The sequence below is a fragment of the Somniosus microcephalus genome, chromosome 26, assembly GCF_052327205.1.
Source record: "Somniosus microcephalus isolate GS21.2 chromosome 26, FLI_Smic_1.0, whole genome shotgun sequence".
NCBI lineage: Eukaryota > Metazoa > Chordata > Chondrichthyes > Squaliformes > Somniosidae > Somniosus > Somniosus microcephalus.
Genome location: NC_141012.1, coordinates 22,266,466 through 22,554,823, shown reverse-complemented (window position 1 = coordinate 22,554,823; position 288,358 = coordinate 22,266,466). Strand labels below are relative to the sequence as shown.

The 288,358-nt window shown below is 45.1% G+C and overlaps 1 protein-coding gene and 1 long non-coding RNA gene across 4 annotated transcripts; one reads left to right on the top strand and one right to left on the bottom strand.

The window, feature by feature from the left end:
• The first annotated feature begins 73,102 nt into the window (after window positions 1-73,102).
• On the top strand, window positions 73,103-193,656 carry LOC147100342 (uncharacterized). Of its 3 annotated transcripts, none has more exons than XR_015073745.1 (3): window positions 73,103-73,185; window positions 167,998-168,112; window positions 193,351-193,656. It is a non-coding gene; the product is annotated as an uncharacterized LOC147100342 (long non-coding RNA). The 3 variants fall into 3 exon arrangements; XR_015073744.1 differs by lacking the exon at window positions 73,103-73,185 and adding an exon at window positions 147,372-147,668; XR_015073743.1 differs by lacking the exon at window positions 73,103-73,185 and adding an exon at window positions 165,616-165,783.
• Window positions 193,657-235,489: 41,833 nt separating this feature from the next.
• zbtb44 (zinc finger and BTB domain containing 44) lies at window positions 235,490-285,397 on the bottom strand. The gene is made up of 6 exons (XM_085967950.1): window positions 285,289-285,397; window positions 281,041-282,097; window positions 279,881-279,965; window positions 277,554-277,717; window positions 266,695-266,995; window positions 235,490-239,359 (listed from the first exon to the last, which is right to left on the bottom strand). Exons 2-6 carry the CDS (start codon window positions 282,050-282,052, stop codon window positions 239,053-239,055), a joined length of 1,869 nt encoding a protein of 622 aa, XP_085824076.1. The 5' UTR covers window positions 282,053-282,097; window positions 285,289-285,397; the 3' UTR covers window positions 235,490-239,052.
• Between the last annotated feature and the right edge of the window lie 2,961 nt (window positions 285,398-288,358).

The window sequence follows — 288,358 nt, the reverse complement described above, 5'->3', positions numbered from 1 at the left end:
ACAAACACATGGACTCAGAAGGGAACTGTCCTGAGTGAAGTTCAACCAAGATCATACATCATTCAGACAGATGAGGGTGCTGTTCTGAGAAGAAATCATCGAGATCTTCTCATGGGACCAGCCACAGCAGGTCAAAAGACTGATACTGTTGAACAACCTGATCACACAGCAGGTCAAGAGACTGATACTGTTGAACAACCTGATCACACAGCTGAGAACACATCATCTGAGGCAACAACTCAGATTCAAGGACAATCAATCAGAAAATCCTCAAGACACGTGAAGCCTCCTGAGAGACTCATTGAGCAAATTTAAGGACTATTGTTATAGAAGGAAGTAATGTTATCTTATTCTTTCTTCAAGTTCTAGTGTATTGACATATTTCATGTGAACACACAAAGCAAGGTTAAAAAACCTTGATCATGATAATGATAATGTAAGTTCATTAAGTGTTACAGTTAAAATGCAGATTAATACAAAGAAAACATGTTGTTAGTTAAAAGTAAAATACTTTTGTTTTAAGAAAAGGAGATGTAATGATATCAGCAAATAGAGATGGTATTTGCCTGTTTGATTATGATGCCTACCAGCATGTTTGCATGTATTGATTGCTTGTGCCTGACCAGCAGAGGTCATGTTACCGAGACAAGCAAGGCAGTTTAGTTTTGGTTTCAGTTTCGTTCTAGATGCATCACTAGCATCGTGTCTCCTGTAAATGCTGTTAAAAAGAGTTGAACATACTTTAGATTAAAAGACATTCTCTTTCATAAATGTCTCATCTTTGAACCCACAAAGAAATCAATACAATGCCAAGTGCACAAAGGCTCTATTAAAGGCATAATCATAAAAAAATCATGCCTTTCAGAAGCAATAGGCCTACCGTCAGGTCTTCCAGCTGCAGAGTCCTGTGATATTTGGTCAGTCTTCGTCAGGACGTGATAGAGTCACGATTCCAAGGGATGGTGTGCAAGGTCTAATTCTACGCTTCCAGCAGGGAGCCATGCACGACTCAGAGAACCAGGCCTGTAGATTTGTAGCCCCTTTCACCCCACCAGCCTCCACATTCAACGGATCATCCTACGCCATTGCCGCCACCTCCAGCGTGATCCCACCACCAAACACATCTTCCCCTCCCCTCGCCCCCCCCTTTCAGCATTCCAAAGGGACCGCTCCCTCCGCGACACCCTGGTCCACTCCTCTATCGCCCCCAACACCCCTTCCCCTTTGCCTGGCACCTTCCCGTGCAAGCGCAGGAGATGCAACACCTGCCCTTTTACCTCCTCCCTTCCCGCTGTCCAGGGCCCCAAACATTCCTTCCAGGTGAAACAGCGATTTACTTGTACTTCTTGCAATTTAGTATACTGTATTTGCTGCTCACGATGCGGTCTCTTCTACATTGGGGAGACCAAACGCAGATTGGGTGACCGCTTTGTGGAACACCTCTGTTCAGTCCGCAAACATGAGCACAAGCTTCCAGTCGCCTGTCACTTTAATTCTCCCCTCCCTCTGTCCTCGGCCTCTTACATTGTTCCAATGAAGCTCAACGTAAGCTCGAGGAACAGCATCTCATCTTTCGATTAGGTACTTTACAGCCTTCGGGACTTAACATCGACTTCAACAATTTCAGTCTATAAATTGGCCCCTGTATTTCTTTATATATTTTTTTCTCTTGTTTCCTCACATGGTAGCTGTTAATGTTGCTGCCATCATCATTCACACCTCATCTAGAGACATCTTTTGTTTCTTAACTTGTCCCATCACCTCTCCTTTTGCCTTGCACCATCATTTCTTTTGTCAGTCAATCTCTCCTGCCTTCCAGCCTATCACAGACCTTCCCTTTGTTCTTTCCTCTCCTCTTCCCTGCCCTGCTTAAAAATCTCTCCTCCCTAACCTTTTCCAGTTCTGACGAAGGGTTTGACCTGTAACATTGACTCTGTTTCTCTCTCCGATGCTGCCTGACCTGCTGAGTGTTTCCAGCACTTTCTGTTGTTATTACTGTAGATTTGTCGTCTGGTCTGCAACCTGCATTCCTTTCAAGTGCAGCTTTCCTGCTGTGATCGCAGAATTAACCCTATAATTCCAAAAAAGAGAGAGAATATCTTGTGTCGTGGTACCCATCCCCTCGCAAGACACTGCAAACTTCTCAGAAACTTCCCAACTGTACAATAGATCCATTGTACTAGAAGATAATTATCCTTTGATGTGTGCTGACCACTGTCCGTTGGCACAGAGCAGAATCCAATGCCATTCAGTTCCTCTCCTTCCACTCAGGATCAACATTATTTGTAAAAGGACAACTGTATCTGGGTGCATCATGATAACTTTGTGCAGGTAACTGAGAGATAAAGGTGCTTCAATCGGAAAATATTTAGCAGAAATGCAAATGTGATTTGATAATTTCAGCAGATTAAGGCTTCCTCCTTTTCGAAAGGCAGGCAATGATGGAGTACTCACCTGGATGGGCGCCGCTGAAACAACACTCAAGCAGCTATAATAGCATCAAGGACAAAGGAGTCTGCTTGATTGGCAGCCCTACCACTGAACTCAATATCCACCCCCTACACCACTGGTGGCTGCTGTACGTACTGCAGCAACTTGCCAAGCTAACATCAACAGCACCTCCCCGCCCCATCACCTCTACATCTGAGCAGGACAAAAGCAGCAACATCATGGATACACCAATACCTGCAAGTTCCCCTGAGTCACTGCGTTGCTAGGAGACGCCCTCGGGTAGGTCCTAGGAGAGGGGAGGGCGATCAGGAGAGGGGGGGGAGGCAAACGGGAGCGGGAGAGGTTAATTGGGACAGGGCCGAGCAGGCGCCAGCAATGGTCTTCGGTACTGCAGTGCACCCGAGAGGAACACTCCTGCACCTCCCGACTCCACATTCAGGTACGTTTATTTTTAAAAACTTACATTTCTTGTGGCAGTCTCTGACCAGCTAGTTAGTCTGCATGTCGATCACATTTTCCTAAATGCAGCGGGCCTGGCATCAGTTGCAGTCAGGGCAACCCAGCATTGCCCCGGGGTCAGAATACTTGTTCCTCTAATTCTGCCCTCTTGAGCATCCCTGATTATAATCGCTCAACCATTGGTGGCCGTGCCTTCTGTTGCCTAGGCGCTAAGCTCTGGAATTCCCTGCCTAAACCTCTCCGCCTCTCTACCTCTCTTTCCTCCTTTAAGACACTCCTTAAAACCTATCTCTTTGACCAAGCTTTTGGTCACCTGCTCTAATTTCTCCTTATGTGGCTCGGTGTCAAATTTTTTTATCTTCTAATACTCCTGTGAAGCGCCTTGGGACATTTTACTACGTTAAAGGCACTATATAAATACAAGTTGTTGTTGAATCACATAATCTAGATTGACGTTTCATTGCTGCATTGTCTAATGTGCCAACTTTCAGATGAGATGTTAAATGGAGGCTCTCTCTGTTCAGGTGCATGTAAAAGGTCTCATGACATTGTTTGAAGAGCAGGTTGTCCTCCCTATGTCCTGGCCAATGTTCCTCCCTCAACCAGTACCACCAAAATCAGACAAACTGATCATTTCATTTACCGTTTTGTGGCATCCTCTTCTGCTCTAACTCATGCTTTTCCCAAGACCACAGGATGCATACTTCCCTCAATTCTCTCTTCCTCCTGTAATTTACAGGCTTTTTAAAAGCCAGACACGGTGGGATAGATTGTCCACCTGCTGCTGGAGGCGTCAAGTTGGTGTTGCGGATCAGCCGCCCACAAAAGAAAGCACCCCATTTTAATTTCCATTGATTTATTGCTGCAAATGAAGATCAGGCTGTCTGCTCTCTCAGGCAGATGTAAAAGATCCCGTGGCACTATTTCGAAGAAGAGCAGGGGAGTTATCTCCGGTGTCCTGGGCCAATATTTATCCCTCAATCAACATCACTAAAAACAGATTATCTGGTCATTATCACATTGCTGCTTGTGGGATCTTGCTGTGTGCAAATTGGCTGCCGTGTTTCCCACATTACAAAAGTGACTCCACTCCAAAAGTACTTCATTGGCTGCAAAGCGCTTTGAGATGTCCAGTGATCGTGAAAGGCGCTATAGAAATGCAAGTCTTTCTTTTTCTTTTCAGGCGGGTTCCATAACTGCTGGCCAACCTGCAACATCAGTCTTACGCCTCGGAGGCAGGTGAAAATCTACCCTGGTGTCCCCTAACTGAAACATTCTAATTCTTGTTAATCGCTCCTCTTTCCAGCTTTGGTGGATTCCTGCACTACAGGCCTTGATTCTTCACATAGGTTTCTTAATTTTAAAGATCTGTGAAGGCTCTGAGCGACATATGACGTGATAATTTTCAGTTTAATGCACGTCCCCTGTGACGGAAAATCCTTGTCTTATGAAAGAGATTAGCTATATCACCTCTTGTTAATTGAGTTAGCAGTATTTATTCATTAGCTTAGCTGTAAAGTAAAATGCACAAGAAGGAAGTTCAACACTTGTTATCATACTTTCATGCTGATAGTTCATGTCAGTACAATAAAAACGCAAATCATTTTTCCTTTAATAATACCCAGCTCATGAAAGAGCAGAACACAGACATAAAAATGTACATTTATTTTATGAATGCAGCTGAAATATAAGAAAGGGGTTAAAGCTAATTTTAAAAGAACTAATTTAAATGAGTTTGGTTTTGTCTGGATTACACAGGTTTAAATGCAAAGTGCCTAGAGCTTTATTAGGAATAGAAGTCCAATTAATCATCAGAAGCAGTGATGACGAATTTCGAGGAATGAGTCACTGTCTGCTATCTGTTCCACAAAATTAATAGTGGGATTTTAGCCAGTCTTCTTGTCCCAGTATGCAGCAAAAGATAAAATGCTCTCATGGAAAAAAATATTCTTAGTAATACTAAATTATAAAATATCACTAATTTTTTCATAGTCTCTCATTCACAGGATAACCTTTCTCGCTTCTCAGTGACTCAAGTGGAATGCTATCAATGTGTTTCTCTGTTGTTTCCTGGAAGACAGCTAAAATTATTACCTCAGCAGGATGAGGTCAGTCATTTTACAAACTCCAGATGGATGCCAAGAAGTGTGGGCTGCTCCTTGTTACTACTTCCACATCTCAGCATCCACAGTCCCATCCAACGTCTTGTTCTCTTTCTCTTGCACTATTTCGAAGAAGAGCAGGGGAGTTATCCCCAGTGTCCTGGCCAATATTTATCCCTCAATCAACATCACTAAAAACAGATTATCTGGTTATTATCACATAGCTATTTGTGGGAGCTTGCTGTGCCCAAATTGACACCCACATTCCCTAAGTTACAACAGTGGCTACACTTCAAAAAAAAAAAGTATTTCATTGGCTGTAAAGTGCTTTGGGATGTCCGGTGGCCGTGAAAGGCGTTATATAAATGCAAGTCTATCCATTTTCAAGGTGACAGCGTCCCAAGTCCCGCTGAGGCAGGCTGCCCAAAATGGTCCCTTATGGGAGTTGCAAAGGTTGGGGGCAATAATTCCACCGCAAATATTTGGAGGAAAGCTGTGTACACGTGCTCTTATTAGAACATAAGAACATAAGAAATAGGAGCAGGAGTAGGCCAATCGGCCCCTCGAGCCTGCTCCGCCATTCAATAAGATCATGGCTGATCTGATCCTAACCGCCAATCTACTATCACAGAACCATCTCCTGAATCTAACAGAATTAGACACACAAAATAGGAGCAGGATCAGGCTACACGGCCCCTGGGCCCGCTCCGCTACCCACAGGGCCATGACCGATCCGAACCTAGACTCATGTCCAAATTCCTGCCCGCTCCCCGTAACCCTTAATTCCCTTTACTTCAAGGAAACTGTCTATTTCTGTTTTAAATTTATGTAATGATGTAGCTTCTACAGCTTTTTGGGGCAGCATATTCCATGGACCTACCACCCTCTGAGTGAAGTAGTTCCTCCTCCTCTCAGTTTTGAAAGAGCAGCCCCTTATTCTAAGACTATGCCCCCTAGTTCTAGTTTCACCCATCATTGGGAACATCCTCCCCGCATCCACCCAATCCAACCCCTTCACAATCTTATATGTTTCAATAAGATCGCCTCTCATTCTTCTGAACTCCAATGAGTAGAGTCCCAATCTACTCAACCTCTCCTCATATGTCCATCCCCTCATCCCCGGGATTAACCGAGTGAACCTTCTTTGTACTGACTCGAGAGCAAGTATGTCCTTTCTTAAGTATGGACACCAAAACTGTACGCAGTATTCCAGGTGCGGTCTCACCAATACCTTGTACAACTGAAGCAATACCTCCCTATTTTTATATTCTATCCCCCTAGCAATGAAAGCCAACATTCCATTGGCCTTCTTAATCACTTGCTGCACCTGCATACTAACCTTTTGAGTTTCGTGCACCAGGACCCCCAGATCCCTTTGTACTTCAGTAGTTTCCAGTTTCTTGCCATTAAGATAATAACTTGCTCTACGATTTTTCCTGCCAAAGTGCATAACCTCACACTTTCCAGTATTGTATTCCATCTGCCAAATCTCTGCCCACTTACTTAGCCTGTCTATGTCCCCTTGCAGGTTTTTATGTCCTCCTCACTCACTACTTTCCCTCCCATCTTAGTATCATCTGCAAACTTTGATATGTTACACTCGGTCCCCTCCTCCAAATCGTTAATATAGATTGTAAAGAGTTGGGGACCCAGCACTGACCCCTGCGGAACACCACTAGTTACTGATTGCCAGTCTGAGAATGAACCATTTATCCCAACTCTCTGCCTTCTGTTAGATAGCCAATCCTCTATCCATGCCAGAATATTACCCCCAATCCCGTGATTTTTTATCTTAAGCAATAATCAGAAAACGTTCATCTAATGCTCACTGTGTTCTGGGACATGGCCAGGATTTTACACTGCAAAAAGAAAATACTGCAGATGCTGGAAATCTGAAATAAAAACAGAAAATGCTGGAGATACGCAGCAAGTCAGGCAGCATCTGTGAAGAAAGAAACAGAATTAACGTTTCAGGTCAATGACTTTTTGTCAGAATTGGAAAAAAGCAGGAAATGGAACAGATTTTTAAGCAAGTGTAGGGGCTGGGAAATGGGGGAGTGGATGAAAGAACCTTCTTTTGATGCCATTTTAATTAGGATTCTGTGAACTGTGAGCTGATCACAAGCATCTCAGAGGCCCTGGGCTGAGTCACAACAGCCTTCCAGCTCCCATGCTGTAGCCATTGGGGGAAGCACCTCAAAGGAGCACAAGAATTGGTAAGAGAGCACTTAAGACAGGCACTAAGGGGTTCTCACTCGAGTGATAATAAGTATTAGTAATTGTTTTAAGCCATGACAATTATAATCCACTTTGAAATCTGTGTGTGCAGACTGGCCCTAAGGTTGGTGACCCAGCAATGTTTGGCAGATGCAGTTTGAGAGTGGGAAGGACTGGGAGAGCTACTGGACATGGGAGCAGGGATTGTTCCGCTGAAGTGCTCTTCAATCAGTTGCCACAGAAGAGCTCAGTTGGAGCTCGCCTACTTCCCCACCATCCTCTATGTCATCAGCCTCGTCTTCCTCATCATCCTGAAGGACCTCATCCAATGACGGCTCCATGTGTTTTCCCATTGCAGAGCAAAGTTATGCAGCGTAAACCAAACCACAATCATATGGCCACTCTTTGAATTGCAGGAAGCCACCCGGCAGTGGAACAATTGCTTGAGGACTCCAGTGGTCTGTTTAAAATGGACTCTAGTCAAGCCATGGATCTGATTGTAGCGTGATTCAGCTGCCAAGCGTGGGTTCCTGCGAACATGCCTCCTTGTGTTTGCTCTCTCTGCTGTTTTCTCTTTCCTTCTGATCCTCCTCCTCCTGCCAGACTGAAATTGCCAAAAGGTCGCCCCCATGATGAAAAAGTGTGCTGTAAGAAGCGCCTTAAGAGTTCAAACTGTTTTACTGACACTACAAGCACTTTGAAAGCAGCTATATAGACAAAAGCCACCATGTAATAGAAGCAAAACATCTCCCAAAGCTTTCCAGCCTTTTACCTGAGTGCAGCGGACGACCTGTTTAAATAGTACTGAAAATGGCCACCTCCCGAATTGTACTACTCATGGTTTGTGGGTGGGTTGAGGAATTGGTGATAGCAACATGGGTAAAGACCAAAATATGTCAGGGTCCGGACAAATTCATTTGACCTTGATTTACATATATTTGTTATACAGTATTAGGGTTAGGGTTAGGGCTAGGGTTAGGGTTAGGGCTAGGGTCAGGGTTAGGGCTAGGGTCAGGGCTAGGGTCAGGGTCAGGGTCAGGGCTAGGGTCAGGGCTAGGGTCAGGGTCAGGGTCAGGGTCTGGGCTAGGATCAGGGTCAGGGCTAGGGTCAGGGCTAGGGTCAGGGTCAGGGTGGGTGCATTGGCTGTTTAAATTGAGGTCCATCCAAAGATCGGAAACGGTGAGCGTCTAGCAGCAGGTCGGCAATTTTTTAAAAATATATGTCATTCCACTACCGCCCCATTTATGCCTAAAAATGGAACAGTAGTGAGTTAAAATCAACCCCATCGAGGGAATAAATTGGGTGTCAATACCTGAACTGAGCTCCAAAGCCAAGTGGAACAAGATTACTCCTCCAGGGAGTTTTGTTTCTCTTCGCTCCAGCACCAGTTCGGGCCCTGACCTCAGGCTGTATTTGAATTCTAACTTCAGTGCCAATGCCAAGTGAAACTGCTTCGCACTGACTCTCTAGTAATGTGACTGCATCCTCGGATTTCTGCCAGCGTGTATACAGATCCAGTCCCTGACAGACACTGTGGCAAAAAGAAACCACCAGTATATGTAAACAAGCCCATGAATAACCTGTACAAAAGCCTAAAATAGAATTCTTGTGTACAGGGGACCAACTAATGCACTCTGAGGACCAAAGGAGCCAGCAAGGGAATATTGATAAGATAGTGAAATGGGCAAAAAAGTGGCAGATGGAATTCAATGCCAGTGAATGTGGAGTGCCACATCTTGGTTAAGAAAAAAAAAAGATATTGAGGCTGGATTTGCGGTCGGAGGCTTTCCGCGGGCAGATGCCTCCGACCAGCGAAAAATCTACGAATTTGCCTTCTGCCTCGGGATCCACGGAGACTCACGCTCCTGGGCCTCTGTGCGTAGGCCTGCGAGGAGGCCCACGTAACCCAGGGGCGCAGGTGGTTCGCAAGCGTGCCTGGGATCATGTGGACCACCCCAACCAATCAAAGAAGGGAATCCCCATTCGTGCTTATGGAGATTCCGTACGTACAGAAACCTCCATAAGCGTGAATGGGGATGACATAAAAAATATATTTAACATTACAAATAAATAAAAACAAAATTACATGTTTAAAATACTATATAATTAAACATTTAAAATTTTAAAAATTTTAAAAATTAAATGCTTTAGAGGGGCTAAAAATAACCTTACCTTATCGTACATGTGTTTTAATGTTTAAATGAATGAAAAAAAATATTTTTATACTTTTAAAAACTCTTATGCTGGTAAAAGCAGGCCTTACGTCCACTTTTACCAGGCGTAAGAATTTCACGGGCATTCGCTGGCCAGAAGTTGGGTAAATAGCCCAACTCTCTGCCCGCAGAGGCCCTTTTCCCAGGGATGGCTACGATCTGTCAAGATGATTCTTGACAGATCGCAAGTTCAGGGTTTTAGTGCATGTGCTTCGCATGCCTAAACCCGGAACTTGCCCGGCCCCTACGGGCGCATGCGCACCTCGTACGCACCCGTAGGGGCCGCAAATTACGGCCCAATAATTATACTTTGAATGGGGAAAGCCGGGTCATGTAGAAGTGCAGAGGCATTTCAGGAATTAAACAAAAAGCAAAATATTGTGGATGCTGGAAATCTGAAATAAAAACAAAATGCTGGAAACACTCAGCAGGTCAGGCAGCATCTGTGGAGAGAGGAAGGTAGGGTTAACATTCAGGTCAATGACCTTTCATCAAAACTGGAACTGGTATGGATGTAAACCCAATAGGATGTGAGATCCTGTCTGCTCTAATAGTAGTGTGTAGGAGTCTGTGCACTCCTAACAAAAACACTGTGAACTAAACTGGTAGTTAACAAACTTAGTTTAATGCACTGAAAGTATTACAAAACAAAAACGCAGGAGAAACTCCAAACAGGTCTGTACACTAGCTCACTCCACGAGGACTAACTGGAAACGCCCTCCAACCCTGACGTCATGACGTCATCACGTTTCCCACTGTTGGAAACGTCACGTGACCCACATGATGACGTCATCGCGTCAGATCGCGATTTTATCGATCCCGCGCTGTTTAAACAGGGCAAACATTAAAAGGTAACAATAATGATTAAAGACAACTGTACAAGTTACTGGGAGAGTCTCTTTGGTGGCTTTGCCACATACGCCCTCCCAGAATTGTCTTTAATGAGGAAAGTCAATCGCCGAGGAGGTCGGACAAGCCTGTTTGACCGACTCCTAAATTCCCGGAGTCGCCGATCGCCATTGTGGCCGCGGGGGACACACCAGACCCGGTGTTCTTGACTCATGGCGGTCTATTCGATGGCCTGGGCACGAAACCACACGGTGGTCGGCAGCAGCGGGCCTTCGGGCCAAAACGAGTGTGGTAGTAACAGTAACCGGTCGTTGGAGGCGCCGGGGCCGGGCCCCTCGGGGCGGGGCGTTGCGCGGTGGCACAGTGTTGCTGCCGGACCGCGTAAATTTTATCCGCCTCTTCGGCGAGCGCGATGCAGTCCCCAGTGTCCGATCTGGCAAGGGCTGCCTGGACGTGTTCAGGCAGCTGCGTAAGGAACAGCTCGCGGAACAGGAAACATGGGGGTTCGGACCCCAGGGGCGTTAGCATGTGGCTCATTAGTTCCGAGGGTTTGGAGTCACCTAACCCTGGTAGTGTCAGTAAGCGGCGAGCGCGCCCCGCCTGGGTAAGGCCAAATACCTGCAGCAGCCGAGTCTTGATGGTTACATACTTGTCAGCATTCGGGGGGTTCTCCAGAAGGCTGATGATCCTCGACGCCGTCGAGCTATCGAGGGCGGAGACCATGTACAAATATCGGGGCTGGCCCTGCACGATGTTGCGGAGTTCAAATTGCACCTCAGCCTGCACAAACCAGGAGGCCGCCTGTTGTTCCCAGAATTGGGGGAGCTTCAAGGCCACAGCGTTGGCATCCATCACTGGTCTGCGTTCTGTGTCCACCGCGAAAAACGATCGCGAGGATTCGGGGTCACCAATGTAGGAGTCTGTGCACTCCTAACAAAAACACTGTGAACTAAACTGGTAGTTAACAAACTTAGTTTAATGCACTGAAAGTATTACAAAACAAAAACGCAGGAGAAACTCCAAACAGGTCTATACACTAGCTCACTCCACGAGGACTAACTGGAAACGCCCTCCAACCCTGACGTCATGACATCATCACGTTCCCCGCCGTTGGGAATGTCACGTGACACACGTGATGACGTCATTGCGTCAGATCGCGATTTTATCGATCCCGCGCTGTTTAAACAGGGCAAACATTAAAAGGTAACAATAATGATTAAAGACAATTGTACAAGTTACTGGGAGAGTCTCTTTGGTGGCTTTGCCACAAGTGGACATAAGTAAAAAAAATGACTTGATTTATATAGCTCCTTTCATGACCACCAGACTTCCCCAAGCGCATTACAGCCAATGAAGTACATTTTTGCAGTGTAGTCACTGTTATAATGTAGGAAACACGGCAGCCAATTTGCACACAGCAAGCTCCCACAAACAGCAGTGTGATAATGACCAGGTAATCTATGTTAGTGAGGTTGATTGAGCAATACGTATTGGCCAGGACACTGGGGATAACTCCACTGCTCTTCTTTGAAATAGTGCCACGGGATCTTTCATGTCCACCTGAGAGAGCAGACGGGGCCTCGGTTTAACGTCTCATCCGAAAGACGGCACCTCCGACAGTGCAGCACTCCCTCAGCACTGCACTGGAGTGTCAACCTAGATTTTTGTGCTCAAGTGTCTGGAGTGGGAACTTGGCCCCACAACCTTCTGAGTCAGAGGCGAGAGTGCTACCCACCAAACCATAGCTGACACTGATATAGTAATACTGAATTTGACAGCAGCAATTACATTTGATACAACCTTTTTTATATACGTTGCTACTTATAGTCACAATAGTGGGATCTCAATGTAACAATCGCCTGATATTAATGACTGGCTTTCAAGCCAGAGTTTCTTAAGGCAAGCTCCTTTAAACGAATCTTATCAAATATCATTAGCTGCACAACAACCTATATTTAAGAAAACCCAGAGCCCAGGAGAATGCAATAAATTAAGCAGAAACTTACTTCATAATTGTTTAAATATGTATATATATATCTTTATTAATGTATTGTTAAATTAAACTTTATTTTAGGAATATATCAATAATAACTATATTATAAAAAGTAACCACTAGAGGCCACTGTTATCTACATTTTGCACCGTATTCCTCCATTCCATTCGAAACAACTTGTAGTTATCATATACAACAATACAGCAGTTTTTGACTGATTGCCATTTTTCTCTTTTTTCCTGTCTACATTTGAGAGACACCTTCAAGTGCGGTATACTCACTTACCTCTCCTCCTGTTCAATGTTCCCTTTAATTTTTGGGGGCTGTGCAGCCCCTTTAACAGGCTGCATGGCCCATTTAAAAATCCGCACACACGTGGATTTTGCAATTGAAAGCCGGTGAGCCAGCTGCGCGGGAGCTTCAGAGCACCATGCAGCCGCACAGCTTAAAGGGAACATTGCTCCTGTTAATTAATTATTTTTTAAATTTGTTTAAGGGATGTGGGCGTCACTGGCAAGGCCAGCATTTATTGTCCATCCCTAGTTGCCCTTGAGAAGGTGGTGGTGAGCCGCCTTCTTGAACCGCTGCAGTCCGTGTGGTGAAGGTACTCCCACAGTGCTGTTATGGAGGGAGTTCCAGGATTTTGACCCAGCGACGATGAAGGATCAGCAATATACTTCTAAGTCAGGATGGTGTGTGACTTGGAGGGGAACTTGGAGGTGGTGGTGTTCCCATGCGCCTGCTGCCCTTGTCCTTCTAGGTGGAAGAGGTCGCGGGTTTGGGAGGTGCTGCCGAAGAAGCTTTGGTCAGTTGCTGCAGTGCATCTTGTAGATGGTACACACTGCAGCCACGGTACGCTGGTGGTGGAGGGAGTGAATGTTTAAGGAGGTGGATGGGGTGCCAATCAAGCGGGCTGCTTTGTCCTGAATGGTGCTGAGCTTCTCGAGTGTTGTTGGAGCTGCACTCATCCAGGCAAGTGGAGAGCATTCCATCACACTCCTGACTTATGCCTTGTAGATGGTGGAAAGGCTTTGGGGAGTCAGGAGGTGAGACACTCGCTGCAGAATACCTAGTCTCTGACCTGCTCAGGTGGCCTGATGATCAAACCTAGTTGAAATGGTGAAGAATGTTTGGGTTTTATTTCTTCTTTCATCTTTAACAGGACCTCTCACAATTCTCTTTAAACAAACTCGTTTAGTTTTCAATGCTTACATCTATACTGCTGTGGGAAGTGGTTTACAGAAGATGGACAAGACCTAGAAATTCAGTGGGCCTTGCGCCCACTTAGCGCCTAAAGAGGTCTTTTGCGCCGGCGGGGTGGTAGCGCGGAAATTGAGTGCAGCGGTATTGGCGGCGGTAGCCGTTAGCGCTGCGCCGGGACCGATGACGTCATCGGTGTGCGCGGTGGCCCGTAACGCCCCGAAACCACGCCGGTCCCCATATTTATTTGCGCCCGCCTCCTCCGAAGCGGGCGCAAACAGCAAACAGAAAACGGGGCCGTCCTGCTGCCATAGTGGGGCGCTTTAAAGCTGAAGGTGCGGCCGGCCGCTTTTTCGGCGGCCGCCTGCCCGCACCTCCTTCCCCGGCCTCCTCCACCCCCCCCCGCAGCATTGCCGGCTGGTTTCCGTGGAGCCCGGCACTTCTCCGTTGTGCCGGGCTCTTTTGCCGGCACTCGCGATCGGGGCTCCGGCCGTTGCAGGCACCTCCCCCTTAAGAGAAGGAGGAGGCCTGCAGTACCGCAGCCTGCCGCACCGCATCGGGTGGCGCTGCGGCAACTAGCGCGCTGATATTCAGTTGCAGCGCCCCAAACGGAGGCGGGCACACCCTGGTATAGCGCCCGCTTCCGAATTGGGGCGCAGAAGACGAATATACGGCGTGCGCTAATGCCTCCCCGCCCAGCGCTAACTTTTGGGCGCGAGCGAGCTGCCCGCGCCCAAGTGAATTTCTAGGCCAAAGTGTCTTTTCATGGGTGTGTCAAAGTACATGTCTAGCACGTACAGCTCATGGTATTCTCTCAGCACATGCACTGAAGAAAATCTGGACTTCGCTACTTTTTAAATTCACACGGTATGCTCTCCATCACTGTCTTACAGTTCATTATCTGAATTTGTAAGAAATACTGCACATTCTACTCCCTAGTTACTGGCTGAAAATTAGCAGGATGTTATATTACAGTGGATGGAGCATGATGGTAGGTCATTAACCTTTGAAGTACATTATAACTGCATCATTTCCAAATAACACTCCTCTTTCCAATATTACTAGCAAACATATCAATAAAGACACCCAGAAATACTGAGAACATGTTTACAGCAGAGTATAAATCATACAAAGTAAATATGTTGGGGAGTGAATTAAAGGCAATAATTTTATCCTCGGATGAGGAAGGTTCTGTTTATGAAGACATCTGAACAATATTCCCTTTCTAGTTATTTTGTTCCTTTTGCTACATTTCCCCCATGTGCAACAATATCTGACCAAGCTTATTGTATTATTGTATAAGCAGAATAATAACAATTGTAGCATAACAAGCACTTTAAAAAAAAAATCACACAATTCTGAAAAGGTCACCTATCAATTTAAAATGTCACAAATGTCTGCAAGAAGTTTACCCAACGTAACAGAAAGAGAGAGGTCCATCATGGGAGTCGCAGTTATCATGCTGAACTCATGAAACTAGAATTCCCAGAGCGCTCGATCACGACCCATGTCACATGGCAGCCAGGCAGCGTGGGATTGCAGAGTTGTATTTCTTTTTGGTGTGAGAGAGAGAGAGAGAGATCATGAGAATTGGAGTTGTTACTGTTCTTCTGTGGAACTACAATATCCAGCAGGGATTGTGACAACCTGTGTTCCCTCTAATTTTTGGGGGTGCGCGGCCCCTTTAACGGGCTGCGTGGTCCATTCAAATTTCCGCGCATGCGTGTTTTTTTCCCATTTAAAAGCTGGTGAGCTGGTTGCTCGGGACCTCCAGACCGCTGTGCGGCCCCGCGGCTTAACGGGAACATTGCTGACAACCCTGGTCACTACACAAACCAGCGGAAATTTTTCAAATGGCTCTGATGTGAATGGTCAAAAAAAAAACAGAAAATCTAAGCTAACAAGAGCATGGACGATGAGGTCTATTTTGTTGCTGAACAGGACTAATGTTGGTGTCCATGCCAGTGAGGGCAGCTAAAAAGGGTTCTGATGTGGAGCTCCAGCATTGCAGCTGGAATCAGTGAGCCAAACCCAGACAATGCTGAATGGTCACCTGTACAAGGTGTTGGTCATTGAAGACTCGATAATAGGAAATTCCCTGATGACGTTCTATACCAAGAAAGCTTCAGCAAGAAGCACCAGCCCACCATGAAAAGTAAGGAGAAGAAAAATATATTTTGTAATCATGTACATAACTGAGAAAAGGGAAGGATTGGAGAGGGAGGAGAGAAGCATAAAGAAGTAAAGCATCTGCATCTTGAGCAAATACTGCAAATTCACACTGGGGAGTAGAGCAAAACAATTCTAATGTAAAAAACTAAGAATAAGAGATTTTGGGAAGTAGGAGGGAAAAAAGTTAATTGCATCTTAAGCGAGTTCGGTAAAGTGATCGGTAAAAACATTAAAATAAGGGAGTTGTTTTTTCTCTTCAGCACTGGAGTATAAAAGTTTGATGAGGCAAAACCTTTATCACAAAATTGGGCACAAGCTGCTCATTCTTTTCCATCCCTTAAGATGAACAGCTTGTTCCCAATTTTGCAATAAGGACTTGCAGCTCGCCAAGCACCTCCCAAACCCGCGACCTCTACCACCTAGAAGGACAAGGGCAGCAGACACGTGGGAACATCACCACCTCCAAGTACCCCTCCAAGTCACACACCATCCTTACTTAGAAGTGTATCGCCGATCCTTCATCGTCGCTGGGTCAAAATCCTGGAACTCCCTCCCTAACAGCCCTGTGGGAGTACCTTCACCACACGGACTGCAGCGGTTCAAGAAGGTGGCCCACCACCACCTTCTCAAGGGCAATTAGGGATGGGCAATAAATGTTGGCCTTGCCAACTATGCCCACATCCCATGAACGAATAAAGAAAAAGCTCTTACACTCTGGCACTGAAAAGGAGTATGTTACTCCTGTATATCTGAGGCCTGCATCTCTCAGCATCAGTGAAGTGCAGAATATGTTTACATTACCGCAGTCATGCAATAAACTACTTCAGTAAGTTTGATATATAATAGCAAAGGTGAACTACTGCTGTAAGATTGCAGTAAAGGTCAGAAACCACACTCCATGTCCTGGTCTGTCCATGAGGAACATCGCAAGGAATTCATTAGTATTCTGCAAAATAATAATCATAATAATTTGGCATAGATCTGTCTGGAAGCAAATAAGTCTTCTCCACAGAGACTTGCCTACATTTCTCTCCCATCTGTGGACACCTCTCTTGCAGATCTAATTCCAGCAATTCTCTCCAAACTTGCAATGATCTGCCTACAGATTTTCCTTCCTGGCTATGAATAATCATTTCTCCATTGGGTGGGAGTTTGTCATATAATGAACATAACCCAAACAGCATCTGCTCTGCATGAGAATGACCAGAGAACTAGCTGTTGAAGTGACTATGAATTTATAACTTACTCCTGATGACTAACTCTGCATATCTTCCTCATGAAACCATTTTGGAACATTTTCATCTGCTGGACTCAATTCCCAATTGGAGGCTCATATCTCACAGCTGTACAGAGGCGTACAAGATGTGCAGATTGACATTCTTTATAATTGATATTGAGACAAGTCCACTTTTTCCGAGTTTGTTAAAGAGGTGTTTAGCAGTAATCAGCAGGCTATAGTCCATGGTAAACCTCACCGTCGATGTTGATATCATGGTTGGTCAAGCAACACATTGTAAAAATGGTTTTAGGTACATACAACATTTTTGATCCATTATATCAGGTAAAGAACTAGATGGGAAATCAGTAGCACCACCTTGCTTTCTTCATGTTGATCACAAGGACAAAGGGTTGGGATACATCATTATATCAAGATGGATTGCTTGATGTCTGCAGATTACTATTACCAAGATCATAAAATCAGTGCAACACCTGTCCCATGTGGTGAAAGCAGGTGACTAAACTATAGATCTGGGGGGGAAAATTGGGTGCCACCCATTCTGGGACGCTAACGTCACCAGGATGCTAATTTTAGCGCCCGAAAAAGTTAGTGCCCCCCCCCGCCGTAAATTCAGTAGCAGTGCCACAAGCAGGAGGTGGGGCGCTACTGGAAAACGCTTCCCCTCCTGCTTGGGGTGCTACTACAGAATTTTGCGGCGCTACGTGCAGCAGTGCCGTGTCATTGCAGGCCTCCTCCCCTGATTAAAGGGGAGGGGCCTAGCGCTGGGCGCACCGGGGCCCTGCCGGACCACCAGGGAGCGGGGTGCCATGAAAGCAGCCGGGCAACGGGGGCGCTAACGAGAGGCGCAAACCAACCCAATTTGTCCCCACTGGTGTCCAGATTATTCAGATACACAAAACAACTCAACAATGTTAGTACAAGAATGCAGCAACGGCAACAATGTGATGTAAAGGTTTTATTGCACTCTGGCACGGTGGCATAGTGGTTAGCACTGTTGCCTCACAGCGCCAGGGACCCGGGTTCAAATCTGGCCTCGGGCGACTGTCTGTGTGGAGTTTGCACATTCTCCCTGTTTCTGCGTGGGTTTCCTCCGGGTGCTCCGGTTTCCTCCCACAGTCCAAAGATGTGCAGGTTAGGTTGATTTGGCTATGATAAATTGACCCTTAGTGTTAGGGGATTAAATACGTGGGGTTACGGGGATAGGGTGGGATATGTGTCGGTGCAGGCTCGATGGGCCGAAATGGCCTCTATCTGCTCTGTGATTCTGTGATTCTTTACTCAACATTACTCTGGTGACTTACATTGTCTGTTGGAGAGCTTCTGCTAGTCTTTAAGGGCACCTAATTGAAAGGAACAATTCACCTCCACCTCTCATCATCATGAAATACATGCACCCATATGAGGGGAGTGTCCAAGCCTTCAACTTTCTCTTCTCTCCCTCCAAAGGAAAATCTTGCCCATAACCAACACCAGAGAAATGCAACCGGGAAAAAGCACCATGCCTGAAAAGCCTCAGTACACAGGAGCAGGAGGTGCTGGAAATCACAGATAGACGGACAGGAGAGGCTGTGGAAGATGGTGAGGTTGGAGCCAAAGTACCAACAGAAGGTTGGTAAACGATGGGAAATGCTCTTGATAAGTAGTGGCAACTTTATGCACTTTTCTAATGCCTTAGCTGTTATTCCGTCAAAAGGTAATGTCAGTGTGGGTGCAGCTAAACAATCTCTGTGTTTCACATCATAGGAGGTGAGGTGCCTTGCAGAAAGACATCAGCCACTCCAATGACCACCCTGACATTTCCAGATTCATATCTGCTGGCAGATCCAGATCTTTAACTGCTTGCTACTTAATGATATCTCACTTACTCCAGCACCAGCCCAGAGACAACACTTGGGAGGAAAGAGTTAGTAAGTCAGAAGAGTTTTCACCAGGTGAAGCACGGAGCACTAGTGAGAATGAGAATCTGGGATTAGAAGGCAAAGTGACTACCCTTGGTGCAGCAGCCTAGGGACCCAGATCTCAGAAACCCAGTGTCCAAAAGATCATGATTATTCCGCTCATGAGATGATTTCCATGCATATGGTTAAGATTATGAACAAGTGGGAGGAGAACACAACCCACATCTGCAACACAGTACAGGAAGGTTCTCATGTCCTTCTGAGCTGGGGTTAAGAAGGCAAATGGTATGTTGGCCTTTGTAGCGAGAGGGTTTGACTACAGGAACAAGGATGCCTTGCTGCAGTTGTACAGGGCCTCGGTGAGGCCACATCTTGAGTATTGTGTGCAGTTTTGGTCGCCTTATCTGAGGAAGGATGTTCTTGCCATGGAAGGAGTGCAGCGAAGATTCACCAGGCTGATACCTGGGATGGCAGGAATGACTTATGAGGAGAGATTGGGTCGATTGGGCTTGTACTCGCTGGAGTTTAGAAGAATGAGAGGGGATCTCATCGAAACTTATAAAATTCTAACAGGACTAGACAGACTAGATGCTGGAAGGATGTTCCCGATGGTCGGGGAGTCCAGAGCCAGGGGTCACAGTCTAAGGATAAGGGGTAAGCCATTTAGGACAGAGATGAGGAGGAATTTCTTCACCCAGAGAGTGGTGAACCTGTGGAATTCTCTGCCAAAGAAGGCAGTAGAGGCCAATTCATTAAATATATTCAAGAAGGAGTTGGATATATTTCTTAAGGCTAAAGGGATCAAGGGATATGGAGAGAAGGCAGGAACAGGGTACTGAATTTGGATGATCAGCCATGATCTCATTGAATGGCGGAGCAGGCTCGAGGGGCCGAATGGCTGACTCCTGCTCCTATCTTCTATGTTTCTATGTTTCTATGGAGCATATTGGGAACCATAGTACTGAATTCTAAGAACTCTCTGACCACAATAATCAATTCTGGAAAATTTGAGTGAACACTGGAATTCTAGGGAAGCCAGACCCCCGGAGAATGCTGGAGACAAGAGACTTTTACACTCAGGGTGTAATTATTATTCTGGACTGGAGATGGAAGACAAGTATGGGGCAATTTTATAAGCCTTCGGTGTAAACGATCTCGATTGTATATATGAGGGAGGAGAAATGACAAAGATTGGTTTGATAATGAATATCAGAATTGTTGAGAAAATATTCTGTATGCACAGTGACGTATGAAAACTACTAGGCACTTGGTCTGTGTATTAAACAAGGCTTTAATCAACTTTTTTTTCAACATGGAGATCTAGTTGTGTCCTTCACTAGTTCCTGTTAAAGAATGTCCTGAGCAAGCTGGGCCCATGCCCGAGTATTTATACTCTCCTGGGACAGCGCCACCAGCAGGCCGCCCAGTATTATTACACAAGTCATTTCCACATGAATGACAAAGATTCATGTCACACAGTAAACATTCCACCATCTACAGTCGCTATTGAAAACTCAACAGGCACTGATCCTCCATCTCAAGGTAATTCCTTCTGTTTTGATAGACCCAAGCTCCAGGAATGTTAGTGCAGTGCATAATAAGTCGTCTACCAAGTCTATGCCCTTGGACTGCTAACCACTGCCGCTAGTGGCACACAGTGAGACACTGGGCCTATTTTTAAAGGCTCACAGATCAATTTCTGGAAACTTTGCTGATGTCTGTTACTGTTGCGATCCTAACTCCAGCTCAAATTTCTACCTGATCATTCCATTTCCACCAGCAGAGAAATATTATTAACAAGACTTTAAAAGACCTTCGTAAATAAACATTTTCTTTTTTCCTGATTTTTTTTTGTGAATGTTTGCACTCAGTGTAAGGAAGGGATGGAAAAGCCAGAAAAGTCGGAGTCAAAAGCAAGGGCACCAGCTGCATGTATGCTGCACCATTTTACCATTCCATTGTCACTAGTTTTAGCACCCCGCAGAAAATAATGGCCTCTGGTGGTTTAGTAATGGTTCTGTGTCCAGGTTCTTGTTAGTCTGTTAATGGAACGAATCCAAATCTGGGTAGTGAAAGTATGGGCTGGATTTTGTCAATTGGGACGTGATGGAGGCGGGACTCCCACTTTTTGGGTTGTAGTCCTGCCTCCATCGATTTGTAGCCTACCCACGCAATTTTCCTTTGATTGACCTTGTTGAGCCCGCCCAGCGGGCTCAGCAGGCCAATTAAGGAACATCCGGTTACAGGTGACATCAGGGATTGACATTTCATCTGTCAAGAGCTTTTGACAGATGAAATATCAGCGTTTGACAGCTCTGTGAAGCTGTCAAACACTGACAATCTGACTTCTAACTTGAGTCCTTCTCCACAGACTCAGTTAGAAATCTATCCAGAACAGAAAGCAGAATGCTGCTATTTTTGACAGCTCGCGGCCATTCTGCTTTCTGTGCCGGTGAGATGAGGGACTCCCGAGACCTGAAGGAAGGAAGCCTGCATTAGTAAGTAAAGGTAAGTAAAACTTCTTTAATCACTTTACACACACCAAACACACTTACCTCTGCACTCATGCACCCATCACCTGAACACCGGACATCTCGAACCCTCCAAGCCCTTCAGCCCGACGGTCCGCCTCGCTAACTTGACGTGGTTTGGAGCCAATGGGAATCCCACACTTCAGGGCTAAAAATAGGGATTAGGCCAAAAACTGCCTGTTAACTACCTGTTAATAGGCAGTTAATTGGCACTAATCCCCTTCCCGCCTCGGGGAGGTGGCTCCCAGCACAGGTCAGGTCCCCGCCTCCTGGGAAATGGGCATGGAGGCGGGTTGGGGGCGGGAAGGGTTCGTGCCCCCCGATTCTGCAATTTTCCCCCCACGCCCGCCTCCAAACCCGCCTCCACGGGGCTTGGAAATTCGAGCCCTATGAGTCTAACTTCCTGGTGCTTTAGTGGTGAGTATGGGTTAAATTCCTTGTTGGCCTAATGGTGGCATGTATCATAATTTCTGGTGTTTTAGTAATGGATATGGGCCCAATTCCTTGTTGGTCTAGTAGTAGACTATAGAATGCATCTATGCTATCCGCCTCAACTACTCCGTGTGGTAGCAAGTTCCACACTCTTACCACTCTTTGGGTAAAGAAGTTTCTCCTGAATTCCTTATTGGATTTATTAATGATGATCTTAAATTTATGACCCCTAGTTTTGGATTCCCCCTACAGGTCCATATCTACCTTATGAAACATCTTTATAAGGTCACCCCTCAGCCTTCTCTTTGCTGGAGAAAAATTGTGTCCTTTGATTTTTTTGTTGTTCATTTCTGCAATCTTCATTGGCTGTAAAGCGCTTTGGGACGTCCTGAGGTTATGAAAGGCGCTATAGAAATGCAAGTCTTTCTGTTTTGCCTCAAATTACATTCTGTACAATCACATTGAAAGGAAAGAGCAGTATTCACTATTTGGCATACTGAGCGAGCAGAATTGTTCATGAATGCAGTTACCAGAGTATATTATTGATTGTCCAAATCTGAAATTAATAGCTGTTTTTAAAAAAAAACAGCAATGTGCATTAAGAGTTTTTGTCATATAACAATGTGAGAAAAGCTTCCAGTTCTATGTTAGGAACAACTGGATAAAGACATAGCCAAATGTCCTTATAAATGCAAATTCTAGCATTCTTGTTCACTTATCTCTCCATTCAGGCACAAATAGGCACCTTAAAGGGAAATGTTGTCATTAAAAAGTGTTTGACAATTTTGTTTTGTTTGCAAAACTAATATATTGACAGAAACCACGGGGGCGATTTTGCCAGCCCTGGGGAGGCTGGTATGGACGTGGGACTGCCGGGAAAATGGTAGAATTTGGGGGCGGGTGCCCAAACCGCCTCCATGCCATCTTCCTAGGAAGCGGGTAGCCGTCCCGTGCTGGGTCCTGTCTCCTTGGAGGCGGGAAGAGATTAAAGCCAATTAACTGCCTGTTAACAGCTCAGCTCAGCGAGTACTGGGTCTGTGGGGGTCGGGGGGGGTTGCAAAAGGGTGGTGTGAAGGTAAGTGATGGGTGCACGTGTGGAGAGGTGAGTATCTGAGGTAAGTGGAAAGTGTTAATAAAAGTTTACTTACCTTTGTTTCTTCCTGCAGGCTTCAGTCGGTTTGTATGCGGAGAGTCTCGGACCTCTGCGTTGCAGATGAGAGATGGCCTTTGCATTCTCAGATGCAACAACCATCTCATTTCTATAAAACAAAGAAGTTTGGTGAGGTCTTGAATGCAAGACCTCATCAAACTGCAGAGAATGTCACTGTTTGACAACTTCACAGAGCTGTCAAACGATGACAATTCATGAAACGTCATACGTTGACGTTCTCTGCAACCGGCTTTCTCTTAATTGGCCTGCTAAGCCCGCTGGGCGGGCTTAACAAGGTCAATCAAGGGAAAATAGCGTGGGTTGGCCACTACTCGATGGAGGCGGGACATCGACCCGCCAAGCAGTAGTCCCGCCTCCGACGCGCCCCATTAATAAAATCGCCCCCCATATCAAAGTACTTTGCATCACTTGTGAAGATTCAAATTGACATGTAGATCTCCTAACTCCAAAGAGCAAAACTTCTCAAAGATTTTTCTTCATGAAGGCGAAGCCTGTTTACTGTTAGAATGATGTAGTCATCCAGAGTCAATGAGCATGCTCTTACAGCAAAAGATTCATCCTGATAAATATCATATTTATATTCAGGCCTTGAATTTACTTTAATTTAACTCTTCATTCTACCCCATAAATCATTTACACTTTAAATCTCATGATGCTGACTGACGTAACACGTAACTGGGTTACGGGGATAGGGTGGGATATGTGTTGATGTAGGGGTTACGGGGATCGGGTGGGATATGTGTCGGTGCAGGCTCGATGGGCCGAAATGGCCTCTATCTGCACTGTGGGGTTTCTGTGTGATTCTGTGTAAACACTGATGTAAACTTCCCAATGGATGGTTTCCATTCAATCTATAATGCCAACAATGTTGCATAAATGGGCATAAGCAGAATGAACAATAAATGGTGTTACTTGGTGAATTCATTTCATAGTAAAATGAGAAACTGTGCCACAATGTTAGCCTAAATATTTCCTTTATGAAAATATTCCATTAAACAATGACATCAAAAATATTTGCTTTGGTTGTCATAAGCAATAACATGTCTCTAAGTGTTCAGGAGCGAAGATCATTACCATATCCTCCGTAGTAAATTTGCATTATTTGATAAGAAGCTGTAGTTCTGATAAAGTGAGATCAACACTCACACGTGAGTCTCTAAAATCTATTTAATCACGCGAGCTATATTTCGTCTATATCTGTATATCCTGACAGCACTTATCACAAAGGGTCATAGAATTTAGTCTATGCATCAAATGAAATGATTACTTTTAAACAAATACTTACAATTGATTATCCAACCAGACAGAAGCACTCAATCAATTGCAAAAGGTTTCTGCCCCTGTGCATTACCAACTATTTTAATATTTTTCTTAAGCTGGTGGACCTCTTTCTCCCCCATTACTCATAACTTAGACAATTCAAAAATCTAGATTATTTGCTGGAATTTACATAGATGTTGAAAAATAAGATGACATTTACTGGAAATTTACACAGATCTTAAATCCATCTGGCAACTTACTTTTCTCAGTATTCATTTAACAGAGAAACTGGGAGTGATATAGACAAAGATACTGAACAATACTGCAGAGACAACGATGACCGCAGGAACAGTAACTGAGCCAGACAACTCAGTAGTACTTTGGATTCTCAACACACAAGACTCTGAGTTCAAATCCCAGCCTTGACTGTTAATCATACTTGCTGACCCTCCAGTGGAAGCGATTCATCAGTTTCCAAACTTTGTACTTTTAGATAGAACACGGTCCAGCAATTGCACTCTTACTATCTCAAGAGGGAGGAAGCGTTTGAAGAACCTGGCCCACACCACAGACTGGTTAGTTTTTTAGTGGTTTCTAGAAGCCTATTGAACTGCATTCTCCAGCATCCTCAAACTATTTCTTTCAAAGTTTTGCATAGATTTAGGCCAAAAAACAATACATTATGGCCTAGAAATTGAGTTTTGGCTTAGCCAGGGCTTTAGCGCCGGAAGTTAGTGCCGGCGCTAAGTCCCCCTGCGTGCGCCAAAAATTCAGCAGGGCCGCGCCCAAACGGCTGCCGGCGCTACTGAAGGGTCTTTGCGGCGGTAATTCGGCGCTAACTGCCGTTTCGCGCCGCAATTCCGGCGCTGCGGCACCCGATGCGGTGCGGCAGGCTCGGGAAGTGCAGGCCTCCTCCTTCCCTTAAGGAGGAGCTGCCTGCACCCGGCCGCGGCCCGCGAAAATCTTTATAAAAATGAGCCCGGCACCTCGGACAAGTGCCGGGCTTGCTTCTGTTCCGCGGGGGGGGGGGGGGAAGTCCGGGGAGGGAGCTGCGGCCAGGCGGCCGGCGGGAAAGCGGCCGGCCGCCGCGGGGCCTTTAATGCGCCGGCGCAAAGGCTTGTAAGACTCTGTTGCCAGAGTCTTAGTTGCGGCTGCCACGGGCGAGGCGGCCGCAACTGAATTTCGGCGCTGGGGCCCGTCGGCATGGCAACCGGGACGCTGCGCACACCGATGACGTCATCGGTGCCGGCGCAGCGCTACCGGTGCAACGCCGCTTTAGGGCCCCAGGGAATTTTTGAACTGGCCATAACTCTGGCGCTAGTCCCTCTAGCGCCTCAAAAGCGGCGCTAAGGCAACTCAATTTCTAGGCCATTGTGTTGATCAAACAGGTAGTAAACTTGGACAAGCTTGAAGTTACCTTCTCTGTGCCAGAAATGAGAGTTCTAGACATTTGCTCAGATATATTGGAGGAAATAGAACTCACAGACAATACATGCAATGATGCAAAGGCTGCAGAAAACAGATGGCAACCCAACCCTCGATTTGCCCAACTTTTCATTACTGTGGTCCTGCTATTATACCCTTAGCTGTAGACCATTACATCATATACCTTCCATGACTTTTACCCTTAGCTTATATTGACTTCCATTAGCTCAGCAGTCCAAAGACTTGTCTCTATGGTATGATCTACAGTCTTCACCAATCCTATGATGGTCTTAAGACTTGGTATAAACTGCCTATCCAACAACATCTAAGGGAAAGGTAAATGCAACTCCTTATACGATTGTAAAACAGACAGATATATTTTTCTTTAATTCATTTATAGGATGTGGGCATCACTGGCAAGGCCAGCATTTTTTGCCCATCCCTAATTGCCCTTGAGAAGGTGGTGGTGAGCCGCCTTCTTGAACCGCTGCAGTCCGTGTGATGAAGGCACCCCCACAGTGCTATTAGGGAGGGAGTTCCAGGATTTTGACCCAGTGACGATGAAGGATCTGTGATATACTTCTAAGTCAGGATGGTGTGTGACTTGGAGGGGAACCTGGAAGTGGTGGTGTTCCCATGCGCCTGCTGCCTAGGTGGTAGAGATCGCGAATTTGGGTGGTGCCGTCGAAGAAGCCTTGGCGAGTTGCTGCAGTGCATCTTGTAGATGGTACACACTGCAGCCACGGTACGCCGGTGATGGAGGGAGTGAATGTTTAAGGTGGTGGATGGGGTGCCAATCAAGCGGGCTGCTTTGTCCTGGATGGTGTCAAGCTTCTTGAGTGTTGTTGGAGCTGCACTCATCCAGGCAAGTGGAGAGTGTTCCATCACACTCCTTACTTACTTACTGGGCTGGAGGAGACTGTGCTGGAGATAATTGGAGCAGTCGTCACTGAGGCCGTGTCAAGCGGCAAGTTTGAAAGCATTGCTGATGACAGTATGCTCATTCCTAATCCTCGTCCCACAAACCCACTTCCCCCTCATCTCACAATCTTTTCCCACTTACAAGCTGCTAATGGTGTAAGCATGCACATGTTGCTCCCCCCCTCCCCTCACCACAACCCGACCCTTGTGCCTTTCTCGTGTCAAATACCCAAGAACTGCCAGGGGCCCAACCAGAGGAGGAGAGCGATGGCGAAGAAGAGGCACCATCACACGATCTGACACTCCCAGACACCAGCTCAGAATATTGCACTGCGCGAACTTTAGAGGGTAGTATAGAGGTGGGATCTGCATGTGGTGAGTCACTGGGCACAAGTGGGCTGCAGCCAGGCCAGGGGAAAAGGGTAGCTTAGGTGCCAGCTCCCCGGAGGGTGAGTTCGTAGACAAGTTCAGCTGCACAGGACTCAGATGAGGACTTCGATGAGGTGCTCGATGAGGTGGCCTTCAGAAGAAGGGTGATGGGCATGCACACAGAAATGCTTGGTGCAGTGGCAGATCTGCCAAAGAGCTTGTTGTCAGTGTCAAGGAGCTTGGAGGAGTCCGGCTCCTCCGGTGGCATAGTGGTTAGCACTGTTGCCTCACAGCGCCAGGGACCCGGGTTTGAATCCGGCCTCGGGTGACTGTCTATGTGGAGTTTGCACATTCTCCCCGTGTTTGTGTGGGTTTCCTCCGGGTGCTCCGGTTTCCTCCCACAGTCCAAAGATGTGCGGGTTAGGTTGATTGGCTATGATAAATTGACCCTTAGTGTTAGGGGGATTAAATACGTGGGGTTACGGGGATAGGGTGGGATATGTGTTGGTGTAGGGGTTACGGGGATCGGGTGGGATATGTGTCGGTGCAGGCTCGATGGGCCAAAATGGCCTTTATCTGCACTGTGGGGTTTCTGTGATTTCTGTGATTTCTGTGAACATTGCACGGGACTTTGCGTGAGCTTGGAGCCCATGATTTCCAGGATGGAAGTGTTGGTCAACTCCATTAGATCACTTGTGGACCCAACCATGATGCTGGGTGTGATGGGCGATGTCACAGCTTCCATTGCAGCACAAGCGGAAGTGACCCAACGTCTGAGTGCTGCACTGGAAGCTCAGACTGCTCTCATGCAGGCTCAGTTTGCTGCCATGCAAGCTCAGACTGCTGCCATCGTGGCTGGGTTTATGAGTGTGGAAAGGGGCTTGCAGGGTCTCACAACAGTCCAGCAATCTGTCCTCCAACCAATGGCTAGGAATGCTGAGATGCCACCCCCTGGGTGAGTGGCAGTGGCTCCATGGAGCAAGAAGCTGCTGTCCTCTCTCAGGATGACAGCGTTCATACTCCCACCACTGCCACTCTGTCAGTGCCCTTGCTGCTGCATGTCAACCAGCCAGCCCAGACTGCTGCCGCCCATGCTGAGGTGGTGCAGTCTACAGCCGGGCCTTCTAGGCCCAGAGCTGCTCGAGGTCAGCCTGCAAGGCCATCTGCAGTGTTCCCCACGGAAAGTCAGCAGCCTTCCGCCAGCCAAGCTGTAGCCATTGGGGTAGCATCTGCGTAGAAGCACTAGAATAGGCAAAGGAACACGAAAGACAGACACTAGGGGAATGTGCAAGCGTGATTAGTTGACTTTGTTATGCAGTATTGGATTTTATCATTTATAAATTATGTTTGTAATGTTTGTTTTGTGGTGGCTTTCAGTTTAGCCTTGTGCCCAAGAGGACACTGTGATGTACCGTGATGGTAAGGTGGGGAAGTGTTGAGCAATGGGGATCTGGGGTTTCATTCATTGGAAATGGAATCAAATAAGGCACGCTCAGACAGCCTGTCTGGAATGGGGATTCCTCCTTGGATTACTCCTCCTCCTCCTGAACCCATGGTGGCAAAGGCTGTGCCTGAATGATGGCCATGTTGAGGAGGATGCAACAGACCACCATGAAATGGGACACCTATGCCAGCATGTTCATGAGCTCCTCCGGAGCGGTCAACTCAATGGAACCTTTGCTTCAGCATCCCAATGGTCTGCTCGATGAGGTTCCTCATGGCAGCATGGCTCTTGTTATATAAGTGCTGGCCACAAGTGATGGGGTTGCAGAGGGGAGTCATCAACCAGGTGTAGAGCGGATAACCCTTGTCTCTGAGCAGCCACCCTCAGGATCGACATGTTGGCTGGAAGATTGCTGGCACACCAGACTGGTGCAGAATGAAGACATCTGGACTGCTGCCAGGATACCGAACATTCACCATCATGATGTGCCGGGCATGGTTACACACCAACTGCACTTTAAGTGAGGGGTAGCCTTTGTGGTTACGGTACATTTCAGCATTGATATGCGGTGCCCGCAAAGCCACACGTGTGCAGTTGATGACGCCCTGGGGAAGTCCGCTATCCTGGCAAAGCCACATGCATGCTCCTCCTGCTTCTCTCTGTTCAGAGAGAAGACAATGAAATCCCTATTCCTGGAGTACAGAGCCTCTGTGACCTCCTGGATGCAGCAATAGACAGCAAATTGTGAGATGTTAGATATGTCGCCTGCTCCAGACTGGAAGGATCTGTGGCGAAAAAATTCAGGGCCATGGCCACCTTGAGGGCCACTGGCAGCACCATCATCACTCTGTTCTGAGGCTGTAGTTCTGGTTCCAAGAGTTGGCAGAGTTCTGTGACTGCCACCTTGGTGAAGCAGAGCTCCATGTACAATGCTCCTGGCTTAAGTGCAGGTAGACGTGCTCTCGAAGACCCTCGGTGGGTCAGGCCTCCTGCTGAGAGCCCCCCTCCCACTCCTCCTCCTCCCTCTGCGAACAGCTTGTCCTCTTTGCTGCCTCTGCTCCATCACCCTGTCATGCTGCAGCGCGAGGGGGACTGCAAGTAGACCCCCCCATGGCTGGGAGCAAGTGATCTGAGCAGAACCCTCGAATTCAGAAGCAAAGCCTTCTCCACTTGCAGCACCAGCTCACCAATTCAAATAACTGTAGAAAGCTCCAAACAGTTGCACAAAATTACACAGAGCCAGTAGAAATCAAAAAGCAAGTTAACTGAAAGTTGCTGATGATCCCTTTAAATCTCGCTGGTGGGGGGTCCCTCGTGCAGCTGAACGCACGTTTAGCTGTGCGTGCTTTGGAGAGAGTGTGCAGTCGAGCGGCGACGCCCAAATAGCAGGTTGTGTGTCAAGTCAGCGATGCACGCTGATTGATGTCACAATCAGCCTTATTTGCATTCTTCTGCCAAACGCAGGCAATGGCCGCAATACCGGCCTGCCCAAAATGGCGACCGCCACATCCCTGGCCGGAAGCAAGGCAGCTGCCAATTTCCTGCTGAAACCGGCCTTAAATGCCGGCGCTCAGAGCGGGAGTTTCCCGGCTCCTGTCTCTTAATCAGAGTCTTCAGCACAAGATGGAACCCGAACACAATCTCACTTAGTATAGCTTCCCTAACAAGGGATGCTCTGCCCGCAAACAAAATACACTCTTTCTCCAGTTACTGTGCTTTAGACCAATAAAATATCAACCCAGTTTATGTTGTTCCTACAGATCTGCAATTAATTAATCTTAGAGAACATGGGAAATGAATCAAAACCTGATTACAGACATTTGGTAATTGACACGTACTATATTTAGACTTTTTTTTTATTAAGTTTTAACACATCTATCACACTTCCTCCTTCAGTCATTTAAACAACAGTATGTGTCATACACGTATGGCCACCATCAGCGCTGCACCATGACTAACTGGCAGGATATGAATTTCTGAGAGATATACCAGTTCCTCGCAGTTCTTCCTCCCTCTTGAGATACAGAGCACTCAGCTGCTGGACAGTATCCCATCTCTAAACAATGGAGGAAACTGCCAAACCTCTTCCAATGGGGGCCGGCAATTATCATTACCAGTCAAGGCTGGGACTTGAACTCAACCCTCTAAGTTGGGCATCCCAAGGCTATATTGGGCCATCTAGCTCAGGTCTCATTTTATTTAAAGCTCAGTTCTTCTTTAAGCCTATGCACAATACAACCAGAAATGTGATTATATTAAAAACTACCAGGTAAAATGTCAAATCCTGAGACAGAAGGGTTTTTGAAGCTATGACCTTGTCACAAAAATAAGAGCTTTATCATATAGAAACATAGAAACATAGAAGATAGGAGCAGGAGTAGGCCATTCGGCCCCTCGAGCCTGCTCCGCCATTCGATGAGATCATGGCTGATCATCCAAATTCAGTACCCCGTACCTGCCTTCTCCCCATATCCCTTGATCCCTTTAGCCTTAAGAAATATATCTAACTCTTTCTTGATATATTTAAACATAACAAAAATATTAATATGTATACTTTATTCATATATTTTCTATATGTAGAACGTATGATATTGCGATGCAGGGATTCAATCGGTTGGTCCTGATGGTGTTCTAAACCATTGAAGCACAAATTATTTAGGAACATAAATATAACTCTAACAATGAATTACCGATTTGAGTATTTATAATATATAAGTTTATATTAAACATTATCTTAGCTTTTCTCAATGTTATAGTACAGGTCATTGGGCTCAATAGAGATGGCTTACTGTTAGCTGAAAGAATAATGGTCTGAAGGTACTTTAGCATGAAGAAGTCCTCTTGGTAGCAGATTACCCAGAAATAGCTATATGTTGCATACTATATATATTATATGTAATGGATTTTTCATCATGCCTTCACTCTTCTGTTTCCTGTTTCTTTGTCATTTTTAGTTTACAACAGTACAACTCAGCCTCTCCCAAGGCACATTATAAAGAGGGGTCAGCGTATACAAATAAATTACTTACAATTGTCATTTGAACTCTGCTCTAAATCAAATCAATTTCTAAGTTCGTACTTTCATTTTCATTTGTATGTAACGAGTTAACATGAAAAATACCTTGATTTTTAATTATACATCATTTCAAATCTTTTAAAGTATAAGATGTGAATTAAATCCTTTTGCAATAGTTCAATATCCTGAGTATGAAATCTCACTTGGTAACTTTTAGTTTACTGTCACATAACAAATAATTATAAAATAATAGCACAGTGGGCCATAATTTGGTGTAGGAGTGAATCTAACAGTGTCTGCCGTTAATTAAACTTACCCTTGCTCGTTTAGGTTTTAACATTTTTGGCGTGGCAAGTTTCTGAAAGTGCGAGCTGATAACGGCGCAGCGAGGGAAACCGGACATCTGGGACCTGAGTGAACAGGACAAGCAACTGTGCATCTCCTCCACCAATCAGCTTGAAAGATTGTGAAATTAACAGCGCAATGACTGAGAAGGAAGTGTAGATTAAAGAGGGTAAATTCAATGTCAAATCAGGTACAGAAAGAGAAATAAAGGGAGGGAAAGAAAGATTGGATTACGAGAGAGAGAAAAAAAGAGACAGAAAGGAAAAGTTAAAAATTAAATTTTACATTTTTAAAATCACCAACAACATTTAAAACCTGAAGGATTAAGACACTGCACTTGTAATAGTTAATTTTCAAAGCCAGAGAGATTGACTGGCAGTAATTAACACTTATCACATTGTTAAAAGGGTACTTAGACTGAAATAGACAAGACTTAACTTTCTGGGCCGAGTTTAGTTCGGATCTATCGTGCAAATACAGCAACTTCACGCTGTTCAATGCATTTCAATGGCAAGGCAGACGGCGAGATTCCATTTTCAGCGAAGCTAATGGCGGAGCAGCACAACTAGGACAGCAGCTTCTGGATTTTTGTTTTTAACCATGCCGCTGCCCCTCGCCTGAAGTCGCTGTACTATTTTTCACATAAATAATAATGAGTGCCATGAGGCTCCCCGTTATTTTGACAGCAGATTATGGCCCAGAATGTTATAATTAATGAATTAGCACTTCTCTATTTGTATATTAGAAAAAAAAATATATATATATACTTTATTTTACGTAAAGCCCATTGTCATGGTCTTAATTATATAAATATCCCAGTATATCTCTTCATTTCTAATATGTCCTGAAAAGCTGTCCCTTTAAATCAGAAATATTAGAAGGAAAAGACATAAAGGTCAAACTGTCTCAGCCAGATTTCCTGCATAAGTTCCAATTCTCAGTCCTGAACTATTAACAGACATCAGCAATGTTAGGTCTCCATATGGAATCTGTTACTTTTCTTCTGTAGTAGTTGTGCAGCCCACGTTGTTCTCTTACAAACAATGGCATCTTCTGTGCAGGTGGACCACCTGCACAGAAGATGCTCTTGACTCTTCCCAAATTCCCAGTACATTGCAATGTGGGAGGTGTATTCCTTGTCAAGCCAGCTGTTCTTCTGTTTTTCATGATCAGGCAGCATGGCTCGTTACATAGAGTTCTGAGATTCAACATCTCCCTAAAAAGAGGGAAAAGCTAAGTACAGCTTACTCCCCACTGGAATTCTTTGCCCCTCAAGAAATTATTCCGTATCAGTTTTTCTTGTTTCTTGTGGCATATTCTGCCAGATAATCCTGCATAGATTCAAAGACAGGGATGGACAGCGCAGCTCATGTGTTATTGTGTGAACAACACATTACAAAAAGAGATTGCTTGCTATTTGCATTAAACAAAAAGCAGAAAACCAAGGCACTAACCTTGTTGACAGATTATGCTCACAGCAGTAAAGGTAACACAGTTGACTTCAGCGTAGTATATACACCATCTTACAAAAGCCAGAATTTCCCATTCATTTTTATAGGAACCTGTTCTATATAAGTTTAGTCGGCTTAGTGTGGAAAAAAATGTCTGGTCAGACCAGGCTTATATTTTGGAAAAAGAAATTTGAGAAAAGAAAAAAAATGTTTCAGCTTCCTTAAGACTACATTTTAAATAACAACCTTAGCAATAGTCCTAAGAGTGTGGGCTGGACTTGTCAGGATGGGAGTGCAATTCTGATTAAGCTATTAAGCAGGTGGTTACATATAATACTACCTGTAATTATCAAAGCCTGGCTTAAAGATGCCATTGGTAAGGCAAAGCACTCAGTGATGCAGGAATTATACATGCTGATAGAACAAAACTGCAACAAGACAAGACAACAATGAGAAGAAAGCCTTTTGTAGATGATGAATGGGAAATAATTGAGGTTATTTAGCAGAGTAATTACCTGAACTACTGCAGGTAAGTGCATGCATTGCACAACCTGAACCTCAATTCAGAATTGCTAATTGACATATTTTGTTCCTAAAAGTAAAAACTGTCACACAAAACCAAGAAATGTCTAAATGTTTGTTTTGATCATTTTTCTAAATTATACAACTTTATTAAAACTTGAATGCATTGGCTAACTCTTTAACTTTAACCACACTCTCTCACATTATATACAAACGACAAATGTTCAAATGTGAGAGCAGAATGTCATGAAGATGAATTTGGAAAATGGTACAAAATCATTAGCTATAATAGGATCATTTAAAAGATCAAAGGAAAGCGGTCACAAATGATTTGATTAGAAGAGATCTCAGTACTTTGTGTGTAAACTAATGAACTCAGTGCCTTGAAAATGTGCTCTTTGAATATTAGGATATAAATCTTTAATGTATTTGTATGAAGTTTCTTTGATTGCAATACTAACGGAGGCCTTATTCTATTTTAAATGAATAGGTTAATGCTTCCATTAATATTGCAGACAAAGGAATGTAATATGAACACGTTGAGCAATTGTATAATAATATTCAAAGAGCCTGACTTCAAAGAATAGATGCACTATTAGGGTCAGTTTTTACTTCTTTTGTGCACTTGCTTACAATCTGTATTTCAACAGTTTCTCTGTACAGCTCAAAAACAGGACATCCGATAATGTCAAACAAGTGGGGTCCTCACTGGGTGCATTCAATTTCACATTGCTGATCAAACCAAGAGATCAACAGACTCAATAGACTTTTAGACTCATTGGGCTGGATTTTGTGAATGGAGGTGAGTTGGAGGCGGGACTGCTGCTTGTCGTGTCAATGTCCCGCCTCCATCCTCGCCTGACCATTCAGAGGGATTTTCCCCTGATTGAGCTTGTTAAGCCCACCCGGCGGGCTCAGCAGGCCAATTAGGGAAGAAGTCACTGACAGATCACGTCAACGTCAGACATGCTATCTGTCAAGAATTCTTGAAAGAAGAAATGACAGCGTTTGACAGCTCTGTGAAGCTGTCAACACTGCCATTCTCTTTAGTTTGATGAGTCCTTGTGGTGAGGACTCTAGAAACATTGAAAATAAGTAAATTTCAGATGTCTGATGGATCGGAGGGTCCATCAGCCATTACCTGAAATTGACAAGGTGGATGTCCGCTCTCCCAATCCAGCACAGCTAAAGGCTATAGAAGGAAAAATAGTTAAGTGAACACTTTTTTAAACTAATCACTCACCTTGCATACATACCACTCCACACTTGCACCCATCACTCACCTCTATACCTTACTTCCAGGTGCCTCCGACCACCGCAGACCTCCTCCACGTCTCCTCCAACCCGGCGGGGTTCTCCGAGGTTGGGAAGCCTTCACCTGTGAAGGTAAAATGGCACGAATCCTTTTTTCTGCCTGTTAACTGGCAGTTAAAAGGATTAAAAGCCTTTCCCGCCTCCAGGAGACGGGATCCAAAGCTGCACATCTTCCTGCCTCCTGGCAAAAGGGTACGGAGGCGGGATGGGGGCGAGTTTGCCATCCGCCCCCACTTTCTCCGATTTTACGGGCTGTCCCGCCTCCATGCCCGCCTCCTCGGGGCTTGGAAAATCCAGCCCACGGAATCATAGAAACTTACAGCACGGAAGCAGGTTATTCGGCCCGTCGAGCCTCTGCTGGCTCTTTGAAAGAGCAGTCATGCTTAGCCCCACGCCCCTGCATTTGTCCATAACCCTGTAAGTTCCTCATCCTCAAGTAGCCATCCAACTCCCTTTTAAAATTATTTATGGAATCAGCTTTCACCACCTGTTCAGGTCGAGCGTTCCAGACCTCGACAATTCTCTGAGTGAAAAATGTTCTCCTCATCTCCCCTCTAGATCTTTTGCCAACGATTTTGAATCTGTGACCTCTAGTTATTGACCCACTCAACAGAGGGAATAATTATTCTCTATCAAACCCTCTCATCATCTTGAAAACCTCCATTAGGTCACCTCTTAACCTTCTCTGTTCCAAGGAGAACAGTCCTAACTTTTCCAACCTCTCCTCATAACTGAAGTTCTTCATCCCTGGGGACATCCTGGTAAACCTCCTCTGTACTCTTTCTGAGGCCTTTACATCTTTCCTGAGGGGTGGTACCCCAGGATTGTCCACAATACTCCAGCTGAGGCTAGAACTTTAAAAATCATTGGTTCGGCCTCAGCTGGAGTATTGTGAGCAAGAGATCTTTGCATTTATACTCTATTCCTCTATTTATAAACCAAAGTAACCCAGATGCTTTTTTTAGCCACCTTATCAACTTGCCCTGCCACCTTTAAGGATTTGTGTATATGAACAACAGGTTCTTTCTGCTCATCTACACTTTTCAAAATTGTGCCATTTATAGTATACTGTCTTTCCATATTAGTCCTCCCAAAGTGCATCACTTCATACTTCTCGACTTCCAGGTTTCCCGACCGTAAAATTGCTCCTCCCCACCGCCACTCCCTCCACGCCTCTGAGATCAGATCGGGGCCCCTGTTTCTATACTCATTAGCACATGGCACTGGTAGTAATTTACTAACACACAACAAAATGATGGCACCTGGGATAGCTCAGGAAGTTTATCCAGAAATGTACTGGCTCAATCCTTAGCCTGCACTGAGTTAACATAACTCAGGTGATAGTAGTAACTTCAGTGCTAATGGTTGGAGTTCCGACTCCTGATCACTATCCAGTGATCACTGCAGGAATATTGAGGGAATCAAGGCATATGGGGATCGGGCAGGTAAGTGGAGATGAGGTAGAAGATCAGCCATGATCTTATTGAATGGCGGAGCAGGCTCGAAGGGCCAAATGGCCAACTCCTGCTCCTATTTCTTATGTTCTTATGGAAGTACAAATGTACAGACATTGGATACAGAGTCAGCAGTCATGTCATTGTGATGAAATAGTCTACTGACAGGCACTATTGAGGCTCATGAAGAATTGGCACTTGGACCAGAAGGATTTTTGGTACCCCTGGCATTACATCTGAGCAAGAAGTCAATGCCTTCAGGAGAGTGGAAGGCGAAGGGAAAAACTATTGGTTGGTACCTCCCGTGTGAGTAAATTGCAGTGAGGATTGGGTTAAAAAACTGAAGCGAAGATCTCCCAGTTGTTTTATAAACAAACCAGGCACACGGATATAAAGAGTGGTTAGAAGGCACACTCTCTGACTGAAGTTACATTCTCTTGATGTCTTCCTGCAGTGCAATATTTTCATTTAACTGCAAAATGAGTTTAAAAATAACACAAATTTTCAAATGGAAAAGACGTGGTCTATTATAATTATCGATTTACCAGAAAAGTATCTCCAATCACATTGAGATGTGCTTGATTTTGAGATGTGCTTGAGAATCAAAACATTAACTGAGGTGGTGGGATGAAGAGTTTTGCTTATGATGGGTGCGGTAGAGTAGTGGTTATGTTACTGGATTAGAAAGTTAGAGAATGTGAGTTCTAAATCACACCATGGCAGTTTTACTATTTGAATTCAGTTTTTTTCTAAATCTGGAAATGAGTAAAAGTGACCACAAATTTGTTGGATTGTTACAAAACCCAACTGGTTCATGTGTCAGCTGTGGCTTAGGGCGTAGCATTCTTGCCTCTGAGTCAGAAGGTTGTGGCTTCAAGCCTCACTCCAGAGACTTGAGCACAAAATCCAGGCTGGCACTCCAGGACAGTACTGAGGGAGTGCTGCTCTCTTGGAGGTGCTGTCTTTAGGTTGTGACGTTAAACTGAGGCCCTCTCTGTTCTCTCAGGTGGATGTAAATATCCCATGGCACTTGTCATAAATCTCATCATCGAGAAACTACCTATGAAATAACACTGGACGGCCAGCTGGTGGCACCATCCAAGGAGTATAAATACTCGGGCGTTGGCCCCAGCTTGCCAGGGACATTTTGTAAGACAAGGAACTAGTGAAGTACAACTAGACCTCCATGTTCTGAAACAAGTTGATTAAAGCCTTGCTTTCTGCTCAAACCAAGTGCATCGTGAGTTTTATTACGTCAGCACTATTATGAAGAAGAGCCGGGGAGTTATCCCCAGTGTCCTAGCCAACATTACTAAAAAGCAGATTATCTGGTCATTATCATATTTCTGTTTGTGGGAGCTTGCTGTATACAATATGGCTGCCGTGTTTCCTACATTACAACAGTGACTACATTTCAAAAGTACTTAATTGGCTGTAAAGTGCTTTGGGACATCCTGAGATTGTGAATGGCGCTATCTAAATGCAAATCTTCCTTTTTAATGTCCTTTAGAAAAGGAATCTTGCCTCCATATTTGGTATGTGACTCCACTGCTACACCAACATGGTTGATTCTTAACTGCCCTCTGAAGTAATCTAGAAAACCACCCAGTTGTATCAAACTGCTACAGACCTTACTAGGGAAACTAGGAATGGGCATTAAATGCAGCCTTCCCAGCAACACCCACGTCCCAAGAACGAATAAAAAAATGATGTGGCACACTTTAAAAATGGCATTGAGTAACAATGTTGAAATAGTCCAATCTGTTCTGGTTCATTTCTACGCTGCTAATGGATTTTTGTTTTGCAGATGTGTGTAATTAATTTTGGCAGTTGGTTATAAATATATACGGCTTTCATATAGCAAAGCAGAATAATTACTCCAGTGGGAATAATGGATGTTTAATTTTCAGCAGGTCTTGTGTAGGACATTTATCAGTCTGCCTGCCTTAAATGTATATTGAATTTGGCATAATACAGTAGTATTTAGCAGTGAGTGGGGTGGGATTTCACAAACTGAGGGCATGCATATAGTTGAAGTTGAAGTTTAAATATCTTACGAAGGAATGTTTGGAGTTTGACTATTTACATAAACTGTCCCTAGATGTTAATATTGTGCATCAGATACCAAAATCTCCATTAACTGTTGGTTCTGGGCTCAAACTACAGCTCATTTGCCAGCATTTCAAAACTGTCATGGATCCTATTTTTTATTTAACGAACATCTGGCTTGCTTTAATGAGGATTAAATAGATTAAATTTACTTTTACAACAGGTCCCACCATCTCATCCAGATATACTTATGTGAACGAAAACTTGATCAGCAAAAATTGCTTTTCAAACATCATTGCTGTCCCATTACATTCAGATAGCTCTAGTGCCCCTACCTCCCAAAGGGCAATTAGGGATTGATCAGACATTTGCAACTTTTAAACCATTGTGACGCCAACTCACAAAAGAGGGAAAAAAGAAGAAAAAAAAAGAAAGATTTCTATTTATATAGCAAATTTCACAACCACCAGACGCCCCAAAGTGCTTTATAGTCAATGAAGTACTTTTTAAAGTGAAGTCGCTGTTGTAATGTAGGAAACACAGCAGTCAATTTGCACACAGCAAACTCCCACAAACAGCAATGCAATAATGACCAGATAATCTGCTTTTGTTATGCTGATTGAGGGATAAATATTGGCCAGGACACCAGGGATAACTCCCCTGCTCTTCTTCGAAATAGTGCCATGGGATCTTTTACATCCACCTGAGAGAGCAATCGGGGCCTCGGTTTGACGTCTCATCTGAAAGACAGCACCTCCGAATACTACACTGGAGTGTCATAGAAACACAGAAGATAGGAGCAGGAGTAGGCCATTCGGCCCCTCGAGCCTGCTTCGCCATTCAATGAGATCATGGCTGATCATCCAAATTCAGCACCTTGTCCCTGCTTTCTCCTCATACCCCTTGATCCCTTTAGCCTTAAGAAATATATCTAACTCCTTCTTGAATATATTTAATGAATTGGCCTCAACTGCCTTCTGTGGTAGAGAATTCCACAGGTTCACCACTCTTTGTAGGAATTAAACAGGCGGGGTTGGGGTTATTGTCTCTGGCCAGTCAGAAGCCTCTGAGCTGCTGACTTCCAAAAGGCATTTGACAAGGTTCCACACAAAAGATTACTGATCAAGATAAAAAATCACGGGATTGGGGGTAATATACTGGCATGGGTGGAAGATTGGCTATCTAACAGAAAACAAAGAGTTGGGATAAATGGTTCGTTCTCGGGCTGGCAATCAGTAACTAGTGGTGTTCCGCAGGGGTCAGTGCTGGGGCCCCAACTCTTTACAATCTATATTAACGATTTGGAGGAAGGGACCGAGTGCAACATATCCAAGTTTGCCGACGATACAAAGATGGGAGGGAAAGCAGTGAGTGAGAAGGACATAAAAAACCTGCAAAAGGACATAGACAGGCTAAGTGAATGGGCAGAGATTTGGCAGATGGAATATAATATTGGAAAGTGTGAGGTTATGCACTTTGGCAGAAAAAATCAAAGAGCAAGTTATTATCTAAATGGAGAGAAACTGCAAAGTGCTACAGTACAAAGGGATATGGGGGTCCTGGTGCATGAAACACAAAAAGTTAGTATGCAGGTGCAGCAGGTGATCAGGAAGGCCAATGGAATCCTGTCCTTTATTGCAAGGGGGATGGAGTATAAAAACTTGCTGCAGTTATACAGGGTATTGGTGAGGCCACACCTGGAATACTGCGTGCAGTTTTGGTTTCCATATTTAAGAAAAGATATACTTGCTCTCGAGGCGGTTCAGAGAAGGTTCACTCGGTTGATTCCGGAGATGAGGGGGTTGACGTATGAGGAAAGGTTGAGTAGGTTGGGCCTCTACTCATTGGAGTTCAGAAGAATGAGAGGCGATCTTATCGAAACATATAAGATTGTGAGGGGGCTTGATCGGGTGGATGCAGGAGGATGTTTCCACTGATGGGTGAGACTAGAACTAGGGGGCATAATCTTAGAATAAGGGGCTGCCCTTTCAAAACTGAGATGAGGAGAAACTTCTTCACTCAGAGGGTAGTAAATCTATGGAATTTGCTACCCCAGAGAGCTGTGGAAGCTGCAACATTAAATAAATTTAAAACGGAGATAGACAGTTTCCTAGCAGATAGGGGAATTAGGGGTTACGGGGAGAGAGCAGGGAAGTGGACGTGAGTCTAGATTCGGATCAGCCATGATCCTATTGAATGGCGGAGCAGGCCCAAGAGGCCGTATGGCCTACTCCTGCTCCTACTTCTTATGTTTTTATGTTCTTATGCTCCAGGGATCCCCGTGCGGTTTCGAAGCGCTCCCCTATTCCTGGTTCTGACCGCCGGACTTATTCGGTAGCGATGTAGACAGAAAAACGTGACTCGTGGTTCGGGTGCAAAACAGACCAGTATTTATTGAAACAAAAGAAAAAAACAACTTAAAAATAATCGATACAACACAGCTATGCCTGGTACAGCACTTTTGCTTAACACAGTTCACTTATCGTTTACTGCAGCACTCTTTTGCTTAGTGGCTTTACTTAAATACAGCACCTTTAACTAGTGCAACACACCTTTAATACAGTACACTTTGCTCACTACAGCACCTCTGCTTCGTGGCTTTTACTTAAGTACAGCACTTTAATACAGCTGCTTAGTGTCCACTGAAGCACCTTTCTGCTTAGCGCAATACTGTTACTCAAATACAGCACTTTACTTCTTACAAATCACTTAATGTTCACTACAGCACTTCCCTGCTTAATGCAACACTTGTACTTAAATACAACACTTTTAATACAGAACTCAGTGTTCACTACAGCGCTTCTCTGCTAGTGCAACACTGTTACTTAAATAGGGGAGGAGAGAATGGACACAACGAGGGAAAATCGACTAAAATTACAGTTTTAACAAAATTCCCCTTAATTCCCACCCTATTCTAAGTTGTGTTGTAATGGGCCAGAAAAATATATGCTCACCAATGAACGGCTGCCCCGTGCCCCTGCGGCCTATGATATTCACTGCCCCGAAGTAAAAAATACCCCAGTATTTAAAAGTAAACTGCTGGTATTCCACTCCTTTAGGCAGGCTTCTGAGCTGTTCTTCTGTAGGCAGAGCACGGAGGCGAGGCGGCAGAGAGAGAGAGAGAGATGGCTTCTTGAGAAGTTATCTTATACCCCAATTGGGGCTAAAACCTTCCCGCCCAAATCCAGGTGCATCTGGGCTGAACAAAAGGGATCCAAACTGTCCCCATTGTCTGTGATGGGTTTGGATAAATTACCCATTTATCGTGATGGGTTTGTGAATGTATTCCCATTCATCGTACTGAGTTTGAATGGAGCTGTCTTGGTTTGAAAAAAAGCATGTCTTTCTATAATTGCTGAGTAAACAGCTTTGAAAGTTAGTGTAAACAAAAGTCATTGTCCTGTGGTCAAACTGAAACCGCAGTCTCAAGCAGTTACTCCTTTGTGTAAACATAGTAGCAGTTTCTGTCGATTGTCTCTGCAGAGAGGGGAACTCCCTGAACTGCCTTGATTGGCAGTTTAACTGCTCCATTGCTTCAGGGCTGGGATTTTTTCTAAATCCTTTGTCAGCCATCTTTGATTCTCCTTTTTCATATGTCCACAGCCTGTGTACTGCCACGAGGTTGGGCAGCCATCTTTGATTCTCCTTTTTAACAGACACAACAGGCTGCCTTTTCAAGTCCTTTTTGTCTTCTGCCATGAGGTCTGATGGCCATTTTGATCCCTGGATTTTTAAAGGTATATTACCCAGGTATTCTTTAATCAAAATTCAATCTTTGGAACTGTAGGAAATTTCAAAATTATTGCGAAATCCTTACACTGGGTGAAGAAATTCCTCCTCATCTCTGTCCTAAATGGCTTACCCCTTATCCTTAGACTGTGACCCCTGGTTCTGGACTCCCCTGCCATCGTGAACATCCTTCCTGCATCTAGTCTGTTTAGTCCTGTTAGAATGTTATAAGTTTCAATGAGATCTCCTTTTCATTCTTCTAAACTCCAGTGAGTATAAGCCCAATCGACCCAATCTCTCCTCACACGTCAGCCTAGATTACTGTGCTTAAGTCTCATGGAGTGGGACTTGAACCCACAACCTTCTGACTTGAGCAATGAGAGTGGTACCCACTGAGCCACAGCTGACACTGGACCACGAAAAGGACCAAGTAAAGAAAAAAGAAAACACTTGCATTTACACAGTGCCTTTCATGTCCTCAGAATATCCCAAAGCATTTCATTCACAAGTTATTTTATGTAGACAAACTCAGCACCTAATTTGTGTACTGCATGGTCTCACAACCAGCTAATGAACGAATGACCAGTTAATCTGATTTTGGCGGTGTTGGTTGAGAGAGGAATATTAGCTAGAATGTCAATAGTACTGTTCTCCCCTTTCTGCTTCAAATAGTGCCACGGGATCTTTTACATTCATCTGAACAAACAGATGGCTCTCAGTTTAACATCTCATCCAGAAGATGGCAGGGTAGATTTTAACGATTGGGAGGCCTGGTCCATTTTGAAGACCGAGCCTTATTGCCATGCCACTGGCAACCTGTGGGCACCAGATGGATGCAGATCACCAGCTCCGCGCCAACGCAGTATCAGGTAGCTAGGAGGCCAACCCCGGCTAGCAGGAAGAAAGGTTTTGGGGGTGTGATCGTGGTGGGAGGGGGAGGCCCAGGACACTAGCAGCCAACATTATTCTTGTGGAACTCGGAGTTGCACTCCCACTCGTCCTGGCCTCAAAAATATCATTTTCAACTTACCTTTTTGGTGTCTCGTTAGTTGCACCACCCGGTGAAAGTGGGCGGAGCTTGCACAGAGCATGCTCCACCCAGCTGTCCGTCAGAATTGCAATCAGAGTCCTTTGTATGTCTTACGACCCTGATTTGCATATTACAAGGCCCTACCGTCAGAACAGGCAGGCGCTTTGGGTGCCCAGCGGAAGGCCCCTTTGAGAATCATGGCCCCAAAGCGCCGGCGTGAACCAGCTTCGGGGCATGACCACTCCAGTTATACCAGGCAGCCCAATTTAAAATCTCCCCAAGCACCTTCAACAATGCAGCACTCTCTCAGTGCTGCACTGGACCATCAGGCTGGATTGAGCGCTCAAGTCTATAGTGGGGCTTGACCCCACAATGTTCTGACTCCGAGGCGAGAGTGCTTGTTATGCACACGCTGGACAGGCTTCAACGTTCAATTTAAAATAAGGAAAATGAAGTAACAAATTCTCTGTCCACTTCACATCATACGGAGTTTGAGTTTGGATTGACCTGCTTCTTTAATCACACATGCTTTGCGGGCAACGTGCCCCTCTACTATATGCTGCTCTTGTATGACTGCCACCTGGCTTATCGCCATCTGGCAGGTGATTAATAAAGAGCTACTGTCGATACCAGATCAGTAAAAGGAGAGAATTAGAACTTTGGTTAAAGCATTACTTTGGTGAAGTTTGTTAAGGTAAGGGGCGTTAGCAACAGGAAAGGGATCATTTTTTCACTCTAGCCTAGAAATTTGATCACGGTCGAAAACGGGTGCGCAGGAGACAGGCCTGTTAGCGTTGCCTCAGGCAACATGTAATGTGTCCAATGCTGCTCCTGGCATGATCTTCTGCACTCCTCATTGAACCAGGGTTGGTCCCCTGGCTTGATGGTAATGGTGGAGTGAGGGACATGCCAAGCCATGAGGTTACAGACTGTGGTGGAATACAATTCTGCTGCTGCTGATGGCCCACAGCGCCTCATGGATGCCCAGTTTTGAGCTGTTAGATCTGTTCTGAATCTATCCCATTTAGCACGGTGCTAGTGCCACTCAACACGATGGAGAGTGTCTTCAGTGTGAAGTTGGGACTTCGTCTCCACAAGGACTGTACGGTGGTCACTGCTACCAATGCTGTCATGGACAGATGCATCTGTGACAGGTAGATTGGTGAGGACCAGGTCAGGTAGGTTTTTCCCTCGTGTTGGTTCTCTCACCACCTATCACAGGCACAGACTGGCAGTTATGTCCTTCAGGACTCGGTCAGTAGTGGTGCTACCGAGCCACTCTTGATGATCGACATTGTAGTCCCCCACTCAGAGTACATTCTGTGTCCTTGCTACGCTCAGTGCTTCTTCCAAGTGTTATTCAACAGGGAGGAGTACTGATTCATCAGCTGAGACAGGGTGGTAGGTGGTAATCAGCAGGAGGTTTCCTTGCCCATGCTTGACCTGAAGCCATGTGACTTCATGGGGTGCGGAGTCAATGTTGAGGACTCCCAGGGCCACTCCCTCCTGACTGTATACCACTGTGCCCCAACTGTGCCGGTGGGACAGGACATACCCAGGGATGGTGATGGAGGAGTCCTGGACATTGACTGGAAGGTATGCCGACTTTGAGGGCCAAAACTACTGAAGAAAGCTGATGGGCATATATACCAGAAAATGCTAAGTGTTCGGGGCAGCCTGCCAGCGAGCTTGAGCACAATATTGCAGAGCATGGAAGAGTATAGGTCCAACTTGTGTGACGGCTTCCCATAGAGTAGAATCTATTCTGTCCAACATAGACAGAACGGTCAGCTCTATCAACACGACAGTGGCGCCCAGCATCAAGGAGCCTCCTGACAGCTCTCACAGCTGCCATGGTAGCTTAGATAGCTGCCATCTTATCTTTGGGGACCACTATTGACATGGGCTTCCAGTGTGTCACCTCACTCCTGCACTCTGTTCTCCAGCAGAGCCATAGAGCACTGAGGCGCAGACTCAGGAGAGTGGCCTTGGCTCAATGGGAGAGGCACCTGCTGTCGTCTCTCGGGATGACAGCATGTCTGCTCCCCTGCCACCCATGCCGCCAGTGCCCTTGTTAATGCTACACAGACAGCTGGGCCAGACTGCCCCGGCCACATTGAGATGCTGCAGTTTGCAGCCGGGCCCTCAAGGCCCAGACCTGCTCGACATCACCCACCATGGCCGTCTGAAGTGTCCTCAATGGAAGCTCTGCAGCCTTTCACCTTCCAAGCTGTAGCTACTGGGGAAACACTTCGTAGGAGCACCAGGGTAGATAAACAAGCACACAAGACAGGTACTAAGGCTGAGCACAAGGGTGATTCATAATTATTTCTGTTAACTGTTAGATTGAGATGGAATTGAGTTGTTTGATATATTTGTTCTTTGATCTGGCTTTGGTGTTGTTGTTTATTGTTGTAGTGAAGTGAGGGCAAGACACATAACATTGGATTGATGGAAGGCAATCGATATTGAGGAAAGTGGCGATAAGGATTATGGGGCTGTTGGTGTATCAGGGATGGGATGGTTCAGGTGAAGTGCTCTTTAATCTCGGAGAGCTCTGGCAGTCAGGGGCACTGGTGATGGATACCTCTCTTCCTTTTCATGTTCCTCCTCCTTGTTGAAAGGCACTTTATTTAAACCTCTGGAAGCTACCCATTATTGCAATTATTGCTTAATTAAATTTAAACATAACTGCAGGTCTTTGTGAAATCCTTACAGTGAAGAATGTAAAGAGATTAGGCTATGAAATTATTCTTACATTTATAGAGAAGAATGCTCACCATATGTTTAAGTTGATAAGACGGGCTGTTAATCACAGATGACAACACATGTGCAGAGGGTGATAACCTCATCAAGGTTCAGGCAAACTTCCTGTATTAGTTCCTGATGGCAAGAGCATACTGATGAACTTGCCACAGACCCAAGATTTTATAGCCAGCAAACAGAGGGCACTTTCATCCCATCAGTCTTGGCTGAAGTTAGACCCAGGTTCAAGAGGTGAAAACCAAAATTTAACAACCAATCTCAGTGGATCAGAACATTCAACATTAATGACTCGGCAGAATGTGTCTCTGGTTACTGCTGGAAAATGATCTAAAGTATCTTTATGCATGACATTACCAGTATTTGGCCCGAAATCCTCTGAATTTCTTAGTAGCAAAATACTCTTACTGAATTCTAGATGTATTACAGATTCCCCAACCACTTAGGATCTGGAGTTTGTCCATGGTCGTCATTGATGAGGAATTAATTTAACACATCTGCCATTTCCTGATTTCCCCCATAATATTATTACCCAACTTATGCCTTAAATGACCTATCTGGCCTTTAACATTCCATCCGCTTCATACATAGCTCAAAAATGAATGTGCTTCCTCCTGATGCTGTCCACATGCTGCGTTTTTGTTCTGCTATGCGTTTAATCATAGGCAGTTACTATAGGGGTCATTCTTACCTTCGCCACTTGGGCAGTAAACTGGTGGAGTGGCTCGCCCAGCTATTATAGAACCCATCCGACTTTCATTACCATCGGCAGGTTCTACAATGGTCGGGCGATCCACTCTAGCAGTTTACTACCCAAGTGGTGAAGGTGAAAATTACCCCGATAGTATTTCTTATATAGACCATCCCTTTATATGTATTAATTACATAGAATTACATAGAATGCACAGCACAGAAACAGGCCCTACCTCCCAACTGGTCTATGCTGGTGTTTATGCTCCACACGAGCCTCCTCCTACTCTACTTCATCTAACCCTATCTGCATAATATTTTATTCCTTTCTTCCTCATGTACTTATCCAGCTTCCCCTTAAATGCATCGATGCTATTTGGCTCAATTATTCCATGTGTTAGCAAGTTCCACATTCTCGCCACTCTCTGGCTAAAGACATTTCTCCTGAATTCCTTATTGGATTTATTAGTGACTATCTTATATTTATGACCTCTAGTTTTAGATTTCCTATGACATTTAGTTTTGAATTCCCAAATGTAATAGCTCACCGTAGACTAATTCAACACAGATTATTTAATTTTCAAATACATTTATCTTCAAGAGTAATCAATTAAAAATGTAAAAAAGTTATCGCTAAAAATAAACCCATGTTAAATTGTACCCAACATGTCCGCCCAGCTCTGGCACCAACATGATGTCAAGCACCAACCAATTTCAATATGAGATTCAGTATTGTTCAAAAAAGGATCTTATCAACTGTTCATCACATCAGTTTGTCTCACTCTTGCCTCAGAGTCAGAAGGTTGTGGGTTCAAGCTGTACACTAAGATTTGAGCACATCATCTGGGCTGGCATTGCTGTGCAGTACAGTCCTAATGGAGGGCTGCATTGTCAGAGGTATATAAGGTATTCAACTGTGACCCCATCTGCTTGTTCAGATGGATGCAAAAGATCCAACAACCCTATTGTTCACCAATATCCTGTCCAACAATTATCTCTGAGACCACACCTTGAGTATTGTGTGCAGTTTTGGTCGCCTTATCTGAGGAAGGATGTTCTTGCCATGGAGGGAGTGCAGAAAAGATTCACCAGACTGATACCTGGGATAGCAGGAATGATGTATGAGAAGAGGTTGCATCGATTGGGCTTATCTTCGCTGGAGTTTAGAAGAATGGTAGGGGATCTCATTGAAACTTATAAAATTCTAACAGGACTAGACAGACTAGATGCAGGAAGAATGTTCCTGATGGCAGGGGAGTCCAGAACCACGGGTCACAGTCTAAAGATAAGGGGTAAGCCATTTAGGACAGAGATGAGGAGGAATTTCTTCACCCAGAGAGTGGTGAACCTGTGGAATTCTTTACCACAGAAGGCAGTTGAGGCCAATTCATTAAATATATTCAAGAAGGAGTTAGATGGATTTCTTAAGGCTAAAGGGATCAAGGGATATGGGGAGAAAGCAGGGACAGGGTACTGAGTTTGGATGATCAGCCATGATCTCATTAAATAGCAGAGCTATCTTCTATGTTTCTATGTTTCTCAATCAATGCCACCAAGACAGACGAACTGGTTATTAATATCATTTATTGTTTGTGGGATTAGGAATCTTTCTGTACACAAATTTGCTACTGTGTTTGCGTACATAACAGCAGTGACTACACGTTGAAAATAATTGATTGTGAAGCACTTCCGGATATGCTGAGGACATGAAAGTCACCACATTAATGCAAGTTCTTTCTTGGCCATATAACCGAATGCATAATCGACCAAGTACCAGATATCCCTGTGAGCTTTGACCCTGCCAGCTGGTGGGTGAGGAAGTACACTTGATACTTTCTGCTGGTTAGCAAAGCTCCAAAGCCCGTCTTGTCCGCATCCATAATCAGCACAATTAACTTCTGCTGCAGTCAGACTCAATTATTTGCCATGAAATAAAGATGTTGGCTGAAGAATCTGCCAAGTTAACCATCAGGATACATTCGTTGTCAATGAAGAAATAACTAACTTGACATCTCTCTGCTATGTTCAACTGCTTTATTTATCTGCTGCAATCTGTCAACCTCTTTAGCAGGCAAACAGATTCCATCTGTGGCTCCAGAAATTATTGTGTACCTACTTTGAATCCCATCACATTTTTCTTCAAAGCTCTGTTCAGTGGATTGCCTTTGGCTGGGCTTCCACTCCACTTGACCGGAGCTAGTAATTTAATGGGACGTCTCATCATTACATTAGTTTGTACAATTGAGTGTGACAATGTGTCAGTATTGTTTGAATTCGAAAGGGGGGTAAGTTTCATGATAAGTTTGAGTGGCTTTGACTCTGCTGTACTCAGATTCAATTACTCAAAACAGAAGAGCAGCTTAGTTTCAGAAGTTATATTTTACTGTCTTGGAGCCAATTCAGCAGCTCTCTCTCGTTTTGTCCCTGGAGTCAATGAAAATATTTAATGTGGCCAAAGTTGGCTCCTTGGTCGCAATTTAAGGACAAACTACAAGCTTGTTTCTGATTTTTCTTTCTAAAATGTGTCCAGCTTGCATAACTTTCAGGTTAGAAATACAAACCCCACCCATTCTGAGTAACTGCAGTCAGGCAGGAGTTGCAACAGAAAATGCTTGGAACTTCTAACAAAACTGATGTTACTATTAGAAAATCCTATTTGCTCAGTGGGAAAAATACCACTTAAGTGTGATATTGAGCCATACAAATCAGGATGTCTCCAGGTTCGATCATTGCTCTGGGCTGAGTTAGTTTATCCCAGTTGTTGTGGTGTTGAAGGTTCTGCAATTAACTTTCAGTATCCAGGACCTCGGATGTCCTCCCTCAATGTGCCACCACTCACTGCGCAGACTCAAACGCAAAGACTAGCCATTGTGGTGGGGTACCCATTGCGAGTGGAATCATATACAAGAATGACGAAGTCGATGATGAAGTCCAACACCACCTTCAGCGTGCCCGTGCAGCCTTCAGTCACCTGAGGAAGAGAGTGTTTGAGGACCAGGACCTCAAACCCAGCACCAAGTTCATGGTCTAGAGAGCAGTAGTGATACCCGCCCTCCTGTATGCCTCACAGACATGGACTACGTACAGAAGGCACCTCAAAGCACTGGAGAGGTACTACCAACGCTGCCTCCACAAGATCCTGCAAATCCATTGGCAGGATAGGCGCACCTACGTCAGTGTTCTCGCACAGGCCAACATCCCCAGCATCGAAGCTTTGACCATGCTCGATCAGCTCTGATGGACAGGTCACATCATCTGCATGCCCGATACGAGACTCCCAAAACAAGCGCTCTACTCGGAGCTCCGACGCGGCAAGAGAGCCCCAGGTGGGCAGAGGAAACGCTTCCTTGAAAAAGTGCAACATCCCCACTGACACCTGGGAATCCCCTGGCCCAAGACCGCACAAAGTGGAGGAGAAGCATTTGGGAAGATGCCGAACATCTCGAGTCTCTTCGCCGGGAGCAAGTGGAAGTCAAGCGCAAGCAGCGCAAGGTGCGCACGTCAACCCAAGCACCCCACCCACCCGCCCCTTCAACCACCGTCTGCCCCACCTGTGACAGAGACTGTAGATCTTGCATTGGACTCATCAGTCACCTGAGAACTCATTTTTAGTGTGGAAGCAAGTCATCCTCGGTTCCGAGGGACTGCCTAAGAAGATACAAGAAGGAGTCACTGGCTTCAAAGAGGGAGAAAATTGGAAAATAAAAATACATTTCAGTTGGGGATCTAAATACTGAAGTTGCAAATCCAAAGTTTTAATTCAGATTCTCCCAACATGTTCAAATTCACTCCAGGTTGTCCATCAGGGAGCACATGGAAGCTCCTTGATATTTCTAAAGAAACCTCTACAGTGTATTGGCATATTCCATATCTTATTATAGCTGATCACAGTACACTATGATGCACGACACCATCAATAACTAGTCCATTGCTTTCTTAATAGAGTAAAGGACTGTAAACGTTAATAGAAATGGGTGAAGATTGAAGAGGTTGTTATTTGGTTTCATGAAGGAGAATATATTAGAAAGTGTGGCACTACAAATTGTAATGTTATCTTAATAACGTAATTACGAGTCTCCCAAGCAGTTGTGGTGAAGTGCCATTTATTCAGTCCTGACTCTGTGCCTCGTAGTACAGTACTGCCAGCATGGCCAAGATGGCGTCGGATCTCACCCCCGGATATGACGTCAGCCGTCAACCAGCTGTCAATCAAACCCCGCTGTCTTTACGACAGCTACGGTTATCCGTACATCTTCCCCCTTCAATGAAGACATAACACAGTAACATAACATAACATAACACATAGAACACTTGTTAACATCATATAGAAACAGTCAATGTAACTACACCATTGAACTAATTGCAGGTAGGTATAAACCTTACCCACACCCAGGAGTCCATTAACTGTTTACAGTCTTATCAATCCCTGTCTACAGGTCAAGTTTAACTACAGGCTTTCTGGTGCGCTGTGACCTGCGTGGCTGAATGGGTGTTTGCTGAATCACCCCAGTTGTATCCCTTAAGTTCATGTCTGTACCACACAGGTCCCTTGTCACATTATCACTACTGTGTCCTTCGTCATTTTGTGGCATTTCCCTCATCTCATCTTCCTCTCTGTCCTCCTGAGGCTGAAAGGTCTCTGTGGTTTTCAGTAGGTGCCTCCTGTTTCTGCGAAACACATTGCCGTTCTCTGTCATGACACTGTATGACCTGGGGGCGATCTGTTGTAGAACGGTGGCTCTTTTAGGCCATGACTCAGGCCCTTCAATGTGAACTATATCCTGCTCCTGTAGAGGCACTAGTGTAGTGGCTGTGCGGTCATGAAGTGTTTTTTGTTTCGGTTGTAGTTTCCGAGCCTTGTCTGCCCACACCTCATCTCTGTGGTCAGGTGTGACATAACTGGGAAGTCGTGTACGGATTTTCTGACCCAGTAAGAGCTCAGCTGGAGACTTGCCACTTGCTAGCAGGCCCGCCCTGTACGTCATCAGGGCCAGATATGGGGCAGTGTTGCTGTGTGCTGCTTTCTTTAATAGTCTTTTCACAATCTGTACCCCCTTCTCCGCTTTTCCATTAGCTTGAGGATAGAGCGGACTGAAGGTTACATGATTAAACTCATACTCTGAAGCAAATGACTGAAACTCATGACTGGCATAGGGAGGGCCATTATCAGAGACCAGGGTTAGAGGGATGCCCTGCCTGGCAAAGATTGACTTCAGGTGAGTTATCACAGCTCTTGATGTGGTACTGGACAAGAGAGCCATCTCCGAATAATTGGAATAATAATCAATAACTAACAAATAGTCTTTTCCTTCATAGTGAAATATATCAGTTCCGACCTTTTCCCAAGGTTGTGATGGGAGCTCTGTGGTAATGAGGGGCTCTTTTGTTTGCTTGTAGTGATACTCCTGACATGTAGCACACTCGCTGATCAACTGGTCAATATCAGAGTTCATGTTTGGCCAGTAGAGTGCCTCACATGCTCTCCTTTTTTACTTTTCTGCACCCAGGTGCCCTTCATGTATCCTGTTGAGCATTTCTCGTCGCATAGAGGTGGGCACTACTATCCTGTCACACTAAAGCAGTAGTCCTTTGACCACAGAGAGCTCAGACTGAATGTGATAATATTGTTTACATGACCCTTTCTTCCAGCCCTCTTGAAGATTTCTCATTACTTTACTCAGGACTGGGTCCTTTGATGTCTCTGTGACTATCACTGATAGTTGTTCCTGTGTGGCAGGCAATGCTGCGTAGACCATATCCACATGAAGAGCCACATCCTCTTCTGATTCACTGTTTTGTGTGGCGTAAGGCGCAGCCCTGGATAGTGTGTCTGCAATGAACATTTGTGTCCCTGGCACATATGTTAGCTCAAAATCGTAACGTTGAAGTCTCATCATTAGGCGTTGTATCCGTGGTGACATGCGACACAGATTCTTCTTTGCGATCCCTAGCAGTGGCTTATGGTCCGTTTCTAGGATAACCTTGGGAAGACCATAGATGTAGGTATGACATTTTTCACACCCAAATGCCAAGCCAAGGCACTCCTTCTCGATTTGCGCGTACCGGCACTCTGAAGCCGTCATGGAGCGTGACGCATACGCCACTGGTCGCCATTCTCCTTCATCTTCCTGTAGAAGGACAGCCCCTAATCCATTCTTAGAGGCATCTGTGGACACTTTTGTCCTCTTTTTAGGGCAGAAGAACTTCAGTAGGGGTTCACTTGCTAGAATGTGTAGCAGCCCCTTCCATTCTCTCTCATGTTCATGTCCCCATTGGAACTCTGGCCTAGAAATTCGGTGGGCTTTGCGCCCAGTTACAGCCCAAAGAGGGCTTCTGTGCCAGTAGGGGTGGTAGCGCTGATTTTGAGGGCCGCGGTAATGGCGGCGGTAGCTGGTAGCGCTGCGCCGGCACCGATGACGTCATCGGTGTGCGCAGTGCCCCGGTTCCGCCCCGCTACCGCCCCGACCCCCATCTTCAGTAGCGGCCGCCTCTTCCGTGGCGGCCGCTAACAACATCGGGAGACCGGGTCCTTACTGCAGCCTTAGCGGGGGCGCTTTAAGGTGGAGGTGCGGCCGGCCGCTTTTTCGGCGGCCGCCTGCCCGCACCTCCTTCCCCGGCCTCCTCCACCCCCCCCCCCCCCGTGGCATTGCCGGCTGGTTTCCGTGGAGCCCGGCACTTCTCCGTTGTGCCGGGCTCTTTTGCCGGCACTCGCGATCGGGGCTCCGGCCGTTGCAGGCACCTCCTCCTTAAGAGAAGGAGGAGGCCTGCAGTACCGCAGCCTGCCGCACTGCATCGGGTGGCGCAGCGGCAGCTAGAGCACTGAAATTCAGTTTCAGCGCCCCAAGCGGGGGCGGGCACACCCTGGAATAGCGCCCGGTTCCAACTTGGGGCGCTAAAACTGAATTTCTGATGGTCGCAACTGGCTCCGCGCCCAGCGCTAACTTTTGGGCGCTAGCCAGCTGGCGGGCCCAAACTGAATTTCTAGGCCTCTGTCTCTTGGTGCAGCAGTTTCCTCAGATGAACAGTTTTCACTGCTAGGTTTGGAATGAATTTTCCTAGGTAGTTAACCATGCCAAGGGCCCGCTGAACCCTTTTCTTGTCCTTTGGTTTCTCCATGTCATGTATAGCCTTTACCTTTGACTTGTCTGGCTGAATCCCCTCTGTAGAGATCTTGGCCTAGAAATTCGGTTGGTAGCGCCAGCGATTAGCGCCTAAAGAGCCCGAGAATTGGGGCGTTACCCAATTTTCGGGCAGGCGCAGTGAATATAGCGCCACCTCCCATATTGAGTATCCTTTTAGTGCCGGCGCTAACTCTTTGCGCGCACCCACGGGCGCAGGCAGATCATGACGTCATTTCAGTGTGCAACGCCTTTTTGGCGCCCCGGACCAGATATTCGGTGGCGCCCGCAACCTTTCCGCCTGGCACTATTAGTGACAGTTGGATGGAGCGTTCCCAGGCCCTTCTTGGACTCGGGGGGCGCTATTTAAAGGGGACAGCACTAGTATAAAAGCTGCAGCCATTTAGGCTGGCCATTCTGATCATTGCTGGAGAGAGTTGCTGACCTTCTGTTGGACAGTACTTTTCTCATTGAGCCTTTGGAGGCACTGGCACTGGCAGCTTGAGGGTCCGGCTCCCGAGCTGGTGATGCAGCATCTGAAAGCAGGGAGGTGGAAGAGTGGCTTTAGCAAAAGGACAGCTTGGCAGCAAGGGATGCCAGATTGCGGCAAGGCTATGACATGGGTCCACAGTGAGAAAGCATGCTGGCGGGGGGAACAAGTGGAAGGAGACAGTTGTAAAAGGTGAGAACCTTACCATCGCTGTCGACAATGGGGTCGGCAGCTGCAGTGGTTACAGGACCACTCAGACGTCCTCCAAGAATCTGGTGGACTCTCTCCTCGAGATCCGTGAGAGTGACCACTTGTGGAGGTCCTCCACCGGTGCGAAGCTGGTCTTTGCCAATCCTCGCCAGCTTGGACTGCAGGGGAAAGGAGGGGAAGTTATGTTATCTGATGCCCTGAGTGATCATCTCATGCCCCCCATGGTGGAAGAGCCCTTACATGATGCCCTGAGTGATCATCTCAGGCCCCCCATGGTGCAAGAGCCCTTACATGACGCCTTGAGTCAAATGTGCATGTGTGTGCCCAGAAAGGGCCATGGGTGCTTGCTGGCAGATGGCCAATGGGGCACAGCCCACCCTGTAGCCATAAAGTCAGGTGCAAATGAAGGGATGCTGAAGTTTGCAGAAACAACACCCACCCTCACGACGCGAGTGAGGTCGTTGAATTTCTTTCTGCATTGGACAGGGCTACTGGTCACCATGCTGCTGGAGTTGACCCTCTGGCATACATCCCTCCAAGCTCGTCGGTAGTCCTTATGATTCGGCCTCCTGCCATTGTCTGGGTAGAGAACATCTCGCCGGCGCTCCACTGCGGCCACCAATTGCTCCAGAGCCTCATTGGTGAAGCGCTCTGCTCTCTGTCTCACCTTCTCCATCTGGTCCAAGTTTTTAGCGCCAGAGAAGGGCCTGCGCCGATTCTGAGGCCTGCAAGGCGCAGAGTGTGGATGCTGAGGCTGACTGACCCACCCCTTTAAGAGCTGGCCGGCGCCTGGAAGTCTCGTGGTCATCGGTAATTGAGAGCACCTGCGCTGCGCCCGTCCGCTCCGATATTGGGTTGCGCCGGAAGTTTAGTGCCTTAGGAGTCCCGTGTAACGCCTGAATTCGCGCCTCAATCACCTTTAGGGGCGATGCAACCCATTGGCCCAGAACTTGGTGTCGGGCGCTTGCCACACGTGCAAGCCCCCGATCTGCACTCACCCTGCGCGCTGACATCTGAAGCCCGGGCCTGCTTGCATTTCCTTTCACAGGCCCGGTTCAGATGTCAGCGCGCTGTGCTTACCTGATCCAGCGGCGTAGTTAGTGCGATGTGCCGGCTGGGATCAGGTGAGCACTGTACAACCAATCAGGGGAGGGGAAGGTTCATTCATGAGTTTGAGAGTAAGAACTGTCAAACTCATGAAAACTACGGGGGCCCAAAACACTATTTAAACTTTAAATAAAAATTTAAAAAACATCCCTATCATTAAATTAAGTATAAATAATTTTTTAAAAATAATTTAAACAATAATTTCTTTTTTGAAAAAATAAATTTTTAATAAAAAGGGTCTAAAACTAAACTTACCTTATTGTAGATTCTTTAAAATAATAAACCTGTGGGAAAAAAAATTCTAAATTACACTAAAACACCACTTACCTGTAAAAATAAATACGTACGTGTGCTTTTTACAAGCGTAAAGACCGGAGGCCTTTAGACATGCGCAAATCCCCCAAAACAGAGGAAATCCAAGATGCACGCACTGCCCCCTACAGCGCACGCGCTAGCCTCTTCACCTCTTGGGTTGGAGGAGAGGAAATGCCGGTTTTCAGCGCATGCGCTGTGCATGCTGAAAACCGGCATTTCCTCCGGCCAGACGCGTGAGTACCCCTTCCGTACTCACGCGTTTGAGGAGGAATTACTGCCCCAATATCGCGCCAGGTGGCGATAAGTTGCGTCTGGCTATAAACTTTGCGCTGCGCCAATTCTAACGCCCCAAGCGGGGCTATACCCAATTTCTAGGCCCTTGTCTCCGAGGAATGTGATTTCATTGACACTGAACTGACATTTGTCTTTATTTAGTTTGAGTCCATACTGCTGTATTCTCTGAAGTGTTTTCTCCAGTCTGGTGTCGTGCTCCCCCTGAGTGGAGCCCCATACTACCAGATCATCCACGTACACCCGCACTCCCTCCAGGCCCTCAATGATTTGCTCCATTGCTCTGTGAAAGATTTCTGGGGCAGAGCTAATACCAAAGGGCAGACGCTGGTAGGAGCATCGACCAAACGGGGTGTTAAAAGTGCACAGCTCAGCACTTTCTTCATCAAGTTTCAACTGCCAGAAACCATGCGAGGCGTCCATCTTGGAGAAGACTTTCGCTTCTGTCATTTCGCTGACTATTTCCTCTCTCTTTGGAATTTGGTAGTGCTCTCTTTTGATATTGGCGTTAAGGTCCTTGGGATCCATGCAGACACGCAATTTATCAGTTTTCTTTGAATTGACACAGACCATGGAATTTACCCAGTCAGTCGGTTCCTCAATCTTCTTTATGACAGCTAGTCCCTCCATGCGGTTTAGCTCTTTCCTCAGTTTTTCATGGAGAGCCACTGGAACTCTCCTGGGTGCGTGAATCACAGGTTGTGCATCCTCTCTCAGTTTGATGGAGTATGTAAAGGGCAGTGCTCCAAAACCCTGAAATACATCTGCATATTTGTGTGCTATAGTCTCATGAGTCAGATTTGTACTATCTTGGGGGGCACTCTGCACACAGTTCAGTTCATTGATAGTATAGACTCGTTTTACCAAGCCCAAATCCACACAGGCCTTATCCCCCAACAGTGACTCATGTCCTTCAGGCACTATAACAAAGGTCAAAGGGTGAATGTGACTTTTTACCTTAACATTCAGCCTACACGTTCCTTTTGTTTCAATGCTTTGTCCATTGTATGCCTTCAAAGACATTGTCTTGTTCAGTATTTTAGGTCGCACTTTGAGATTCCGTGCATCACTCCAACTTATGAGGTTTGCCTTAGCACCTGTATCTAGCTTAAAGGGAACAATGGTGCCATTTACCAGCAAGGGAGCTATCCAAACTTCAGTCTTTGGTCCTACAGAGTGCACTTCATTAGCATTTTTGCCCTGTTTTGACTCATTTTGCACCATTCCAACAAACAATGTCTCTGCTCCTGTCTCTTCAGTCTCAATAGCATGCACTGTCTTTTTACCTTCAGTTTTCTCTTCCCAAAAACACATCTTGGCAAAGTGATTCCTGCCTTTACATTTTGCACAGTTCTTCCCATAAGCAGGACACTGTCTGGCTACGTGTTTATTACCGCACCGTCTGCATTCGTAAGGCGTCATCGTCTTGAACTCCGTGGGCCCTCTTGTGTCCCTTTTGTGTACCACATCCACCGGCAGGTTTTTCAGCCCCAGGGCGCTCCCGCCCGCTGCTGTGCTGCTCCCTTTGAAAGTTTTCGTGTGCATGGCTGAGAATTCACTAGCATGACATATTTTCACTACTGCATCCAAATTTAGGTCATTGTCTCTAAGCATTCTCTCCCTCACCTTCTTGTCGAGTATTCCAAAAACGACTTGATCACGTATCATCGATTCCTTCAGGTCCCTAAAGTTGCATGTTTGTGCTTTTATTTTCAAGTCCATCAAAAAAACATCAAAGGATTCTCCTTGCTTTTGCACACGGGAGCGAAACACGAATCTCTCATACGTTTCATTCTTTTTTGGAGTGCAGTATTCGTTGAACCATTCTATCACCTTGTCCAGATCATTTTTATCATCTTTGGCTGCAAACGTAAATGTATTAAACAGCTCGATTGCCTGCGAGCCAGCCACTGTTAGCAACAAAACTACTTTACGAGTTCCAGAGCTTGTCGAAGCGTCAATCGCTGTGAGGTAGAGAAGAAAGCGTTGCTTGAAGACAGGCCAATTTTCATCCACATTTCCTTCTAGTTGCAGGCTAGCCAGAGGTTTTATTCCTGCCATTGTTGTAGTATGTCCTTATCGTGAGTTCTATAAATCCTGGTACCATGTAATGTTATCTTAATAACGTAATTACGAATCTCCCAAGCAGTTGTGGTGGAGTGCCATTTATTCAGTCCTGACTCTGCCTCATAGTACAGTACTGCCAGCATGGCCAAGATGGCATCGGATCTCGCCCCCGGATATGACGTCAGCCGTCAACCAGCTGTCAATCAAACCCCGCTGTCTTTACGACAGCTACGGTTATCCGTACACAAATGATTTCATTTTTACTGTCATCAGAATTTGAGATAAAACACAGACTAATCACAGTGACTTCATTCCCACCAAGTATGTACTGGACGAATAAGAATAATTGGTGTCCTGCTCCCTGCCACCATGGTTAAAAATAATGCAATGGGAGAAGAACTGCTCTGGTAAAGTGAAAAGGAAATGTGTTTATGATGGTGCTATGTGTAATGAGGAGCACCCCCCTCCCCCCGCCCCACACACACCCCACCATCATGTTGGATATTTTCACATCAGAGCAACATACACTTAAATCATAGAAAAACAGAAGGGAACGTTTTTCAATCAGCGGGTTTGTCCCTACCAGCAGGAACAGGAAAACTGGGCATCCGGTGATGTTACCAGCCCCCACTGGAATTCCCCTCCCTCTTGTAATTTTCTCATCAGGCTTTATGTCCATGTAATTCACTCCCACAAATTCTGCACAAGAGCTTTATTTCACATGTATCCTGCATGCAAAATTGGGGCTTTTGGTGCTTCCCAACCTTTGGACAGAAATACTCTCCTGCATTACTTCCAACTGTTTGCACTGGGTGTTAAAGGCAAGCTGCATGCAGGAGGCAGCTGTTAAAGGGACACAAGCTTTCTTACATACATTTTTGGTCAGACATTAACTAGTTTTTTGCAAGGTTTTGTTGGATTTTTACTTGTTTTCTGGGAGCTTTTATTTTGTTTTTGGATCAGATCAAGGAGGCAATGTTTATGTTACTGGGCAAGCAGCCAAATCATTGTTTCCAATATCAGAAAGAGACTCCATGTTAAGAAAATATTTCCATGATTTCAATAGGACATGGAGACCCTTAAAGAAGAGGGGTTCTACAAAGTGCCTGCTACAATGTCAACTTTCATTACACCTCAAGGAGTGTCAGGGCATCTAACTGCAAGCTACAGAATGCACTGCCATTTGGCAATCTGAATTTACTGCTGGGGTTCGCTTTGAAGTGCTCCAACAGCAGTATTTTAAGCTTTAACTAGTACAAGATGAATGGAGTCAATTGCTGGCACCTTATTCTGCACCAGCGGGGGATAAAAACCTTCTCTGGACTAAGTGGTAATAAAATAAATCCAAATTATTGGCCACAAGTGCTGAGTGCATGTACGCTCTGTGTTTGTTTTACCCCAATGTGATAGCACCATTGGGAGCATCTTGGACAGACATGGTCTGGTGCTTCCCTGTGTTGGGTTATGTGTCACCTTTGATGCTACAATGGCCGGCCTTGAGAACATCATTTGCTGACGATGGGTTTGGGCTGGCTTAATGGCCAGCAGTTTCCTGTTCTCTCAATGCTACTACATCTGTTCCTGCTCATGCGTGCTCTGTGATACACCCAGTGCACGCTCAGCAAACAAAATCTCCTGGCGTGGAGGCAGCTATGCTAATGCTTGCGATGGGTGGAATGAATGACGCAGCCTGCTACGCTGCCTTCTTAGGAGGCACTCAAACCTGCAATTGGTTCTTGTAGGATAACTATAGAAAAAGAAGAGGCACAAATATTAGAATGCTGGTTACACTCATTGATATCCCTTCAAATAATAACTGTAGAATGAAGCAGGAATAAATTGTCAGAAAACATATTTGAAAGTTCTTTATCTGAATGCACGCAGCATTCGTAACAAAATTGACGAGTTGACGGTACAAATAACTACACATGGGTATGATCTGGTGGCCATTTCGGAAACATGGCTGCAAGATAATCATGACTGGGAACTTGGGTATTTTGACAATTAGGAAGGACAGACAGGAAGGAAAGGGAGGTGGGGTTGCTATGTTAATCAAGGATGGAATCACTGCAATAGTCAGAAATGATATTGGGTCAAAGGGTCAGGATAATGAAATAGTTTGGGTGGAGATAAGGAATAAGAAGGGGAAAAAGTCACTAGTGGGCGTAGTCTATAGGCCTCCTAACAGTTGCAACTCTGTTGGTCGGAGTATAAATCAGGAAATAGTTGGGGCTTGTAATAAGGGAAAAGCTATAATCATGGGGGATTTTAACTTTCATATTGACTGGACTAATCAAATTGGGCATGGCAGCCTTGAGGAAGAGTTCATAGAGTGTATTAGGGACGGGTTCCTTGAGCAGTATGTAACTGAACCAACCAGGGGGCAGGCAACCTTAGATCTGGTCCTGTGTAATGAGACAGGATTAATAAAAAATGTCCTAGTAAAGGATCCCCTTGGAATGAGTGACCATAATATGGTTGAATTCCAAATTCAGTTTGAGGATGAGAGAGTTGGATCTCAAACCAGCGTACTGAGCTTAAATAAAGGAGACTATGAAGGTATGAGAGTAGAATTGACTAAAGTGGACTGGGAAAACAGATTAAAGTGTAAGACGGTACAAGAGCAGTGGTCTACATTCAAGGAGATATTTCACATCTTTCAAGATAAATATATTCCACTGAGGAGAAAGGGGAATAAAAGAAAAGACAGCCATCCGTGGCTTAGTAAAGTAATAAAGGACAGTATCCGACTTAAAACAAGGGCATATAAAGTAGTCAAATCTAGTGGGAGGATAGAAGATTGGGAAGCATTTAAAAGCCAGCAAACAATAACTAAAAGATTAATTAAGAAAGGGAAGATAGATTATGAAAGTAAACTAGCAAAAAATATAAAAACAGATAGCAAGAGTTTCTACAGCTATATAAAAAGAAAAAGGGTGGCTAAAGTGAACGTTGGTCCCTTAGAGGATGGGACCGGGAAACTAGTGGTGGGGAACATGGAGATGGCAAAGACGCTGAACAAATATTTTGTATCAGTCTTTACAGTAGAGGACACTAAAAATATCCCAACACTGGACAAACAGGGGGCAATGGGGGGGGAGGAGCTAAAGACGATTAAAATCACTAAGGAGATGGTACTCAGTAAAATAATGGGACTTAAGGCGGATAAATCCCCCAGACCTGATGGCCTATATCCTAGGGTCTTGAGAGAAGTGGCGGTAGGGATTGTGGATGCATTGGTGATTATTTTCCAGAACTCCCTGGACTCAGGAAAGGTCCCAGCAGATTAGAAAACTGCTAATGTAACACCCTTATTTAAGAAGGGAAGTAGACAACAAGCTGGAAACTATAGACCAGTTAGCCTAACATCTGTGGTTGGCAAAATGTTGGAGTCCATTATTAAGGAAACAGTAACAGAGTATTTGGATAAACATAATTTAATAGGACAGAGTCAGCATGGTTTTATGAAGGGGAAGTCATGTTTGACAAATTTGCTTGAATTCTTTGAGGATGTAACATACAGGGTGGATAAAGGGGAACCAGTGGATGTAGTGTATTTGGACTTCCAAAAGACATTTGACAAGGTTCCACACAAAAGATTACTGATCAAGATAAGAAATCACGGGATTGGGGGTAATATACTGGCATGGGTGGAAGATTGGCTATCTAACAGAAAACAAAGAGTTGGGATAAATGGTTCATTCTCGGGCTGGCAATCAGTAACTAGTGGTGTTCCGCAGGGGTCAGTGCTGTGACCCCAACTCTTTACAATCTATATTAACGATTTGGAGGAACAGACCGAGTGCAACATATCCAAGTTTGCCAACGATACAAAGATGGGAGGGAAAGCAATGAGCGAGGAGGACACAAAAAACCTGCAAAAGGACATAGACAGGCTAAGTGAGTGGGCAGAGATTTAGCAGATGCAATATAATGTTGGAAAGTGTGAGGTTATGCACTTTGGCAGAAAAAATCAAAGAGCAAGTTATTATCTAAATGGAGAGAAACTGCAAAGTGCTACAGTACAAAGGGATCTGGGGGTCCTGGTGCATGAAACACAAAAAGTTAGTATGCAGGTGCAGCAGGTGATCAGGAAGGCCAATGGAATCTTGGCTTTTATTGCAAGGGGGATGGAGTATAAAAACAGGGAAGTCTTGCTGCAGTTATACAGGGTATTGGTGAGGCCACACCTGGAATACTGCGTGCAGTTTTGGTTTCCATATTTAAGAAAATATATACTTGCTCTCGAGGTGGTTCAGAGAAGGTTCACTCGGTTGATTCCGGAGATGAGGGGGTTGACGTATGAGGAAAGGTTGAGTAGGTTGGGACTCTACTCATTGGAGTTCAGAAGAATGAGAGGCGATCTTATCGAAACATATAAGATTGTGAGGGGGCTTGATCGGGTGGATGCAGGGAGGGTGTTTCCACTGATGGGTGAGACTAGAACTAGGGGAAATAATCTAAGAATAAGGGGCTGCCCTTTCAAAACTGAGATGAGGAGAAACTTCTTTACTCAGAGGGTAGTAAATCTATGGAATTTGCTACCTCAGAGAGCTGTGGAAGCTGCGACATTAAATAAATTTAAAATGGAGATAGACAGTTTCCTAGCAGATAAGGGAATTAGGGGTTACGGGGAGAGGGAAGGGAAGTGGACGTGAGTCTAGATTCGGATCAGCCATGATCCTATTGAATGGCGGAGCAGGCCCGAGGGGTCGTATGGCCTACTCCTGCTCCTACTTCTTATGTTCTTATGTTCTTATGTTCTTACATTTATATAGCACCTTTCATGGTGTCAGGATGTCCTAAAGTGCTTCACAGCCAATTAAGTGCTTTTGAAGTGTAGCCACTGTTATAATATAGGGAAATGCCACAGCCAATTTACACACAAGGTCCCACAAACAGCACAGATAACTCACCAATTAAACTATTTTAGTGATGTTGGTTGAGGGACAAATGTTGGCCGGGACTCCCCTGTTCTTCTTGGGATAGTGCTATGGGATCTTTTATGTCCACCTGAGAACACAGACAAGTCCTCGATTTAACATCTCATCTAAAAGACATCAGCTCTGACAGCGTAGCACTACGTCAGTACTGCACTGGGGTGTCAGCCAAGATTATGCTCTTAAATCCTGGAGTAAGGGTACTAGCCCAGGGGTGAGTATACTTCCACTGAGACAAGGCTGATATTAGAGAATCTGAGAATTGTAAAGCACAGAAACAAACCATTTCACCCATCAAGTCTGTGCCAATGTCATTCTCCACATGAGCCATCTAGTCTAATCTCAAGGAACCATTTAAATCTTTTTTTTAAAGAATTTATTAAACCTGCTTCAATAGTTTGTTTCGGAAAATTCCACATTCTAACCACCTTCTACAAAAGACATTTTTTCTAACTCCCCTTTCTTTTTCCGATCATTTTAATTTTGTGTTCTTTTTGCTATGATTTCACTAACTAAAATGGAAGTAAGCTATCACTATTTACCGAATCATAACCCTTTAAGTACCAACTGCAACACCAGATTTCCCACCCCCAAAAGACCAAACTCTGACAGTTTACTCACCGAGAGCTCGCACTTAATGTCTAATGAAGCCCGAAGCCGACAAGTTAATCGGGATCAGCCATTCACAACGTTGGCAGGCACAACATCTGCACCACAAAGTCCCCGCCACCTCCACATGCATATTGAAAAACCTACCCTAAAAGGGTTAGTGAATGAGCTATTGATACTGGCGATTCAAGAAAATACTATGGCGGGGATAGAGTAACAGAAAATGTCATAGGAATATACTGCAGTGAAATAGTTCAAGAAATTTCAAAATAAAAATGGCACTTAAGTCAGCAGTGGGAATAAGAGGCACTAGTAAATGAACATCCTCCAGTTATTAATGGAATGTCATGTAGCTGGAGGAAACTGTACTGAGGTTAGGTGGCACACGATGTAACACTGGTAGAAGATGATAACACATAAAGACTTAAGGAGATTGTGCCAAGGTGCCAATGGGCAATCAAGGAACAAAGTTGCAGTTCAAAACTCAAAGCCATGAGAGAGATCCACAGGCACCAGAAGTGGTCTGTGAAGCTTCGCCACTTGTATTCCATGTTGACTTTTGGATGGGCACAGAAACCTGAGCTGTAGCCGCAGCATCTCCTCATGTTTTTGGTGTAAACATCACTTTAACATTAACACAATGATGCTGCTCCTGTCATATTCCAGTCATACCTCTCCGACGTTGTACAGGAAGAATTCTAATATAAAGTAGATCACACCCATCCATCGCACTGAATGATACCTCATTAGTGTAGAAATACTGTTGGCAATGTTATCATATGAATGCTTAACATGGTCATATCAACTCCACTCTCCATTACTTCAATGGAGACATTACCCATATATTTTAAATGGGTTAATGGTTTCATTAAAATAGTGAGGAGATGAGTTTGATACAAGTATGTTAAACATTTGGACAATAACATTGTCAACAGTAATTTCTATCCTTATTGAGTCACTGGTTTCATTGCTATTGTTTCAACATTGATCTGATTGAATATAACTAGTGATTGGGTAGATTTCACAAACCTTGGCCTAGAAATTGTTTTGCACCCAACTTTGGGGTAGTGGCCCAAGAGACAGTGCGCCCATCGTGAAGAAGATGAAAGTCAGCCGGCTGGAGGCACCAGCACCGGACCTACCGTGAGTCCATGGATGGGTGGAGATGAGGAGGGGGGCGAGCGGTAGCCGGCAGTTTTGACGTAGAGCGAGCAAGAGCACTTCTGCTCCTTCTGGCTCCTCAGTAAGTAAAACATTTTCTTGGTGGCAACCTCCAGCTTTAAAGACCACTTCACTTCTCTTGAGAAAACTGACTGCAGCATACACAACGCATGCTGTGGGGAGTTGCAATGAAATATTGGAAAGGGGCCTGAAATCGGTACTGGGCCCTCAATTTGCAAAGGCAATGGGCCCAATGCCTGTTTCAGGTGGCGCCCTGGATGACAGCATGCACCCTAACCAATATGGTGTGCATACTTGGAACTGACTGGGCGCGCGCTCCCGTTATATTGGACTCTTCAGCACCCATTTTCCGTCTGAAAAAAACAGGCGCTGCTCAATCTAATTTCCAGACCCCAGTCTTATTGCCATAATTCACACCCCATTCCATGGCAATAAATGGAACATTTTTGTTTCTCCTCACCACCCAACACAAACACATTGTTGCAGATTATTGGCAGAAGCGTGGGGGCATGTTACTGCCAATTCAGATTTCAAACATGCTTTTAGTAGTATTTTCCTAATAAGAACAGTTAAATAAAATGTAATATTTATCTACCACCAACGTGTTCTCATTGCGAGGCCATGACGGTATGGTCTTTGGAAGGTACCTCAGTTTGGTCTAGTTTGTTACAGGAATCAAGTGAAACTGGACTTCTGTCAAAAATAATTGCATGCAAATCTTAGAACATTTTGATCTTCAGAATTAACAACAGAAAATGCTGTTGAGCTTCCGGTCGCCTGTCACTTTAATTCACCGCTTCACTCCCGCTCTGATCTCTCTGTCCTCGGCCTATTACATTGTTCCAATGAAGCTCAACGTAAGCTCGAGGAACAGCACCTCATCCTTCGATTAGGCACTTTACACCTGCCGGACTCAACATCGAGTTCAACAATTTCAGATAATTATCCCTGCCCCCTTTTTTCATGCAGGATGATTTTTGCCACTCCCATTTGCAACATTTTATCTTTCCTGCCTCTTACAAAAGTACAGTATGTTCTTTCAATTCCTTCCTCCCCCCCTAAACCCCACCCCCCTGTCACTGCACCTGCTTAATATCTGTTACATTTCCAGCTTTTTCCAGTTCTGATGAAGGGTCCCAGACCTGAAACGTTAACTCTGTTTCTCTCTCCACGGATGCTGCCTGGCCTGCTGAGTATTTCCAGCATTTTCTGTTGTTATTTCAGATTGCCAGCATCCGCAGTATTTTGCTATTGATCTTCAGAATGTTACTTTTGTTTAAATATTTTAAATAATTTGAATTACTCAACTCAGTTTTATAAAGTTCTTCTCAGGATAGGGTGTCGCTGGCAAGCCAGTATTTATTGCCCATCCCTAGTTGCCCTGAAAAGGTGGTGATGGGCTTTCTTCTTAAACCACTGGTAGCGGTATGATACCACTGAGTGGCTAGTTCAGAGGACATTAAAGAGTCAACTGTTGGAGTCGACAGAAATCAACAAGCTGAGACTTTTCTTTAAGCAAAAACAAAACGTGTCTTACTTTAATCAATCTCCACAAGGTCTGAAGGCTCAGCCCCGTGCAGGGGCTATGACGTCATCATGCAACCGACGTCATGAAGTCATCACGTTCCTGACGCTCTTAAAGGGACCCTGCACCAATAACCCAACCCAGCATGTACATATCACAACATTGCTATACAAGGTGAATTATGTTTATGTACACATAACAGCATTGGCTATACATTGTGTTATTGTCCCTATGTGGTCTCCGCCACACAACCATGTGTGGGACTAGAATCACATAATTGACTTGAAGCACAAAATCTAGGCTAACAATTCAGTGCAGTACTGAGGCCGAGGGAGGTGCCGTCTTTTGGATGAGATGTTAAAACGAGGCCCAATCTTCCCTTTCAGGGAGACTTAAAAGATCCCACGCCACTATTTGAAAAAAAGCAGGGGAGTTTTCCCCGGTGTCCTGGCAAATATTTATCCTTCAACCAACCTCACTAAAAAAATAGATTATCTGGTCATTATTACATTGCTGTTTGTTGGACCTTACTGTGGCGGATCGCCACCTAAACGGGCGCAATCCACTTTTCCGTCCGTGGACAATAAATCGGGCACCTTGCCTTTAAGAAGCATGCTGCCTTTAAGGCATGACAAAGGAGCGGGTGTCACCCTCAGTGTGTACACAAAAGCGCGGGCGTCGCCCCATTGTGGTTTCGGTTTTAGCAGAGAGAAGAGCTGAGGCAGCCACCTCTCAAGAGAATGTAATAAAAAGCCATGTGTTCCTCAGATCGGTTCGGCCTCCATTCGTGTTCCGCGGCAGCCTCAACATTGATGACCCCGACGCTGAGAACGTATTCCGAGCACTGCAATGGCGGACACGAACGCAGTTTCCGTGAAACTGCCGGAGTTTTGGGAAAACCAGCCCAAAGCCTGGTTCCTCCAAGCTGAGTCCCGATTCCGGCTGCGACACATCACCACAGATGGGACGAAGTATGACTACCTCGTCGCATCACTCGGTAGCTCTACAGTCACGAAGGTCTGGATAGCGCTGCAGAACTCACCAGAGGAGGGCATGTATGCATATCTTAAGGCCGCGCTCCTTAAAAAATTTACGACCTCGACATACCAGCGAAACTGCCGCCTCCTCGACCTTCCAGGCCTCGGTGACGCCTCACCGTCAGACCTCCTCTCCCACATGCTCTCACTCACCGACGAGAGCCCACCCGGGTCCCTCTTCCGCACGCTGTTCATCCGCCAGCTACCTCCCAGCATCTGCCCAGCGATCGTGGCATCCGGCCTCACGGACCTAGAAGCCCTGGCCGACGAGGCCGACAAGCTGCTGTCCGCTCACTCTAGCCGCGACGTCGCTCCGGACCTGGCAGCCACAGCCTGGGCGTGCCCCTCACCGGCCACCACGCGGCCACAAGGCCCAGCCACGGGGCCCACGGGGCCTTCGCACCCCACAAACCCGGGCTACTGTTACTACCACGCACGGTTCGGCACCAGGGCACAACGGTGCACGCCTCCCTGCTCCTTCAAGTCCGCCCCCGTACCAGCCCCCGTGATGGCCGTGGGCCACGCGGGCTCCCTGCTGTACGTCACGGATGATAAAACCGGCCGCCGGTTCCTGTGCGACACTGGAGCTCAGCACAGCATCATCCCGGCCTCCACCCTCGACACCCAAAAGGGCGAACGAGGACAGGCACTGGCTGCCGCTAACGGCTCGGACATCCGGACGTACGGCACCCGCACAGTCACCCTCGACCTTGCTGGTCGCCGCTACCGATGGGAGTTCATCACTGCCAAGGTACTCTCCCCTCTCATCGGCGCAGATTTCCTGTGCGCCCATGGCCTACTGGTAGACATCCCTCGACACCGCCTCGTGGACATGAACACCATGTCCCCCATCCTGGGCGCCATGGCCCCCCGTCAACCCGCCGACATGGCGTCACAGTGCCACGCCTGGGCCACGGATGACTACTCGGCACTCCTGGCTGAATTCCCGGCCCTCACCAACCCGACCTTCTCCGCGGAGGTCGCCAAACACGGGGTGGAACACTTCATCCCCACCACAGGCTCCCCAGTGTACGCCCACGCCCGCAGGCTGGACCCAGCCAAACTGGAGATCGCGCGGACCGAGTTTGCCACTATGGAACAGCTCGGCATCATCCGCCGCTCCAACAGTCCCTGGGCCTCCCCACTGCACATCGCCCCCAAACCAGGCGGGGGTTGGCGCCCCTGCGGGGATTACCGCCGCCTCAACGACGCCACCACCCCTGATCGGTACCCCGTGCCGCACATTCAGGACTTCTCGGCTAGACTGGCCGGCCGCTCAGTCTTTTCCAAAGTCGACCTGGTGCGCGGCTATCACCAAGTCCCCGTCCACCCCGCGGACGTCCCCAAGACGGCTGTAATCACCCCCTTCGGGCTTTTCGAGTTCCTGCGGATGCCCTTCGGCCTCAAAAACGCAGCCCAGGCATTCCAACGGCTCATGGACTCGGTCCTTCGGGACCTGAAGTTCCTGTTCATCTACCTGGACGCCATCCTGGTAGCCAGTTCCTCCAAGCAGGAACACCTTCGCATCCTGTTCGGGCGCCTCAGCGACCACGGGCTCATCCTCAGCCCAGCCAAGTGCCAGTTCGGCCTGGACAAGATCGACTTCCTCGGCCACCACATCACCCATGCTGGGGCCATTCCCCTGCCCACCAAGGTGCAGGCCATCCAGCAATTTCCCCGCCCCACCACCATCAAAGGACTCCAGGAGTTCCTCGGGATGGTGAATTTCTACAACCGCTTCATCCCCAAAGCGGCGTCCCTCATGAGGCCCCTGTATGAAGCCCTCCGGGGCAGGAGTGGCAAGATGGCGGTCGAATGGACGGCAGACGTATCAGCCGCCTTCAACTCCACCAAGACCGCGCTCGCCGACGCCACCCTGCTCGCGCACCCACGGCCCAATGCCAGAGTAGCGCTCACCACGGACGCCTCCGACCACGCGGTCGGCGCCGTGTACGAGCAGTGGGTCGACGGCGCCTGGCAACCACTTGCCTTCTTCAGCCGCCAACTACGCCCCCGGAGGTCAAGTACAGCACCTTCGACCGTGAGCTCCTCGCGCTGTACCTGGCGGTCCGCCATTTTCGGTTTTTGCTGGAGGGTATCCCCTTCACTGCGTTTGTCGACCACAAACCCCTGACATTCGCAATAGCAAAGACAACCGACCCCTGTTCCGCCAGGCAGCAGCGCCAGCTCGCGGCAGTGTCCGAGTTCACCACGGACATCCAACACGTCTCCGGCCGAGACAACATGGTAGCCGACTGCCTCTCCCGCCCCGCCATCCACGCCGCACACCTGGCAGTCGACTACGCTCAACTCGCAGCAGACCAGCTCACGGACCCTGATCTGCTCTCCGCACCTACCAACCTACCAGGGCTACGCCTGGCCGACGTCGCCTGCGGCCCGACCGCAGTCACGGTCAAGTACGACATATCCCTATCTCAACCTCGGCCCGTCGTCCCAGCGTCCTGGTGCCGCCGGGTATTCGAGATTCTCCACAACCTCTCCCACCCCGGCGCCCACGCATCCATCAAATTGGTAGCCAACCGCTTTGTCTGGCACGGCCTTCGCAAGGATGTGCGTAATTGGGCCAACTCCTGCCTAGCCTGCCAACGGGCCAAGGTGCAGCAACACACGAAAGCACCCCTCGAGGAGTTCACCGTCCCTTCACGTAGATTCGACCACATCCACGTGGACATCGTCGGGCCCCTGCCGCCGTCGCAAGGCCACACGCACTTGCTGACGATCGTCGACCGCACCACGCGCTGGCCCGAGGCAATTCCACTGACCTCTACCACCACCGCCGACATCGCCAGAGCCTTTGTCAGCACCTGGGTCACACGGTTCGGCGTCCCCTCTGACATGACGTCGGACAGAGGTCCGCAATTTATCTCTGAACTCTGGACCGCCATCGCACGCAATCTCGGGGTGACCATTCACCGCACCACAGCGTACCACCCCCAAGCCAATGGACTGTGTGAGCGGTTCCACAGATCCTTGAAGGCATCTCTTCGAGCCAGCCTCCAGGACGGCACCTGGACCGACCGACTCCCGTGGGTCCTCCTCGGCCTGCGCTCCGCGGTTAAAGAAGACCTCCACGCATCGGCAGCAGAGCTCGTGTACGGCCAGCCGCTGTGCGTACCCGGCGAGTTCCTGCCCACTGCCACGACACCCTGGTCAGCCGACCAGCAACGCCACGACTTCGCCTCACCGGCGCTACAGTTCGCCCCGGTGCCCATTGCCCGGCACGACGAATCCACCTCACACGTCCCGCTAAGCCTGCACCAGGCACGGTTTGTTTTCGTCCGGCACGACGCCCACCGTGGACCCCTTCAACCCCCGTACGACAGGCCCTACAAAGTGCTACAGGCTGGGGACAAATTTTTCGCCCTACAAGTGGGCGACAGGGCTGAAAAAGTGTCGGTTGACCGACTCAAGCCAGCACACTCGGAGCCCGGTGAGCAGGTCCCAGTAGCTCATCCACCGCCACGTGGCTGACCTGCCCTCAAGCCAGTACACCCGGCTGCTCCACGCCCGGCCGTTCCACGTCCACCGGCGTCCTACAAGAGCCGCTCCGGCCGGCTCATCAGACCGCCGCACCGTCTCGTCCACACCTCCTAAGCGGATTCTGGGGGAAGCTGTGTGGCGGATCGCCACCTAAACGAGCGCAATCCACTTTTCCGTCCGTGGACAATAAATCGGGCACCTTGCCTTTAAGAAGCATGCTGCCTTTAAGGCATGACAAAGGAGTGGGCGTCGCCCTCAGTGTGTACACAAAAGCGCGGGCGTCGCCCCATTGTGGTTTCGGTTTTAGCAGAGAGAAGAGCTGGGGCAGCCATCTCTCAAGAGAATGTAATAAAAAGCCATGTGTTCCTCAGATCGGTTCGGCCTCCATTCGTGTTCCGCGGCAGCCTCAACATTACTATATTACAACAGTGACTTAGTTGGCTGTAAAGCGCTTTGGGACATCCTGAGGTCATGAAAGACGCTTTCTTTACTTTTTTACACGTGGGTCAGATCGGATAAGGTTCTTTGCCTAAAGGACAGTTGGGTTTTCTGCTTCATGGTCAATTTTACTGATACCAATTTTATTTCCAGATTTTTTTAAACTGAATTCAAATTCCCAAACTGCCATGGTGGGATTTAGAACTCACGTTCTCTGAATTACTTACTCCCAGTAACATAACCACTACACTATCGTTATCATTGAACGTTTGTTTGTGTTACCAAGTGAGCACCTTCCCTATTTCTGATGGTTTTACTAATCTCACAAAAAGTAAAATATAACATTTTCGCTTTTTGCTTCTCATCTGGAAACATTGACTGGCTACTGGTTCCTAGTAAGCTCTACCATATTGTTTCAGTGAGGCTGTCGGGAATAATACCATAGATATAGAGAATGCATAAGATAACAAAACACATTTTTGGGGGGATTTTCTGCAGGGTTCTCCCAATCTCCCGCCTTAACTTTGGTGGAAGCCCTGGTGAAATGACATAAATGTCCGTTTTAGCATTTACACTGTTTCTGTGGGGATTCCACCAATCTGCCATCAGAGGAAACCCTGTGGAAATTCCAGGCGATAATCTAAAACTCAAGTCTCATTAAATGCAATTGTTCTGATCGCCCAGAAGCCAGGATTAACTGGGATATGTGAAGGTGGTTCATTGCCTGGAAACGGGGAATACTGGCAGTTAGAACAATATCAAAACTAATGGCAGACAACTTTGAGAGAGTTTCACCATTAAGACCACTTTTAGAACTCAATTATAAAAGTTATGACTGACATACTTTTATTCTGTTAACTTTCGCCCAACCACATCCCAGGGGAGATTGAGCTGAAGGATCATTAGGCTCATTAGGGTTCCTTGCTACTTGCCCTCGTTCATCCAAATCCCGAAGCACCATCTCACTCACATATTGCATGTGCACAACAATGGTTAGTGCCAGTGCTTTGTGAGTTAACGAAAGATGGATGTCCTTTAAGTGAAGCCAATATTAACAGTGGATAAGTGTGGTGCAAGCAAGCCTATCATCTATCAACCTGAGCAGTTACAGTTGACCTAGTCGGTAAATATAAGGACAGCACTGACTTGTACCATAATTCTGCGATGTAACGATGGAGAATAATTTCTATAGGTGTCTCAGTTCCTGATTTTACATTCAAACCCACTGCCAGATTACCATCATAGCGCGTTCCTGCCCCTGTCAGCACAATTAAAATTGGAATTGAGCTGGCAATGTTTACACTCAACTTTCGGCATTTATGACTTGAATGATTTGTAAGCAACACGACAAGCCAGGGACTACCTGCCACTAGCCCGGCAGTGCTTCGATAACTCTGTTTGTCAGTTCATTTCTGACGTTGCCAGGCTCAGTAATGCTGATTATCCATTTGTACTGTTTACCAAAATGGGCAAAGCGAAGCAAAGGGGCGTAAACATTTCCCACCCGTGTGCTCCTGATGTGGCATCTCACCCATCGGGAGCATGTGTTGCGAAACTACACACGCAGTTCACAATTTTCCATCAAATCATTTCAACGGACAGAAAAATCACAGGCTGCACGTATCCTGATGTGTGTTCCCCACAGGTAAGGCTCCACACTGGAAGCAGAACATTTACCCTTCAATTCACAAGAGCTCTATCAGTGAGGCGCCCTCCTTAAATCATCTTCACAGTCGAAGCTTCAGGAAAAGGTTTTATATGAATATTCAAATAGTGTAAAACTATGTTTAATGGTATAAGAGATCATTGTAAATTTAAGCTGCTTGGCATCTTTGATAGTATGCAATTGGTTCCTTTCTCTAAAACAATGTCACCGTGCACTCATATTTTAGAAACTGAAATTTCTGGCTCCAAACTATATTTCTGGTGATGCAAGATCCATACTGACTAAATAAACTTAAAACCTTCGCTCCGAGCAGCAGACATAACATTTGTTGATTGATTTCAAATGTCCAGATAACACTGTGTATCAAGATATATTTTGGCGGGGAAAAAATTGCCTTTATGAGAATACAATTCAAAATATGAATATAAACTTATGTAATAACATTGAAGATATTCTAAAGCCAGTCAGCATGAGGTTTTCATAACCTTGTAATAAATCACCTGTAGATAATTGAAACCGAGCAGTGAATATTTGGAGAGATCGTTTAACTGCCAACAATGTCTGGGAAATGTCAAAGACATGCCAAGCAATGATCAATGGGACAATCAACCCATTTCCTTTCAATTTTTTTCCTTAACTCCAGAACAGCTCAATACAAACATGTTAGAACCTGCCTTAGTTTGTCATAAGTGAAGAAAGTGTTTACTGTCCTGGAATCTAATGGCTCATTTGAAAAATAAAAGGTACACAAAGTTCTGTTTGAGGATTCACTTTGAGTCATTTTTTAAAAAAAAACCTACTTAATTTAGTCATTGATGATCTGCCTATTTGTTTATTCAGTACTTTTGTTTGAGAAGAATTAAAGATGACCAATAGATTGGTTATGATTACCTCAGAGTGATCGCAAGTTATCTTACCAAGGGTTCTGAGCAGGACACAGAGCACATGAGCGTGGATTATTTGAACCTTGAATTATGAATTCTGTTACAAAATTGCATTCAGCCCTTTATAAAGAGTCATAACGGCACAGAAGGAGGCCATTTGGTCCATCGAGTCCATGCCTGCTCTATCCCCGTAGCCCTGCAAGTTTATTTCTCTCAAGTGCCTATCCAGTCTCCCCTTGAAAATATTGAGTGTCTCCGCTTCCACCACTTCCGTCGGCAGCGAGTTCCAGGTCCTCATATAAGGTTCACATAGAGGGTAGTTTGAAGGTACATTTAATCTGCAAGTTTCGTGTTGGCAAGTCGTGATATCTGCTTATTGCTAATGCTGAACTTGCAGTGTAACTCTGAAAACTAGCCGAACCTGACCCTAGAGCAAAGAAGAGCAGGGCTCCCAGGAGGGAATAATGTAACATCACTTAGGTTGCACACCACATGTGGTGCAAATCCAGTTTAGTGGCAAATGTGGTTTACAAAGGCCTCAGGGGGCAGTCTTGTGGACCCCTTAGCAGTTGGAAAACCTACCTTACTTCAATTTAAATGTTTAGAGAGCCAGCATTCTGCCTCCCTGCACTGAAAACACTGCAATTTCCAATTGTTGGGCGAGAGCTCAGTGGATGCTTGTATCCAGGTTTGTGCAAAGCTCTCACCAAAACAGGTCACTTAAAATTCCAAGTAGAAGCCAAGTAATGGAGCTGGACGTGCTCCTCTGAGGCCCACAAAGAAATGTTTGGAATGCTGCTGGCCACCCCAAACCTTCCCCTCGCCCCCTTCCCAACAACTTATTTGACTGTTGGTCCAGTGGTCTCCAGGCTGGCCGATCTTCATAGGCCCAAAGTTGCTAGTAGTTCAAATCTCTCCATGGCCTCGTCCCTCACTATCTCTGTAACCTCCTTCAATCCTACAACCCTCTGAGAACTCTGCGTTCCTCCAAATCCAGCTTCTTGTGCAGCCCCATTTCCTTCACCCCACCATTGGCGGCCGTGCCTTCAGCCGTCTAGGCCTTAAGCGTTGGATTTACTTCCCCAAACTCGTTTGCCTCTCCATCTCTCTCTCCTTCTTGAAGACGTTGCTTAAAACTTACCTATTTGACTAAGCATTTGGTCACCTGTCCGAATTGTAGTGTATGTACCCGTCTACCTTTAAGAGAACTACTTTAGGTGTTGCACTACTTTGTTGGCTTCTGTATACTGTAATACCGACGGTGACCACACCGGTATATAAGTGCTGTGTCAGGATTTATTGGGCAGATTCGCCCTGACCTTCGAATAGTAAAGTCCTGTTTTAAGTTACTCTGGTAGTCTGTGTATTAATTAACTAAACAACCCACAGACTTTACAGTGGCGACGAGTCCGATCGTACCCTGCGGCAACAATACTTCCGAAGCAGTTAACGAGCGTCGAGAAGAGGCAACCGCCCTCGTCATTCTGCTGGGAGAAAACTCGAGTCTGCAGAGCTGGGAAGGAGGAAGAATTCAGAGACAAAGACTTCCATCAGCAACAGGCACTGACTGTCCCTTCTGCCACGGTGAGGAGTGAGCCGATCAGCACGAGAAGCAAGCCGGCCACGGTGACTGTGAGTAAGGGAAAAGTAAAAAGAATAACCGGAGGATAAGGGCGGTGCACTCGACCACGGTCGAGGGGGAAAGGAGCCGGACAGAAGTCGGGCCCAGAGGCGCTGAGACTGGGGCAGCGTGGAGCAAGGAAGCCGCGGTACAGACAGGCTGGGGACGCAACGGCGTCGTGAGACAGCTAGACCGCGACCGGCGAAAAAGGCCGGGCAGCGACCGAAGCCACGAAGCACTGCGACCGGGAGCGTAGGCGCGGGAAGATATAAAAACTCAGCCGCAGCCGGGGAGGGAAGCACCGGACTGCGAGAGGGCTGGGAGGCGCGATTGGGAGCCGAGCGAGCGGGAGAGGCAGAGCCAACCAAGGGAGACTGAGCGAGAGCCAGTCCAGCGGCTGAAACTGTTCGCCGTCAACGGGGTGTACCCAGCGCCGGTAGAGCCGAGCGAGCGGGAGAGAGACAGAGCCCGAGCAAGGGGAACTGAGCGAGAGCCAGCCCAGCGGCTGAAACTGTTCGCCGTCAACGGGGTGTACCCAGCGCCGGTTGCCCTGCCGAGAAAAGGGAAAGCACTGAAGCCGACGCGCAGGCTGTGAACCTGAAAGCCAGCGGCCATCGCCCGTGGGGAAAGTGTACCCCTCCCGCCAGGGGAAGAAACGCGGGAAGCCGCCATTAGGCGGAGAAGAAGACAGAAGCGGGGAACCGCCATTGAAGTGGGCGGGGAGAGAAGATAAGCACGGGAAACCGCCATTTTTGCGGGAACCGCCATCTTGAAGAAAAAAAAAAGAAAATTTAAAGAAATAATCCGTGGTGTTATCAGGAAGAGAGGAAGATGCCTAAGTGTGGTAACATCAACGATTTTAATTCCGAGGTAGAAGACTGGGCCACGTATGTGGAACGCATTGAGATCTATGGTGAGGCCAATAAAATAGAAGAAGATGACAAAGCTATAACCTTGCTAAACTCGATGGGCGCGAAGACATACGGGCTCTTGAAGCATCTACTAGCACCAGCTAAACCGGCGGATCAGACTTTCGATGATATTGTTGCTGTCCTGAAGGATCATTTTAACCCCGCACCACTGATGCTAGTGGAACGATCCAAATTTTACGCGAGAACGCAACGGAACGAGGAAAGCAACGCGGAGTACCTGATTGAACTGCGTAGGCTAGCGAAACACTGTCAGTTTAGGGAAAATCTGGCAGAGGCACTCAGAGACAAATTCGTGTGCGGAATGTCGAAGGAAGAAACACAAAAACGACTGCTCGAAGAGAACTATCTTACACTTGATAAGGCTGTCCTTATTGCTGCATCGAACGAAGCCGCAGCGAAAGGAACGGCGGAAATGCAGCTAAAGGCAGCGGCACTCAGTGTGCAGCAAATTACTTCGGGTACAACAAAATGCTATCGTTGTGGGAAGACAACACACAACCAGAACCAATGCTGGTTTAAAAACCAGGAATGTAGGAAATGTGGCAAGCTCGGTCACATAGCTAAGGTATGCCGGTCAGGAAAGAAGACCAACAATAATGAGTCACCACAAAAGAGGTACAGGAAGGTACATGAGGTGACTAGGAAGAGTCTGGAAGAACAGAATTCGGACTCACACTCCAACTGCAAGGAACTGGATAGTCTGAGAATTCACAATGTGAGTAATGAAGCTGACCGACAAGCTATCTGGATCACACTACAGATTGCAAAAGTCCAAGTGAAAATGGAAGTGGACACCGGATCGGCGTTGATGGTCATGAATAAGCATGATTATAAAAAGTTATTCAAGCATATTCCCCTACGGGATACGGAACTAGTATTGCAGACATACACGGGGCACAAAGTATACCCCATCGGAAAGATAGAAGTCAAGGTGAGATACAAGGACAAAGATCACCAAAGGATGGACCTGTATGTGTTGCCTGAGGGAGGTCCACCACTTCTGGGACGGGAGTGGATCAGGAAAATAAAGATAGACTGGCATTCACTAAACACCATGACGGTAGATTCCGGAAAGGAAGATGTCAAACCTGAACGGTTGTCCAGAATATTGGACGAAGCTAAAGAGGTATTCCAGCAAGGACTGGGAACACTACGAGGAATTAAAGCAAAGGTTAAGATTGCAGAACATGCAAGCCCAAAATTTTTCAAAGCCAGATCGGTACCTTACGCGATACGACCTGCTGTGGAGGCAGAACTGGAAGAACTTGAACGATCAGGGGTACTGTCAAAAGTGGACTGGAGTGAGTGGGCCACGCCCATTGTTCCCGTCATGAAGTCTTCACCAAGTAACAAGCCAGGGGGACCGGGGAAGGTCCGCATCTGCGGAGACTTCAAGATCACAGTGAATCCGGTGCTTCACACGGTACAATACCCACTTCCGCGGATTGAAGACATCTTTGCTTCGTTGGCTGGAGGGAAACACTTCACCAAGATAGACCTGGCACAGGCATACTTACAAATGGAAGTCGAGGAAGAGTCGCGTCAGTACCTCACCATCAACACACACAGAGGCTTGTATCGTTATAATAGACTGGTTTTTGGGGTGGCTTCGGCTCCAGCAATTTGGCAGAGGGCCATGGAGCAGGTATTACAAGGAATTCCAAGCACGCAGTGTTACTTAGGCGATATCCTGATTACGGGAGAAGACGAGGAAGAACACCTCACAAATTTGAAACTGGTGCTCACTAGGTTGAAGGAATATGGCCTTCGAGTTAATCGCAAGAAATGTGAGTTCTTCCAAAAACGGATCTCATACTGCGGTCATGTCATTGACCGAGAGGGGCTGCACAAGTCACCTGACAAGATAGAAGCTGTCGTGAAGGCCCCCGCTCCGGAAAACGTATCACAGTTAAGATCATTCTTGGGGTTGATTAATTATTATCACAAGTTTCTGCCGAATCTATCCACGGTGCTGCATCCGCTGAATGCTCTGTTGCGGAAAGAAGTACCATGGAAGTGGAGTGAGGAATGTAAAAAGGCCTTTCGCAGAAGCAAGGCGTTGATTACCTCTGAAGAAGTGTTGGCTCATTTCAACCCAACGTTACCTCTTCGTCTAGCTTGTGATGCTTCCCCCTATGGAATTGGAGCAGTACTTTCACACAAGTTACCAAATGGCTCGGAAAGGCCAGTGGCATTCGCGTCCCGATCATTGACCTCCGCGGAGCGAAATTATGCTCAAATAGATAGGGAGGCCCTCAGCCTTGTGTGGGGCATAAAGAAATTCAATCATTACCTGCAGGGCAAGAAGTTCACATTACTGACAGACCACCAGCCGTTGGTGTCCATATTCAACCCTAACAAGGCCGTTTCCACCATGACAGCGCAAAGGTTACAGAGGTGGTCCGTGTTACTTGGGGCACACCAATATGACATCGAATACAAAAGGTCCAAACAGCATGGAAATGCTGATGGGTTATCGCGCTTGCCATTGCTGATAGTAGAAGAAGCGACTACAGTGGACCCGGTAGAGATGTTCCACTCATCCATAGTGGAATGTCTACCAGTAACAAATTCGATGATCGAAAACGAAACAAGAAATGACCCGACTCTCTCACGAGTCTATGATTTAACGGTGGAGGGATGGCCAGCACAGGGCGAACCAACGCTGCCAGCATTTTCGCAGAGAAAAGAACAGCTGTCAGTGTGTCGAGGAACCCTGATGTGTGGATCTAGAGTGGTGATTCCACCCAAACTTCAACAGAAGGTGTTAAAGGAGCTGCACGAGGGACATCTGGGTGGAGTGAAAATGAAGAACCTAGCAAGAGCGTTTGTGTGGTGGCCAGGCATTGATGGGGACATCGAAGAAATCACTAAGAGCTGTCTAGGATGCCAGAAGGTCCAAAACGCGCCACCACAGGTTCCTCTGCATCCATGGGAGTGGCCCTCATCTCCTTGGCAAAGGGTACACATCGACTTTGCTGGTCCATTTATGGACTCAATGTTTCTAATAGCGGTGGATGCACACTCCAAGTGGCCGGAGGTAATAAAGATGTCCACCACCACCACGGAAAAAACCATCACAGTGTTAAGGACCATGTTTGCTAGGAATGGGCTGCCGGAACAGATCTGTTCTGATAATGGACCGCAATTTGTGTCCGAAGAATTCAAGAAATTCTTAAAGAGCAATGGGGTTAAGCACTACATGTCAGCCCCATACCATCCCGCCTCCAATGGATTGGCTGAAAGGTTTGTCCAGACCTTCAAGAAGGCCATAAAGGCCATGGGTAATGAAGCCATTAACTTACAACATAAGGTGGATAGCTTCTTGTTGGCGTACAGGAATGCAACACATGCGGTCACAAATCAAACTCCCGCCATGATGTTTTTTAATAGACGACTAAGATGCCGGCTGGATTTGCTTAAGCCAAACGTCAGAAGGGACGTAGAGAACCGGCAATTCCAGGGCATGAATGAAAGGCCAACTAGATCTTTTCAGATAGGTCAACAAGTTTTGGCCCGGGACTACCGTACCGAGAAATGGCAGCCTGGAACTATTGGAAAAAGGCTAGGGCCGTTGATGTATACGGTGGACATTGGGGACAGTATAATAAGGCGCCATGTTGACCAGATCATAGGGTCAGCCACAAATGGCCAACCTACTCCACCACCTTACACGGTTAATGTTGAGACAGAGATACCCAGAACACCTACCTCCGATCTGGTAATACTGGAATCAGATGAACCTGACACTGTCCTTCAAGCCGAATCAACCTTGCCAGAAGCACCTACTACCCCGCCGGGAGTTACGACACCACCGAGGCGTTGTCCGGACAGAGTCCGGAAACCTCCAGAGAGACTGAATCTGTGAACTGTCTTGCATAAAGTTGTATATATGTTATAATGTATGTTTAATGGGGAATCAGTATGTTGTAAGCTAAAAAGGGAGGATTGTAGTGTATGTACCCGTCTACCTTTAAGAGAACCACTTTAGGTGTTGCACTACTTTGTTGGCTTCTGTATACTGTAATACCGACGGTGACCACACCGGTATATAAGTGCTGTGTCAGGATTTATTGGGCAGATTCGCCCTGACCTTCGAATAGTAAAGTCCTGTTTTAAGTTACTCTGGTAGTCTGTGTATTAATTAACTAAACAACCCACAGACTTTACACGAATGGCTCCTTCTTTGGCTCAGTGTCAATCTTTGTCTGATTGCGCTCCTGTGAACCGCCTTGGGATGTTTTACTATGGCAAAGGCACTATATAAATGCAAGTTGCTATGGCTGCTTTTGTCGTTGTTGTTGTTGTTGTTGGATGCCCATTTTCTGCAGGCTGCTGGCCAACCAGATGTTGCTGAGATCCAGCTGTTAAAATGGACCTCCGGGCCTCCCACTGCAGCTCCGGGGAAGGACGCCAGTACGTCCTGCCAGCTCCCCGATCAAGTGTTAAAATCCCTCCTACTGTACAAATGCAAATTATTGGTGCTGTTGTCGTTAAGTGTCTACCTTTAAAATAAGTTCAGAGCGTAAACATTCTACTTGGTTTCTGTTGCTGTTACTGTTAGGAATTTGCCGTTTTTTTTCCCACAGAATAAACTGAGGCGGGTGGGGGGTAATATTCTGCAGTGTCCTCCCAATCTCTCCCGCTGTAACTTCAGCAGAAGATCGGTGGAGCCCCTGGAGAAGCAGTGTAAGCGTATTACAGATGCCAGAGCTCTTTAAAATGTGTTTTGAGCAAAGCTTGCCTAAAAGGGGTTAGCCTCTCAAGACTGGGCTGCTATGGGTACATAGGCAGATGAGAGATGATTAAAATGCATGTTGGGGAGTTGCTTCGCTCAGACACATTAATAATGGCCAATTCACTAACATGTCTGGTCATTCAGGAAGACGCATAACTTCTCGCGAAGACCCTGTGGGTCGGGAAGAGGCGCTTTTAAAAATTAGAGAGGCTGCAAAGCAGCGGATATCACCATCCTGGGTTGAAGAACGGGGTTTAGAGAGAGAGACTGTGCTTTTACGTTGACTAAGATGATTCATCGAAGGGGGCGAGCGCTCACCTGATCTTCATTTTTTGTAACAGTACGTGAATGGTTATTGTACCAATTGTATCAAAGAAACTCTCGTCAATCTCATTGTTCTGCGAGTTCTACCTATCGTGGAATAGCAGCTTACAATTCAAACCAAAGTTCACCTCACCCAGTATTACTTCGGTCTACTTTTGGAGAAGTTGGAGGCGTGTACATACGTAAGACACGGAGATCCGGTCCGGATCACAAGGCAGTTTTGTTGTCATCTCTCAAAGTTCTGACCACCGCACAAGTAGATATAGGGCAGTGGGAACCAACTTCCATAAAAAGTAGATGTTCACACTGCTTAAAGGAGTGACACCTCTGTACCCGAGAAGCTATCTACAGCAATTGTAAATGTGTAGCAGCTGCCTTGCTAGAGTTGCAGGCTTCATCAGGACCACAAGTGAAGCTCTAATTGAGTCGAAATGTTGGTAAACAGAATGCCTAAAACAGAAACAGCCACATAACATTTTGTTTAATTTCTATCTAGTTTGCTGTTGTTGTTATATTTTATTATGTTAAGGTGTGCCGAAGAATCTTTCCAACCTGCCAATATACATTTACACAATGCGTAATTCAACTTCAAACAATTTGATTGTCAGTCTCAACTTTTAAGGTGTGCTTTAATGATGCACCTACGCTGTTACCCTGGCCAATGCCAGTGTCTTCAGGTGGGATGAGTGACATTTCTGGTAGGTTTCACCCAGCGGTCTGTCTTCTGAGCTCAATCTCATTGAGGAAGGCTATCTGGTCAGACTCAGTGAAGTTTTGGCACCTTCTTCTCTTCCTGTGCACCGTGTTTGCCGCCTGTACCAGCTGCTCCTGTGTTAGGCATTTCTGAAAAGTGGCACAAAAAGATTCATGAGACATCTCGTCAAATTAGCTGACAATCAAAGTGAGTGAGCCAAGCAATATTCCTTACTTGCTTGCTGTTTCTGCAGTCTGATGCTGCAGCCAGAATTGGCTTTTTAAAGGCAGCACTCTAATTTTCAGCAGATTACTCCCATTTTACACCAATCATTGCTCCAATGGTTATGCTAATAAGCTGACCCAGGAAATTATCATGTAAATACGTCTTCAGACCATCGGCGGGTGCAACAATTTTTCCATTGGTGTAAGAGTGGTGCAACTCATCGTGTGCAAATTCTGAGCACCTGCTTTTAAAGGCTGTTTGAACATGGAGGGTGACATAGAAACATAGAAGATAGGCGTAGGAGTAGGCCATTCGGCCCTTCAAGCCTGCTCCACCATTCAATGAGATCATGGCTGATCAAACGTAAGAAAACTACTAGGCACTTGGTCTAAGCGTTAAACAAAGCTTTAATCAACTGTTTTACAACATGGAGGTCTAGTTGTGTCCTTCACTAGTTCCTGTTAAGAATGTCCTGCGCAAGCTGGGCCCGTGCCCAAGTATTTATACTCTCCCTGGACAGCGCCACCCGCAGGCTGCTCAGTATTATTTCATAAGTCTTTCTTTCATGAATGACTGATTCATGTCAGAGGGCATAACAGTCCTGTCCTCACCCAATGGCCACACATGTGTATGTTCCAGCAGAGGGTGACTGAATAGTGAGCAGCAGCAAGAATCTTGCTAGATTTTTACCCCAACCTAGTCTAGGGATGTCGAGATCAATTGTAGCACTCTGACTGTTGCCTCAGTTGAGACCAGCTAACTTAGCCCAGACTGGGAATTGAACCTGAGCCCTGTGATCTACATGGCTTAGAGCCACATCACGTGGCGCTTTTATCTAGCACACCATTGGGGAAGCTTACTTTAATGAATTTCAGGAGTCGTTCCATCATTCCGTGTTCCCAGCAAAGAAGATGGGCTGGAAAAGAGCATGGTTGGAGATAAGCCTGCAACATTATAGCCTAGATTCTCTGATCTGCACCCCCATTGACTTTGACTTTCCGCTGATAGCTCAGGGCCATGGAATCACCCCTTCTATCACAAAGTAATGGGGTCAATTTTCCTCTGCCTAACTGTCCATCTGCACCAGTTGCTGGTGTGTTCCAGGGAGGACGTACAACCAGGGCCTGTAATGCAGCATCTCCACCCTATTTCAACAAGACACACATATCCTGAGGCACACCGGGTGTGAGCAGGAAGCTCCCACCATTTAGCAATATACATCTAACACGGGAGTGACACCGTGAGGCCTCCCATGTCATTTTCTGGAGTTGCACGGCTGCGTGGAGGCCATTCGGCTGCTGTTTCTGACAGCAGCCAGACGGCCAAGCTAATGCCTTTATGGCCTGTAGTAGTGCAGCAGTAACCACTAAAGTTTGGAGAATTTACAGTCCGGCCAGGTGCTCACCCAATGTATCCAGGAACCCAGAAATACAGCTGGTCAAGTTGGGTCTTGTGAGATGCACACCACCCAACTTATGCTGGGGTGAGGACAGGGGAAGAAAATCAGGACCTATGTCTCTGTCTGATTTTTATGCAATATTACACCCTTGTTAATTTTTTTTAGTTTGTGTACATTTTTATTGAATTAAATTTATATTATGACACTTCAAAATAATTTCTAAATTTAGGGGAGACCATTAACAACAACAACTTGCATTCATATAGCATCTTTAACGTATGGCAAATGTCCCAAAGCATTTCACAGGAACGTAAACAAAATAGCTTCGATGAAACTGATCTAAAATTGACAAGTGATGGATAAAATAAAACACATTCCCAGATCTGAGGCAGAAGTTACTATGATGATAATAATAGATGCAAAGACAAACTTATTCATACAACATTGAGAATGCACAGCGACAATAGATCAAATCTTAATTCTGAGTAATATTTCCCAATAGCATCAAAGATACCAGATAATACTTTTATGGTCTCCATAGTAACAGCAGCAAACAGACTTCCTTCTGCCAGATGAAGCCTGAATTAGCCAAAAATCTGATTTTAGCACTGTACTTTATCAAACATTCCTGGACATGTGCCAGGGAACGGCAGATGGAACCATCCTATATTTATGTGGAATATATTTGGTCTTAGCAACAAATGAACATTCCAAAACAACATTTTGTTCAAAGACCAAAAATGGTATTTGGCTCAAAGGGGGAAAATTTGTCCCCTTAGCACTTTCCGTTAGCGCAAGCAGATGGCACTAACAGGGCGCTAGAGCAGTATCGCGCGGCAAATCCAGTGGCGCACGCTATATTCCATCCCCCCCACCCACCCCTCCACCCAATAGCGCTGCCAGCAACAGTTATCGCCGGGAGCCTCAACGCCAGGTGGATTGTGACGTCAGTGAGTGTGCAACGCTCACTGACCACCCGATCTGCTAAATTGATTGTCACCAACTACCTTAGTGCCTGGAGTAAACACCGACAGGGAGAGCTGGCGTGAAGCACCAGGAAGCCGGCTCCAAGGATGTGTTTAAACAAACTCATCGGTAATCACTTGCAGCTGTCAGGTTAGTGCAGTTTCAGTGGTTTCAAGGGTTTCAACCTGAAACGTTGACTCTATTTCTCTCTCCGTGGATGTTGCCTGGCCTGCTGAGTTTTTCCAGCATTTTCTGTTGTTATTTCAATGGTTTCTTTTCAGTTTCACATACTTCAACAGTCTCATTCTGTGATTCTAAGGTTCTTTTGTAACAGGAGTGTTGTGGCAACTAAAAAGTAGCTACATTTATTCTTCAAAGAATCAAATTGCTACACTTGGTAACATTAATGGCGGTTTTACTGGGTGTCGACCTCGCCCTCTGGATTCTACGCCGGAGAGAGCGGAGGCAGCGAGAAAGATGGAACATGTGCCCAGAGTGAGGAGGAGGGCCAATAGGGCTCTCAACAGGACGCCTTACCCTCCGAGGGTATTCCAATAGCACTTCTCCTACCTCCAATTAAGTGAGGAACAATGTATTAAAAGGCTCTGCTTCACCAAGAAGGTGGTCACAGAACTCTGCCACCTCCTGCAACCAGACCTCCAGCCTCCGACCAGGGCGACCACAGCTCTCCCAGTGGCAGTCAAGGTTACCGTCGCCCTCAATTTCTTCGCCAGCGGATCCTTCCAGTCTGCAACAGGAGACATAACTAACATCTCACATTTCAACGTCCATCGCTGCATCTGGGAGGTAACAGAGGCTCTCTACAGTAGGAGAGAGAAGCAGGATGAGCATGCATGTGACTTTGCCAGGATAACAGGATTCCCCATGGTGCAGGGTGCCATTGACTGCACCCACATGGATTTGCGGGCACTGCATAACAATCCTGAGATCTTCCATAACCACAAAGGCTACCACTCACTTAATGTGCAGTTGGTGTGTGACTACACACAGCAAATCCTCAATGTCAATGCCCGCTATCCTGGCTGCAGCCACGATGCCTTCGTCCTGCGCCAGGCCGGTGGGCCAGCACTCTTCCAGCCAACACATCAAGCTCGCGGCTGGCTGCTTGGAGACAAGGGCTATCTGCTCTCCACCTGGCTCATGACTCCCTTCTGCAATCCCAACACTCCTGCCCAGCACTCATATAATGAGAGCCATGCTGCCACCAGGAACATCATCGAGCAGACCATCGGGGTGCTCAAGCAACGGTTCTGCTGCCTTGACCGCTCGGGAGGAGTCCTCCAGTACTCGTCTGAGCGGGTGTTCCATTTTGTAGTGGTCTGCTGCATGCTCCACAACATGGCCATCATGAGGGCCCAGCTCTTGCCACTAGGGATTGCGGGACCACCTCAGTAGGAGGAAGAGGGAGAGGAGAAGGAGGAGGATGAGGAGGAAGAGGAAGATGAAGAGGATGATGAGGAGGATGAGGAGGAGGAGGGACAGGAGCGAGGGAGGAGGCATCCACTCAATCGGCCTGCCGGAAGGACAGTCCATGACCGCCTCATCAGACTGCAGTTTGAATGAATTAAACCCCAGATCCCCATTGCTCACCACATCCCCATCATTCCATCACTGTCGCAGGCCATACCACAGTTCAAAGCTGAAATGAGACACACGACAAAAGAATCCAAACTGAATTAATAAATTTATCAAAAATCAGTGAACACATATTTACACCAAAAATATTGGCCCAGTAATTCCGGGCACAACGCATGAGTACGGACGGGTTACTCACGCGTGTGCCCGGAGGAATTGCCGGTTTTCAGCATGCACAGCGCATGCGCTGAAAACCGGCATTTCCTGTCCTCTGACCCAAGGGGTTAAGAGGCAGAACGCGCGTGACTGCACAGGCAGCGCGTGCACAGTAAAATTCCTTTTTTTTTTCAGAGTTGCGCGTGTGTAAAGGCCTCCGGTCTTTACGCATGGAAAAACAAGACGTAAGTATTTAGTTTTTCAGGTAAGTGGGCTTTTAGTACAACGTAGAAATTTTTTTTCCACAGATTTGTTATTTTTAAAGAATTTACAGGATGGTAAGTTTAGTTTTAGACCCTATTTTTTTTTAATTTATTTTTTTCAAAAAATTGATTAATTGTTTAAACATTTTTTTAAACTTATTTATAGTTAATACAATCAGTGGGATGTTTTTTTAAATTTTATTTAAAGTTAAAGTAGTGTTTTGGCAGCCCATACTTTTCATGAGTTTGACAGCTCTTACTGTCAAACTCATGAATGAGTTTCCCCTCCCCTGATTGGCTGCACAGTGCTCACCTGATCCCAGCCGGCACATCGCACTAACTACGTCGCTGGATCAGGTAAGCACATCGCGCCGACATCTGAACCGGGCCAGTGACAGGAAATGCAAGCAGGCCCGGGCTTCAGATGTCGGCGCGCAGGTTGAGTGCAGATCGGGGGCTTGCACGCGCGGCACGCCCCCGATCCTAATTTCAAGGCCATTAACTATTCACCCTTGTGCAATCCCTTAGTGCCTCTCGTTACTGTGCCTTTCCCTACTCTCGTGCTCCTACGCAGTGTTGGTCCAGTGGCTGCAGCAGGGCTGGTGGAAGGCTGCTGAGTGTCCGTGCGGTAGACTTCAGATGACCTTGCAGGACGCCCTTGACCAGCTCTGGACCTGGAAGGCCCAGCTGTAGACTGCACCACCTCAGCATGGGCGGTAGCCGTCTGGGCTGGCTGGATGACAGGCAGCAACAAGGACAATGGCAGAGTGGCAGTGGTGGGAGCAGGAATGCTGTCATCCTGATAGAGGACAGCAGGTTCCTGCTCAATTGACCCACTGACACTCCCCCGGGCAGCACCTCAGCATTCCTAGCAATCTATTGGAGCAAAGATTACTGGCCTGCTGCGACACCGTGAATACCTTGGTCGACGGTGGTAGACCCAGCCATGATGACAGCAGCCAGAGCTTGCGTGGCATCAAGCTGAGACTGCATGAGAGCAGTCTGAGAATCAGTGGCACCAAGCATAGACTGCAATACAGCACTAAGACGTTGCGTAGCTTCCAACTGTGCTGCAATGGAAGCTGCCAGATCGCCCATCACACGCGGCATCAGGTCTGGGTCGCCACGGTCTCTCTGGGAGTCCACTATCCTTTGCACAGTAGAAATGATGGGCTCCATGGTGTGCGCACAGCTCTGTGCAATGTTGGAGGAGAACTCCTCTACGCCGCTTATCATTGCCAAGAGGCTCTCGGGCACCCTTGCCATTGCACCTATCATCTCGGTGTGCATAGCCATCACCCTTCTTGTGAACGCCTCCCCATCGAGGTCGTCATCTGTGTCCTGTGCAGCAGAGCTCGCGCACGAACTCGCCCTCCGGGGAGCTGACTCCCGAGCTACCACTCGTCCCCGGTGCATCACCCAGTGCAGACCCCTCTACTACAGTTGCCTCTAAAGATCGCGTGGTGCCAGTATCTGAGGTGGTGCCTGCGGGTGAGAGATGCAGCGACACGGTGCTTTGCTCCTCCTCCTCTTCTCCTTCCTCACGCTCAGCTGAGGTGCTGCCCTGGGGGAGTGACAGTGGGTCAGTGGAGCAGGAACCTGTTGTCCTCTCTCAGGATGACAGCATTCCTGATCCTACCATTGCCACTCCGCTAGTGCACTTGTCGCTGCCTGTCATCCAGCCAGCCCAGCCTGAGGTGGTGCAGTGTACAGCCGTACCTTCCAGGCCCAGAGCTGGTCGAGGGCATCCTGCAAGGCCATCTGTAGTCTCTGGGACCGACACTTCCACCAGCTCTGTTGCAGCCACTGGGGAGACAATACGTAGGAACACTAGATTATGAAAGGGGACTGTAAAGAGGGGAGGCAAGGGTGCGTACAAGGTTGATTAGTCAATATTGTTGTATATATATGGTTAATGGTTTTTTATAAATTTATTACTGGAATGTTGCAGATTTGGTGCTGTGTCTCATTTCAGTGATGGCATGATGGCGATGTGCTCAGTAACCGGAAAGAGGACCCGAAATCACTGGAAACAAAGTCTGATGAGGTGGTCATGGACCGACCTTGCAGAACACCGATTGAATGGCTGCCTCCTCCGTCACTGCTGTTCGTCTTCCTGTTCCTCCTGCTCCTCTTCTTCCTCTTCCTCCTCCTCCCCCTCATCCTCCTCCTCCTCTTCCTCCTCCTGAGGTGCTGCGGCTATGCCTGGTGGCAACTGCCTCGCCCTCATAATGGCCAAGTTGTGCAGCAGGCAGCAGATGACAACGAAAAGTGACAACCGCTCAGCCGAGTACTGGAGGGCTCCTCCCGCGCGGTCAAGGCAGTGGAACCGTTGCTTGAGCACTCTGATGGTCTGCTCAATGATGTTCCTGGTGGCAGCATGGCTCTCATTATGAGTGCTGGCCAGGAGTGTTGGGGTTGCGGAGGGGAGTCATGTGCCAGGTGGAGAGCAGATAGCCCTTGTTTTCCAACAGCAAGCTTGATGTGGTGGCTGGAATAGAGCTGGCACAGGATGAAGGCATCGTGGCTGCTGCCAGGATAGCGGGCATTGACATTAAGGATTCTCTGTGTGTGGTCGCACACCAACTGCACATTAAGTGAGTGGTAGCCTTTGCGGTTATGGAATACCTCAGGATTGTTATGAGGTGCCTGCAAAGTGACGTGGATGCAGTCAATGGCGCCCTGCACCATGGGGAAGCCTGTTTTCCTGGCAAAGCTACATGTACGCTCGTGCTGCTTCGCTCTGGTCATGGGGAAGGAAATGTAGTCCCTTCTTCTTCTGTACAGAGCATCTGTGACTTGGCAGATGGAGCAATGGACGGCAAACTGGGAGATGTCGGAGATGTCGCCTGTTGCACACTGGAATGATCTGCTGGCGTAGAAATTGAGGGCGACGGTGACCTTGACGGCCACTGAGAGAGCCGTGGTGGTCCTGATCTCAGGCTCGAGGTCTGGCTGCAGGAGGTGGCAGAGCTCTATGACCATGTCCTTGCTGAAGCGGAGCCTTGTAACACACGGGTCCTCAGTGAAATTCATGTTGGAGAACTGCTGTCGTTGTTAATGGCAGGTGCACAAGCAGGGGGCGAGAGGGAATTTTTCATGCGGGGCGCAGCGCACAGCAATGATGTCACGATCTCTGGGCGCAACGTCTTACCACCGTCACAAAACTCCCACTGAATTTAGCGGGAGGCGCTGATTTCGTCGCGCCCAGTCGCAAACCCCTTTGCACCCTGTTAGCGCCTCCTGAGGCGCTAACAGGAGGTGCAAAGGAGCCCAATTTCTAGCCCTTTGAATTTGGATTGGGCTCTAATATGTTCTAATATGTAAAGGGATGGACGGTGCAACTTAATCATTACAGGGGAGTACTATTTCATCTTCAGATATTGGTTCCACAGTTCTGAAAATGATGCCGACAATATGGAATGGAGCACACCTGAAAATCTTGAAATGGTGCATTAAATAAAAGCAAAATTAACACATCTCTCTTCTATAAACTCAAAATGTTCTTCATGTGTACAGGTACGAGGGGGTCCTGCATTGCACATCAGGCAGGAAATAGGACATTACAGTGTGATATCCTTCAAAGTTCTCGTTGAAAAGCCTGAATTAACTCCTAACCCTTAAGATATATATTTGATACAGAAATACTGCGACAGGGTTATTCTGTCAACATAGTAGGTATTTTTCAGTTTATTCAGGAAATACTAGAAGTGAACAGCTGCCCAATTCGTGTATAGTACAAACATTTCTAGAGTTAAACATTAATCTTTAACAGTGAAAAACCATTTACTTTGCTTAACCGCATACCTGTTAAATATTTACCTCTGCTAAGGGTATTGTATATTAAAAGCCAAACGTTCCCCGGTCATTGATTTAGAAGTCGGTTTGCCCTAAGTACATAATATTATTTTCTATTAAGTGCGTAGCCCATACTTCCCAAATTATTAACAAATGCTAACTTGTTAATAATTTATCTTGCAGTTAGAATCCAATTTAAATGATTCTTCAACAAGTCATAAGTTGTTTTATTTTTCAAACAAGAAAAACATTGGCCTAGAAATTCACTAGCCTTAGCGCCGCTTTTGAGGCGCTAGAGGGACTAGCGCCAGAGTTATGGCCAGTTTAAAAATTCCCTGGGGCCCTAAATCGGCGTTGCACCGGTAGCGCTGCGCCGGCACCGATGACGTCATCGGTGTGCGCAGCGTCCCGGTTGCCGTGGTAACCCGCCCGAACTCCGAAATTGAGTTGCGGCCGCCTCGCCCGTGGCAGCCGCAAGCAACGTTCTGGCAGAGGTGCCTTACTTCAGTTTGCGCCGGCGCATTAAAGGCCCCGCGGCGGCCGGCCACTTTCCCACCGGCCGCCTGCCCGCAGCTCCCTCCCCGGACTTCTCCCCGCCCCCCCCCGGAACAGATGCAAGCCCGGCACTTGTCCGAGGTGCCGGGCTCATTTTTAAGCTGATTTGTGCGGGCCGCGGCCGGGTGCAGGCAGCTCCTCCTTAACGGGAGGAGGAGGCCTGCACGTCCCCAGCCTGCCGCACCGCATCGGGTGCCGCAGCGCCAGAATTGCGGCGCGAAACGGCAGTTAGCGCCGATGTACCGCCGCAAAGACCCTTCAGTAGCGCCGGCAGCCGTTTGGGCGCGGCGCCACTGAATTTTTGGTGCGCGCAGGGGACTTAGCGCCGGCACTAACTTCCGGCGCTAAAGCCCTGGCTAAGCCAAAACCCAATTTCTAGGCCATTATTTCTCCAAGTGAAATATTTTTTGTATTATGCATGTGCCAATATGTCACTGTATAACTGCAAATCTACTTTACAATGTGGCAAGTCACTTCTACACTTAAATGAGCTGCACTGTACAAGGTAACATCTGAAACGTATTTGGGCTGCACAGATTAACAGCAGAGTCATTATACATTACAGTCCTTTCAGCAGATCCAGGCATTGTAGTCCTATTATTTAACCGCAGTCAACGTTTCCAACAGTGGAAACTTTACCTGGAGTCACTTGGGTATACGCTGCCTTCACCTTTTTGGCTCAGGTCTAAACTCACGAAAATTCACAAAGAACATTGAGGTTATTCAACGTATAAGTGGACTTCAGCACCCATTAGAGAAGCGGAGAAGTCGACATCCAGAAACGTTCTGAAAATTCTCCAGTTGCTTTATAGCTTAAAAAGTGGGGAACATTTGTTATTGAAGTTGCAGCGAGTTACTAAGTTTGGAAGGTGTCTGCTGCATGGGCTGAGCGGCCAGCCATAGCTTACACTGGAATGCCCTTGTACGATAGGGCTATAAATTAGACTGAAAACTAACCGAGTCGATATGGCAACCAGACTTCTTGACAGGTTCAAACCTTGATCTGCAGACAGGAAGGAAATGGCTCTGTGTCATTTGTAAGCAATGCTCTGAATGTGTCACAAAGAAAGCTGGAGAAAAATACCCAGAAATATGTTGGGAGGCATATTCTTCCATGCTGATTTTTGATAATGTTAAAATAATCTGTAGGTGGATTGACAGATGTTCCTAATATACTTAACAAACGTAACAAACAGGGTGGATAAAGGGGAACCAGCGGATGTGGTGTATTTGGACTTCCAAAAGGCATTTGACAAGGTGCCACACAAAAGATTACTGCACAAGATAAAAAATCACGGGATTAGGGGCAATATACTGGCATAGGTGGAAGATTGGCTATCTAACAGAAAACAGAGAGTTGGGATAAATGGTTCATTCTCGGGTTGGCAATCAGTAACTAGTGGTGTTCCGCAGGGATCAGTGCTGGGACCCCAACTCTTTACAATCTATATTAATGATTTGGAGGAAGGGACCGAGTGCAACGTATCCAAGTTTGCCGACGATAGAAAGATGGGAGGGAAGGCAGTGAGTGAGGAGGACATAAAAAACCTGCAAAAGGACATAGACAGGCTAAGTGAGTGGGCAGAAATTTGGCAGATGGAATATAATGTTGGAAAGTGTGAGGTTATGCACTTTGGCAGAAAAAATCAAAGAGCAAGTTAGTATCTAAATGGAGAGAAACTGCAAAGTGCTACAGTACAAAGGGATCTGGGGGTCCTGGTGCATGAAACACAGAAGGTTAGTATGCAGGTACAGCAGGTGATCAGGAAGGCCAATGGAATCTTGGCTTTTATTGCAAGGGGGATGGAGTATAAAAGCAGGGAAGTCTTGCTGCAGTTATACAGGGTACTGGTGAGGCCACACCTGGAATACTGCGTACAGTTTTGGTTTCCATATTTAAGAAAAGATATACTTGCTCTCGAGGCAGTTCAGAGAAGGTTCACTCAGTTGATTCCGGAGATGAGGGGGTTGACTTATGAGGAAAGGTTGAGTAGGTTGGGTCTCTACTCATTGGAATTCAGAAGAATGAGAGGCAATCTTATCGAAACATATAAGATTGTGAGGGGGCTTGATCGGGTGGATGCGGTGAGAATGTTTCCACTGATGGGTGAGACTAGAACTAGGGGGCATAATCTTAGAATAAGGGGCTGCCCTTTCAAAACTGAGATGAGGAGAAACTTCTTCACTCAGAGGGTAGTAAATCTATGGAATTTGCTACCTCAGGGAGCTGTGGAAGCTGCGACATTAAATAAATTTAAAACGGAGATAGACAGTTTCCTAGCTGATAAGGGAATAAGGGGTTATGGGGAGAGGGCAGTGAAGTGGACGTGAGTCTAAGTTCGGATCAGCCATGATCCTATTGAATGGCGGAGCAGGCCCGAGGGGCCGTATGGCCTACTCCTGCTCCTACTTCTTATGTTCTTATGTTATACTTAAGTGATAAATATTTCATGGTCTGCAAAATCTCAGATATATTGATGTCTACAGAATACTTGAATTGAAAGCAGTGTTGTACACATTGTAGTATTTTTCATGTACATCTCATTGTCAACTCTATCTGTACATAGGGACAACCACTGCAAACAAGTGGAACAAGATTGTATGTGCTTGGCATCTTGAATAGATATGTGCACCAGTGTCAGTTTGACATAGTCTGTGCTGTATCCATTTCCATTTAAGGAAAAAGCAACACCACTAACAGCGCACTTTTAAAATCCTGAACCTTTTTTTTAATTTTGACGTATTTTGTTACTCAGAAAATTTCTCCCAGTTCATAAGTGGCCTCATGTAGCAGCGTGTACCAGCAACTACCTTACCAATGTGTTTACAGGGAAAAAGAGACGTAATGAAATGGAACTGCTTGTTTTTGACATAGAAAGTATTTAATTAATTTTTTTGATGAACATAAAAATGAAAGGCTGAGCTAAAATGAGCCAAATGTCTTACCTTGTCTGTATCTATCTTGTGATCTTGAGAGATATATAATGTGGTTTTATATTTAATTCAAGACAACCTGTTAAGCAACAGAAAGTTGTACAAAATCAACACACATGCGCAAACATAGATATTTAACAATCCCAGTTCACGTCAATACACCTGTGTTAAATGTAGTCCCATGATTGTATATCCTTTGACATTACCTTCCAGCTGGATGCTGTAGAAAATCAAAAGGTACCCACCCGACATCTTGCTAATATCATAAAAACAAAGGTTAGCACAGAGTCTATGCTTTGTCACTCAATGTCACTGGCACACTTAGTTAAGATTGCAGGGCAGATTTAACATCCAGCACTCATGTTAATTTTGTGTGACAGGAACTCTATTTTGGGAATTTGGGCCCAAGCAAATAGCTCTACAAGACATGCTAGTTTCAAGTTTCTGATTTGCACTCTACTTGAGCAAAGCTTTAAAACAGGAAAGCTCATTTGTAAAGTCTCCCCTACATGGACACATCAAGAGACTCACATCGTATAGCAAACTCTTCCTCCACTTTGACTCTTGAGCTCAGTATTTGATTCCTGAACACTGCCAAATTTCTCCCCTTCCTTTCCTCATCTAAAAGTATTGACTCTTGGCTCTGGTGCAACTCCACTGGCACTGTGCCATCCTCCGATAACTCACACAAGTGGTCATTATTCAAGTGGGAGCCTTGACAGTGTGTGTCCACAAATCAGTTGGCCATGGGTGCATCAAAGCTAAGCCGTTCCGCCCACACATGTGCACAGTGTCAGCTTTGGCTCAGTTGTCAGCCCTCTCACCTCTGAGTCAGAAGGCTGTGGGTTCTAGAGACTTAAACACGGCAATCTAGGCTGACACTCTGGCGCAGTACTGAGGGAGTGCTGCACTGTCAGAGGTGCTGTCTTTCGGATGAGATGTTAAACCGAGGTCCCATCTGCCCTCTCAGGTGGATGTAAAAGATCCCATGGCTCTATTTTGAAGAAGAGCAGGGGCGTTCTCCTCGGTGTCTTGGCCAATATTTATCCCTCAATCAACATGACCAATAAACAGACGATCTGGTCATTATCACATTGTTTGTGGGAGCTTGCTTTGCAGCTGCGCACAAATTGGCTGCAGCATTTCCTATGTTACAACAGCGGCTACACTTCAAAAGTGCTTCATTGGCTGCAAAGTGCTTTGGGAAGAACTGAGGTCGTAAAAGGCGCTATATAAATGCAAATCTTTCTTTTCTTTTGAGCAGCGGTGGTTGCTAGATTGTTATAAGATTCTTTCTGATCTTTTCCTCCCTAACCAGATGGCACCAAGGCCCATTGTTTTGTCCCTACTACCTTGGCTCTGAGCTCTGCTAATTCAGCACTGACTGGTGATCAAACTTCGGGCCTTTCTGGTATGTACCTATCACTCAGCTACTCACTGGATAAGCCATCAGAAAGATGCAAGTTTGATTCTAAAAGGATTTCTACTTTGACAATACTGCCTGCAACATTCTTTTATTCTTCAGAATGTCCAAAGATACTGCCAAATCTTGCAATAACCAATACAAATCCTAAGGATGTGTTTTTTTTTGCTGTTCCCAATTAAAGATCCAAAGTAGAGGAGGTCAGGCTTTGATACCATCTGGCTGCCCCTCAAGAGTTTGTGATAATGATAGTTGACTATACTTCAAGGAATCCAAGACTGTGAAACAAGATTGTGGTGAAGTGGATGTGGGATTCCCAGTTACAATGATTACAATCTTGTTTTTGCATTTCCATAGCTTCCAGATTCTGACCGGATTTATAGAAAATGTTCCTGTGCTTTGCAAAGCGTTTCCAGAATGGTGATCAAACATTACAGTGGTACCTGATACCCTGCACTGCATCCTCCTCCCAGCAAAGATTCACCTGCCAGGTGGAGAGGAGTATTTTAGACATTTCTCTGCATATCAGTAAAGAGGGAGTCAGATTTGGTTTGTGCTTGGTGAAGTGTTTGTGTATAAACTGTCCTGGTCATACAGGTTCTTCAGCTTTCAATATAACTATATACTATAACTTCATTTTCATAAGACTAGGGAGGCTCAATATTCTGCCTATTACAGCACTTAGTGGTGCTCTGTCACTGGGGAATAAGTGGAGTGGCAATGGCCAACGCTGGTTAGGCCACAGCTGGAATACTGTGTGCAGTTCTGGTCACCACACTATAGGAAGGATGTGATTGCATTGGAGAGGGTGCAGAGGAGATTCACCAGGATGTTACCTGGGCTGGAGCACTTCAGCTATGAAGAAAGACTGGACAGGCTGGGGTTGTTTTCCTTAGAGCAGAGAAGGCTGAGGGGGGACCTGATTGAGGTGTACAAAATTATGAGGGGCATAGACAGGGTAGATAGAAAGGAACTTTTTCCCTTAGTAGAGGGGTCAATAACAAGGGGGCATAGATTCAAGGTAAGGGGCAGGAGGTTTAGAGGGGATTTGAGGAAGAACTTTTTCACCCAGAGGGTGGTTGGAATCTGGAACTCACTGCCTGAAAGGGTGGTAGAGGCAGAAACCCTCACAACATTCAAGAAGCATTTGGATGAGCACTTGAAATGCCATAGCATACAAGGCTACGGACCAAATGCTGGAAAATGGGATTAGATTAGGCAGGGCCTGATGGCCGGCGCGGACGCGATGGGCCGAAGGGCCTCTTTCTGTGCTGTATAACTCTATGACTCTATGGCCAGAAGCATCAGCCTCATAGAGTGGGGTTTCAGAGAAGAGAATTATAAAAGAATGGAGTGAAGGGAGAGGGTAATTGGAGGAGAAACACAGAGCTGAAGAGGAAAATGATCAGCGACATGTAGCAGTCTAGAGTGAAATGGCATCTGACAGCGGCACTGAGTAGGAGGAATGGGGTGATCAAAAGGAAAGGAATATTTTGTAATGTGCACTCAACATACAGTAGTGACTATTTTATTATGCAAAGTACCACAGTCATTTTTGTGAAGACAAGGTCAATAATGAAGCCTGAAAGCAGCGCTAAAATGTAATTGTTTTGCCAAGTGTGGTGCTCATTGCCCGAGTAAGATACCACTGGGGTTCCTCCATTTAAAACAAGATTCTCCATCAAGGAACCCCGAGTTACATTAAAATGGTCAAAACTATTGCACAAATTAGCATCCAGCTGTAACAACACATCTCATCACAATGAGGCAAATTGCCCCTTTTAAAATGATACCTATACCATCCTAGTTGTACAGTAACGGGAATCATAGTTTGCGGTCAGTGGCGAAGCAGATGCGTTTGCCGCTGGCCCCAAAGTAAGTTTCCCACAAAGATCTCGGGATCTCGATGGCGAGAAATTCGGCTTTTTCGATGCGCAGTTGTGATCAGCATAGTTTAGTGGGAATCCCGTAGCGCGAGCTGCTGTGACGTCAACAAGCTGTCTAAGCAGCCAATCGCAATGCAGAATTCTCACAGACCAAGAACCAGGAAGTGGAGAAGCTCCTTTGATTCTAACTTTTTTTTAAATGTCACAGAGAGCAAAACAAAGATTGGGGCTCTCACCTGGAGAAAAGGTAAACCTGAAACAAAGATGAACAAAAAAAAATTAAGGGGGAAAAATTCAGTTGTTTGCGCCTCCCGTTAGCGCCTTAAGAGGGCGCTAATGGGGCGCAAAGCAACTAGCACCCGGGCGCGGCGATGTTTGTGCCGCTCACGAAATTAACTAGACATTTTGCGGTGGCGCTAAACACTACCGCCACGATCTACTGCGCTGGCAGATCATGACATCAGTCGAGTGCGCAACGCCCCGGTAGCGCCCCGGACCGGATATTGAGTGGTGCCCCCTGCCTTACCGCCTGCCGCTAGCAACGACAGGTTGAAGGGAGCGTTTTGCAGTCAGAAAGGGACTGGGGGAGCGCTATTTAAAGGTGACCGCTTCCTGCCTTTTTTTGTCGCTGACATTTTTGCACTACGCATTCTGAGAGAGAGAGAGAGAGAAACTTCTGGAGAGATTCAACGCTGTGTGAAGGAGTTTTGGGTACTGAGCAGCACTTTGCAGGTTTATTTCGATTTGCCCTCCCTTGCTTCGCCAGCGCTCTGAGGTAGCGCCTCGCTCCTCGGCCTTTGCGCCTTAAGACAGGTGTGAAGCGCCTGATTTAACGCTCCAATCACCTCTAGGGGCGATAAAAGCCAAGTTTGCCGTCGGAGGCGATAATTAGCGCCAGACGCTGAACTTTGCGCATGGCCGATAATCGCGCCCCAAGCGGGGCGATACTGAATTTTTCCCCCTTTAAGTTTCTTAAAAATTTTAATTTTTATTAAAGTGGATAAATTTGACACTTCACAAAATTAGTTTTTCAGGGCCATAACATTTGTTTAGCAGTCAATACACTGTTGAAACCCCAGTTGCACCTAATCCAAAAGGGTCTAACATTTAATGGGGTATTTAAGCGCGATGTTACCGCGGAAGAGCGAAAGTTATCGTCAGTTTCCCTGATTTCACTGATTGCCGGCTGGGTGGGGCACAGCACAGCCAGTGATGGAGCGCAACTTCAGAATTTCCGCGTTAGGATGCGCATGCGCTGCACCCTGAAGTTGCGGTCAGTTTCAAAAGGGGTAATAACAGCGAACGCTGTTCGTTCGCTGTTATTACCCACCGCAAATTCCGGCCCAGTGTCTCTCAGAATGTGAAGACACGTTTTTGGACTGGGAGTATTTCTGCTAACAAAAGGAAGTGCAACTAATCCTTCTGCTTTGACTTCTGTCAAATCTTTGGATAAGATAAAAAGTTTCATGATCAATTAAAATAAATGGAGTGTGACTACAGTGAATAAAACCTTAGTGCATTCTCCCTGCAGATGATGCAGAAGATACCATTTAATAAAATAGCTTTCTTATCCTAAGAAATCTTTAGCAAATTATATTATTGTATGAATGTTATTCTCAAGAAATGGATACTTGAATGTATTATAGCACATCGAATCAGGTTGGACGTGACTGAAGTATATTTTTGAGCAAACAGATTAAGAAACACGTTAAGATCCTGGAATAGGAAAGAGTTTTAAACTGATTTATTGCTTCAAGAAGCAGGGGAAAAAATGGCTTCTCTCAGCTCACTGCTGTTGCTTTCAATGAAAAAGAAAAACAGGCAAATAACTTTCCAAAGCATTTACAAAAATGACAATACAATTAAATTTGACTGCTACTTCCCCGATAAGCTATTGCTTTTTTCTTGACAGCTGGATGGAATTGCATGGGTCACATTTCCGGGACCAATCATAATGATTACCATTTTGATTTTCCATACAGTCAGCCAGTATCACATGAGAATAACTGTGGTGTTAACCCAGGGTTGTTTAACAGTATAAGCTCCGGATCAAAAGGTACAGGAAACTTTCTGGTATCCGGCACCGACGGGACTAAGCTGGTGCCATTAGATCAAAACTGCCGTAGAAACCAGCGCTAATGTGAGCTCAGAGCTCCATGTGAAGCAACAAACCCTGTTGCTTAGCAACAGCTTCAAAACAGTCGGCGCAGCTTGCAAGTGTCTAGCTGAAGCTGTTGCTTAGCTACAGAGACGCTTGCAGAGCCAGGACTGGAGAAAAGAAGCAACGAAAAGAAAAAGAATTATCTGAACCGACTCCTGAATTTTGCCGGTAGATAGAGCTTTCCGGACATTTAACCTCCGGATAAACGAAAGTTTCCTGTATATTGAATCAAAAATTTGCATTTATCAGATCCTCAGGATGGCCCAAAGTGATTTACTATCAATAGATTACAACAACTTGCAATGTATAGCGCCTTTAATGTAGATAAAATGTCCCAAGGCGCTTACTTTTGAAATGCAGTCACCTGTGTATATAAATATGCAAATTCCACACAGCAAATGAATGAATGACCAGATCTTCTGGCTTTGGTGGTATCGGTTAAGAGAGGAATGTTGGCCAGAACATTAATACAGTAGGATCTTTTATAGCCACCTGAGTCTTCATCTGACAGACAGCACCTCCAACAAAGCAGCACTGCACTGTCAGCCAAGATTAGGCACTCAAGTCTGTAGTGGGACTTGAACCCACAACCTTCTTACTCAGAGGGCAAGAGCGTTTCCAATGGAGCCAAGCTCACACCTGGATTTTTTATGATGTTTTTTCCCCGCTTCCATGTCTTTGCCAATATTGTTGTGTAGCCATTGTCAAGAACATGAAAGTAGTGCAACAATTTTCCCTTATTCTGCTGAGGAAAGATTGGCACTAATTTTCCTTGCTGCAGACTGTTCTGATAGGTTAAGCTTCAAACCTAGTTACCTTCCTTAGTGCTGAACCACATCCTTGATTTTCTTTTCTTTTTACTTGATTTCTCCCTGTTCCTTTTGGGTCTTTGTCTGAATTCTCCTTAGATCCTATTGCACATTTTTTCTGATCGTTATCTTCCACTTAGATGCTTTAATTCAAAAATCCACTCCAGTCTCCACTTGTTTTCAGCCTCTATATATTTCACCACAGTCCTTCTATTTTAATCTCAATCTCTTCTTTCTCTGATGAGAACTATCATTTTCCTCCTTCCATTTCCCTTCCCCTCCATTTCGGACCACTGTTCCTAGTTTCCCTACTCTGTCACTAACACTCGTATTAACCCTGTGCAAGCTTCCACATTGCACCACAATTTAATTTCTCCTACATCTAAAACAAAAGCCGACACTCTAGCCCATTGATGTTGCCTGTATTTGGCTCACAGAGCCATTGCCAGTATCGGATCCTGACCGATCCCCTTGTACTGCTTTCCTGGCCTGATCAAGTTTCTGCACTGTCCCAGCACCCTTTATAGCGCATTAATTGGGCGATACTATTAACATAAGAAATAGGAGCAGGTGTAGGCCATACGGCCCCTCAAGCCTGCTCCGCCATTGAATAAGATCATGGCTGATCGTTGATCTCAACTCCAATTTCCTGCCTGATCCCCATGTCCTTTGTTTCCCTTAAGAGTCCAAAAATCTATCGCTCTCAGCCTCAACGACTGAGCATCCACATTAAGTCACCTTTATATCTGATATGATAGACATAAACTTGAGCTGCTTGATGCTAACATTGGGTGGTATGAATGGAACAGTAGGCCTTAATTTTAACTCCCGGAGTGTGTTAGAAACTGATCTGCTGCTCCAGAAATAAGGACATGGCTATTTCAACTTCCAGTCCTCATTGAAATCCTGCCGGCTGTCTTCCTGCTGGAATGGGTGGCAAGTAGACGGGAAGCGGTAGAACATTGCACAGCTCCGAGGACACCAGATACAGGAAACTTTGTTATATCCGGCACCGACGGGACCGAGCTGGTGCCGATCTATCAAAACTGCCGGACATACCAGCGTTAATGTTGAAGCATACGGAGATTTGCAGCTCCGTATCTGGCAACAAACACTGTTAGCTTCTAAACAGTACCTTAGAAGCATCTCTGTAGCTTAGCAACATCTTCAGAGAGACTTTGCAGAGCCTGACCGTTGGAAAAAAAAGCCACGAGAAGAAAAAAAACCTAACAAAACGGCTCCTGATTTCTGTCGGTAGATCGAGGTTTCCGGACATACAACCTCCGGATAAACCAAAGTTTCTTGTAGTTGGCGTGATCGGTGGCTCACAGGGATTTTGTATTCGGGAAGGAAAGTAAAACAGTAAAACATTTTTCTGCTGGGCAAGTAGGGTTAAAATTGGTCCTTTGGCAGTTTTATGCAAGAAAAAAGTGCTGTAAGTATCAAAACAGAATTTCTATAAAATCATTGACAGAAGGAATTTGACCCCTTGTTTTATTCACCAGCATAAACATTGCTCACCTTGATAAGCACAAAATCCTCCCCTCCCAGGCTGAACCAAACAATGTTGATCTAAATCTATCTTTGTAAGGGACTCTCTCAACCCAGAAACAGCTGTGTAATTGGAAAAAGTAGGACTTTTGTGTTGTTTTCAACATTTATTTTTCTATCAAATGTCCAAAGGAAAATACTGAGGAAATTAAAAAGACTTCAAATAAATTAGCAATAGTTTCCAATTTGGCAAAATGTGTTCTAGAGATAGGGGAAAAAAAGGCTACAAGCAGATCCAAACAGCTTGTATGTTTTGAACTCATTTCTAGTTCCTACCTCCCATGGGGAATTGGCTGTAGACCACTATGAGAGCCAAGGGCCACGGACCTACCCTGTGGAATAGAAAGCTGTACAAGTACTCTGTTGTATTTTCACTTATTCCACAAGTTCTCAGAGCTTTGGCTTTTTAAAACGTAATTTATTTTTCTTGCTGCAAGTGTGAGGAAACTTCAGCGCATCTCAGCAGCTTGTTAGATGGTTCCAACCCATTGTGCAATACTGAGATCGTTGAAGGGAACGCTTAACCTCATTCAGAACCTGAAATGACCTGAAGTGCCTTCGGCCTTCCCTATCTCTGTAATCTCCTCCAGCCCCACATCCTCCTGAGATATCTGGCCTCTTGAGCACCCCTGATTTTAATCACTTAACTATTGGTGGCCGTGCCTTCAGCTGCCTAGGACCTAAGCTCTGGAATTCCCTCCCTAAACCGCACTGCCCCTCTACCTCTCTTTCCTCCTTTAAGATGTTCCTAAAAGCCTGTCTCTAACCAAGCTTTTGGTCATCTACCCTAATTTCTCCTCATTGCTCAGTGTCAAACTTTGTTTTATGACACTCATGAGAAGTGCCTTGGGACATATTCTTCTCTTCTTAGGCAGTCCCTCGGAACTGAGGATGATGTGCCTCCACATTAAAAATGAGTTTGCAGATGACTGATTAGTCCAATGCGGGACCTACAGTCTCTGTCACAGGTGGGGCAGACGGTGGTTGAAGGGGCGGGTGGGTGTGATGCTTGGGTTGACGTGCGCTCCTTGCACTGCCTGCGGACATTTTACTACGTTAAACGCGCTATATAAATACTGTAGTGTATGTACCTTTAAGGGGAGAACTACTTTTTACAGCTCCTGTATACTGTAGTACCGGCAGTGACCACACCTGTATATAAACCCTGAGTAGGGATCTGTACATTTAGTTTTAGAGTAACCCTCATCCAGTAAACACCTGTTGATTGTTCCCTGCAGTCTCGTGTCTAGTTATTGAAGGACACACAACATCAAGATACACGGATCTAACAAATACAAATACAAGTTGTTGTTGAAGCTGGCAATTAGTGATACTTTAATGAAAACCAATATTGGCCCATTTTCAATTATTTCGATTTTTATTTTATTTTATCCATTTAAAAGAATCCCTCTTCATAAGTTCAATGCCATTTACTCTGCTATCCTAAATTTCCCTGCTGTCTGCAGCTGGAGACGCAATACAATAAAGTTAGATTCCTTTTGTTAGTCTGTCCAAGTAGTCGTAATGGAGTCAACAAGATTCTCAATGGACTAATGTGTATCCATTTAACACGGTGAACCAGGAGGAGAATATGCATGATTCCCCGACATCTGGTAGTGGAAAATACATTCATTGTCTCTACTGGTGTTGGTGGGCTAAACATCTGGAGCACAGGCAGGGTTGTAAGTGGAATTATCTGAATTTCACTTCTAGTGGTGTAAGGGTGAAAATACAGTACAGTGGAGGAGGATGAATCATCCATGTTTCCTGACAGTCTTCAGTGGGCAGCGGAATAATTAAGGAGACAATAGGAAATTCCAAAATGTCATCCTGCTTTTACAAACTGTTTTAGCTAACGGAGTGATGGCTGCCAACGACCAGCAGCTGCGCAGAAGCGTACTGCGCATTAATCTGGAAGCTGATTTCGATGGTGTTTCTGCTTTTTTCCACAGAGCCCGCTCCCATCCCGGCTTTTTTTCCACAGAGCCTGCTCCCTTCCCAGCATTTTTTCCACAGCGCCCACTCCCTTCCCAGCATTTTCCCTACAGTCCCGAAGGCCCGCTCCCTTCCCGGCTTTTTTTCACAGTGCCCACTCCCTTCCCGGCTTTTTTCCCTACAGTCCTGAAGGCCCGCTCCCTTTCCGGCTTTTTTTCACAGAGCTCATGAGTCACGAAGTGAACGAACAAAAAAACACTTAGACTGCGCATGCGCAAGTACTTCAACTTCGTTGGCAGCAGTCGCTGCCTTTAGCTAATCACAATCTTGAGATTAATCTTCATGTAATCTATTATTTCTTTATTCACAATAAATTGAAAAATTGCATCCATTATATTTCAAAAATTGGATTGGAGAGCTTATATAAAAAAATATTAATAAGGAAAATTAGGTTGGATTTTATCGCTTCACTTCTGGGAACTAGGATTTCAATTCAGCTAATACTGCTGGGATGTAATCTCCTCTGCTGCTTGCAAGGGTTGTGTGTGAAATGAGTCGGGCAATTTTGATTCAGTTCTCAGCGCTGCTCAAGGCATAACAGACAGACAGTCAATCCATCACATAGCCCAGTCTCCTTACTTAATAGTTTTACTTGATTGGGGAAAGATAATTAGATGGAAGCAGTAAGTCTCATCATTGCAAACATTTTCAGGCTTGAGACACTCTAAAAACATGTCAGCAACCTTTGGAAAAAAGCATTTGGAAAAATTATTTTAATAGCAATAAAATGTGAAAGTTTGCATATTAATATGGGTGGGTCAAATGGAGGATTCCACAGGCTGATCAGAGTCAGTTACTTTTTCTTGGGTTTTTCTTTCATCAATGCTTCTTTTAATTTATGTCCCCACTTTTCTCAGTTGGATCTCCCCATGCCATATATCATCGAAACCCATGAAGGACAGGCAAGTCATGTGCTCTAAGGCCTGTGCAAATGCAACTTTGAAAAGGGCAACTAGAAAATGCAGAAGAATGGCTGAGGGATGAATCTCACTCTGATATTCTCCACTCTCCCTGTTGGTAAGTTCCTGGCCTCTGCTTGGCACTTGTGCACATTGATGAAGCTCAGACTGGGAACTCAGGGTGTGTGAGACATCACAGGCATCAATCCATGTCACACCACTTCACGGCATATTCAGCAATCCTGCCCTCCCAGAGGAGTTCCAAGCTAGAAGGAAGTGCGGGTAGGAGCGAGGGCTGGAGCACTGTTCAAAGTGCCCCCTTCAAGTATTGCTCTCCACTGGAAGCAATGAGATCAGTGAATGTTCCAAGCTGTTATGCCAAATATTGGAGTGTAAATGTAACCAGCAGTATTTTCACAGATTTCACAGATTTCACAGAAACCCCACAGTGCAGATAGAGGCCATTTCGGCCCATCGAGCCTGCACCGACACATATCCCACCCAATCCCCGTAACCCCTACACCAACACATATCCCACCCTATCCCCGTAACCCCATGTATTTAATCCCCCTAGCACAATTTTATTCAATTGTGTTTCTAAACAAAGCCAACCAGGGACTAAACTATTTTGTTTGTTTTTAAAACTTATGACATTCATATTCAGTCTAGTTGAAAAGCAAAGTTGTTTCTTTAAATTCCTTATGATAAGTGAAACTAGGATAAGCAATCTGATTGTTATGCACTGAACCTCCACTATCACAAAAAGAACTATTTGTAGCTTTAAGCAGATCATTTAGGCCTACATTTCGGGAATGGGTCACGTATCAGAAATGACCAATCTGCTGCGTATTTCCAGCTTTTTCTGCTTTTCATTAAAGCTTTAAGCGTTTGCAGTTTTTCTTTTGTCTCTTTATGGGCAAAGGTCTAAACTCAAATGAACTTCTATAAGTCTAGACGTTTCTTTGCTGCTCTGCGAAGAATTTCATTTATAAAAACTAGAAAATTCCTAAGAGGAGACTTCTGGATGAGTCGAAGAGTTTGTACTAGTAGCAGCAGCCAGCTATTATTCACATCAGAAGCACGACACATGACATTACAGTAAACAGTATTTAAATGGCTAGCCGCAAGATTATAAATTATTGTGGATAATATTAATTCCACAGTGCTTAAACTGTTCAGATTATTTAATGCAGGTGATTAAATAATTTGTTCCACAGATCATCTATCATTTATGTAATGTCAGAATAATACCAGTCAATGTCTTTGGATTTGTTTTATGCATCTGAAGGAACTTGTTTTTCCCATCAAATGTTAGGGCAGGAAAAGCAACTTGATATATAAGACAATAAATATCTCTCTACTTTCATTTCGAAAAAAACATCTACCAGAAACCTCTTTATTCTGTGTGTATAGGGCAGTGATAGTGTTGTAATACTATTAATTGATAGTGTTGTAATACTATTAATTGATTAAGTCCCACTCCAGAGATTTGAACACAAAAATCTAGGCGGACACTCCAGCGCAGTACTGTTGTTGCTGTTTGTGGGAGTTTGCTATGCGTAAATTGGCTGCCGTGTTTCCTACATTACAGCAGTGACTACACTTCAAAAGTACTTCATTGGCTGTAAAGAGCTTTGGAACGTCCGGTGGTTGTGAAAGGCGCTATATAAATGCAAATCTTTCTTTTAATACCATTAATCAATAGTATTGTAATACTATTAATTGATAGTGTTGCAATACTATTAATTGATAGTGTTGTAATACTATTACAGGAAACTTTCGATTTACCGACACCTAAATAACCAGAAATCTCGGTTAACTGGCAAAATTCAGGAGTAGGTTCAGGTAAGTTTTACTTCATATTGTACTTGCCTTCCTCAATCTGTTGCTGTGCAAGGGTGTGGCTGCAGCTGTTGCTAAGCTACAGAGATGCTTGGAACTTGTGGCCATTGTTCTGAACCTGTTGCTAAGCAACAGGGTTTGTTGCTTTATACGGAGCTCTCAGCTCTCTGTATCTTTTACTATAGCTTTCGGTTATCCGGAATTTTTGATGAACTGGCACCACGTCGGTCCCATCGGTGCCGGATAAAAAAAAGTTTCCTGTAGTCTACAAATTAAATCAATTGTTCTCAACAACATGCGGAGATGTCAGTGCTGGGAAATGGGATCATTTTGGCATCAAAAGAGTAATTTTCTTTGTGGTCTGGGCAGGGAGCCGCACTTGCTGGGAGCGTATATCAGAAAGTTGGCTGCTGCTGCCCATGATTTTCTGACCATTCATTTCTAATATGTACTCCTGGCAGCATCTGGAGTGCAACTGCAGAGGTTTCCCGCTTTGGTGTCACCTCTGAGGTTAGGTGTACCACAGGCTAGAAGTAGAGCAGTGTTTGTTCCTTTCCATCCCAACAGTTATCTTTAGCCCCAATTTCAGAAGAGTATCCCCAATGCACCAGTGTGAAATTCACATATCCAAAATATTCATCCTTTGAGGTGTCACAATTTGTAACACTGTTGGCAGTTTTGTGCTATGGACTCAGGATTAACCTAGATCCGAGAGGTGAAAGGACACTGTGCTAACTCTGTTTGTGTGACCCCCCAGTTCTGATGCAAAATTTTATTTAAAATATTAACCCATCCTTCTCTTTCAGATGCTGACTGACCTATATGTCAGTATTTTCTGCATTTATTACGTGCAATTGGTGTTTGCAAAAGTCACTTTCTTCAAGCAAAACAAAATGGAAATGTTGTAATACTCATTCCGATGTACAGACAGCGCAAAACCAATACTGTCAAGTCATCTGGTGGCCTCCTCAACATGAACAAGCTTTGCCTATACATTTTCTTCCACTTTAATATACATAATCGTCTCCTTCTGCCACATAGCAGTGCTCCACATTAACAAGACAAGAAATGATCCCACTTCCTCTGACAATCCTTGTTGACTGCATCACCTGACCTTGTCAGGGACGGTCTTGTCTTTGATGTAAGCAAATTTATGCTTTCTTTCTCTTATTTATGGAGTCATATTACTGTCTCCAAAACAAGTCTCCAAACTCAATGCTAAAGTCACATGTGGTTTAAATAATGCACACAGCTCCGGGAAGTGGTATAAATACAGATCATTCATGATTCCAACCAACATAACCAGCTCACAGCGTCAGTGCTCACTGGTTTACAGTGTGGTTCACTCATGTTATAAACCAGAGCTAAAACCAGACCATCTATACAATTAGGGAAAAATGTTGCTTCGACCAGCCTGGTATATGGAATAGCTACATATATATTTGTGGTAAATACATTCCAAATTCTAAATTCACTTACAATGTAACTGATCAGAAAAACACTCCTGTTTTAACGACATTGCTACATTGCTGTACCATTATGTGAAATTATTATACTATTATAGGGAGATTACTCTACCATTATAGTGAAATGACTACCCTTTGTGAAATTACTATACCATTACACTATTGTTGCAAAAGTCTGAAAGTTACTATTTAATTTCAAGAAAAGGGCAAGGAACTAAGCTTAAAAACATAAAGAGCTGCCATAACTAACACAATGACAGAACAGGTTAGATGACTTGACCATGCCATTAAGAAGACATCCCGACCTGGGGAAAATGTAGGCCCAATAGTTCTATAAAATCATTCAGAGAGCTTTGACAGCTCTCAACCTTTGCCAATCTCTTCTTCTGTCTTCTGCTACTTTATTCAGATCTCTAACTACGGGTAAACTAAAAAAAAATGATTCTATCTGCAAGTCTTTAAATGGTAGCAGCAGCTCTTTATAAATTGCTGCTCCATGGGAAATCCCACCACCACCAGCTGATAGCTCCCTGCACAGGACAACATTTCTGCAGAAAGCCATGAATATTTATGTTAATGAGCTGACTTCAGAAAATTCCACGAGCTTAGCTCCATGCACCAGCATTGACTTTCGCACTCGCACCTAATCCGTCCCAGCCCCATATAGTCAGGACCAGAAAATTGGACCTTAGATGGTCTTCCTTTCAAGTTTACAATAAGGTGTTATCTTGTAAACAAAGGATGTTGTTACTTAATACAGAGCGTTGTTTACTGTGTTTATGGAAAGCAAGAAAGACTTACATTTATATAGCGCTTTTCACAACCTTTTGAAGTGTAGTCACTGTTGTAATATAGGAAATGTGGTAATATGTGCTTCCCAGTATGTATCCAAGCAAAAAGTGCCCACATTAAATTTGGAAGTAAGCATAGGTGGCTAATGAACTAGGCTATTGACTTATCTCATTGTGAATTTAAAGCTGTAATTTAAGAATAAGTCTATTTTCCATATAGTACAGAATAACCTCCTGTGTGAGGAGCTGGAGAGTTATCTTATCCTTTGGGGTTGGTCATTCCTGGGAACTTCGTCAAGAGCCCCTCGTGGAACAAATTGGGGGAAAAATTTGGTTGGTTTGCGCCTCCCATTAGCGCCTCCCATTAGCGCCTTAAGAGGGCGCAAAGCAACTAGCACCCGTGCGTGGCGATGTTTGCGCCGCTCACAAAATTGACTAGACATTTTGCAGTGGTGCTAAACACTACCGCCACGATCTCCTGCGCCCGCAGATCGTGATGTCAGTCAAGCGTGCAACACCCCGGTAGCGCCCCGGACCGGATATTGAGTGGTGCCCCCTGTCTTACCGCCTGCCGCTAGCAACGACAGGTTGAGGAGAGTGTTTTGCAGTCGGGAAGGGGCTGGGGGAGCGCTATTTAAAGGCGACCGCTTCCTGCCTTTTTTTGTCGATGAAATGTTGCTCCACGCATTTTGAGTGAGAGAGACTGCAGGAGATATTCAAAGCTGTGTTGAGGAGTTTTGGGTACTGAGCAGCACTTTGCAGGTTCGTTTTGATTTGATCTTCCTTGCATTGATTTAGAAGAGACTATGGGGGCTGCACTCTGAGCTCTTTCCCTGGCTCTCTCCATTGTTCTTTCCAGCAGATTTGATGTACAGGTCTCTCCAGGCCTAGATTCAAGGCTGCAATGAGCAGGGTGTGGATGGAGAGCAAGATCGACCCTCCCCTTTAAGAACTGGCCGGCGCCAGTGTGTCTGTGTTCCATTGCTGACTGACATCACCTGAGCTTCACCAGCGCTCTGAGGTAGCGCCTCGCTCCTCAGCGTTAGTGCCTTCAGAGAGGTGTGTAGTGCCTGATTTAGCGCTCCAATCACCTCCAGGGGCTATAGAAGCCAAGTTTGCAGTCGGAGGTGATAATTAGCGCCGGGTGCTAAACTTTGCGCCCGGCCGATAATTGCACCCTAAACGGGATGATACCGAATTTCTCCCCCTTGAATTTTATCAAAAAGTTTCAGCTCTGAAACTAATGCTTTACTGTAACTGAACTTAAATGAGCTGCTTTCACCATTTCCTGAAAGTACCTGTCATTGGTGTTCAAATCAGCAGGTCCCTGCTCAAGTGAAGCTTCTGATATAGTGGAATGTAAGACTTCATAAGAAAAAAAGGTTCTATTAATTCAGCATAGTTTAAGTCACAAAATTGGTATGTGCTAATAATAATAGTAATAGATATCATGCCAGTGACATTGCATTACTACTGCTATTTGTTAGAGTAATGGAATTACCGTGATCATAAGTGGCACAAGTGAAGCTTGAGTGTCCTTCGAATGGTTGGAACAACAATTAGAATTCCCCATTTCCCAGTATAGCTTTCTGCCCATTCCTGATCATCATGGCTTGGGTTAAAATGGTTCTAAAACACAGAAGTGTTAGGGAATATTCTGCCACATGTAATAATGTAGAGCCCCTAATCAATAAGGTGGTCTGTGTTTATTATGGGTTTTAACGCAAGGGAATGTTGCAGAAAAAAAAGTTGTGTAGGGCACCAAAGCCAATCCATTCATACTGAAATAGATCATCACAGACCATTCTATTCATTAGATTTCCAATGCGACGATTTTGTTTGTGTTTCTCATGAAACGCTTTGAGACGTCTGGTGGTCGTGAAAGGCGCTATATAAATGCAAGTCTTTCTTTCTTATTCTACAATTGTCATTGTCACCCCTTTAAAGCAGCAACTCTAATATGAGATTGCAGACATATTCTGAGGTTGACTGAAACCATGCATTTACTGCGCTTTATGCAAAGGTTTTCAGCCAACTAGATACTTTCTTAATGAACACCTTATGCCCAAGCATTTTCACTTTAACTTATGTGGAATGTGAAAATATTAATAATGCTCAAAGATTTTTAAAAATCTTGATGCATTGGAATTGGATAAGTACCTTATAGTAATCTGGGATGTTATGATTAAGGTTATCCGCCAGGTGGTGCTGTAGCCAATGCTGCTGCTAAGGTCAGAGGTTTTGTAGTGAGACAAGGACTCGAAGAGGCGAGGTATTAGGATTAATAAGAGTACTTTATTAAATGACTGCGAAACAACCAGGCAGTCTTGCATCCAGGCATTGCACCCTTGCTGGCCTTGACAGGAAGCAAACCTCTGACCTTGACAGGAAGCAAACCTCTGACCTTAGCAGCAGCATTGGCTACAGCACCACCTGGTGGATAACCTTAATCATAACATCCCAGATTACTATATCCCTCCCCCCTTAAGATGTCAGTATGAATTTCTTATCAAACAACCATTCCTGAGGGTCACATAAGGAGTCTCCATTCATCATGTTCCATACTTGACGAATCTACAGTTCAGTATCAATCTCTCTGGTGGCTTGCGAGTCCTTTGTGAACGTCTAACAGTAAAGTCCCTGATTGTTTGTGGTGAAGCCACCAACTGCTCCTGAGCAGTGCTCAGAGTATCTGACTCTGCAACGATGGTTTCTTCTTGACGAATCGGTTCCTGTGGAAATGTCTCTGTCCCTGGTGGTGGCACCACAGATGCACTTGGATAACTGGGGGCAACCCTGTCTTCAGTCATTGCATCTGGAACCTTCATTTCAATTTCCCCTTGTCTGGGAAGTATCTGATCTACATGTCTGCGTACTACCCTACCATCTCCCAACATGACCTTGTATGATACTGGACCTGTCATTGAGTCAATGAAGCCAGGAATCCACTTTGGTCCATAACTGAAATTCCTGGTAAGGACTGTATCTCCTTCTCCAAAACTTTGGCTCTTTGTTCTTTTGTCATGGTTCTCTTTTTGTTTGTTTTGTCTGTTTTCCATTTTCCTTTTTAGGTCTGGGTGGACAAGGTCAAGAGTGGAGCGTAGTCTATGACCTAATAACATCTCAGCAGGAGAGAGTCCTGTGGTGGATTGAGGTGTTATTCTGTAGCTGAACAGAACCCGTGACACTTTGGCTGCTAAACTCCCTTCTGCACTTTTTTCTTCATCTCCTTAAATGTTTGTACAGCTCTCTCCGCAAGTCCATTCGAGGATGGATGATATGGAGCTGAGGTCACCTGCACTATGCCATTTTTTCTCAAGAACTCTTTTGTCTCTGTACTCACAAAACAAGTGGCATTGTCACTCACCACGATCTCCGGTAGCCCTTGATTACTGAAGCTCCGATGCAGGCAGTCTATAGTAGTAGTGGCGGAAGCAGAATTTACAGGATAAACATCCATCCATTTGGAATGTGCATCAATGATTATGAGGAACGTCTTCCCCATGAATGGACCTGCATAATCTAAGTGCAATCTTCTCCATGGTTTATCCGGCCACTCCCAGGGGTGGAGAGGAGCCGCTGCTGGTGCCTTCCGGTGTTCCTGACGAGTGCTGCATGTCTTGACAAGATTTTCTATCTCCTCATCTAGCTTTGGCCACCACAAGTAACTCCTAGCCAAGGCTTTCATACGCGAGACCCCAGGATGACACTGATGTAGTTGCTCTAGGATAGACTGTTGTGCTGGCTGTGGAATAATCACTCGTGCTCCCCACAACACGCAACCATCCTGCACACTCAGCTCTGTTTTCCTGACACTGTAGGGTGTGAAGTCAGCCCCTTCCGGATGCTGTGGCCATCCCCTCACCACATACTCTCGAACTCTAGACAGTACTGGATCTTTACCTGTCCATCTTCTTACTTGCTCTGCAGTCACAAGTGCCATGTCAGTGTCCTCCAACATCAAAATTCTGTCCTCTGGAGCTGCACGGATAGGTGTGCCTGGCAGTGGAAGACGGCTCAAGGCATCTGCGTTCCCATGGTACTTGCCCACCTTGTAGACGATGACATACTCATATGCCCTCAACGTCACTGCCCACCTCTGGATCCGGGGTGACACCATCTGTGGAACTGCTTTCATTTCATTGAAAAGAGAGAGAAGAGGTTTATGATCGGTGCATATGGTGAACTTCCTGCCATATATGTACTTGTGGAACCTCTGTAACCCAAACATTACTGCTAACCCCTCTTTGTCTAACTGGGAATAGTTTTTTTCCGCTGGTGTTAGAGTTCGGGACATAAACCCTATTGGTCTTTCAATTCCATCTTCCATGCAGTGTTAAAGAACTGCCCCCACCTCATAAGGTGAAGCATCACAAGAGAGAATGATGTCTTTCTCTGCATTGTAGTGAACCAGCACATCCGACGGCAGCATCAGTTTCTTGGACTGTTCAAATGAAACCCCCTGCTCCTCTCCCCACTGCCACTGTGTCTCCTTGCGCAGTAGTTTGTGAAGAGGTGCTAACACAGTTGACAAGTTTGGTAAAAACCTGTTATAATAGTTCAGCAGTCCCAGGTAAGCTTTTAATTCAGCCACATTTGTAGGAGCAGGGGCGTCCTGCAGTGCTTGTACCTTCTCCTTGAGTGGATGGAGCCCGGTCACATACCTGAAGGAAAAAAATTTGCAGGGCTACTGGGAAAGGGCGGGGGAGTGGGACTAGCTGAAGTGCTTTTGCAAAGAGCCGGCACGGGCTCTAGTGATCCCAGTGGTACACGGGCCGAATGGCCTCCTTCTGTGCTGTAACCATTCTATTGATTCTATATATCCTGGTTAAGCTAAATACTTAAAGAGTAAGTGCCACTATCAATCCTCCCTTTAAATATAGAAAGTTGAAAAAGAATTACAGATTTATGTTAAACAAATTATGTTCTCTGTCTATCTTTTGGGATATTTTAAATATTTTTGTTTTTAAAAATAGGCGCTGATGAGTTCAGGAAGGCAAACTCACTTGAGAGAGTTACTGAATCTGATAATGTGCGGGAGCTGGATTATCAAATGCACATGAAATTACACTATCACTGTTGGTTCTTAAGTGTATACTGATGTCATCCAAACTGTTGGCTCAATAACTTTTCTGAGCTACTAGCCACAATGAGATCATCAGCACACAACAGAAAATAAAAAAAAGATGCAGAAGTTAATCAAAACGATCTGCAACTATTTTGAAAAGAGGTTTGGATACCAAGACTTCCTCGATAAAAGAGATCCTGGTTCTATAAACTTCCTCCTTAAAAGGGTCTTGAAGGCAAGAATCCCTCTTTAACATTCTGGAATTCTTGCATGGATTTCACAACTAAAGGGATACATTTTCCATTATGGCAAGACTCTTTGATAAGAAACAGCTACTCATCTGCTCCATATCCATATTTCTTGTTATTTATGCCTGTTCCACATATTGAGGTTGACGCACAGCTTTTCCTGAACCAGAAATTCCTGGATGAAACCCAATATATTTTGTGTAATGGAAAACGATGATCCTAAAAGTGATATGAGGGTTTTCCTCACGGTAATGTATCACTCGAGTAAAATGAAGCTTTCAACGAAAGGCAGTACACCTGCCAAGACACCTACAGTCAATCTGTGGAAAGGGCGAGCTTGATTTTTTACTATCTGAACGAAGAAGCTGATTCATTTCTAAGTAACACACTTCAAAATAATGCCATTCTTTACAATGCACAACCAACACCACCAGAAACAGACTATGTGGGCGTTTGTCTCATTGCTGTTTGTGGGATCTTGCTGTGCCAAATTGGCTGCTGGGCTTCCCAACTCGCAACAGTGACTGTGCTTCAAAATGCTTCATCGGCTGTAAAGCGCTTTGAGAGCTCCTGAGGTGGTGAAATGCGCTATATGAAAGTGCAAGTTCTCACTTTATATATGCTGAGAGAAGCTTTGGGATATTTTCAGTATCTCACACTGTTCTGAGGTGCTTGACCTCAGCTGATGCCATGGGGCAGCTGTGTGTTTGTGCCTGATCCAGTTACTGCAAAACAATCAACGAGTTATGAGTCTGGAGAAATTATGATATGAAATGGAAGTCACTCAGGTTTCTATAGAATTCAAAAAATGTTTCCACCACTGACTCTGACGTACAAATCCCACTAACTGAAATATTTTCTCTGCCCCTTGGTAGTTGAAAGAACACCTCTACTTAAACTTTTATGACAAGGCGTGAATGTAGTTTTAGATGATGATCTGATCATAAAAGTGAAAAAACAGAACTCTGTATCCAAAAGTAATTTAACTGTCTTAAGATTTTGCTCCATTAGGTATCTGTTATTTGGCACTATTGCTGCAGACTATCACACTAACACACAGGAGCTCTGCTCTAGCGAGAGCAATGATCTTACCATGGTAAATTAAGCTGTCTGATGAAATGGAAGTAGAAGTTATGTACATTTATCAGATTAATAACCCTCCAATGAGCCACTTGATTTTTACCACAAGTCCAACATTATACTTGCTTAAAATCTGTTACAACTCTAATTTTTTCCAGTTCTGATGAAAGCTCATCGACCTGAAACGTTGGCTAGAATTTTTTTCGGGGAGGCAGGTTGGGGGCGAGGGGGAAGTCCGAGGCGGGCGGGAATCCGGGAGGCCTAATTTGAATGTGAGGCCTCGGTTTTCTGCCCGCAGCCAGCCAGCTTGAGGAGGTTGGCTGGCTGCGGGTGGGTAGGCCTCAGTTGTGAGGGGTCGATCCGGGGGAGGGATCGTGGGAGGGGGGGTCGGGGCTCGGCGGGAGGAGGGTCGGGGATCGGCAGGAGGAGGGTCAGGGATCGGCGAGGATCACAGGGGGTGGGTGCAGACAGGGATCGGTGGGGGGGCGGTCAGCTGGGGATCGGCAGGGGAGGCCGGAGGATTGTGGCTGGCCACCGGAGGATCGTGGCTGACCTCATCATCGTTGGGGGAGATGCCGGGAGGGCGGTGGGGGGAGGGGTTGGGGGAGGTGATCAGAGACCTTGTGTGGAGGGTCTCCAATCATGGGGGTGGGCTAGGCAGGGACCCTGGATCCAGGAGGTAGGTGTAAATCCACTTACCTCCTGGATACAGCTGTCCCCGCCTCTGTTTAACTGCTGGGTTTCACGAATTGTGTGAGACCCGTCCACCGGCAGTAAAATTCAAAATGGAGTGTGTAGTGTATGTGCCTTTAAGTCAGAACTACTTTTACAGCTCCTGTATACTGTAGTTCCAGCAGTGACCACACCTGTATATAAGCTTTGCGCATGCCTCTGTACCCCCAGTCTTGAGACTACCCTCCTCCAGTAAAGACCTGTTTATTGTTAAGGTACAGCATCCGTGTGATTATTTAATAACAGCATATCCACTGAGCCACGGATCCAATAGTGGCGACGAGTGTCGATTCGAATCTACCTGCAACATAAAAAAAAAATAGTCGAGGCCAGGAACACGGGCGTCGACCACGAGCAACCGCCCAGCAGTCAGGCAGAGATTGAACTTCGCAGGGGAGGCTGTGGAGAGCCGGGCTTGGTTCCCCAGCCACGACGAGCAGCAAGAGACCGACGACAGGTCCAGCGCAGACCCTTCCCGAGCAGCGGCGGCTGGAGCCGACCGACGGCAGAGAGAAAGCCGAGCAGCGTCGACGGGGTAAGACAGAGGGTGAAGAGCGCAGGGCGCAGCCGGGGGATGAACACCGAGTGGCGTTGAGAAAAAGAAAACAAACCGGAGAGAGAGGGTAGAGAAACAGCCGGGTTCTAGACTGAGCGGCGTCAAAAAATATAAAAAGAAGAACACACAGAGCACAGCCAGGGCTCACGGGCTGAAAAGGGCCCGCGGGGCAAAGAAAGGAAAGCGCGGGAGACGCCATTTTGTGCTAGCGGAGAAGAAGGGGAAGCGCTGGAGGCGCCATTTTTGACAGTTAACTCACACCCAAGGATGCCGAAGAGTGCCAGTATCTCTACGTTCGACAATGAAGTCGAAGATTGGGCAACATATGTGGAACGTATTGAGGTGTACTGCAGGGCGAATGAAGTGCCAGATGCTAATAAAGCACTGGTTCTGTTAAATTCCATGGGTGCAAAAACTTATGGGTTACTGCGAAATCTAATAACCCCAGAGAAGCCGGTAAACAAGAATTTTGAAAGCATAGTAGAAATCTTACAGGACCACTTAAACCCCATACCGCTGCTGATAGCAGAACGATTTAAGTTCCATAAAAGGAACCAACACAAAGACGAAAGCAACGCTGAGTACCTAACAGAACTGTGCAAGCTATCGAAACACTGCCAGTTTGGAGCGGGACTAGCAGATACGTTAAGGGACAAGTTTGTGTGTGGGCTACAAAGTGAAGGAACCCAGAAACGGCTTCTTTTAGAAAAGGACCCTACACTGGACAAAGCTTTCAGTATGGCAGTATCACATGAAGCAGCTGCAAGGGGCGCTGCAGAGATACAACGGAGACCGCAAGAATATGGCACCAATGAAATGTCCTATGGAACAGGGAAGTGCTATCGCTGCGGCAGAACAACACATGACCAGAAAGATTGTTGGTTCAAGGACTAAGTGTGCAGACAGTGTGGGAAAGCAGGACACATAGCAAGAGTCTGCAGGTCTGGGAAGAAAACCAACAGTAAGAAATCTCCACAGGAGAAGTACAAAAAGGTACACCAGGTGATGGGCAGTGGTTCAGACGAACAGAAAAGTGACACAGACTCCGGGATCAAGGAGCTGGGTTGTCTGAAACTACATAAGGTAACAGAAATGGAGGATCACCAGACTATCTGGGTTACACTCAAGATAGACGGAGTCCAAGTGAAAATGGAATTGGACACAGGGTCAGCTTTAACAGTCATAAATCAAAGAGACGACAAGCAGCTATTTTCACAAATACCGTTGAAAGCTACAGAGATTGTCTTGAAGACGTATACAGGGCAAAAAGTCTACCACAAAGGAAAAATAAGGGTGAAAGTGACATATAAAGGCCAGGAAATACCTAAAATGGATATATATGTATTGCCAGATGGAGGACCACCACTGCTAGGATGTGAATGGAGAGGATACAATTAGATTGGCATTCCATACAGGCACTGAAGGTTGAGGCCAAAAAGGATGACGACGTCACAGCTGGACGACTGTCAAAAATGCTAACTGACGCAAAAGAAGTGTTCCAGGAGGGACTAGGAACACTAAAAGGAATAACAGCAACGATTAAAATAGAGGAAAATGCAAGCCCAAAGTTTCTGAAGGCCAGACCAGTGCCTTATGCGATCAGACCAGCTGTTGAAGCAGAGCTGGAAGGGTTGGAACATTCAGGAGTACTGTCCAAAGTGGACTGGAGCGAGTGGGCTACACCCATCGTTCCTGTAATGAAGAGGTCGTTGAGTAATACGCCTGGGGAACCAAAGAAGGTCCGCATCTGTGGGGATTTGAAGGTGACAGTGAACCCAGTCCTTCACACGGTACAATATCCACTTCCACGAATTGAGGATATTTTCGCCTCACTACCTGGAGGTAAACGCTTCACCAAAATTGTTCTAGCCCAGGCATGCTTGCAAATGGAGGTAGAAGAAGCTTCGAAACAATACCTTACGATCAACACTCATAAAGGTCTCTATCAATACAACCGGCTGGTGTTTGGAGTAGCCTCGGCTCCGGCTATCTGGCAAAGTGCGATGGATCAGGTCCTGCAAGGGATTCCAGGGACCCTGTGTTATTTGGACGACATCTTGGTCACGGGCGAAAATGACGGTGATCACCTCGCCAACTTGGAGAAGGTGCTCACCAGATTAAAGGAGTATGGGCTATGAGCTAATCGCCACAAGTGCGAGTTTTTCCAGAAACAGATCTCATATTGTGGCCACGTCATCGATGAAGAGGGGTTACATAAGTCCCCTGACAAGATTGAGGCATTAGTCAAGGCTCCAGCACCGGAAAATGTGTCACAACTGAGGTCGTTCCTCGGGCTGGTAAACTACTACCACAAGTTCTTACCAAATTTATCTACGGTATTACACCCACTGAACACCCTACTGCAAACAGGGGTACCATGGAAGTGGGATGACGAACGTAGACGAGCTTTCCAGAAGTGTAAAGAATTGATCACATCAAAAGAGGTGTTGGCCCATTTCAACCCAGCACTACCAATTTGTTTGGCATGTGATGCATCACCCTATGGTATTGGAGCGGTGCTGTCGCACAAATTCCCTGATGGGTTGGAGAGGCCAGTAGCCTTTGCGTCTCGGTCACTAACCTCAGCCGAGCGCAACTACGCCCAGATTGACAGGGAGGCCCTCAGCCTAGTATGGGGAGTAAAACAATTCAACCACTATCTGCATGGGCAGAAGTTCACCTTGCTGACTGACCACCAACCACTTGTCTCCATCTTTAATCCTAAGAAGGGCGTTCCAGTGATGACTGCACAGCGGTTACAAAGATGGTCCCTGTTTCTAGGGGCGAATCAATATGAAATAGAATATAAAGGCACGAAACAGCATGGGTACGCTGATGGGCTATCGCACCTGCCACTGCCTACTGTGGAGGAAGCACCAGCAGTGGACCCTATCGAGATATTTTATTCGTCAATAATTGAACGATTGCCAGTAACGAACGCGGATATAGAGAAGGAGACCCGCAATGATCCGACGCTGTCTCGGGTATATGAATTGACGGTGAGGGGATGGCCAACTCATGGCGACTCACTGCTGCCAGCATTCTCATCCAGAAGAGAACAGCTGTCAGTATGCCAGGGGACAGTGATGTGTGGATCCAGATGAAGGTCATCTGGGGGGAGTGAAAATGAAAAGCCTTGCTAGGGCTTATGTGTGGTGGCCGGGAATCGATCAACAAATCGAAAACCTAACGAAGAGCTGCTTAGGATGCCAGAAGGTCCAAAATGCACCACCACATGCCCCTCTACACCCATGGGAGTGGCCCTCCTCTCCATGGCAACGGGTGCATATTGATTTCGCTGGTCCATTCATGGACTCAATGTTCTTAATAGCAGTGGATGCTCATTCAAAGTGGCCTGAGGTGATAAAAATGCCTTCAACCACTACAGAGAAAACGATTGCAGTCCTACGGACCATATTTGCCAGGAACAGTTTGCCAGAGGAGATTTGCTCTGATAATGGACCACAGTTTGTGTCCGACGAGTTCCAAAAATTTATGAGAAGGAATGGGGTAAGGCATTACACATCCGCCCCGTATCATCCAGCCACAAATGGATTGGCTGAGAGGTTCGTACAAACATTTAAGAAGGCGATAAAGGCCATGTGCGATGATGAAATTCCACTACAGCATAAGATGGACAATTTCTTATTAGCCTACCGAAACGCGACACATGCAGTTACCAACCAGACCCCGGCCATGATGTTCTTTAACCGAAGGTTGAGATCTCGTCTGGACTTGCTCAGACCAAATGTGCGAAGAAATGTTGAGGACAAACAATTCCAGCACATCAATGAGAAGCCGACAAGGAGCTTCAATGTAGGGCAACCAGTCTTGGCCCATGACTATCGAACAGAGAAATGGCAACCCGGAACGATATGTACAAGGCAGGGGCCATTAATGTACACAGTGGATATCGGGGAGAACATTGTGAGACGCCACGTCGATCAGATCTTAGCGTCACAGGAATGTGTCAACCCCATGTCTCGAGTACCTGGGGATGAACCCGACATACCGGTAGCATCTACCTCAGACCCAGTAGCAGTGGAACCCGATGAACTACCTGATGAAAAGGGGTCAGAATCGCCTCTGCACCAAGAACAAGAACCTCCGGAAAGGCGCTATCCCGAAAGGGTCAGGAAGCCGCCCCAAAGGCTGACTCTATAAATGGACTTTTGTTGTTTAATGTACATGTTGAAATGTCAATTGTTATTTGAATATTAGGGGTACTACTAATCTAAAAGGGGAGGAATTGTAGTGTATGTGCCTTTAAGTCAGAACTACTTTTACAGCTCCTGTATACTGTAGTACCGGCAGTGACCACACCTGTATATAAGCTTTGCGCATGCCTCTGTACCCCCAGTCTTGAGACTACCCTCCTCCAGTAAAGACCTGTTTATTGTTAAAGTACAGCATCCATGTGATTACTTAATAACAGCATATCCACTGAACCACGGATCCAACAGAGTGGGAAAAAGAGGCTTCCAGCCTTATTACAATATTTAAATTGAGGTTCCGCCCCCTGGGAGCAGGTTGGTCGCCCGCCTCCGGGAAAACCGGAAGTGGGCGGGTTGAGGCGGGATCAGGTTGGGATTCACATTTTTAACACTTTAACTGACCCCACACTCAAATCCCATTGTTTATTTGATGGAAAATTCTGGCCGTTAACTGTTTCTCTCTCCACAGATGCTGCCTGACCTGCTGAGCATTTCCAGCCTTTCCTGTTTTGATTTCAGATTTCCAGCATCCGCAGTATTTTGCTTTTGCATTATCATTCCCCAGCAGCGGCTCAGTAGGTAACTGGACTGCCTGGTGTGTGACTGTGTGAGCCACACAGTCCAACAATAGTCCCAGGTTCAGTCCCCAACCGAGCTGAGCCTAGAACTAAGGGCAGTGCAATTGGCTTCAGCACGTTCCCGTTCCCAATTATTTTCCAGTGATTCCTGTTGGACAGTGCAAGTGCGCGGGCATTGAGTGAAGACGCGATTGTGTTTGCTTGTGATGCTGCTACAGCCGGATAGCTGCCGGCACTTACTAATTAGATGTGCACTGTAAGAGCGGCCACAAGAGTGAAGTATCAGTGAACAGCTGAGATCCACGGAACTCATCCCAGAAAAAGCCAAGAGGCGCAGAGAAAACAAAATCTAATCTAAAGTGATAAAAACAAACCTGCAAAATGGCGCCGAAGACCAGACGATCGTGTTTTGGAGAGACAGGCGTGGAGCAGCTGGTGTTAGATCCGTGATTCTGAGAGTATGATGTTTATCAATAACTACACGGATGCTGTACCTTAACAATCAACAGGTGTTTACTGGAGTAGGGTAGTCTCAAGACTGGGGGTACAGAGGCATGCTCAAGGCTTATATACAGGTGTGGTCACTGCCGGTACTACAGTATACAGGAGCTGTAAAAGTAGTTCTCTCTTAAAGGTACATACACTACAATTCCTCCCCTTTTAGATTAGCAGTACCCATAATATTCAAATAACAATTAACACTTTAACATGCACATTAAACAACAATAGTCCATTTATAGATTCAGTCTTTGGGGCGGCTTCCTGATCCTTTCGGGATAGCACCTTCCCTGAGGTTCTTGTTCTTGTTGCGGAGGCGATTCTGGCCCCTTTTCGTTGGTTAGTTCATCGGTTTCCACTGCTACTGGTTCTGAGGTAGATACAACCGGTATGTCGGGTTCATCCCCAGGTACGCGAGACATGGGTTTGACTCATTCCTGTGACGCTAAGATCTGATCGACGTGGCGTCTCACAATGTTCTCCCCGACATCCACTGTGTACATTAATGACCCCTGCCTTGTGCATATCGTTCCGGGTCGCCATTTCTCTGTTCGGTAGTCACGGTCCAAGACTGGTTGTCCTATGTTGAAGCTCCTTGTCAGCTTCTCATTGATGTGCTGGAATTGTTTATCCTCAACATTTCTTCGCACATTTGGTCTGAGCAAATCCAGATGAGATCTCAACCTTCGGTTAAAGAACATCATGGCCGGGGTCTGCTTGGTAACTGCATGTGTCGCATTTCTGTAGGCTAATAAGAAATTGTCCACCTTATGCTGTAGTGGAATTTCATCATCACACATGGCCTTTATCGCCTTCTTAAAGGTTTGTACGAACCTCTCAGCCAATCCATTTGTGGCTGGATGATATGGGGCGGATGTGTAATGCCTTACCCCATTCCTTCTCATAAATTTCCGAAACTCTTCGGACACAAACTGTGGTCCATTATCAGAGCAAATCTGCTCTGGCAAGCCGTTCCTGGCAAATATGGTCCGTAGGACTGCAATCGTTTTCTCTGTAGTGGTTGAGGACATTTTTATCACCTCAGGCCATTTCGAGTGAGCATCCACTGCTATTAAGAACATTGAGTCCATGAATGGACCAGCAAAATCAATATGCACCCGTTGCCATGGAGATGAGGGCCACTCCCATGGGTGTAGAGGGGCATGTGGTGGTGCATTTTGGACCTCCTGGCATCCTGAGCAGCTCTTGGTTAGGTCCTCGATTTGTTGATCGATTCCTGGCCACCACACATAAGCCCTAGCAAGGCTTTTCATTTTCACCCCTCCCAGATGACCTTCATGAAGCTCATTTAGCACTCTCTCCCTTAACTTGGGTGGAATCACCACTCTGGATCCACACATCACTGTCCCCTGGCATACTGACAGCTGTTCTCTTCTGGATGAGAATGCTGGCAACAGTGAGTCGCCATGTGTTGGCCATCCCCTCACCGTCAAATCATATACCCGAGACAGCGTCGGATCATTGCGGGTCTCCTTCTCTATATCCGCGTTCGTTACTGGCAATCGTTCAATTATTGACGAATAAAATATCTCGATAGGGTCCACTGCTGGTGCTTCCTCCACAGTAGGCAGTGGTAGGCGTGATAGCCCATCAGCGTTTCCATGCTGTTTCGTGCCTTTATATTCTATTTCATATTGATTCCTCCCTAGAAACAGGGACCATCTTTGTAACCGTTGTGCAGTCATCACTGGAACGCCCTTCTTTGGATTAAAGATGGAGACAAGTGGTTGGTGGTCAGTCAGCAAGGTGAACTTCTGCCCATGCAGATAGTGGTTGAATTGTTTTACTCCCCATACTAGGCTGAGGGCCTCCCTGTCAATCTGGGCGTAGTTGCGCTCGGCTGAGGTTAGTGACCGAGACGCAAAGGCTACTGGCCTCTCCAACCCGTCTGGGAATTTATGCGACAGCACCGCTCCAATACCATAGGGTGATGCATCACATGCCAAACAAATTGGTAGTGCTGGGTTGAAATGGGCCAACACCTCTTTTGATGTGATCAATTCTTTGCACTTCTGGAAAGCTCGTTTACGTTTGTCATCCCACTTCCATGGTACCCCTGTTTGCAGTAGCGTGTTCAGTGGGTGTAATACTGTAGACAAATTTGGTAAGAACTTATGATAGTAGTTTACCAGCCCGAGGAACGACCTCACTTGTGACACATTTTCCAGTGCTGGAGCCTTAACTACTGCCTCAATCTTTTCAGAGGACTTAAGTAACCACTCTTCATCGATAACGTCGCCACAATACGAGATCTGCTTCTGGAAAAACTCGCACTTGTGGCGATTAGCTCGTAGCCCATATTCCTTTAATCTGGTGAGCACCTTCTCCAGGTTGGCGAGGTGATCACTGTCATTTTCGCCCGTGACCAGGATGTCGTCCAAATAACACTGGGTCCCTGGAATCCCTTGCAGGGCTTGATCCATCGCCCTTTGCCAAATAGCCGGAGCCGATGCTACCCCGAACACCAGCCGGTCGTATTGGTAGAGACCTTTATGAGTGTTGATCGTGAGGTATTGTTTTGAGGCTTCTTCTACCTCCATTTGCAAGTACACCTGGGCTAGATCAATTTTGGTGAAGCGTTTACCTCCAGATAGCGAGGCGAAAATATCCTCAATTCGTGGAAGCGGATATTGTACCGTGTGAAGGACTGGGTTCACTGTCAACTTAAAATCCCCACAGATGCAGACCTTCTTTGGTTCCCCAGGCGTATTACTCAACGACCTCTTCATTACAGGAACGATGGGTGTAGCCCACGCGCTCCAGTCTACTTTGGACAGTACTCCTGAACGTTCCAACCCTTCCAGCTCTGCTTCGACGGCTGGTCTGATCACATAAGGCACTGGTCTGGCCTTAATAAACTTTGGGCTTGCGTTTTCCTCTATTTTAATCGTTGCTGTTATTCCTTTTAGTGTTCCGAGTCCCTCCTGGAACACTTCTTTTGCGTCAGTTAGCATTTTTGACAGTCGTCCAGGTGTGACGTCGTCATCCTTTTTGGCCTCAACTTTCAGTGCCTGTATGGAATGCCAATCTAATTGTATCTTCTGGATCCATTCACGTCCTAGCAGTGGTGGTCCTCCATCTGGCAATACATATAAGTCCATTTTAGGTATTTCCTGGCCTTTGTATATCACTTTCACCCTTATTTTTCCTTTGGGGTAGACTTTTTGCCCCGTGTACGTCTTCAAGACAATCTCTGTAGCTTTCAAGGGTATATGTGAAAATAGCCACTTGTATTCCCTTTGTTTTATGACTGTTAGGGCTGATCCTGTGTCCAATTCCAATTTCACTTGGACTCCGTCTATCTTGAGTGTAACCCAGATAGTCTGGTGATCCTCCATTTTGGTTACCTTATGTAGTTTCAGACAACCCAGCTCCTTGCTTCCGGAGTCTGTATCATTTTTCTGTTCGTCTGAACTACTGTCCATCACCTTATGTACCTTTTTGTACTTCTCCTGTGGAGATTTCTTGCTGTTGGTTTTCTTCCCAGACCTGCAGACTCTTGCTATGTGTCCTGCTTTTCCACACTGTCTGCACCCTTGGTCCTTGAACCAACAATCCTTCTGGTCGTGTGTTGTTCTGCCGCAGCGATAACACTTCCCTGTTCCATAGGACATTTCATTGGTGCCATATTCTTGTGGTCTCCGTTGTATCTCTGCAGCGCCCCTTGCGGCTGCTTCATGTGATACTGCCATGCTGAAAGCCTTGTCCAGCGTAAGATCCTTTTCTGATAGAAGCCATTTCTGGGTTCCTTCACTTTGAAGCCCACACACAAACTTGTCCCTTAACGTATCTGCTAGTCCCACTCCAAACTGGCAGTGTTTCGATAGCTTGCGCAGTTCCATTAAGTACTCAGCGTTGCTTTCGTCTTTATGTTGGTACCTTTTATGGAACTTAAATCTTTCTGCTATCAGCAGTGGTGTGGGGTTTAAGTGTTCCTGTAGGATTTCTACTATGCTTTCGAAATTCTTATTCACGGGCTTCTCTAGGGTTATTAGGTTTCACAGTAACCCATAAGTTTTTGCACCCATGGAATTTAACAAAACCAGTGCTTTCCTAGCATCTGGCACTTCATTCGCCCTGCAGTACACCTCAATACGTTCCACATATGTCGCCCAATCTTCGACTTCATTGTCGAACGTAGAGATACTGCCACTCTTCGGCATCCCTGGGTGTGATTTAACTGTCAAAAATGGCTTCTCCCGCGCTCGCCCTTCTTCTCCGCTGGCACAAAATGGCATCTCCCGCGCTTTCCTTTCTTCCCGCGCTCGCCCTTCTTCTCCGCTGCGGCTTCTAAAAATGGCATCTCCCGCGCTCTTCCTTCTTCTCCGCGGCTCAATGGCGTCTCCCGCGCTGTCCCTTCTTCTCCCCGTGGACACTGTTCAGCCCTTGAGCCCTGGCTGTGCTCTGCGTGTTTCTTTTTTTCTGTGCACCTTTCCCGTTTCCGCCGCTCGGTCCTGAACCCGGCTGCTGCTTTACCCTCTCTCTCTCCGTTTTGTTTTTCCTCGACGCCACTCGGTTTTCAACCCCCGGCTGCGCCCTGTGCGCTTCACCCTATCTCTTACCCCGTCGACGCTGCTCGGCTTTTTCTCTGCCGTCGGTCGGCTCCAGCCGCCGCTGTCCGGGAAGGGTCTGCGCTGTACCTGTCGTCAGTCTGTTGCTGATCGTCGTGGCTGGGGAACCAAGCCCGGCTCTCCACAGCCTCCCCTGCGATGTTCAGTCTCTGCCGGACGACTGGGCGGTTGCTCGTGGTCGACGCCCGTGCTTCTGGCCTCGACTTTCTTCCACCGCCCTCCCGGAGCGAATCCTCGAAGGGAAATGCAGAGTTGCAGGTAGATTCGAATCGACACTCGTCGCCACTGTTAGATCCGTGATTCTGAGAGTATGATGTTTTTCAATAACTACACGGATGCTGTAACTTAACAATCAACAGGTGTTTACTGGAGTAGGGTAGTCTCAAGACTGGGGGTACAGAGGCATGCTCAAGGCTTATATACAGGTGTGGTCACTGCCGGTACTACAGTATACAGGAGCTGTAAAAGTAGTTCTCTCTTAAAGGTACATACACTACAGCTGGCAATAGAAATCTCAAAAATAACGCAGGAATTAATTTTTCAAAGTTACACATTTACACGTGCAAGGACTCTTGTGGTCAGGGTGGTTGGAGGCCAAATAATGAATGCGGTCTCCAAAGCAGCGAGGAATAGTGGGATTGCCACAAGGAGCTTGCAATGTTAAAAGGGCTGCCAGCAAGAGAAACTCCCACAGTTAGCATGAGGGGAGAAGCCACGAAAACATTGCCCTCCACAGTGGAGAAGAAAGCTGCTGAGCTGTTCAGCATGCGGAGGAAGGAAGGAACCACCAGCAGTCAGCCTCCAGATTCTGGCATTTTCTCCATTTAAAGGTATACAGTCATGCTAACATTATCAGCAGCGATTGCAATGTAAATGGCCTTGAACAGAGCTGCAGTGTGAAAGGCCTAAAATAAAAATTATGCCGTGCATCGCTGTATCCCAAAAAATGTGATTTCTCTGTGATATTTTCTAGTGCACAATGCTAGTCTGCTTATTCGTATTTTTTATAGTCATATTTCATTCATTATCCTTATCAATGATGTACAGAACTCAATCATACGTTGGGAATGAATCAATGATTATTTTGGTGAGATAAGAACTACATCTGATAGGGTGTTAACCAGTTGGCTGAAAACCAAACAAATATATACATTGATTTGGTAGCTAGCTGGGAACAGCTGGCCAAACATGCCCAGTTACCCTCCTCCATGATTCCGAGAGATGTTGCCTGTTAAATCTCTCTGGAGAGTCAGAGGGGGAAAAATTGGGTTGCTTTGTGCCTCCCTCCTAAGAGGGCGCTAACGGGGCGCAAAGCAACTAGCGCCCGGGCGCAGCACTGCCCACGCCTCCCACGAAATTCAGCGTGAGGTTAGTGGCGGCACTAACCAGTAGCACCCCGCGGCGCTCCGCCGCCGGTGATGACATCATCGCCATGCACAGCGCCTCCTGACTTACCACTTCTCGAGTGCCGGGCTCTTTTGCCGGCACTCCTGATCCCCGGGGGCCCAGCTGGGCCCCGGGTCGCGCTGCGCAAGACCCCTCCCCTTTAAGAAGGCCTGCAATACCGTGGCGCGACATTGACTCGCAGCGCCCCAAGAGAGATGTGGGGCGCTTCCAGTAGCACCTCGCTTCCCTCTTGGGGTGCAGCCACTCAATTTCTGGCACAGGTTGCTAATTTTTCCGGGGCGCTAAAAGTAGTGCCCCGGTGAAGTTAACGCCCCAAATGGGGCGCTGCTCAATTTTTAGCCCAGAGAGTTAAACTGCCGACATCGTTAAGTCAGCCTCAAGTACCACTGGCTCATTTACCTGCAGACGCTGTAAAGGATCCATCACTGATGCTTCTACCCAAAGTTTGCCCTCAATTACTGCAAAGTTGGCAACAACACCCAGGCAGTGGGTAGGCAAAACACCTCCTCATCTGCTTTAATTTAATTCCTATCTCCCTAAATATAAATGCTACCATTTTCTATTTGTTTGGTTAAATAGCGAATTATTTGCCACTTGTTTGTGCAGATATACACATAGAATAGCACACTTCTAAAATAATTTCAATGAATAATTTTTCAAGGAGCCAGGCTGTGAGATGGCTCATGCTGCACAGTACTTCTGTTTTCAATTGAGAGATGGCACGTGTAACATATGTTTTACAACAGCCCCCATGCCTTTACTATAGGTCACTTGTGCTAGGATGGATCTAGTGGCATAACAGCTATTGGGTGCTGTGCTCCAAAAAGCCATGGTGCGTCATTGGAATATTGTGAGCATATACACTGTTTAGTGAAACTTTTTACCAAAGGAATTTTTGTTTGGTTTTTAAAAACCTGTGGTGAATGCAGTCAGTTCAAACTCCTCCAAGTGAGTCCAAGTGATCTTGAGTATGTTTGTGAAGGTCAGAGCATGGGCATCAATGTGATTTTTTTTAATTGAAAACCTGAGGGACATATTTCCATCAAAATGAATGGAGGCTGTGCTGGTGTGCTTCTCATCCTCAGGTCCCTTCTCCATATCTTACTCTCCAAAAGAAGATGTAAAGGAATGCCACAGTATAACACAAACTGATGACAGAAGCAAGCACAAAAGCAAAATACTGCGGATGCTGGAAATCTGAAATCTGAAATAAAAACAGAAAATGCTGGAAATACTCATCAGGTCAGGCAGCATCTGTGGAAAGAGAAACAGAGTTAACATTTCAGGTCGATGACCTTTCGTCGGAAGCACCATAGAAGCAAGCAGTTTTGATTGTTCCATTTTGAACCTTATTGACTATTAAAAATGAGAATTACAAAGTATTCCAAAGTATTTACAGCACAGAACCAGGCCATTCGGCCCAACAGGTCCAAGCCCGTGTTTATGCTCCACACGAACCTTCTCCCACCCCTCTTCATCTAACCCCATCAATGTATCCTTCTACTCCTTTCTCCCTCATGTGCTTTCTCCCTCATGCTTTCCTTGAATGCATCTCCTTGTGGTAGCGAGCTCCATATTCTAACCACACTCTGGGTAAAGAAGTTTCTCCTGAATTCCCTATTGGATTTATTAGTGACTCTTATATTTATGGCCCCTAGTTCTGGTCTCGCCTGCGAGTGTAAACATCTTCTCTACGTCTACCCTATCAAACCCTTTCATAATCTTGAAGACCTCTATCAGGTCACCCCTCAGTCTTCTCTTTTCTAAAGAAAAGAGCCCCAGCCTGTTCAACTAAATTACTCTGATCATTTACATACATTAAACTGGAAGAACGAGGACTGCAATTTCCAGTAACCCTTGTGCACAGACAGGTTACAGACTGATGTAAGAAAACAACTAGGCACTTGGTTAAACAAAGCTTTAATCAACTGTTTTACAACATGGCAGTCTAGCTGTGTCCTTCACTAGTTCCTGTTAAGAAAGTCCTGCGCAAGCTGGGCCCGTGCCCGAGTGTTCTCCCTGGACAGCGCCACCCGTAGGCTGCTCAGTATTATTTCATAAGTCTTTCTTTCATGAATGACTGATTCATGTTACAGATCTCTTAGCATCTTTTATAAACAAGTACAAAAATCATCAGCACCCATATGCAGCATTTGCGCATAAGCAGCATGCCTAAGCACTGAAACAGTAGTTCCTTGAAACAGCCAATAACTCAATTCCTGACCTTCAAATTTATGTGCACTTTCATCAGTATTTCAGACAGCAGCTGGCCCAATCAAAATTGTCAAAGTTAAGTAGGAAAGCTTAATATTCACCAACCCTCGCAAAAAAAAACACTCTCTGTGACATTAACAGTAAACATCCTAAATTTCAGTGAGAGGTCTAACCTCATGAGGTTGACATGTACCCATAAATAATTATTATCCACATGAGTCAATTAGTGGAATGAACAGATCAAGATGCTTGATTGGCCACGAGTCACATAATTGGTCACATGGAACAATATAATCATGGGCTATTAGTGACTAGGACACTCTGTAACTAAAGTAAATAATGGGCTGCTTTTAATTGGGATGGTATTACTGTATTACTCATAACTATGCTAAGCAACACTCCATAACATTCCTTGTTACAACGTTATAGTGGACGCCACTTAGTACGAACCAGTTTTTAATAAATGCCCATTTATAGTGCAAATCTCGATTTTAACAAAATAAAATACAACTGAATGCTCAACTGTCACGCATTTAAGCCTAGAACTTTCAGTTGGTGATATTCCATTCTCCATTATTTTAGTGCAGGCATTAACCATTTATTTTAAACTAGCTGGAGTGCCCGGCGGTGCCAGTGCAAAGTCTGCCCCTGTGCCTTGTTGATTGACATTGCGGGGAAGGAGAGAGAGGTAAGGAGAGAGAGAGAGAGAGAGAGAGGGAAGGAGAGAGAGACAGAGAGAGAGAGGGAAGGAGAGAGAGAGAGAGAGAGAGAGAGAGGAGAGAGAAAGGGAAGGAGAGAGAGGGAAAGAGAGAGAGAGAGAGGGAAAGAGAGAGAGAGAGGGAAAGAAAGGGGGAAGGAGAGAGAGAGGGAAGGAGAGAGAGAGGGAAGGAGAGAGAGACAGAGAGAGAGAGGGAAGGAGAGAGAGAGAGACAGAGAGGGAAGGACAGAGAGACAGAGGGGGAAGGAGAGAGAGAGGGAAGGAGAGAGAGAGAGAGGGAAGGAGTGAGCGAGAGGGAAGGAGAGAGAGAGACAGAGAGAGAGAGGGAAGGCGAGAGAGAGAGAGGGAAGGAGAGAGAGAGAGGGAAGGAGAGAGAGAGAGAGGGAAAGAGAGAGAGAGAGAGAGAGGGAAAGAGAGAGAGAGAGAGGGAAAGAGAGAGCGAGAGGGAAAGAGAGGGGGAAGGAGAGAGAGAGGGAAGGAGAGAGAGAGGGAAGGAGAGAGAGACAGAGAGAGAGAGGGAAGGAGAGAGAGAGAGACAGAGAGGGAAGGACAGAGAGACAGAGAGGGAAGGAGAGAGAGAGAGAGGGAAGGAGAGAGAGAGGGAAGGAGAGAGAGAGAGAGGGAAGGAGTGAGAGAGAGGGAAGGAGAGAGAGAGAGAGAGAGGGTAGGAGAGAGAGAGAGACAGAGAGGGAAGGACAGAGAGACAGAGAGGGAAGGAGAGAGAGACAGAGAGAGAGAGGGAAGGAGAGAGAGAGAGAGGGAAGGAGAGAGAGAGAGCGGGAAGGAGAGAGAGAGAGAGAGAGAGAGGGAAGGAGAGAGAGAGGGAAGGAGAGAGAGAGGGAAGGAGAGAGAGACAGAGAGAGAGAGGGAAGGAGAGAGAGAGAGACAGAGAGGGAAGGACAGAGAGACAGAGGGGGAAGGAGAGAGAGAGGGAAGGAGAGAGAGAGAGAGGGAAGGAGGTGAGCGAGAGGGAAGGAGAGAGAGAGACAGAGAGAGAGAGGGAAGGCGAGAGAGAGAGAGGGAAGGAGAGAGAGAGAGGGAAGGAGAGAGAGAGAGAGGGAAAGAGAGAGAGAGAGAGAGAGGGAAAGAGAGAGAGAGAGAGGGAAAGAGAGAGCGAGAGGGAAAGAGAGGGGGAAGGAGAGAGAGAGGGAAGGAGAGAGAGAGGGAAGGAGAGAGAGACAGAGAGAGAGAGGGAAGGAGAGAGAGAGAGACAGAGAGGGAAGGACAGAGAGACAGAGAGGGAAGGAGAGAGAGAGAGAGGGAAGGAGAGAGAGAGGGAAGGAGAGAGAGAGAGAGGGAAGGAGTGAGAGAGAGGGAAGGAGAGAGAGAGAGAGAGAGGGTAGGAGAGAGAGAGAGACAGAGAGGGAAGGACAGAGAGACAGAGAGGGAAGGAGAGAGAGACAGAGAGAGAGAGGGAAGGAGAGAGAGAGAGAGGGAAGGAGAGAGAGAGAGCGGGAAGGAGAGAGAGAGAGAGAGAGAGAGGGAAGGAGAGAGAGAGGGAAGGAGAGAGAGAGGAAAGGAGAGGGAGAGAGAGAGGGAAGGAGAGAGAGAGAGACAGAGAGGGAAGGACAGAGAGACAGAGAGAGAGAGGGAAGGAGAGAGAGAGAGAGAGGGAAGGAGAGAGAGAGAGAGAGGGAAGGAGAGACAGAGAGACAGAGAGGGAAGGACAGAGAGACAGAGAGAGAGAGGGAAGGAGAGAGAGAGAGAGAGGGAAGGAGAGAGAGAGAGGGAAGGAGAGAGAGAGAGGGAAGGAGAGAGAGAGAGAGGGAAGGAGAGAGAGAGAGAAAAAAAGAGAGAGAGAGGGGGAAGGAGAGAGAGAGAGAGAGGGGGAAGGAGAGAGAGAGAGAGAGAGGGGAAGGAGAGAGAGAGAGAGAGAGGGGGGGAAGGAGAGAGAGAGAGAGAGAGAGAGGGAAGGAGAGAGACACAGAGAGAGAGAGAAGGAGAGAGACACAGAGAGAGAGAGGGAAGGAGAGAGAGAGAGAGAGGGAAGGAGAGAGAGAGCGAAGGAGAGACAGAGAGAGGGAAGGAGAGAGAGACAGAGAGGCCTTGGTGACCTGGAGCCCCCGTGCGCCGCCGCTCACCTGCTCGCTTCCCTCTCCCCCGGGCTCTCAGGCCGCGTGGTTGATACCGTGGGGAAGGGGTAGGCAGTTTATCTTGCGCTCACCTGCTCGCTTCCCTCTCCCCCGGGATCTTGGGTGTTTGATGGGACAGTAGAGGGAGCTTTCCTCGGTATCTAACCCGTGCTGTCGCTGCCCTGGGAGTGTTTGATGGGGCAATGCAGAGGGAGCTTTACTCTGTATCTAACCCAGGCCCCGCCCACACACGCCATGAAACGCCCCCCGTGACGCACCGCGCTTCCCCCGTAGGATTGGTCAACCATCACATCACTCAACGCTAATGAGCGGTAGGATTGGTCAACCACTAATGAGCGGATTTAGTCCATTTTTTGAACACTTTTTAAAAGTAAATACGCCTATGACACTCCCCTGATTGGTCAAGCACTAATGAGCGGATTTTGTCCGTTTTTTGAATTTTTTTTTAAAGTAAATACACCTATGACACTCCCCTGATTGGTCAACCGCTAATCAGGTTGGCAATTCACCTCATTGTTTCTCTCAACAACAACAAAACCCCCCCTACCACTCTTACCAGTCATCTGAGATGCCAATGTTTGTGTCAAAGGCTACCAGATTTGGAAATTGAACAAATGTGGATGAAACTTCAAATGAAAGGGGGGGAAAAAAACACCTTGGGCTTGTTTCAGACACTACTTCAGATCTTTGAAGGAGAAAGCCATTAAAAAAAAGTGCATTATTATTGCTGGAGAAGAAAAGTGACAGTTAATTCCAAAAATAAAAATGCAAAGCGGAGAGAGCTTCAATGAGCTGCCACAGGAAAGATGGTGGCGGTTTGCCAACGGCCGGCCATTGGGGCGTGGAAGGCGGGAAAAAGCAAGAACGCGAGTGGGCGGCGCACGAGAAACAGGGAGCGAGAAACAGGGAGCGCCAAGCACGTGATTGCTTTCGCCCGCCCGCTCCCTCCCTCCCCGGGCTGGGACACTGAGAGCGGACCGAGTAGGGTGAACCCCATGGGCGGGGGTGGGGCGGGGTATCACGTGGTTCTCGGAGCCGGGTTTGCCAGACTCCCTCCGGCAGTTGCTGGGCTGGGACACTGAGAGCGGACTGAGTAAGGTGAACCCCGTGGGCGGGGTGGGGTGTCACGTGGTTATCGGTGCTGGGACACTGAGCCGAGCCCCGGGACCGGGCCGAGGGGGGGAAAGGTCGAGTCCCCGGCCCGCGGCCGCAAACGGAGCCGAGCCCCAGGACCGGGCCGAGGGGGGGAAAGGTCGAGTCCCCGGCCAGCGGCCACAAATGGAGCCGAGCCCCGGGACTGGGCCGAGGGGGGGAAAGGCCGAGTCCCCGGCCCGCGGCCGCAAACGGAGCCGAGCCCCGGGACCAGGCCGAGGGGGGGAAAGCCTGAGTCCCCGGCCCGCGGCCGCAAACGGAGCCGAGCACCAGGCCGAGGGGGGGAAAGCCCGAGTCCCCGGCTGGGGCCTCCAGCTCCACAAGGTGGGGAGACCTTCCCTGGAAGACAACTGAGTTCCTTCGTACTTGAAATGGATCACTTCATTTCTAACTGTTCCTAAATACTATTTAAAACTGAATTAATTTGTTCTTTTCCTTAGTTCCCTGTATTAAAGTTCAGGTTTTTAAGCACCCCATAGCTAAGAAGACAACTGCACTACATGATCTGGCATTAAGCCATATAGAACAGGAAGGTGGCAGCTGTTAAAATGTGAATAAAAGTAAAAGCGGAGGTAAAGATGGCCGAATTAACAGAAGTTTGAAAGATTAGGCCCCGTCCACACACGCCATGAAAGGCCCCCCGTGACGCAGCGCGCTCCCCCCGTAGGATTGGTCAACCTTCACGTCACTCAACGCTAATGAGCGGTAGGATTGGTCAACCGCTAATGAGCGGAATTTTGCCATTTTTTGAATGTTTTTTGTATACTGTCCGAACATTTTTGTCTGACCAAAAAGTAAATATGCCTATGACGCTCCCCTAATCATAAGCTTTCTTTTGATATAACATATGTGTAGGTACGCTCTATAACTTTTGAGTGATGCCCGGACATACACACAGACAGACAGACAGATCGATCCTTTTATTATATATTAGCTGAAGTGCCCGGCGGTGCCGAGGGTCTTTTGAGGGCATGTTGTTGTTGGAAGAGAGAGAGAGAGTGACTGGGGGGAAGAGAGAGAGCGACTGGGGGGAAGAGAGAGAGTGACTGGGGGAAAGAGAGAGAGCGACTGGGGGGGAAGAGAGAGAGCGACTGGGGGGGAAGAGAGAGAGCGACGGGGGGGAAAGAGAGAGAGAGCGACTGGGGGGGAAGAGAGAGAGCGACTGGGGGGGAAGAGAGAGAGCGACTGGGGGGAAGAGAGAGAGCGACTGGGGGGGAAGAGAGAGAGCGACTGGGGGGGAAGAGAGAGAGCGACTGGGGGGAAGGGGGGAAGAGGGGGGGAAAGAGGGGGGGAAGGGGAGGGGAGGGGGGATGGGAGGGGAGGGGGGAGTGGGGAGGGGAGGGGGGGAGGGGGGAAGGGGGGGAAGGGGGAGGGGGAAGGGGGAAGGGAGGGGGGAGGAGGGGGAGGGGAGGGGGGAAGGGGGAGAAGAGGGGGAGGGGAGGGAGAGGGGGGAGGGGAGGGGAGGGGAGGGGGGAGGGAAGGGGAGGGGAGAGGGGGGGAGGAGGGGGGAGCGGGAGAGTCCCTGAGCCCCGCCCCCGATGTCCCGAGCCCCGCCCTCCCAAGGCCCGATCTCACGAGGCCCGATCTCCCGAGCGCCGCGCCCCGCCCCCCAATCTCCCGAGCGCCGATCTCCCGAGGCCCGATCTCACGAGGCTCCCCCCCGCCGGTCTCCGGAGGCCCAATCTCCCGAGCCCCGCCCCCCGCCAGAGCCGGCTTCAAGAGCAGAGAGAGAGACGCCGCCGCGCAACCTACCGTGTGAGGCCCGGCCGGACTCAAGTCGCGCGCGCTGACTCCTGCCCCACCCGCCTTTACTAACATGGCGGCCGTGGCGACGCTCGGCTCAGGCCCGCCCCCTCCAGCCTTCACAAAGATGGTGGCGATCGCGAGCCACTTGTTCAGCGCGACGGGAGGTGCCTAGCTCGGGCGTGGCTGGGCAACAGAGGCCCAGGCTTACAGGCCTGGAAAAACAGTTAAAGGTAGGAAAATTCTAGGTGTTACAGAAAAGATTTACAAATTCATTAACTTTTTTTAAAAACAATGTGTGTTTTAAAAGCAACTTTTTTTTTGCTGGAAATGTAGATTTGAAAAGAAACATGCAGAAAGCGGGAAAAAGAAATGAAAAGTTTGGAATCAAGATGGCGGCGACTCACCTCGGTTCAGAACGATAAGGCCCGCCCACACACGCACCGATTGGTGGACCGTCAGGTCACCGAAGCGTAGGATTGGTCAATCGTCCCGTCACTCGACTCTAGGAGGGCCCACCCGCACGCGCCAGGAACCCGCCCCCGCCACGCAGCGATTGGTCGACCGTCGGGTCGCTCGACCGTACAATTGGTCGACCTTGACTTCACTCGATGCTAATGAGCGGATAATGAGCGGAATGTTGAACATTTTTTGGATACCGCGGGCGCAATTTTTGTCTGGCCGAAACGTAAATACGCTTATGACGGTTCTGGAATCGTAAGCTTTCTTTCGATGTAACACACGTGTAGGTACGCTCTATAACTTTCGAGTTTATTCAATACAGACAGACAGACAGACAGACAGACGGAATGACAGACAGAAGAACCGCTTTATATATAGATATAAATAAATAAGATGAGCTAATTCCCTCACGAAGGAATGTCATACAAACACATTAAACTATTTTCTGCTAATATTGACAACAAAACTTTTAGGCTGTCGTGAAGAGGATACTTATTTATGGGCCCAGATTTTGCCGTAAAAATAGTGGGGTGGCGATCAGTGCTCCCCGTTTATTAAGGAGTTAATCGGACAGCAACTTCCAGCGATCGCACATGTGCACAATGCGGAAATCAGGAAGTTGCTGTCCGAGTTGCCCTGCTCCTCCAGAAGCTTTGGTACACTGGTACCTCGCCGACAGACTCAGCATTGAAACACATGGAATGCCATGAAGTTGCTGTACTTACCCATTAGATACCCACTAAACATGCCGTAAAGTATGGGCTTGTCCATTCCAGGGTAAGTAAATTTTTAACAGCAAGGTAAGTCTTAATTACTGCCAAACAACCTCTCTGGCACTGAAAATTAACTTTTAGAAGTGCGGAGTCTCATTGCTTCAAATTTTAATAATTTTCTTTCTGTCTTTTTTATCTCTCTCTCTTAACCCTATCTTTCCTTTCCTTTCTTTATTTTGCTTTCTGTACATGAATTACCATGGAATTAAATATTCTAACTTACACTTCCTGGTTCACAGTCTGCGTGCCTCAGTAAAGATTCTTCAACCTGATTGGTTAAGGAGATACACAGTTGCTTGTCCTGTTCACATAGGTCCCAGATCCCCTGTAGAGGGCGCTGCACCAAAATGGCTTTCTAATCACCTCAAGTTCCAGTGCAAAAGCCCATAGAAAGTCTGTGGACAAGTGTAAGTGTAATGAACGGCTGGCACAGTTCATCTGCCGCTGACTACAAAATCCAGGCCCATAGTGATCCATTTTGTCTTAGTAGCATGCAATTCTGGTAGTTTACAACCTGTGCTGCAATTCTTAGGAGAGTTCTTAATCTTCATAATAAACCACCTGGCAAATGAGTATCTTCCCAGCAAAGTCTCCTGTCAATCAGTGTCCAACCTGGCTAATAGAATTGTGCTTAACAAAGCTTCCTGTCAATGTTTCTTACCCACTCCAGTGAACTGACGCTATAAAATTGGACCAGTCTTCATTCCGGTTTACAGTTAATGTGGAATGCAGCTAAGTGGATTGTGATAAATTTTAACTGTTTTAATAATAATCCTTAAATTTATAGCAGAGCCCATTCTGAAAGGTGCAATATAGCCGTGGCACACAGCCATGAGTGTGCAGGACATGAAAGCTCTTCAGCTCATTCTCATCAACGTGTGTGCCATTGCAGGCGGGAGTGGGGATTCGAGCGACAGTAGGCCTGTAGCCAGGGACCCACAGGATTGGTCAGCAGCAGTCAGGTAAGTGCTGGGGGGAGCGCTCTGGATGCAATCGTGGGTAGGGAAGGGATCCTGGGGCAGGGAGGCCCAAGTCTTCCTTGCGAGGCCTGGAGGGGGAGCACTGCTGGGCCTCTTCTGGCTCCTGGCAGGTCTGGCCTGATGGGGAAGCCACCACTGCTACCCAGCTCGGGCCTCCAGCTACAATGACAGAGCGGGTCCTGATGGCATCATCGGACCTGATCTGCATATTTAAAGAAACAATCCACTGCCTTCCTGTGGGTGTCCCGCTCGCCTGCTCAAAAGAGCAGGTTAAGATCAGGACACGACGGGAAAGAAAAACTTGCATTTATGTAGCACCTTTCATAACCACCGGACGTCTCAAAGCACTTTACAACCAATGAAGTACTTCTGAAGTGGAGTCGCTGTTGTAATGTGGGAAACGCAGCAGCCAATTTGCGCACAGCAAGCTCCCACAAACAGCAATGTGATAATGACCAGATAATGTTTTTTTTTTGTTATGTTGGTTGAGAGATACATATTGGCCAGGACACCAGGGAGGACGCCCCTGCTCTTCTTCTAAATAGTGCCATGGGATCTTTTACGTCCACCTGAGAGAGCAGATGGGGCATCGGTTTAACGTCTCATCTGAAAGACGACACCTCCGACAGTGCAGCATTCCACAGGAGTATCAGCCTAGTTTTATGTGCTCAAGCTCCTGGAGTGGGACTTGAACCCAGAACCTTCTGACTCAGAGGCAAAGTGTGCTACCCAATGAGCCACAGCTGACACTTAAGGCAGCGTGATTAGAAGGGGCAAGTGACTGGTTTCATTTTAACTGCCCCCGCCTGGCAGAAAGTGGGCTGGGAGGGGGCAGTTAAAATCAGGGGCACAAAAGAGGTCTTTGAGAGAAAACAAAACAATGCTGATACAGTGTGTACTTCAACTAGGTGAACAAATGCTAAATACACACCTGAAGACATCTACATCAGTGACGAGACCAGAATTTTTCTGAGCTACACCAGGTGGAATGCTCATCTTCAAAGACTCTGGGATGGTTGGAAGATATTGAGGAAGTGCATTTCTGGTTGCTGGTGTTGCCACTATCAGGGACACCGAATAAGTGAAGTTGCTAATCTTTGGCGTGAGTAAGACATCATGTTGTCTGCACGGAGCTGATCTGAACCTCCTCCCAGTACAATGCTAGTTGAATCTCAGTGCAGCTGAAGGAAATCAATGATCAGCATAAGTGCAGGTGTTGAAAAATTGCAATCATTCTGGAGAGCTGCACAGCACGTCGTTGGAAAATTCGTCTCACAATGTCAGCCGCATAAATATTTTTTTTCACGTGCTCTTTTCAAAAGTTTCTGGTCTTTTATTTTTCTGGGGCCAGCTCTGTGGTGAAAGAGGGTTTGTGCCATTAATTCTGACCCCCCCCCACCCCTCTCAATTTACTAATTGGTACAACAGCTACCAAGTCTGTAGATTAATATATCAGTTGCTTCAGCAAGTGAGACCTGGTCTGTGTTTAACATCGGCCAATTTGAAAAGTGCTTGCTAGCGTATCGAGGGACTATAACGCTGATTTTCCGAATTACGCACTTCCAAGGGGGAGCCCCGCCCACTACTGTTAAAATATCACTTTATAATAAGTGAAAGTGAGGTGCCTTCTTTCAGGGAGAAACTATCCCTGCCCAGCTTACTGCCACCTCCTCCAAATAATGCTCCTCAGCTGCACAGTATTCCATCTAATTCTCCGGAGGAAAATGGCTGAAACCCACCTGTTGAGAGTAAAGACGTTGAAATGAGGGTTGAGCCTGGAATTTGAATTTGTGAGTTTAATGGTCTACTAGCGCAGTTAGTAGGCAAGAGATAAGGGAGCATTCCTCATTAAGATCCAAATCTGGCTCCCTGTAGACAGAAGAAATAAAAGGAAATGGCCTACATTCCTTAAATGTTTGGACGTGAGCCCTTCTCCCGATGGTTCGGTTAGTTTATTCAGTGAACAGCTGGGCCATACAGTCCAGAAAGGTTCCAGAATCAATCCATAGTTGAGTTCGCTGAGCACAGCTGGGGCTGCAGCATTTGAACTACTAATTTGCATTAGTGTTTTTAGGTTCTGTGGCGAAATCTGCCCAGGGCTCCCATTTTTGATTGCTATACAAAAGCCCCCTGCTAGATTCCTGCTGGAATTGGGCTTAGAGATGTAGAAAAAAAATAGGAGCAGGAGTAGGCCATTCGGCCCTTCGAACCTGCTCCGCCATTCAATATGATCATGGCTGATCCTCTATCTCAGTACCATATTCCTGTTCTCTCCCCATACCCCTTGATGCCTTTTGTGTCTAGAAATCTATCTATCTATCTCCTTCATAAATATATTCAGTGATTGGCCTCCACAGCCTTCTGTGGTAGAGAATTCCACAGGTTCACCACCCTCTGAGTGAAGAAATGTTTCCTTATCTCAGTCCTAAATGTCCTACCCCGTATCCTGAGACTGTGACCCCTCGTTCTAGACCCCCCCAGCCAGGGGAAACATCCTCCCTGCATCCAGTCTGTCTAGCCCTGTCAGAATTTTATACATTTCAATGAGATCCCCTCATTCTTCTAAACTCTAGTGAATACAGGCCTAGTCGACCCAATCTCTCCTCATACGACAGTCCTGCTATCCCAGGAATCAGTCTAGTGAACCTTCGCTGCACTCCCTCTATTACAAGTATATCCTTTCTTAGGTAAGGAGACCAAACCTGCACACAGTACTCCAGGTGTGGTCTCACCAAGGCCCTGTACAACTGTAGTAAGGCTTAGGTGGACACTGGGTGAATAAAGAATCGGGCCCAGCAGTGATCGACCTGCCGACATTCACTGTCAATACTCATGTGTGAATAATAGCTGCTGGTGTATGCGAAACCGCACTCCAGAAAGGAATTAATGCCTTCAGGAGAGGAGAGGGAAAAATTGGTGAGGAAAAAAAAAATTAGATCTGTGCAGGGGTTAGTGAACAGCGGAGATGAGAGTTCTGCTCTCTCTCTCAGAATGCGTGGTGCAAAAATGTCACCAACAAAAAAAGGCAGGAAGTGGTCGCCTTTAAATAGCGCTCCCCCAGTCCCTTTCTGACTGCAAAACGCTCCCCTCAACCTGTTGTTGCTAGCGGCAGGCGGTAAGGCAGGGGGCGCCACTCAATATCTGGTCCGGGGTGCTACCGGGGCGTTGCGCACTCGACTGACGTCACGATCTGCGGGCGCAGGAGATCGTGGCGGTAGTGTTTAGTGCCGCTGCAAAATGTCTAGTTAATTTCGCGAGCGGCGCAAACATTGCCGTGCCTGGGGGCTAGTTGCTTTGTGCCCCATTAGCGCTCTCATAAGGCGCTAACGGGAAGTGCAAACAACTGAATTTTTCCCTCCTGGTCTCTGGATACAGCGTTGACATCTAACAGCGTACGCGCTTCCGGTGGGAGTGGAGTGGTCCCCCCCCCCATCATAGCCCCGGTCGGTAGACTGGAGATCAGAGCTTCGCCCTCTCAATACTGGGTTGATATCCAGTGGGGCGCTCGTGATCGATGGGAGTGGTGTGACAACCCCTGCCGCTCCTCCCCACCTCCCCCACCAACCCCACCACCCCACCTACCCCACCCGTCACATCTGCCCTGTTCTCCTCAGAGGGAGGTGTGAGTCAGGCTGACGACCTGACTACATCAAAAAGGAATTTGTCACAGGAGCAACTCAGAGCAAGACCTGCTGGAAGTAAAAAACAATGGAAGAATGGTTTGCCTCATGTGCCTCTAGGTATGCAAGAGAGAAGAAGAAATGGTTAGTACGTACGTACCCTTAGTCAAATTTTTAATATGCATTGTAATAAGATACACATTTTAATTGAACACTTGAGGATTAAATGTCTGTCAGGGAACAGTTCCAAACTACATATATCAAAACTTATTGTGCCAGAATCAACTGTATCCACTCCAATCCAAGCTCATTTTGAATGGATACACTTTTAAGTTTACACGATTCCTTGCCACCATCATTGTTGCTCAGCCTCTGCCCACCCGCTCCCACTTGTCACCAAGGTGACAATCCTGGCCTGTACTAACCGCTGTCCTGCCACCTGCTCCAACTTGACTCCATGGTCCTTGCCCAGCCCGGTCACAACCCAGGCCTTTCATTTCATTCTTCACCAGGCTGGACTCCCAGCCTCAACCTCCACGCTGGCTCCAGCCCACAGTGTTTTCCCTTCACACTAAGTTCGGAATTGACAATGTGTTTGTAAAGCGCTTATTGCACTGTCTATTTATAGTGCTTTTAGAAATGTAAACACAAATTGCCAAACAGTGCTGGGAACCAGCTTTAGTTTGGGTACTTACTTCCAGATATAGATCAGCGCCTCGCAATGCTGGATATCTATTTATATGGCCATGATTTGCAAGTGGTGTAGGTCTGGCACAAATGCGTAAAAAAAAACTATGGGAGATGCTATTACATCACTCCTGTAACATTTGAATATTATAATGTGATTCAGACAGAAGTTTTCTACCTGCCCCCATGTGTTGTGTGAAAATGGGGTGCAGACCCAGCACCAGGGGTGTCCATTCCTTTTTTTGTGCCATAAAAGAACATGAACTGTTTTACACAGGGGCCTAGAATTTGGAGCGCGTGGCGCTCATTTTTCAGGCACAAATCGGGGGCTGAAGTCTCCAATATGGCATGTGGCATGTGCACTCATTCCGCTCTGGGTTTGGGATGTATACCTTTTGGGTTAGGGAGCCCTGTAGTTGCCCAGGGCGCTCATCTGAAACTGCCATTAGGCCCATTGTGTATCCAAATCGGGGGTCTAGCACCTGTTTCAAGGGAACGGTAGCGTAGTGGTAGTGTCACTGGGCTAGTAATCCAGAGGCCTGGACTAATGAGCCAGAAACGTGAGTTCAAATCCCACCACGGCAGCTGGGGAATTTAAATTCAGTTAATTTTGGCTAACAAAAGAAATTAAAGCTAGTATTAAGTCAAAGGAGGAAGCTTATAAAGTTGCCAGAAAAAACGGTCAGCCTGAGGATTGGGATCTTTTTAGAAATCAGCAAAGGGGGACCAAGAAATTGATAAAGAAAGGGAAAATGTAATATGAGCACAAACTAGCAAAAAATATAAAAACGGATTGTAAAAGCTTCTATAGATATGTGAAAAGGAAAAGACTGGCGAAGGTAAATGTAGGTCCTTTACAGTCAGAGACGGGAGAATTTATAATGGGGAATGAGGAAATGGCAGAGAAATTAAATAAATACTTTGTTTCTGTCTTCACGGAGGAAGACACAAAAAATCTCCCAGAAATACGAGAAAACCAAGTGAGTGACGAGAATGAGGAACTTAAAGAAATGATTATTAGTGAAAAAACAGTACTAGCAAAATTAATGGGACTAAAAATCGATAAATCCCAAGGACCGGAGGACCTACATCCTAGGGTTTTGAAAGAGGTGGCCATTGGAATATTGGACGCATTGGTTGTCATCTTCCAAAATTCTATAGATTCTGGAATGGTTCCTACAGATTGGAGGATAGTAAATGTAACCCCGCTATTTAAGAAAGGAGAGAGGGAGAAAACAGGGAACTATAGACCTGTTAGCCTCACATCAGTAGTTGAGAAAATGTTGGAATCTATTATAAAGGCTGCAATAACTGGGCACTTAGAACCTAATAAGATTGGGCAGAGTTAACATGGATTTATGAAAGGGAAATCCTGTTTGACAAACCTATTGGAGTTCTTTGAAGATGTAACTAGTGGAGTAGACAAAGGGGAACCAGCAGATGTGGTGTATCTGGAGTTTCAGAAGGCCTTCGATAAGGTCCCACACAAGAGGTTGGTGAACAAAATTAGGGCACATGGAATTGGGGGTAATATACTAGCATGGATTGAGAATTGGTTAACAGACAGAAAACAAAGAGTAGGGATAAACGAGTCTTTTTCAGGATGGCAGGCTGTGACTAGAAGGGTACCGCAAGGATCAGTGCTATTCACAATCTATATCAATGATTTGGATGAGGGGGCTAAATGTTACATTTCCAAATTTGCAGATGATACAAAGCTAGGTGGCAGTGTCAGTTGTAAAGAGACTTCAAAGGGATCTCGACAGGCTCAGTGAATGGGCGAGAACATGGCAGATGGAATATTATGTGGATAAATGTGAAGTTATCCACTTTGGTAGAAAAAACAAAAAGGCAGAGTATTTCCTAAATGGTGAAAGATTGGGAAATGCAGATGCTCAAAGGGACCTTGTACATGAGTTACTGAAAGTGAATGTGCAGGTGCAGCAAGCCATTAGGAATGCAAATGGTATGCCGGCCTTCATTACAAGAGGATTTGAGTACAGGAGTAAAGAAGTCTTACTCCAATTATATAGGGCCTTGGTGAGACCACACCTGGAGTACTGTGTACAATTTTGGTCTCCTTACCTAAGGAAGGATATACTTGCCATAGAGGGAGTGCAACGAAGGTTCACGAGATTGATTCCTGGGATGGCGGGACTGTCATATGAGAAGCGATTGAGTAAACTAGGCCTGTATTCTCTTGAATTCAGAAGAATGAGAGGGGATCTCATTGAAGCATACAAAATTATTACAGGACTTGATAGGATGGATGCTGGGAGAATGTTTCCCTTGGCTGGGAAGTCTAGAACCAGGGGCCACAGCCTCACGATAAAGGGTAGGCCATTCAGGACTGAGATGAGAAGAAATTTCATCACACAGAGGGTGGCGAATCTTTGGAATTCTCTACCCCAGAGGGTTGTGGAGGCTCAGTCATTGGATATATTCAAAACAGAAGTCGATAGATTTCTGACTAGTAAGGGCATCAAGGGATATGGCGATAGGGCCGGTGAATGGAGTTGAGGCAGAAGATCAGCCATGATCTCATTTAATGGTGGAGCAGGCTCGAAGGGCCGAATGGCCTATTCCTGCTCCTATTTCTTATGTTCTTATGTTAATTAAATAAATCTGGAATAATTACTAGAATCAGTAATGGTGACCATGAAACTATCGGATTGTCGTAAAAACCCATCTGGTTCACTAATGTCCTTTAGGGAAGGAAATCTGCTGTCCTTACCCGGTCTGGCCTAGATGTGACTCCAGACCCACAGCAATGTGGTTGACTCTTAACTGCCCTCTGAAATGGCCTAGCAAGCCACTCAGTTGTAACAAACCACTACGAAAAACAATAAAAAGAATGAAACCAGACGGACCACCCGGCATCGACCTCGGCACCGGCTACGGACACAGCAATGGCACACCCAGCCCAGTCAACCCTGCAGTGTCGTCTTGAAGGACGTAACTGCCAGTTTGGGCCTGCGACAGGTGGTGAGAGAACCAACACGAGGGAAAAACCTACTCAACCTCATCCTCACCAATCTACCTATCGCAGATGCATCTGTCCATGACAGTATTGGTGGCAGTGACCACTGCACAGTCATTGTGGAGACGAAGTCCCGTCTTCACACTGAGAACACCCTCCATCGTGTTGTGTGGCACTACCACTGTGCTAAATGGGATAGATTCAGAACAGGCCTAGCAGCTCAAAACTGGGCATCCAAGAGGTGCTATGGGGCAGCAGCAGAATTGTATTCCACCACAATCTGTAACCTCATGGCCCGGCATATCCCTCTGACAACAGCAAAATGGTGCGTAAATATATTTTTTTACCTACCTGAATGTGGAGCCAGGAGGGGCAGAACTGCTCCTCCTGGCTCCAAATTAAATCTGTTGCCAGCCACCATTTGCCCCCCACCACCAATCTCCTTGCTGCCCCCAGCCCCCCACCCGGATGTATGGTAGGCCCACTGCTGCAGTCCCCACTGGCCTATCTTCATCCTCTTCATGACTGGTGTCCCCAGCACACCTGGCGCATCCTGACGGCACAAGGCGACCAATTTTGCATGGTCATCTTGCATATCAATTATGACGTGGCGGTTCATGGTCGCCTTGGGTTTGTGCCTGAAGGCGGGCGCAAACCAATTTCTGGGCCAAGGCTTTCACCAGAAAAAAATCGGGGCAGTAGTCTTCAAAACTCACCCAGGCTATCCAGAGTTTGACATCATTACTCATGGACGCTGATCCTTTTTCTAATGATCCAAGGTCTACACCAGGGTGGACTGACTATATGGGAAATCAGGAGAATTCCCGAGTACCCCCATTAACGGTTCCATCGTGCAGTATTATCGGCACATTTATCATGAGCATCCCGAAGAATCCCGCACCCATGGTGCCGGGTCTGCACCCCATCTTCACACAACACATGGGGGCAGGTAGAAAGCTTCTGTCTGAATCAGCTAGAGGCTCATTATAATATTCAAATGTTGCAGGAGTGATGTAATAGCATCTCCCATAGTTTCATAAGAACATAAGAAATAGGAGCAGGAGTAGGCCATTCGGCCCCTCGAGCCTGCTCCGCCATTCAATAAGATCATGGCTGATCTGATCTTGGCCTCAACTCCACTTCCCTGCCTGCTCCCCATAACCCTTGACTCCCCTGTAGCTCAAATATCTGTCTATCTCAGCCTTGAATATATTCATTGACTCAAGAGAGAGCTGGTCTACCCTTGGGCTACACTCCTTAACTCAGGTCCACGGTGCACAGAGAGATTTACCAGTAATATGAGTTTTGAATGCATTAACGTCTCTTCACATTACTGAGCTGCTGATTCACTCTGCAGAGATCAGCTGTAACTTACCACTAGATGGCAATTAGGAACCTTCATTGTAAAGCTTGAAAAGTATTTATCAACAGAAGGAATTGGTTCTCAGCGAATGATAGACAACTGCAGTGAACGGGAGCGTACCCACATCCTACCACATGAGTAAAGGCAATACACATTTTGCTTTTGAATAAGCAGGGTGTAAAAGGAAACACAATTTATTTTGGCCAATGTCACAGGCTGTAAATGTAGTGATACCTGCACTCTTTCACAAGCAGCACTGAAATTTAGATTTTGAAGATGTGATCACATTTGCGTAAAGGAAAATCTAAAAATGGCTAAAACAAACAAGTTAACTTCCAGCAAAAAACATTTTTCCACACTGCGTTGCCAACTTCCCAGTTGCATCTAATAAAGTTACGTACCAAATAATTCATTTTATTCCAGTAATAAATCATAAATTAAAGCTGACTACCCAAAAGTGTGATCGACGTTCATTTGCTTTTTTTTTTAAGATGGAGGCACAATCCCTTGCTGTGGAAGATATCTTTGTAACCCCAGAAAGCAAGACTGCGGACCGTTTGAACCGTACTAATGGAACACAATAATTGCACATGAACAATGCTGGAGCCCCTTAAAAGGCAAAAAAAAGCTGTAGGTGTTTGAATGAAGGGGGAGGAAAGGAATGGCTCGACTTGCCAGGTTGTAAGTGGTGGTCCGTGCCAAGATCTGGCATATGTTTGCACTTGAACAAAGAAATTAGCATTTCTGGGAACACAATTGCCTCTCGCTCATGCTGGACACGGCGACTTGGCTTGAGGTAAATTTTTTTTAGCAAATTCAAATGTAAGCAAAAAAGCAGCCAGGTCGAAAATAATATAAATGAGTGACGCTAAGAAAGCATGAACCATTTCAATGCTAATGTAATGTATATGCGATGCAATCGGAAAATGCTAAACGAAAATCAAATATGCAGCTAGGAATTACTCAACCGTGGTCCCGAAAATCTACGGAATGTGATCCTGGAGGTTATGCGGGGATTGTGCCCACAAGGTGCCCTCCAGCACTGACCCTGTCGAAGTTTGCAGGGTCAGTGGGAGGGCGCCTAATTTGCGTGGGGCAGGTGGGTGAAAGCACCACTGTGGGTGGATCTTTGGCACCCGCCTCGCCTATGCATCAGGCCCCTGTTCACCGTTTGAGGGGGGAGGGGTGGAGTTCCCGGGTCCTGGGCCCCTTCCCCACACCTCAGATGTGGCTTGAAATGTGGCACTTTGCTGACTGCAAATTGGCTGCCACTTTACCTTACATTACAGCAGTGACTACATTTAAAAAGTACTTCATTGGTTGTAAAGCGCTTTGGAACATCCTGAGGTTGTGAAAGCGTTATATAAATGCAAGTCAGTCAGTCTGTCTTTTTCTTCAGTCAGTCTGTCTTTTCTTTTCTTTCTGTCTTTCTCTCTCTCTTTCTTTCTCCCTTTCTCTCTCTCTTTCTCTCTTTTGATCTTTCTCTCTCTCTCTCTCTTTCTTTCTCTCTTTCACTCTTCCTTTCTATAAAAAGGAGAGGAAGATTGTTCTCGTGAAAGAGAGTATGTGGAGTTGTGAGGATTATGAAGAGAGACCCAATGTGGTACAGAAGCAATATCTTTTTGTTGGAGACATCATGTGCCTTGAGGCGGCGCTGCATTGGCTGGAAACAGTCACCACTTAACATAGAAGAGGTAATGTGGTAGCTGCTAAGACAGCTTTTATAGGCCTAAGAAATGATCGTATACTGGCTGAGAAGAGAATTTAGAAGCTTTACTGTGTTGGCTAGGAAGGACAGCTCCTGGGGGGTTTAGAACATGGCTGTGCTGGTTGGGAGGGAAGTCTCTCTATGGTTAGGATTGTACTGGTTGGAATGACAGCATTTATTTTAATTGGGAGTAAAACACTGCCAGCTGGGATCATTACTTTGCAGACTGTAGGGAGGAATGTAGCCCAAGTCTTCAGTCTGGCCTCCAGTCATGGACTTTGGGTGACTATGATCTTGGGCTCTCGTCTGGCTTCTATACTGGAGCAGCAACTTGACTCAACCTACCTTACTTATGATTGTTAGAGTAAAGCCTACTAAAACAGGCCCGATTATGTGTATTGCCAAGGCTGCTTTCAGCACATGTTTTTAAAGGATTATAAGGATGGCAAATGGCCCGGGGTTGCACTGAGTAATAACCAGATTTGCTTTTGTCTCAGTGATCTGCTTTATTTTACAGGTGCCATTCCAACTTGATATGTATGCATAAACCTTGACTGAATAAAGAATTGTTTGAAGCAATGACCTTGTTAAATAATCATGGTAGTTCCATTGTGACAACGACTATAAGTCTTCACATTGCAACAAAGAAAAACCTCAATGCAGATGACATACAAACATTGATATAATCCGAAACTAACTTGTATATGCACTGCTTAGGTAAAATAGGACCAAACAAAGTTCTTACCAAAGCCATGAATATCAATAAATAATATGCACATGCAGTCCAGTAGTGCACCCTTGCACCAGTGTCAGCTGTGGCTCAGTTATAGCACCTTCACCTCTGAGTCAGAAGGTTGTGGGTTCATAGTCCCACTCCAGAGACTTGAGCACAAAAATCTAGGCTGACACTCCAGTGCAGTACTGAGGGAATGCTGCACAGTCAGAGGTGCCGTCTTTCGGATGAGACATTAAACCGAGGCCCCGTCTGCTCTCTCAGGTGGACGTAAAAGATCCCATGGCACTATTTTGAAGAAGATGTCCTGGCCGACATTTATCCCTCAATCAACATCATTTAAACAGATGATCTGATCATTATCACATTGCTGTTTGTGGGAGCTTGCTGTGTGCAAATTGGCTGCTGTGTTTCCTACATTACAACAGTGACTATACTTCAAGGGGGATGTTCAGTGGTCGTGAAAGGCGCAATATAAATGCAAGTCTTTCTTTCTTTTCTTTGTTGTCAATGGTCAAACTAATTATACATATAAAACATTTTAATATATTTATGTGTGTGTGTGTGTGTATTTTAAAATGCATCCCATCACACTTCGGGTGCCTGATTTTGTTACACATGCTAATTTCTGTGTCACACCTGAAAAACCACAGGAACATTGGGAACAGGAGTAGGCCATTCAGCTCCTCAAGCCTCCCACGAGTGTCCTCAACTCCATCCCACAGCATGCTACCCGCCACCATCTAAGCACAACCCCAGCCCGGCATGAGGTTGAAAAGGCCACCCGACAACTGAAGAACAACAAGGCCTCAGGAGCAGATGGAATCCCCGCCGAGGCACTAAAGCATGGCGGAGAAGCACTACTGGCGTGAATTCATGAACTCATTTCTCTTATCTGGAAGGAGGAGAGCATGCCAGGGGATCTCAGAGACGCCGTTATTGTGACCATCTTCAAGAAAGGTGACAAGTCCGATTGCGGTAATTACAGAAGAGTTTCCCTGCTATCTGCCACAGGGAAAGTCATCGCAAGAATCCTCCTCCATCGCCTTTTCCCAGTGGCCGAAGAGCTCCTCCCAGAGTCGCAATGCGGATTCCGCCCACTAAGGGGCACAATGGACATGATCTTCACCGCACATCAATTACAAGAGAAATACAGGGAACAGCACCAACCACTGTACATGGCCTTCTTTGATCTCACAAAGGCCTTCGACACTCAGCCGTGAGGGATTATGGAGTGCCCTCCTCAAATTCGGCTGCCCTCAAAAGTTTGTCACTATCCTTCGCCTGCTTCACGACAATGCAAGCCGTGATCCTGACCAACGGTTCCACCACAGACCCAATTCACGTACGAACCGGGGTCAAGCAAGGCTGTGTCATCGCACCAACGCTCTTCTCAATCTTCCTTGCTGCAATGCTCCATCTCACCCTCAGTAAGCTCCCCACTGGAGTGGAGCTAATTTACAGAACAAACAGGAAACTGTTCAACCTCTGTCGCCTCCAGTCCCGAACCAAGGTCGTCCCATCCTCTGTCGTCGAATTACAGTATGCAGATGATGCTTGCGTCTGCGCTCACTCGGAGGTCGAACTCCAAACCATCATAAACACCTTCACCGAAGCATACGAGAGCATAGGCCTTACACTAAACATCCGTAAGACAAAGGTCCTCTACCAACCTGCCCCCGCCACACAATGCTGCCCCCCCCGATTACCAAAATCCACGACAAGGCCTTGGACAACGTGGACCACTTTCCATACCTCGGGAGCCTACTGTCAACAAGGGCAGATGTCGATGACGAAGTCCAACACCGCCTTCAGTGTGCCAGTGCAGCCTTCGGTCGCCTGAGGAAGAGAGTGTTTGAAGACCAGGACCTCAAACCCGGCACTAAGCTCATGGTCTACAGGGCAGCAGTGATACCTGCCCTGCTGCATGCCTCAGAGACATGGACCATGTACAGCAGGCACCTCAAAGCACTGGAGAGGTACCACCAACGCTGCCTCCGCAAGATCCTGCAAATCCATTGGCAGGATAGGCGCACCAACGTCAGTGTTCTTGCTCAGGCCAACATCCCCAGCATCGAAGCTCTGACCACGCTCAATCAGCTCCGATGGACGGGTCACATTGTCCGAACTTTAACTCTGTGGTTTATAGTTGCTAAGGTCTTTCTGGTGTAGCAGGGACTGTTGGTAAACCACACAAGCGCCCTAGAGTATATCTTTAACTGGTGGTATTGAATTCATTTTAATTAATTAAAGGGGTAAGTCATGCCAGGAGAGCCCAGCCCCGTGTTATGCTCCTCTTGCTCTATGTGGGAATTCAGGGACGCTGCCAGTGTCCCTGACGACCACGTGTGCCAGAAATGCATCCAGCTGCAGCTACTAGCAGACGCATGGAGGCGCTGGAGCTGCGGATGGATGGGCTTTGGAGCATTCACGATGCTGAGAGGGTCGTGGATTACACGTTTGATGAGTTGGTCACGCCGTAGGGTAGGGCTGCACAGGCAGAAGGGAAATGGGTGACCATCAGGCAGAGCAGTAGAGGCAGGCAGGTAGTGCAGCGGACCCCTGTGGCCATCCCCCTTTCAAACAGGTATACCAATTTGGATACTGTTGAGGGGGATGACTTACCAGAGGAAGGCAGCAGCAGCCAACTTCCTGGCACCAGGGGTGCTTCTGCTGCTCAGGAAGGGAGGAAAAAGAGTGGGAGAGCAACAGTGGTAGGGGATTCTATCGTAAGGGGAACAGATAGGCGTTTCTGTGGCCGTAGACGTGACTCCAGGATGGTTTGTTGCCTCCCTGGTGCCAGGGTCAAGGATGTCACTGAACGGCTGCAGGGCATTCTGAAGGGGGAGGGTGAACAGGCAGAGGTTGTGGTTCACATTGGGACCAACGACATAGGTAGGAAGAGGGATGAGGTCCTGCAGCAAGAACTTAGGGAGCTAGGTAGCAGATTAAAGAGTAGGACCTCAAAGGTTGTAATCTCTGGATTACTCCCGGTGCCACGTGCTAGTGAGTATACGAATAGGAGGATAGAGCAGATGAATGCGTGGCTAAAGAGTTGGTGCAGGAGGGAGGGATTTAGTTTCCTGGAGCACTGGGCCTGCTTCTGGGGAAGGTGGGACTTGTACAAGTCGGACGGGTTGCACCTGAACCAGAGCGGGACAAATATCCTTGCGGGGAGGTTTGCTAGCACTATTTGGGGGGGGTTTAAACTAAAATGCCAGGGGGTTGGGAACCTGAGCAAGGAGACAGAGGAAAGGAAAACAGGGATAAAAGCAAAAGATAGGAAGCAGAAAAACAAAAGTGGCAGTCAGAGAAATCAATGGTTTAAATCAAACGTGGCCACAGTAAATAATAATTCTAATAGGTCTAAAAGCGTTAAAAAAACAAGCCTGAAGGCTTTGTGTCTTAATGCGAGGAGCATTTGTAATACGGTGGATGAATTGGCTGCGCAAATAGAGGTAAACGAATATGATTTGGTTGGGATTACGGAAACATGGCTCAAGGATGGCCAAGACTGGGAACTCAACATCCAGGGGTATTCGATATTCAGGAAAGATAGGCAAAAAGGAAAGGGGGGTGGGGTAGCATTACTGATTAAAGAAGGGATTAACACAATTGTAATGAAGGATACTAGCTCTGATGATGTGGAATCTGTATTGGTAGAATTGAGAAATACTAAGGGGAAAAAAACATTAGTGGGAGTGGTATATAGACCTCCAAACAGTAAGGCGGAAGTTGGGGATGGCATTAAAAGGGAAATTAAAGAAGCGTGCAATAAGGGCACAGCAGTCATCATGGGTGACTTTAATCTACATATAGATTGGGCCAATCAAATTAGTAACAATACTGTGGAGGAGGAATTCCTGGAGTGTTTACGGGATGGTTTCCTGGACCAATATGTCAAGGAACCAACCAGAGATCAGGCCATCTTAGACTGGGTATTATGTAACGAGAAAGGATTAATTAGCAATCTTGTTGTATGAGGCCCCTTGGGTCGGAGCAATCATAATATGATCGAATTCTTCATTAAGATGGAGAATGAAGTAGTTGACTCAGAGACAAGGGTCCTCAATTTAAATAAAGGAAACTACGATGGTCTGAGGAGCGAGTTGGGTAGGATTGATTGGGGAATGGCACTCAAAGGATTGACGGTGGATAGGCAATGGCAAACATTCAAAGACCGAATGGATGAGCTACAGAATTTGTTCATCCCAGTTTGGCATAAAAATAAAACAAAAAAGGTGACTCAACCGTGGCTAACAAGGGAAATTAGGGATAGCATAAGGTCCAAGGAGAGGACATATAAATTGGCTAGAAAAAGCAATAATCCTGAGGATTGCGAGCAGTTTAGGAGTCAACAAAGGAGGACAAAGGGATTAATTAAGAAAGGGAAAATAGAATATGAGAGTAAGCTAGCAGGGAACATAAAAACTGACTGTAAAAGCCTTTATAGATATGTGAAGAGAAAAACATTGGTGAAGTCAAGCGTAGGTCCCTTACAGTCAGAATCAGGGGAATTTATAATGGGAAAAAAGGAAATGGCAGACCAACTAAATACATACTTTGGTTCTGTCTTCACAAAGGAGGACACAAATAACCTCCCAGAGATGCCGGGAACATAGGGTCTGATGAAAGGGAGGAACTGAAAGAAATCAGTATTTGTAGGGAAATGGTGTTAGGAAAATTGATGGGACTGAAGGCCGATAAATCCCCAGGGCCTGATGGTCTACATCCCAGGGTATTTAAGGAAGTGGCCCTAGAGATAGTAGATGCATTGCTAGTCATCTTCCAGAACTCGATAGACTCTGGAACACTACCCATGGATTGGAGGGTAGCTAATGTTACCCCACTATTCAAAAAAGGTGCTGGAGAAAAAGTGGGGAATTATAGACCGGTAAGCCTGACATTGGTAGTGGGGAAAATGCTAGAGTCTATTATAAAAGATGTAATAGCAGAGCACTTGGAAGGCTGTGACAGGATCGGACAAAGTCAACATGGATTTACAAAAGGTAAATCATGCTTGACTAATCTACTGGAATTTTGAGAGGATGTAACTGGTAATAGATAAGGGAGAACCAGTGGATGTGGTGTATTTGGACTTTCAGAAGGCTTTCGCTAAGGTCCCACATAAGAGATTAGCGTGCAAAATTAAGGCGCATGGGATTGGGGGCAAGGTATTGACTTGGATAGAGAACTGGTTGGCGGACAGAAAGCAAAGAGTTGTAATAAATGGGTCGTTTCCGAGTGGCAGGCAGTGACTAGTGGGGTATCGCAAGGATCAGTCCTAGGGCCCCAGCTGTTCACAATATATATTAATTATCTGGACGAGGGAATTGGATGTAATATCTCCAAATTTGCAGACGACACAAAGCTGGGTGGGAGGGTAAGCTGTGAGGAGGATGTCGTGAAACTCCAGTACGATTTGGACAGGTTGGGTGATTGGGCAGAAACATGGCAAATGCACTATAATGTGGATAAATGTGAGGTTATCCACTTTGGTGGCAAAAACAGGAAGGCAGATTATTATTTGAATGGCAATAGATTGGGAGAAGGGGAAGTGCAAAGGGACCTGGGTGTTATTGTGCACCAGTCGCTGAAGGTAAGCATGCAGGTGCAGCAGGCGGTTAAGAAGGCAAATGGTATGTTGGCCTTCGTAGCAAGAGGGTTCGAGTACAGGAACAAGGATGTCTTGCTACAGTTGTACAGGGCCTTGGTGAGACCGCACCTTGAGTATTGTGTGCAGTTTTGGTCACCTTACCTGAGGAAGGACGTTCTTGCCATGGAGGGAGTGCAGCGAAGATTCACCAGGCTGATACCTGGGATGGCAGGAATGACGTATGAGGAGAGATTGGGTCGATTGGGCTTATACTCACTGGAGTTTAGAAGATTGAGAGGGGATCTCATCGAAACCTATAAAATTCTGTCAGGTCTGGACAGACTAGATGCAGGAAGGATGTTTCTGATGGCCGGGGAGTTCAGAGCCAGGGGTCATAGTCTAAGGATAAGGGGTAAGCCATTTAGGACTGAAATGAGGAGGAATTTCTTCACCCAGAGAGTGGTGAACCTGTGGAATTCTCTGCCACAGAGGGCGGTGGAGGCCAGTTCATTAAATATATTCAAGAAAGAGTTGGATATATTTCTTGAGGCTAAAGGGATCAAGGGATATGGGGAGAAGGCAGGGACAGGGTACTGAAATTGGATGATCAGCCATGATCTCATTGAATGGCGGAGCAGGCTCAAAGGGCCGAATGGCCTACTCCTGCTCCTATCTTCTATGTTTCTATGTTTCTATGCCCGATACGAGACTCCCAAAACTAGCGCTCTACTTGGAGCTCCGGCATGGCAAGAGAGCCCCAGGTGGGCAGAGGAAACGCTTCAAGGACACCCCCAAAGCCTCCTTGAAAAAGTGCAACTTCCCCACCGACACCTGGGAATTCCTGGCCCAAGACCTCACAAAGTGGAGGAGAAGCATCCGGGAAGGCGCCGAACACCTCGAGTCTCTTCGCCGGGAACAAGCGGAAGCCAAGCGCAAGCAGCGCAAGGAGCGCACATCAACCCAAGCACCCCACCCACTCGCCCCTTCAACCATCGTCTGCCCCACCTGTGACAGAGACTGTAGGTCCCGCATTGGACTAATCAGTCACCTGCGAGCTCATTTTTAATGTGGAAGCAAGTCATCCTCAGTTCCGAGGGACTGCCTAAGAAGGAGAAGAAGCCTCAAGCCTGCTCCGCCATTCAATTAGATCATGGCTGATCTGCACCTGAACTCCATTTTCCTGCCTTTGCTCCATGTTCCTTGATACCCTTATCTATCAAAAATCTGTCTATCTCAGTCTTGAAATCGCCAGTTGCCATGGAATCCACAACCTTCTGGAGGTTAAAGTTCAATGAGAGTTGAATAAACTTCCAGAAATGGCATGTAATTGGCAAATTAATTTCCATATAGGTAAGTGTGAGTTGGTGCATTTTGGTAGGAGATATAAGGAAGCCACATATTCCTTGGAAAATAAGAGTCTAAGGCCTAGAAATTGGGTTGGGGCGCCAAAGTGGCGCAAAAGTCGCCTGAGCGCAGGATTTAGCGCAGCGATCGGAGTAATACTGATCGCCAGAAATTCAGTTTCAGTGCCCCTCGAGGGACACGGGGCGAGGCTCGAGGCTCTCCGCGTCCCTCTTAGGGTGCTGAAATTGATTATCGCAGCGCAACGTGCCGCAGCGCCACACGCTGCGGCACGGCACGCTGCGGTACTGCAGGCCTTCCTCCCACTGTTAAGGGGGAGGTGCCTGCAACTGCGCGATCCCCGCTCGCGAGTGCCGGCAAATGAGCCCGGCACCAAGGAGAAGTGCCGGGTTCTCGGGAGACAGCCGGCAATGCCGCGGCGGGGGTGGGGGGTTAGGAGGCCGGGAACGGAGGTGCTGGCAGGCGGCCGCCGAAAAAGTGGCCGCCCCGCACCTCCACCTTAACTTGCGCCGCTGCCGGCGCAGTAAGGCTCCGTGAACCGGGCGCGGGTAGCGAACGGCGCAACTGCGGCGTTCGCTACCAAATATCGCGAACGGGGCACTGCGCACACCGATTATGTCATCGGTGGCGGCGCAGCGCAACAGGCTAACGCCACCATTAGCGCCCCTCCTGAATATCGCGGGAGGCGCAGCCAGTGGCGCTACAGCCACTGCCTGCCTACTCACCCAATTTCTCCCCCTAAATGTGGTAGAGGAGAAAAGCAATCTAGGGATACAGATATACAAATTACTAAATGTAGCGATGCAGGTTAATAAGGCCATAAAAAAAAACACTGGGGTTTCATTTCTAGAGTGATAGAATTGAAAGGCAGTGCGGTTATGATAAACTTTTATAGAACCTTGGCTGGACCACACTTGGAGTACTGTGCCCAGTTCTGGTCTACATATTATAGAAAGGATATAGAGGCACTAGAGAAGGTGCAATAAAGACTTACAAGGATGATACCGGAACTGAAAGGTTATACCTATCAAGAAAGATTGAACAGGCTGGGGCACCTTTGCGTAGAAAAGAGAAGGCTGAGGGGTGACCTGACCTGAGGTCTTTAATTAAGATTATAAAAGGGTTTGATAGAGTAGACGTAGAGAAGAGCTTTCCAATTTTGGAAGAAACCAAAACTAAGGGCCATAAATGTAAAATAATCACTAATAAATCCAACAGGGAATTCAGGTAAAACTTCTTTACCTAGAGAGTGGTTAGAATGTGGAATAGCATAGATGCATATAAGGGGAAGCTAGATAAATACATGAGGGAGAAAGGAATATGCTAATAGGGTTAGACGAAGAGGGGAAGGAGGAGGCTCATGTGGAGCATAAACACCGGCACGGACCAGTTGGGCCGATTCGGTGCTGTGCATTCTATGTAATTCTATATAAAGAAAACTAATCATTTCCAATCAACAAAGAAACTGCCCAACAATAATTAAATACCTTCCAATAGACTTCAGGACTCAAGATATCTCTTAAAGTAGCTCATCTCTAATTGATCTCAAGATGTTACAATAATTACACCTTGTAATCTCAAAGAGACAGACCAAATTTACACACAGCTATTTCTTAGCAGCAGAATAATACACAATTTCAAACAAATTAAATTAAACATATTCTATATAAATTTCATCTAAAGCAAGCGTTAAGTACTAAAATCTTTATTATGTGGAAGAGAGATACGGGAAGAGATATATGGACAAATGAGGGAAATATCCAGAAATAACAGTGCCATAATAATAGGTGGATTTATTTACTCAAAGACGGGGGAGTTCTTAAAATGTGTCCAGGACTGCTTTCTAAATTTAAGATCATCCTCAACAGAAAACAGGGAGAGGTTAGGAGATTTGATTTACACAGAGGCTTGTCAGGGTATGGAATGCCCGATCAGAAACAGTGCTAAAAGCAAAATCCATATCAGCATTTAATAGGGAAGTGGATAAATAGCTGAAAAATAAAAACATATAATGGTGTAGGGAAAGGGCAAGGGAATGGGACTACGTGGATAGCTCTCTTAAGAGTGCCTTCACAGAGATAATAGGTCGAATAGTTTCTTACTGTGGTGTATAATTCTGATTCTATGATATGAAATAGATGAGCTTCCGGGAAGGGCTGCTGAAGATATGTTGATGAGCAAGAGCTTGCCATAGAGCTGCCTCAACAGGGAACCAGGAAAATCCTCCCCAATCAACACCAACAGGTTTTCGAGTTTGAATTTAAGTCCGAGTTGCTGCATCCTGGATTTTATAAAGGAAAAAGAATGACGCAATGCTTCCGCACTCTTATGCTTGCTTGTGGGAGACACTGAATAAAATGAGACAACAGACCTCACCTGAAGAGGAAACCAGGCCTCCCAGAAAAGGAGAGAAACATCATGGAAAGCATTTAATTTTGGTCAAGTTTGTCCTCTCTTCACTACAACTAAGCAAGCCAAGGGCATGTAATGACTATTAATGTAAGTACTTGATCAATGCTCTGCGTAGTATTGATGCTGTACATGTAATCGTTTAAATGCTTTGTAGTTACCGACAATTGTGCCACAGCATCACATATCTGTTGGGATAAGAGGAGAGTAACTGGCAAAGTGTATCTGTGCAAATAAACTGCTTTTCCATTATCCTATTTTTGACTCTCTCTCCATTTACTATGGGTATCTAACAGCATTAAAAGTCTAGACCACGTCCAGCATGACATTGTTACAAGTAGATTAACGAAAATATTCGTTCAGCGCATTTTAATTTATTTTTTCTAAAAATTCTACCCTGCATTCCTGCTTATTGTGAAACGTGGGAAAATTTTAACCAAATGATTGGAATACCTCTTTTGTCATAGCATAAACTCTACGTGATGGATGGTTCTGCTTGTCTTAATAATCCTACATGCAACGTCTGCTTAAATAATTCCTCGAGTAAGCTTTTAGTTGATTTGTGTTTATTTGGAGAATTTGCCTTTTACCACTTTGTTTTTTTACAGGGTAGACTCTGTTTTGTAGTGAATAGAGCAGCGAGCAGGATTAGCTAGCCTTGAGTGACAATGTTAACTGAGATTACAGGTAAAGTCAAGATAAAAGCCTAACTCGCCCTGGGACAGGCCTGCTGCTTATTCCTTTAGGAATCTCGATAGAATCAATTGGTGCCATTGACAGTTATGCTCTCACAAAACACACTAACTAAGCTGAACTACAAAGTCTCCTAAACATGAAAAAACATTTACTTATGAAAGTGCTCCACGAGAATATTTGAAAATAATGCAATTCTTTGTTTTCAATTGATGCGTGCATGAACTCAGGCAATAACATCAAGCAGCAAATAGGAAACTTCAGGCCTGAAACTAGCTTAGACAAACCACAATAAACCTTTACCGCTTCCGCAGTAGGAAGATTTAACCATAACTTAAGTGTTTAAAGGGATATAATTGTCAATTCAAGAAGGAGCTTTCAAACACTCCACAAGAACCAAGCATCACTTCAGCCACTATTGCTTTGGAATTCTTTGATTATTAGCATGTGAAGACTTCACATGCATGCAATTCCTTTGTTCAATATTGTAACAGAGATGGTAAAATAAATGAACAAATGCCCCAGTTAAAATAGAAAGAAAGACTTGCATTTATATAGCGCCTTTCACGACCACCGGACATCCCAAAGCGCATTACAGCCAATGAAGTACTTTTGAAGTGTAGTCACTGTTGTAATGTAGAAAATGCGGCAGCCAATTTACGCACAGCAAGCTCCCACAAACAGCAATGTGATAATGACCAGATAATCTATTTCTTTTTTTAGTGATGTTGATTGAGGAATAAATATTGGCCAAGACATTGGGGATAACTCCCCTGCTTTTCTTCAAAATACTGCCATGGGAACTTTTACATTCATCTGAGAGAGCAAACAGGGCCTCGGCTTGACGTCTCATCTGAAAGACAGCACCTCCGACAGTGCAGCACTCCCTCAGTACTGCACTAGAGTGCCAGCCTAGATATTTGTACTTAAGTGTCAGGAGTGGGACTTGAACCCACAACCTTCTGACTCAGAGGCAAAAGTGCTACCAGCTGAGCCACGCTGACACTCAACAGCAACCAAAGGATTCTCACAGAAATGCTTTGAGCATCATATGCTAATACCGAAGAATCCAATTTCAAGACATGGTGTACGAACATATGAATATAGAAAAAAGGCAGATGGGAAAAGACTAGCTGGTCCATCAAATTCATCCCATAATGTCATGTTGCATTTATACACCCCATGACCTCCCACCAGCCAGGCATAAAGGGCTGGATTTTGATACTGGAGGCGTGTAGTAGGCGGAACTACAACTTTTGGGGTTGTAGTCCTGCCTCCATCGAGTTGTAGCCAACCCACTCGATTTTCACTTGATTGACCTTGTTAAGCCCGCCCAGCAGGCTCAGCAGGCCAATTAAGGGCCACCCAGCAACAGGTGATGTCACAGATTGACAGTTCATCTGTCAAGAGCTTTTGACAGATGAAATATCAGTGTTTGACAGCTCTTTGAAGCTGTCAAACACTGACAATCTGTACACTAAGTTAATTCCTTCCTCTCAGGCTGATTTAGAGATCTCTTCAGAACAGAAAGCTGAATGCTGCAACTTTTGACAGCTCGCGGCCATTCTGCTTTCTGTGCCGGTGAGATGAGGGACTCCCGAGACCTGAAGGAAGGAAGGCTGTAAAGGTAAGTAAAGGTAATTAAACTTCTTTAATCACTTTACACACACCAAACACACTTACCTCTGCACTCATGCACCCATCACTCACCTGAACACCGGACATCTCGAACCCTCCAAGCCCTTCAGCCCGACGGTCCGCCTCGCTAACTTGGCGTGGTTTGGAGCTGTCGGAAATCCCACATTTCAGGAATAAAAATAGGGTTTAGGCTAAAAACTGCCTGTTAACTACCTGTTAACAGGCAGTTAATTGGCACTAATCCCCTTCCCGCCTCGGGGAGGCGGCTCCCAGCACAGGTCAGGTATCCGCCTCCTTTGAAACTGGCATGGAGGCGGGTTGGGGGCGGGATGGGTTGGTGCCCCCCGATTTCGCGATTTTAACCCCCCCACACACCTCCAATCCCGCCTCCACGGCCCAATGAAAATCCTGCCCACAATCTCCTGGGAGAGGCCATTGATGCAAAGGTGTTTCTATAACTTGAATGGCATTATATATTTATAAACAAACATGACAAAACTAGCCTCAGTATTTCACAAGGGTTCCAATGCTGCTTTAAAGAGAGTAGAAGTCTGAGTCATAGGATGAGGACAGAACCAAAATGTTAAAACTTTCTGCTTGTTTGGTACAAGTCTCGCAAAGTCGGCAGTATGGTAGTACTGTAGGAATGGTCAAATTCCTATCTAGAGATTGAGTTCGATGCAGGCAATCAATCAAAAAGGTTTTTAATGTTAAACTAATGAGTTTAAATAGATTGAAGCAAGAGAACTATGAATACAGGTCTTAACAGGTCGGCGGCTCCACGAGGACTGCCTGGGCGGTCCCGTGGATGGCATCATGACGTCATCACGTTTTTCCCGCGTTTGGGTGATCACGTGATTAGCGGCATGACGTCATCGCGTTTGCCCGCGCTCTTAAAGGGACCGCGCACTGTACATGCAAACAGTATATACAATGGTACAGATTTAGTCTGTAGCTAACACATCGTTAAAGGGAATTATGTACAGTTGTTCAGAGTCCCTCAGTGGTTCTGCCACAGTACAGCTGTTAACATCCAATAACATGACATGCAGTGGTGGGATGAAGGCTCTACTCTGCATTCCCCAAAATTGTTGCATACCCAATTTCAGCCACATCGCTATAAAAAGCACCAAATACAAGTTAAGTGCCTGTCTAGGTGAGAGAGAAAAAAATGAGGTAAAGTTATTACTGGGTCACTTTGAAGTATGTCCTAGCAACTGGTGCTGAGTGGCATTGGAGAAGGCTTGGGAGCAGATTACTTGCCTGACACCACCCCGCCCCCACCCTCATAATTGGTGCATGGCTTAGGAAAATGAACGGAAAACCAAGAGAAAAATAGCATGACATGTCTTAAAAAAGCATCCTCTTAATGGAAATTCTTCATGAGGAGCAATTTATTCTCTGTAGTAACTGTCCCTATCTAGCAAACACTATAGGGGGAGAAATTCGGTAGGGGGCGATAAATTTTGAAAGCTGGAAAAATTAGCAGCAGGCGCTAATGATTCTCAGCTTTCTCTAAATTGGGTGTTAGTGCTCCAGGAAGGAAGTGGAGTGCTAAACCACGCAGGAGGGGCGGTAGAGGCACAGCACTGCCCCGATCCGAGGCTCCTTCCCTCCCTTAAAGGGAAAGGCCATCGCTGCAGGCTCTGCATTTCAACGATATCCCCCGTCACCGACGGCAGCCGGAATCCGCGACGATCAGCCCCAAGCAATCTAACAGAGTGCAGGGCTGATCAATCACGGCAGTTAAACATTTTCAAATGGCAACCTGAGGGATGGAAACAAATTTTTTCTGCAGACCAGCGGCTTTACCTTTAATTACGCTCCCGAAGCGCCCGGCCTCCCGAACAACACCTCCTGCAGTTGTCGGTGTTATCGCCCGGTGATGCTGCAGGGGGCAGAACTGAATCTCGGGTCCAGGGCGCTACTGGGGCGCTGCGCAGCCGGATGACGTCACGATCTCCAGGCGCAGGAGATCGTAGCGCTAGGGGTTACTGGTGCCGCACACCTCAAGGTGAATTTTGCGGGCGGCGGTTCTATTGCCGTGCCCGGACGGTATGTCATTAGCGCCCTGTTATCGCCCCCCGGAGGCGCTAAGGTACCAAATTTCCCCCCCGACGTCTCTTCATTTGTCACTATTTATTGCAAGTAACATGTTTCACTTGTGGATTCCACCTCTAAAGATATATTTATGATGCATTTTCCTGTCCAGAAATGCCAGGAATTTCCATTATTTTTCCAAAAGAACTGAGGGAATGCTTTTGGCTGCTATTCGGATGAGGAGCAATGGAAAGGGAGTCAAGGGGTTCTTTCCTATATATCCTATTTATTTAAATTAGGAGAGTACAGCCCGTTACAACATGTCAGTGACAAGATTATATAATTGGCACAATCTAAGTAGCAGGGATATCGCTTTTTCAAAATCTCATCAGAACTAGATACTGCTTTTTAAATGGTTTATCAAACCGCAACAGGACATAGTAATTGTAGAAATCCAGCTCCCAGCCATTGTATATGTAATCTTGACATAAGCAAGTTCCTGACAATCTCCTCAGTTACTATTATCCAATTTTCCTCTGGGTAATGTCTGCAGTTAGTCCTGCTCCATGCCAGTTTAGCCACATGAAACCTTTTTTTTCCTTCGTCCTGGCCTATTGCATAATTTCAATATTTATCCCTCTAAAACTTTTTAATTCCTTGCTAATTTTAGACTCCAGTCAGGATATGTTACCAATAGGTTACAATAAATGAGTTGTAAAGGAAAATAGTTGATAAATGCTCCTGTGTCAGGAATATAAGGGGGTGTTGTCTCATCTCATCCCGTCCTGGAATAGTAAAATGCCACTGATCCCCGTTAAATGAGCTCAACACATCAATTTTCAGCTACGTGCCTTCAGAGTACAGTCTATGAACGCCCATTTAGAGAAGCAGATTATTTACAGAAAGTCCTGTACTCCTCTTGGAAAAGCTGGACCATCTGGAATTCATTATATAAATACTTCGCAGTGACTGTCAGAACTTCGAGGACTGCAGGGGGAAAAAAAACAATCTTTGGAATGTAACTGGTAAAAGTAGTATCTGTCCCAGGACAAGTATCCAAAGTAAATGACTGCCACAGAGCTAAGTCTAGAAACATTAAATGTACAATCCTACCATACCCAATAGGTTGGGACAAGTTAAATGAATTGGTCCAGTTTGCCTGTTGGCTGATATGGTACTGAAAATACAGAGAGGCCCCAGTTTTAAAGTTGCTGGGTGAATTGGTCTCATCTGAAACATCAGTGGGGACAGACAATTGCCATTAGTGCCCACAGGGAGGGGAAAACTCATCCAAGATTCCTGTTCTTTATCGCTAGCGAGGAATTCCCTCTGGAAAGTGCGCATGTTGGGTAAGGACAGAATCAAGTTCGGCTGTAATGTTTCTCAATGATCAAATGGCCTGCCAACACTCACTGCCTGGACTCACACATAATGAAAAGGTTACTTGGGTGGAAAAACCAATGTGTGCTACCATTCACAGCAAACGTTAGAATCTTTAAGAGAGAGCAGGAGAAAAGGAAGAAAAATTGTGTAGAATTCACTTACTTCAAAGATGTATATAAATGCAAGGTTACTTTGATGGCAGATTTACATAAATGCGCCAGACTGGTGATTTGTTTATGGCATCTGGCACATTTGTGCCATTTACTTCTATGCTTTATAGGGCCATCATAGGTTGCATAATGCACCACAAAGTGCCTACATATTGTTGAAGCACTTATGGCAGCACGAGCAGTGGTAACTGGAGCAAGTGAAGGTAGCTGCTGCAAGTTTCAAGACTTATCAGATCTTTAGGGGATGGCAAATGGAAGGAAACAAAAAAGGGAAAGAAAATTGATGCTTTATAATGTAAGAGGGCAAAGATAGGTTTTGTAGAATTAGTTAATAAAATGGCTACTCGATCCTATTATTTCCTGTGTCAGCCATGGCTCAGTTGGCAGCACCCTCACCTCTGAGTCAGAAGGTTGTGTGGTTCAAGTCCCACTCCCGAGACTTGGGCACAAAAATCCAGGCTGACACTCCAGTGCAGTACTGAGGGAGAACTGCACTCTCGGAGGTGCTGTCTTTTGGATGAGACATTAAACTGAATCATCTTGACAGATCGTAGCCATCCCTGGGAAAAGGGGTTCCGTGGGCGGAGAGTTGGGCTATTTGCCCAATTTCTGTTCAGTAAATGCCCGTGAAATTCTTACGCCTGGTAAAAGCAGGCACTTACCAGCGTAAGAGTTTAAAAAAAACATAAAAATAAACTTTTTTCATTCATTTAAACATTAAAACACATGTACAATAAGGTAAGGTTATTTTTAGCCCCTCTAAAACATTTTAATTTACTTTTCAAAAAATTAAATTTTTGTTTTAAATGTTTAATTATATTGTATTTTAATTCATTTTAAATGTAATTTTGTTTTTATTTATTTGTAATGTTAAATGTATTTTTTATGTCATCCCCATTCACGCTTATGGAGGTTTCTGTACGTACGGAATCTCCATAAGCACGAATGGGGATTCCCTTCTTTGATTGGTTGGGCTGGCCCACGTGATCCCAAGCATGCTTGCAAACCGCCTGCACCCGTGGGATACGTGGGCCTCCACGCAGGCCTACGCACAGAGGCCCAGGAGCGCGAGTCTCCATGGATCCCGAGGCAGAAGGCAAGTTCGTAGACTTTCTGCTGGTCGGAGGCATCTGCCCGCGGGACGCCTCCGACCGCAAATTCAGCCCCAATATCTTTGAGGTAAGACAATGTGGGAATTGAAGATCGAGGCCCGAGGAGCGCTGGAAATTGGTCGTCCGTCCTCATCAGCATACTCGGTGTGAGCTGACACTGCTGGTCACGCCTCCAAAGGCAGCTCCCCCGAGTGAAGAGATCAGTGTCGGATCGTGACTGCTGTGGATTCAGGGGAACACTCCTGCTCCTCTTTGCTACACAGGAATAGTTTTAGTAAAACAATTTTTTTTAACTTACCTCTTGTTGGCGACCGCAGGGTTGCTGATGAACTCTGACCTTGCCCTGCTTATCGGCAACATTTCTCAATGGGTCCGTTCAACAGGCTTTAGGCCCCTAATTTACATATTTAAGGGGCCGAACATCTGTTTTAGGCATCTGCCTGGGACGCCTAAAGAAAGGGCCCCTCTCTCTCTCTCTCTCTCTCTCTTGGGCAGTCCCTCGGAACCGAGGATGACTTGCTTCCACATTAAAAATGAGTTCTCAGGTGACTGATGAGTCCAATGCGGGACCTACAGTCTCTGTCACAGGTGGGGCAGACGGTGGTTGAAGGGGAAGGTGGGTGGGGTGCTTGGGTTGACGTGCGCTCCTTGCGCTTGGCTTCCGCTTGCTCTCGGCGAAGAGAGTCGAGGTGTTCGGCGCCTTCCCGGATGCTTCTCCTCCACTTTGTACGGTCTTGGGCCAGGGATTCCCAGGCGTCGGTGGGGATGTTGCACATTTTCAAGGAGGCTTTGAGGGTGTCCTTGAAGCGTTTCCTCTGCCCACCTGGGGCTCTCTTGCCGCGTCGGAGCTCCGAGTAGAGCGCTTGTTTTGGGAGTCTCGTATCGGGCATGCGGACAATGTGACCCATCCATCGGAGTTGAGCGAGCGTGGTCAAAGCTTCGATGCTGGGGATGTTGGCCTGAGCGAGAACACTGACGTTGGTGCGCCTATCCTGCCAATGGATTTATCAGTGAGACCAACACCTGTGTAGATTGCGTGCAGGCAGTCCCACGGCTAAATTGGTGCCCATTTTAAGCCTGAAAAACGGGTGCAATATATACCAACTTCTACCCCTGTATGGCTGTGAATTGTAGAGTAAACTGATCTGAGATTTCAGCAGACAAAAATAAGCTGCTCAATCTTGGTTCTCAGGATTTATGATGTCACCTGTGCCTTTTGATTCAATTATTGGCTTGTAATTTGCAAACGGTCATTCAGCAGTTTCTTAGATCTAATGTAATGTTTAGCAAAGACAGATACTCCAAAATGATTTCTGGAACAATACTGTACTTTCTGGATTGTTTAAAGCAAATAACTTCTTTGGCATCTTATGTAGCAGGAACGCTTATTCAAGTTTTAAGTTTGGAATTATCGGGAAACTAGTAAAAAAAATCGTTCATATCAGATTTGTGGATCTGATGAGACCTTAAACATCCTCGCAACGGGGGGAATTTTAAGCCCATCAGAACGGGGGTGGGAGAGGGGCGAGGGGGGTTGCGGGGGTTTAATTTTTAAGAGTCGGAAACCCGACCCAACCCGCAGTGCACGCGTTTACTTCCGGTTTAACCCGGGGCAGGTTGCGGTGTGGGCGAATAACCTGCACTCGCGACGCGGGTCAGTCATTTAAATATGTTAGTGAGGCTGCGTGCCTCAGATTTTAGCAGTCTTTTAGATTTAGCGTCTGCGGGCTGGGTTCCCCAGGCCTGGGGAAAGCCGGCAGCTGAAGGGAGGCGAGAACTGCCGGATCCAGCAGGGAAGTGCTTTTTGTAGCACTGCTTTTGGGCCAGGAGGAGCAGGAGGCGCTTCCCCTTGGCTGCACAGACTGACCTGCCGCGATTGGCCTCTCTTCCCGCAATCCGCCAACTTCCCTCGCAATCCGCTGCCCCCTCTGCAATCTCTTCCTCTCTCCGCTCCGGTCCCCGGCTGCGGCCTTCGAGAGTAGGCCTTCCCGCCCGACACCCAGCCGGCCTCTCAATCAAAATCCAATACAACAGTGCAATGTTCCTTGTCGGAAGACTGCTGGAAGTGCACGCACGCCATATTGGTCCGGGCGTCCATGGCGGCCGCCTGCAACAAATGCAGCCATCATTTATATCTGATAATAAGGGTGACCCACAAGTAACCTGTTCTCGAGAGGCGGGTCAGTAATTTAAATATGCTAATAAGGCTGTGTGCCTCAGATCTTAGCTGCCTTTTAGATTTAACAGTTGCTAACCATATCATGACCCTTTTGTTTAACAGGTGTCCTCGTACGCCCGGAAATGTTACTTCGTTAATCCACCCAGCACATCATGGCGGGAACGAGCGGTAAGCAGTTTTCACAAGCAGTATTTAAAGGATCCTCACCTCCATCAAGGTAAGTTTTCCAACACTTGGAAAGTGTTTCTCTGTTTAATACTTATGCAGATTGAGTTTGTGGAGGGCAAAAGTTGATCCACAGAATTTACCATTAACCCCTGCTGCACTTGTATAAAACATAACCTCCTCTCTGTGATTCTTCATATATGAGTTCCTGTTCTGAGCTAGGCCTTCTAGGGAGCAGAAAGCACAGGGAGTTAATAGTGAATTATATACCTCACAGGTGCAATTCAAGACCATCAGTGTAGACAGCGTAGAACAGCTAAGGAGGTGGTATGCCATGCTGGACTTAATGAAGAGGAGCAGCTTCTGTGACAACAACAATTTGCATTTCTATGCCGCCTCCTTGGTCAGGCTAATGACCTACCCATATGAAAAAGGGTCTTCGTTACGGGAAGAACCCAAAGCACAATCTGCTGGATGTAAAACTTAGAGGAAGGAAAGTGATACCCTCAAATCAGAAAATGTCCCAAGGTGCTTTACATAAAGCGTCAGAGAAGAAAGGAAAATATGAGATGAAAAGTAGGCAAAGGAACAGATGCTGAACCATTAGAGGAGAGATTTAAGGGGGGGGGGGAGGGGCGGGGGGGATGGGGGTGATGACTGAAATCTTGGTCGACAAAACGGACTTTGAGATTTTCTTAAAGATGGAGAGGTCGAACCTTTGCAGCGGTTCTCCGATCAACCATTGCCACTTCAACAGATCAGCAAAAACTGCAGAGAAATATGACACATTTTTACTCATTATATCCACTTCACTTAACCACAGGACTTTAACTGTATAATCTTGTTCATCGTGTCAGATTGCACTAATGGATACACTACCTGTTAGATAATTCTAAAAACATACATTGCTGTGTTCTGCATTGTGTTTTATATCAAGAAGAACTGTGCCGTTATACAATTAGCCTTGTCACATAAAAGTGAACTCCATATAACTAGCACAACAAAGGTTTAACTAATTCTTTTAAGGTTAAGCAAAATAGCACGTGTTTGACTACTAAACAAGAGAATGTATTTCACATTGAGTTCTGAAAGCTCAGTATTCCATTTTTACACAAATTAGGAAACCATATACATTGGCCCGTATTTTCCGATCGCAGGCCTCCCGCGGGTGGAGGGCTGCGATCTGGAAAAATCTGCGCCCTTACCTGAGGGCTCCCGGGAGGCGCACAGTTCCGCTGCTGGGCCTCTCCAAACTGCCGGTGTGCAGGACCCATGTATCCCAGGGGCGCAGGTAGTTCGCAGCGTCCCTGGGATCACGTGGGCCATGGGGAGCCAATCACAGAAGGGAATCTCCCTTCATACGCTTGACAGGAAGACCTGTCAAATATATGAATGGCGATCAATGAAAAAACATAGTAAAACTTTAAATACATTTTTTTTTAAATCACATTTTTAAAATGACTTGAAATTACAAAACAAAAATGTAATTTTTTGAAATAAATAATTAAAGTTTTTTATGGGGCTAAAAATAAATGTACCTTTTTTAAAAGTATTTTTAAATGATAAATCAGTGAAAAATTTTTTTTTTTTTTTACATTTTTCAACTCTTATCGTAAGAATTGCAAGTGTTTTCTGCGGGCGGAGGGTCACCAAAAAGCGGAACTATCCGCCCGCAGAGGCCCTTCTCCAGGGCAGCCGAAGGATCTGTCAAGACCATTCTTGACAAATCGGAAATGCCGGTTTTCAGCGCGTACACACCCGCAGGGATCGGAATATCTGGGCCATTGTAATTCACTCAGAAAACAATCTTCAAGTTTATCCACACACATAACATTTGGTTTGATATCATGTGCCTGTGCATTGCCCATTTGGTTTATATTTTTGCCTCCTCTTCTAGCATTTAAAACAATTAAATCCCCAGGGATTGATGGTATACAATCTCAGAATGCCAGAATAGTGAAAGAGACTAGAGGAAGAAAATTCTGAGGCACTGGTACAATACGAGGGAGAAACTGGTCACTGGGTAAGTACCAGCAGATTGGAAACAGGTCAGTGTGGTGCCCATATTGAAAAAGGGTATCCACATGGACATAGGCAACTACAGGCAACTACAGGCCCATTAGTCTCACTTCCATTCCATGTAAAATGACAGAATTGAATATTAGCAGTAAATGAAGATTATTTGCACAACAATAACCTAGTAAACAGCAGTCAACATGGATTCAGAAGAAGAACATCCCGCCTGACTAACCTCCTCAGCTTCTCTGAACGGTTCAATTGGACTGCGGTAATCTCTGTGATTTAGTGGAGGAGATTGTAACTCCCAGCATGGAGCAGGTGGAAATGGGCGGAATACCTGCCCATTCCTGCCAGCGAGAGGGTCGAGCCATTTCCATGCCAGCGGCAAGCTGCACATCTGCAGCTCGCAAGCTCCAGGCCGGCACAATATTGGGTGGCCTGGATACTGAGCTGGCTGGCCGGAAGGTAGATCGGGAGGTGGGCGGGGCAAAATGATCGCAGAGAGGTGGGAGCCCGGCAGGAGAAAGGGTATTACCTCACTCTATCCTTGTGGAGTAGAAGCGCCACCAAAAATAATTCTATACTTAACCTTTTCAGTCCATTTCTGCTTCAACACTCAGCGGACTGGGAATGTATGTTCCGCCCTTTTCTCTCTTGAAATTCCATCAGCGTCCTATCTATGTACATCATAGGACCCCAATTGCCTGCAGTAATTAGGTTCCCTCCTGATTCAGGTGGCCTCCTGCCCAGCTGCCCAGTGGAAGTCTCCGGGAAAAATGGCGGTGGACAGGATCGAAGTGGAAACTTAATAATAATAATAATAATAATAATTCAACTTTATTGTCATTGTACAATGCACAAGTACATGAACAACAAAATGTGATCTTGCAAGCTCCCATGAGTCCAGTACTTGGCATCAAGTGCAGCATTTTAGGGCCGCTATCACCCCATTTCCATGTGCGGACCAAGTTAAATTCAGCCTTAGTGTACCTACATTTCCAAAAAGCATTTGACAAAGTTCCACAAAAAAGGTTATTAGTTAAACTCAAGGAGTGAGGATTCACGGTAAACCCTGGGAATGGACCAAAAATTGGTTAAAGGGTAGAAAACAACAAGTATAAGTACTCATTAGAGGAGTTATGTTAGGCTGGGAGGAAGTAGGAGATAGGAGGAAGTCGGGGTGCCCAAAAGCTCGATATTGGGAGCACTACTGTTTCTAATTTCCAGAATACTGACCTGTATTCGGAAACTCAATGAACAGTGGTCGAATTTGCAAATGATTCCAAACTAGGAGGGCAGTGGAATCAGAGACAGCTAAGAAATTAGAAAATGAGTTGGACAAGATATGTTTATGGGCATAACAACAATAGATTAAATTTAATGGAGACAAGTGTAAAGAACCGCACATAGGTAGGAAAAATAGATGACACTCATAGTCCATGAATGGTGTTGAAATACCTCAAAATGAAGCTGAAAGAGACTTACATGTCTTAGTAGACTTAGCATTCACTCCCTCCACCACCGGCGCACCATGGCTGCTGTGTGTACCGTCTACAAGATGCACTGCAGCAACTCGCCAAGGCTTCTTCAACAGCACCTCCTAAACCCGCGACCTCTTCCACCTAGAAGGACAAGGGCAGCAGGCGCATGGGAACACCACCACCTCCAAGTTCCCCTCCAAGTCACACACCATCCTGACTTGGAAGTATATCGCCGCTCCTTCATCATCGCTGGGTCAAGATCCTGGAACTCCCTCCCTAACAGCACTTTGGGAGAACCTTTACCACAGAGACTGCAGCGGTTCAAGAAGACGGCTCACCACCACCTTCTCAAGGGCAATTAGGGATGGGTAATAAATACTGGCCTTGCCAGCGACGCCCACATCCCATGAACTAATTTTTTAAAAATCACTAACCTTGTCAACCGATTCAGTGCAGCAATCAACGCCAATAGAATGTGAAACTACAAATCCAAAACAACAGAATACAACTGAAAGAAAGTCATGTTCAAACTGTGGAGTGTTCTCGTGAGACTGCACCTTGAATACAGCATTCTTAAATCAAAACCTTGATATTCATAAAGTGAAAGTATTGAAAGTTGCCAGCACAATGATGATAATGGGCATTCTGCACTCTTCAGCTTGACATATCTCATAGGGTTGCCAAGTATGTAATCTAGACTGAGGTACCCCTGAGGTAACTAATCAACAGCAAGAGTGGATATGACCACTTGAAAAGTGAAGGTCTAAGATTCTAAGGATCTGCTTTTAATGGTTGTTTGTCAAACTTTTACCCTTAGTCTTCAGCTTTTGGAACTGCTTTTTCATTAAGGGGCCTCACTTACTGTGCCAATGTATATAACTACAGGTATTCGGATAGCTGTTGGAATTCAGAACATGGTGTAAGACTGCCTTTTGGTGCCTATTACTGAGGGACTGTCTATTTGAATCACATTCAATCACAAGCCTTAAGGGAACAAGATTATTGTAAGCAAGCTTCCCTTGAAACACTTTCTCAAGGGTATTCAAGTCACAACAACCTTCAGATCAACCTACTGCTATGACAGTTTCCTAAGCATTTTACTTATATTAAACAGTACTGACTAAATGAAAGCCTACCAGTCAGACAATATCCAATAAATTAACTCTTGTATTCCTAGCCTCTAAGGTTCCTCCCTGCCCTAGCCCTGAACTCACATCCTTCTCCAGTTTCTCTCCGATCTCCCCTCATGACCTCTCTGCGCTCATCTTGTCCATGAGACCCACCTCCTGCTCCCTCGACCCTATTCCCACTAAACTGCTGACCACCCAACTTCCTTTTCTGGCTCCCATGTTAGCTAATATTGTTAACAGTTCTCTCTCCTCAGGTACTGTCCCCCTCTCCCTCAAATCTGCCGTCATCACCACTCTCCTCAAAAAACCAAACCCTAATCCCTCCGTCCTTGCAAATTACCACCCCATCTCCAAACTCCCTTTCCTCTCCAAAGTCCTTGAACATGTTATCGCCTCCCAAATCCGTGCCCATCTTTCCTGCAATTCCACCAATCCCTCCAATCAGATTTCCGCCCTTGCCACAGTACCGAAACGGCTCTCATCAAAGTCACAACTGACATCCTTTATGACTGTGACAAAGGTAAACTATCCCTCCTCTTTCTCCTTGACTTGTTTGTAGCCTTTGACATGGTTGACCACGCCATCCTTCTCCAATGCCTCTCCACCGTCATCCAGCTGGGTGGGACTGCACTCGCTTGGTTCCATTCTTATCTATCTAATCATAACCAGAGAATCACCTGCAACGGCTTCTCTTCCTGCTCCCGCATCGTTACCTCTGGTGTCCCCCAAGGATCTATCCTTGGCCCCCTCCTATTTCTCATCTACATGTTGCTCCTTGGCGACATCATCCGAAAACACAGCATCTGTTTCCACATGTACGCTGACAACACCCAGCTCTACCTCACTACCTCTTCTCCCGACCCCTTCACGGTGTCTAAATTGTCAGACTGCTTGTCCGACATACAGTTCTGGATGAGCAAAAATGTTCTCCAATTAAATATTGGGATTATGGAAGCCATTATTTTCGGTCCCCGCCACAAACTCCGTTCCCTAACCACTGACTCCATTCCTCTCCCTAACATCTGTTTGAGGCTGAACCACAATGTTCATAACCTTGATGTCATATTTGACCCTGAAATGAGCTGCCGACTACATATCTGCAGCATAACAAAGACCGCCTACTTCCATCTCCGTAACATCGCCCATCTCCACCCTTGCCACAGCTCATCCACTGCTGAAACCCTCATCCATACCTTTGTTACCTCTAGACTTGACTATTCCAACACACTCCTGGCTGGCCTCCCACATTCCACCTGACGTAGCCTTGAGGTCATCCAATACTCGGCTGCACGTGTCCTAACTCGTACCAAGTCCCGTTCGCCCATCACCCATGTGCTCGCTGGCCTACATTGGTTCCCGGTTAAGCAGCACCTCGATTTCAAAATTCTCATCCTTGTTTTCAACTCCGTCCTCGCCTCGCCCCATTCTATTTCTGTAATTTCCTTCAGTCCCAAAACCCCCCAGGATATCTGCGCTCCTCTAATTCTGCCCTCTTGAACATCCCGGATTATAATCACTCAACCTACTGTTTCTTAGGGCCTAAGCTGTGGAATTCCCTACCTAAACCTGTCCACCTCGCTACCTCTCATTCCTCCTTTAAGACGCTCCGTAAAACATAACATAAGAACATAAGAAATAGGAGCAGGAGTAGGCCATTCGGCCCTTCAAGCCTGCTCTGCCATTCAATGAGATCATGGCTGGCTGATCTTCTGCCTCAACTCCATTCACTGGCCCTAGCGCCATATCCCTTGATGCCTTTACCAATCAGAAATCTGTCGACTTCTGTTTTGAATATACCCAATGACTGAGCATCCACAGCCCTCTGGGGTAGAGAATTCCAAAGATTCACCACCCTCTGTGTGAAGAAGTTCCTTCTCATCTCAGTCCTGAATGGCCTACCCTTTATCTTGAGGCTGTGGCCCCTGGTACTAGACTCCCCAGCCAAGGGAAACATTCTCCCAGCATCCATCCTATCAAGCCCTGTAATAATTTTGTATGCTTCAATAAGATCCCCTCTCATTCTTCTGAATTCAAGAGAATGCAGGCCTAGTTTACTCAATCTCTTCTCATACAACAGTCCCGCCATCCCAGGAATCAATCTCGTGAACCTTCGTTGCACTCCCTCTATGGTTAGTATATCCTTCCTTAGGTAAGGAGACTAAAATTGTACACAGTACTCCAGGTGTGGTCTTACCAAGGCCCTATATAATTGGAATAAGACTTCTTTACTCCTGTACTCAAATCCTCTTGTAATGAAGGCCAGCATACCATTTGCCTTCCTAATGGCTTGCTGCACCTGCACATTCACTTTCAGTGACTTGTGTACAAGGACACCCAGGTCACTTTGAGCATCTGCATTCCCCAATCTTTCACCATTTTGTAAATACTCTGCCTTTCTGCTTTTTCTACCAAAGTAGATAACTTCACATTTATCCACATTATACTCCATCTGCCATGTTCTCGCCCACTCACTGACACTGTCGAGATTCCCTTGAAGCCTCTTTGCATCCTCTTCACAACCTCTTCACAACTGACACTGCCACCTAGCTTTGTATCATCAGCAAATTTGGAAATGTAACATTTAGTCCCCTCATCCAAATCATTGATATAGATTATGAATAGCTGGGGCCCAAGCACCAATGTTGTGTGGGGCCTTATCGAAGGCCTTCTGAAAATCCAAATACACCACATCTACTGGTTTCCCTTTGTCTACTCCACAAGTTCAATCCTCAAAGAACTCCAATAGGTTTGTCAAACAGGATTTCCCTTTCATAAATCCATGTTGACTCGGCCCAATCTTACTATTAGTTTCTAAGTGCCCAATTATTGCATCCTTTATAATAGATTCCAGCATTTTCCCAACTACTGATATGAGGCTAACAGGTCTGTAGTTCCCTGTTTTCTCTCTCCCTCCTTTCTTAAATAGTGGGTTTAGATTTGCTATCCTCCAATCTGCAGGAACCGTTCCAGAATCTATAGAATTTTGGAAGATGACAACCAATGCGTCCACTATCCCAATGGCCAGCTCTTTCAAAACCCTAAGATGTAGGTCATCCGGTCCTTGGGATTTATCAACTTTTTGTCCCATTAATTTTGCTAGTACTGTTTTTTGTGTCTTCCTCCATGAAGACAGAAACAAAGTATTTATTTAATTTCTCTGCCATTCCCTCACTCCCCATTATAAATTCTCCCGTCTCTGACTGTAAAGGACCTACATTTACCTTCGCCAGTCTCTTCCTTTTCACATACCTATAGAAGCTTTAACAATCGTTTTTTATATTTTTCGCTAGTTTGTGCTTATATTCCATTTTCCCTTTCTTTATCAATTTCCTGGTCCTCCTTTGCTGATTTCTAAAAAGATGCCAATCCTCAGGCTGACCGCTTTTTCTGGCAACTTTATAAGCTTCCTCCTTTGACTTAATACTAGCTTTAATTTCTTTTGTTAGGCATGGTTGGATCACTTTTCCTTTTGGGTTTTTATGCCCTAGAGGAATATATGTTTGTTGCAAATTATGCATTATTTTCTTGAATGTTAGACATTGTATGTCCACCTTCATACCTTTTAGTGTAGTCTCATAATCTACCATGGCCAACTTGTCCCTCATACCCTTGTAGTTTCCTCTGTTTAGATTGAAGACCTTAGTTTCAGATTGGACTACATCACTCTCAAACTTAATGTAAAATTCAATCATATTATGGTCACTTGTCCCTAAAGGCCCATTTACCACAAGATTATTGATTAGCCCTTTCTCATTACACAGTACCAGATCCAGAATAGCCTGTTCCCTGGTTGGTTCCTCCACATACTGATCCGAGAAACCATCTTGCATGCATTCCAAGAATTTGTCCTCCACACCATTAGTGGTAATTTGATTTGCCGAGTCAATATGTAGATTAAAGTCCCCCATAATTACCGTATTATCCTTGTTACATGCACTTCTAATTTCTTGATTGATACTGTGCCCTACATGACCACTACTGTTTGGTGGCCTATACACAACTCCCACCAATGTTTTCCGCCCTTTGCTGTTTCTTAGCTCCACCCAAACTGATTCCAGTTCTACATCACGAACAGCCAAGCCAAGATCTTTTATCTCTGCCACACCGATCTCATCCCTTATTAACAGCACTACGCCACCTCCTTTTCCTTTATGTCTGTCCATCCTAAATGTTGAGTACCCTGGAACATTCAGTTGCCAGCCTTGGTTACCCTGCAACCATGTCTCTGTAATGGCAATTACATCATACCCATTTACTTCTATTAGTGCCATTAATTCATCCACCTTGTTGTGAATGTTACGTGCATTTAGATAAAGTGCCTTCAACTTTGCCTATTTAATATTTTTCTGCACTTTAACCCTCTTTACTGTTGGCCTTTGTTTCTGCTCCCTACTAGTTTTGCTGACTACTTTCCTAAACTTCCACTTCCAGCTTTGTTTCTCTCCGTTCTGGGCCCACACTTAGGTTCCCAGCCCCCTGACAAATCAGTTTAAATCCTTCCCAACAGCACTAGCAAACCCCCCTGCGAGGATATTGGTCCCGGCTCTGCCGAGGTGTAACCCGTCCAGCTTGTACAGGTCCCACCTTCCCCAGAATCGGTCCCAATGCCTCAGGAATTTAAATCCCTCCCACCTACACCATCTCTCCAGCCATGCATTCATCTGGTCTATTCTCCTATTTCTGCTCTCGCTAGCATGTGGCACTGGGTGTAATCCTGAGAATACTACCTTTGAGGTCCTGCTTTTTAATTTATTTCCTAGCTACCTATATTCTGCTTGCAGGATCTCGTCCCCTTTCTACCTATGTCGTTGGTAACGATATGGACCACAACCTCTGGCTGTTCGCCCTCCCCCTTCAGAATGTCCTGTAGCCACTCAGTGACATCCTTGACCCTGGCACCAGGGAGGCAACATACCATCCTGGAGTCACGTCTGCGGCCACAGAAACGTCTATCTGTTCCCCTTATGATAGAATCCCCTATCACTATTGCTCTCCCACTCTTTTTCCTCCCCTCCTGTGCAGCTGAGCCACTCGTAGTGCCACGGAATTGGCTCTTGCTGCATTCCCCTGAGAAACCATCTCCCCCAGCAGTATCCAAAATGGAACATCTGTTGGAGAGGGAGATGGGCCAAGGGGGCTCCTGCAGTACCTTCCTAGTTCTTTTACTCTGTCTGGCGGTCACCCATTCACTTTCTGCCTGTGCACTCTTTACCTGCGGTGTGACCACCTCGTTAAACGTGCTATCCACAGTGACTCCAGCCGCTGCTCCAGATCCGAAACGCGGATTTCGAGTAGCTGCAGCTGGAGACACTTCCTGCACATGTGTTCGCCCTGGACACTGAAAGTGTCCCTGACTTCCCACATAGCACAGGAGGAGCATTCCATGCTGCCGAGCTGCCCTGCCATGTCCTACCCTTAATTTACTCCATTTACTTCCTCTAAATTAAAGAATATTAAATACACTAGGGACCTTACTTCACTTTAAACACTACTTACTCTAAACCAGAGACCTTACTTTTACTTTAACGATTGGACTGTAGAAATATTCACCAGGTCCTACTTACCAATCAGCTCCTTCCCTGGTTTTGACGTCACTTTAGCAGTTTTGCAGTTGTTGTTGTTGTTTGACTGCTCCTGCTCTCGGACTCTTTCCTGGGTGTAAAGTAAGAACCAATTCCTACAGAGTGAAAAGTTAGGGAAAGCAAAGGCAAAGCAAGGGAGCTCCTCCTTCCACTCCTCACCCACCTAACTCCCTCACTCACCCAACTCTCAGCACTCTGTTCAAACCGCACTCAGTGCAGTTTGCACTGCGAAGCCTGTTTGTATAGGCCTAGTTCCCCTAATTAACTGCCTTCAGCTGCTCTGAATTATCCTCTGCCTTCCCCGGGGCTGCCGACTCCTTTCAGGTCCGCTGTCCTCGGCCTCCCACGCTCTTTATCCACTGCCTTCGCCGGGGCTGCCGACTCCTTTCAGGTCCGCTGTCCTCGGCCTCTCACGCTCTTTATCCTCTGCCTTCTCCGGGGCTGCCGACTCCTTTCAGGTCCGCTGTCCTCGGCCTCCCACGCTCTTTATCCTCTGCCTTCGCCGGGGCTGCCGACTCCTTTCAGGTCCGCTGTCCTCGGCCTCTCACGCTCTTTATCCTCTGCCTTCTCCGGGGCTGCCGACTCCTTTCAGGTCCGCTGTCCTCGGCCTCCCACGCTCTTTATCCTCTGCCTTCGCCGGGGCTGCCGACTCCTTTCAGGTCCGCTGTCCTCGGCCTCTCACGCTCTTTATCCTCTGCCTTCTCCGGGGCTGCCGACTCCTTTCAGGTCCGCTGTCCTCGGCCTCCCACGCTCTTTATCCTCTGCCTTCTCCGGGGCTGCCGACTCCTTTCAGGTCCGCTGTCCTCGGCCTCCCACGCTCTTTATCCTCTGCCTTCGCCGGGGCTGCCGACTCCTTTCAGGTCCGCTGTCCTCGGCCTCCCACGCTCTTTATCCTCTGCCTTCGCTGGGGCTGCCGACTCCTTTCAGGTCCTCTATGACGAAGCTTTTGGTCATCTGCCCTAATTTATCCTTATGTGGATTGGTGTCAAATTTTTTGTCTTAAAATATTCCTGTACAGCGCCTTGGGATGTTTTACTACATTAAAGGCACTATATAAATACGAGTTATTGTTGTTGTAACCTTCTTCTAGCTACAATATCAAGAAATGTGCAAACAAATGCAGTGAAGGCAGAGCAGTAGTGTAAGAGGAGCGAGCTAACTTTCCAGGCCAGCACGGAGAATTTAGTGGCAGATTTCTTCAGTCACAATACAGTCCTACCCTATAAGTTCATCCTAGATAGAAGAGTGGTCTACATGATCTTCTAAAATAGTGCTACCGACAGGTGGAACTTCTTACCTTAAGTGGCAACATATTACTGGAGCTGTTCTGTTTCAATAAGTATTGATGGATGTTTCATCTTCCTGTGGTTTGGGAAATTCTAGTGTGTATTTCTATATTTTCCCTGAATCCCAGAGTGACCACTGGAGAAACAATGTCAGGGCGATCTTCATTTTGCCATAATATTCACAAAAAGCCCTGGTTACCGATTATAATGGCTCTCCTGGAGACTCGTGTTAAGTGCACCAATGAAGCAAACTTTCTGTCTTGGAAACAAAGAGGTTTTGATACCTAATTCCAGGAAGTCTTCTGTTGATAGTCTAGCTATTTTTGCATGGATTGTCACATACTATAATTAGACTAACATGTTTGGTGCTAAAAGTCTCATATAAGTACAAGGGGAAAAGGTTCACTTCATGGTGCCAGTAAAAGAGTCCTTTGTAATGCAAAGTTTCTACTTTTCATATAATTTAAGAAAGGATTTTCACTTCATGGGGCACCTGATCACAGCACAGAAACATCTCAAAAGTGCTTCACATTCACATTAATTACTTTGGAGTGCAGGTATCATAGAATCATAGAAAGTTACAGCATGGAAGGAGGCCATTTCGGCCCATCATGTCCGCACCGGCCAACAAAGAGCTATCCAGCCTAATCCCACTTCCCGGCTCTTGGTCCGTAGCCCTGCAGGTTAGAGCATCCCAAGTGCACATCCAAGTACTTTTTAAATGTGGTTTGGGTTCCTGCCTCTACCACCCTTTCAGGCAGTGAGTTCCGGACCCCCACAACCCTCTGGGTGAAGAAATTTCCCCTCAAATCCCCTCTAAACCTTCCCCCAATTACTTTAAATCTGTGCCCCCTGGTTTTTGACCCCTCTGCTAAGGGAAATAGGTCCTTTCTATCCACTTTATTTATGCCCCTCATAATTTTATACACCTCAATAAGGTCTCCCCTCAGCCTCCTGTGTTCCAAGGAAAACAGACCCAGCCTACCCAGTCTTTCCTCATAGCTAAGATTCTCTACTCCTGGCAACATCCCTTGAAAATCTCCTCTGTACCCTCTCTAGTGCAATCACATTTTTCCTGTAATGTGGTGACCAGAACTGCACGCAGTACTCTAGCTGAGGCCTAACTAATGTTTTATACAGTTGAAGCATAACCCCCCCGCTCTTGTATTCTATGCCACGGCTAATAAAGGCAAGTATTCCGTATGCCTTCTTAACCACCTTATCTACCTGGCCTGCTACCTTCAGGGATCTGTGGACATGCACTCCAAGGTCCCTTTGTTCCTCTACACTACTCAGTGTCCTACCATTTAATGTGTATTCCCTTTCCTTGTTAGTCCTCCCCAAATGCATTACCTCACACTTCTCCGGATCTGCCCACCTGACCAATTCATTGATATCTTCCTGCCGTCTACAGCTTCCTTCTTCAGTATCAACCACACAGCCGATTTAAGTATCATCTGCAAACTTTTTAATCATACCCCCTATATTCAAGGTACTGTTACTCTGTAGACTTCCTGTTGGTGTCTTTTAGGAGGATAATTCACAACCATAATATTGTTGAGAACAAAACCTGATTTAGCTTTACTGTAATTTCTGAGGTACCGCACAGCAAGACTGTAAAAAGCAGAATTAAAAATTTCGGCCATTAGGTTAAAATATGAACCGTTACAAATGATTATGAAAACGTTAGAAGTATGCAATTAAATAAGAAACTCTTAGGGATTGTCCAATTAATAACGAGACTTGAAATTTTTCAATTTTTTGAGCCACTTTATGTCTGAATACACAGAGTTACAGAACATTCAAATGCATGTCATTGTTGGAAAGGAGAGGGTAGAAATTCCATCTGGTGAAATTCATGTACACACTACATTCATGTGTTCATATTACATTCCCCTGTGCGCTATTTTTACTTAGGCATTATTTTGAAAGGGAATAATCTCTGCATAAAAATAACACACACAGGAATGGGTACCACAGGTAGACTACCCTTTATCCGGACTTCCGAAAACCGAAACCCTCTAAAAACCGAAGGTTTTTTCGTTCAGCGTAAGTCGTGCGTACGAACGAAAAAACCTTCGGTTTTTAGAGGGTTCCGGAAGTTCGGATAAAGGGTAAGTCGTGCGCACGACCCCCCGCCGACCCCGCCGGCCCCGACAACCGCCGACCCCCCCCCCCGCGGACCCTGCCGGCCCCGACAACCGCCGATCCCCCCCGCGGACCCCGCCAGCCCCGACAACCGCCGACCCCCCCGCGGACCCCGCCGGCCCCGACAACCGCCGACCCCCCCGCGGACCCCCCCGGCCCCGACCCCGACTGACTTACGCTGAGCGTCAGCGTAAGTCGTGCGCGCGACCCCCCGCCGACCCACCTTCCGAAATCCGAAATTCTCCTTTATCCGAAATTCGGCTGGTCCCGAGGTTTTCGGATAAAGGATAGTCTACCTGTAGTGTGTTCAGCATGCATATGTGAACTTTGCCAATCAAAGTTTCTATCCTGAAGTATCAAAATTTACATTTCTCCAGCATTTTATATGGGCTGCCAGATTTAGCTTGTTTTGTATCCCTCAACATAAATCACAACCCAGATTCAAATGAAAAGATCAAAGTCCCTTCACCTGACATTTTTTGAGGTGCCATTTAACACTTATCTACCTCTGAGTTATCAAGGACTTTACCTCCTGGGCTGATACCTGGCAAAGTTGATCGCCCGCCCACTGTGGATCTCGCTCGATTTTCACCCCATTGAAAATCAGGTGGGCAATCCTCTCCACCAGATTACCACCCAGGCAGTGAAAGTGGAAATTACATATGAAAATATTTTTCTTTATTTCACTAGTGCAAGCAAGATAATATCACTGTCATTGTAATCAACAGCTTGGTTCCAGACTTCCACAGCCTAACATTAGCTGGGTTCAGCTCCACATAATAACGTAACACAGTATAAAGATGTACACAAAGTGAACTGAAAGCAAATTGCTCTCAAATTTGCTGCAGTTCTGGAGAGCAGATTTACAGATTGAGATGCGTGGTCTCATCCCATGTCGAATCTCACAACATTTTTCATTGCCTACAAAAAAACTATGAGCAGACCCAACAGCTGACCCGGTCAAGTAGGCCTCTTTAAGATTTTTGTTCGCGATAAAGAAAATACGTAATTTTTGTTTTTAAATATCACTTGCTGCATTTGTCTCCCTGCATTAGTTGGTTTTGTTGGGTTGCTCTTAATTTTTATTTGGGGGATTTCTTCCTTGTTAATACTTAGCTTAACTCTTGATTGCTTCTCGCTTTGAAATCGCACCGTACAAAGAGGCGAAGGTGATAATCCTTTACGGGGTTTGAATGCACTGCACAATTAGGATGAGAAGAGAAGTTTGGGATCAGCCAACAAATAAAGCATTTTAGCCACATCCTTCACTATGCTGGGAGCTGTATTAATACACTGCTCCACACATCAAAGGAGGCCTGTCTTTGCTGCTTCCATTTCAGAAGACAAGTGCCATAGAGTTGCCATCTGCTAAACAACATCTAGAAAAGGCATGGCTCTTCCTGTAGAAGTGAAGGTTACCACAGAATGTAGCTTTCATGCTCCTGGATCTTTCCAAACCACCCCTGTGGCCATGCACCGCATCAAGCAGTCCATGAGTCTTTCGAGAAAATAACAACCATTACGTTTACACGAGGCTACAGCTTCAACACTTCTGCTGTGGAAAGGAGGCATCAGCTGGACAGGCTGCACAGCTTGAAGAAGGTGGTAGGGTTCCCATAGTTGTAAGGCATCATAGATGGCACCCATGTGGACATCATAGCTCTTCAGATCAAACCCATGGGCTCCATAAACAGAAAACATTTGTATTCCATTAATGTTCTGGTGTAATCTGACCACAGAAATATCATTAGTCATGTCAACAACCATTACCCAAAAGCAGCCATGATGTCTTCATTATACAGTATTCCACAATGTCTGCATTATTTGAAGGAGAAGAAATACTAAATGGATGGCTCGTCAGAGAACAGTGCTATGTGACCTCACTGAGAAACCTCTTTACAGCAGAGAAACACCTTGCCCTTAATGCCTCAGCATCTATTTGTTAATCCTCAGTTGCCACCTTCAAGAAAAGTGTGCCCTGGAGCTTTGGCACAATGAAAGAGTGGGTGCAAAAGGGCAACAGTTATGCATAATGCTTCATATGGTACCTCCTAAAGGGTAACTGAAATGTAATGCCTCTCCCAGGAGCTTACATGGTTGCTGATGGTTGAAGGATGTTGTGAATCAGGATGCTTAAGGCATCACGACTGTGTGGGGCAGGCTAGATGGACGAGCTGGTCTTTTCCTGTCCGTCATTTCCGTATGTTTGTATGGCAGTTCCCAACTTGGGTTTATGCCATGGTTGGGTGGGCTGCATTCAAGAAATGTGTGCTAAAAATGAAGAGAACACTTACATTTGTCTTGCACCTGATACCAGCGGACTTCTTTCTCATGCTGCCAACAATGAGGGAGCTGGGCAACTGCATTGACTCAGTTGGGGACCTCCCTTTGTGCAGTTGGCACCCGTGCTTTCATTACAGGGTGGCCTTTCCAGCCCTAAATGAGTCTGTCCTCCTTTGGTGCACTTCCTGCAGCAGAATCCCCAAACCCTCAGCATCTAAGGGGGGCAATGTTGTCCACATATCTCTGCTGTGCCAAGGTGAACACTTTGTCCACTTTTCTGGTACCAGCACAGCCTCCCTATTTATGGCTGGCTACAACCCTTCAAGAGCTACTGTACAACTGGATCCATCTCCAATAGACTTGTAAGTGAGTACAAATTTTAATTGGACCATTGTCTAGTGCGAATACTATTTTCACCATTTGGCCTAACAATCTTAGCAGGCAAATATTTAATTGGAAGCTTATAAAAACATTTTTAGAACACTGAGAATTTATGAACATTTGCCATGTTACCAAGTGCCAAAACTGCAAAACCTGGCACAATTTATATTACTGAAACTGGTGAGTAAGTTTGGATAAATATAGAATATTGAAATATTCGGCAGTGAAAGGAGCCTTTTCATGCCATCAGTATATGTTTTTTATGACTCTAAAATTAACAACACTTTGAGAAAATTATACATGTATTAAAAATAGATTCCGGTTTGGTACTGAAACTGTATTTTTTTAGTTAATACAGGATTTCACATGAGAAATATGTCCCACTTGAGTTCTACTGGTGCACCACCATAATTTATGGAATTTTAACTAGGACCAACAGGATATTGATTTTCTTGACATTAGGTAATGGATAATTCTTCAGACAACCACTTCTCAGTGAACATTCTATCTTGTTGTAATGGCCCAGAATATCAGGAAACAGTTGAGAATATGAAATATAATATTTCAGAAGTGTTGCAGTTGCAAACGACACAAATCTATATAATGGGGGGGGAATGGGAGGGAGGAGCAATGGGTTTTCCTTAAGCGACTCTTAATTGGTTTAATGATGCAATTGACATTTGGCCTCAATATGGCAATTTTGGCAAAATCAGAACTGTATCCAGCAATGGTGCAGGCAAACCTATGCCAATGGAAAGGGTGGCTCACATTGCCAAATTTTGTGCAGTTAGTCATTTTAATCGGCTGCCTGGAGCCTGGCCAACAATATACTTGGCTGGTGAGGGGGATGGAGGGTGGGGTAGGAATCCAGTGAGGCAGCACCTCTTAAATGACAATGCTCACCATTAAAGAGAGTGGGGGGGGGAGCTTTTGTTGTAGCTAAAATTTGGCTTTGAGGAGAAGAACAGTGACCAGCTGCAGTAGAAGTGGCTACAGCTATGTAGAGAAGAAAAACATCTGGAAATAAGAATGTGGGGACAACACCTCCATTCACTGAGGCTGCCTTGGAGGTCCTGCCACAGAAGATGCAATAAAGGATGGTGGCCCTCTTTGGAGCACAAGGTCACCCTCCCATCAAAGCTGAGGCCAAAGCAGAGTTGCAAGCTGCTTGGATGGAAACAGCAGAGAGAGTGAATGAGTCTCTCAGGCCCATAGGACCCGAGAACAAATGAGGAGTAAGGTTTGTGGGATCAAGAGGAGTGACAAAGCAAGCGTGCTCACCTTTGCATACATTATTTTGCAGTATTTTATAAATTGCATGAGCCAAAGCATATTTGAAAGCTCTAATAGCCTCAGTGAGGCAGCGGGAAAAGCATAACGATAATCTTCTTTTACACATTTGTTTATTGCGGAGAAGTTGAAGGCTGCACTTTCTATGGGATGCACAAACAGCTCTCACTGTGACAGAGAATCAACAATACTGCTGGAACTGAAATGTATGCTGCCTTAGAATGCGTTCACGTAAGGCGAGGTTGGCCACTCGGTTGGCTGTTTGGGTGCTCTGGTATTTTGTGACTCCTGGATGCGTGGTGCACGTTTCCAGGAGCAAGCTACACACAATCACTGCAAGAGGATGCAATTCCCCAATGTGAGAAAGTCGTTCATATTTGAGGAAGTCATCCTAGGCATCCAATTTATAAAAGCCTGTCACTGCTGGATTTGACCGGCTAGGAGAGCAGCTCCAGGGAGTCATGGCGGCAAGCGTCACACTCCTCAGTGGTGACTACAGTCTGCTCTCATGCAGATCACGGGTCATCCTGCAGGAATGTCCAGCACCTGGGCCTTAGGATGAGGCAGCATCTTCTCCGGCTTACCGCACAGCTGCCCATCCCAGCTCACCCAACCACCACCCCACCTCCCGCCCCCCCCTCCCCCCAAGAACTGAAGTGCCAGTTAGCAAGTAGGCACCAGCAGGCATTGCCTTATGACTGCAGCAGTTGCAGGGCCAATGGGACCCTGTACCCAGAGGCATAATGCCCACCTTCACCACACTTGCTCCTCTCACTGCATACTTACTCCTCTTTATATTGTAAAGCTATGCAGCGCATGGCAGACCATGAGTAATTTGTTCACCTTTTCTGGGCTATAGAGGAACGCCTTGCATGAACGGTCCAAGCAGTGGAATTTTTACTTCAGCATTCCAATGGTGCACTCTGCAAATTTTCTGATGGAGACATGCCATTCATTGTATTTATATTCCACTGCTGTTCAGGGGTTTCTCAATGGGATCAGCAACCATGGCTGTACAGGTTTCCCACCAGACATCCATTCAGTCTGAGGCTTCAAACAACAAAGTCACCACGGACTGGAGCATAATGCTGGCATCTTGGGTGATTTCTGGATTGCAGGCATCTACTTATATTGAGATGCTTCTGTGCTCAGATACCAGCTGAGCACCAATCAAATGAAAGCCCTTTTCTGCCCAGCTAGGCAATGGCGTTAACATGAGGTGCTGTGATACCATCTATTACACCTTGGATTCTTGGCAACCCTGCCACCTAGTGAATGTTCCTACTGATTCCTCCTTTCTACAGGGAACGTGATGAAGGTGTTACTCCTCAATAAAGATAGTGGGATAGATTGTCAACTTGCCACCAGGCATAAAGCTGGTGGAGCAGGTCGAATGCCTATCATAGGAATCGTCCAATTTTCATTTCCATTAAAAATTAAAATTGGGCGGTTTCTATAATGGGCGGCTAGTCCATAAACAATAGCTTTACACCTGAGCGACAAGTCGCATGAACTCTTCATGCTGTGGTAATCACTACAATTACAGGACGAGCCTATGGTTGCAATAATCTACAGACCAGCCTCAAGTAGATGGACATAGCTCTAGTGACATTCTCTCTAGTGAATCCAAGGCAATGAAGACAGTTCATTCCCTGTCACACAAGGTAAGAGTGTTGGGTCAATAAATACAGTGACTGGGGTATTGATGGGTGTGGAAATAACACCTCAGGTCTCAGTGCAGCTGAACTCAGCTTTCTCATGGAGTTTAGAAGAATTTCCATCCTCAGTACTTTATTTGTTTTAACTTCAATTGCTTGGAGCAAGCAACAATTCTAGGGAAACTCATATATTAAAAAAAAATGTTGTTATGCAGGAAAGTACCCTTTACAGTAACAGACACTAATGCAGGGGGAAAATGCAACTAAATATCCATGCTTTTTTGAAAATAAACCATAAGCCTAGTATCAACTTTCGCAAAAGAAACCTAGCCTTAATAAACCAATTTCAGTGGACCAGGCCAGTGATTTAGTCATGCAGCCATCTAATATGGGCAAGGTGATTACCGGGGAGAGAGATTGCCAAAAGAATGTGAAATTTGGTATGGAGCTATGGGAGGATAGCATCTTTGTAAGACTTGTATCTGGAGAAATTCCAGGACAGCCTCCTAAGGAAAAAAAAAACACTGGTTTGACATGGAATTTTTGAAATGTATTTTCTTAATTGAAGCTAATCTCTAGGTAGTTCATACTCTTTCTAGTATGATAGTTGTTACTGGGTATTAAAAACAAATGTCCAACTTTGAATGCTAGGAGAGTGTTTAAAGCTGGAGGGTATATACTGATACAAGGTCCTGTAATGCCCAGATTCTGTAACACAGTATTGTGTTTGCCAGTGACCTCGAATGCACAGATAAGTTGGAAAAGCACTTATTTGATTCAAATTGCCTTACAAAACCATATATGGAGTGAAGCTTGCTGAACCAGGTCTGATTATGTATGCTGTTAAGAGTTCTTCCCACCGAGTATATTAAATCAGCAGCATGGTATGTGGCCCAGCTTTTCTGAGTGATAAGATGTCTTTCCTGTAGCGCAATCATTATCTCTTTATGCAACTCTGTCCTGAGGCCTTGAACTTGGTAACAAGAGGCACCTAGAGTTTGCCCTGGTGTAGAGTGATGTGCAAAAGTAAGAGTGGAGCCTGTTATATTGTGATTGGAAATCAAATCATTGTTCAATTGATTTTCCAGAAGTAGCATAAAACAATAGCGTCTGCTTGCATTCAGACTTAAGAACAGTAACTTCACTTCAAAAGCATTTAATTAGTTGTGAAATGCTTTGGGATTTCCTGAGAATGTAAATTGCGATATATAAATACGTGCTATATTAATAATCTAACTACATTTAGGAGGATTAGTAACAAGGCAAGAATAATGAACTAGAATAATGAAGAGTATAGGACTCTGGAGATGAGGGTCCTGACATCTCCAGCTTTTGATGAACAGTCCCATTTGAAATGTTAATGTATTGTTACCTTTCATTGCTGTTTTTCTGCTATTATTTTAGTTTCCTAGCATTCACATTTTCTTTTTACCTCCTCGTTTCAACTTGTATTGGCAATTACTCAACAGAATTTTCCAATCTCCGAGCCATTGGATATATAAGGTTGCAACCAGTCGATGAACCAATTAATAGAGTCATAGGGCTGGATTTTGATACAGGAGGCGGGACTATAACTTTTGGGGTTGTAGTCCCGCCTCCATCGAGTTGTGGCCAACCCAAGCGATTTTCACTTGATTGTCCTTGTTAAACCCAGTGGGCTCAGCAGGCCAATTAAGGGCCATCCGGCAACAGGTGACGTTACAGATTGACATTTCATCTGTCAAGAGCTTTTGACAGATGAAATATCAGCGTTTGAAGCTGTCAAACACTGACAATCTGTACACTAAGTTAATTCCTTCCTCTCAGGCTGATTTAGAGATCTCGCCAGAACAGAAAGCTGAATGCTGCAACTTTTGACAGCTCGCGGCCAGTCTGCTTTCTGTGTCGGTGAGATGAGGGACTCCCGAGACCTGAAGGAAGGAAGGCTGTAAAGGTAAGTAAAGGTAATTAAACTTATTTAAACACTTTACACACACCAAACACACTTACCTCTGCACTCATGCACCCATCACTCACCTGAACACCGGACATCTCGACCCCTCCAAGTCCTTCAGCCCGATGGTCCGCCTCGCTAACTTGCCGTGGTTTGGAGCCATCGGGAATCCCACACTTCAGGAATAAAAATAGGGATTAGGCTAAAAACTGCCTGTTAACTACCTGTTAACAGGCAGTTAATTGGCACTGATCCCCTTCCCGCCTCGGGGAGGCGGCTCCCAGCACAGGTCGGGTATCCGCCTCCTTTGAAACTGGCATGGAGGCGGGTTGGGGGCGGGATGGGTTCGTGCCCCCCGATTTCGTGATTTTAACCACCCACACGCCTCCAATCCCACCTCCACGGCCCAAAGAAAATCCTGCCCATAGAGTCATAGATTTATACAGCACAGAAAGAGGCCCTTCGGCCCATCGTGTCCGCACCGGCCATCAAGCCCTGTCTATTCTAATCCCATTTTCCAGCACTTAGTCCGTAGCCTTGTATGCTATGGTGTTTCAAGTGTTCATCTAAATGCTTCTTGAATGTTGTGAGGGTTCCTGCCTCTACCACCCTTTCAGGCAGTGAGTTCCAGATTCCAACCACCCTTTGGGTGAAAAAGTTTTTCCTCACATCCCCTCTAAACTTACTGCCCCTTACCTTGAAACTATGCCCCCTGGTTATTGACCCCTCTACTAAGGGGAAAAGTTCCTTTCTATCTACCCTATCTATGCCCCTCATAATTTTTTACACCTCAACCAGGTCCCCCCTCAGCCTTCTCTGCTCTAAGGAAAACAACCCCAGCTTGTCCAGTCTCTCGTCATAGCTGAAGCGCTCCAGCCCATGTAACGTCCTGGTGAATCTCCTCTGCACACTCTCCAATGCAATCACATCCCTCCTATAGTGTGGCGACCAGAACTGCACACTGTATTCCAGCTGTGGCCTAACTAGCGTTTTGTACAGCTCCATTAAACCTTCCTGCTCTTATTTTCTATGCCTCGGCTAATGAAGGCAAGTGTCCCATATGCCTTTTTAACCACCTTATCTACCTGTCCAGCTGCCTTCAGGGATCTATGTACATGCACGTCAAGGTCCCTCTGATCCTCTGTCCTTCCTAGGGTCCTATTATTCATTGTGTATTCCCTTGTCTTGTTAGTCCTCCCAAAATGCATCACCTTACACTTTTCAGGGTTAAATTCCATTTGCCACTGTTCTGCCCATCTAACCAACCCGTCTATATCATCCTGTAGCCTGCTTCCCTCCTTGCTATTTACCACTCCACCAATTTTCATGTCATCTGCGAACTTACTGATCATACCTCCTACATTCATATCTAAATCATTAATGTACACTACAAACAGCAAAGGACCCAGCACCGATCCCTGTGGTACACCACTGGACACAGGCTTCCAGTCACAAAAACAACCTTCGACCATCACCCTCTGCCACCAAGCCAATTTTGGATCCAATGTGCCAAGTTGCCCTGGATCCCATGGGCTCTTACCTTCTTGACCAGTCTCCCATGCGGGACTTTGTCAAAAGCCTTACTGAAGCCCATGTAGACTACTTCAACTGCACTACCCTCATCCACGCACCTAGTCACCCCCTCAAAAAATTCAACCAAATTGGTTAGACATGATCTCCCCCTGACAAAGCCATGCTGACTATCCTTGATTAATCCTTGCCTCTCCAAGTGGAGACTAATTCTGTCCATCAGAATTTTTTCCAATAATTTCCCTACCACTGATGTTAGGCTCACCGTCCTGTAATTCCCTGGTTTATCCCTACTACCCTTCTTGAATAATGGCACTACGTTAGCTGTCCTCCAGTCCTCTGGCACCTCCCCTGTGGCCAGAGAGGTTCTGAAAATTTGTGTCAGAGCCCCTGCAATCTCCTCCCTTGCCTCACACAGCAGCCTGGGATACATCGCGTCAGGGCCTGGGGATTTAACCACTTTTAAGCCCGCTAAAACTGCTAGTACCTCCTCCCTCTCGATACTAATTTGTTCAAGTATATCATAATCCCCCTGCCTGATTTCTATGCCTACATCGTCCTTCTCCATAGTCAACACAGATGCAAAATATTCATTTAAAACCTCTCCTACATCTTCCGGCTCTACACACAGATTGCCACTTTGGTCCCTAATGGGCCCTACTCTTTCCCTGGTTATCCTCTTGCCCTTAATATACTTATAAAACATTATCCTTTTCCTTTATTTTGCCCGCCAGTGTTTTTTCATGCCCCCTCGTCGCTCTCCTAATTTCTTTTTTAAAGTACCCCCCTGCACTTTCTATACTCCTCTAGGGCTTCCACTGTTTTTAGTCCTTTGTATCTGCCAAAAGCCTCTATCATAGATTATCATAGTTCAGGGGAGTCCAAACTATGCCCTGTAGGCCACACGTGGCCCATGAGCTCTGGAAATGAAGGTCACTTGGTTGTTTTGTATTTATATTTCTTACACGCTGGTTTGTCCCATTTGTGTGGGCCTGGAGGTTTGGAAAAAGTTGTTCTTAGCACAGTCTAATTGGTGAATAATTCCTAAACCCAATCAGCAGCTTGACATATATGTAAATTACAGGGAACATTCATTTAAGCTGTATGTGCTCCATGGGTATGTGATTCGGCAGATGAAGACAAAAACCCTGGGCACTCTTTTTTTTTAATAAGAACTCATTAGAACTGTTGGGGGACATTACGTAGTCAGATTTAGATAGAGCAAAACTTGTTGTAAGTTTAAAGATAATGGCCCTGAAATTACAACATGATATTAATATATGAACCCTTCATACATTCAACTGAAATTCCTCTCTTTGTAATCTTAGTGGAAGCATTAACCCATTTCTTTTCAACAGGTTAATGGCTCTGTTAAAATAGAGGAGAGGAGTGTTTCAGGCAAATACATTAAGCATTTGTCGACTCCTTCCCGTGGCATAATTTCAGAATAGTTAGCTTATATCTTATGGTTATGATCAACATTAGTAGAAATTGTAGATGAACTGTTGTCTGGTCCATATAAAATGCTGATAATGCATTCCCTCCCTAAATCTCTCTACCTCTCCACCTCCCTCTCCTTCTCCTTCTTAAGACCCTCCTTAAACCACCTCTATGACTAACCTTTTGGTCACCCCTCCATTGCTCCATCTTTGGCTACGAGTCAATTTTCCTTACGCCTCTGTGAAGCGCCCTGGGGGCATTTTTCTACATTCTACATTAGCGGCGCTATATAAAGACAAGTTGCTGCTGTTATTCTGTGGAGATCGTTTCTCTGCTCATTTGAGAATGATACGTGGATGGTCTCATTGCTAATTGGCTCCTAGAGTTCGAGCTGACGTGGGCTGCCAAGGAGCTGCTCTTATGAAAGATAGTTTCAGATGCACATCAACAAAAACAACAACTTACATTTTTGTGTAGCTGGCCCCTTAAGGAATGCTGGACAGTAAGATCACAGGATTCTAATCTGACATTTTTAAAGGGACGGATATTAGCATGAGCTTTACAGTTTGAGTTAGGGAGTTCTAGTACACCTTCATCTGATGAAATGATGACTACCATATCTAAGGGAGAGTAACATACTGCTGTTCTTCAATCCTTATGCTCCAACTCCTACAGTAATCTTTTGTTAATTGGTACAAGCATTGCATTACCTCTTAATTTAAACTAAAACACAGTGCATGCCAATTTGGTAAAATCCTATCAATTGGAAAGTTGGTTTGAAAGGAAATGTATCTGTGCAGTTCGCAATTAACTCCGCATGCAATCTAATGGAAAAGCTGCAACTTTATAGCAAACATTTGGACTTTCCCAGGCAATCCTTTGAACTTTATCCAGCCATAAGATTCATAAGTAGTTTAGAAGATATGTGCACAGCACATTAAACAAACTACATCAGAACAGAAATGGAGATGTTCTTTTTATTTGTATTAAACAAAGTATTTTTACAGCTTCTTCATGAAACCATCACTTTGACTTGTGTACAGGCGGCTCCAACTTCAAGGTCAAACAAAATAAACAACATGGTTGCTTTTTACCCACATAATTTACTCTTGCTATTTGTTATCCACAGTAGGCAACGTGCACAGCTCTCTGCATTCCTCGAGGCTGCAAAAAGTTTAAAGCAGAACCACAGGACTCCAATTCTGGTTAACCTCGGTGAACAACACACACAGAGTTCTCTAATTAATCACCCAGTGCAAAAACATTGCTGAAATAACAGAGAACACCTGGAAACTAACTATTGCCCTGACATGTATTGTAAATGAAATGAAAATAAATAGACAATATTTTCTGTGAAAAACTAGTTTCCTTTAAATTCATATTGAGCTTTGTAACTGTTTGCTTTTATTACTGTTCATTTTTTAAAATTATTTTCAAACTTCGAAGCTGTTACTGTGTTCATTGTTTTAATAGTTTGCATCTGTTTCATATTTGTCTCATTCATGGAGTGCCAGACAGAAATAGCATTTCATTAATCACGCAAAAGTGTGTTGAGCCCCGTAACTACAATGGTAGAATGCTGAACAGGCATGGTCTACTCGAAGCTCCGACACAGCAAGAGAGCCCCAGGTGGGCAGAAGAAACACTTCAAGGACACCCTCAAAGCCTCCTTGAAAAAGTGCAACATCCCCACCGACACCTGGGAATCCCTGGCCCAAGACCGCACAAAGTGGAGGAGAAGCATCCGGGAAGGCGCCAAACACCTCAAGTCTCTTCATGGGGAGCAAGCGGAAGCCAAGCGCAAACAGCGCAAGGAGCACACATCAACCCAAGCACCCCACCCACCCGCCCCTTCAACCACCGTCTGTGACAGAGACTGTAGGTCCCGCATTGGACTCATCAGTCACCTGAGAACTCATTTTTAATGTGGAAGCAAGTCATCCTCGGTTCCGAGGGACTGCCTAAGAAGAAGAAGGAGAATGCTGAACACCCAAGCCATGTTCAATCTCCGATATTAACACCTTAGTTTGTTTAAGGGAGGTTGACATTTCATCAGTTGCAACCAGGTCATCGGGGGCATGGAAAGAAATGTGGCTAAGGTGTCCTTCCCACACAACTCAAGTCTGCCTCCTGGTAGATTGACCAAGGAGTGGCATTGATGACATCTGTGGAACCATCACTAGGAGGTGAAGTCCTAAACTCCAGCTGCGGAAGATAGTGTGTTTTGGAAGATTAACTGGGGTTTCGCGAAAGATATAAGGAAATAAAGATCCAAATAAAGTCCAAATAATCCCACTTAAGTGAGGATGATTGTGAATTCCCAAATACTTTCTAATTCTCACTATGATAGCCTCAGGTTAGCTTGCCATTTAAAGAAAAAGGTACTATTCACAAGCAGAGGGAGAACGTGGCATATCCTATGGTCTGGAGTTTCAGCTCGATTGCGCCGCTTTTTTCGGCGCAATGCGCCCAAAATCGCCGTAACCGGCGCAAAAGATTGTGAAATTTTAAGCGCAATTTGTGTTCGGTGCAACTCGAGTTTGCGTGGTCTTTTGCACCAGTTTTATAAACATCGCACTGGGAGCAGGCCCCTCCCACACAATTGGCCAGCACCCCAGTGTGAATTAATCGACTTTGGGAGTATCTGCTAATTGCGCTCATTTGCAGGCCTTCAGGGAGGTTTTAAAAATTAAGCTGGTTCCTTTGAGTGCATGGACTCTAAAAGGTACATTTTAAAAGCTTTTATATGTGATTTTTGTTTTAATTTAGTAAGAAACTGACGAATGAACCCCAATATAACTAAAAAATAGTTTCATTTTTTTTTAAAGTGGACTTCAGTCATTTTAAATCGGAGTACTCAGAGGTGGTGGATTGACGCTGTGCTTAAAAATGCTTATTTTTTGTGATAAACCTATTTTCAGCTATTTTAAATCAAACTTCACCCAGTTACCACTCTTAAATATATGACGGAATATTTTTTTAAACAAAACTTTTTAAAAAGTGTACATTTTAAAACACTGCCCGATTGCGCTGGTTCATGGCAAATTTTGCGTTCACTGGTATGCGAATGAGATTGAGTGGAAACTTGAGGGGAAAACACTTTTTCAAAACGTGCGTAACTTTGGGCGCCATTTGCACCGAAATTGGCAATTGCATCAAAGTGGTACAGAATATGACCATTTTCCCTGCTAATAATAATGTGGGCTCTGGGAGTGGGCGGAGAAAAAAATCAGCATGCAACCCCGGACAGCGTAGAGCAGAGTATGCTTGGTGGTTGTGATGGATGGGCAGCTACTAAGTCCTTCAAGAGCATATAGGGGGTGAAATTGGGTGCCTTTGCACCTCCCTTTAGCACCCCTGGGGGGCGCTAACGGGGTGCAAATTGTTTTGCAACCGGGCAAGGCGCTGCCATCAACTCCTGCCATATTCGGCGGGAGTTTTGCGGCGGCGCTGCAGCCTTGCACCCCGATCTCCTTCGCCCGGAGATCATGACGTCATCGGCCCAGTAGCGCCCCGACCCGAAATTAACTTCCGCCCACTGCAGCAGCGCCGGGCGAAAACACCGACAGCTGCAGGAAACATGCATCAGGCGGCCAACCGCTTCAGGCCAATGATTAAAGGCGAGGTGGCTGAGGTAAGTAAAAAAAAAAATTACCTTTTGTTGTTCAAGGTTTTTTTGCAATTTCCTGCCTGCGATTGATCAGCCCGGCAATCTGCTTGAGGTGCCGGGCTGATCGCGCGGAATCGCGGCTGCCTTGGTGGTCCAAGTAGGTAATTTTTCTAATACAGAGCCTGCAGCACTGGCCCTTCCCTTTAAGGGAGGGAAGGAGCCTTTGAACTCGGCAGCAGTGCGCGGCCCAGTGTGCAGCGCTGCTGAAGTCTCCGCCCCACTCTCCGACGTTAGCGCCCTAAGAAGGAAATGTAGCACTTGATTTAGCGCTCCACTTCCCTCTTGGGACACTAAAACTCAATTTTGCGGTCGCCGATGCTAATTAGCGCCAGGCGCTAAAGTTAGCACCCCTAAATGGTCGATATCGAATGTTTCCCCATAGGATTTAAAGTTGGAATCACAAAATCAAAGGATAATTATAGATGAGGAAGGTCATTCAGCCAATCTTATTTATTCCACCGAGAGAGGTGCTAACTTCCCCTCCCCACATTGTAGCATCCAATTGTTTCTGAACTGAATCCAGGGATTTTACCTCCAGTAATCTTTCCAGAACTCTAGTCCACACATTGATCATTCTTTGTGTGAAGACAAATTTTCTGATATCAATCCAATATTACCTTTTATTATTTTGAATTGGGGTCCTTTTGTTCTACTTGCGCAGTTTAATTTAAAGTAATATGCTGAATTAACTTTTTCTCTACCCACTGCAACCTTATATACCATTATTATTATTATGAGATCACCTCTCAGATGTCTTCTTTGTATGCTCAGGTTTCTCTAGACTTTCCTCATAACTCAGATCCCGGACACTAGTGATCAGCCTTGTGGCTCTTCACTGCACTGTTTCAAGTGCTTGAATATCTCTCTTGTTTCTTGCTGACCAGAACTGCACAAGTATTTTAAGGCATGGTCTGACCAGATCACTACAAAGTTTGATCACTACCTTCTCTGACTTACTTTCTACTACAGGAAACTCTTTGGTATCCCGCATCGACGGGACCGGCGTGTTGCCGGTTGATCAAAAATTCCGGATGACGGAGAGGGTTATCTACCAAGGCTATTTTTAACAAATTGAAAAATAAAAAAAATCAAGAAATGTGCATTATACAGTAATTGGGTACTCACCTACAGAATGTTGTGTTAAATGGATGGTGGAAGATGCTTGATTAAGTACAGTACTGCCAGTTGAGGGTAATGCAATGCAATGACTACCAGCAGCGTGGGAGACACACAGTACCCCTGTAAAATGGCGGATCAGAAGAGACTACCGGCAGCACGGGAGAGTCAGGCTCCTGTTACAGGGTTATTGAGGTGTTCCGACTTCCGATAGCACCAAGAAGCCGAGTAGTGGCAGTTTGGAGAACTACCCCCACTGACTAACTCAGCCACGGCAGGAGACTCGGACTCGGCAACATTGCTGGTTATTGAGGTGTTGTTTTCGGAGTGAGAATTTTGCCGGTTAATAGAGCATTCCGGATATTTAGGTGCCGTTTAAACGAGAGTTTCCTATATCCTAAAAACTCCACTTCAACCCTTAAGATTAATTCTCTTTGCTAGAGAAACGTTGGAGGCAAATAGGACTTTTGTTTCATCAGATCTTTCCATATGTCTATCTGGATGTATGGGGTGCGAGTGTTACAGTTAACATTTTTCCACCTCTACCTTTCCCAAAGATTTGTGTTGCTAATCTTGATTGAGTGACAGTGTTAAAGGCTGGATTTGTGGCCATAAAAACACCGTTCACACAAGTTTAATGAATATTTTGTAATATGATGGGAGGCCGGGCAGGGAGGAATCTTGACAGGGAATAACCAGATTCAAATTTTGTTCCAAAAATTGATCTTGAAAGTGAAGGAAAGGCTCTGAAAGTGTGTTTCTGTATAAAGTACCCAGAGCCAGTCTGAAGGGATGATTTATGGTGTCAGTTTATGCACCTTGGAGTAGATCCATTACTCAGATGGGAGTCAACACTCCATAGCAGCCAGGAGGCCGACCGAGAGGTACTGAGGAAGGAAAAATCAGTTAATGGCTGGGTACACAGTAGTAGTAGAAAAGAGCACAACATATTTTATATCGCAAACTGTGGAAATGGTTTTGTACATGACAGATGTGATGTTAAGTTGAATTTTACCTCATTTTAAGTGAGTTCCCCTGTGGGGAAAAATAAATTGCGCAGAACTATGAGACAGACTGGTGAATATGGTTTTGAGTTGTAGACCTGCCAAGTCCACCTGTCTCCATGAGTTTTGTCAGTCCTTGGCAAAGGTTCTAAATAGAATAGTGCTGGGAAGCAAGCTGTTCCACACTGGTGTAGGGATTAACATTGTCAAACCCAATTTAAATGAATTTTATTTTCTGGTCGCTAATCATTAAGTGTTATTGACGATAATCAGAATTCCTTTGCTCAACAACACAGTGAGCTCAGGCCTGTAGGAAGAGATTTCTGAGGAAAAATTAGAAGACTTTCATACATTGGCTTCCCAAATTATAATTTCCAGCCAGCTATATGATGGTCAATTTAAAATTCTACTCTAGAAATACCATTTTCATACTCCATTTGTGGAATGCTGTAGTTCCTTGGCTGTGTTGGATAAAATGTTGGGTGGCGAAAGGGTCAGTATGCTGTTTCATGTCCTCAAGACATAGAACATAGGAAATGCTAGACCAGAAAAGACCAAGCTCCAACTCGTTCGCCTTCTACCATCCTGGTACTCACATGATGGGATAATGGAGTTGTTGACTAATCATAGCAATCAATCTCTATCAATTAGTCTACAACAGACCCAGACATGAGGTGAGGAAAACCCCAGTGGTGGTGAGCTTTGGGAACCAGAGGCCCAACGTCAGTTTTTCCCTCCCAATTATGCTACACTTACCACATCATGTCTCAAATTACTAATATACTGAATCTCAATGTTATTGTACATGCCCACTTAACTAACAATACCGGGTTGGATTAAAAAATAGTATAAAATACATTATGATTGTGTGGTCTTCCAGTAGAGATACCAATGGACCTGCTGATGGATAGGTCATTGGAGCTTGTTTTATATGCTGGTTGCCAATGTATCCTTGTGCTGTGATATCAGCTGTGAGGCAGGAATTAGAATGCTTTGAAGAATGGTCCAGAGAGAATAATGGATATCTCTGTCCTAAATAACAAAAAAAATCAGGATGTTTGCTTCCATTCCTGTTCTATAAACAAGGGCCCATGGCTTGATAAAGAGGACTAACCCTATTGTACATAGTGTCAGTATATGATCCAGTGCTACAAGCTGTGAAATATCTAAACATTAGACATGTGTTCAAACTGGTGAAGGACAAGAATCTTTACATCACTCTGTTAAACAAAATAAAATGCAAATTTTATTTTCATGTGGAAATTACTTTGAAAAAATACTTTAGAACTAAATACTGAAAATGTTGCACTTTTCAAGCTTTAAACTCTTTGTCCATCTATCTGAAATTTTATCTGCTTCAATATATAGCAAATGTTGGAAAAGTACAGCAATTAGAAAGAGAAAAATAGATTAACTGGAAACTGAAAGATGAGTAAGCCCCTTTATATAACAGCAAACAACACCTTACATAGCACATTTAACATTATATACACCTGACGGCACTTAACAAAGGGAGAAAGACAGACCCCAAGCTTTAGCAGTAGAATTAAGGGAGGGGACCGACAGCACTGTGGAAGAGATCAGTTTTGAAGAGGTTTATGAAAGTGGAGGAAGAAGTTTCAAGGTGGAGGAGTTTAGAACAAAAGCGTGCATTTATATAATGCCTTTAACACTGGAAAATATCCCAAAGGTCCTCCTTAGAAGAGGAAAGGAATGGACATCAAGCCACTGTGGGAGTGTTAGGCAGAGATTAGTGCTTGTACAGAGAACAGAAACAAGGAACTTGCATTTATATAGCACCTTTCACGACTTCAGAATATCCCAACATTCTTTGTACGTGCTTATAAGTATCTGATTGGCACTTCTGAGCTGATTTTCTGAGCGTACACATCTGCTGGAAGCCCCCATCAGAAAATTACATGTGCGATCCCCATGATTTTCCCTTCATTAGAATTAATGGACAAAAGTCATGGAGAACACCTGAGATTTCTTGATATGCACTCCCAGCGGGCAAGGCTCCACGCTGGAAGTGTGCATTCAGAAAAATGGCCCATTGGTAAAGGTTTTGTCTTTTGTCCCAATTGTCTTTTGTCGACAGTTCACATTGCAGCTGAGACTCCAACCTATCAACCAGTATATGTCTAACTTTGTTCCACTGTGGGAATAAAACTGACTCACCACTATCTTGTCCTGATCTTGTATGTCGCTGTCAATCAATAGATCATGAAGACATTTGGTCCAAACCCCTGATTTCCTGACCCATTGAGTTTGAGTAATCATGCATTTAAAACAATGTTAAACCTTTGAGGGTTGCAGCAGTATTCCGACAAATAAAAACAATCAGGATTAAACTTTTTTTTTTAAAGAATTCTTGAAAATTTGCAGAAATAGCTTGTACTGACATTATACAACAGGTTTCAAAGTTGGAAAAAGTATTTAATGATCAATGTTAAAAAAAGCTACAGTGATGTTTAACTAGAATAGAAGTGAGAGATGATATCCATTATTATGTATTCCATACTCAATGGGGGTGATTTTATCAATGGGGATGTGATGGAGGCGGGAAAGCTGCTTGTCAGGTTTTAGTCCTGCCTCCATCGACATCTGGCCAACCCACGCTATTTTCCCTTGATTGGCTTAGCCTGCCAATTACGGGAAAGCCGGTGACAGATGACGTCAGCGTATGATGCTTCAACTATCAAGATTTTTTGACAGATGAATTGTCATCGTTTGACAGCTCTGTGAAGCTGTCAAACACTGACAATCTGTCTTCTAAGTTGAGACCTAGGACATAGACTCACTTAGAAAGCTTTCCTGAGCAGAAAACAGAAGGTTGCTGCATTTACGAATGCAGCGGCCATTCTGCTTTCTCTGCCGGTGAGATGAGGCAGCTCCGCAGCCTAAAGGCATGAAGCCTGGAGGAAGAAGCAAAGGTAAGTAACCTTATTAAAACACTTTAGACTCACCTCTCACACTTACCTCTCCACACTTGCACTCATCACTCACCGGACATTTCCGCCCCTCCGACCCCCGCAGACCCACGGCTCGCCTCGCTGAACCTGGCGAGGTTCGGAGTCATCGGGAAGCCCACAGTTTAGGGCTCAAAATAGGGATTAGCCAAAAAAACTGCCTGTTAATTACCTGTTAACAGACAGTTAATTGGCACTAATCCCCTTCCCGCCTTGAGGCGATGAGACCTGGTGCGGGTCGGGTACCCGCCTCCTGGAAAGATGGCACGGAAGCGGGTTGGGGGCGGGATGGGTACCCGCTCCCAGATTCTGCCATTTTTCCGGCAGTCCCGCCTCCATACCCACCTCCCCAGGGCTAGGAAAATCGCCCCAATGTATTATGGAAATCCAGTGTACAATTAACTCCTTCAATAAGTTACATTCAGTAATGGTTGCAATTAAATAAAGGGTTTATTAACTGGTTAAGCAATTTATCAAGGAGGCTTCAGGTGAATTACTGTTTAAGTAAAAGGGAGAACCTGTGCTTATTATGATGATGTTTTGGAAATTCCTCAGTAATTAGAGTATGCCAATCCAAAGCTTACAAAAGTTGTTGTGTCACTTCCCAGTGTATTTGACAGGAAACTATACACTCTTGTGGTTGGAAACCCTGCAGCTCTGGGAGAACAAAGAAGAGACTCAAAGCACTGACTAGGAACATTCTTTCATATAAACTAAGCAAGACCATTAAGAGGTAATGGAAAAGAAAAAGTTGTCACCACATGTAAAAATAGCTGAAACCTTGTAACATTCACAGGGAGCACACACCAATAAAGGTAGCCCTAAATGAGTTATTTGATTCCAGTGCTTTATTAAGGAAAATTGCTGTAGCTTATTCTCAACAAAACATACAGGCCGTGATTTTGCCTACCAAGGCGGGTCCAGTGTGGCTGGGTGCGACCCCGCTACTGGCTCCATCCCGCTCCGTAGAGTGATCTTGCGATGATTGGGCTTGTTAAGCCCACCCAGTGTATTTAAGAGCATAAGAAGAAAGAGTAGGAGTAGGTCATATGGCCCCTCGAGCCTGCTCCGCTGTTTAATAAGATCATGGCTGATCATCGACCTTAACTCCAATTTCCCGCCGATCTCCAGATCCCTTGATTTCCCTAGAGTCCAAAAATCTATCTATCTCAGCCTTGAATATACTCAAAGACTCAGCATTCACAGCCCTCTGGGGCAGAGGATTCCAAAGATTCACAACCCTCTGAGTGAAGAAATTCTTCCTCATCTCAGTCTTAAATGGTCTACCCCTTATCCTGAGACTATGCCCCCCAGTTCTAGACACCCCAGCCAGGTGAAACAACCTCTCAGCATCTACCCTGTCAATCCCCTTCAGAATCTTGTATGTTTTCCTGGCCAACTGAAGGAAGCGGGTCTGATGACGTCACTTGATGACGCGTCATCAGACGGTTTCCTTAAAGGGACCATGCGCAAATTGATTTTGACAGTTCTGCTGTCAGTGTTCTACAGCATTGAGGTGCTGCAAACACCGACAAGCACTGCACAAAGGTGCACGGCTGTACCCAGACTCGCCCATGACTCCCTCCATATGCTTATGGAGGGAGTCACAGCACACAGGGAGGTTCTCTTCCCTTCCCATGGGCAGAAGATAACTCCCCAGGAGATCAACACAGCCTGGTTGCACATTGCACAGGAGGACACAAGCAGGGATGTCGTTAGGAGGACCAGGCTGCAGTGGCACAAATCTTTCAACGATCTCAGTAGATCACGAAACGTTACTCTTCTTCTTCTTCTTCTTCTTAGGCAGTCCCTCGGAACAGAGGATGACTTGCTTCCACATTAAAAATGAGCTTGCAGGTGACTGATTAGTCCAATGCGGGACCTACAGTCTCTGTCACAGGTGTGGCAGACGGTGGTTGAAGAGGCGGGTGGGTGGGGTGCTTGGGTTGACGTGCGCTCCTTGCGCTGCCTGAGCTTGGCTTCCGCTTGCTCCTGGCGAAGAGACTCGAGGTGTTCGGCGCCTTCCCGGATGCTTCTCCTCCACTTTGTGTGGTCTTGGGCCAGGGATTCCCAGGTGTCGGTGGGGATGTTACACTTTTTCAAGGAGGCTTTGAGGGTGTCCTTGAAGCGTTTCCTCTGCCCACCTGGGGCTCTCTTGCCGTGCCGGAGCTCCGAGTAGAGCGCTTGTTTTGGGAGTCTCGTATCGGGCATGCGGACAATGTGACACGTCCATTGGAGCTGATTGAGCGTGGTCAGGGCTTCGATGCTGGGGATGTTGGCCTGAGCAAGAACACTGCAAATCCACACTCAACCTCATCCTGCTGTGCCACTCATCACATCCCCATCACTCTGCCTTCCCTACCCTACTCCTGCACATCCTTACTCACACCAACTTATCTTGCACCTCCACTCATCCCTCTCTATCTACATTATCACTTCCCCATCTCACTAGCCACCCCTCACACTCACCCTCATCCTAGTCCAATCCTACCAACCAACAACACACAGGGCACTTGGGTGTTTTAGCCAATGTTCATGTGAAGGCTCTCTTAATGTGCTGTCAAACATTGAAATCTTTATTTTCACCACTTTGCGTTCTTGGACAGATTTGTGTGCACCTTCGGAAGTGGCTTAGTGAGTTGCAGTGAATGGTGAGACATAACAGTACCTCCGCAATGGCGATGAGTGTGAAACGAATGGCTTGGGCATAGTAGGGAAGCTTTATAGTGTTGGTGTGGGGTGATGCCAACCTGGCACATCATGTGGCAGCCAGGGCGTACAACGTAAAGTAAAGTAAATCTGGCCATGGTGAGGCCATCCCTGGCATCCTGGGCAGCAATGTGGTCGGGTGCTGATGCAGCGTCCTGTGCAGCACCAGTTGATTGCAGAGAAGGTTGGTGTTGTTGTTGGTGCTGCTGGTGTGCCTGGTGCTGCTTATGTGGGGGCTGATCGTGGTGGGATTCTGAGGACCAAGGTGAGATATTTTCAAGGGCACCAATGCTAATGGAATAGATGGCAGGTGATCTTGAGATGACAGAAGCGATCTGTCAATGGTGAGAGAGGTTGCTCCAATGAGGCGACATTGGATAGAGAGTTTTCTCCAAACACTTGCAAACTGCAGAAAGCTCAATCTGTCTTCCAAATGCAGTAAGCAACAGCTTCTAACCTTGGAAAGTGAACAGCTATGAAATGGGAGCTTTTATACACCATTTGCAGCTGTCAAGTTAAAAAATCATCCCATGCTGACACAACACCCGACCTCCTTACCGAGCATGATCCCTGAACTGTGGGGGAGATGTTGGTGAACTCTTAAAATCTAAAGATGTGCTCAAAATAGTTTTTAAGTGCCAGTTAACAAGCTCTTAATAATCTAAATTGCATCCCCCATCGCTTGGTGTCGGGTCTGTTCAGCGACGACAGATCCGACATCTCGGAGACTAGCGTGGAGCCAGGTTGACAGCAGGTTCCCTACCTGCTGTCAAAAAAGCAATTCCCAGCTGACCGGCCACCAAACGCGCCCAATGATCCTCCGAAAAATTCCTCCCACAAATTTACTTAATAACATAGGAACAGGAGCAGACCATTCAGCCACTCGAGCCTGTGCTGTGATTCAATTAGATCAGGTTGATCTATACCTCAACTCTATTTACCCACCTTTGTTCCATATCCCTTGATACCCTTACCTAAAAGTTTCAAGTTTTGAAGGTCTTGAAAGTTTCGATTGGCCCAGCATCCACAGCCTTCTGGGGAGATAGTTCCAGATTTCAACTACTCTGTGTGATGAAGTGCTTCCTAATTTCACATCTGAATGGGCTAGCGCTAATTTTAAGATTAAGCCCCCTTGTTCTGGATTCCCTCACCAGAGAAAATAGTTTACCTGTATTTACATATCGAACCCTTTTATCATTTTTAACAGCTCAATTTAGATCATCCCTCAATCTTTTGTACTCAAGGGGATACAAGCTAATTTTATGCAACTTGTCATCATTTAACCCTTTTAAGCCCCGGTATCATTCTGGTGAATCTGCACTCTACCCTCTCCAAGGCCAATATATCCTTCCTGAGGTGTGGTGCCCAAAACTGAGTGCAGGACTCCAGGCAGGATCTGACCAAGGCTCTGTACAACTGAAGCATAACTTACACCCCTTTATATTGCAGGCCCCTGGAGATAAAGGCCAACATTCCATTAATCTCCTTGATTGCTTTTTGTGCCTGTCCACTAGCTTTTACATACAGGGCCACTGCACTGTTATCATTAAAACCAAAACTAGGGTTGTACTTCTACTTTTGTGCGCATGTGAAGCTGCTTCATAAGAACATAAAAATAGGAGCAGGAATAGGCCATACAGCCCCTTGAGCCTGCCCCACCATTCAATAAGATTATGACTGATCTTCTACCTCAACTCCACTTTCCTGCCTTATCCCCATATCCCTCGATTCTCTTAGTGTCCAATAATCTATCATTCTCAGTCTTGATCATAATCAAGCATCCAACAGCCCTGTGGGGTAGAGAAATCCAAAGATTCACAATCCTCAGAGTGAAGACATTTCTGCTCATCTCAATCCTACAGGAAACTTTTTTTAATCCGGCACCGACGGGACCGACGTGGTGCCGGTTCATCAACAATTCCGGTTAACTGAAAGCTATAGTAAAAGATACGGAGAGCTGAGAGCTCCGTATAAAGCAACAAACCCTGTTGCTTAGCAACAGGTTCAGAACAATGGCCACAAGTTCCAAGCGTCTCTGTAGCTTAGCAACAGCTGCAGCCACACCCTTGCACAGCAAAAGATCGAGGAAGGCAAGTAATAAAACTTACCTGAACCTACTCCTGAATTTTGCCGGTTAACCGAGATTTCCGGTTATTTAGGTGCCGGTTAATCAAAAGTTTCCTGTACATGGTCAACCCCTTATCCTGAGACTATGACCCCTAGTTCTAGACACTCCAACCAGGGGAAACAGCCTTTCAGCATCTACCCTGTCAAGCCCTCTAAGAAATTGATATGTTTCAATGAGATCACCTCTCATTCATCTAAACTCCAGAAAATATAGGCCCATGCTACTCAATCTCTCCTTATAGGACAGCCCTATCATCCCAGAAGTCAATCTAGTGGACCGTTGTTGCAACCCCTCTAATGCAAGTATATCATTCCTTACACAGTACTCCAGGTGTGGTCTCACCAAAGCCCGATATAATTGCAGCTTTTCAAGCTAAAAGTGATATTATAACTTGGGTGGAAGATCCCAGTCCGATACTCTGGTGTACTGAGCCCACACGTTACGTGACCTTGAGCCAAGAGACCATTTCACACTGATTTACGTTTGTATTAACTGGGCATAACTCACCTTGTGAAACCACATTCTAGAAGCATCCATGCATGGTCAAAAGTTTTAAACTTTGTATGGAATGCTTTTAATGTTATAAAAGAACAGATGCTCCTACCTGTGCTCTCCTAACATTAAAAGTTAATGGCCCGGGGAATGGAGTTCTGCATGCATGCACAGAAGTTACTGCAATATAGATATATGCACAGCTAGAACTCTAACTCCAGTCTCCTGGCTACACATTTCACATCACAGATACTGGTCTGGGAATGGTATTAGTATAATTCCAGTTTAGACACTTATGCTATGTATCAAATTAGCTGTCAAATTGACATTCTTCAAGTGGACTCTTGTTAGACATCAGAAATGTAACATTCGCACCACATAAATGCCAGGCAATGACTATCTCCAACAAGCGAGAGTCTAACCACCACCCCTTGACATTCAACGGCATTACCATCGCCGAATCCACCACCATCAACATCCTGGGGGTCACCATTGACCAGAAACTTAACTGGACCAGCCACATAAATACTGTGGCAACAAGAGCAGGTAGAGGCTAGGTATTCTGCGGCGAGTGTCTCACCTCCTGACTCCCCAAAGCCTTTCCACCATCTACAAGGCACAAGTCAGGAGTGTGGTGGAATACTCTCCACTTGCCTGGATGAGTGCAGCTCCAACAACACTCAAGAAGCTCAACACCATCCAGGACAAAGCAGCCCGCTTGATTGGCACCCCATCCACCACCTTAAACATTCACTCCCTCCACCACCGGCGTACTGTGGCTGCAGTGTGTACCATCTACAAGATGCACAGCAACTCACCAAAGCTTCTTCGGCAGCACCTCCCAAACCTGCGACCTCTTCCACCTAGAAGGATAAAGGCAGCAGGAGCATGGGAACTCCACCACCTCCAAGTTCCCCTTCAAGTCGCACACCATCCTGACTTGGAAATATATCGGCCATTCCTTCATCATCGCTGGGTCAAAATCCTGGAACTCCCTACCTAACAGCACTGTGGGTGTAACTTCACCACACGGACTGCAGCGGTTCAAGGCGGCAGCTCACCACCACTTTCTCAAGAGCAAATAGGGTTGGGCAATAAATGCTGGCGTTGCCATCCCATTAACAAAAAACAAAAAAAAATTATGTATTAATTACAATGGTGTTACATCGTCTAACATCACCGGTTATAAAGTACATTCTAGAAACATCCACCAGCACTCTCCAGAAGTACAAATCACTATGTATACAAAAACTATGCCAAATACACGCACATTTTGTAGTGAGGCTTATTTGTCATTATCCCAAAGAAGAACAACAACAAATAGTCCTGAAGCAGTGGAACAAATAAACAGAGAACCTCACTCCCAGTTGTGCTCCTTGTTTTTAATCCCTGGAGTTGTATTTTTGGGGATGTTAGACCAGTTTTCTTCCTAGAAGGACGGAGGAGGGATGTCACTGAACAGTATGGTCATATGGGCACAATAAGATGAAGACCAAACGTATGAGAATGATAGCATAGATCGAGCGAGACACTAAAAATACAAGGGTCCAGAATTCTCATCACTGCCACCATTTAGAGGAGCATGGTGAATATCCTGGAAGAAACTAACAAGGATCTTTTATAGATAGAAGATGAGAACCCAATATGAAGGACCAAGGACCATAGTGCAGAACATCACCAAGAGTAAAAAAGGAAGATGAGGTAAATCAGGGAGTAGTGATTAGATTACACCAAGAATGGATTTTAAAGGTTTGAAGATTGCAGTTGGTTCTTTCTGCACTGAAGTTCACTCTATAGAGTTCCTGAGCTTCATCCTGGACATTCCCTAGTTACAATCAATGTTCATTTTAAGCTTCGCAGTGATCTGCAGCTCCCGCACAGCCGACTCAATGGCGTTCTAATGGCAAAAAACGTGCATGCACGGTAATTTGAATGGTCCTAAAAGGGGCTACGCACCCAAAAGAATTAGCGAGAACATTGATTGCAACTCTAGGTTACTTTGTGCAACCAACGCCTTCTTAGCACAACTTTTCCTGTTCTTTTCAAATTCCTTTTAACTTGATTAATATGATCTAGGAGCTAGTCTTAGGACAAAGAAGAGTTAATGATGATAATGTTTTCACTGGGGAAGGTGGAGAGGGGCCGATATGTCTTATTGACAAGGTTCAGAAGTAAAAAGAAGAAAAGGAATGGCAATCTGACCCACAAAGGTCAACTTTGAATAAACTAAGGGGGTTAAATTGGTTAGCCCCTGAAAACGGGCGCGGGGATTGCGATGCGCGATTAACCTGCACCAGTTGAGTGGAATGCAAGCAGCACACGAACTTTGTGCTGCCTGCTCATTATACTGATTTCTGCATGCAGCCAGCGCTCCCTGCGCTGTTCATTGGCTGCACGCATCAGCAGGCGGCCCAGTATCATTACTAACTAGCACTACTTAAAGCTAGCCTGCACCTCTTAAAGGGGAGGTGCATTATGGCTGGAGCAGGTGCTGGGAGTCATTCTGCAAGTGAATCTGGCCTGGGAAAGAGTGAATAGTGGATGACCATGGGAGAGAGCAGGCACCCAGGTTTTCAGACGCTGCACTGGAGGTCTTGGTGGAGGTGGTGGAAAGGAGGAGAGATGTTCTGTATACTCAGGGGGGCAGGAGGCCCTCCAGGCACATGATGAGAAGACAGTGGGAACAGATAGCCACTGTGGTCAATGCCAGGAGTATAGCCCCAAGGACTTAGATGCAGTGCCCGAAGAAGTTTAATGATCTCACCCGAGTGGTCAAGGTCAGTGAATGCATCTTCAAATGCCATATCCTACCAACTGCACCACTCGCCTCAGCCACTGCTCAATTCACCACACCCCCATCACTCACCTACCAACAATCTCTATCAAGGCTCAACCCTACCATTCATATGCTTCACCTCACCCTCACACACTTTGCACTGTTGCAGGCCTCGTACCCACACCTCACAGCTTGCACACAATGGTAGCTTTTCAACCATGACAGTCACAGCACCCAAACAGATTGCATAGCACTCACTGACACACATCCCTCTCTCTTGCAGGAGGAGGTGGCGCACAACCGGAGGCAGCAGAAACTGACCGGAGCGGGAGAGGCACGCCTGCATTTTCGGATACCCATGGAGGAGACGGTGCTGGCCATTATGGGAGGGTCATCACTGAGGCCATGGCCACCGGCGGGGCTGAAGCCATTGAAGATGATGGCATCCTCATATCTAATCCTCCTTCCCACATCCCACTTCAATCTCTTCTAACTTACAAACTGCAGATGGTGTAAGCACGCACTTCTTACTTTCGTCTCTCCCCTCACCACAACCCAACCCTTATCCCTTTTTCATTTCAGATACTCAAGAACTGCAACCTGCCCAGGAAGAGCAAGAAGGCAGTGAAGATGAAGACACGGTTTCACACTCGCAGCCACCAGCTTAGACACTGACACTGCGCGTAATTTAGAGGATAGGACAGAGGCGGGACCTGCATGTGGTGAGACACTGGGCACACGTGCGTTGCAGCCAAGGCAGGGGGAAAGGCGAGCACAGGTGCCAGCTCGCCGGAGGGTGAGGTCGCACACTAGTTCAGCTGCAGAGGACTCAGATGAGGACTTCAATGGGCCAGGCTACAGAAGAAGGCTGATGGGTGTACACACCCAAATACTTGGTGCATTGGGAAGCCTGCCAGAAAACCTGCGTTCAATATCAAGGAACACGGAGGAATCCAGCACCAACTTGGCACAGGGCTTGGAACCCATCCTTTCCAGCATGGAATGGGTGGCCACCTCCGTCAACACACTTGTGGAACCAACCATCATACAGCGTCTGATGGCTGATGTCTCAGCTTCTATTGCAGCACAAGCAGCATCCACCCAACGTCAGAGTGCTGCAGTGGAAGCTCAGACTGCTGCCTTTATGGCTCTGGATGCCAGTGTTCAAAGTGACTTCCAGGGTGCAAAAGCAGTCCAGCAATCTGTTCTCCAACAGATTACTAGGATTGTTGAGGCGTGGCCCCGGGAGAGTGGCAGTGGCTCCATGTTGCTTGAACCTGCTGTCCTCTTAGGATGATAGCATTCGTGCTCGCACCCCTGCCACTCTGCCATTGCCCTTGCTGTTGCCGGTCAGCCAGCCAGCCCAGACTGCTGCTGCACATGCCAAGATAGTGCAGTCTGAAGCTGGGCCTTCTAGGCCCAGAACTGCTTGAGGTCATCCTCCAAGGCCATTTGCAGTCTCCACCACTGATGTTACTGGAATCGCTCTTGAATTATTTGTTCACGTAAAGCCTGGGTAGAAAGGAGCATCTAGGTTGCAGCTCTCCTTCCTCTTCCTCCGCCTCCTCTTCCAGCTCGGCCTTCTCCTCCTCGTGTTCCTGCTCCTCAGCTTCTCACCTGCCAGATGGTGGCAAGGGCTTTTCCCTCACGATGGCAAAGTTGTGCAGATTACCACGACAAATCTTGAAACCCGCTCAGCCGAGTACTGCAGAACTCCTCCAGAGCTGTCCAGGCAGCGGAGTCATTGCTTCAACATGCCAATAATCTGCTCTATCAGATTTTTTGTGGCAGCATGGCTTGCATTGTATGCCTGCTATGCACATGTGCGTGGGTTGTGGACCGGAATCGTGAGCCATGTCATCAGTGGATAGCCCTTGTTGCCCAGTAGCCACCATTTGGTTTGCCGTGGTGGTTGAAATACAGCTGGCACAGTAGACTGCCACAGAATGAACGTATTGAGACTGCTGCCAGGATACCAGACATTGACCTGCATGATGCACTGCCTATGGTTATACACCAGTGGAATCCCTTTCAGTTCCGGTACATGGCAGAGTTGGCATAAGGCACATGCAAAGGAATGTGCGTGCAGTCAATGGCACCATTCTCCCCCTCCTACTCCTCCCTCTTCTAGCAGCTTGTCCTGTTCTGCATGGCCTCTGCTTATTCTCCCAGCTATGCTCAATGCCAAGAGAAAGGCTCACTAGTCCACCCATGTGTGGAAGCAACTGGTTGTGCAGAAGCCTTGAAGCCAGCAGAAAAGTACTTCAGCACCCGCCAGACTACTCCCTGTAGACTTTTGAAACTTTAAACAGCTATAGAAAGCACCCAAAATGTGTAGAATTGTAGCAACAGCCAGAAGAAATAAACCAGCAACTAACCTGCAAGTAGTTGACGATCCCTTTAAATAGCGCTGGTGGCGGGGGGTCCTTCATGCTGTTTAAAATCGTGTTCAGCTGTGCGCGCATCAGAGTGGGTGTAGGCTGGAGCATGGAGGTTCAAAATGGTAGCACTGGCATTAATCGGCATTACACACTGATTGACGACATGATCTGCCTGCTCTGCATGCTGCCGGTGGACGTTAGGTGCGCGCGCACTAACCCTTTTACCAATATGGCGTCCGCCGCCCTTGCACACCACGGACACCATTTTGGAACCATAAGGGGCCTCGTAGCACCCAAAGAAACAGGCGCTACCGAGCCCAATTTCGCCCCCTAAGCTTTTTGGTTGCCTATGCTTCATTCACAGTGTAGGATCTCTGGAGAACTTGTATGTTGTTTGAATGAAATCTCTTGATAGCTGTCCATTTCCCCATTCTCAAACAGGATTCTTGAACTGAAAAAGTGTCTTGGTGGGTCATTTTACCTAGTCTTTGTCATTTTGCCTAGTCTGAACAAAGCAGGAAGTGAGTTGAATGATTTGCTGGGATTCGTAGATAGTGAGGGAAAATATCAGGTGGCAATGAAAGGAAGGTGTGGATCAGCAGTATAAGCACAGATTTAACTTCCTTTATCGTGGGTTTGATGATGTGAGTTTCCAGTTCCCCAATGTTCATCATTTCATCCCATTCATCTTTAGGGTAAAACCCAAGTTTTTTTAATAATAGAGTTAACATTTCAGGTCAATGAGGTGAAAGGGCAGGTGTTGCGCTTGAATGGGAAGGTGCTGGGGGGGAGGGGAGCGGGTAATGGAAGAGTGGGCCACAGTGTCACGGAGGGAACGGCCCTTTGGGAATGCTGAAAGGGGAGGGGAAAATGTGTTTGGTGGTGGCATCACACTGGAGGTGCCGAAAATGGCAGAAGATGATCCGTTGAATTTGGAGGCTGGTGGGGTGAAAGGCGAGGACAAGGGGTACCCTATCATGGTTCTGGGAGGAAGGGGAAGGGGTGAGGGCAGAAGTGCAGGAAATAGGACGGACACGTTTTGGGGGCCCTGTCAACCTTTGAGGGAAATCTTCGATTGAGGAAAAAGGAAGACATATCGGAAGCTCTGGTGCAGAAGGTGGTATTAGCAGAACAGATGCGATTGAGTTGGATAAACTGGGAGAATGAAATAGAGCCCTTACAGGAAGCGGGGTGGGAAGAGTCTGATCAAGGTAGCTGTGGGAGTCGGTGGGCTTAAAGCAGATATTGGTGGACAGCCTATCCCCAGAAATGGGGATAGAGAGGTTGAGGAAGGGAAGAGTCGGAGATGGACCATGTGAAGGCGAGGGAGGGGTGGAAATTGGAAGCAAAGTTGATGTAAGTTATTATGAACTTTACTAAAATGGTCATATATTAGAGTCCAGCAGAAATGTAAAGTCATAGCTTACATGTCTTGAAGCAACCACAGTAAAAAAAAAAAAAAATTTCGTGAGAGGTAATGCAGCTATTTGGCAGGCAGGGAAACCTATTTTTTAGGTTTGGAATACATGAAAATAAATGACCTTCACGGGTTGAAGATAGAAACTTGGCAACAAATGCCCTTCAAAACAAATCGGCACCCACGTCTTCCAGGATTAGCTGTAGTATAAAATAGGATTATGCATGAAATCTTGGATAAAACACTGATGCTATGTTTTCTAAACAGTCTTGCATAATGGACTTTAATGTCACTGATTAATGTTTGAAAGCTAATTCAATTAACTTTTGTTTTAGCCCAACTAATGCATATGATGCAATTAGGGTATAAACATAATGTGCATTTGCCTTATTTGTAAAACTGGTTTACAGCATTTTTTAATCCTTTATGTCGTAGCAAAGCAAAACATAAATCAATCTTTCAGACCAAGTTTCCAATTCCAATGCGTGCATAGCAGCCTAAAATTGTCAGGTCTCAAATTAGTTTTAATAAGAGATGTGCCAGCTGAAAGCAGCTGTGAGCTGAGAATGAAGCGGGAAATTTTAACAAAACTATTAATCAGACTAATTACTTTTGCAGAAACCATTATTGCACATTAGGCAATCTGGCCTGTTTATCATTTGCTTGTGTTCATGTGTATTCACCATAATAAGAGTTAAAATGTTTTTGTTTTAATCCAGAGGCAGCATCAAACTCTTTCAGTTCAGTTAACGCCTACATCAGATCAGGACTTCGTTTTACAATGGCCTGACAACCCACTTTGCCTTCTGATTTAGGAGAACAACAGCATGCTCTTTCTGTTGCCCCACTCTCTGTCCATGCAATCTGACACAGGGTTATAGCTAGAGTAACGGAAATTGGTGCCAAATTTGTGCTACACCTCATGTCCGTTAAGAAGTCAATTAACTGTCAAATATATTCAATTTATAATCCTTAACAACTGGCAGACAGAAGAGACGTTAATCAACTATGACTGCCCTGGATTTAGATTTGAAGCCAGAGTCGAAAGAACAGTATCATAATATAGTACAAACCTCTTAATGGGAATACCTTAGTAGCAGACAAGCCTTTCCCTTTATCCAAATATACTTCTATTAAATAAACATCAAAAAAAAAGTTTTAATGATCCCAATTGACAATGACATCTCATGTCAGCACTCGTATATCATTATCCCCTGCTAGTAGCAGGGTTGAAGTGGGAGAGAAGGCAATGAAAACTGCCCCATCTTTCAAAATGTATTCAACCGCTAGCTATATTTCACTTGTTTTAACCTGGGTTAGATGAGATCTACTTATAATTACATGCCAGCTTGGCCAGTAGCATCCTTGCCTCTGAGTCAGCAGGTTGTGGGTTCAAGTCCTATGCCAAGGCTTGAACAGTAAATCCAGACTGACACTTCAGTGCAGTACTGAGGGAGTCCTGCATTGTTGAAAGTGCTGTCATTTGGCTGAGTCTTTCAACCAAGGACATGTGTGTCTGCTTAGGTGGACTTTAAACATTCTATTCAAAGAGCATCAAGTTCCCCGAAACAACCATCTTCCCTCAACTAACACCACCACAAAATAAACAAACTGGTTACTCATTTCTGTTTGTGGCATTGCAAAAATATGGCTGCTGTATTTGCTTACCAATCAAAAGTGTCTGCACTTCAAAATAATTGCGGTCAACGAATGGCACCAGCCCAATTGCCCACAGACTTTCTGCGGGCTTTTACACTGGAACTTGCTGTGATTAGAAATCCAGTTCAGCACAGTGCCCTCTACAGAGCATCTGGGACCCGTGTGAACAGGAAAAGCAACTGTGTATCTCCTTAACCAATCAGATTGAAGAATTCTTAATGAGTAGCGCAGAGTCAAAACCAGGAAGTGTAAGTTGAATATTTAATTCAATGCCAAATCATATACAGAAAGTGAAATAAAGAGAGGGAAAGAAAGATGGTGTTAAGAAAGAGAGAGGGGAGAGATAAAAGAGACAAAGAAAAGTTAAAACAAATATTTATATTTTAAAAACATTTTTAATCTCCATAATTAAAATCTGAAGGAATGAGACTCCACACTTGTAAAAGTTAATTTTCAGTGCCAGCGAGGTTGTTTTGCAGTAATTAAGACTTATCATGCCGTTAAAAATGTACTTACACTGGAATGGATAAGCCCCAACGTTTTCTGGCGTGTTTGGTAGGTATCTATCACATAAGTACCGCAACTTCACACGTTTCACTGCTGAGTTTATTTGGTGAGATACTGGCACAGTAAAGCTTCTGGAACAGCAGGGCAACTCGGACAACAACTTCCCGATTTCCGCGTATAACTGCGCATGTGCGAACGCCGGAAGTTACTGTCCGATTTACTCCTTAATAACGGTGAGCGCTGATAGCCTCACTGCTATTTTAACTGCAAGATCAAGGCCATTGTGTATGAATTTTTTTGGGACAGTCTGAAAATGTGACAAAGTACCATATTAATGCCTATTCTATCTTTAAAAGTCATGACTACAATTAGCAACTCTGGTCTAAAGTGCTCCTTTAAATAAGATTTATAGTATATCTTAAACAAATGCACACATTATCAGTCATTTTAACTAACAGGGTGTTTATTAAATAAATCTTCCTGCACACTATGCCAAGCAATCACCATCTGTGTGAAATATCACTTAAGTCATGTTCATATTCTATAATATATTAGTACACCTTACACAGAGCAACATAGTTGACACCTCTCCCAGTCAACAAGATTATCAACCCAGAACCAACTCCCCACCAAATGAGCAAAAAAATCAGACCTTGGGCATCCGATCCTCACTGATAAAGAAAATAGGCCATAGCACAGCCCCTATTGAGCAGTAAACCCTGCCCTTTGACCTTGCCTCCTCCACTGAGCAAGAAAATCAGCCCTCAGACCGTCCCCTACCTGTCAACAAGAAAATCAGCCCTTGGACTCTATCTTCCCCACCGCCACGGAGTGGCAAAATTGCTTTGTGTACCTTCTCTTCCTCTCTGCCCTCACCTCTTATCCCTTTCCTTTCCTTTCCCCTCCCTTCCTCTCTCCCAATCCCACTTACTCCTTCCTCTTCCCCCCCCCCCCCCCCATTTGCATCCTTTCCCCTCCCCATTGCAGCGCTCCCTGGCTGGGTACAATTATCCTCCCCTGCTCACTAACCCCACTTAACCTGAACAACGCACTTGGTCTCGAGTCCCTGGGGGTAATTGCGCCTTTGGGCGTTAGTGTAAAATGGGCGATATCGATCAACCGCCCGTTATACATCTCTCCCCAGTTTCATTTCCATTGCACCGCCACATGAAGGAAGCAAAATACTGACCGCCTCCTCTGGAAGAACAGACGTTCTGAAATATCAATAAATCAGTAAATTAATATGCACATGAACCCAAGATCTGGCAAGTAACAATAAACGTTAGAGGTAAGAAGTTAGTTGCACGTCTAAGAAAAATTCCCACGGTAAAATGGTTCAGCTGTGAATGCAGTTAAGCCTCGACACAGACAAAGGTTTCCAGATCTTCAAAAAAAATGTGACTTTCTGCAATTTTACTGCAAGTAGTTATTTTTAGAAAAGAAAAACCATGTGAGAAAATCTGTAAAAAGCAGCATTTTTGTGAATAGGAAACAAAACTAGTAGAAAGTCAATAAAGCATATGCCCACATTAATGGCATAATGATTTGCTCCAGTACATCAATGCATTCTTAATCACTTTTGCATTGCCCTGTGTATATAAAACCAACATTGAATGCTCATTTAGAATGAGCTGTTGAGAGATTTCTACTCACGCGGAAAGTTTGGATCAATATACCACAGGCACATTTTTCAGGAATCAGAAGGAAAGTTGTTAGGCTTGTTACTGTCTGGAAAAATTGATGGTAATAGATAGAGAGGCAGAAAACAGGAGATTGTGGCTAGATGATGTGATGGAATGGGCCGGAGTTTCAGGAGCTGATACAATCCACTGTGTAGAGATCAGAAAGTGAGATGGGTGCCAGGTTTCAAAGCTGAGGAGACAAGTAGAGAGAGGCTGATTGTTAATTTGAGTTTTCATAGTTTATTAAAAAAAATACTGCATTAACTTTGGATTGTTGGTCATTCATGTTCAAAAGGCTCCTTTTATCAGTTGGAATAGAAAACATTAACCAACTCAAAGTACTGTATAATGCAATATTTCAGCAACACGTTGAAAATATTCCTATTTAACTGTGGCGGTTGCTTGATTTCTCAGATAAATGTGTGGTAAGAGTGCTTTGGACTTAATTTGGCTTGTGCTTGTTACTGCAGATAGCATGTCTCTCTTTAGATTTCCCAGCACAGAACTGCACCTTGTTCTGCTCAGTTCATTTAATAGCACTGGCATCATGTGCAACTGTGCATTTCATAAGTTGTTGCTTATAGCTCAGCTCAGCAAAGAAGACAGGGAGGAATACAGAAGAATGTAGGAGGATAATAGTTTACTGGGGAAATTTGAAACTCATTGTAAACTCTGATCCACACATCCTCTAATAAAAGAGACACACTGCTTAGAACAACTTGCATTTATATAGCGCGTATAATGTAGTAAAACATCCCAAGGCATTTCACAGGAGCATAATCAGACAAAAATTGACACCAAGCCAAAGGAGATAAGAGGATGGATGACTAAAAACTTGGTCAAAGAGTTATGTTTTAGGGAACGTCTTAAAGGAGGAAATAGATGTTTCAGCAGCAGATAAGCTGTGGCGGAGCTGAAACAGGCAATGTTACAGAGGTGGAAGCAGGCTGTCATTGTGGTGGAGAGGATATAGGATCGGAATCTCAGCTCAGGGTTAAATAGGATGCCGAGGTTATGAACAGTCTAGTCCAGCTCGAGATAGTGGCCAGGGAAGGGGATGGAATCAATGGTGAGGGAACGGAGTTTGTGGCGAAGGCCAAAGACAAAGGCTTCTGTCTTCCCAGCGTTTCATTTGAGAAAGTTGCAGTTTGACAATACAGAGGCAGTGGAGGGTTTGAGAGGGGTGCTGGCGAAGTAGCGCTGGATGTCGTAAACGTATACGTGGAACTTGGCATCATGTCTTCAGATGATGTCGTCGAGGGGCAGCATGTAAATGAGAAATAGGAGGGGGCCAAGAATCAATTATTGAGGGACTCCAGAGGTAACAGTGCAAGGGTGGGTAGGGAAGCCATTGCAGGAGATTTTCTGGCCCTGACTGGATAGGTAAGACTGGAACCAGGCTCCATGATAGGTTCATTCTTGTACAGAAGTCATATAAAACACATCTCTCATAATACACCTCTTCCTAAAAGGCGACTTTTCTACGTCTTTTGAAAAAGTACTATAAAGCAGCTCTAACTTACAACATATCAAAATCTACCTCTATGGAAATGTTTCTTAAATATCACCTTCATAGAGACACAAGTTCATAGCCATTGACAGACATCAGCCCAACAATAATTCTGACTTAAAACCTTGATCAGTAGCAGCTGTCTATAAAAGTCATAATAAAAGTTCCAATGGCAGTCATTGTGACTCCATTACTCTGTACAGTAGTATTTCAATTTTTTTCCCCTTATGGTTCTAGTTTTACATTACTATGTTTGTGGCAGATGGAAAATAACTAGGTCAACAAGTCTGTTGTTTTTCTCCTACATCTCATTATACCAGATGTTAAATTTGCTCCAACACTCAAGGCAGGCTTCCCGGTGCCAAGATGACAACTCTTTTTCTGGGCTGATAACTAAAATTTATCTTATTATAGTACAGAAATGGAAAGTGCTGATTGTGTATGTGAAACACAAGTGGGGTTTGTGTGATAAATTAATGTCATTCGATCATGATTAGCCAACAAAATGTAAATCACTACACAATCCCTGCACACAAATGGGCCAATGAGGGAAAGAAAAGCATACAAAGTTGTCAAGCTTCCTCATTGGGAAATCTTGTGCTATTAAAAAATGTTGCGCTATTAAAAAAGTATTTATTTTCTAGTATAAACATTTCACTGAGTAAAATGCCTTGGAGACAGACTGCTAATATTTCAGTCCGCAGGGCTATCTTGTTACATTTGACAATCAACACAATCGCACATCTGTGCAATGCTCTTTACTAAAACTCAATAAACAATCAAAATGGAGATTTACATACTCAGGTGGTTTTCTCCATCACGTTACAAATTAAATAACATGTATTTTTTAACTAATTTGTTGCGAGCTGCCATTTCACTTCCAGTACTGAATAAATAGGGGATATCTTTGCTGGTGACAGTGGGTTATCCGTCTTTGCTTACAAGTACAAAAAGCTCATACCTCACAAGCACAGTGCATCAGCCATGGCTCAGTGAGCACCACTCTCGCCTCTGGGTCAGAAGGTTATGGGTTCAAGTCCCACTCCATGAGACTTGAGCACAAAAATCTAGGCTGACACTCCAGTGCAGTGCTGAGGTAGTGCTGCACTGTTGGAGTTTCTGTCTTTCAGATGAGACATTAAAAACCAAGGCCACGTCTGCTCTCTCAGGTGGACGGAAAAGATCCCACGGAACTATTTCAAAGAAGAGCAGTGGAGTTATCCCCAGTGTCCTGGTCAATATTTATCCCTGAATCAACACCACAAAAACAAATTATCTGGTCATTATCACATTGTTGTTTGTGGGAGCTTGCTGTGCACAAATTGGCTGCCGCATTTCCTACATTACAACAGTAACTCCACTTTGGGACATCCTGAGATCATGAAAGGCGCTATAGAAATGCAAGTCTTTCTTTATAAGTGATTCAATAATGGTCCTTTACACAAGCATGAAAAAGGCTGAAAATCACTGCCTGTTTTGAAATATTATGTTTATTCAGTAATAATTAATGATTCCTATAATCTTAGTGTAGTCTGAAAAATAATTCTAGAATGTTGTGGGTGACTGAATAGTGCTGTGTGATAGCAGTCCGCAGGCATAATAAAACAAATTCAACACCAACTTTGGTTTCTGGAAGCAGTGCTGGAATGATTGCCCTTGGTTACGGAAGTTCCATTCTGATAAACAGCTGAACGGTTCTGGTCATCAATGAACCATCTCTATTGAATGGATAATTCTCGATTAACTAATAGTCAGCCTAATAGTAGCATATTATAGTTCAATTCTGGCCATGAGATATTCTACTTAAAAACTTTGCATTAAGCAGTTGATTGGAAAAAAAAATGGTAATGAGTATTTTTGCACTTTTTTTTAACCCCAAGAAAATCAGAGGTTAGGCAAGCGGAAAAATGATATTCGCTTCAATGCTGTTCCTTTGAGATTTTGTTAGAGGGAACATTAACTAATATCAAAGTAAAATTTTGGCGTGGTGACATTCAACAGCAATATTGATGTATGGTTGCGATAGCCTTGTTTCTGCTCCAACAGCCCTGGTCGAGGAGGTGATGGTTAACTTTAAATTCAAACTCCAACAAATAAGGGGCAGAGTTTAAAGGAGTGACACTGTGTGGGAGAGAGTTCCATCTGCAACAGACATTGGTGGTGGTTCAGCACTGGTATTCCATATGGACTTTTTTGGACTGATACAAATAGCTGCGAAGCAGCTGCAACAGCTCTTTTGTTCCGAGTATAAACAGAAGTCTGGCTTACATTCGAGAAAATTTTGTGGCGTTCTGTGGGTCAGGATTGCCACATGGTGAATGTGTATCTTAATTCCTATCATCGGAGTAGTAACTGAAGCGAGCTCACTGACCCTGGACTGGAAAGTATACCATCATGGGATTATATTCTGAACATTATTATTTTTGATGGGATTCAGCCATTTGGATTATTGGCACTTAGAGATCCCCTTGTATCCCTATTGTTAACTCTTGTCTGGCTGTGAGAAGTTCACTTTTCCTTGGTTATTGATGCTGCAGTCATGCTGCACCATACTATGTGTAGCCACATGGTAAATGCATGAACGAGTTCACAACATCGCCACATGTAGCAAATCAGAATAATTCTTCTCCCTTCTGTTTTAAGTTTAAAAGTTATTTTTGAGCCAGCTGCACTAACTGTGCGCCACCATCTCTTCTAGGTGGTCGCAGAACTGATGGGAAATGTTATTTCTAATAAATTGCTAGTATTACGCTACACAGTTGGCAATTGCTTGATGCGAAAGATTACCCTGCACCAACAAATGTGCAATGGAACACGAGAATGGATTCCCTGCAGATGCTTCGCTACTGGTTGGTGCTTAAAAAAAATGATGAAACTGCAGCAAAATATTAGAATGCTAATGGTTACACATCTCATTCAAGTGATTGGGGTTTTCTGACCATCAGAAAATTAAGATTGAGGAATTAGCTAGTTCAGAATTTAAGTCAAATTGAAACGCATTGGTCAGGATCTGTGGCCACGATCTTTACTGGGGTGGGATTTCCAAGCGAGGGGTTGGTGTTCTGGTCGGGATTCCTCGAACGCTGCAACTCCACAGAGTGCATGTTATTTTTTTCCCCAAACAGGCTCCCCGTCAATCGCAGGGGGTGGGGTGTGTGGGTCCAATTGCGGATGTGGGGTTGGGGAGGGGCGATGCACTTCTGCTCCTCCTGGCCCACAAGCAGTGCTAGAAAGGCACGTACCTCTTCCACGAAAACAGTCCTCGCCTCCTTTTAGCTGCCATTTTAAACTAAAAATGGAGTTAAAATATGAGGCATGCAGTCTTATTAAAGTATTTAAATGAGCAACCCGCCTCCTGGGAGCAGATTGGCTGCACAGCACCACCCCCCGTCCGCTTCCATTAAAAAACCCGACATGAGCAGGTTCGGGTTTGAGATTTTAAAATTCTTTTTACACCCCACCTGACCCAAATGTTTTTGGGAGTTAAAATTCCCCTCAATATTACATGTAGACTGATCTTAAGTGTAGTAGGTTGTACAACACTAGGATTTAATGCTGTAATGTCTGAGCATATTAAAGTTCATAACGTTCATTTTAATTAAGTGTGGTTTTCTGGTTTGAACTAATAAATTGTAATAAGGCTGTATGTTCTACTTATGCAGAGGTAGATTATAGGATAATGTAAAAAAGTGTAGTCAAGAGTTATATTAGCATAATTTATTCAGGTCAAGAGCTAGACTCATTATCTCTTCCACTCAGCTCTCCAGAACAGCCCATTAATTTTCTGCAAAGAGCATATTTTAAGAAGTTGTCCCTCAGCCTATCTAAATTTCTGCATACATTGGCACTGGAAAAAATAAATATATTTGAAAACAGCAGGGCCCAGAAATTCATCTCTGGTACAAAATGAGCAGTATTGGATCGCAATGGATTGACTGCAATGGAACGGAATGTCAGGCACTGCGTATAACCGGCAGCCAATCCGATACCGCCCATTTTAGCGCCACGGCCAGAGATGAATTTCTAGGCCCAGATCTTTAAAAATGTATTAGCAAGCTGAACTACTTCAAAAGGAACTTTTGTGCAGGTACAATGGGTGATGTGTACTTGCCCCCTATGTTAGTCTTTGAGCATTTTTCTTACTTCTGACACCTGGTGCCAAGAGTGAAGAGAGTTCCATTCTGCAGCACAGACATCCCTTACCTCAAGAAACACAAGATTCCACCCGCTTCTCTTTCCTCTCCCCTCCCCCCACCCCCACCCCCCCCGTATTAACCAGGAGCGGGCAGGGAAGTGGCTTTGAGCCCAAGATCAGCCATGATCTTATTGAATGGCGGAGCAGGCTCGAGGGGCCAAGTGGCCTATTCTTGCTCCTATTTCTTATGTTCTTAGAACAGTATCTAGGTGAGTTTGACATTTGAAGACATTGGGCCGAGCTGTTTACTGCGAAAGAACATAAGAACATAAGAAATAGGAGCAGGAGTAGGCCAATCGGCCCCTCGAGCCTGCTCCACCATTCAATAAGATCATGGCTGATCTGATCCTAACCTCAAATCTTCTATCACTCTCCATCCGACCCGAACCCATGTGATCTCCCGGGAGAGGCGAAAAACCAGATAAAAGATCCAATGGCCAATTTGAGAGAAAAAAATCTGGGAAATTCCTCTCCGACCCATCTGGGCGATCGAAATTCTTCCAGGAGATCACTCTGTCCCTATATTTTCTACAGTACTTACCTTCTGTAAAGGCGATCTCCACCCCAGCCAGGAACAGGAATAAAACCATCTCCTGAAATCTAACACAGAATTAGAACACAGTAGGAGCAGAACCAGGCTACACGGCCCCTGGGCCCACTCCACTACCCACAGGGCCATGACCATTCCGAACCTAGACTCATGTCCAATTTCCTGCCCGCTCCCCGTAACCCTTAATTCCCTTTACTTCTAGGAAACTATCTATTTCTGTTTTAAATTTATTTAATGATGTAGCTTCCACAGCTTTCTAGGGCAGCAAATTCCACAAACCTACCACCCTCTGAGTGAAGAAGTTTCTCCTCATCTCAGTTTTGAAAGAGCAGCCCCTTATTCTAAGATTATGCCCCCTAGTTCTAGTTTCACCCATCATTGGGAACATCCTCACCACATCCACCCGATCAAGCCCCTTCACAATCTTATATGTTTCAATAAGATCGCCTCTCATTCTTCTGAACTCCAATGAGTAGAGTCCCAATCTACTCAACCTCTCCTCATATGACCACCCCCTCATCCCCGGGATTAACCGAGTGAGCCTTCTTTGTACTGACTCGAGAGCAAGTATGTCTTTTCTTAAGTATGGACACCAAAACTGCATGCAGTACTCCAGGTGCGGTCTCACCAATACCTTGTACAACTGCAGCAATACCTCCCTGTTTTTATATTCCATCCCCCTAGCAATAAAAGCCAACATTCCATTGGCCTTCTTGATCACTTGCTGCACCTGCATACTAACTTTTTGAGTTTCATGCACCAGGACCCCCAGATCCCTTTGTACTACAGTACTTTCCAGTTTCTTGCCATTAAGATAATAACTTGCTCTATGATTTTTCCTGCCAAAGTGCATAACCTCACACTTTCCAGTATTGTATTCCATCTGCCAAATCTCTGCCCACTTACTTAGCCTGTCTATGTCCCTTTGCAGGTTTTTTATGTCCTCCTCACTCACTACTTTCCGTCCCATCTTTGTATCATCTGCAAACTTTGATATGCTACACTCGGTCCCCTCCTCCAAATCGTTAATATAGATTGTAAAGAGTTGGGGACCCAGCACTGACCTCTGCGGAACACCACTAGTTACTGGTTGTCAATCTGAGAATGAACCATTTATCCCAACTCTCTGCTTTCTGTTAGAGAGCCAATCCTCCACCCACGCCAGAATATTACCCCAATCCCGTGATTTTTTATCTTGAGCAATAATCTTTTGTGTGGCACCTTGTCAAATGCCTTTTGGAAGTCTAAATACACTACGTCCACTGGTTCCCCTTTATCCACCCTGTATGTTATTTCCTCAAAAAACTCAAGCAAATTTGTCAAACATGACTTCCCCTTCATGAAACCATGCTGAGTTTGTCCTATTAAATTATGTTTATCCAAATGTCCTGTTACTGTCTCCTTAATAATGGACTCTAACATTTTACCAACCACAGATGTTAGGCTAACAGGTCTATAGTTTCCAGCCTTCTGCCTACTACCCTTTTTAAATAAGGGTGTTACATTAGCAGTTTTCCAATCTGCCGGGACCTTTGCTGAGTCCAGGGAGTTTTGGAAAATTATTACCAATGCATCCACAATCCCTACCGCCACTTCCCTCAAGACCCTAGGATGCAAGCCATCGGGTCCAGGGGATTTATCCGCCTTGAGTCCCATTATTTTACCAAGTACCACTTCCTTAGTGATTAAAGGGGTTAATCAAATGCGCGGTCATGAAATTCGGGCTTCAAATAACTGCATTATGTAGAACCTGGTCTCAAAAGTGAAGCCACGCAGTACTTTCAGTACCCTTTACAATGAAATACGATTACTCATATTGCAGTATTGTACAAGGCAAAAAAAAATGGTTCTAAATAAAGATCTTTTTTAAAAACACACATACGTTCCTAGCTAACCAATAATAGAATATTTTTTCTAAAATATCAATTTATACAATTAAAGTCCAACATGATTTTGCATTTCCTGGTGCGATTACAACGCCACAACTTATATAACACCAGCAATGTTCCTTTTAGTTACAGCATTGACTTATCCAATAAATTCCCTTTTATGCAGGAAAAGCAAATTAACCGCCAGGCCCAGTGACAAGTTTTATTTTCAATGCTATTATTCTGGGTTCAGCATTTACTAATTTTCTATTTGTTTTAATTAAGCTACTTTGTTTATGCAAAGTTGGATTGATTGATTAAAGAGGGGGGGAGGTAAGAAATAAGAAAACCCCTTCCAGACACCTTCTATAGGCTCTTCCTACTTTACTGTTACACTGCAATCATTTTTCATTAAAATTCAAGTGAAAAATTAAATGAAGAGTGCATGCATTTTCTTTTGCTCCTGATGCATAATATTTCTTCAATTAATTTTTAACAAACATTTACTCTACCGGGAGCAGCAGCATGGTGGTGCCCGTGGAACCATACAGCAGCCTAAGTCACAGCCTTCAGGAGGACCAATTCAGTGGTCGAATTGGAGGAAAGAGAAACCAGAATTGTCTCGCTCTTAAATGTGATATAGACAAACCACGGTGGAATCTGATTACATGTAGAAGTACAAAGCAAGCTCGTCAATTACATGCTCTACAATATGTCAGCTATTATGCCCTTGAACTCTAGAATTCGCTCCCAAAACCACTTTCATGCTGCCTCTCTCCAACCTTTCAAAAGCCTCCTAAAAAAACCTCAGTAGCAATTATCATCTGTTCTTTTTGCTTTTTTTTCAGTACCATCTTCTCCTTCAACAGCTGATCCCGTACAACCTGAAAGCTGTACCTCATCTATATTCTGCCCTCGTCGAGGTGCATAACCAAGGTCTAACAATTAGACCCCTTACAATAATCTTCTCACTGCATTCAAGTCTTGCATTACACTTCACCACGTTCAAAATGGCAGGTATTAATATAGGCCAGAAGTTTATAGGCTAAAACTTATTATACATAAATATGAAGCACAAAAAACAGCATATACTATAAGTATAGTGAGCAAGTCCATTTGCAAGACTGGCTTCGGATTCAGTTAAATAAAGAAAGCTCTTGCGTCTGCATGGCAAATTCAACCTACTTCCTCTTTTCATGAGCCTCCTACATGAGCTTATCAGGGAGTAATATGGAGACTTGTCCTGATAAATACGAGCTTTTGAAAGAACTTCAGTGCTGTCTCAAACCCAAGTTTTTAACATGTTTGGTGTCAAAACTAACATTTTTGTTAACTTTTTGATGCATAAGCTCCCAGATAAACTCAACAAGATTCATACTTCCATCCAATATAAAACAGATATCACAAGTCCTATGCAAAGTGTGTTTGGGCAGTCTCGATCCAGTTCCAAATGACAACAGTTTATAGCACAAAACTGTCCCTAATTCGGCACCAATTGGCAATCTCGCTCAGAATGGCCATTAGGTGACTGATGCAGTGGGACGGGGGGGGGGGGGGGGTTATGGAAAAAAAGTCACACTACTGCAGTAGAGGGTGTTCCTCTGAGCTTGTGGCTGAGCCACGTTGTTGGGGCAGAGTAGTTAGAGCTTTACCTAAAATGGGAAGAGTTCCATTCTCAGCACTTACGTTCTTCACCTTGATGAGCAAAACACTCTTACCTTTTACCTTTGTGAACTGGGCTAAAACCAAACCCAGACTAATGTTGGCAGTATGTGAAATTAGTATAGATCCTAGTAGGTATACAGCCAGTGAGAATCTCACTTGAAAAGGTGTGGAAATGGAAAAATATCATTTTTTCATTTCTGAAATGTTCGAGGTTGGGGCTGAGGCACATTATTGGTGCAGAGCAGAAGCAGCTTTACTCTGAATATAATCATCCTGTACCTGACCTGGGAGTGCTTGATGCCAACAGCAAGTGCCTGAAATAAAAATGATCAAGATTCACATACACAACATAAATGGAACTGATCACAGTGTTAGGATATTAACAAACAACATATTTTAGGTTATTTGGAATCAATTTCTGATATCCCATCCATGATTATTTTGGAATATTCAAGAGAAACTTTTTTTTCGCAAAACAGAAATCAGCCCAGATTAGTAATCCAGAAATGATTTTTCACAGAATGGGATGTGCCTTATACAAAATAGATAGTAAACTATTTCTATCGTCACCTAAAATGTTTTAAGATTCTTACTCAACCCATCACAATTTGCAGTATCGCCATTAAAGCCAGAATCACAATGTAAAAATATACAGCTGTATTGCAGAATTGTCCTGGCATACCCAGATAGGTCCGATTTCAGATAATGGATTTACAAAAAAACTGTGCTGGGCAAATGTCAATGTTAATTGCCATCGCAAAGACAAAAAAAAGCATACAACATTTAGCAGAGTGACAGAACAACATTCAATCATCAGGTTACATGAAGAGAGCTTATTTTCAAATGCATCAGTGTGCGACAGGGCATACAACCCGGAGTCATCAATCGCTGCATTAAATTGGGGCACACGGAAAGTTAATAGGGGTGAAATGTACAGAAACTGCATCAGGATGTACAGGTGAGGAGGAGCATGAGTAGAAAGGGATACTGACCGTGTTGTGCATCACCTTCCTAGCCGAGATCAGCTAACTCAGAATCGTGAGATTGAACGTGGGAGCTTCCTGATCTGAATTACTCAGCCTTTCACTTCAGCTGAGCTATTGGAGACATCACTATTCCTTTGCTTATTGAAACTAATGTTTATCAAATGTAAACATGCTAAAGTCGCTTTTTACCTGTTGCATTAAATTAATACAGGAAACTTTGGTTTATCCGGAGGTGAACTGTCCGGAATGCTTGAGCCACCGGCAAAATTCAGGAGTCGGTTCAGTAAGTTTTTTTTCTTTTCGTTGCTTTATTTTCTTTTCGTTGCTTTTTTTTCACCAGTCAGGCTCTGCAAGGTCTAGCTAAAGCTGTTGCGTAGCTACAGAGACGCTTGCAAGCTACGGCCGACTGTTTAGAAGCTGTTGCTAAGCAACAGGGCTTGTTGTTAGATACGGAGCTCAAAAGCTTCCGTATGTTTTAACATTAGCGCTGGTTTGTCCGGCAGTTTTGATGGGACGGCAACAGCTCGGTCCCATCGGTGCCGGATATCACAAAGTTTCCTGTACTCCACTTGTTCTGGTGGGTGTGATGTCGGCCACAGCCCATTTGTGACCTAGCCGCTCCAGAGTTATATAAACAAGTCCATTTATTTAAATGCAGTTACACCACCAGGATTGGTCTTGGTTGCTCCTAGAAAGCCACTGATAAATCATTGATGAACTGCATAAACAGTGCCTCTTCTGTTGCTGGATGGATCCTATACAGGTAGTATAGGTTTTGATGCCTGAAAAGTATATTTTATTACATTTCCTCATAAAATATAAGAACATAAGTAGTAAGAGCAGGAGTAGGCCATACGGCCCCTCGAGCCAGCTCCACCATTCAGTAAGATCGTGGCTGATCATCGACCTCAACTCCACTTCCTGCCCGATCTCCATATCCCTTGATTCCAAAAATCTATCTATCTCGGCATTGAATATACTCAACGACTCAGCATTCACAGCCCTCTGGGGCAGAGAATTCCAAAGATTCACAACCCTCTGAGTGAAGAAATTCCTCCTCATCTCAGTCTTAAATGGTTGACCCCTTATTCTGAGACTATGCCCCCTAGTTCTAGACACTCCAGCCAGGGGAAACAACCTCTCAGCATCTACCCTGTCAATCCCCTTCAGAATCTTGTATGTTTCAATGAAATCACCTCTCATTCTTCCAAACTCCAAAGAGTATCGGCCCATTCTACACAATCTCTCATCATAGGACAGCCCTCTCATCCCAGGAATCAATCTAGTGAACCTTCGTTGCTCCGCCTCCAAGGCAAGTGTATCCTTCCTTAGATAAGGAGACCGAATCTGTGCACAGTACTCCAGGTGTGGTCTCACCAAGGCCCTGTGCAATTGTACCAAGACTTCCTTACTCTTATACTCCAACCCCCTTACAATAAAGGCCAACATGCCATTTGCCTTCCTTATTGCTTGCTGTACCTGCATGCTAGCTTTGTGTGTTTCTTGCACAAGGACACCCAAATCTCTCAACACCAACATTTGAAAGTTTCTCACCATTTAAAAAATATTGTTTTTCAATTCTTCCTACCAGTGAATAACCTCACATTTCCCTAATTATACTCCATCTGCCACCTTACTGCCCACTCACTTTATCTATATCCCTTTGCAGACTCTGTTCTCCTCACAGCTTACTGTCCCACCTAGCTTTGTATCAACAAACTTGGATACATTACACTCGGTCCCTTCATTCAGGTCATCAATATAGATTGTAAATAGCTGAGACCCCCTGATCCTTGCAGCACCCCACTAGTTACAGCCTGCCAACCTGAAAAAGATTAGTTTATCCCTACTCTCTGCCCGTTAACCAATCCTCTAGCTATGCTACTATATTACCCCCAACCACATGAGCCCTAATCTTGTGTAATAACTTTTTATGTGGCACCTTATCAAATGCCTTTGGGAAATCCAAATATACTACATCCACTGGTTCCCCTTTATCTACCCTGCTAGTTACATCCCCAAATATACTACATCCACTGGTTCCCCTTTATCTACCCTGCTAGTTACATCCTTAAAAAACTCTAATAAATTTGTCAAACACAATTTCCTTTTCGTAGGGCAAGGCTGAATGCATTAAAATAAATGCCAAGGAGTCTTACGAATAAGGTGGATGAACTGAAGTTGTTGATGAACACATGGGAGTATGATATTGTTGCTATCACGGAGACTTGGTTGAGGGAGGTGCAAGACTGGCAACTCAATATTCCGGGGTATAGAATCTTCAGCCGAGACAGAGGGGGGTGTAAAAGAGGAGGGGGTGTCGTAATATTAATTAAGGAGTCAATTACTGTTGTGAGGAGGGATGATATATTAACAGGTTCCTCTAATGAGGCCATATGGGTTGAACTTAAAAACAAAAAGGGGGCAAGCACTTTGCTAGGAGTGTACTATAGGCCCCCTAACAGTCAGGGGGAGATAGAGGAACAGATATGTAGGCAAATCTCAGAGAAGTGTGCAAATAATAGGGTAATAATAGTGGGGGATTTCAACTTCCCCAATATTAACTGGGCTAGTCAGAGTGTGAAAGGCTTAGAGGGTGCAGAATTCTTAAAGTGCATCCAGGAGAGTTTTTTGAGCCAGCATGTATAAAGTCCTACAAGAGAGGGGGCGGTACTGGACCTAATTCTAGGGAATGTGGCTGGGCAAGTGGTAGAAGTGTTAGTAGGTGAGCACTTTGGTGAGTGACCATAATTCGGTGAGATTTAAGGTAGTCTGGACAAGGATGGAGCAGAAATAAAGGTTCTAAATTGGGGGAAGGCCGATTTTAATATGATAAGGCATGATCTGGCCAGCTACTTGAAGGAAAATCCACATCGGAGCAATGGGAGTCTTTCAGAAAAGAAATTGAGAGAGTACAATGGCAACATGTTCCCGTAAAGGTCAAGGGTGGGACCAACAAGCCCAGGGAACCTTGGATGTCAAGGGATATACGAGAATGGATTAGGAAAAAAAGGGGGGCTTTTGGCAGATACAAAGGACTAAAGACAGAGGAAGCCCTAGAGGAGTATAAAAAGTGCAGGGGGATACTTAAAAAAGAAATTAGGAGAGCGAGGAGGGGCCATGAAATAACACTGGCGAGCAAAATAAAGGAAAATCCTAAGGTGTTTTATAAGTATATTAAGGGCAAGAGGATAACTAGGGAAAGAGTAGGGCCCATTAGTGACCAAAGTGGCAAGCTGTGTGTAGAGCCAGATGATGTAGGGGGCGGGGGTTTAAATGAATTTTTTGCATCTGTGTTCACTATGGAGAAGGACGATATAGACATAGAAATCGGGCAGGGGGATTATGATATACTTGAACATATTAGCATCGAGAGGGGAGGTGGTACTAGCGGTATTAGTGGGCTTAAAAGTGGATAAATCCCCAGGCCCGGACGAGATGTATCCCAGGCTACTATGTGAGGCAAAGGAGGAGATTGCAGGGGCTCTGACACAAATGTTCAGAACCTCTCTGGCCACAGGGGATGTGCCAGAGGACTGGAGAACAACTAACATAGTACCATTATTCAAGAAGGGTAGTAGGGATAAACCAAGGAATTACAGGCCAGTGAGCCTAGCATCAGTGGTAGGGAAATTATTGGAAAAAATTCTGAGGGACAGAATTAGTCTCCACTTGGAGAGGCAAGGACTAATTAGGGATAGCCAGCATGGCTTTGTCAAGGGAAGATCATGTCTGACCAATTTGATTGAATTTTGAGAGGGGGTGACTAGGTGTGTGGATGAGGGTAGTGCAGTGGATGTGGTTTACATGGATTTCAGTAAGGCTTTTGATAAAGTCCCACATAGGAGACTGGTCAGGAAGGTAAGAGCCCATGGGATCCAGGGTGCCTTGTCACATTGGATCCAAAACTATCTTACTGGCAGAAGGCAGAGGGTGATGGTGGAAGGTTGTTTTTGTGACTGGAAGCCTGTGTCCAGTGGGGTACCACAGGGATCGGTGCTGGGTCCCTTGCTGTTTGTGGTCTAGATTAATGATTTGGATGTGAATGTAAAGGGTATGATCAGTAAGTTTGCAGATGACACGAAAATTGGTGGGGTGGTAAATAGCGAGGAGGGAAGCCTCAGGCTACAGGACGATATAGATGGGTTGGTCAGATGGGCGGAACAGTGGCAAATGGAATTTAACCCTGAAAAGTGTGAGGTGATGCATTTTGGACGGACTAACAAGGCAAGGGAATACACAATGAATGGTGAGACCCTAGGAAAGACAGAGGATCAGAGGGACCTTGGCGTGCATGTACATAGATCCCTGAAGGCAGCAGAACAGGTGGATAAGGTGGTTAAAAAGGCATATGGGATACTTGCCTTCATTAGCCGAGGCATAGAATATAAGAGCAGGGCGGTTATGATGGAGCTGTACAAAACGCTGGTAAGGCCACAGCTGGAGTACTGTGTGCAGTTCTGGTCACCACACTATAGGAAGGATGTGATTGCTTTGGAGAGGGTGCAGAGGAGATGTACCAGGATGTTACCTGGGCTGGAGCGCTTCAGCTATGAAGAAAGACTGGACAGGCTGGGGTTGTTTTCCTTGGAGCAGAGAAGGCTGAGGGGGGACCTGATTGAAGTGTACAAAATTATGAGGGGCATAGATAGGGTAGATAAAGAGGAACTTTTCCCCTTAGTAGGGGGGTCAATAACAAGGGGGCATAGATTCAAGGTAAGGGGCAGGGGGTTTAAGAGGGGATTTGAGGAAAAACTTTTTCACCCAGAGGGTGGTTGGAATCTGGAACTCACTGCCTGAAAGGGTGGTAGAGGCAGGAACCCACAACATTCAAGAAGCATTTGGATGAGCACTTGAAATGCCATAGCATACAAGGCTACGGACCAAAAGCTGGAAAATGGGATTAGACAGGGCTTGATGGCCGGCGTGGACGCAATGGGCCGAAGGGCCTCTTTCTGTGCTGTATGACTCTAAAACCATGTCGACTTTGCCTAATCATGTTATGATTTTCCAAGTGACTTGATACCACTTTCTTATCAGTCGTCAGGAAAATGCTGGAATCCATTGTTGTCAGGCTAACTGGCCTGTAGTTGTGTGTTTTTTCTCTCCCTCCTTTCTTGAATAGCGCTGTTACATTTGCGACCTTCCAATCCGCTGGGACCATTCCAGAATCTAGGGAATTTTGGAAGATCAAAACCAATGCATCCACTATCTCTTCAGCCACCTCTTTTAGAATCCTAGAATGTAGGCAGTCCGGTCCAGGGGATTTGTCAGCTTTTAGTCTCTAGTACTTTTTCTCTACTTATATTAATTACGTTAAGTTCCTCACCTCATTCCCCACCAGTTTTGGTATGATTGTTGTGTCTTCCAGTGTGAAGACAGATACAAAATATTTGTTTAACATTTCTGCCATTTCCTTATTCCCCATAATAATTTCTCCTCTCAGCCTCTAAAGGACCAACGTTTACTTTTGCTACTCTTTTCCTTTTTACATACTTTATCATAAATATCTGGTTCTCATGAATAATCACTGGCTTCAAATATCAGACAATTCTGAGGCTTCATACAATGGTGCTGGAAGAATTAATAAATGGGGCTGATGCCTAGAACATTAGCCATCCATTTGCAGACTGTCTTTAATGGCCAAAACTATATATTCAACAGATTCTTTCAAGAATTTCTTCATAGACAGATCTTCTGTTCCTGTCTTTTCTGTAGATTGACAAATGATGACCTGGTAGCCAGCCAATGGATATCAGTATCAATTCAGATAAGACATGATTCCAATAATGGACTTCATTCACCAAAAACAAATGTTGCACCTATTGAGCTGGTAACCCAGCAGCAGTGGTTAATATAACCAGTTCCAAAACTTAATAGCCTTATGCTGAAGGATGTAGCTTGGGCCTTAAGACACCAAATGACTAGATTGATTACTGGGATGAGAGGGTTGTCCTAAGAGGAGAGATTGAGCCTAAACTCTCTGGAGTTTAGAAGAATGCGAGGTGATCGCATTGAAACATAAAAGATTCGGAGGGGGATTGACAGGGTAGATGCTGAGAGGTTGTTTCCACTGGCTGGAGAATCTAGAAAAAAGGGGGCAGTCTCAGGCTATTTAAGACAGAGATGGAGGAATTTCTTCAGAGGGTTGTGAATCTTTGGAATTCTCTACCCCAAAGGGCTGTGAAAGCTGAATCGTTGAGTATATTCAAGGCTGAGATCGATAGATATTTGGACTCTAGGGGAATCAAGGGATATGGAGATCGGGCAGGAAAGTGGAGTTGAGGTCGAAGATCAACCATAATCTTACTGAATGGTGGAGCAGGCTCGAGGGGTGGTATGGCCAACTCCTGCTCCTAATTCTTATGTTCGTATGTCTTATCCCATACAAGTCTCTGCAAAGTATAATTTGGCCAATTTGTTTCTGGAATTGCCATTTCCATTAGCAATCTCTGCCTTCAATTGATTCAGCCTCACTCGATTGGAAAAACATTGCTTTGTGCGTAGCACTCGAGGTCACTCTCAACGTGGGGGAACTGAGCTTAGCTATGGTCAACCTACCCATTTTAAAACCATGCCAAATGCTCAAAGCTTTGTAGGTAGGGAAGTGGTGCAGAGTTTTCCTCTACTGCTCATTTACAACAAATTCTAAGACACAATGGAACTATTTCAACATGTGGACCAGCAGCTGAAACTGCTCCTGACAAAGGAGGAAGTCTGCAGAACAAGTAGCTAGATAATACTCCCAATTTTCTATACCAGGAAAATTATTTACTGTGCCCATTGTGCCAAAATAATGAATGAAAGAATGTGTAATATTCTCACTGGCAGTAGGGTCAGTAACCAGAGGACACTGGCAGTAGGGTCAGTAACCAGAGGACACAGAGTTAAGGTAATTGGCAAAAGAACCAGCAGGGAGATGAGAATTCCACCATCATTGGTAGGTTTAAAATTTAAATATTTTAATTAAAGGCATACCATGTCCACAACCAACTTTGATTTTATGGCCACGTAAAGCAGAATTGCACATTTTATTTTTTTGTAATATGAATTCATTATCTTTACAAGTACACCAAGTTCTTTACTATTAAACAGATTCCCAAAACTCATGGGAAAGGGGGTGGGGGGGAAGGGAAGCTAATTGAACTTAAATCAAATTATGAGTTGTGAAACAGACTTGTGTTGGGCACTTGAAGATTTAAACTGAACTTTCCCAAAAGGCTTTGGCAAATTACAACTTCCATTCAACTACATATTAAAAATGGCTTATATAATCAGAAACCACCTACTATACTGAAGGAGATCACAAGTAGTTTGATGACTTCCCTCCACCCTATGCATAAAACACTCTCGTCTTGTATTTAAGATTGCTTTCAAACATTTTGATTTAGTTAACACAACTAATTAAAATTTTAATTTAATGGTCTCTTTTGCAGTGTGGTTTGTCAGGCATTCAGCAACAGACATAATTAAGAAGCAATGATGATAGAGGACAGTACCTCCCTAATTCAGGATAGCAGAAGTACAAATAGGGAATCCAGAATGGTCTTAAATAAATTACAGCATAAGAGAATCACTGGAAAAAGAAGCAAAAGTACACCATCATGAACGGGTTCATTAAATGCTTGCAAGTCAATTTAATTGAAGGAGCAGGTTTAAAAAATTAAAGTTTTAAAGTGAATTTAACGAGGGGAAAAAAAATCATTGTAATATAGCCTTATCTAAAAATCAGTAATTTTAATAAAAATGTGATAAACATTAAAAGCAATTGTACACTGGGCACATGATTAGTAAATGTTATCTGACTTTGTTCGTTTAGTTTAACTGGAAAAACTTAGCTACAATGACTCCGGTTTTTCTGTAGTTATGGTTTCAATGTCAAGAATGTCAATGCAATAAACTCGAGTACTTTTTAAAAATATTGCACTGTGGAAAGAAGACATTTTATTTCTACAAAGACATGCACGCCACAGTATGCAGTATATAATGGTAAAGAGTTTTATTTATAATTTCCACACAGATTATCAACTGCAGTATTATTTTATCAAACTTTATACAATGCTACTTGCCTCTTGTGACCATCATATGAGCATGAAAATAGAATATGTGAACTTTTCCCTATATACACACACACACACACACACACAAACACACAGGCGCGCACACACACGCCCACCCCACAACAGGGTAAGTATAGTAAAGCCATAGCCAGAACAGAATGTTCTTTACATTTACAACTCACTTATTGAAACTGGGGTTTCTCATTTCCATTGGTAACTATGTTTTACAATACTAGCCTGCCATGGGGTCATGCTGGTGAAAACAAGGTTTTCAAAGAAAAAAATATCCAATTTACTGGCAATCATACTATCAAAAATTCCATCTGAAACCTTTTGCTCAACAGGTTAGCAATATTTCCAAGTCATCAGACTATACAGTATATACAAGTAGGTGACCGCAACAGGGACACTGTTGGCTCAGCTTTATTAATGTCCTTGAAATAGTTTATGGCAGTGATGAGAATATGAGTTTTAAGATCTCCAAAATGTAGAGTGACAAAGTGCTGGGCTTTCCAAGAATGCGAAGTATATAAAACACAATTAAAAGATGCACATTTGAAGTACAGGACAAAGGAACTACTTCAGCATCTAGTACTACAGATACACACAAAATGTTTAATTTCAACCATGCCCACGTAAACAAACTGGACAATTACTGTAGCATCATTGACTGTACCTACAATTTCCTTTTAAGTTTTGAATAGTGGTCAACATTTACAGTTGATTTAACCATTCACCCACACTGGTAGAACAGAACCTTTTAGTAATGGAAAACAATTAAAAATATGATACATTAATAAACGTAAGATATAGCAACTCAGTTTCTTAAACATCTATCGTTGCTAGTATTTTCCCGTTTAGGCGTCTGCTTCCCATGTGCGAAACGCTTTGGGATGTTTCTTTATATGTAAATGCAATTTGTTTTTATTATTTAGATATAATGGATGAAAATATTTCACAGCTAGGAAAGGGCTCAACAATTTTTTCATTTTTGCACACTGTACAGAAATTGACAAACTGGCATAGTGGGCAAAATTATTCTGTTGCCTAATGGCAGTAAGCCTCAGCTAGATTTGCAAAAGGATATGCCTTAACTGCTGGAAGGCTGGACTGAAAAGCCTCTATAAACAGAGTGATACGTCGATTTATTTGTATTTTGAAATCAAGATAAAATTAAACCAATGGTGCTGCTACTATGCTGGCTACACAGATTTTACAATGGAAAAATCACTGCAGTATGACCCACCTCTTTAATTAACATGCATATATTTTAAAGATAAACAACATAAGCTCAAGATTCGATTCACATGGTAAATAGGCCAAAATTAAACCAAAGCAGCAAGGTAGTGCTATTTGGAAGTACATTAACCACCTTTGGTTTTAATATTTAAGAACAGAGATATTCATCAAAAACATCTCTGCAACTAATTTGTGGGTTTTTTGGGATGGTGGGCAGTTTGACTTTATATAAACTACTACATTGCCAGAATGCAAGCCAACATAACAAAGTGGAATACAAAATCCTTACCACCACATAACTAACCTGCCAAAAAATAGTATACAGTACTTGGATTGTCTAATCATCTTTATTATAAAAGGTGTCAAAGCACCAAATTCTATGCATTGATCAGTGTTATATTTATCCAGACCCCCTTGTATACAAAATTAACAGTAATAGAGGCTTTTCCATCGATGCTTTCCAGCATACTTTCAGTTCCTATTTCTCTACAAGTTATTCTGGCTACCCAGACAGGAATCTCTCAGTATTGCTGGTAAGGTTAATGTATAATTGAATACATTTATTTGAATAAAGCCCAAACCATCACTGTTATCTGTGCTTTATTTTCAGGAGTGCTACTTTCTAAATATTTTGAATACCAAAACTACAGAAGTTACTAAAAAATAAAAAAAATTAAAACACACATGCCTTAATCAATCACAGCATGCCTTCAGATTGTCAAAATATTACATGATCCTATGCACATATTAACAAAGGGGTCAACAATTGTAATTAACACCTTTAAAAAAAGGTGAACACTTCACAAAACAGCAAATTGTGTAGATTGTTTAAAAAAAATCTTTAACAGCTGTAGAAATCTAAGTCTGAACATTTAAGCTTAAAACCAGTTATCTTGTTAGCACAAAAAACTTCTGTTTTAGAAAAGTTTGCAATAAACCACTGATTCAACAACAGCCAAGGCAAACAAGCTCCCTGAAAAAACTCTTCACTAACGTGCCACCAACTGTGGTGTCAATGTTAACGCACATCCACATGTTACAAGAGACTAAAAAGTAGCTAAACACATCTGAAGGGAATATGCATTCACCATTACTTCAGATTAATAGTAAAATATGTACTGGAAAACATCTGAATATTTCCAGTTTTAAATCACGTAGATGTAAAAAGGTCACACTTTGGTGGCACCCGGTCAGAGCCAAATACTTAAAACCAACTCCTGACTGACCTCGCAAGGTCCTTCGCATCGTTTCGAGCCCAGTTGGCCAGGAAACTAATTATACATTAGTTATACACTCAACAGACATTAATTATATCACTGTGCTATGCTGAACGTAATATTTTGCTTTCCTGAACTGGAAAAACAGCGATTGGAACTTTAATCTTTTCAGCCAGGAATGCAATGGTCAAATGGCTCGTCAGAAAGCCAGATGCCTGACTGAAAGGTACTCATGGCTTTCGACAACTTTTTCCTTCCCCTATTCCCATTACTAGGTGGTTCTTTGAACAAGAGTGACCAAAAACCATCTGATCAGACAGAAGGAAATATGGCACAATTTGGAGTGCATGAAATGAAGCAGTTATTCAGGAGTAGCTATCCAGACTAGCATTTCTAGTCACAACACCAACTTTGAATTCTTGATAAAAAGGTTCGTATTATTGTACAAACGTATTTTTTGCTGAAAAAAAAAAAATCCCATTTTCTGGTGGACATTTTGAAATTTCATACCCTGTGAACATCATTTAGTTGTATTAGAATATTCAACAAATCTGTCAAAATCATTTCAGGCAGATAGCACTTGTGTAGTATTTAAACATTTGATATGTTTCCAGTGACTTGATGCAGATAAAGTCAGAGATGAGTTTTTGTCCACCAATGCAGCATTTCAAATGTTGATCCTAAAATGTGTCCCTTGATGCCAATATGACAAGGAAAGTACTATTGGCAGCTTTATTAAAGTATAATGTAAAACATTGAGAGGGTACTGTTCACTATACATTGTTCAAAAGCTGTACCATAGCTTCTTCCAAGGTTTGTGCCTGCTGTGTGAATTAAGAAATGCGTGGTTTAATGTGCTTTTAAGTAAGTGACGGCCCATTGACGTGTCTGAAACCTTTGATGAACAAATAATGTGACGTTGACCTATTTTAAATAAAAGTTCAGAGTCTGGAAGAAAAGCTCCATGAATCATTTGACCCAGGTCCAGGCACTATCTCCAAAAGAACTGAAGTTTAACTACCAGGGCTAACTTAATTGTAAAGGATGTGAGGTCCTTCCTCTGGAGAACCTCTCTTATGCAGATCTTCTCTTACACCAAGGATTCCATTTACATCTGAGCCATTCGTCTTCTGCTCTTCTATTATTTCGTCGTCCTTGTTCATAAGTCCAGCCAAGTGCCCAAGGGGGAACGCACTGTCGCAGTTCTGTGTGGAGGACACCTGGGAAATGACTGGCATTTGTACTGCTGAGTTGTTATCAAAGCCATTGTCTCCAATATCATACTGACCAAGGGCCTCCTCTTGCTCCTGTTTCAGGTAGTCTGGCACTATGAAGTCACTGGAAAACAAGTAATTTTAATATTTTATCCTGGATATTGAAGTATAATTCAATCCTGATATACAACAGTTTACCTCAAAATTTTACATCTGGTGAATTTAGATCAGGATTTCTAAAACTACAGATTAAAAACAGCCAATATGCAAACTGTAAAACTTTCTATTATTGATCCACCATGTCATGGGAACAAAAACATGCATCTGAAAAGAACATTTATTAGATGTTTAAAATACATTTCTCTCTAGGTACACTTAGCAGTGGATTGATATTTAATGCACAGCACTAAAATCTGAACAACTGGTTAATATTTTACGCCTAAATCTCCAATTCTATACAAGACTGAATGAATAGGAATTGGTGTGGTACATTGCACGGCTACACTTAGATCAAATGCAACTCAGATGGCAATGCTTCTTTTTACCTTAAAGTCTCATGGCATTTGCTGGATAACGGTTTAATAAAAGACAGAAATTTAGAAAATCTGTTTTTAACTAACTACCGGTGATCTATGCCGTAGAAAATTCTATTTTATTCTACAGTTGACACTTTCTAATGAACTCAAGTTGGAATCCTAAAATTTGATAAGATATAGGGATACAATGTACAGGTTGTGTAGTGATCATGTTACTGGACTAATAATCCAGACAATGTGAGTTGGCAGTATGAGAATTTGAATTCAGTTTAAAACTCTGAAAATAATAATAATTTAAATTTTTATTTATTTATTTATTTATTTTTAAATGGTATCAGTAAAAGTGACAAGGAAACTATCGGATTGTCGTAAAACCCCCAACGGGTTCACTAATGTCCTTTAGGGAAGGAAACCTACCGCCCATAACCGGACTAGCCTACAAGTGACTAGTCCCACATCAACATGGGTTGATTCTGAACTGCTCCCCGAAGTGGCCTGGTAAGCCACTCAGTTGTATCAAAACTGCAAGCAGCAGTTCAAGGCGGCGCACCACTACCTTCTCAGGGCAACTAGGGATGAGCAATAAATGCCAGCCTTGCCATCGATGCCCATATCCCAAGAATTGTTTTATATAGAGCACAAATCCAGGACGTGACAAGTCTGTACAATGCATCAGCACAGTTATACCTGAAACACCGTATGCAATTCTAGTTGCCAAACTACAGAAAAGGTATTCAGGCATTGGAGGCAGTGCAGAAAAAGGGCAATCAAACTGATGCCTAGCTAAGACATCCGAGCTATGAAGGGAGGTTGAAGAGGCTGACTAGTGAAGAAAGGGCTCAGAGAAATATTATTCAAATAGTCAAGAACCATAAGGGAATAGGGCAAATTGAATCCAGATAATGGCCTGGATTTTGCAGTCAGCGGCAAACAAACAGCGCCAACCGTTCATTACACTTACACTTACACTTGCCCACAGACTTTGAAAAGTTTTGCACTGGAACTTGGTGATTAGAAAGCCATTTTGGCACTGTGCCCTCTACAGGGGATCTGGGACCTGTGTGAACAGAGCAAGCAACTGTGTATCTCCTTAACCAATCAGATTGAAGAGTCCTTACTGAGGCACGCAGTTTTAACCAGGAATTGTAAATCAGAATATTTAATTCAATGTCAAACCATGTACAGGAAGCGAAATAAGAGAGAGGGAAAGAAAGATAGGATTAAGAGAGATTAAAAAAAACAGAAAAAGTTTTTTTTTTTTTTTTTATAAATGTAAATTTTTAAAATCTCCAACAATAATTAAAATCTGAAGGAATGAGACACCACACTTGTAAAAGTTAATTTTCAGTGCCAGAGAGGTTGCTTGGTAGTAATTAATATTTAATTAACAATTTATATTTCCTGCTTTGGACTCCGGGTCTCGGTGAGGCTGCTTCAATCTGATTGGTTGAAGAGCCTCGCTGTTGCTTTCCCTGTTCAGACGCCACAGATCCCCTGTAGAAGGCGTCACTCTGGAAAAGACATTAAAGGAAATCTCCGCTGTCAAGCCCCAGAAAAGTCTGTGGGCGACCGTCAGTGAAGTGAAGTGAACGGTTCCTTCGCCATTGCGAGCAAAATCCGGGCCAATTTATCTGATTACAAATATATTTCTGAATGCATGTTAAAGATGTCAATATGTAAACATTAAATGAACTTTACATCAAGTTGAACTTAGTGAAGCACAGCAAGTACTAGTGTAGTAAAGAAATCCATTGGTGTTGGCAATCATTGGATACGACTTAAAATGCAAGCAGCTCCTCAGTCAACAGATCAAACAAAACTTAAAAAATAAGTGTGACTAGCTTTACATGAACTACATTGCCACACTACTTTAGTGTTTTAAAATTACGCCCAGCAACTCAGACTGCCATTATTATGGCCATTTATTCAATATATAATCAGTAGCGCCATTATCTCCTACAAAATAGTAGAAATACCATTTTGGTTGACATTCTATTGGCTATTTTGAAATCTTTCAACAAGGTTCTACATCAGCAATTCATGGTTAACATTAAGAGTCCGTGAATACAAGGTGCTGGGTAAGAAAGTGGCTAAAAAAAAAAAACAGGTACAGGGGAGTAGACAGAATTGTGAACTTTTCAGTCTGAAATGAGATTACTAGTGGGGTACCAGAGAGATCAAATTTGATTTTGAATATAACAAATGATGACTTGGATGTGAGTATATTGAGAAATTTCCACATTTACCGATGATGGGATGCAGAGCAAATAACGAGAGCAACACAACCAGATTCAGGATTTCGATCTTTTAGGTAACTGAGCCAATAGATTTCAGATGCAATTAAATGTGGGCATGTACAAAATTATTATGGCCCAAAGAACCAAGAACCGATCATGAAGTTATAGTGGATAAATCAATGAAACCATCAACATAATGCTCAACTGCAGCATGGCTACATTAACAGAGGGGCAAAGTACAAATCAAAATAGGCTGCATCGTTGCTTTGTAAAGCATGTGTCAGATCCCATTCAGCATAATGTGTGCAGTTCTGGTCATCTAAAACATTGGAAGGATATTACTGTCCTTAAGACTATTTAGAGACACGCAACAAAGATGATTCTAGGCATCAGAAATTTAACTTACCAGAAAAGATTAATGAGGTTAGGTGCATTTTTTGGAAGAGAGACTTTGAGATGATCCAATTTAAATTTATGATTGAGGAAAATTGACAAAATATTCCAGGCAAATTGATCCATATGCCAAAGATCTCAAATACCAAGAAACAAGTTAAAAATTAGGAAGATGAGACTATGCGAAGTCAGACGCAACTCTGTTACTCAAAGAATAATAAACAATGTGGAGTAAGCTATGAAAAGTCATTGAAGTGAACAGTATAAATGGGTTAGAGACACAATTGGATGCCTTACTCAGGATGCGGACAAACAGAATGATGGATATAGCGATAAGAAAGATAGGTAGGAATGATTTATCATAAAGGTATGGGTTTGTTTGAGCATAATAAACTTTTCCTAAAAATTCTCGTCAACGAATGTATTTTCTCAGTGTGAGCACAATGGGCCAGATCTTGCTGGAGTGGGGCGTCCCGCAGTGTTAGGACTTTTTTCATGCGCTCTTCAGCTCAAATTTTCTTTGCACCGTAACTTGCTGGAAGGGCGAGCTAATAACGGCGTGGCAAGGGCAACAGGGGCCTCACTGAATGGTGGGATCAACAATGTATCTCCTTAACCAATGATATTTAAGGATTGAGAAATAAACAGATTTTCAGAAGGCATTTGATAAGGTGCCGCACAAGAGGTTGTTAAATTAATTAAAGGGAAGGTCATGCCAGGAGAGCCCAGCCCCATGATATGTTCCTCTTGCTCTATGTGGGAATTCAGGGACACTGCCGGTGCCCCTGATGACCACGTGTGCCGGAGATGCATCCATCTGCAGCTACTAGCAGACCGCATTGAGGCGCTGGAGCTGCGGGTGGATGGGTTGTTGAGCATTCACGATGCTGAGAGGGTCGTGGATAACACGTTTAGTGAGTTGGTCACACCGCAGGTAAGGGCTGCACAGGAAGATAGGAAATGGGTGACCACCAGGCGGAGCAATAGAAGCAGGCAGGTAGTGCAGGAGACCCCTGTGACCATTCCCCTCTCAAACAGGTATACCGATTTGGATACTGTTGAGGGGGATGACTCACCAGGGGAAGGCAGCAGCAGCCAACTTCCTGGCACTGGGGGTGCTCCTACTGCCCAGGAAGGGAGGAAAAAGAGTGGGAGAGCAATAGTGGTAGGGGATTCTATAGTAAGGGGAACAGATAGGCGTTTCTGTGGCCGTAGACGTGAATCCAGGATGGTTTGTTGCCTCCCTGGTGCCAGGGTCAAGGATGTCACTGAGCGGCTGCAGGGCATTCTGGAGGGGGAGGGTGAACAGCCAGAGGTCGTGGTCCACATTGGTACCAACGACATAGGTAAAAAGAGGGATGAGGTCCTGCAGCAAGAATTTAGGGAGCTAGGTGGAAGATTAAAGAGCAGGACCTCAAAGGTTGTAATCTCTGGATTACTCCCGGTGCCACGTGCTAGTGAGTATAGGAATAGGAAGATAGAACAGATGAATGCGTGGCTAAAGGGATGGTGCAGGGGGGAGGGCTTTAGTTTCCTGGATCACTGGGTCTGCTTCTGGGAAAGGTGGGACTTGTACAAGTCGGACGGTTTACACCTGAACCAGAGGGGAACCAATATCCTTGCGGGGAGGTTTGCTAGCACTGCTGGGGGGGGGGGGGGGGGGGGGGTTAAACTAACTTGGCAGGGGGATGGGATACAGAGTGGAGCTATAGTAGGGGGTAATTTACAGCCAAATACGGAGGAAAAAACAAGTCAGCTGGGAAGGCAGAGCAAATATGTGAAGGCAAAAGGGAATATGGCAGGGCTGGAAGGCATTTATTTTAATGCAAGGAGTCTTGCAAATAAGGTGGATGAACTGAAGTTGTTGTTGAACACATGGGAGTACGATATTGTTGCTATCACGGAGACATGGTTGAGGGAGGGTCAGGACTGGCAGCTCAATATTCCGGGGTATAGAATCTTCAGGTGAGACAGAGGGGGGTGTAAAAGGGGAGGGGGTGTTGCAATATTAATTAAGGAGTCAATTACTGCTGTAAGGAGGGACGATATATTAGCGGGTTCCTCTAATGAGGCCATATGGGTAGAACTTAAAAACAAAAAGGGGGCAAGCACTTTGCTGGGAGTGTACTATAGGCCCCCAAACAGTCAGGGGGAGATAGAGGAACAGATATGTAGGCAAATCTCAGAAGTGCGAAAATAATAGGGTAATAATAGTGGGGGATTTCAACTTCCCCAATATTAATTGGGATAGGCAGAGTGTGAAAGGCTTAGAGGGTGCAGAATTCTTAAAGTGCATCCAGGAGAGCTTTTTGAGCCAACATGTGGAAAGTCCTACAAGAGAGGGGGCGGTACTGGACCTAATTCTAGGGAATGTAACCGGGCAAGTGGTGGAAGTGTCAGTAGGAGAGCATTTTGGCGACAGAGACCATAATTCGGTGAGATTTAAGGTGGTCATGGAAAAAGACAAAGACGGCCCGGAAATAAGGGTTCTAAATTGGGGGAAGGCCGATTTTAATATAAGGCAGGATCTGGCCAAAGTGGACTGGGAGCAGCTACTTATAGGAAAATCCACATCAAAACAGTGGGAGACTTTCAGAAGGGAAATAGAGAGAGTACAACACCAACATGTTCCTGTAAAGGTCAAGGGTGGGACCAACAAGCAAAGGGAACCTTGGGTGACAAGGGATATACAAAAATGCATTAGGAAAAAAAGGGGGGCTTTTGGCAGTTACAAAAGACTAAAGACAGAGGAAGCCCTAGAGGAGTATAAAAAGTGCAGGGGCATACTTAAAAGAGAAATTAGGAGGGCGAGGAGGGGCCATGAAATAACACTGGCGAGCAAAATAAAGGAAAATCCTAAGATGTTTTATAAGTATATTAAGGGCAAGAGGATAACCAGGGAAAGGGTAGGGCCGATTAGGGACCAAAGTGGCAATCTGTGTGTAGAGCCAGATGATGTAGGCGGGGTTTTAAATGAATTTTTTGCATGTGTTCACTATGGAGAAAGACGATGTACACATAGAAATCGGGCAAGGGGACTGTGACATACTTGAACATATTAGCATCGAGAGGGAGGAGGTACTAGCGGTTTTAGCAGGCCAAAAAGTGGATAAATCCCCAGGCCCGGACGAGATGTATCCCAGGCTGTTGTGTGAGGCAAAGGAGGAGATTGCAGGGGCTCTGACACAAATTTTCAGAACCTCTCTGGCCACAGTGGATGTACCAGAGGACTGGAGAACAGCTAACGTAGTACCATTATTCAAGAAGGGTAGCAGGGATAAACCAGGGAATTACAGGCCAGTGAGCCTAACATCTGTGGTAGGGAAATTATTGGAAAAAATTCTGAGGGACAAAATTAGTCACCACTTGGAGAGGCAAGGATTAATCGGGGATAGTCAGCATGGCTTTGTCAAGGGTAAATCATGTCTGACCAACCTGATTGAATTTTTCGAGGGGGTGACTAGGTGTGTGGATGAGGGGAATGCTGTGGATGTGGTTTACATGGACTTCAGTAAAGCTTTTGACAAAGTCCCACATAGGAGACTGGTCAAGAAGGTAAGAGCCCATGGGATCCAGGGTGCCTTGGCGCGTTGGATCCTAAACTGGCTGAGTGGCAGGAGGCAGAGGGTGATGGTCGAAGGTTGCTTTTGTGACTGGAAGCCTGTGTCCAGTGGGGTACCTCAGGGATCGGTGCTGGGTCCCTTGCTGTTTGTGATCTACATAAATGATTTGGATGAGAATGTAAAAGGTATGATCAGTAAGTTCGCAGATGACACGAAAATTGGTGGGGTGGTAAATTGCGAGGAGGAAAGCCTCAGGCTACAGGACGATATAAACGGGTTGGTCAGATGGGCGGAAAAGTGGCAAATGGAATTTAACCCTGAAAAGTGCGAGGTGATGCATTTTGGACGGGCAAATAAGGCAAGGGAATACACAAATGAGTGGTAGGACCCTAGGAAGTACAGAGGGTCAGAGGGACCTTGGTGTACATGTACATAGATCCCTGAAGGCAGCGGAACAGGTAAAGGTGGTTAAAAAGGCATATGGGATACTTGCCTTCATTAGCCGAGGCATAGAATATAAGAGCAGGGAGGTTATGATGGAGCTGTACAAAACGCTGGTGAGGCCACAGCTGGAGTACTGTGTGCAGTTCTGGTCGCCTCACTATAGGAAGGATGTGATTGCTTTGGAGAGGGTGCAGAGAAGATTCACCAGGATGTTACCTGGGATGGAGCGCCTCAGCTATGAAGAAAGACTAAACAGGCTGGGGTTGTTTTCCTTGGAGCAAAGAAGGCTGAGGGGGGACCTGATTGAGGTGTACAAAATGATGAGGGGCATAGATAGGGTAGATAAAGAGGAACTTTTCCCCTTAGTAGGGGGGTCAATAACAAGGGGGCATAGATTCAGGGTAAGGGGCAGGAGATTTAGAGGGGATTTGAGGAGGAACTTTTTCACCCAGAGGGTGGTTGGAATCTGGAACTCACTGCCTGAAAGGGTGGTAGAGGCAGGAACCCTCAACATTCAAGAAGCATTTGGATGAGCACTTGAAATGCCATTGCATACAAGACTACGGACCAAATGCTGGAAAATGGGATTAGACTGGACAGGGATTGATGGACGGCGCAGACACGATGGGCCGAAGGGCCTCTTTCTGTGCTGTATGACTATGACAAGATTAGGGCTCAAGGAATTGGGGAGAATATATTAGCATGGATTGAGGATTGGTTAACGAACAGAAAACTGAAGGAATAAATGGGCCATTTTTGGGATGGCAGGGTGTAACAAATGGAGTGCTGCAAGGATCAGTCCTTCGGCCTCAGCTATTTACAATTTACATCAATGACCTGGATGAGGGGACCGAGTGTAATATATTCAAGTTTGCTGACGATATAAAGCTGGGTGGGAAAGTAAGCTGCGAGGAGGACGCAAAGAGGCTACAGAGGGATATAGACCAGTTAAGTGATTGGGCAAGAAGGTGGTAGATGGAAGTGTGAAATTATCCACTTTAGTAGGAAGAATAGAAAAGCAGAATTTTAAAAAAAAGGTGAGACGCTAGTAAATGTTGGTATTCAGAGGGATTTGGGTGCCCTTGTACACAAATCACTGAAAGTTAACATGCAGATATAGTAAGCAATTAGAAAGGCAAATGATATGTTAGCCTTTATTGCAAGGGGGTTGGAGTAGGAGAGTAAGGAAGTCTTGCTGCAATTATATAGGGCTTTGGGGAGACCACACCTGCAGTACTGTGGACAGTTTTGGCCTCCTTGCCTTAGAGGGGTTGCAACAAAGGTTGACTTGATTAATTCCTGGGAGGATAGGGCTACCCTATGAGGAGAGATTGAGTAGAATGACCCTATACCCTCGAGTTTAGAAAAAGGAGGGGTGATCTCACTGAAACAAATAAAATTCTTAGAGGGCTGGATAGGGTAGATGCTGAGAGGCTGTCTCCCCTGGCTGGATAGTCTAGAACTAGGGTTCATAGTCTCAGAATAAGGGGTCGGCTATTTAGGACCGAGAGGAGGAGAAATTTCTTCACGCAGAGGGCTGTGAATCTTTGAAATTCTCTACCCCTCAGGGCAGTGGATGCTCAGTCGATGAGTATATTAAAGACCGAGATAGATAGATTTCTGGACACTAAGGGAATCAAGGGATATGGGGATCGGGCAGGAAAGTGGAGTTAATGTAGAAGTTCAGCCATGATCTTATTGAATGGTGGAGCAGGCTCAAGGGGCCGTATGGCCTACTCCTGCTCCTATTTCTTATGTTTTTCGAGGAGAAGGACTGTGAATTAGAGTCAAATCAGAAAGAGAAATAAAGAGGGGGAATGAAAGCGCACGCGCGCACGCACGCACGCACACACGCACACACGCACACACGCACACACAGAAGAAAAGTAAGAAAAAAATTAAATTTGGCATTTTAAAAATCTCCCAGAACAAGTTACCACCTGAAGGAATAAGACACCACAGTTTAAATTGTTAAATTTCTGGACCAAAGAGGTTGATTGGCACTGCAATAACAATGATCATGCTGTTAAAAAAGTACTTACACTCTTAATTACTGTGGCAAGTTTAATGGGCAATTAATTTGCAAATCCAGCAAGTTCTTAAAAATAACGAGGAGGCTAAAGGCGAGATGCTGTTCATGCGAAGCAAACGGCAGAGCGGCGTACATCGACCAGCAAGTTCTGGAGATTCGCCACTCAGCGCATCTCTTAATCCCCTGAACTTGCTGGCCAATTTGCACATTAACACGCCATTATTTTGACAGCCAGATCCATCCCAATATCTTTAAAGTAGAATATATAGAATTTATGATTTTAAAATTTGTCTATATTTTGCAGGTACAGTTATTAGCTTTGAGGAAAAACTATTTTTCTGAAATAATGTTTGAAAAAGGACAGATAGCAATGGAGTAATTTTTTGTTATCAGATGATGTGAACCCAAAGGACTATAAAACAAGTCTATGCACCTTAACCTTCAGGTGAAATGAGCTTTTGACACCGTGAAAACATCAAATGCAGTTGAGGAACCTTTCACTGCACTGTAGTAGTTGACCAACTACATGCACACAGCTTAGTTGGCTAAAGAGGGATTGTTACAGTTCAGCTTCCACCAACACACTTCATTCATTTGCACAGCAATGAAGCAGGAACCATGGGCGTGCCAGCATCTGTCATGAACTGAAGTGTAATACACCTCTTGACGGAATGAATAGATGTATACCGCAGGATTAACAGTTCAATCTTTTTTCCAGTTACACAATGGGGATTTTTATGGGATACCCTTGGTAGTCACCTGATTGAAAACTTTGACAGTATAGTATTTCAGGCTCAACTATAATTTTGTTTATTGCAAGATATAAACATATACAGAAAGAAAAATGAAAAAACTGAGAAAGCAATATGGAAATTAAATTTCACTTTAGAAACCAAAGTTGAGTTATCTAAAAACTCTACATTTCTTTAGATCAGACATGGCTGACTATAATAAGGGTGTGTAGAGTCACGGAGCTCTGCCTCACTATTGTAACATGGCGCTAAACAGGTGAAACAAGCAAACTAAAAATATGCCTTAAATGCTGCTGTATTTATCCCAGCCCGAGGGTACCCTGGATACGGAACGATCAAAAACACAATGAAAGATGATGCTGGCGTTCCATGTTAATTAGCACTGCCAGCCAACATCTGCATTACCAGGAAATGCTATATCTGATACAATGTGCTCCTGGACAGCTTCTGCAAAACAAAGTTTATACTTGATGCTCAGCCATGAGAGATAATGGCAACGGCTGTGTGTCACATTTTTGACACCTGTTAAACTGGAAATATATTCCCTTTTGTCCTTCAATAGATTCATAATTTGGTTAGCTATAATTCAAAAGTTACTGGGCCATTCAAAATTTCACACTTGGAGAATTGGCTCGACAGAATTCTGTAAGGAAAGTCAGAAACAGCAGCTATGGTTTTAATTTAAAAATTCAAATTCCCTGAACTAGCTACAATTTAATAAAAGAAATTCCATCAATATAGCGCTACTTAACCTCCAGATGTCCCAAAGCACGTCACTTTTGTAATGTAGTCACCGTTAAAGGGAAATATGGCGGCCGATTTTCATATAACAAAGATTCACAAACAGCAACATAATCGGTCATACGTCGTGCTTTCGTGGCATGGGTTGCGGGACAGGTGTTGGCCAAGACACCAGGAGAATTCCCTGGTAGTCTTTGAAGAGTACCACGATATCTTTTACATCCACCTGAGAAAGCAGATGGGACCTCGGCTTAATGTCTCATCTGAAAGACAGCACCTCTGACAGTGCAGTTTTTGCCCAGTACTGCACAAAACTGTCAGCCTAGATTATATGCTATCTGGGGTAGGGTTTGAACCCATGACCTTCTGATTCGGGCGAGAATTCGATCATGAAGGCTGACGCTTGAAAAGATATACAATATAACAACACTTTATAGCTATGCGGGGTGGAGCGTGCGTTCAGAAATCAATAAAATGCTATTTATCTAAATTTCAGATTAATTCTTGCTAATTCTCCAACCCAAGATAAGTTTCAACTTTTCATAAACAGAAATCAATCTACTAGAGACCAGAAAAGATCACTGGATGAATATTGCAGCCGCACCAACCAAAGCCAGCTCTCGATGTTGAACAGGAATCAACATCTGGTATGAGAAATAATGCCAATCTCCATTCAATGTTAAGAAATGGCAAAAGATGTATCTGCTATCTACTTCCTTACAGGAGATGGGACATATGACATGGCAAATAACCTTTGGCGAGCTTTCACACTGTATGAAGTAGAATCACATCTCTCAAAGGTTTCTTTTTGAAAAGTGGAGAGGAAGCATTGAGCAGAGTACATTCAAGACGGAGATCGATAGATTTTTGAGCACTAAGGGAATCAAGGGATATGGAGGGAAAGTGGAGTTGTTCTAGATGTTCAGCCACAATCTTACTGAATGGTGGAGCAGGCTCGAGGGGCCGTATGGCCTACTCCTGCTCCTTATAGAGTCATAGAGTCATAGAGTAATACAGCACGGATAGAGGCCCTTCGGCCCATCGTGTCCGCGCCGGCCATCAAGCCCTGTCTAATCTAATCCCATATTCCAGCATTTGGCCCGTAGCCTTGTATGCTATGGCATTTCAAGTGCACATCCAAATGCTTCTTAAATGTTGTGAGGGTTTCTGCCTCCACAACCCTTTCAGGCAGTGAGTTCCAGACTCCAACCACCCTCTGGGTGAAAAAGTTCTTTCTCAAATCCCCTCTAAACCTCCCGCCCTTTACCTTGAATCTATGCCCCCTAGTTATTGACCCCTCTACTAAGGGAAAAAGCTCCTCAGCATCCATCCTATCTATGCCCCTCATAATTTTGTACACCTCAATCATGTCCCCCCTCAGCCTCCTCAGCTCCAAGGAAAACAAACCCAACCTGCCCAGTCTCTCTTCATAGCTGAAGCGCTCCAGCCCTGGTAACATCCTGGTGAACCTCCTCTGCACCCTCTCTAACGCGATCACATCCTTCCTGTAGTGTGGCGACCAGAACTGCACACAATATTCCAGCTGTGGCCTAACCAGTGTTTTATACAGCTCCATCATAACCTCCTTGCTCTTATATTCAATGCCTCGGCTAATGAAGGCAAGTATCCCATATGCCTTTTTTACCACCTTATCCACCTGTTCCGCCGCCTTCAGGGATCTGTGTACTTGCACACCCAGATCCCTCTGACCCTTCGTCTTGCCTAGGGTCTTTCCATTCATTGTGTATTCCTTTGCCTTGTTAGTCCCCCCAAAGTGCATCACCTCGCACTTTTCCGGGTTAAATTCCATTTGCCACTGTTCCGCCCATCTGACCAACCCATCTATATCGTCCTGCAGACTGAGGCTACCCTCCTCGCTATTTACCACCCTACCAATTTTTGTATCATCCGCGAACTTACTGATCATACCCTTTACATTCATATCCAAGTCATTAATGTAGACCACAAACAGCAAGGGACCCAGCACCGATCCCTGTGGTACCCCACTGGCCACAGGCTTCCAGTCACAAAAACAACCTTCGACCATCACCCTCTGCCTTCTGCCACTAAGCCAGTTTTGTATCCAATGTGCCAAGGCACCCTGGATTCCATGGGCTCTTACCTTCTTGACCAGTCTCCTGTGCGGGACTTTATCGAAGGCCTTACTGAAATCCATGTATACCACATCCACTGCGTTACCCTCATCCACACACCTAGTCACCCCCTCAAAAAATTCAATCAAATTAGTCAGACATGATCTTCCCTTGACAAAGCCATGTTGACTATCCCTGATTAATCCTTGCCTCTCCAAGTGGAGACAAATTTTGTCCCTCAGGATTTTTTCCAATAATTTTCCTACCACTGATGTTAGGCTCACTGGCCTGTAGTTCCCCGGTTTTTCCCTACTACCCTTCTTGAATAATGGTACTACATTAGCGGTTCTCCAGTCCTCTGGCACATCCCCTCTGGCCAGAGAGGTCCTGAATATATGTGTTAGAGCCCCCGCAATCTCCTCCTTTGCCTCACACAGCAGCCTGGGATACATTTCATCCGGGCCTGGGGATTTATCCATTTTTAGGCCAGCTAAAACCGCCAATACCTCCCCCCGCTCGATGTTAATATGTTCGAGCATATCACAGTCCCCCCGCCCTATTTCTATGTCTACATCGTCCTTCTCCATAGTGAAAACAGATGCAAAAAATTCATTCAGAACCCCTCCTACATCTTCCGGCTCCACACACAGATTGCCACTTTTGTCCCTAATGGGCCCTATTTTTTCCCTAGTTATCCTCTTACCCTTAATATACTTATAAAACATCTTCGGATTTTCCTTTATTTTGCTTGCCAGTGTTATTTCATGGCCCCTCCTTGATCTCCTAATTTCTTTTTTAAGTATCCCCCTGCACTTTTTGTACTCCTCTAGGGCTTCCTCCGTCTTTAGCCTTTTGTATCTACCAAAAGCCCTCCTTTTTTTCCTAATCCATTCTCGTATATCCCCTGACATCCAAGGTTCCCTGTGGTTTTTGGAACCACCCTTGACCTTTACGGGAACATGTTGCCATTGTATGATCTCAATCTCCCTTCTGAAAGCCTCCCATTGCTCCGATGCGGATTTTCCTACAAGTAGCTGATCCCAGTCCATTTTGGCCAGATCCTGCCTTATCCTATTAAAATCGGCCTTCCCCCAATTTAGAACCTTTATTTCCGGCCCATCCCTGTCCTTTTCCATGGCCACCTTAAATCTTACCATATTATGGTCACTATCACCAAAGTGCTCACCTACTAGCACTTTTTCCACTTGGCCGGCCACATTCCCTAGAATTAGGTCCAGTACCGCCCCCTCTCTTGTAGGACTTTCTACATGCTGGCTCAAAAAGCTCTCCTGGATGCACTTTAAGAATTCTACACCCTCTGAGCTTTTCACACTCTGACTATCCCAGTTAATATTGGGGAAGTTGAAATCCCCCATTATTATTACCCTATTATTTGCACATTTCTCTGAGATTTGCCTACATATCTGTTCCTCTATCTCCCCCTGACTGTTTGGAGGCCTATAGTACACTCCCAGCAAAGTGCTTGCCCCCTTTTTGTTTTTAAGCTCCACCCATATGGCCTCATTAGAGGACCCTGCTAATATATCATCCCTCCTTACTGCAGTAATTGACTCCTTAATTAATATTGCGACACCCCCTCCTCTTATACCTCCCCCTCTGTCTCGCCTGAAGATTCTGTACCCCGGAATATTGAGCTGCCAGTCTTGCCCTTCCCTCAACCATGTCTCCGTGATAGCAACAATATCATACTCCCATGTGTTTATCAACACCTTCAGTTCATCCACCTTATTCGCAAGACTCCTTGCATTAAAATAGATGCCATCCAGCCTTGCCCTTATATATTTGCCCTGTCTACCAAGCTGACTTGTTTTTTTCTCTATAATTGGCAGCACATCCCCCCCTATTTCAGCTCCCCTCTGTATCCCATCCCCCTGCCAAGTTAGTTTAAACCCCCCCCAACAGTGCTAGCAAACCTCCCCGCAAGGATATTTGTCCCGCTCTGGTTCAGGTGTAACCCGTCCGACTTGTACAAGTCCCACCTTTCCCAGAAGCAGGCCCAGTGATCCAGGAAAGTAAAACCCTCCCCCCTACACCAACTCTTTAGCCACGCATTCATCTGCTCTATCCTCCCATTCCTATACTTACTAGCACGTGGCACTGGGAGTAATCCAGAGATTACAACCTTTGAGGTCCTGCTCTTTAATCTGTTACCTAGCTCCCTAAATTCTTGATGCAGGACCTCATCCCTCTTTTTACCTATGTCGTTGGTACCAATGTGGACCACAACCATTGCCTGTTCACCCTCCCCCTCCAGGAAGTGTCAGTAGCGATTTCCCCACTAACCATGCACAATGCGACCCTGCCTTTGAAGAGATGCATTTTTCTTGCTCTCTTGCCCCAGTTAGTCAATAGATAAATGATGCATTCTACAAAAAAAAGAGTATCACCTTGCACAGAATGGCATACTTATTTATGCTCATGCTGGATTCAAAAGAACCAAGTAGTGCTGCTAGTTGCCTGTGTGACTGAATTATCCAAGAGTTTTCAGACATTTAAAACAGAGGGAAATCCACCCAACTAAAATAACAGGCGACATTATAAAATCAACATAGTTTTGGCACCTCAGTTGGAAAGATCAATTTGCACTTTGCCTTCACTTCTGCAGTTGGCAAAAAAACACTGGTGTTTACATTGTTAAATCGACGCTGGAGTTCTCTTCAGCCAGTTATAGTAAAGATTTTGGCCTATGGATATAATAAAAGATTTTCATATCCTTATTACCCCATAATTATGCTTTATGTTGATAAAAACCAAAACAAAACGTTTAACCTAAACTACACTTGGAGCATTCCAAAAATGCATTCAATTTTTAAAAATAGTTTGTTTAACTCTATTCATTCCTCTCCCCAAAACTCTACAGTTATGAAGTGCCACCCACAGAGCTCACAGCAGAAATCCAAAATGAAACCTGTAACTAGCTTTTCCAAACAAAATGGATGTTGGCTCTAATCTCCAGATGTGTAGCACAATAATACGGAGCTGAAGTGCGAGCCGTGCAGAAAAATGGAAGAAGTTCAATTCAGGAAGCTATTGCAATTTCTAAATGGATTTGAAATGAAGTTTTTGGTGGCAGTAGAGCTACTTAATTTGCCAAGTGCTAGATCTTCAGTTTTAAGGAGTCCATATAAACCTGTATATTTATAACGTGTATTTTTTTAAATCTACTGAAACATCTCATAGCATGCTATTTACAGCAACACTATAAAAATGGAAACATTAGTATTTGCAGTGGTGAGAATAGGAATAAATTCAACTCTAAAAACTTAACAGGAAATGACATGTACGGAAATGATAGGAGGAAATTCTGGCTTTAAAAAGGCTCTTAACGGGAACAAAGAGTACTTTAAGTGAGGTTCAACCAGATTTGAATGCATTGCACAGTGGGAAAAATAACATGCTTTAAAAAGATGGCACACACTAACACAATGCCAAACAAATTTAAGGCAGCTACATAGAATGATACAGCACAGGAGGCCATTTGGCCCATCGTGTCTATGCCGGCTCTTTGGTGGAGCTATCCAATTAGTCCCACACCCCTGCCCTTTCCCCATTGCCCCGTAATTTTTTTCCCCTTCAAGTATTTAACCAATTTCCTTTTGCAAATTACTATTGAATCTACTTCGACCACCCTTTCAGGCAGTGCATTCCAGATCACAGCTCACTATGTAATGTTTCCACATGTTGCCTCTGGTTCTTTTGCCAATCACCTTAAATCTGTGTCTCTGCATACAGACCCCACTGCCATTGGAAACAGTTTCTTAATTACGCTATCAAAACAGTTCATAATTTTGAACACCTCCATCAAATTTCCTCTTAACCTTCTCTGCTCGAAGATCAACCCCAGCTTCTCCACATAACTGAAGTCCCTCATCCCTGGTACCATTCTAGTAAATCTCTTCTGCACCCTCTCCAAAGCCTTGACGTCCTTCCTAAAGTGTGGTGCCCAGAATTGGACACAATTCCAGCTGAAGCCTAACTCGTGTTTTATAAAGCTTTAGCATTTGCTTTTGTACTCTATTCCTCTATTAATAAAGCCAAGGATCTCATATGCATTTTAAAATAGCCTTCTCCACTTGTCTTGCAATCTTCAAATATTTGTCCACATACACCCTCAGGTCTCTCTGTATCTGCACCCCCTTTAAAATTGTACTCTTTAGTTTGTAATGCCTCTCTCCTTTCTTCCTACCAAAATGCATCACCAGTTACCTGTGTTAAATTTCATCTGCCATGCCTCTGCCCATTTCACCAGTCTATGTCCTCCTGAAGTCTGCTATTCTCCTCACTGTTTACTACATTTCCAAGTTTTGTCTCAACTGCAAACTTTGAAATTATGCCCTGTATATCCAAGTCCAGGCTATTAATGGGCCAGAACTTCAGGTCCCCACGGATGAGTACGCACTGGGTCCTCACGCGTAGGCCCACCGAAAGTGCCGGTTTTGTGCATGCACTGCACATGCGCGGGAAACTGGAACTTCCGTTCCCTTAAAGGGGTTCACAGGTTGAACGCGTGCGCCGGAGAGGCAGCGCGTACGCCTGGAACTTCTGGTTTGTTTTTTTTGCAGGTTTCTCCGGGAGGGTAAGTCTCCAGCAGCTATGCTTGTAAAAAACAGTCGAAAGGCCTGCTTTCAACAAGGTAAGTGGCGAATTAAGTTAAATTAAAACATTTTTTCCCCACAGGTTTATTATTTTAAAATACTTTAAAGAAAGTTTATTTTTAGCCCCGCTAGAAAATTTTAATTGTTTAAAAAAGTTATTTTATGTAATTTATAGTTATTTTAAAAATGTGATTTAAAAATAAATTTTTTGAAGTTTTAGTGATGTTTTGGGGCTGAATTGTGTTCATAGATTTGACAGGTCTTCCTGTCAAATCTATGAATACAGATTCCCTGCTACCATTGGCGCTCCACGGCCCACGTGATCACAGGGGACGCTTCAAACTAACTGCGCCCCTGGGATACGCAAGCACTGCGCGCCGGCAGTTGGAGCAGGCCCAGGATCGGAATCCCACACGGGCCCACAGCACAACGGCCAGCGCGCTAGGTAAGTGCAGGTCGGAGGCTTGCACCTGCGGGAAGCCTCCGACTCGAATTTCTGGGCCAATATATATCAAAAAGAGCAGCAGTCCTATTACTGACCCCTAGGGAACACTTCCCTTCAGTCTGAAAAACAACTGTTCACCACTACTCTCTGCTTTCTGTCTCTTAGCCAATTTTGTATCCACACTGCCACTGTCCCTTTAATCCCACGGGCTTTAATTTTGCCAACAAGTTTTGACATTTTTACTAGGAAGTCCCAGTTGTCTTTTGGGGATGGGGGGGGGGGGGGGGGAAAAGAGAGTGCGCCTATTTAGGCCACTACACAAGATGCTTCTTATTGTACTTAAGTCTTTAGCTATATTTTCCTGTGCACTTCACTCAATGCAATAGGGACACACCTATCTACCGGGGTACTTTCTATCTTAATGCTTTCCACAAAATTCAATAACTAGATGCGGTCATGGGTTATGTTAGCAGAATTACTGGAAAACCCATCCTATTGTTAAATATAAAAAAAGTGGATATCGTTGCGATCTGCATTCAAATTCAGCACACATTCCTAATGGGTGCAGGTCCACACTACAAACCACTCAATTTGGCACTAAAATAGGAATCTCATTCAGAGGACAAAGTTGCTCATCAGGGGAAATATTACATTTATACTAGTGCAATAGAGGATGCTCCTTTGAAGCTTTTGTTTGGGGATGGAACAAAGTAAGAGGGGTAAAGGACAGACAGTTGGGTAGAATAGAGGGAGCTTTAGGTACAGGCTGCAGGTATTGGAGCCATCAAGTACAGGAAACTTTGTGTTATCCGGAGGCTAAATGTCCGGCAAGCTCGAGCCACCGGCAAAAATCAGGAGCCGTTTTGTTAGGGTTTTTTTTTCTTCTCGTGACTTTTTTTCCCCCAACAGTCAGGCTCTGCAAAGTCTCTGTAGCTTAGCAACAGCTTCGGAGAGACTAGAAGCTGTTGCTAAGCAACAGTGTTTGTTGTCAGATACGGAGATGAAAAGCTCCGTATGCTTCAACATTAACGCTGGTGTGTCCGGCAGTTCTGAGGGAACGGCAACAGCTCGGTCCCGTCGGTGCCAGATAGCACAAAGTTTCCTGTAGAAAGAAAGAATTTCACTCAAAAGATCATTAAAATGCAATTATATATCTAACTGATTTTAGAATCAAAAACCTTATTCTTCAGAATTTTTCAAACTTTGGACGTTAATTGCAACATTTCTTTTTTGATTAAATTTTGATGACCCAATGGAAGGGAGGGAAGAAATGAGTATTCTGTGAAAGTATTTTTTTTTCTCAACTCAAAATAAGCTATGCTGTTTAAAGTGTTAACTCTTTCAATGGTTTACTGGTATTTGGCTATCTGTAATTAAGGTGGAGTGGGTGGGACAACTTCCTTTTTAATACTGGATTAAATTGTCATTGTAAATCTTAATTAAACCACCAGTTTTTTGCAATCTTCAACAGTTTAATTGATACAGAAAAATAGCAACAGAAACTTGGGTTAAATGCAATTAAAGTGTTTTGTTCAAATTCAGCATAATTTTATTACATTTCTGCAATCTGCTTCCAGACCTCCAAAAGCTTTTGCCAAAGCTCCACACAGAAGACTATTAGTTAAGCTCAAAGCTGTAGGGATCGAAGGTAAATCTTGGGAATGGATAAAAATTTGGTGAATGGTAGGAAACAAATGTTTACATCAGAGGAGGGGAAAAGGCAGCGTGTGTATGTGTGTGGGGGTAGGGAGCGTGTACAGAGTGGAGTGTCGCAGTGACAAGTGTTGGGATCACCATTAATGTACATCAAATACTTGGATTCAGAACTCAATGCAAGTTGACGAAATTTGCAGATGATACCAAACTAGGAGAGCAGCAGACTCCGAGGGAGGACCTCGGAAATTTTAGTTAGCACATGAAATTTATCGTGTTCAAATGTGAAGCACTGCACATAGGAAGGAAAAATCAGCAACATACACTCAATGAATGGTGTTGAAATACCTAAAGATAAAGTTGAAAGAAACCCAGAGTCTTAGAAAAATCAATGCTCAAAATGTCCAACTAACATAGAACAATTTACATCAGAATGTTAAATGATATAACCAAATCAGTAGTAGAATATAGGTCGACAGTCATGATCAAATTTTACAACGCTATGGTCGAACCTTGTGTCTGTGTCCAGTTCTCACCACAGACACAAGGGAGAGATTCAAGGGCTGGACACAGTGCAGAGAGAGAGACATTCGGCTGATCCGCAGTGTCAAAGATCGGAGTTATGAGAAAAGACAGGAGATATTTGGGCTTTTCAGCCTTGAAGGAGACATCCGAGAAGTGATGTGAGGTATACAAGTTAGTAAACTGTATGGGAAAGTTTAAATGCAGAAAATTACTTAACCCTAAACTGGTGTACTGGACAAGGAATTACAAGTTTCAAACTAGTAAAATGCAAATTTTTAATATCAGGAAGCACTTCATATAGAATGATCAAAACATGGAATGCACTCCCAGATAGAAAAGTGTTGGTGAAAACCCTGGAATCATTTAAGAAACAATTAGAAACATAGGAATTGCTAGGCGAGAAGAAAAAGTTCATCTAGTTCACCTGCTGCCATCCTGGTAGTCACATGATACGATAATGAAGTTACAGGAAACTGTTATATCCGGCACCAACGGGACCGAGCTGTTGCTGATCTATCAAAACGACCGGACATACCAGCGTTAATGTTGAAGCATACGGAGGTTTTCATCTCCGTATCTGACAACAAACACTGTTGCTTAGCAACAGCTTCTAAACAGTCGGCCCGTACCTTGGAAGCGTCTCTGTAGTTTAGCAACAGCTTCAGAGAGACTTTCCAGAGCCTGACTGTTGGAAAAAAAAGCCACGAGAAGAAAAAAACCCTGACAAAACGGCTCCTGATTTCTGCCGGTAGATCGAGGTTTCCGGACATACAACCTCTGGATAAACCAAAGTTTCCTGTACTGACTAATCACAGTATAATCTACAACAGGCCCAGAAATGACACGAGGAAAACCCCAGTGGTGGAGCGCTTTGGAAACCACAGGTCCAAAGTCACCTTTTCCCACCCAAGCATGTTACACTTACTTAATTTAATGTCTCAATTTACTCATATTACTGTATCCCAAAATGCTATTTTATCTGAAAATAATCTATGTACAGGTAATTTATACTTGAATGCATTCCAACTGTTTCCACCATCATCCTAGGGAGTCTGTTCCATAGATTGACCACTCACTCAATTAAATATCGAGTCTGCAGATTAGTTTCGAGTTTACCCCGCTTCAAGCGCAGGCCGTGTCCTCTGGTTCTACTGCTCTGGATTAGGAGAAGTACCATGTCGTAGTCTACGTTATCCACTCACTTTAGAATCCTAAAGACAGCAATTAGATCACCTCTCAACTTTCTCTATTCCAGCGACAACATGCCCAATTCAAATAATCACTTCTTATAATCCAATCCTTCCATCCCCGCAACCATCGGATTGCTCTCTTCTGTATCCTTTCGATAGCTGGAATATCTTATTTGTACTGTGGTGACCATAACTGTAAACAGTATTCTAAGTGAGGTTACACCAATCATTGATAAAGTGGCAGGATTACCTCACTATTCCAGCACAATATTTATCCTTTTAATACATCCCAACATCCGATTTGCTTTAATCACTGCCACTGAGGATTGTTGCGATAGCGTCAACTTATTGTCAATCAGGATGCCCAGATCATTAATTTTCTATGCACTTTATTTTCTTTCCATTTAAATAATACAGGTAGACTACCCTTTATCCGAACTTCCGAAAACCGAAACCCTCTAAAAACCGAAGGTTTTTTCGTTCAGCGTAAGTCCAGCGTAAGTCGTGCGCACAACCCCCCGCGGACCCCCCCCCGCCGGCCCCGACGACTTATGGCGAGCGTCAGCGTAAGTCGTGCGCACGACCCCCCGCGGACCCCCCCCGCCGGCGCCGACCGTAAGTCGGTCGGGGTCGGCGGGGGTCGACGCCGGCGGGGGTCCGCGGGGGAGTCGGGGCCGGCGGGGGTTCGTGCGCACGACCCCCTGCCGACCCACCTTCCGAAATCCGAAATTCTCCGAAAACCAAAACACGGCTGGTCCCGAGGTTTTCGGATAAAGGATAGTCTACCTGTAATCCCTTCTCTACATTGAATACCAAAGTACATTCAAATCATCCTGCAGCTTATCCTGTTCAGCTTTGGAGTCTACAACATTTATTAGTTTTGTATTAGCTTCAAATTTAGCCACTGTGCTGGTGACTCCTAGCTCCAGATCATTTATAAAGATATTAAACAAAAGAGATCCCAAAACAGAGCTCTGTGGACCCCACTGGCAACATTATGCAAGGCTGATGACAACCGCTGTACTACTACCCTCTGGGTTCCATCAGTCAACCAATTGCGTATCCATTTTAAAATAGCCCCACTGATTCCCGCTTTCTCTATTTTCAATACCAGGCTTTCCAGAAGAACTGTATCAAAGAATTTACTGAAATCCAAGTACGCAACATCCACTGCCTTACCCCAATCAAGCTCCTTTGCCACACCGTCAAAGAAAAGTGAAGAAAATTAGCCAGCCATTCAGGTGTTCTGACTGGGCTATGATGCCCCTCATGGTTGAACAGGCTACCCTCACCTTGGACTGGATTTTGCCAGCCCTGGGGAGGCGGGACTGCCGAGAAAATGGCAGAATTTGGGGGCGGGTGCCCAACCCGCCCCCATGCCATCTTGCCAGGAGGCGGGTAGCCAAATCGTGCCGGGTCCCGCCTCGAGGCGGGAAGGGGATTAATGCCAATTAACTGCCTGTTAACAGGTAGTTAACAGGCAGTTTTTTTGGCTAATCCCTATTTTGAGCCCTGAAGTGTGGGCTTCCCGACGGCTCTGAACCTCGCCAAGGTCAGCGAGGCGGGCCGTCGGTCTGCGGGGTTCGGAGGGGCCGAGATGTCCGGTGTGCAGGTGAGTAATGGGTGCATGTGTGCAGAGGTAAGTGTGTGAGGTGTGTAAAGTGTTTTAATAAGTTTTACTTACCTTTACTTCTTCCTGCAGGCTTCCTCCCTTCAGGTCTCGGGAGTCCCTCAGCTCACCGGCACAGAAAGCAGAATGGCCGCTGAACTGTCAAAAGCTGCAGCATTCTGCTTTCTGGTCAGGAAGGCTTTCTAATTGAATCTTGAGTAAAGACTCAACTTAGAAGACAGATTGTCAGTGTTTGACAGCTTCACAGAGCTGTCAAACGATGACATTTCATCTGTCAAAAGCTCTTGACAGATGAAACGGCACTCGCTGACGTCACCTGTAACTGGCTTTCCCTTAATTGGCCTGCTGAGCCCGCTTAACAAGGTCAATCAAGGGAAAATAGCGTGGATTGGTCACAAGTCAATGGAGGCGGGACTAAAACCCAACAAGTGGGAGCCCTGCCTCCAAAAGCTTCCCATTGACAAAATCCAGCCCTCTGTCGAGGTTGCACACATGCATAGAACTATAAACTGTTCAATGGGCTGGATTAGTTCCAGAGTCCATAAAGTTTCACACAAAATAAGGGAACCCATGAAATTGATAATGTTTTACATTGATTATAGAAGATTATGAGATTCATTAATAAATTTCCAGAGTATCCAACTTCATGAACTCCAGACAAAAGTGCACATAAAGAATGGCCTCATGGGAAAGCTGCTGGTATCCACAGAAACTGTACTCCAGCACAAATCACTGGCTGGTGGAGAGAAAGGCAGGTGGAGAGAAAGGCAGATAAATTGTGGGAAAAAGATTGTCAAAAAGATATAAAACCAATACAGGTCGAACCCCGGTAATCCGGCACCCGACGGTCCGGCACCTTCAGTGGTCCGGCACGAATTGAAACCGGCGGTCTTTAGTTTGCGGAGCAGCCGCTCGGCGGCGCCACCGTTTCCCGCGATATAAACAAACATGGTTTACATGTGCGATCGTCACTCCCAGTGGTCTGTGCTTATTTCTAGCTATTATTTACCCTTCAATATGGCACCTAAGAGGTCAAGAGGTGGTGATAGTGGTGGTAATCGTGTGAAGCGTAAGCATGTGTCATTAACTCTATTGGAAAAGGTTGATTTATTGAAAAAACTGGACAGCGGAACATCAGTAAGAGCCTTGTGCGATCAGTACAGTGTCGGCTCATCTACTGTATACAATATTAAAAAAGAGAGATAAAATTAGCAAGTTCTTTGCTGACAAAGTAAAAAGGTAATCAAATCACGTAAGACATTAAAGGAAGGTAAGCAAACTATTGTGTAGAGTGCTCTCATGCAGTGGTTTCGGCAGTTTCGCAGTGTGGAGTCAGGCAGTATTTCTGGAGAAGTGATTATAGCACAGGCTAAAATATTCCACAGAGAATTGAACATTCAGGATGAATGTGAATATTTACAGGGCTGGCTGCATAGGTTTAAAAATAGGCACAGCATTAGTCTTTATCGTGTGCGTGGTGAGAAAACAAGTGCAGACACAGAAGCAGCCACGGTATATGTGGACGAATTTGCCAGGTATGTTGCAGCTGAGAAATGATCACCTGAACAAGTGTATAATGCGGACGAAACCGCTCTGTATTGGAAGTGCATGCCGAGGAAAACGTTGGCTATGGACACGGAGGAGGCACCATCCGGTTTGAAGGATTCGAAGGAGAGTGTTACTGTACTTGGCTGCAGTAATGCTGCTGGAACTCATAGGTGCAAACTGTTCGTGATTGGAAAGAGTGTTAACCCACGTGCGTTTAAAGGTGTTAAAATCTTCCCAGTCATTTATCGGGGGAATAAGAAAGGATGGATGACAACTGCATTTTTTCTTGAGTGGTATGAGAAGCATTTTGTGCCAAAGGCACGAGCACATTGCAAAAGTGTTGGCCTTGACCCAAATTGTAAATTAGTCTTGGTTCTGGACAATTGTTCCGCCCACCCTAAGGCTAAAAATCTTATTAAAAGGTAACAGTACAGGTATCTATTTACCCCCAAACTGTACATCTATTATTCAGCCATGCGATCAAGGAATCTTACGATCAATGAAAGCAAAGTATAGGTCTGAATGAATGCACCGCATATTACTGGCCGTTCATGGAGGGAAGCACCTGACAGAAGTTCTTAAAGATTTCAACATGAAGGATATGGTATGGTCACTAGCTCGTGCCTGGGAAAAGGTAACTCCAGACACTAAAACATGGGTGGCAGAATCTGTGGCCAGCTCGTAGGTTTGACAATGGTAATGATGAAGCCGATTTCATTGGGTTTTGCATTTCGGAGGAAGCACAAATTATTTCAGAGTTAATGGATTATGCCAAGGATTTGTCCAACCCTGCAGTATTGGAGATGACGGACAATTTGGAGGAGGATGACTTACATGATTGGGTGGGTGTCGACCATAATGTACCTGTTGTAAACCAGATGACAGATGAAGAAATTGTTAGAATGGTACAGAATCAGAATAATGAACATGTAGAAGTATGTGATGATGGTGATGAGGATGACATTGAGGAAAGGTATTCTATTGACAAATGTATTCAGTTAGCAACAGATCTGATAAAAGGATTAGAACGGAACTTCATCTCGGAACAACAGGTCATGAATATTTACATGGTCCAAGAAGCGCTTAAAGGAAAAACCGAAATACATGCGACAGACAAGCCTTCAAGACTGGTTTACCACTACGAAGGAAGTCACCAAGAGTCAACGCCCTATAGGGAGCATCGATAATCCGGTCGCCTCTACCTCGTCTGACCCAGATGACCCATCAGCTGATAGCCCAGAAGAAACCCCAGAAAAAACTACAATGAAGAAATCCCTGATGTAACTCAGATATAAGTTGACTTGAACTTATCTGACCATTTTTTGTAAGTGGAAATAAAGCTGTATTCACGGTAATTAAATGATTGTTTTTTATTTAATCCTTACCTGTATTGTGTTTATACTGTATGCTTTATCTACTTCTTTCAAGTTTTCCAGTTATTTCTAGTACAGTAAACTGTGATGCAGTTTCAGTGAAGGGTGGGCGAGCGCCGAAGGAGTCGGGCGTTTGGGTTGTACCTAATATTGTTATTTTAGGTGTTCGGAATTTTCAATGGTCCGGCACCGGCCTGGTCCCGAGGGTGCCGGATTACCGGGGTCCAACCTGTACTGTAGTATGGTGCTGTAGTGGATTGGAGTATCTACAAATATCCACATAGCATTGCGGAAGGTAGCTTTCATCCCCAGATTGTATCTTCCTGCAGCTGAAATTGGCATTCAGTAAACGGGAGACTAGGGGGGAAAAGCTGAGTCACGCCCCCTTTGGGGCACTAACTTCGCCGGGGCGCTACTTTTAGCGTCCTGAAAAAATTAGCACCCCCGCAGCCGAAATTCATCGGTAGCACCCCAAGATGTAAGCGGGGCACTACTGGAAGCGCCCCGCCTCCCTCTTGGGGCGCTGAGTGAATATCACAGTGCTACGTGCCGCAGTACTGCAGGCCATTCCTCCCCTTCTTAAAGGGGAGGGGCCTTGCACAGCGCGACCCGGGGCCCAGCCGGGCCACTTGGGATTGGAGTGCTGGCAAAAGAGCCCTTACGGAGCGCAGCCAGCACTCCGCAGGGGGCTGGTCAGGAGGCCGGAGACGGCAACCGGGGGGGAAAGAGAAGATGTTGGCAGGCAGCTAGCAACAAAAAATATCCTCCCAGCACCTCGGCTTTAATTAGCGCCGCCCCGGCCGCAGGTAGGCCCCCCTGACCCCATCGGGCATAGCGTCCAGCGGTAAGTCAGGGAGCACTACCGAAGGTCGCGGCGCTGCGCACGGTGATGACGCCATCGCCAGCGGCGCAGCGCCAACGGTTACTGCTGCCGCTAACCTCCCGCTGAATTTCGCGGGAGGTGTTGGCACTGCTGCGCCTGGGCACTAGTTGCTTTGCACCCCGTTAGCACCCAGGAGGCGCAAAGCAACCGAATTTTCAGGCCTAGGTTTCTTGTGTGCCAAAATGCCCCTTAGCCACTTCTGCTGCAAGTAATTGTAACAATATGGCCACTTCTATGAACTACAAACAGTAACAGATTATCCAGCATTGACATCAACTGCAATACAGTTATATATTATACGCTGGAGTAAAGAATTACATATAAAATTACATAGAATGTACGGCACAGAAACAGGCCACTTGGGCCAACTGGTCCATGTCGGTGTTTGTGCTCCACACAAGCTTCCTCCTAACCCTACCAGCATAATCTTCTATTCCTTTCGCCCTCATGTGTTTACCTAGCTTCCTCTTAAATGCATCTATATGTTATTCACCTCAACTACTCCTTCAGGTAGCACGTTCCACATTCTAACTAATCCCCGAGTAAAAAAAGTTTCTCCTGAATTCTCTATTGGATTTATTAATGACTATCTTATATTTACGGTCCCTAGTTTTGGTCTCCACAATGTGGAAACATTTTCTCTACATCTACCCTATTAAACACTTCCATAATCTCAAAGACCTCCTACGATTAATAAACATTATATTGATTTTTAACTGCAGATCATTCCTGCAATAACCAATACGAGTCCATTACAACCAGGCTGCTCCTTTTTAAGCGCAAATATTCCACGGTTATACCTCACCTGCTCTGGAAGTAGGACGCGAGTTCAGATGCTTCATGGTTCAGGCTCCTCAGGTGCACAATTAAGTTTCCAGAATTAGTAAACATGGCGCCACATGTTTTGCACTCGTAGATCCTTGGTTTTCGGATAATGTGCCTCGAAACGCGCATATGGTGCTTATATTCCCCAAATGAAGTAAAAGTTGCGCTGCATATTTGGCATCGGAAACATCGCTTGCCTTCATGCTTGAGACGGTGCATCTTTAAGGAGTATGCTCTTGTGAACTTTTTTCCACATCTGTCACACTGAAAGGGTTTTATACCTAAAAACATAAATCAGTAATGTTTTCAATCTCCAATATCCAACTTAATTCTAAAAAGGTGTAGCTACACTTCAGTCTCTCGGTTCCCGTTATCAATAAACTACACAAACTGCTCATCTTACGGCAAGAATCAGAAAAAAAACTATAACTAAATACTGATTAATGTACAAGTCTGGTAAATGGTAGCATTTCTATAGACTGCAGTACAGGAAACTTTTTTTTAATCCGGCACCGACGGGACCGGCGTGGTGCCGGTTTATCAAAAAGTCCGGATTACAGAGAGGTATAGTTAAAAAGGTACGAGAGCCCCGTACACGGCCACAGATCCAGGCGCCCCTGTTGCATGGCAACAGGTGCAGGAACCCCGGCCACAGACCAAGCGTCCCTGTTGCATGGCAACAGGTGCAGGAACCCCGGCCACAGACCAAGCGTCCCTGTTGCATGGCAACAGGTGCAGGAACCCTGGCCACAGACCAAGCATCCCTGTTGCACGGCAACAGGTGCAGGAACCCCGGCCACAGACCAAGCATCCCTGTTGCACGGCAACAGGTTCAGGAACCCCGGCCACAGACCAAGCATCCCTGTTGCACGGCAACAGGTGCAGGAACCCCGGTTACACGGCCACAGATCCAGGAACAGCCACTAATATGAAGTAAAACCTACCTGAACCTACTCCTGATTTTTGCCGGTTAACAGAGATTTCTGGTTATTTAGGTGCCGGTAAAGCGAGAGTTTCCTGTATTATAAACAATCTGTATGTTGAACACCAAAAAAAGTGAAAGGTTATGCAGCTATTGTTGTTCAGTGAAATTTTACTCTACGATCAGAAGACAACGTATTTAATGTGAACAGGAATTACTTGCTTACATCAAACATTCAATGTTCCTGAAACCAGATAAATATACTCCCTACATGTAAACTACAGGTATTAGAAATTGAGACAAATTATTATTTTTGTAATCTAAATGGGCTTTTAGTAAAACTGAATTTGTATACTTTTTTGTGCTGCCATCTCCCTACCCTCAAACATTAATCAAATTCCTGGCAATAAACTAGGAGGAAAAAAATACAAGCACGCCCATCTGTGGTGTTTCATAAAGAAATTTACTAGATGTGCTAAAGAAGAGTTATTTTGCAATGGCTAGAAAGCATACTATGCGTGACTATGTCTTAACTAAGTAAACGTGCACCAGGGTTGTTTTTTTATGTAAAACTCATTAATGATAGATTAAATCTGCTTCTTTTCATTTAATTTTGTTCTCTGTAACCCAATGTACAGTTCCAGAGAAAGGAATAAGACCACAATCAATATTTCACCACTGATTTGTAACATTTGGAAACACGTTCCATTATGTAACCCATTTACTAACAACCAACAATATCATTAAGCAGCAGAGGGGTAGAGCCACTTATCTAACATTTGCAACTAGAAATCAGCAACCAATTGGGATACATTGTTTGCTGAAGGTGCCTTTTAATTACTAGTAGAGAGGAAAGGTTTAATTCAGTTGAAAACCACTGTACAACATATGATAAATGCACAACTTCACTCAGCTACGGAAGTTGCTCTCCTGCAGAACTGCTGCCGAGATGGCAGAAGAATCTAAGCCAGCAAAGGGAAAACAATTCTGCCATTTCTCCCAAATTAAGTAAATGTCATGAAATGGCTCCATGGGAGCATGCTCGAAGTGGCAGTAAGTGCAACCTCCTCATCTTAAACATGTGATACAGGTAGGCTACCTTTTATCCGAACTTCCGAAAACCGAAACCCTCTAAAAACCGAAGGTTTTTTCGTTCAGCGTAAGTCGTGCGCACGACAAGACCAGAGTGGCGCACGACTTACGCGGAGCAGGGCAGAGTAAGCCGTACGCACGACGCCGACCCCCACCCTTTCGGATAAGGGATAGCCTTTATCCGCACTTCCAAAAACAGAAAACCTCAAAACCGAAAGTGGCGCAAAACATGACCCGACGCTGCCGATGCTTGACCCACGCAGGTGTGAGGCGTCAGTTGTGTCTCAGTGCTATCACACGTGCACCTGCTGCTCTCTTTGCTAGTTGCTGCTCTCTTTGATATTTGGCAGTTGTGAAGGAGGTATACCGGGAGAGTGAACCCAACAATACAGCGGCCTGTCCGATATTCTTTTCTCCCCGCCCCCCCCGACCCCCACCTTTTCGGATAAGCGATAGTGTATCCTTTATCCGCACTTCTGAAAACCGAAAGTGTTTTCGTTCAGCGTAAGTCGTGCGCACGACCCCGACCCCCCCCGCCGACCCCGACCCCCGACAAATTTCCCAGGTCTTATAAAATACCTTCCGAAATCCGAAATTTTCCAAAAACCGAAACACGGCTGGTCCCGAGGTTTTCGGATAAAGGGTAGTGTACCTGTATTAGTACAGCACAATACAGTACACATTATCTTCCAAGCCCTACTGAAGTAAAGTATGTCCTATATCCTATATAAAAAAAAAACTAAGACTTATAATTTGTCCCAAGAAATTGCACAATTAAAGAGATATTTAATCATTCTTACAGGAAAATCAAATATTTACAAGTAAAGTTTTGGACTTTGTCTCTACATTTAACAACTTAGAGGTTAGCGCAGTACAGTTGACAGCCATGAAAGTGTTATATAGCAAATAATTTTTCGGTATAGGGATTACCTGCCTTATTCAAGTTGTCACAATGACTAATACAAAATATTTTCATTGATTAGGAAGCCATTTTTATCTTTAACTGCAATTTACATTTGGATTCTCACTTGGGACTTCGGTGATTGTCATTATTTTAACATAGGGTAAAAACATGCGAGAGTTCTATAATCTTTCTTACTGAAAAGTTTCGGATTTTAACCTCCTGATTTTACAAGTGTCGGTACTGACTATTGCATTAGCCTTCCACTGTTCAATGCTTTAGTTACCATGCAGCAATTAGTTCCCTGCCCCATGTACTAAACCACATTTGAGAGCAGGCCTGTAACCTGCTCCCAGTCCTTGGCATTATTGATCTGGCCATTAAGAGCTGTCAAAATAGTTTTTTCTCACTGTGGGAATATTACTTAGCCTCTGGCAGTCACCTCTCCCTGATGCCAGATCTTAAATTGGGAACTTGCTAATTAAGCAAACTAATCTCCTACCTTTTTGTCACTAGGTTGTCAAGGTCCATCATGTTCTGAGACAACATGGTTTAATTATCTAAATCTGTGGGCTTTGCAAACTGGTGCATTGAAGTTCAAATACCAGAAATATTGGAATTAGATATACTCGGTGAAACAAAGGTGTCGCCGCTGACCCCAAAGAAAGCTGCCGACAAAGATCGCGCGATCGCAGTGGCGAGAAGTTTGGCTTTTTTGACGCGCAACTGAGCTCAGTGTAGTGGGAATTCCATACTTCAACAAGCTGTCTAAGCAGCCAATCACAATGCAGAATTCTCAGACAGGGAACCAGGAAGTCAAGCAGCTCCTTTTATTCTGACTTTTTAAAAAAATGTTCAAGCGCAAAACAAAGATTGGGGCTCTCACGTGGGGAAAAAGGTAATTCTGAAATAAATATGAACAAACTTTAAAAATAAAAGTACGTTTCTTAAAAATTGTAATTTTCATTATGGAGAAATTTGAAACCCCACAAAATTAAAATTTCAGGGCCATAACATTTGTTTAGCAATCAATACAATTGTTAAAACCCCAGTTACACCTAATCCAACAAGGTCTAACTTTTAATGGGGTATTAAACAGCGATATTACCGCGGAAAATCCCAAGTTTGTCAGTTTCACAAATTTCCTCGATTATACTGATTGCCGACTATTGGGTGGGGGGGGGGGGGGGGGGGGTAAGGTGGTGATGCCACAGTGCAGTCAGTTTCAAAGGGGTAATAACAGTGAATGCTGTCTATTCGCTGTAAATACCCACTGCAAACTCCGGTGACAAGTTGTAACTTGGTAAGAAATATTAAACATAAAATACTGAAAGGTAGTCACTCATAAAACATTAGACAATGTGGCATAGTACTGCATCTAACAAACTCACAAATTGCACCCCTTTGTATTTGTTATTTTACAACTATATCACCATGTTCCCAGTTAATTAAGTTATACTTTATTAACAGGTTAAATGAAAATTTCCAGATACAGGGAACGGTAGCATAGTGGTTAGGTTACTGGACTAGTAATCCAGAGGCCTGGACTAATGATCCGGAGACACAAGTTCAAATCCCACATGGCAGCTGTTAATTAAATAAATCTTGAATAAAAAGCGAGCATCAGTAATGGTGACCATGAAACTATCGGATTGTCGTAAAAACCCATCTGGTTCACTAATGCCCTTTAGGGAAGGAAATCTGCTGTCCTTACCCGGTCTGGCCGATATGTGACTCCGGACCCACAGCAATGTGGTTGACTCTTAACTGCCATCTGAAATGGCCTAGCAAGCCACTCAGTTGTAAAAAAAAAAAAAGCTATGAAAAACAGTACGAATAAAACCGGACAGACCACCCGGCATTGACCTCGGCACCGGCTGCAGACATGATAACAGCACAACCAGCCCAGTCGACCTTGCAAAGTCCTCCTCACCAACATCTGGGGACTTGTGCCAAAATTGGGAGAGCTGTCCCACAGACTAGTCAAGCAACAGCCTGACATGGTCATACTCACAGAATCATACCTTTCAGTGTCCCAAACTCCTCCATCAGCATCCCACCGGCAGGACAGACCCACCAGGGAAGGCGTGGCCCTGGGAGTCCTCAACATTGACTCCAGATCCCATGAAGTCTCATAGCTTCAGGTCAGGCATGGGCAAGGAAACCTCTTGCTGATTACCACCTACCGCCCTCCCTCAGCTGATGAATCAGTACTCCGCCATGTTGAACACCACTTGGAAGAAACACAGAGTAGCAAGGGCACAGAATGTACTCTGGGTGGGGGGCTTCAATGTCCATCACCAAGAGTGGCTCGGTAGCACCACTACTGACCGAGCTGGCCGAGTCCTGAAGGACATAGATGCCAGTCTGGGCCTGCGACAGGTGGTGAGAGAACCAACACGAAGGGGGGGAAAAACCTACTTGACCTCGTCCTCACCAATTTACCTGTCGTAGATGCATCTGTCCACGACAGCATTGGTAGCACAATCATTGTGGAGACGAAGTTCCGTCTTCACACTGAGGACACCCTCCATCGTGTTGTGTGGCACTACCACCGTGCTAAATGGGATACATTCAAAACAGATCTAGCAGTTCAAAACTGGGCATCCATGAGGCGTTGTGGGCCATTAGCAGCAGCAGATTTGTATTCCTCCGCAATCTGTAACCGCATGGCCCGGCATATCCCTCACTCTACCATTACCATCAAGCCAGGGGACCAACCCTGGTTCAATAAGGAGTGAAAAAGAGCATGCCAGGAGCAGCACCAGGCGCACCTAAAAATTCAGTGCCAACCTGGGGAAGATGTAACACAGGACTACATGCACGCTAAAAAGTGGAAGCAGCAAGCTATAGACAGAGCTAAGCAATCACACAATCAACAGATCAGATCAAAGCTCTGCAGTCCTGCCACATCCAGTCGTGAATGGTGGTGGACCATTAAACAACTAACGGGAGAAGGAGGCTCCATGAATACCACCATCCTCAATGATGGTGGAGCTCAGCACGAGTGCAAAAGACAAAGCTGAAGTGTTTGCAACCATCTTCAGCCAGAAGTGCCGAGTGGATGATCCATATCGGCCTCCTCCTGAAGTCCCCACCATCACAGAAGCCAGTCTTCAGCCAATTCAATTCACTTGACGTGATGATATCAAGAAACAGCTGAGCGCACTGGATACAGTAAAGGCTGTGGGCCCCGACAACATCCCGGCTATCGTGCTGAAGACTTGTGCTCCAGAACTAGCTGCACCTCTAGCCAAGCTGTTCCAGTACAGCTACAACACTGGCATCTACCCGACAATGTGGAAAACTGCCCAGGTATGTCCTGTCCACAAAAAGCAGGACAAATCCAATCCGGCCAATTACCACCCCATCAGTCTACTCTCAATCATCAGCAAAGTGATGGAAGGGGTCGTCAACAGTGCTATCAAGCGGCACTTACTCACCAATAACTGGCTCACTGATGCCCAGTTTGGGTTCTGCCAGGACCACTCAGCTCCAGACCTCATTACAGCCTTGGTCCAAACATGGACAAAAGAGCTGAATTCCAGAGGTGAAGAGAGAGTGACTGCCCTTGACATCAAGGCAGCATTTGACCAAGTGTGGCATCACAGAGCCCTAGTAAAACTGAAGTCAATGGAAATTGGGAGGAAAATTCTCCACTGGCTGGAGTCATACCTATCAAAGAAAGATGGCTGTGGTGGTGGTTGCAGGTCAATCATCACAGCCCTAGGACATCGTTGCAGGAGTTCCTCAGGGCAGTGTCCTAGGCCCAACCATCTTCAGCTGCTTCATCAATGACCTTCCCTCCATCATAAGGTCAGAAGTGGGGATGTTCGCTGACGACTGCACACTGTTCAATGCCATCCGCAACTCCTCAGATAATGAAGCAGTCCACGCCCGCATGCAGCAAGACCTGGGCGACATTCAGGCTGATAAGTGGCAGTTAACATTCACGCCACACAAGTGCCAAGCAATGATTATCTCCACCAAGTGAGCATCTAACCACCGCCCCTTGACATTCAATGGCATTACCATTGCCGAATTCCCACCATCAATATCCTGGGGGGGTCACCATTGACCAGAAACTTAACTGGACCAGCCACATAAATACTATGGCAACAAGAATAGGTCAGAGGCTGGGTATTTTGCAGTGAGTGTCTCAGCTCCCGACTCCCCAGAGCATTTCCGCCATCTACAAGACACAAGTCAGGAGTGTGACAGAATACTCTCCACTTGCCTGGATGAGTGCAGCTCCAACAATACTCAAGAAGCTCGACGCCATCCAAGACAAAGCAGCCCGCTTGATTGGCACCCTATCCACCACCGTAAACATTCGCTCCCTCCACCACCGGCGTACCGTGGCTGCAGTGTGCACCATCTACAAGATGCACTGCAGCAACTCGCCAAGGCTTCTTCTGCAGCACCTCCCAAACCCACGACCTCTACCAGCTAGAAGGGCATGGGCAGCATCACCTCCAGGTTCCCCTCCCAGTCACACACCATCCTGACTTGGAAATATATCACCGTTCCTTCATCGTCGCTGGGTCAAAATCCTGGAACTCCCTCCCTAATAGCACTTTGGGGGTGCCTTCACCACACGGACTGCAGCGGTTCAAGGCGGCGGCTCACCACCACCTTCTCAATAAATGCCGGCCTTGCCAGCAACGCCCACATCCCATGAATGAATAAAAAGAAAAATGTAAGGATCGCCCCACCACCATTACCTTCGGTAAGGAAATCTGATCGTACATTTGCTTAGAAATGAAAGTACTTTGTGCTGGAAAGCATCACAGTTAACATTCAAAACATAACTAACTATTTCAATCATCAAATAAAATCTGTCAGTTGTGTTTCACAAATGAGGAACACCACATGCTGCTCTGACTATCTTGTTTCATCTTGCCCTATATGCCAGAACAGACCTTTCATTCTTCAAACTCTGGCTGCCTTTGCATCACGCTCTGTATGCTCCACCTTCAGTGACAGAACCTTCATCCGTGGAGGAGTTATACTCCGGAACACTGAAATCTCACCACTCTGCTGCCTCGCTCCCGACCTTCTAAATTCTCCTCAATCTTTTGCAAATTCTTATGCTTGATCATAAATGCTCAAAATGGAAAATTTTAACAATTAAACTGCACAGATAAGACCACAATATTTTTAAGCGCATACAATACTTCACGGAGAACAGGGCATAATTAAATATTGATTTGTTTGTGAACTCATATTTGGAACCATTTACTTGAAGCAGACTAGAATGTGTTTATTCTCAATTCTAAAATTACAACTTGAGATGCAGAAATGCAATAATGAATGCTATAAAGGGTACTCATAGCTATTAGTCTTGCGCATTACTCACTTGCCTTTAACTATTAATAAACAGAACAATTTCAGTATTCTCAAATTAGAATCAGACATGAAGTAGTCTGAAATCCACTAATGTTGGACAACAAACATGAACATCAAAGTGGCACAGACTCATGAATACAGCTTCAGTATTATTTTCCAGTGAACTCTGTGACATCAGTATTAGATCTTTTGTTGAAAAAGATCACAATGAATGATGAGTGACATATTATGCCATTTTCTATTCACAGAAGGCTAAAATTAACATAACTTACGTTTAAAAAAAGACCTTCATTAATGTCACGTGGTAGTGCCTTATATCGCCAAGTGTCCCAAAACACTTCACATACAATGAACTGCTTTGAAACACAGGCAAACATAGCAGCTATTTTGTGCGCAGCATACAAACCAATGAGATGAGTGACCAATTAATCGGATTTTTGTAGGATTGGTTGAGGGAAGAAAGTTGGCCAGGACAAAAAGTACCATAGGATCTTTAAAGCCCACCTAAACAGGCAGACATGGCCTGGGTTTACTATTTCACCCAAGGAAAAATGTAGTCATTAGTACTGCACTGAAGAATCAGTCTTGATTTTATACTGAAGTGTGGAATAGGGTTTGACCTCACTACTTGACTCAGAGCTGATTGTGCTACCAATGAAGTCAAGCTGACATACAACACTAGGCATCCCTTAGCACCATACAGTTTCCACCCTAAGGAGGCGTGTGAAAACCATCATGTGACAATCTTCCTTCAAAATGCACAACCCCATTGATACTTTTACCTAACAAAAATCTATCAATCTCAGTCTTGAAAACTGCAATTGACCCAGCAGCCACTGCCTTTTGGTGGAGCGGGTTTCAGATTTTCACTACCCTTTATGTGAAAAAGTACTTCCAAATTTCACTCCACAATAGCCTAACTCTAATTTTAAGATTATGCCCTCTTATTCTGGATTGAGGAAATAGTTTCTCTGTATCTACGCTATTGAATCCCTTTGAAGAACTAGTCTTCTTGAAAGGTAGGGTTACTTAGCAGGTTTTGCCATAATATACTCACCAATTCCAATTATAAATTCCTTTGTGGCTACAATCTAAATGAACTTTAGAATCCTCCCAGAATGTTTGGGTTTCACTGGACCTCTGACTTACTCTCTGGTAACAATCTACAATATTCTATTGTAATAAATGTATATATCGTGTACTTAATGTAGTAATTGCTTTAATTATGGTGCTTGAATAATTGAGATAATAATCTTTTATCTTTTCCAACACAGTATTTTGGATCTGCACACAGATTAATTTCAATAAGTCAGTATAGTCAAAAAGCAACCAAATCAAATGGCCAATTATATTAGCCAGCTTCATACATATGATATTTTGTATTATTAGTTCATTGACAAGCACAGGAAGGAAGACTTGGGAGGTAAAAAGATACTGGGCCGGATTTTCCGACCCCTACGGGTGTGCACACACCTGTAAGGACCTTGCAAGTGCCGGTTTCAGGTATGCGAAGCGCATGCGCTAAAACCCAGCACTTGCGATCTGTCAAGAAACCTCTTGCCAGATGCTCCGCCTGCCCGGGAAAAGGACCTCCGCGGGAAGAGAGTTCCGTTTTCTGCACAACTTCCGCCCACTGAAAGCCTTTAAAAATCTTACGACTGGTAAAAGTGCGTGCAAGGCCTGCTTTTACTAGCATAAAAGTTTTTTAAAAAAATAAAAAATTTCACTCATTTATAATTTGAAAAATACTTTTTAAAAAAGTTTATTTTTAGCCCCGTAAAAAACTTTATTTTCTTTTTAAAAATTAATTGTTTAAAATATTTAATTTAGTGATCCCCATTCATACTTTTGACACATCTGTCCGTACGGACCAGTCAAAAGTTTGAATGGGGATTCCCTTCTTTGATTGGTTCCCCATGGCCCACGTGATCCCAGGGACGCTGTGAACCCCATGCGCCCCAGGATATCTGGCCCTCTGTGCATTTCGTAGAGCAGAGGCCCAGGATCGGACGTCTCGGGACCTACGGAGCCAGCAGGAAAGTGCGTAGATTTTTTCCGATTGGAGGCATCCGCACGCAGGAAGCCTCCGATCGGAAATTCGGGGCCACTACGTGTATATCTAAAATGAACGGAGGTAGAACTTGGGAGATTATTCCAACCATGGAAATTGTTAAGCCTGCAGCCGTCCACACACACAGCAAGTAAATACAGGAAACTTTGTGTTATCCGGAGGCTAAGTGTCCGGCAAGCTCGAGCCACCGGCAAAAATCAGGAGCCGTTTTGTTAGTTTTTTTTTTCTTCTCGTGGCTTTTTTTCAACAGTCAGGCTCTGCAAAGTCTCTCTGAAGCTGTTGCTAAGCTACAGAGATGCTTCCAAGGTACGGGCCGACTGTTTAGAAGCTGTTGCTAAGCAACAGTGTTTGTTGTCAGATACGGAGATGAAAAGCTCCGTACGCTTCAACATTAACGCTGGAGTGTCCGGCAGTTTTGAGGGAACGGCAACAGCTCGGTCCCGTCGGTGCCGGATAGCACAAAGTTTCCTGTATGAACATGAAAACTTATACATCAATGCTTACCTGAGTGAATAAGCATGTGCTGTTTGAGGTTCTGGATGCGAGTAAACCTAGCACCACACGTAGGGCACTGGAAAGGTTTATCAGGACCATTTGGACTGGGTCGCTCCGTGCCACTCGTGGAAGGGTTGATGTACAGCTGGTATGAGTACTGTCCACTCTCCAATCTACAAAAATCAGAGAACTTCAATTTAAAATGATAACCACGCAAAAGAGAGCTGAATAAACCCTTTGATCTTATTGTTGAAGTACAGAACATTTATCTAGAGTTCCCTGCAGTGCAACAGAGCAACCACTTTGATCAAGTACCTGTGTTATCTGTGCAATATATGGCAGCTATGAAATAAGTGTTACACTGCATACTAATTGGTTACAGAACTAGGAATATATTTTGACACTTAGTTATCACTTTGTAGCAGGTTTACTCCCAACTTTCCAAAACAACACACATTTCCGGCATAATGTCAGAGAAGGGCTACTAGATAAGGTGGACTGAGTCCCATCAAACTGAAATCAGGTGTTAACTACTATTGAAATATTATTTGTACCTTATATACCTGGTCCAACTTCATAGCTGTGACGTGCTATAGCAACAATCTCTGAAGATGTTTTATCAATGTAATATACAGGAAACTTTGTGATATCCGGCACCGACGGGACCGAGCTGTTGCCGATCTATCAAAACTGCCGGACATACAAAGTTAATGTTGAAGCATACGGAGGTTTTCATCAACAAACACTTGCTTAGCAACAGCTTCTAAACAGTCGGCTGCAGCTGCAAGCGTCTCTAGCTGAAGCTGTTGCTATAGCTACAGACCTTGCAGTGCCTGACTGGGGAACAAAAAGCAACGAGAACTAAAAAAAACTTATAGCAAACGGCTCCTGATTTTTGCCATTAGATCGAGTATTCCGGACATATAACCTCCGGACATACCAAAGTTTCCTGTACTGAAATTACTGGCAAATCCAATATGCTAACTGAATTACCAAAAACCAATAGACCACACATGTAATGCAAGCATTCCCCAGCCCAACAATCATTTTGATGCATCCTGAAGGCAGTTAGCACAAGCTTTACATTTTATATGCACTGGCCTACTACGTGCATATATAAAAATTAGTTAATAACTTTACGGAATTGCCTGTCTATCCCCCCCACCCCAGCCCACCTGCTGCTGGTTAAACACTCATTCAAGTCTTTGTCGCCTCCAGACGCAATATTACTAGAATTGTCCCCTGGCTGGCCTCCCATCCTCCATATACTTCAGCTCATCCAAAACTCTTGCTGCCTGTATCCTATCCCGTGCCAAGTCCCACTCACCCTTTACCCCTGTCCTCACTGACCTACATTGACTTCCCAGTGTACTAATGCCTCAAATTTAAAACCCTTACTTGTCTCCCACATCTCTAAATTCTCCACTGTTCTGACTCTGGTCTCTTTTGCAACCCTTTCCCCCTTCACCTCACCATTGGCAGCTGTGCCTTCAACTGCGTAGGCACCACACTCCCTAAACTATAAGGAGAGATGATATTTTATCTTAACCCCAATCACACTTCAAACCATTAACAGTTTTTTTTTTAAATTTAAAAAAAAAAAGAAAGGCTGCCACTTTATTCTGACCTTGATTATCTGGTCTCTCCACAAGGGATGAATCCAGGGATTTGCAAGTAGCTGGCAATCAAGTGATGAACTTCCCCGAGTAATTAGCCTCTAATTTACTTAGAAATGACCTAATTACCTGTTAGATCACTTCCCTACAGCAAGTGCATTTTGTTGTCCGAATGAGTCAGGCTAGATTAAACACAGCATTCCTAAAAATGTCGCTTTATGCACATTAGGAAAGGGCTAACAAGATATATACACTGTGCTTTCCATGGTATAACACTCCTGTAGTTGTGCAACAGCACATACTGAAATGTATCGTGAGCAATGCTGTGGAAGATCCACTAGCAATAAGAAATGTTCATTGGGAATGACAGTAGGTACATCAGATTTGCAGCTAATGTGTTACCTTTCTTGTGGGGGATGGAGTTTAAGATACGTTACAACGCACAAGGAAATGGCTTGGATTGGCCACATAAAATCTCCACTGGGACAGTAGTTGTGAGCAGCCATAGCCCTCTGTCACCATAAGTATAGATGTTAGCCATAAAACTTTTCCCATTGAACACATTGTAAAACTGGCTTTTAGACAGAGCTTTTCCACAACTGCCAACTGCATTTTTTCCAGTTTAGAAACCACTAATTGCCACTGCATCTCATCAGATTACTCTAGTCACTGTATATTCATTTACTGAAAAACTTTAATACATACTGATATGCTGCTTACCTATCATCATCATCTGGGTGATTGTTGGCATTGGAAGTACCTTGGAGTGTTGGTAACCCTTCTGTAACTCCTTCATCTACTGAACCTGTTTAAAGAGAAAGGGAAATGACACTGAGCATTTAACAAGATACCAACTTACAATTCAAGTCTCAACTGCTGTACATGCATTTTGCAACGGAAGCAAACATTTTTAAAGACAATGTGCTTTGTAATTGGAACTTCACACTGTGCCAGTTTAATAACCGCCACATAACAATTTACATCTGTGGTAAACAAGTACATTTTAAGCTTAGCTAACTAAAATAAAACCAAAAAGGGAAGAGAAGAGTACAAAATTGAGAGACCTGTAATAGTATTAGCATTAATACTGGATCTCTATTTTCCAATCTGCCCTCTAGTAAGAGGAAGATGATGATGTAAGGGGAGGATGAAAAAGGAAAGCAAGCTGAAAAAGATTGAAACAACATGGGCAGAAATGCAGGTAACAAATATTTAGATACAAATAAAAAGGTAGGAAAAGATGCAATTCAAGTGAAAAGTGATTAACATTTCAGTTTCATAACTACCTTTTTTTGTAAAAACATGATTGCAAGAAGTATAGCTTAATTAAGTTTGATTTTTTTTTAAATGGTAAAATAATTCTTAAGAATTTTTAGTTAAAATTTCAACTAGAGCAGCACTCCCACTTCCCCAGCAGTCACTGCTTAAAATGTGGGCAGGATGACCAGGCAGCAACTGTAGATCCATAGACACCTGCAGCATGACCCAATTTCGCAGGCAGCTAACAGCACTGTGACAAAAACAAAGGGCTCACTTGTCACCCCAGCTGACTTGGAGGAAGACGAGGTCAGATAAAATGGAGGTATAGTAGATAAACCAGAAAAGAAAATTCTCATACTCTACCATTAACTAATATCATTCGACATACAAATTATTTTTCTTCCTTACTAAACAAAAGCAACTAAGTATAGTTAACGGACTATTACACCAGCGCCGCTTTCTGGAACACAAATCAATATCCCAGTCACATGAACCAGGGCATAAATATGGCATTCAATATTCTAAAAAGTTTGATTACATGGAGATTTTGTGTTACCTTATCATAGTGGCTTACTAAACCTGGTACATATAACAAAGGGTAAAAGTTTAGTAGTACATACCAATAGAGGAAGACTGGGGACTGATCAATAAATCCTCCTGAGCCTGTTCACTTCCTGGGACAGTTTGATGGTCACTAAGTGAACTCTGGGAAGCACTGACAGGTTGCGATACCACTTCATGACCTTCGTCATCACTTAACCTTTCAACTTTGATCCGTACGTCATCTTCTATTATTGGGGGTGATGTTGCTTTTGTGCTTTCACAAGCAGTGTACTCAGCTAGTCTTCCTGTCGCCTCTGTGTTTATGGTCTGTTCCAAGATCCTAACACTTTCTGTTTGTTTTGTTTTTTCAGTTTGGGTCCGGCGATCAGCACCCAAAGGGTATGTCCACTGAAATGACAAAGACGAGTCCACAGACTGCTGGGTCCTGTTGTCAGAAAAGGTCACAGAGGGGTTCACAACTTGCGAACAGTTGGGCTGAACAGCTGATTCGGTGGGACTCTCTGGGGATATCATTATGAAGTTTTTTCGTTTTCTGCGAGACTCCCTGGGCTTACTTTTTTCAACAGAACTACATTCTGATGATACAGGCGATAGGCTGTCATCATGGGATTGAATGATGCAAGTGCCACTGTTCTCTTGAGGGAGTGGAGGAACTGGTCCCGGCGGATTACCACTTGTATTCCACAGGATACTTGATTTCATGAACTCTGAACAGGTGTTTGCTACGTGGAACATCTGCATATAGCTTGCAGCAGCCAAGACATCAATAATGTTCTCAGTATTAATGGCAAGTGTAGCAGTGTATGCATACTCTAACAATGGTGAAAACCCACTAACAGTGACATGATTCAAATCCAAAATGCACTCATCTGTATCGGATTGATTGACAAGTTTTGCCCTGAAGAATTCACTGCAAGCAGCGAGGACCACCTTGTGGGCCCGGAAGACCTTGTCTTGGACCCGAATTGTCACATCACAGAAATGGCCTTCATTACGGAGTTTGTTTAACTTTCCCAGAAGCTCTTGACCATGGACTGGAGAATTGTGTGTAAAAGTTTTTACACCCATTATTTGTCCTCCTTGCCGTCTTCAATAACCTAGTAGCCTAAGTACCTGAAGGAAAGACAATTTACATTTTATTTTGAGCTTGCAAATTTAATAAAGTATTAACTCTCTGCCTTATAATTTCTAGGTCAGGAGTTTACTGCCTTACAGTACATTAACTCCCATCCGCTGGCTATCAATACAAACCTTACATTAAATAAGTTGATGTTGACCATAGTAGGCAATTTTACACTTCGACCAACCGCCAACTTCATTACTGTATCATATATTCATTTTTTAAATGCCTAGTTCAGCACAGTTGTCCCTATAATGGCAATTTAATGTAATTAAACCTGGATACAAAGGATTGATCTGCACAGAAAGCCAGCAGCACACAAGTGAGAGTTTATTGGAAGTCTACTATTTTACTTTGCCACCTGGTACTATTAGTTTTCTCTGATTAATTTCCAACAAATTTTAGCTCAGGATTTCAAGATGGTAAACTACTTGTGCTCCCTTCACCTTGTAGGAGGCAGTTTGTACCATCTGCTATATATTTCCCTAACCTCGCTATTTAAAAAATGCAATAAACCTTCAAATTCAGCACCAGCTTGGTTACCTGTGCCATTCAGTATCCACAGCACTACAGAGGCATGGGTAATTCCTGTATGCTGGAGTGATGTGGGAGAAGATACAGCTGCGAAACTGATAGGCAATTGCATATTGTCAATAAAAATTGGAAATGTTATTAGAAAAGCCACTTTAGAAAAATTTACTGAACTAATACACTTTGATTTCTACACACTTGTGGAACATATATTTTGAGTTTAAGAAGGTACAAGAGCCGCATATCCAAGAAACCCTGATAAAATACAAGTACACACATGGAACTTTTGTCAAGTCGTGCTGGCTTGTGATTGTTTTAATAGTTAAATCCATGTCAAAACAACAAGAGCTCAAACTGATAGGATGGTTACAAAGGCACTCAAAAGGTTTTTCCTACAAAAATCTGTAACTTTCATGCTCTGTTAAATGTGTAACTCCACAATAATGCCTTAACGTTGCTTTCAGAATCTATGGTCAGAGGCTTAGTGAATGCGACATTCTGATGTTTACTTTTTAAAATTATAGAACTATACACAATAATGCAGTTCTTCAGTGTACATAGTGACGGCCACAATGCTATTAATCATTGTACTATGAAGCATAGTTCAGTAATAATTCACCACTAAAATTTGAGCAATTTTACTTAAGTTTTTTTTTGATGTACAGCACCAAAGCTTTGAACATTTGGGTGGTGGTAGATCAACTAAATTAAAGAGGAGGCAGAAGCAGGACAAGAGCAGAGCGATTTAAAGCATTTCCAGCTTTGAACTTAGGAACAAAGTCTACTACAACTTGAGCCCTCACCACACACACTCATTCACTTTTGTTTAGTATTTCAGACATTTGAGGTGCTGTGGCTTACTTGCTTGGATTTTTAATAGATTGTTAGAACTTTGTACAAATCTTGTATTTCAGGACAGACATGATTTCATTTGTACATAGGAACAGGAGGAGGCCATTCAGCCCCTCGAGTCTGTTCCACCATTCAATGGGATCATGGCTGATCTGCAACCTAACTCCATATACCCACCTTTGGCCAATAAAAATTGATAAGAGGTATTAGAAAGGCTGGCTGTACTAATAGATAAATTACTAGGAGTGGATGGGATGCATGCTAGGATGCTGAGGGTGGAAATCGAGGAGGTACTGGCCATAATATTCCAATCCTCCATAGATAGGGGGTGGTGCCAGAGGACTGGAGAATTGTAAATGTTACACCATTGTTCAAAAAAGAGGGTGTAAAGGCAAACCCAACAACTACAGGCCAGTCAGTTTAACCTAGGTAGTGGGGAAGCTTTTAGAAACAGTAATCAGGGACAAAATTAACAGTCACTTGGATAGGTGTGGATTAATTAAGGAAAGCCAACACAGATGTTAAAGGCAAATTGTGTTTAACCAACTTGATTGAGTTTTTTTTAAATAAGGTAACAGTGAGGGTTGATGAGGGTAATGCGGTTGACGTAGTGTACATGGATTTCCAAAAGGCGTTTGACAAAGCGTCACATAATTGGCTTACCAGCAAAGTTGAAGCCCATGGAATAAAAGGGACAGTGGCAGCATGGATACAAAATTGGCTAAGTGATAGGAAACAGTAGTGGTGAATGTTTGTTTTTCAGACTGGAGGAAGGTATACAGTGGTGTTCCCCAGGGGTCAGTTCTAGGACCACTGCTTTTCTTGATATGTATTAAATAACTTGGACATGGGTGTACAGGGCTCAATTTCAAAATCTGCAGATGAAACAAAACTTGGAAGTATAGTGAACAGTGAGGAGGAGAGTGATAGACAGGCTGGTGAAATGGGCAGACACATGGCAGATGAAATTTAACACAGAAAAGTGTGCAGTGATACATTTTGGTAGAAAGAATGAGGAGAGGCAATATAAACTAAATGGTACAATCCTAAAGGGGGTGCACAGACAGATGCTGGGGCAGCATCCTCAGTATTTTGTTTTTGTACTGAGTGTTATGAATCATTGCAAATACATGTTATCATTTAGAAAACAGCACTGAATTACAGAGGAAAAAGTGAAATAGGCAATGCATAATTTTTAAATAGAAAACCATTTCAAGGCACTCAAAAGTGCATGGTTTCAGATTTGCAGCATCCACAGTATCTGTGCTTTTGTACCAAAAGTCATTGCAAACAGATTTCACACACGTTTGCAATGTGTGTTGCTCCAGCGTAAGGCATTGAGCACAGGCTGCTGCCAGCCTGGCTGGCATGGCCGGGTCCGCTTACGATGTGCCCCAGGCCGAATGGGGCCATTGTTGAGGCGAAGCCTGGGGGGCGAGCTGGCCAGACCAGACCAGACCAGGCCAGGCACACATACCTGTTGGTGCGTGCGGCTCTGCCCAGCTCAGTCCAGTCCCTGGAAGGCCTCACCCACTCCCTGCGCAGCACTGCCTCACAGCAGGGGGAGGGAGTCGCACGGGAGTAATAGAGGTGGAAGAGAGAAAGAGAAAACAACACGCCAGCCCCGAGGCCTCAGGGCCTGTCCCAACGCCAGGGAAAGGGGGAGAACGCCAGCTCGGCGCACCGCCTTGAGGAGAGTCGGCGAGCGGGGACCCGAGGATGGCGAGGCCCAAGGTGAAAAAGGCGGCCCTCCTCCAGCTCACACACCGCGTCAGCAATGGCTGAAGCCCGGGGTGCTTACCGTGTCAAACACTCAGAGCCGTGTCCGCCGAGCCTCCCGCGCCGCCGCCGTGGCTTTCCGCCGCCCGCTCGCTCGCTCGAGCTGAGGGGGTTTGTTTTGTTCCCGGCCTGCCCCGCGCACCGCTGCGGCTGTCGCTCAAACCGCGGGGCTCATGGGGGGCGGGGCCACGGCTGTCGCTCAAACCGTGGGGCTCATGGGGGGCGGGGCCACGGCTGTCGCTCAAACCGTGGGGCTCAAGGGGGCGGGGCCACGGCTGTCGTTCAAACCGTGGGGCTCAAGGGGGCGGGGCCACGGATGTCGCTCAAACCGTGGGGCTCAAGGGGGCGGGGCCACGGATGTCGCTCAAACCGTGGGGCTCAAGGGGGCGGGGCCACGGCTGTCGCTCAAACCGCGGGGCTCAAGGGGGCGGGGCCACGGCTGTCGCTCAAACCGTGGGGTACCCCCCAAGGGGGCGGGGCCAGCACCAGCAGCACCTGACTCACCATTGGCATTTTTTTTGCATGAAAATAGTAAGGAGTGTGTGTATTTTAAAAATTAGGATCAAGGTTGCACAAACATTACTACAGTAGCAAAATACTGCAGATGCTGGAAATCCGAAATAAAGTCTTGACAAAGGGTTTGCCCCGAAACGTTGACTCTATTTCTCTCTCCACGGATGTTGCCTGGCCTGCTGAGTTTTTCCAGCGTTTTCTGTTGTTATTACACAAACATTACGCCGTGTTTCTTCCTCTTCTAGACTCCTCCTTTGTTTCTTTACTTGTCCCATTACCATCTCCTTTGGCCTTGCACCATCATCCCTTTTGTCTTTTAATTTCTCCTGCCTTCCATCCTATCATAGACCTCTTTTGTTCTTTCCTCCCCTCTCCCCCTTTCTCTGCACTTGCTTAAAATCTGTTACATCTCTAACTTGTTCCAGTTCTGACAAAAGGTCATCGACCTGAAACGTTAACTCTGTTTCTCTTTCCACAGATGCTGCCTGACTTGCTGAGTGTTTCCAGCATTTTCTGTTTTTATTTCAGATTTCCAGCATCTGCAGTATTCTGCTTTTGTACGTGTGTTTCTTCTTCATCAATTAACATCACTAAAACAGATTATCTGCTCATTGCTGTTTGTGGGAGCTGGCTGTGTGCAAATTGGTTGCTGCCTTTCCTGCATTACAACAGCGACTACTCTTCAAAAAAAAAAGTACTTCATTGGCTGTAAAGCGCTTTGGGACATCTGGTGGTCATGAAAGGCGCTATATAAATGCAAGTCTTTTTTTTCTTTCATCCTATTTTCTCCCCTTCTCTCTGCTGATGATTCAAGTCCCACTCCAGAGGCTTGAACACAAAAAATCCAGGCTGACACTCCAGTGCAGTACTGAGGGAGTGCTGTGCTGTCGGAGGTGCGGTCTCTCGGATGAGACGTTAAACCGAGGTCCCGTCTGCTCTCTCAGGTGAATGTAAAAGATCTCACGGCATTATTTTGAAGAGTTATCCCCAGTGTCCTAGCCAATATTTATCCTTCAATCAATATCACTAAAAACAGATTTTCTGGTCATTATTACTTTGCTGTTTGTGGGAGCTTGCTGTGTGCAAATTGGCTGCTGCGTTTCCTACATTACATCAGTGACTACACTTCAAAAAGTAATTAATTGGCTGTAAAGCACTTTGAGACGTCTGGTGGTCATGAAAGGTGCTATATAAATGCAAGTTTTTCTTTCTTTTGGTGCTGAGTAATAGATCAATGCTACACAAACATTATGCCATGTGTCTTGTTCATCCCGTCTTCTCCTCTGTGCTGATGATTCATGTTGAGGTCCAATTTCACAGGTCAGTAGATGCCAGCACCTCACCCTAGTGGCCATTTTCCCTGTATGATCACAGTACTCAGCACATGACATGTTAGATACAATATTCAAAAGAAAATGATATTTTAAATAATTAAAGCATTTACAATGTTATGTAAACATTTATAATGAAAATTCCAATGTTAAAAATTGCAGGATGAGGCAGTAAACCACAGCTCCATATGTCTCCTCAGATGGATGTAAAAGATGCCGTGGCACTAATCGAAGAAGAGCTGGGAAGTTCTTCCGGTGTCCTGGTAAACATTAATCAGCCAACATCACAAAAAATGATCAATAATCTTATTGCTTTTGTGGGACATTGCTGTGCGTAAATTGGCTGCCGCATTTTCCTACAGTTCATTGGTTGTGAAGTGCTTTAGGATGTCACGATGTTGTAAAATGCAAGTTCTTTCTTTGTAACACTGACCTGTAATGGTTACCTATAACAAAACAAGCCTCCCACTAGTAAGTGGTGCAGTAAAGCCGCCAATTTCATTGTCCCGCTATTGAGGCTCTACTAGCCTTAGCTAAAAATCTACTGTTTTTCTTTTACCTTTCGGATTCCTCCAGCCTCTCTAACTTTTAAAAGAAAAACAACTCAAACCCCACTGTCTTCACCCTAAACTTGGTTTAATTTTTTCTTCCCTTCAGCTTCCTCACACTTTCTTTTCCTCTTGTTCCATTCCCCCTGGTCCTGCTGATTGAGTCTCGCACCTTCTGGCCCTGAATTTGTTTAACTTTCCCATCCCTGGGTCCTCCTCCTCTCACCCCTCACACCTCAGTTCTTCCAGCCCCTTAACTAATGAGGAAGAATTGTAAACTTATCTTCTTGCCCCAATTATAAGAAAGAGTTCTGCTGCATCAACAGGATGTGAAAGTGGATCTCCAATGCCTATGATCTTCAATGTAGGAAATCATAGAAAAACTCATCCTTGCACAATGTCATGGTCAAAGGATAGTCTGAACAGGCTTGCAAGACTTTCACAACATACATTAGTGGCTTGGATGGCATCCCAGATTCCTGGTTAGAAAATCAGTCTACTGTGCAAGTTAGTTTAAACAACATGGTTTATAGCCTACTTTCATTTTGGGTTTAATTGACCTAGGTGTTAAAATACAGGCACAGGCCAGTAGAAAAGAATTTCCCCAGAGGGCCGTGCCTTGAAGCTCTGGAAGGTAAGAAAGATACCACCATGTTGCCCACCTTGCAATAAGCTGCTGCATCATAGGGAGACGTCAAGT

Excerpts from the sequence above, each read along its gene's own strand:
- zbtb44 (XM_085967950.1), bottom strand. The coding sequence starts at position 282,052 with ATGGGTGTAAAAACTTTTACACACAATTCTCCAGTCCATGGTCAAGAG. Across the intron at positions 277,718-279,880 it reads CACCCAGATGATGATGATAG|ATTGGAGAGTGGACAGTACT; the intron begins GTAAGCAGCATA and ends TGATTTTTGTAG. Across the intron at positions 266,996-277,553 it reads GCACATGCTTATTCACTCAG|GTATAAAACCCTTTCAGTGT; the intron begins GTAAGCATTGAT and ends TTATGTTTTTAG.